The sequence below is a fragment of the Chlorocebus sabaeus genome, chromosome 7, assembly GCF_047675955.1.
Source record: "Chlorocebus sabaeus isolate Y175 chromosome 7, mChlSab1.0.hap1, whole genome shotgun sequence".
Lineage (NCBI taxonomy): Eukaryota > Metazoa > Chordata > Mammalia > Primates > Cercopithecidae > Chlorocebus > Chlorocebus sabaeus.
In genome coordinates, this window is record NC_132910.1 from 61533520 (window position 1) to 61821877 (window position 288358).

The 288358-nt window shown below is 41.1% G+C and overlaps 2 protein-coding genes, 1 non-coding gene and 1 pseudogene across 4 annotated transcripts; 2 read left to right on the forward strand and 2 right to left on the reverse strand.

Moving 5' to 3' along the window:
• Positions 1–16824: 16824 nt before the first annotated feature.
• On the reverse strand, positions 16825–166383 carry ELOVL6 (ELOVL fatty acid elongase 6). 2 transcript variants are annotated; one of them, XM_073017540.1, is made up of 5 exons: positions 166364–166383; positions 165771–165891; positions 69521–69652; positions 30878–31029; positions 16825–23053 (listed from the first exon to the last, which is right to left on the reverse strand). In XM_073017540.1, the coding sequence occupies exons 2-5, from the start codon at positions 165857–165859 to the stop codon at positions 22629–22631; spliced, it is 798 nt and encodes a 265-aa protein (XP_072873641.1). In that variant the 5' UTR covers positions 165860–165891; positions 166364–166383; the 3' UTR covers positions 16825–22628. The 2 variants fall into 2 exon arrangements, with proteins under 2 accessions (XP_072873641.1, XP_007997734.1); XM_007999543.3 differs by lacking the exon at positions 166364–166383 and adding an exon at positions 166045–166258.
• Positions 94267–95028, forward strand: LOC119621548 (homeobox protein NANOG-like). The gene has a single exon (XM_037990897.2). It carries the CDS (start codon positions 94283–94285, stop codon positions 94970–94972), a length of 690 nt encoding a protein of 229 aa, XP_037846825.2. The 5' UTR covers positions 94267–94282; the 3' UTR covers positions 94973–95028.
• Positions 166384–218385: 52002 nt separating the features above from the next.
• LOC140712127 (heat shock factor-binding protein 1 pseudogene) lies at positions 218386–220941 on the reverse strand (annotated as a pseudogene).
• Positions 220942–243834: 22893 nt separating this feature from the next.
• On the forward strand, positions 243835–243937 carry LOC119623953 (U6 spliceosomal RNA). Its single transcript, XR_005240054.2, has one exon. It is a non-coding gene; the product is annotated as a U6 spliceosomal RNA (small nuclear RNA).
• Positions 243938–288358: the final 44421 nt, after the last annotated feature.

Genomic DNA, 288358 nt, shown 5'->3' on the forward strand with positions numbered 1-288358 from the left:
GCTTATGGTCTAGTCTCTCTTAACTTCATTTATTTATTAATTTTTATATTCAATTCATTCACTCATTTAAAAAAATACTGAGACTACACTTAACGTTGCAGGAATTGTATCATGTGCTGGGTGTAAAATGAGTCTGCCCTCACAAAGCTTATAGTCCGTCTGGGAGACAGATGTTAAACTACAATGGTGATAATCACTGCAGAGCAAAGTTACAGTGTAAGATGCTGTAATCTAACCCAGTTTACAAAAGTCAGGACAGATTTCCCTGAGGACCTGACATTGAAGTTGAAGCCAGAAGGAGAAGGAGTTAATCAGCAGAAAGCAGCAGAAAACAGTAGAAAGCGTGATGGTCCTGAGATGGGGAGCAGCTGTCTCCTTGTAAAGGTGGGAAGAATGTTAGAGAGATTGGAGGAAGGTGAATAAGGCTGGAGAATAAGTGGAGCTGGAGATGTGGGCTGGGGCCAGAGCAGGTGGAGCCTCTTGTCCCTGTATAAGAGGCTGAACTTTATCTCAAAGCTGTCAGAGCCAAACCACTGACAAGTTATATGGGAAACTTTACATTTTCTTTTAAAATTAAATTTAATTTCCTTTTAGAGACAGGGTCTCACTCTGTTGCCCAGGTTGAAGTGCAGTGGCACAATCCAGCTGTACAGCTTTGAACTCCTAGGATCAAGCAATCGTCCCACCTCAGCCTCCTGAGTAGCTGGGACTACAGGCACAAGCCACCATGCCTGGCTGTTTTTTAATTTTTACAGAGACTGAGTCACTTTATATCGCTCAGGCTGGTCTTGAACTCCTGGGCTCAAGTGATCCTCCTGCCTTGGCCTCCCAAAATGCTGGATTACAAGCGTGGGCCACTGCGCCCAGCCAAATGTTACATGTTCTCACGGTCGGCATTTATGTAGTGGTAAATATACATGATATCTTTTCATTCTATTTTGTAGTTTTGATGACTACTTTTAAAAGAAAGGCAGAGAAATTTAGAGTTAAAAAGTTAATAAGTAGGTCAACAGGGACAGAGAACTTGAAAGGGATTCAGGATTTTCTTTGTTCCATTATACCATTTTAGAAGTATGGGTTTTTTTCCCCCTCCTTTTATTTGTATGTTTTGGAAAGTAGCAAAGAAAGCTGTCAAACCATTTTGTGAGATAGTTGTCTTTCCAAACTTTGTCAAATTTCTAAGGCTATGAATGACTGTGATATTTAAGATGCTATTCTAGAAAAAGTCAACACTAATAGGGCAGTAACTGGAATGTAAGAATAATGCAGGAGTTAAAATTGTGAGCTCTGATCCCAGGTCAATCAAATTCAAGTCCAGCAATGTCATAGATGTATGACATTGAAGATGTTGTTTAACCTCTCTTATCTGTAAAATGGAGACAATAATATTAGCTACCTTACTGGGCCATGATGAAGATTATGACATAATACATTTAAGCAAGGTAATTGGTAAACAAAGTAGTACATTATCAATCAATAATTAACTAATAATACATAAAATTTTAGTGGAAAAGTATCTTTTTCCACTAAAGTAGATGGTGGAAAATTCCATATTTATTATAATACCTACCATTTTATAAATACATATGTGATAAATAACTGACCACTAAGTTCATACACACATATAGTAGCTAATATATAAACGTTTTGGGAGGCAATCTGAAGAATTAGAAGTTTGGATTCGAATGAATAAATAAGAGGGTAATTAAAGTTAAACAGAAATTAAATGCTGAAAGACAAACAGCCAAGTTTAAATGGGTTCATGAACAGAGATGTTAAAAAGGCAAGAAGTCAATTTAGAGGACGCAAAAAGCAATACAATTTTTATTTTATTTTATTTTTATTTTTGAGACAGAATCTCACTCTGTCACCTGGGCTGGAGTGCAGAGGCATGACCTCAGCTCACTGAAACCTCCGCCTCCAGAGTTCAAGCAATTTTCCTGCCTCAGCCTCCCAAGTAGCTGGGATTACAAGCACATACCACCACAACCAGCTAATTTTTGTATTTTTAGTAGAGATGGGGTTTTGCCATGTTGGCCAGGCTGGTCTCAAACTCCTGACCTCCACTGATCCACCCATCTTGGCCTCCCAAAGTGCTGAAATTACAGGCATAAGCCACCACGCCTGGCCCAATTTTTAAATTAAAGCTTGAAAGCAAAGGTACAGACAGAAGAGCAAAACAACTAACAAATATCTACAAGGGTCAGGGGGGTAATATGAACAGGTAAAGCCACTGTGTATAACGGAGTGGGAGTAGCAGGCTCTGCATAAAAGCATTCACATTAAAAACTATGTATATATTTTTAAAATCATGGTGCAAACAGTTTGCAATCCCAGGAATAAAATGATGAATACCCAAAATTAACAGAAAATAGCAATGGAATTATTGAACTGCTCCTTTCTGCTGCATATGTCATGTTCTGTGATCCTTCTCTCCTTCCTGATCTGCTCCCAGGCATATGCCCCCAACTTATTGATGATGTGAGTGAGCCAGGTGCTGTGGCTCTTTGGAAAGACAGCCCCTTTCTATCCTTAACTTGCCCAGCCCCTTCTTGGTTGGGTGTGCTGAGGTTTGACCCTAATTATGGGTCTGGTGGCCAGGAAGGGGTTTGGGGCAGATAATGAGAAGGGTAAACATTGCCTAGCTAGGCACTTGTCTCAGGTGAAGGCTTTTCAGGTAAGGGTGTGTGTGTCTGTGCAGGGGAAGGCTCTATCTTCCAGCAATGGAAAATGGGCCTTCACTGCAAATTTGGAGAGTTCAAGGAAATCTGGGGGCATCAAGGTTCTCAAGTGCATCTACCCAGATAGCCCCATCCCAGTTCTCAGCACTCACTTCTTCCTCATGGAGGGTTGATTTGGTCTGGGAGATTGGCTTTTGCAGGGAATCCAGGCTTCTCTCAAGTTCTGCCATTCTTATAGTTAAGTCTTCAAGCCACAGGAGGTGGGGGTCACTATAAAAACTGCAAAGAGTTTTCTTCTTTTGCTTTAAATTGCTATTTAATAGAACTGCCAACAGATCTATCGATCAACAGATCACTTCCTCTCTTTGTTAAATCAGTTCCCCAGTCCTTATAGTTACTATTTTCCTCATACCTTCCAAACACCTGTCTCATTGCAGCAGTTCACGTAACTCTTTCCACTTGTATCTCATCCCAGTTCTCCACAGGTAACGGTCTTAGCAATCAGCAGGCCAGGGATTAGCCTTGTCTCCCACCAGTGATGTGGTTCTTCTTTCCATCCTGCAGCCTGGTGATCCAGCTAGAGGATCCCATATCTAGTATTGCTTCCTAGAACCATATGCCATACCAACTCTTAGACTGGATTCCTGGAAGCGGCACCTGGTGTGGGATTTCTTGCTGAGGTTGTTATTGGGAGTGTGCTCGCTGAAGAAGAGGCATGAGAGAAGCAAAAGCAGGGTAGGGGAGAAAACTAAACAAGGATGCGGCTCCCCTAGAGACTAGCTTCCCCTTGTGGAAGATCTGGAGCAGAAATTGCACCGCAGAACTGGCCCCACCTGGGGTAGGGAGGCCTGTCTTTGATACATGAGTGAGTACTGGCTGTGGTCTGCATTGCATGTCCCAACGTCCCCCAAACACATACATAAAGAGCTGGCAACTCTCCATTGTTTTTTTGGTTCGTTTGTTTTGTTTTGCTTTTGTTTTTGACATGGAGCCTTGCTCTGTCACCCAGGCTGGAGTGCAGTGATACCATCTCAGCTACACTGCAACCTCTGCCTCCCGGGTTCAAGTGATTCTCCTGCCTCAGCTTCCCAAGTAGCTGGGATTACAGGCTCACACCACCGTGCCCAGCTAATTTTTGTATTTTTAGTAGAGATGGGATTTCACTATGTTGGCCAGGCTGGTCTCGAACTCCTGACCTCAAGTGATCCGCCTGCCTCAGCCTCCCAAAGTGCTGGGATTAGAGGCATGAGCCACCATGCCTGGCCTCTTCATTGTTATTATCACACACTTAGGGGATGGGTGCTCCAGGAGTAAAGATGGCGAACAACATCTGATTATAGCTGTTATTATCCATTATAACTAATACTATCAAAAGGCAGTTCATATTTTTGCAGCTGGAAAAAGTTTCCCTTTAATGGTGGCTGTGCAACTGGTGCTATATTTTTTCTCCTACAAAAGGCTATGTTTTCCTTAATGTTCACCTGTAAAATTAAGTAGAAAAGCCTATTAATTTGAAGGGAAAATACAAGTGAATTTATTAATGAAGTGTTAACAAAAAGGTTTATTGTAGCAAGGTTCTCTTCTCATTCCCTACAAGGCCTCCTAATACATACTCACATACATTTCTCCCCTAAGAATGTCTGTCTGTTGGTTTCTCAGGTAAGAACACTTTTATTTTTTTTGTCTGCTGTAATTGAAGCGAGTTTCCAAGTTGGTGAATTAATCCACTGTGCCGTGCTTACAACTAACTCGCTAAGAAGGATACAATACCATATTATATATGCACAAAGATATATACTTTAATATGTGAACCAGAATTAATTAACGCTTTGTGTAGAAAAATCCATTTTGCCTCAATATGTAAGCACCTGAGAAATGTGTTTCTCTGAAAGCTTCTGGGAAACTGCTAGAGTAAGCTATTGAACTGCAAATGTAAATCTACTTATAATTTATAAACAAATAAGCCTCAGGCATGTTTTTATAGTTTCAGCCTTCTCTGGCTAGTCCTCACAGCAGAAAAGAAAAGAAGTACTTTTTGAAGGTAACTCTAAATTTCTTCCCTCATTCAGTATACGTGAAGGAATTTGGGGAAATTTTGCATTTAGTGGAAACCCATTTATAAATTTTCTTGTGAAAATATTATAACCATTGTAGCAATCTTGGGGAAAGGAAGTACTTGATCTTTGTTCAAGCCATCAGTTATGAAATATTGGAAGTGAAAGCTGCTGAGGTCTGCGGTGTAGGGGTAGTGGGCCGAAGTATCTTGTTAAAAGGGAAGGACTTACGCATTTCAGCATTCATGTACATTTGTTAGACCACAAGTAATTATGACCTTTTTTGGGGGGAAAAAAATGCAATGGAGGTGAATTGTTTCCCTTGCCAGGAGACAGGATTTTTGAGCAGCTCTCTGGAGAGCAATAATGGCCCAGCATGGGTTTGATTAATCTGCAACTGGAAAAGTATTAACTCGAGGAAAGTGTTCAAGAAATATTTGGAAGTTATGGTTTCTCTGTTGGACCGCCTTGAAGATTTAGATGTCCTGCCAGGTGCTTTGTGATCAGTAAGAAATGCAGTGACTCCTGAGCTTTTGGAGGTGGGTGATGAAGGGTGATGGTGATATGTTGAAGAAAATCAGATTTTCTCTTTTTTGTCAGGAGTAGTGGCTCAGTATGACGCATACTAGCTAACATTTACTGAGGACTGAAAATGTACCAGGCACTGTCTGAGAACTTTTCTTATTTATGAGAGAGGTACTATTGCGATCCACTTTCCACAGATAAGAAAAGAGAGATGAAGTACTTTGCCTGTGGTCACACAGCTAGTTAGTGATAAAAATCGAAACCTAGATAGTTTGACTCCAGGGCACATGCTCTTAGCTTTTTGGGGACACAACTTCCAAGGATATAACCGTAACCAGGAGAAGGAACTTGTAGGCTTACATCACACTCCAGTTACTCTCAAGCAAGGTTGTGTCCCTGCAAAGTTAAATGAGGAATTGGATTATTTTCTGATTTTTCTATCAATTCTATTTTGTAGCCCATCTATTTTGAAAAAGTCAGGTTGGTGGTTGTTGTTCCTGGGTCTTCGGTTATTATTTTTTCAGTCTACTTTTATAAATTCTCCACTTAATTCTGAGTCTGTACCAGTTGAAAAGAACCAAAGTAGGGCAATCCAAATGAAGAAAGTAGCCTGAATCTGACTTCAAACATGTCTTTGTACCAATGTGAATTTATAGAAGGATTTCAGTGAGACATATGTAACTTTAGCTGGGAGAAAGGGTTGGAGTGATTATGACCCTCAAAGATCAGCTGGAGATGCAGGAACTAAGAGTGGAAGGCCAGCGACTTGGCCAAGATCATGCAGAATGGCTCAGAGAAGGCTTTAAAGGGAGCCTAGTGCGGGTGCTGCCTGGAACAGGGCTCTTTCCTCAGCGTGCCCTTTAAATGGAAGACTCGGCTATCAGGCCACACTTGACAAATCACAGTGAAAAGCCACAGCTCTGGTGACAAGGTGTTTACTGACGAAGAGACAAACTCAAATGGAAAAATGTTCTTCTAGGAACTCTCTTGGGCCCTTCAACCATAAAGCATCCTCTGGGGAATAATACATTTGGCTCAAGTTCACCCTGGTAGAAAAGATGTCGGGCAATGAGGTGGTGGGGGCTGGCTGGAAGGGTGATAATGATAAGTTGGCAACCAAAAACAGAGTAAAGCAGATTTATGGCTTGAAAACCTAACCCAAACCACAACTGTGAAGTGCCAAGGATCTCAGGGGATTTGATATTTGGGGAAATCAGGCCAATTTCTTCTTCATATGTCTAGATCTTTTGAATACATCATGCTAATATTATCCTACCTTGGACAGTTGTGAAAATAGTTCAATGGTGATTGATTTACATATTCCAAAAATGTTCCTATTCTAGAAATTAATTTAAAACATCACAGCTATAAGGAATAAGTATTTATGCTTCAAGTTTCCAGGCACATAGGTATTTACTGACTGAATAAATCAAGGAATGTTTGTTGTAGCCAGGACATTATGTCCTGGTCAATCCTTTTCTATTTTGACATGGAATGAAATATTAAATTTATGATCAAAACATGCCTTTTTAATTATTTAACTAAAATTTAATTAAATAACTGTCAGTATCATTTGCATAATACTTTTTGGACTGCTCTGTACAATTTCTTTAAAGCCTCGACTAGCTTTTGTTCATAGTGTGAGAACGTAAGAGACGCCTTAAAGTTTACATGCATTTAACATCCTGTACAATTAAATTTCTGCTTTTCTATTCAGCCTACCTTGTTACATGGGGATAAAACGGTCTTGTACAAACTTAATAGGAATATTGCAGAACCAATGAGGAAATGCCCAAGGCTCTTTGATAATCTTACTTGTGTATGTCTGGTAATTATATTAATTAAAATGTCTTTTGCCAGCAGCACAGGAGAGGATTTTTAGTCTTTGAAATAAGTTGATTTTCAACCTGGTGATGTAGTTAAATTTGGATTCATTCTGAAATAGAAGTAGTTTAGAGTAGGAAAAAATGGGTCATTTTCCTCTCTAAAGGAAATCATAACTCCTTAGAGAAATGGTTGACTCTGGGTCTGCAAATGCATGCAGTGAGCTTGGGATGTCCTGTTGTGCTGAGAAGGAAGGAAGGAAGGAAGGAAGGAAGGAAGGAAGGACGGATGGACAGAAGGAAGGAAGGGAGGGAGATATCCAAGACTACTGAGCACATGTCAAGAAAATGCAGAAGCTGTGTTGAAGGACTCCCACTGCCAAAGGTGGGAGAATTTGAGCAGCCAAAAAAGAATAATGACTACTACTGGCTGAAATATATTGATTATATAAAATTCATAAGGTCATAAAAGTAATGGAAACAAGAAAGAAAAAAGTTCTCAAGATTTGTCTGTCCCCTTTGCAGGTGGCTGGTGCATCAAATTAATGCTCTGAAAATTAGTGATTCAAGTAAAAAAAATTAAGGATTTCTCTATCCTGTCTGTATAAATTGTATCTCTAATGCCCAAATTACCTTAGTGGTTAAAGAATGATTTTTTAAGCAAAAGATATTTAGTTATAACATGTGGAAGAAATGACCAAATTATAAAATCTCAGTTTTTCATCCCCCAAAGAAATAAATGATTCAGGCAATTGTTATCAAAATGGATGCAAAGGCTGGGCATGGTAGCTCATGTCTGTAATCTCAGCACTTTGGGAGGCTGAGATGGGCAGATCACTAAAGGTCAGGAGTTTGAGACCAGTGTGGCCAACAGGGTAAAATCCTGTCTCTATTAAAATACAAAAATTAGCCAGGCGTGGTGGCGGGAATCTGTAGTCTCAACTATTCAGGAGGCTGAGGCAGGAGAATTGCTTGAACCTGGGAGGTGGAGGTTGCAGTGAGATGAGATTGCACCGCTACACTCCAGGCTGGACAACAAAGCAAGACTGTCTCAAACAAACAAACAAACAAACAAACAAAGGATGCCGAAAGGATTAAGTGAAAGATTTATAGGAAACTGGATATTTGAAAGGTGTCAGGGTACTCATCCACAGTAGAAGGGAGGAAAGTCAGCATTATAATTATGAGATTGCTGTCTGCACCACCCGATCAATCCTAGCCTCTCTAAAAGTAGGACACCCAGACATCACGTGCCTCCTGGGAGAAGCAATATGAAGTTGACAGCACCACCTAAAATATTCTTGCAAAAATCTTAAGCCTGAGTCTCATTAAGTTTTGTAGGCAATACTAGGGACAGAGGAATTAACTAAATGATGCCACAAGCTAACAATTAGAAAAGTCCAGAATGTGGAACATTTCATAGGACCATTGACTCTGTTTCCTTAATAAATCTCTTGGCTTAGACGAAAAAGCAGGGAGGACCTCTCTGTAAAAAGACATTTTGAAGATAATCAGGAAAATTTAAAAAAAAAAAAAACCAGGGTATTAGATGATAGCAGGAAATTATTGTAAATTTTGCTAGGAGTCTTCAATATTGTGGTTATGGAGAAAATGTCTTATTTTTTAGCAATGCTTATTGAAGTATTTAAGAGTAAAATGTCATAATTCCTGGGCTTTGCTTTAAAACAAACATGATAAATATGGTAAAATATTAAAATATTAATAAATGTTAATCTAAGTGCTGGAAATATGGGAGCTCATTGCATTATTCTCTCTTCTTTTTTTCTTTTTAAATTTTTTTGAGACAGGGTCTCATCTGTCACCCAGACTGGAGTGTAGTGGCACAAACACCACTCACCACAGCCTCAACCTCCTGGGCTCAAGAGATCCTCCCACTTCAGCCTCCTGAGTAGCTGGGACTGCAGGCATGCACCACCATGCCTCGCTAATTTTTTTTGTTTTTGTTTCAGTTTTATAGAAGTGGGGGGTTTGCCATGTTGCCCAGGCTGGTCTCGAACTCCTGAATTCAAGCAATCCTCCCATGGTGGCCTCCCAAAGTCCTGGGATTACAGGTGTGAGCCACCACACCTGGTCTCTTTAGTTTTATATATGTTTAAAAGTTTTCATAATAAGAAGTTTAGCCAGCAGTTAGGCACAATAAAATTACTTACAAATTAAGCTCTCAAGAGTAGTTCAAAATATAGAGAAACCTTCATACTGCTTTTAAAAATATGCATATATGTAAATATGAGACATTTTCATAAGGACTAAAATCATTTTTTGCATGTATTAAAGGCTTTTCTTGATAAACAATGTCTATGTAATAAAAAGAAGAAAGGAGAGGTAAACAGGCTATACTATTTTATTTGTTAGGGATACTCGGCTTTATTCTAGTTTCAGAGCTGGGACCTGGAAGAAGGCTGAAATCCATCAACTAGAACTACAAGTTTGAGATAAATATGCTGTTATAATTAAAACGTAGTCACTGTAATATAATTGCAAAGTAATACAGAAGTATACAGTGTCCCGAAATCCTAGACAAGGAGAGTGCTTTTTAGTGGCATTATGCTGAAATCAAATGAGGCTTATACAATTCCCATTGTTAAAGCAAAATGCATAACCTAAAACCCCAAAATGCAGTTAATCTAATTTGAAAGAACAAACAGCAGTTGTGCTTCCTCAGTTCAGGTGCAGCTTCTGACAATTTATACAGTTTTCTTCCCATGATCTCCTTACAGACATTTTTAAAGGCTTTTTTTGTTTTGTTTTGTTTTGAGACAGTCTCACTCTGTCACCCAGGCTGGAGTACAATGGCAAGATCTTGGCTCACTGAAACCTCCACCTCCCGAGTTCAAGCGATTCTCCTACTTCGGCCTCCCAAGTAGCTGGGATTACAGGCGTGTTTCACCATGTGTGGCTAATTTTCATATATTTTGTAAAGATGGGGTTTCGCCATGTTAGCCAGGCTGGTCTTGAACTCCTGACCTCAAGTGATTTGCCTGCCTCGGCCTCCCAACGTGCTGGGGTTACAGGTGTGAGCCACCATGCCCAGCCCATTTTTAAAGGTTTATTTGTGAGTTTATTGCTGTATTAGTCATTTCTGCACTCCTGCAAAGAACTGCTCAAGACTGGGTAATATATAAAGAAAAGAGGCTTAATTGACTCACAGTTCCACATGGCTGGGGAGGTCTCAGGAAACTTACAATCATGGTGGAAGATGGAAGGGAAGCAAAGACCTTCTCCACAGGGCAGCAGGAAAGAGAGAGCTGGTGAAGGAGGAACTTGCCAAACACTTACAAAGCCATCAGATCTCGTGAGAACTCCCTCACTATCACAAGAACAGCGTGGGGAAAACTGCTCCCATGATCCATCACTATCCACCTGATTCGTCCCTCAACACCTGGGGATTACAATTCAAGATGAGATTTGGGTGCAGTACAAAGCCTAAACATAATCAAACAGCAAGTGAATAGGTAGGTGTACATTTGATGATGCTTCTAGTGACTAATATTTCACTCACTACTTTTGAGTGACAAGTGCCTATTTAATTAGCTTAGAATTTTATATGTAAACTCCACAGATTTAGGGTTTGAATATACTAATCATTTGGGAATTGTCTGTTTTGAGATTCAAGTTTATTTTACTGAAAAACGTCATAGAAAGACACACATGATCTTGACAGACTTGCACATCAGGACCATGATAAAGGCCATTCTATTTTAAACTCAGATGTTTGTGTTTATAGTAATACCCTTTGCAATTCCAAATTGCTTTATGCAGAAACTGATATTTAAGCTCTACAATATAGAAATTCACCTCTGTCTCCCAAGGAAATTTTTTTATTACATCATTAGTACTAGAAGTAGTATTATCATGAAAAATGATCTTTAGGACAGATTAAAAATATATTACTCAAATAGCAGACACTCGGATGAAACATTTTTCTTTCTTTCAAAAGCCTTGGCTAATTAATCATTAATGAGTATTAGAAACAGCAAACAAAAAACAAACTACAATGAATATGTCAAAATATATTTTACATTTTCCCTAATAGAGGTATAGTTTTCTACCTAGCACCTCATTCTCTGTTAGTCTGGGAAAGATGTTTGTTTATAGTTTCATTTGTAGTTTGTGTTATAATAATAAGACAGAGAAGCTCCATAGGTAAATTTCTGTAGTATCAAAGTGAAGAATAAATAGAGGCTTATGAGTAGACCAATCAGAAAAAAGAAATTAAGAAGTAACACAATAGTAGTAGTAGTAATACTACATTAAGCAATTACTATGCTTAATGTAGCTAACATTAAGCATACTAATTAATTGCATTAATTGCTTAGCTAACATTAAGCAATTACTATGTACCAAGTAACTATGCTGCTATGGTTTGAATGTGTCCCATAAAGTTCATGTGTTGGAAATTTAACTAACCTAATGCAACAGTATTGGAGAATGGAAACTTGAATAGGTGATTAGGCCATGAGGGTTTTGCCCTTATGAATGGATTAGTGTTATTATTGTGGGAGTGGGTTAGTTATCCAGTGAGTGGGTTTCTGATAGAAGGATGAGTTCTGCCCACCTCTCTCTCTCCTCCGTAACCCCCACCTCTCTCTCTCTCTCTCTCTCTCTCTCTCTCTCACCTTTCCACCTTCTACCATGGGATAATGCAGGAAGAAGCCCTTGCCAGATGCAGGTCCCTTGAACTTGGACTTCCCAGCCTCCAGAACTATAGGAAGTAAATCTCCATTTTTTATAAATGATCCAGTATTAGATGTTCTGTTATAACAGCACAAAATATATTAAGAGATATGCTAAGGGATTTACAAGTATTATCTAATTTAATCATCATAATAACTCTATACAGTAGGTACTATTTATTTATTATTTATTTATTTATTTGAGACGGAGTCTTGTTCTTCTCGCCCAGTCTGGAGTGCAATGGCGTGATCTCAGCTCACTGTAGCCTCCGCTTCCTGGGTTCAAGAGATTCTCCTGCCTCAGCCTCCCAAATAGCTGGGATTACAGGTCCCCACCACCACAGCCAGATACTTTTTGTACTTTTAGTAGAGATGGGGTTTCACCATATTGGCCAGGCTGGTCTCGAACTCCTGACTTCAGGTGATCCACCTGCCTTGGCCTCCCAAAGTGCTGGGATTACAGGCGTGAGCCACCACGCCTGGCCTGCAGTATCATTATTATTGCATACATGAGGAAATTGAGACACAGAAGGGGCAAATAACCATCCCCAAGCAGATGGCAGTTAAACTCCAGAGCCTATGTTCTGAAGTCTTAGACAAGAACTTTTGCTAATCACAGTCACAATATTACAGAAGATTGTAAAATTTCCAGTGGAATAAGCAAATAGTCATAATCCAATGGGTCAAAACACACTTCTGCCTGTTTAAAAGTAGAAAATAGAAAATCACAAGGAATTTCTCAACACACACACAGACACTCATGCAGACATACACACTAAACACACAGACATATGGAGAAGATAGAGATCTATTATGGTACCTACAACCATATGCTAAAATATATTTATCCTTTCGACAAATATTTAGCCTTCTACAGGGGCCTGGAATTTCTGGAGAGAACAGACAAACTTGATTCCAATCCCACAGAGCTTGTAATCTGTAGAAGAAGACAGATGTTGAATAGACAGTACACAAATAACTAGGTATATATTTACTGGGGTCAAAGTCTCATGAAGTAGAAAAGCACAGTGCTCTGACAACATACCAGGGAGCTCCAGCCTGTACTTCCCAGGAAGAGGAAGTGGGCACGTGTATAGCCATGAATCAGAAGTGGAGAAAATCCACGTAATTATTGTGATTTTCTGCAGTTTGATCTTTCGATTCAAAAAACTGATTTTCACAGGAAAGGCAAGGACTTGTGTTGTTTTAAGTATTTTTGTACTTTGTTATTTCTTTACATATGTAGCATGGTGGCTGGGTTGAATTTAAGTGGCTCTCAAGGACGTCCGCACCTGTGGTGGGGCAGGTAACAGGGAGCCCTAAGGAGATCTAGGGCTTCTAGAAAAGGAACTCACTTCTGCTGGGCCCAGATACGTCTGAGTAGGTCCGGGAAGCTGGTGTGGTGGCCACAGGTCTATTTGCAGTGGGGCTGAGGAAGTTCCAGAAAGGGCATTCCTCCATGGGGAAGAAGGTAATAGGTCTGATGAGTTCAAAACCTGAGGGAAGCTTTGACCCATGCAGGGGAGGAAGTCGAGATTCTGCCGCGGCACAGTGGCCATTCCGCGAATCTCTCCCCCGGCCCCCTGGATGCATGTCTGGCTCTTGAGTCGAGGGGGGCCAGCTTTCTCCAACAGAATGTATAATTAAGAGAAAAGGGACATCTTGCCCCACTGCAGAGCAGAGGAACCGTTGCCTTTCTGGGAGAAGGGGGATGCCTGCTGAGACTTGCTGAACCTGGCTGTGCACAGCGATTTCACGGTCCATTGGAGAGATGCAACAGCAGCTGCGCCTGGCAGGGGTGGGAGGCTGGGAGGTGGGGTGTGGGTGACCACGTAAAAGAAATGCCGGGTAGAGGCTGCGAGACTTAATCTGGCAATTTCCAGAATTAGATGCAAGGGACTTGGCGGGAAGTCAGAGGTCCTATATCAGTGGGAGCTACAAACCAGCAGAAAGAAAGGAAGAAAGGAAGAAAGGAAGGAAAGGTAGGAAAGGAAGGAAAGGAAGGAAAGGAAGGAAGGAAAGAAAAGAAAAGAAAAGAAAGAAAGAAAGAAAGAGAGAAAGAGAGAAAGAGAGAAAAAGAGAAAGAGAGAAAGAAAGAAAGAAATTGTCTCTGTAAACTGAGGGGTCCTAGGGAAACTTAGGTTAGATGTAAATGAACAAATGAGTTGGTATGGCGGCCTAAGTCTACTGGAAAGCTCAGTAGGTTTATTTATGTTCTATCAATTTAATTATTCTAAAACTAAGTTGAAATTAGAACTGCTTCTAATTCAGAAAAAGTGCTTGTTTTGCAAAAAAGCTCTGGTGTTTTATAGTAACTCATATATAACTGTGAGCAGTAGAGGATGCAGGAATAGTGAACCCTGTTTTTCTTTTCTTCGTAGAGAGATATTAACAGCCTTAGCAAATACTCACTGGAGTTTTCACAAATAAAACAGCAGAGAAATACCCAGGGGGATAGGTTTTCCCTCTAGTATGAAAGGAATTAGTGTAGTCAATAGAAAAGGAAGCTGTGTGTGAAACCCCAGAGTGTAGCACAGGGTTTTCACCCAGGGAAGGGGGGCTGAAAATACCAAAGATGACAGAATCCAGTGGTGAGACGGTGGCGTGTCAGGAGCGGGCTGTGGTATGTGTTTAACCCTTAGGCTGCCATGGTGCTTTCATAGTGTGTGTGTATGATTTTCCCCAAATAAATACATACTCTGTGATGCATAATAAGGCAAAATCGCAAAGGTTCCTTCCTTCAACTATTATATAGATGAAAACAATGAAAAGCAGTTAAACATAAAATGGATATAGGTTAGGTGTGGTGGCTGATGCCTGTAATCCCAACACTTTGGGAGGCCAAGGTGGGAGGATAGCTTGAGCCTAGGAGTTTGAGACCAGCCTAGGCAATATAAGGAGACCAGTCTCTACAGAGTGGCATGCCTGTAGTCCCAGCTACTCGAGAGGCTGAGGTTGCAGGGAAACGTGATCGCACCACTGCAATCCAGCCTAGGCGACAGAGCGAGACCTGGTCTCAAAAAAGAAATAGTAAACAAACAAAATGGATATAAAAAATATAAAAGGGATAAAATGGGATAATTAGGTAACAGTCTCTTTTAGTTCAGTAGCGTCCAATCTTTCCTGACCTAGAGCTTCTCGTCTTGCCTGGAGTCCTTTGCTTAGTGAGATGGTGCTACAGTCAGAGGGCACATGTGTAATTCTGGACGTGTGTGTATCTAGTTTTGTGAGGCTGGGGGGACACAATGTAGCCCCTCCTCCTCCACACACACACTGTGGAAGTCCCTGCACTCAGCTGGGTCTCCCAATTTGGTCTCAGGGAGCAGTGTGTGGTAATAACCGAGACCCTGTCCCAGACCTACCAAGGCTGGAGATTAATCAGCTACAGACCAACCAGTGGGGAGCTGTTTCAGTTATTTTAACTGTATTTGTCTTGCCTATTGATTTAGAACACCCACCTACATTCATTTATTCTAAAAAAAAAAAATTAAAAAAGAATGAGCCAGGAGTGGTTACATTTCCAAAATATTAGTATTGTGAGCCCATTTTTGTTCTTTTGTAGGAACATGCTCTATTACATCTTGGTCTTGGAGTTCCGTAAGTACAGCATTTTTGTTGGCTAGACAGTGATCTGCTTGTATGTTTTAATGTTTGCTTTATTAATTTCTGAACAGAAGCTACATGATGGCACGGTCATCTGTGTTAGGTTTCTGGGACTTTGGTAACAGAACAGGAACGCTCCCTGAAGTCTGCTTTTCCTCCCCCTCCCCATCCCTTTTTGAAGTTAATAAAAACACTTTGTGTGCAGGATGGGATTTTCCCCCATTTGACCCTAAGTTAAGAAAATACATTAAATAGATTGCAAAGTTCCATTTTAACAACTCTGAGATGTAAAAAGAGGCAATAATTTGGCCGTGAGAAACCTGCACAAATAACGGTTTCTTGGGTTTTAAATATAAACGCCATAGGGACATTGCTTTTGCACACATTGTAACGATGCGCCAAAAAGTCATGAAGAATGACAAACTATTTCACCTATCAAATATGCAATAGAACTTTCCAGAACACTAGAATTTGAAGGCTAGATTATTTAGGGATCGGGGAGTGGATGAATTGGATTACTCCTGCTAGTAGCTGGCAGGCGTGTGAGTAACTTACTGCGTCATTAACTAAGAAGGAGCTGCTGTACCCATTATTTTCCCTAGCATATATTTCACCCTGAGACGCTCTGTCCAATGACATGGCAAAGGTCAGTACCAAGTTTTAACATTTTATTCATTTATACTCTCATTCTTTTCAAAAGATTGAATGGCTGCAGCAAAATCCAGCTAAGATGATGTCCAAATCTCATTCCTTCCACTTCTGTAACAATGGATCTAACAAGCACATTTTCCTCATCTATAAAAATGCAGATTTAATTTAGACTGTCTGCCCCATTACGGCTGCTCTGGTGGCCGGGCACAGTGGCTCACGCCTGTAATCCAGCACTTTGGGAGGCCGAGGCAGGCGGATCACAAGGTCAGGAGTTCGAGACTCTGTCTCTACTAAAAATACAAAAATTAGCCAGGCATGGTTGTGTGTCCCTGTAATCCCAGCTACTCAGGAGGCTGAGGCAGAAGAATCGCTTGAACCCGGGAGGCAGAGGTTACAGTGAGCTGAGATCTTGCCACTGCACTCCAGCCTGGGGGACAGAGCCCGACTCCATCTCAAAAAAACACAAAATAACAACAACAACAAAACAAACAAAAAAACACTGCTCTGGTGAACCAACAGAGGTAGAAAGCATGTGAATTGTAAAATGCTCTATCAATGAATGAAAGGCATTACTGAAGGGCTGGACATCTTATGGACATTTAGTCAGTAGTAGTTGAGGGCTACAGCATCTTTGGGCCCTACTAGAAAGTGAGGAGTTTTAGTGACTCATCTCTGTGTCCCGCGCCTATGGGTGTAAAGGGTGGAAATGGCATTTCTGAATATTTGAGGAACCCTTAGTGTCCTAGATGTCCCATTTAAATTGCCCAGAGTAAGAGAGAAAACAGAAACACAGTTTGATTTTAAATCAAAAGTTATGATTTTATTTTTAATTTTAATACACCAGGAAAAAATATTTTTTTTAATGTCGTGAAATAAGCACTTGAAAATAACAACTTCAACATTGCTGTGATTTGCTCTGTGAGGCTTATATGGGTGGGCTTCCATATGAACATAGGCTCTGAGGTCCCCAAGAAGCTGAATCTTCCAGTGGTTTTCAAGATAGCAGCAAGCAACCTCCTGCCTCAATATGCCCAGACAGGCAGACCTGTTTGAAACGAATATGACCAGGGAGGACTATTAGGCTACTTCTGTGACCTTCTTGGTTTTTGTCGATTGAAATAAAGTCTCAAATGCTACTAAGCATTGGGAAAGTAACAGCATTTAAATACCAATGTGAGTCAGAACCCTTCACGTCCGGCCCGAATGGGTTATAAATGTGGCTTGACCCTGACTTATGGGACCAGTTCTTAATTTAACCAGTTACTTGAGAAGAGGTTAGTACAATGCAGTTGTGGGTTTGGACGTCCAATGAAATATATCTTACCATGAGACTTTTGCCTGCCCAGCCTAAAATCAAAGTGCCATTTTTGAGATCTCCCAAGCCCCACTCACGAATGTGCTCCCACTGTCCATCTAACTTCTAGAACAACTTCCACATCACTTCCTTTAGAAAGTGTCATTCAGGAGGAGGGGAAGCCTGAGAATTCTCCCCTGCCGTCTGTGAGCCCTGAATTGTCAAAGTCTCTGAGGATGAGGAAAATAACTTGATGATTCAACAAGTTTGTGTATGTTCTTCAATGCTCTGTGCAGGTGCACTCTACTGGCCTCTTCAGCCATGAGTTGTGCCATATGGCTCACAGATGTTTATAACTGGAGTCTGCCACAACAGCATTCAAGAAAATGCCGTGACTGCACTGACACTTGTTTTGTGTGAGTCTTGGATACCAGCATACAGAGCTGTTGGCTCACTGGCACACTGGGACCTACCCCTTCATACTGATTGTCAGAACAAAATAGGGCATTGTGATTTCATCAGCTCTCACTTTAATGTGTATACACCACTGGCCAAATGTGGTGGTGGATCTTGGCAGAGTCTCTTCCTGATGGCAATGAGTCTGAGGCACAAAGAATCAGGTGTTGTATAGAAAAGACACAGAAAGACGTTTTAAAAGCTGTGGGAGACAATGACTCACAGCACGAACATAGGCCTTACGATCATCCTAAATTGAGAGCAAGGTATTTATTACCGAAAACAGAGACTAGAGAAAGACACTACATTTGACTACTGGGACATTCTGGGCGCTCATAAAACTTTGACATGATATTATTTTTCATGATGGAAACTTTTAAGGAAATAAGTGTTTACAAGAGGTGGACATGGACTATGCTTATACAACTTAAAGCTCTGAACTCTGAGAGGCAGAGTTCTCCACTCCCCTCATAGCCTCTTGAATCAGACCTTGGCCAATCCAGTTACTCTGTTAAAGAATCATTAAGCAACCCCCACCGCCAGCAAAAAAAAAAAAAAGCCCTCAGAATATGCCCTAGCTGCCTCGGTTGTGTGACACACACATGGTCTCTCAGTAGAGGCTGTACTATCAGAATAAAGAAAAAATAGTAACCTGAGCATCTTGTCTCTCCCAGGTAATTCAGAATATGGGACTATGGCCAGACTTCCGAAACATTCTATTCTAGCATCACTCTACTCCAGGAGCTTTGTTACTCTGATGTGACAGGCTTTACCTTATGAAGATGCTACATCTGATTAAAAAAGACATTCTGGGCCAGGCATGGTGGCTCACGCCTATAATCACAGCCCTTTGGGAAACCAAGGTGGGTGGATCACTTGAGGTCAGGAGTTTGAGACCAGCCTGGCCAACATGGTGAAACACTGTCTCTACTAAAAATACAAAAATTAGCTGGGTGTGGTGGTGGGCACCTGTAACCTCAGCTACTTGGGAGGCTGAGGCAGGAGAATTGCTGGAACCTGGGAGGTGGAGGTTGCAGTGAGTCGAGATCGCGCCACTGCACTCCAGCCTGGGCAACAAGAGCAAAACTCTGTCTCAAAAAAAAAAAAAAAAAAAGAAAGAAAGAAAAGAAAAAAAGACATTCCGTGGGTCTCTTTCTGTTCTCCTAGGTTCCCACTGTCTTTCCCATCAATTCTACAAAGCCCACTCATACAAAGCTTCTAACTCAGTCCAGATACATTAGTCTCTTTTCTAATCAGTTTCTTTTTCTTTTTTTTTTTTTTTTTTGAGGCGGAGTCTTGCTCTGTCGCCCAGGCTGGAGTGCAGTGGCACTATCTCGGCTCACTGCAAGCTGCGCCTCCTGGGTTCACGCCATTCTCCTGCCTCAGCCTCCCGAGTAGCTGGGACTACAGGTGCCTGCCACCACGCCCGGCTAATTTTTTTGTATTTTTAGTAGAGATGGGGTTTCACCGTGTTAGCCAGGATGGTCTCGATCTCCTGACCTCGTGATCCACCCACCTCGGCCTCCCAAAGTGCTGGGATTACAGGCTTGAGCCACCGCGCCCGGCCTAATCAGTTTCTTTACGTAAGCAGAGAGGTGGAGAAGCGAGGGGATATAATCAAGCCTTTCTTTTCCCTCTAGCAATGTACATGTACAGCATTACCTCTTCTCCCCTTACTTTTGTAGTGGAGCATAATTAGAAGGATGGGAGTAAGTGACTTTGAAGAACAACTTCAATCTGTGGTTTTAATTTGGTACTTTGGCCTTCCGTTAGATGTAATATGGTAGTTACTCTTTTCCCATAAGCAACACTAGAAGGTCACACTTTATGAATAGAGCACTTCTCACTAGAACTTCATTGCAAACTCATGGGCTTGGGTTGATGCTCAGACCTAGTGTATGAAATTGTGTGTGTGTGAAATAAAGGATTTTTTTAGTCCAAGAACAATGTTTTCACCATAGTAGGATTGGGATGCAGTGGAAAATCTTCAATAGAAAGATAATCTATTGCAGCATAGTGGGGCAGCTATAAAAACCTGCCTGCCCAAGTTTTTCTGGAATGTTAACTGACAGCAGGATTATCTATGTGGCAGTCAATTCTCTGGTAGGTTTCAGATTTGTCATGGGCCAGTGATCCAGCCTCATATCTTGATATGATTAAAGCAGCTAAGCTGAGATGTTAAAAACAGTGCATTGAACCTATACTACCAAAATTTCGTTTTGTTTTGTTTTAAAAAAAATGTGGCTTTTTTCCTCCCATGATAAACATTGGAAATGCCTTTAGATATATTTAGCTAATTTTAAAACTATTAAGACATTCACCTGTAAACAAAAATTCAAAATTATTTTACAAGTAAAGACAAACATGAACCTAATACCAAGATGAAAGTGCTTTGGAAGCATCATTCAGAGTCTTTTTAAGGTTTATGCTCACTTCCGTATTCTAACCTGCATTGAGAGATCTGTAATAAATCACTGAATTAAATAATTAAATCAACCAGATGAGCCTCCAATGGGTCTTTCAATTAAACTCAAGTCAATTGTTATGTGGCCTTCTCCTCATTTTAATTATTCTCATTTTCCGTTATAAGGAAAAAAGGCTTATTGCACGGTATCATGTATTTGCGAAGCTCAAAATAACATCTGCATCCTAAGCATCTATTAGTTCTTATAACAGGACCTGTCTTTTCAGCTCATGTCAGATTTTGCATAATTTATAATACATTCCTCCATCAGTTGTGTCTCATCTATGAACCAACTTCAAGACATTATAGACCACTCACAATCATTTAACAAAGATGTAACAGCTTTCCTCCCCTGCGCTGCCCCCCCCCCATTTCTTCCAGTCATGACTTGGTTTGCACGGATTCTTTGTTCACTGCTCAAACCATTCACACAGAATGGAATAAAACTTTATTCTTTTTAAATTCCACACATAAACGAGATGCTGAAAAAGCCCTTGCCATCTCTGACAGAAAAGCAGAGCAGCTCTGTTTCATGAACGACAGCACAATTAAAGCTAAAATAATATAAAAATAATTTGAAAAAATCCCTTTTACTGTACACTCTCAAAGCAAGAAAGAGAAACAACAGTTTTTTTTTGTTGTTTTTCTTTTTTTCTGCTAGCCAGAAAATGTGTTTCTATTCATTTGGGCTTTGAAGTTCAGTGTACCCCACGTGTGTGTGTATGCGTGGCTATGTGCATGGAATCTATGCAGTGTAGAAGCCCCTAATCTTTTCATCTAGTTTGCCTAATCATTAAGCTACTTAACCAATTATAACACTATTATGTCACATTGAACCACTTTACATAATTGCTTCCTTGAAATACTAGGAACATTGACACATGTATTTGGCTTGTAAAGGACTGAAGTATTACAGATAATATTATCCAGTTTTTTTTTTTTTTTTTAAAGAATATGGCTCTTAATAAATTGATTTTGAGTTCCAGAGCGAAAGTCCCTTCTAAAACATTTCTGAAGCTGACTTGAAGCAGGGTGAGTATCTTCTGATTTGGCCAAAGATATGACAAGTGTTTCATATCACTTACAATTTGAGGGATAAGTGTGTAGGGGGCCCTTTGTTGTCAACTGTTTTCAGCCAAACTTGCCTTGAAGTTTGTTGTAGTACTGCCACTCAGCCAGCAGAGGGCACTTTACACACCTCTACATTGCTTGGGGAGCAAATGCAGATGATGCACAAACACAGTGTTCCCACAGTATTAGGAACAGCCCTGTGATTTCCTTTTGGAATTCACAAAAATATTGAAAATATACGCGGTACTATGTTTCATTTGGAAAGTTATGAGTGTGTGCGAAGTCAAACAGGGAGGGGCATACACACCGTTTGTCTCTCAAATAGATCTTCGGCTCACCTCTTTTCCCACTGCCTTTCTCCCTTTTCTAGCTCACTGTGGTCCTGGGCCGGGCCTTTTTACAAATACTACACAACCTGTTTTCACATTGTTTGGTCAAGTGTTTATCTTTTCGATTCTGTATTTACTCTTCTGTTCAAAAGCCCGGGGCAACTGAACAAAAGGATAATGCTTCATATCTCATTTAAGAGTGAAAATTACAGTTCAACTATCAGAAATGCTCTGGGATGGAGCTGCCCCCATGGGACCTGGGCTGCACTGTTTCCATCCTCCCAGGAAGAACCTTGGGGAAGTATCTGCCCCCTTTGGTTTTGGCAAACTCACTAGCCTGAGGCTATGCAGTGAAGATGAAGTTAGTTGAAATATAGTTGTTTACATCTGTTTTCATAAGGATGATTAAGACATCTTTTCTCATGGGGGCTACAGCAGCTGACATTTCTTAAAAAGGCTTTAGCTTCTACAAAAGCATTATTGTTCTAGACATACACCCTGTGTCTCTTTCATTTTTATCTTTTCTATTGGCTCCAGTTTAGTGCCCATAAAGTTAGAAAGGATTGTGTGTGTGTGTGCTCGCAGTTTCTAGAGTAAAAATCTTTCATCTTAGAGAAATGTGACACTTAGTAAATACATTTTTTTCCTATGTGTTAATAGCCTTTGTTTGCCTTTGATTAGTCTCCTCTGCCTCTGGCTTGCTTTTGTTCTCCCTTGTCCTAGAGTTGACAGATAAACAGGGAATGGGGTCTTCCAGCAGCAGTGCTTGGAGATGGAGGTGCACTCAGTGAGTCCTCACCCTAAAAGGATCATAAACTTACTGGGTTAAATCAACCTAATTATCCCTAAGCTGCCTTGGGTTTTGTGTTTGCTCATGTTTTGTTTTGTTTTAGCTGCACCACGTGTGATTCCTTGTGCCATTTTCTTTTGTCTATTATTTTTCTTGATGACCCTGAGCTATGGCTTCCTCCTCAGTTCCAACACTATTCAGCTTTCGTTGTTTTCCTCATTTTGCCGATGTAGGCCTCAAAGAAGAAATGGCAGAAGAGCACAAGGTAGCTGAGGTACATGAGTGAGGACCAGAAGATGTTCTGAAAGTGAGAGTGACACTGGTCATGCTGCATCCAGTAGAAGACCAGGTAGTTAATCACACAGCCCATCAGCATCTGAGTGATCTGGGACAAGGTGATGAACATGGCAAACTTCCGGGACACTCGGAAACCTGCCGCCCGCAAGGCATAGTAAGAGTACATCACGGCGTGCACGCTATAGTTCATAGTCATGAACCAACCTCCCCCGGCAACCATGTCTTTGTAGGAGTACCAAGAGTACAGGAGCACAGTGATGTGGTGATACCAGTGCAGGAAGATCAGCTTCTGCTTCCTCAGAACAATGAATATTGTATCTCCTGAAAGACAAAGGGGAAGAAAGTATGTGAGATCCTTGACCACCAATAACGATGACTTACAGTTTTATAAGAGGGTAGACATCCTGGAGGGTTACATGGATGGGATTAGAACCCATGACTGGTACTTACTAGCTCTGTGACCCTGGACAAGTTACTTGTCCTCACTATTTCTAGTTTCCTCGTCTATATAAATGGTGATAATTTAAAAGAGTAGCATGGAATTGCCTGAGGATTAAGTGGATAACCAGCATGGCCCTCTTCACACACAGTCGGCAAGCAGCAAATGTTTCTTTCAAGGTATTTCACACAAAATCTTATCCATCATTGATCTGGAAGGGACATTAACAACTATGTTGCCAACTCCCAACTCAACTATACATCTTAGGAAATATCACCTGGAGGGGACCAGTGACTTGTCTTAGATCATTTATCAATCAAAAGAAACTCACTGGAACTCAAGTGCCCAGCAAAATGTTCTAAGGCCTCTCTAGAGTAGTAAAACCATAATTTTTCTTTGGTACATGACAAAAGGTACCCCTCAAACATATGTCCTTGTGAGCTCCCTGTAAATTACGAAGCCTTGCCAAATGGCAGTGAGAAAAGTAAAATCTAAACAAAAGACAGACAGAAAAAGGGGGACAAAAGTCCTCTTCTATACACATTCGCTGACAAGGGTAATAGGAATATTTTACACCAGTGAATCAAGTGAGGAGAAATTGAAAATAACAGTTTTCATTTTATAGAATTAACTGAAAAGCTTTCCAGGATCTATCAAAATTTCGTCTAACAATATCCCTTTGAAGGAAAAGACCATAGCTTCTGAGGCAGGGAATTTATATTACAAAAGCTAGAATTATGCTGAGGTGGGTAGATGCTATGTATCTGCAATGCTTCACTGAAAAGTCTCCGGGCTCTGAAAATAGACTGTAGAATATTTATGTAAAATTGGATGAAGAGCAAGCCCAGTGAAAAATACACCCAATTACATGATCGAGTAAGAGAATAAGGGAAGATACACTAGGATGTGGGACAGAAACAGGCTAATGCAGGTGAATGCATCTTTCTCCTTCCTATCTCTGTGGTTATAACACATGGGAAAAACTGACATCCTTCATGACGTTTGGTGAACTCAAACCTGGCTTCTTTTTGTGTAAAAACAAGAGTTAGAAGGTTCTTTTAATTTTTTATTTGTTTTTGAGATAGGGTCTCGCCCTGTCACCTACATGCCATCACAGCTCACTGAAGACTTGATCTCCTGGGCTCAAGTGATCCTCCCACTGCAGCCTCAGGAGTAGCTAGGACTGCAGGCACGTGCCACCAAGCCCAGCTGATTAAAAAAAACTTTTTTAGTAGAGATGAGGTCTTGAACTCCTGAGCTCAAGCTATCTGCTGGCCTCAGCCTCCTAAAGTGCTGGGACTATAGGCGTGAGCCACCGTGCCTGGTCCTGGATCTTCTTCTTCTTCTGAAATTTAATTAAGCACAAAAAAAGCTAGTACTTATTCCTGCCTTATCCCTCATGTACTTCACAGATGGCCTAAAACGCTTGTGCCAGGCAAGGTCAAAGCATGCTGGACTGTGGGGAAAGACTTCTAAGGTTCTAATGACAGTGGCTGGAAGGATACAGATGGTGCCCCATTCCATTCATTAGGAGAGCTATTAGTTTATTTTCCTACTAAACTAAATAGTATTATTTCTTATTTGTTTACAATAGAAAAAGAAAGTTGGCTGGGTGCTGTGGCTCACGCCTGTCATCCCAGCACTTTGGGAGGCCGAGGCGGGGGGATCACTTGAGGTCAGGAGTTCGAGACCAGCCTGGCCAACATGGTGAAACCCCATCTCTACTAAAAATACAACAATTAGGTTGGCACGGTGACTCACACCTGTAATACCAGCACTTTGGGAGCCCGAGGTGGGTGGATCACAACGTCAGGAGATTGAGACCGTCCTGGCTAACGTAGTGAAACCCTGTCTCTACTGTAAAGCAAAAAAAAAAAAAAAAGTAGCCAGGTGTGGTGGCAGGCACCTGTTAGTCCCAGCTACCCTGGAGGCTGAGGCAGGAGTATGGCATGAACCTGGGAGGCGGAGCTCGCAGTGAGCCGAGATTGCACCACTGCACTCCAGCCTGGGCGACAGAGTGAGACGTGAGACTCCATCTCAAATAAATAAATAAATAAATAAATAAATAAATAAATAAATAAAATAAAAAATAAAATAAAATAAAAAATTAGCTAAGCATGGTGGCAGCCACCTGTAATCCCAGCTACTCAGGAGTCTGAGGCAGGAGAATCACTTGAACCCGGGAGGCGGAGGTTGCAGTAAGCCAAGATCACGCCATTGTACTCTAGCCCGGATGACAGGGCGAGACTCCATCTCAAAAAATAAATAAATAGGAAAGTTGTCAGTTGTCATATTTCTGAACTTACTATCAAATTTTTGTTGAAGTCATCTTCTCTCTTGCAAGATGCCTGATTTTTATGGTGTCTATAAATGTCAGGCAGGCTAACAATGATGGATGCTGATGGTAACACTCATACTTAAGGGACAAAACTGGTGTCAGGAGACCCGGGGTCTACTTCTCAGTGTTAAACTGTGCTATTTTTGTGTGCCTGTGAGAGAGCCACCGTTTCTGTATAACTACTACTCTGTGCCTCCAATCCCTCTGTCGACAATAACGTAGACACAATCAATTCCAGCTACCTTTGTTCATAGTGTAAAGAAGGTAGATGTCTAAGAAACTGTATGTTTAAAACAAATTGAGTCATTCATAATTGAATAGATGCTTTTATGAGTCTGTTAGCATTAACTAAAATATAAATCCCCATACAATTCCAAACACATTATAATAAATTTGTCATAAAGTGATATGCATTTCATCCTAATTCTTTAGTTTAACTCTATCATCACTTTTATATTAAAATTTTATTGTCTAAAGAATGATTAAGAAAAACCATATTAGAATGGGCCAGTGTGGGATGGAAAGTGGAAGGTACAATTCTGGAGTTAAGAACGGCTTTGTGTTTCTCCTGTCTGGAGGTGAGGCTATATCTCAGGTTTATCTGAGACACACTGGGTGTTTCTAGTTACTTTAGGGAGCGGAGTGGAGTGGAGGGGTAGGAGGGGAGAAAACATGTCCCAAAATTTCAATGACAAAATTAACTTAAATTTGCTTAGGAGTTTTTTCCGGAACACATATGCGGGATGGTGGGTGCAGGAATGAAACTGAGCGTCTCGCAGCAATGGCTCTGGAGCTGATCAGTAGTACCATTCAACACCCTATCAGGGTTACTATCCCCAAGACTGCTGACCCAAAGAGTGGTAGTTTCCCTCAAGCAGGGGGAAACTGGTGGGGCTCCAGAAGAGCTAACCAAGTCCTCGCACGGTTTTGGATATGGCAGCTGAGATGCATCAGTCATGCTGCTCTAGCAGGTACAAATTATTTTTCCTCTGGGGAAACCACATAATGTCACATTTAATTTGTCATGAGCCAGAGTCATGCCAAGTGAAGGTAATTTCAGGCTTTCCAGAAGCTATGGAGTGACCCAGAAATGTTAACTATCAGAGGAACTGTGCATTTGAGTTGGTCAATCAATCTTTCTTGTTCAAATGTCCTGTTGGCATAACGGGAAGGATGCTGGCCAAGTACAAGCAATGGGACTTTAGACTCTTGGATGTTTCAGTCATGTCATTTTGGCTACCTCCTGGCTCATGTTCTCTTTATCATAATTTCTCTAACCTTTGGTCCAACTATTATCATGGAAGAGTCAGCTTTCAGGCAGGGCATGGTGTTCCTTATACCCAAGTGTCCCTTCTTAACTACACCTTTGCAGCTGCAGGAAAAGCAACAAGCATTTGGAAATCCCCAGGGTGTTCTTGGCCACCAAGAGACACAGAGAGGCTACTCTGTGTGTGTGGTTTGTGACACACAGCTGAGTCCCTCTTCCCAGAGCTAGCTAGAGTGCTGCTGAGTCAGAGCTTCAAAAACAATGACATGCTCAACTGAGCAAGGACCTGGGCTCACAGCAGATGTTTCCAAGTTCTAACAAAACAAAATCTCAGCAGGTTTTAATATAATCCAAATAGTAGGTGCTCAAAGATTTGGCACACAAAGCAGGTTAGTGGCTCTCTTCCTCTCACTTGTTCTAGTGGCCTGCAACCCCATAATTCACTGAAATGAGCACACGGTTTTCTGCTGAAACAGAAAGCTCTTCTTGCTATTTATTAAGAGTTTAGTGAAGGGGGAGTTAGTGTAGAATGAGAAGCATTTCAGTTGGGGAAGATGCAAAAGTTCTGGAAGTTGATGGAGTAATGGTTGCTCAACAATCTGAACAGTATGTATATTTTACTGCAATTTAAAACAAGAGTTTGAGTTTGTGGGAGCTGGGGGGATACAGTTTCAGTATTGTACATGGAAGAACTGTTTTTTTCCTCACAAGATCTTTTCCTTTTGTTGCTCATAAGGGAGTCCAGAGTCTTAGAATATTGAAAGGTAAAACTTGGGACCTAAAAATAAGAAAAGTTCTAAATAATCGAAATGGGTAAATCTCTCTTAACTCAAAAGTGGAGACAAGATTTCCCAACTACACAAACTGGAAAGAAATTTAACGTCCAAAATGCATGGGAAAAAAAAGTCATCCAGGCAAACATGTTGACTACGTAAAGACCTAGGTCTGCTTGTCTTGGAAACACTTGCACTGATTTTGGACCTGTTTTGAGTCAGCAGTTAACCTCTGAATGGCCATTGTCAGAGGAGCTCCAGAGTATTTGAAGAACAATATCCTATATTTTAAAATGTAAAAAAAAAAAAAAAAAAAAAAAAAAGTATTCAGGATATGAAAATTATCTCTATAAAAGGTTTGAAACTGTATGAAGAATTTGTGTTACTAATTAGCCTCATTAAAAACTACATCAAGATTAGAATATTATTTTTCCCAACACTTCAATCTCATATTTTAACTACAGAGGGATCAATTATTGGATAATTCACAAAGGACTACTACAAGTTATTGTGATGAATGAGTCCTTTCCAGGGAAAGGGATTATCATGCCAGCGGCACACCACTCCTGTTGACTGCAAATAGGAGACTGGACTATGGCTCCTTTGGGGCTCAAGAGGGAAAACTCTGTTCAATTACAATGTCCGCCATGAGGCTGAGGGGAGTGGACATTTGGGCTGGATTAAATTAAGACAGGAGATATTAAGATCATCAGCATCAACACAACCAAGATAGAAGATGAAAACATGAATACCTCTGGTTGCTACACTAATAGGTCTTCTCTAGGAATCCTAAAAGTCAGGAGGACAGAGAGCATAGGTCTGATTATGTCTTTAAAGGAAATTCATCACTATAGATAGCTTGAGGTGGCATTTCAATTAATTATTCCTCCAAAAGGTAGAAAGGACTATGTTTGTTCTCAAGCACCTCAAATACAGCTGCATATAACTCAGAACACAACACAGACAAGTATTCCTTGCAGGGAAAAGGCATTTCTAGAAGAAAACACTGAGGCTGCTTCTTTGCGATCTGAGGCTTAAAGGTCAGACATATCATACCATTTCTTATTAAAAAAAAAATCTGGGGGGGAGGTAGTAAAAGGTAGAAATTGTTGAAGTGTTCAGGGGTAGCATTCAGGGGAAATCACATGTTTCATGCATTTACTACATTTCTGTAGCTGTAGTCAGGTCTTTGTCAAAAAAGATAGGGGATTAATAAGGTTATTAAATAGCATAAAAGTCAGAGGGATATATTTCTCAACTAAAATAATTCAAACTTTAATAATGTATAAATTTATTTTAAAGAAAAAAAGCCACAGCCGGGCACAGTAGCTCATGCCTGTAATCGCAGCACTTTAGAGGCCAAGGAGGGCTGATTACCTGAGGTCAGGAGTTCAAATCCAGACTGGCCAACATGGTGAAAACCCTGTCTCTACTAAAAATACAAAAATTAGCCAGGTGCTGTGGCACACACCTGTAATCTCAGCTACTCGGGAGGCCGAGGCACGAGAATCGTTTGAACCCGGGACGCGAAGGTTGCAGTGAGCTGAGATAGCACCACTGTACTCCAGCCCAGGCAACACAGTGAGACTCTGTCTCAGTGGGGAGAAAAAAGAGTCACAAAACCCCAAGAATAAAGAATACATGCTCACACTCTCAGATCAACCCCAGTTTGAGAACAAGTGCTCTGATTCAGAAACTCTATGAATCAAAGCAAATTAAAATATTCTCATATAATTTTAAAATTCCCTGAAATACCTCTTCAGATTTTTCAGGCATTGTCTGTAAATCCAGGGTGAAAACCACTTCTTTAGCCTATGACTTCATACCTAGTGGTACCAATACCTCCTGGGGTCTGGTTCATAAAATTTGTATCATAAAATTCCTTTTAGATAAAGTTGCCATTCTATTTCAGCCGGTGCTTAACATAAATGCATTGAATGAATGACTAAATGAATGCACACTAATGCATTTTAGCCTGAGACCATTTTCATAGGCTGCGTGTGTACAGGCGTATGTGTGTCGCGGAGGGGTGCAGGCGTGCACATGCATGCAGTAGTTATCTAGTTATTTTGGACTATCTTTGTACCTCTGCCCCTCTTAGAAAAGGCTTTCAGGAAAAATTTTCTTCTATTGTTCTTCCCTTGTTTTTGACCTGGGATGACAGTAGCGCAAACCAACTGTCATCTACTTATAAACAGCAGGTTTCTGGATTCCAGTGGAAGGCGGCTGGGTTGCTGGCCTGCACACATCAGACTCTTCCCATTCTATCTGAATAGACACGAGGCATGAACGAGGAGCACCTTACAGAGACTGCTCATATCTTATACTGCAGGTGGTTTGTAGGGAAAGTATAACCTCGATCTCCCTCTTTAGGAGAAACAGGTGAGGGGACAATACATATTAGGTTGGTGCAAAAGTAATTGCAGTTTTGCCATTGAAAACCATGGCAAAAATCGCAATTGATATCTTTTGAACTAAGTATGTATAATTCTTATTGCAGGTAAAAAAAACCCCAGAATCCCAGACGGTGACCAGGTTTGCCTTACCAGTTTGTACCTGTACAATCTGTACCAGTTTGCTAGTATTACTCATGGATATACTCAGAGCTTATTGTCACCACTAGATCTCTTTCTGTGTAAATAAAGACATTTTCCTGGAAAACTGTGCCCACATCAGCTCCTTGACTTTACTATTTCTGCTAACCTGTGCCACACTTACATTCAAGACCATTAAAGAGTTGAGGGAAAAATTATAGAAATCTACAAATACAGCCTGTATTTTCTATTAATTTCTAGAAGGTAAATTACATTCCCCTTCCCTAAGGCCAGTCTTGATGATTAAAATCAAACACCACCAGAGACCAACCCTTAGCATTTGTTAATGAGAACATGAGGGTCCCCAAATGAAAAGCTTAATTCCTAATCTGAATCCTAACTCTACAGATGAAAGTACGCTCAGATATGGGACTTGGAAATAGCTGTGTTGCTCTTTTTTCCCCCATATTTTAATATTAGCTCAGCTCAGTGGGCCTTTTAAAGGGGGATGTGTACATTTTATAAGTCCCTGGCGGTATATTTTTAGTAGAGCTAAAAAATCAGCATGTTTGGTATAAACTATCTGCTGTTAATATGCACAATGTAAAATTATTTAAAAGGAAAGAGGGAGTGAACAATAGAAAGTAGAAGTCAGTCAAGAACTCAAATTCATTCACTGTAACTTTTCTGAAACCAACAAAATAGGACCTTCAAATTGTTCCTTTGCTCACTAAATAAATATTGTGGATATGTTGCTACAAAGAGAGGGAGAGGAAATGGAAGAAGGTACTCACCTAGTTCGGGTGCTTTGCTTAGCACAAATGCATAAGCCCAGAATTTGCTGACAGGTCCATTGTAAAAACCCTGGTCACAAACTGACTGCTTCAGGCCTTTGGTCATCAAAATGTACACCATATAAGCACCAGTTCGAAGAGCACCGAATATACTTCATGATGAAAAGAGAAAAGAAACAGCATTTAGGAAAATAGTTTCACTTCTCACATTAACCATATTTAGAAGACTGGTTTGCCACTGGCAGAAAATAGGCATAAGAATCATAATATTTGTATTTCCTTGAAAGCATCTTAAAATGAGCGAATACAATGACTCCAGCACTTTATTCTGAAACCATACATGATACCACTTTCTCTTCATCAATGTTCCAAAAAGAGGTCATGAGAAAGGGTAATAGATTCAGGGCAGGATCTCATGAAGAACACTGGTGACCTTTGAGTTTCAGCTTGGAAACTATTCCTCGGAGAGCAGATGGGTGTGGCTGCAAACTCTTTGAATTACCTCACTTTTGCCCTGTGTCTGGTTATTCTCCAAGTTCCACTGGCTCTATTTCCTGAAAACCTGTTTCTCTTTAAGCAAACTTTTCCTCTACCTCTGGACTTGCCTTACCAGCCCAGGCTTTTCGGACTCTCCTTGGATTTCTCCAGCAGTCTCCAAATTGCTTTCTACTCTCTGATCCATCTTTCTCAGAGATGTCAGAATGAGACTCCTTCAAAGCTTAGCTCTGTCACCTCCTCCAGGAAGCCCATTCAGGCAGAGACAAGTGCTCACCCCCTGAGCTCCCTAGCACCATGTGCTAATACCGCCCCAACACTGCTCTTCAATGCTCTGTGATGTGTTTATCTCCACATAGGCACAGGTGCTCAATACAGATTGTCGAAAAAGTGAAGAAAAAATAAATTTTTTAAATCAAGGAACTGGTAACGAAACAGGAAGTTCTGGAACACGTTAGGCTCAAGAAACACAACCTGCTGTGGGAAAGTACTTGGCAACGGGAACAAGCAGCTGCTGTTACGAAGTGAACCCTGTAAGTGTACATCCCAAAGTGTGTGAACCACGCCCAGGCTGAAAGGAGAGCTGGATGATTGTGTGGGGAAGACGGACCTGCTTAGCCTTTTCTGCCCCAAAGGGCAGCATCTTACTCTAGAAGTCTGTCGAGAGATCAATGAATGAATGAACAACTGTTGAATTGGGAAATGGAGACTTCTTTTCTCCTCAGAGGCACTATTTTTTATTTAAAATATCTTATTTAGAGTTGCTCTAGAATAAATCATTCCACTAGGCTAACCTGTCCAGAAAGCATGCATCTGTCAACTAGAACTAAAGGTCAACTTTGTACAGAATCAAAATAATGAAGTTTAATTCCTGGCAATTGCCTATTAAGTTGGGTCTTTGTAGGTAGCTTCTCTAAAGGTATGAAGACTCCATCAAACGGTGTTACTCTTTCCAGTGTATGAAATTGTCCTGCAGAGGATTACTGTCATTTTACAGATACAGATCTTGTTCAATCCTTTAGTGGTTTTTCTCTGCACTTAGAATAAAAACCTCAACTCCTTTATCAGAACTGACAAGGCCTCTCTGCACTGCCTCTCTCTCCCCATTCTCCACTCTCACCTCCTGCCATTCTCGTCTTGCTTGCTATGAGCCAATCACTCCAGCACTTTCAGGCACTTTCAGTTTTCTGCCTCAGCACCTTTGCATTTCTCCCCTCTTCATAACAAAACTGGCTTCATTTTACTTTCTTATATCAAGGAAATATCTCCTCCCAGTGGAATGACCTCAGTCTTTATAGTCCATTATCTGTCCTAATTTGGGGATGAAGGGTTGATTTCATTAGTAGCATCAAGTAATGGATATTTTTCTGCCTTATCTGAATTTTTTTTAGTGTACTCTCTTTCCCTCACCAGACGATGGCTACGTTTTTTTTTTTTGACAGAATCTTGCTCTGTTGCCCAGGCTGGAAGGCAGTGGCATGATCTCGGCTCACTGCAACCTCCGCCTCCCGGGTTCAAGTGACTCTCCTGCCTCAGCCTCCCAAGTAGCTGGGACTACAGGTGTGCACCACCATGCCCAGCTAATTTTTTGTGTTTTTAGTAGAGATGGGGTTTCACTATGTTGGCCAGGCTGGTCTCAAACTCCTAACCTCGTGATCCACCCACCTCAGCCTCCCATAGTGCTGGGATATAGCCCAAAAGCCTTCCTGTTACTCTACTTGCTGTTAGACTATGTGATGCACACATGATCAGAGTAGATCCAAAGAATGTATCTTTGAAATAGTTACTATCCTTTCATCCTTTTGGGTCTCAAAAAATCATTGTAATTTATTCTCCGTTTCTAAGGTATTCACATAAGTTCATTTATTCTTTCAATGGTCAAATATTTATTGGCATGATTTTAGATGATGGAGTGAAAAAAAATCATGAAGCTAACTCTGGCTAGTGGGTGGAAGACTTCAGAGGAAGTGGTATTTGAATTAAGGGCAAATCAGTATTCACAAGTTTGAGGGCTAGGGTACGGGGAGGTCACTTCAGAGCGCTGTAGAACGGAAGGTTTTGATATCATGGTGACCTACAATATTGCTGACAGCAAGTGTATAGCACATATTATTGTCCCATATCTGGACATGTGCCTCATTCCCTAAGCTCTGAACAATAAGGCTGACTCAGAACAGAGGACAGTAGCACTTTTCAGGGAAACCGTCAGTGCCAGCCATTGGGCCCATGTGTCTGTGGGCAAAGGCGCATTGTTGGGATGTGACAGTGCTACTGCTGGGGAGTGCTGTGGGGGCTGCCTGGCCAATGGGATAATTGTTATTTGTGGGGAGCCACTAGCTCCGCCCCTGGCACATTTCAGCCTCTGCACACTTTGGAACCAGGTGGTTTTTATCACAACAGTGTCACACTGTGACGCTTTACCAAAATACACTTTAAGGTGAAGAGACTTTCCTTCCTCCCTCCCTAAGTTACATTAGCTTGAGAGGCAGTGTGATGCAGCAGGCAAATATGCTGCTCTGTTCTGCTACCCCCAGTCCTTACTTAGGCCCACAGCAGACGTTGCTAATCAATCTCAGCACTCTTTCTGGCCATCCCTGAACAACACATTGACGTTCTCGGCAACTCTATGCCACTGTCAATAGATCAGAGTTGCAAATTGAACCCTTGTACAATAGGCTCCAATCACAGCCCAAACACTTACTACTAACAGTTTTATAATTAGCCAAGTTACTGAAGAATCTTTTCCTCTGAAATGAGAGTAATATCTAACATGCAAATTCATCTTATGAATTTTGTAAAGCAATATAAGTAAGGTATTTAGTTAGCATCAAGCCTCTGATGTATAGGTGCTCAACGAAACAGTTTTCATTATACTACTCTTCTTACTCTATTACTATTTGTATTATTATTATTGCTGATTTACTTTGGCTAACCCTCAATGTTGAAAATCACCTTCCTCTCTGATCTTATTTTGTCAGGTAAGAGAGATTAAGGTTAATTAACCCTAATTCAAAGTTAAAGAAACTGATTTACAGCTAATTCAATTTGCCACATTGATTGTTCATATTATTCCTATTGCTATAAGAATTTTTACTTATATACATTTTTTTCTTGGACAAGTGAGTCTCTAGGAGCCAAGGATGGCTGTCATTCTCAAAGCACTTCTCAGGTTTCCGGAGGCCTGCTCCTGGTGTGGCGACCCCAAGGAGGGACATCTCCTGCAGTGGGGTTGCTCTTTTGGAGCAGTAGAAGCTGGCCAGAGTGCGGGGTCAAGGAGGGACAGCCTGGGCAGTCCACACCTGGTGGGCTCAGTCTCCCAGTTCCTGATCCTGACTCTCATCTCCACAAAAGGTAATCATGCACCAACTTTCCACAAGTGACAACTAGTGAGTTTACAACAGGATGTGAAATGAGCACTTTCCATAGAAAGGCTTGAAGGAGAAGCTGTTGGTATAGAAAAGCTTCTGTTTCAAGTGAAATTATCTTTCCTTCACATGATAAAGATTATTCTAAATCTAGAGCCTCAAACAGGCTGCGGGTCTGGACCACTGTGTTGAATGAAGGCAGATTATTACTACGTCACATGCCTTTTCCCAGCTCTATGGTCATACTTTTAAAAAAAAAGAAATATACCATACAGGCTTGGAGCGGTGGCTCATGCCTGTAATCCCAGCACTTTGGGAGGCTGACGCGGGTGGAGCACCTGAGGTCAGGAGTTTGAGACCAGCCTGGCCAACATGGTGAAACCCCATCTCTACTAAAAATACAAAAATTAGCCAGGCACGGTGGCACATGCCTGTAATTCCAGCTACTCGGGAGGCTGAGGCAGGAGAATTGCTTGAACCTGGGGAATGGAGGTTGCAGTGAGCTGAGATTGTGCCATTGCACTCCATCCTGGGCAACAAGAGTGAAACTCTGTCTCAAAAAAAAGAAAAGAAAGAAAAAGAAATATACCATACATATCATTTTTGTCAAAGCCAAATGAATCAGTGGAATAGCAGAGAGCTCTGTGGAGGGAGCAGTATACATTTCTGCTCCCTCTGCAACATCAGACACAATGCAGTAAGGAGATGAGGAGGTGGGGATCACCGTCCTGATTAGCTAAGGTGCTTTCTTCTCAAACTCCTGCACTGGGTTCCTAATCCACAAGGAGCCTGTTTCCTGATCACTAGCTATTTGCCATGGGATGTCAGGAGGGGCCAAGAATATCCATTATACAATTAACTATAATACTTTGTGGGTGGGGGAGGGTATCTTCTGTTTTATACTGTGTACATTTCTGCACTATTTGACCATTTTTAATTTTTTTTTAAGCAATAAGATCTTGTTCTATTGCACAGGTTGGCGTGAAGTGGCTCAATCACAGCTCACTACAGCCTTGAACTCCTGACCTCAAGTGATCCTCCTGCCTCAGCTTCCCAAGTAGCTAGGATTATAGGCATGAGCCACTGTCCCTGTCTATTTAACTATTTTAAAACAAGCACATATTAGATTTTTTTTTAAATGAAAATGGGGTCTCATCATCTTGCCCAGGCTGGTCTTGAACTCCTGGACTCAAGCAACCCTCCTGCCACAGCCTCCCAAAGTGCTGGGATTATAGACGTGAGCTACTGCACCTGGCCCAGATTGATAATGTTTAAAAATCTACTTTAAATAGGTGCCTGGCCACAATCGATGCAATCACAATGCTACCAGCTTGTTAGGCTTTCCTAGTGAATTTCTAGCGTGATGTTGACATGTAACACTAATCCCTAATCAGCCCTTGGATGACAAACTGGCATTAGGACTGGTGGAGAAAAGACTGTTTCATGTATTAAATCAACACATATTTAACACCCACCAAGTGTCAGATATTACAGTACTCATGAGGGAGGTTGGGGAGGGGGAGTTTCTACAGCCTATTGCAGGAGACAACAAACATGAAAATAAACAAATATATATGTGTAACAAAAACAATAGAAACAATTAGTGGCACTGAAGAGCTGAAGAGTATGTATGTGTATAAGGTTGGGAGTTTCCTTTGGATATTTACATAAACAGATGTTGGAATTTTTAGAATAAAAGTTTAGAAAGCAAGTTCTTGTTTTCAGGGTTTTTTTTTTTTTTGTCTTTTATAGGTGTTATGTATTGCGGTCCTTTTTAAAGATGTGTAAGATATGCCCAATCTTCTTTAAAACCAGGCTTTGGGCTGGGCTGGGCACAACGGCTCACAGCTGTAAATCTAGCACTTTGGAAGGCTGAGGTGGAGAGTTTGAAGCCAGCCTGGGCAATATCGTAAAACCTCATTTCTATGAATGCAAAAATTAGCTGGGCAAAGTGGTGCACACCTGTAGTCCCAGCTATTCAGGAGGCTGAGGTGAAAGGATCGCTTGAGTCCAGAATGTCGAGCCTGCAATAAGCCATAATTGTGCCACTGCACTCCAGCCTGGGTGACAGAGTGAGACCCTTTCTCAAAACAACAACAGCAACAACAACAAAACTTCCTAAGGCTTTGACCATGACGTCTGACCATTTACCTACTTGCAAAAAGACTGAATAACTCCATATTTTAACCTTCCACTTTTATTTCCATCTGGAAGTCAAAATGGAATAGCTCAGTAATGTTAAGAATTCCAGAATTCTGCCCTGGGGGAAAAACAGAGCCTTGGGTATAGATCATCAATACTTTAAATTATATTCACATGAACATCAATAGTTGATTTAAAAAAAAAACAATTTTACATTGTTCCCTTATTGATCTTCATCTCAAATTAAGATTTTTTTGGAATCAAACCATAGTTTCTCAAGGATCTTTTATTGTGAAATGCCAACCGCCAACCAATCTCCACCCTACTAACTCAATAACCAAAGGTACAATTACTTTCTAGTATTAGGCAATGAAAATATTTTATCATATTTCTATCCTACTATCAAAGGGGGGTGGGAGTGGGAAACGAGTTGTCAAAACACAGCAACAGGTGATCCAACAGTAGCAACTCTTTATTAACATAGGAGAGGTCACTGATTTTCTTGATAACAAAATCTGAACTGCTGTTGGTCTTAGACTCTGACAGTTTCCAGAGTAGGAAGAATATCCAATGATGCCAAAACAGGTTAAAACAAATTAATCTCAAATCTACTGTAATGCTTCTAGATTTGGGGGATGACATAGGATTACAGTGCCTGTGATACAGAATTATGGCATCTGCATGTCAGTATCATGTCTCTACAAACCATGCACCCAAACTCTAAACCCTTTCTACACTTGAGAACAGGCATCTTTATTTTATTTTACTTTAAGTTCTGGGATACATGTGCAGAACGTGCAGGTTTGTTACATAGGTATACATGTGCCATGGTGGTTTGCTGCACCCATCAACCCATCATCTAGGTTTTAAGCCCTGTACACATTAGGTATTTGTCCTGATGCTCTCCCTCCCCTTACCCGCCTCCCCCTGACAGGCCCTGGTGTGTGATGTTCCCCTCCCTGTGTCCATGTGTTCTCATTGAGAAGAGGCATCTTTAATAGACAATGTCTACTTTAATTTGGTCTAGTGGTTAGCCTTAGCTAAAAACGTATTTTTCAGTAATATAAAAAGCCAAAGTGTAGATTTTATTTTTTTGTCTAATAAATGTGTAAGCAGTTAAATGGGGGGATAGGTTGTAATATTCTGATAATTTTCTTCCTCTGCTACTTAACAATTCAGTGTATAGCTTCACTTTACCCTTGATTACTCTGTGATCATTTCTAGGTTTGAGTCATTTATCTTGCTTGAAATCTTACATACCTCCGTTAGAAAATTTGAAAATCTCCCCAACACCTTGTGGATCAAGAAACACGAGGCAAAAACTACACATCACATTATCATAATAAAAAAATACACATATTTTGACCTAGCAATTGCACTGTTGGAACATGCATTAGTCTGTTCTCACACTGCTATAAGAAACTGTCTGAGACTGGGTAATTTATGAAGGAAAGAGTTTTAATTGACTCACAGTTCCACAGGGCTGGGGAGGCCTCAGGAATCTTACAATCATGATGGAAGAAGAAGTAAATATGTCCTTCTTCACATGGTAGCAGAAAGGAGAAGTGCCAAGAAATGTCCTCTGACATGAAAATCGGTAAATAAATTACAATGAACACAATATAGCCATGAAATGTACCAGCGATCTTTGCATCAGGTGCTGACATGAAAGAACACCAAGATGCTCAATTAAGTGAAAAACATAAAGAGCAGGAGAGTACCTATGGTATGATCCAATTTGTGTACATTTTTTTTAAAGGTTATGCATCTATATGATTACTGTTAGAATTTCATTTTATTAATCAACATATCATTTTCTTTCAGAAGCTATTAGAAAACTAACTTTAAATCTTTATTTCTAATATTTATGTCTTTCACATATTTTAAGTTGATATCTGAAGTAAAATAATCCTTGGGTTTTTTCAATTTAAAAAAATGTTACCTTAAAAGTCTGAATGTTACTTAGACATAAATGCCTTTCACAGAGATCTCCTCCGAGATCTGACATGCTAGCTGGAGCTTTTAATCTAGTGGGGAAGCAGACAGTCAACAATATGAAAAAAGGACAATAATAAATAAATTAAAACTAAAATACATGATAAGAGAGAAAAGTACTAGATATAAAAGCCGAACTTAATTTAGAGTAGGATAAGGAAGACAGAGGACAGAGATAAGGCCTTTTGGGAGAAATAACATTTAGGCCTTGAGGCATGAAGTAACTTCCATAGCTTTCTATATCTAAAATGGTATCTAAAAATGACTGATAAATTGTATCATATGATGATAATCTTGAACTCCCAGACTGAGAAAATGCCACATGTTGCAGTGCAAAGCCTGTCTGTGCTGAAGACTTCATGGAAGAAGCAGTAAGTGAGGAAAGTCTTGGAGCACAGAGGAGCTATCTTCGTGGATAATATGATCCCCTGATAAACCTAAGAGCAGAGTGCACTCTATGGCTGCTGTCTCCACTCACCACCAATCCCCTGGTGGTCAGAAAACTTCAATCGCAAACAGATGTTCTGATTAAATGTTTGATAGGATCAGTTGGCTTCGACTCACTTTCAGAAGTACCCGTTTATTCCCTTAACTTGTAAACCTAAGCTTTTTAAACATAAAAAAGAAAGCTTTAAGGGTCTGAACATTTCTTAGGTAATAACTCCCTTGCTTTTCAGAGGTCTGACATGTTGGATACTGCTCAGCACTGTCCCTGCATCTGGAGTGTGCAACTGGAAAGGAGCACGCTTGCTCCAGTTACCTGGCACAGCAGAGAAACGTGGGGGCCAAGTTTTAGAAACTAACCTGATAAAAACCGCCTGGCAGAGTGAGGAGTGAGGAGGGGTGGAGAGATTATAAATAATGAGCTGGGCTCCGTGGCTCACGCCTGTAATCCCAACACTTTGGAAGGCCCAGGCAGCCTGAGCTCAGGCGTTTGAGACCAGCTTGGCTAACATGGCGAAACCTGTCTCTACTAAAAACACAAAAATTAGCTGGGCGTGGTGGCAGTGCCTGTAGTCCCAGCTACTCAGGAGGATGAAGCTGGAACCAGGGAGGCAGAAGTTGCAGAGAGCCAAGATTGCGCCACTGCACTACAGCCTGGGCAACAGAGCAAGACTCTGTCTCCAAATAATAATAATAATAACAATGGGGGCAATTGGTACCATAATGGATATCAATTAGCATTTCCCAAAAGAAAGAGAACACCTGGCTATAGAATTTATAACATTTTGAGATTCTGATGAAGATATCACACTATTTTGTAAAACAAGCAGGATTTTATGTTACTTGAGCTACTATTATTATTATTTTTCTTGGGGGGGGGGGGGATACAAAGACTTCATCTCCTTGGCACTACTAATAGCCTTGGCCCTGTCAAGGCCAGAGAGAAAAGCAGTCACTGCTTGCTCCAGCCCAGCTCCCAGACTAAACGATGCAAGTTTCAATGCTGGCTGACAAGTACTTGGCTCTGTGCAAGCATTGCGCTGGATGCTGCCATGGCATTTCACATTTACAGAACTTGATTGAGCCCCTAGATTATGGAATTTGATTCTCAGCACACCTCATGGAGCACCATTATCCCTGTTTTATAGACAAAGAAACAGGCACAGAGATGGCAGAGGACTGGCCCAAGGTCTCACAGTTACTAAGTAGCAGAATCTTCTGTCTACAGCTCAGTGCTTGCCTTTTACCTGATAGCTGATCCTGAAAACTCACCAGGCTTTCATTTAGCACAGTGGTTCTCTACCTGGCTGGAAATGACAATCAGCTGGAAGCACTAAGGCAATTCCAACACCTAGGAGTCATCTCAAAACAACTGGCTCAGAATCTTGGACTTGGCACCCACTGTGGGTCCTAGCTTGCCGGCTCTGGATTAGGGACACCTTGGAGACCCCACCCTGTAAGATGCCTTCTGGCCTGTCCTCCCTCTACAACCCCACTCCATGAGCCTGGGGATGATGCTGCTCAGGCAGCTGATAAAGAATGGTGCCTATCTGTGCATCCCTGGTGTCCTAGATGAGAACCTTTCTCCTGGAATTTTAAATCTGAAGAGGTGTACTAAATTCTACAAAATTAATTACTGGTGTGCTTTCTTCCCTTGCCTTTTCTTCTTCACTCAACTGTGGAAGAGATGCCACAATGCATTCCTGTGGAGGCTTGGGCATGCCAAATGAATACTGACTTCAACTATAAAAGAAAAAAAACAGTGTGCTAGTTTCTGGACTTTTCTAATAGAAACAAAGAACAAAGTTCTACCAATAGTGACCTCAATTAAGCAGAGCAGAAAATTAAAATGATGCTTATATGAACCAAAAAAACCTAGAATAAATGTATTCAGAGTAAAGATTAATGTTGAAGCCAAAAACTCACCAGGATCACAAAAGTGGTTAGTCATCTTGTTTTTACAGAAAACTTTGTTCCTTTGAGAAAACTATTAATCTCTTTCAGGGTATTATCAAATTATTAGGATAGTGACAATTCCAGTGCCATGATAATAGCAGTGCTCCATTAACTCCATCTCGCAGTCCTAGCTAGGTTTCACAGCCTCATGAGGAAACCAAACTTTTTTCCTGGGGGAAAAAATGTCATGTTGAACTGTAATCCCCAGTGTTGGAGGAGGGGCCTGCTGGGAGGTGATTAGAGGGGTGGACTTCCCCCTTGCTGTTCTCGTGATAGTGAGTGAGTCCTCACGAGATCTGGTTGTTTAAAGTGTGTAGCACCTCCCCCTTGGCGCTCTTCCTACTTCTCTGGCCAGGAAAGACATGTCTGCTTCCCCAGGTGCCTCCACCATGATTGTAAGTTTCCTGAAGCCTCCCCAGCCATGCTTCCTGTACAGCCTGCGGAACTGTGAGTCAATTAAACCTCTTTTCTCTATAAATTAATCAGTCTCCGGTAGCTCTTTATAGCAATGTAGGAAGGGACTAATAAAGATAATTAACGTAAATTTTTGGGGGAGAGCACTTGAACCATAATATATAACATTATCTGTACAGAATCTTCTCCCCAAGCCAACTAACTGAAAACCAGGGAGGGAAAAAAGTCATTTTGACCCTCAGTATTCCCACATCCTTAAAATGAGGGGACTGGAAATGATTCCAGCTCTAAACTGTGAACTCACGTTATGGCTGCAAGGAAGGGAGGTAGCAGTCATAAGCTCCAGCTCTTCCATATGCCCAGTTCCTTCATTTGGGTTCATTAATCTAAAGGTCCATTCAATCTTTACAATCTTTTAAAGCAGCACATTGTTCTTTTTTCCCAAGATGTTCGTAGTTGTCCACAGTAACTGAATTATTATTAGCACAAAGCACACCAAAGAAGGTAAATGTAATTAAGTCATTTCACACATACTTGTAAGCACTCAGGTGATAGGCCCTGTGCTATACCTTACTCCTCACTGAAAAGAGCTTAGTTTTTTTCTTTCCATGTTTAGTTATTTTTATTGGAGCAAGTATGTGTATGCTCTGGAACTCAGGTCATTTGCAAGCATGAACTGTGAAGTGTCTGGTCACGATATGCCACTACAGTGAAGGCAAATCACCTTTTCAGGCAAGGGGACAAAGCTCTGCTTTCAGAACCGGCAGGGTGGATTCTTCCCGCAGCTGGCTCCCCATCTCCCGCCCAGCCTTCCCTCCACAGTTTCCTCCACCGCTCTCTCCCGGCACTTGGCCAAGATCCACTGCCTGCTCAGAAGGATACCAGGCGTCTAAGCACCATTCCAGAGCAGTGGAGCAAGGGGTTTTGTGTTTTAAAAGAGTGTTCGAATACCACCACTGAAAAGAGATGGTAGGAAAAGATACTCCTTTCTAAATCACATCTTTCATTGATAAATATATTTTAAAGACGGACATACAGACCTCCAGGGAAGTTTCAGGAGAATTTTCCAAAAGATTTCAGGGCCTGCCAATATCTGGTGAACTCTTTGGAGTTAAACTTCATAAGGTGGGAAGGGTGGAGCCAGCCGCCTTCTCACCTGGATCCTTTGCATGAGAAATACAGTAGTTCACAAATGAAATCAATCCACCAGTGTGAGATCAGTGAGACAGAGATCAGCTGAAGTCTGTTGACTGACAGCCATCAACTTGCCTAACTCCTAGCAGCTGACCAGTGCTCACTCAGAACATTGAGTCTGCGGCTTTAAATAAAAAAAATTAAGTCGCACCTGTAAAAAATCCTTTGGCCAGGTGCGGTGACTCATGCCTATAATCCCAGCACTTCGGGAGGCCGAGGCAGGCGGATCATGAGGTCAGCTCGAGACCATCCTGGCCAACATGGCGAAAACCTGTCTACTAAAAAGACAAAAATTAGCTGGGAATGGTGGCATATGCCTGTAATCCCAGGTACTTGGGAGGCTGAGGCAGGAGAATAGCTTGAACCAGGGAGTCAGAGGTTGCAGTGAGCCAAGATTGCACCACTGTACTCCAGCCTGGTGACAGAGAAACTCCATCTCAAAAAAAAAAAAAAAACAAACCCTTTGTACTGGTATTTCTAGAAATCATGGGAATTTATCTTCCAGGTGAAACTCACTAGTAGGCTCTTTAGTTTCTAGGGCTTATACAAGGTGCCCAGATGGGCCGCCCTCCAAATGTGCCACACTGGCAACAGTCGGCAGTGACTATGTTGCCAAGTTCATCTCATTCAAGAGAAATCCCAGTGAAAAACCCTGGGGAGCACTTTTATCTCTGACTTGTGGCCAATTCATCTCTTATCTTAAAGTCTCCAAGATTCTGGCATGGTTACTCAGACATTTGAGAATCTCCAAATGGTCTTCTCTGATGTCCTCTCATCTCCATTTCAGGAACTTCCTGTTCCGCAAAGGAAGCCTGAAAATTGTCACCCCATTGTACATCAAAGCCTTCCAGAGTCCTGTGAAAAAAGGCAACAAGCAGTCCTGGCCCCAATTTAATCACAAAATGATTTTGAAAATGAGAATCATAACACAGATAAGCTAATTTTTATATATGTGTATACATATAATTTAAGAAAAATTATCCCTGGTTTGTGAATCTGGAACAGTCAGGAACATGTTTAAACTCTCCTATCTATTCTACTGATTTCTGTGCATTTCATCCTCAATTTTTTTAAGGTCAATCGGCTAGATTGCAATGATAACAATTCTGGTAATTTTCAAAATGAGAAATCTGTGTATACCTTTATCTCTTGGTAAGAAACCACACCTCCATCTCCATACCACACGTGCCGCCAAGCTCATAGGGCTGATAGCGGGCACACACTGGACTGCTGCCTGGCTTGGCATTCTACCAGTGCTGTCCCCAGGAGAGGAGCTCACTCTTTTCACAGAGGCATTTTTTGTTTTTTTAAATCTCAGGGTAGGAAAAATATAAAATGTCATTAAGTGTGTTCTCACAAGTTATCTTAAATGTCTTTAGGGAAAAAGTCTGAAAGGGGGCTTTGCCTGTGGAATAACCTTGGGTCCTTAAGCACCAATGAGTAATGCAAACTCAATGAGTATTTGTGAGCTACGACATTTATGATTATTAAGTAGGGTTTCATAATAAAGGTTTCAAAAAGTCTGTGGTTTTTCTTGCTTCACGATTCCCAGGCTACTGAATTTTCCTAATGGCCTCCTAGCTGAACTCCCCAGGAGTCTCTACATTTCCTCCAAGGAGAACGTAGTTTTCTCCCTTCACTATGAAATGTAAGCATTGAGGAACAAGGGAAATTCCTTCCACCTCTGCTCCCAACCTCACAGCCAGTCCAGCAGAGAGGATGGAGCCCTTGATGCTTTAGGGCTTTCCTGTCTTCTGGAGGAAAAGCCAGTTTCCATCTGAAGTGTGAGAGGGGAAATAAAAAGACCACCACTGGAAGATAATTGGTTTATCTCCCTCACTTTCTGACTTATTCCTTATTCTTGTTCTATTCTTTTCCCATAGTCCCTGGCCCTTCCAAACTTTAGGTTACAAAATACAGGTTTGTTTCCTCCATCTCTGCAAAACAAAATCCCATAATTCCTCAATTAGAGATTAGGAGAAGACAAACGCAATGGCAGCAGGGAATGGCTGAAACCTCTTTGTCCTTCCTGGGGTATTACATAAATTTTCAACCAGTAGAATTGCAGATAGATAGCCCAGGTTCTAAAAATAATCATTCCTCTATATCGGGAAGACTAGTCCCAGGAACTCCCCAGGATATCAAAATCTGAGGATGCTCAAGTAGCCGATATTAAATAGCATGGTATTTGCACATAACCTATGTACATCTTCCCATATACTTTAAATATCTCTAGATTACTTATAATACTTAATACAACATACATGCAATGTAAATAGTTGTTATACTGTATTTTAAATTACTTTTATTGTCTTGTCTTTTTTTCCTCCAAACCAAGCTTGGTTGAATGTGCAGATGCAGAACCTACAGATATGGAGGGCTGACTGTAATTTCAGCCAGGGGAGGGTCATGAGATTTTAATTATTTATTCAACCAATATTTCCTGAACATTTTATATGTGTCAGGCACTATTTCAGGTAAGAAAGGAGAGATCTGAAATTTTAAGACCTGGAGAACTTTAGAAATGATGTGGATAAGACATTAGGTACTGGGGACACAGCAGTAAATTCTGATAGGAATCACATTTGTTTGAGCTTACATCTTAAATGAGGGCAATAGATAGTATGTCAGGAAGTATATATTATAGTATGCCAGATGGTGATAAGGAGTATGTGGAGTGCTGGGTGGGAGTACAGTGTGCTGTTTTATTATATAATAAACATTTTTTAAAATTTATAGGCAGGAAGAACTCAATAATATGTTGACACTTGAGCAGAGGCCTTAAGGAAATGAGGGGATAAGCCCTGCATTGGCTCTCCTTCCTGTAACTGGCTGTGGCCCTCCATTGCATCCTCAAGTGTGCTTTGTTCCTTCATCTCCTGGAGATGGAACTGTGATCCAGAATATGTAAAGAACACACATAACTATTAAAAAATGAGCAACAAACAAATATGTTACTCCAGAGATAATATACAAATAATGAATAAAAAGCATATGAAAAGATGCTCAACCTTACTGATTGTTAGAAAATGAGGTATCACATCACAGTCATTAGGATGGCTAGTATCAAAAAATGAAAAATAATTACTGTGAGATAGGATGTGGAAAAATTGGAACCCCTGTGCACTGTTGGAGGGAATATAAAATGGCTCCATGGCTATTGAAAAACAGTATGGCAGTTTCTTAAATAGAATTGCCACTTGATTCAGCAATTTCACTTCTGGATGTGTATTCAAAAGAATTAGCAAAAGCATCTAGAAGAGTTCCTTGTACACACATGCTCAAAACAGCAGCATTATCCACAATTGCCAAGAGATGAAAGCAATCTAAATGTATCAATGGATGAATGGATAAACAAAATGTATATATATGATGAAATATTACTAAGCCTTGAAAAGGAAGATTATGACACATACTACAAAGTGGATGAACCTGGAGGACATTTGTCTTTTTGTGACATAAACCAGTCACAAAAACAAATACTGTATGATTCTGCTTATGAGGTATCTAAAGTAGTCAAATTCATAGATACAGAAACTACAATGGTGGTTGTTGGGTTGGGGGAGGCAGAAATGAGTTTTTACTTAATGGGTACAGTTTCAGTTTTGTAAGCTGAGAAAGTTCTAGAGATTGGTAGTACAACAATGAATATATGTAACACTACTGAACTATACACATAAAATGGTTAAGATGATACATTTTATCCATTTTTCACCACTACCACCACAGCAACACAGAAAGACCCCTGGAAGAAGGCCTTCAATGTCTCTAACTCTAAACTCCTATTCCTTAAAGAATCACTTCCATATACCAATTAAATGGACTTTCCAGTTAATGACTTGTAAAATGTTGGGACAAAAGTCCAAATGTAGTTGACATGTGCTTTTGATGAAAATGCTAAAATAACTTCCTGAAACACAAAGTTTCCAACAATGAAGAGTTGATAGTCTGAAACACAATTTGATCAAAACTTGTATAGGCATAGTGATGTTGCATTGTAGTATTATGGCACGCAGTGGGTAATAGAGAGCAAGCAGATGAGAAAAACTGAACTCCATTTTCACACAGCCACAGCTAGCATCCTGCCAGACAGATGTGAAGAAATTGCTTGATAATGACTCAGCACTGGAATCTATAAATTGAATCTTTTTATAGGTAAAAATAAAGTATTAGTGATAAGTGCTGAAGAAGAGATAAACATTAGTCCAAGTGTTCTTGAGACAAAATTATATGAAGTATAAGAGATGGTGCAACTGAAACCAGAACTGTTCTCTACAATTTACTGTATATAACTGTACAGTTATACACTGCATGGTGATGTAGTCAAGGACAAATCACATATACGACGGTGGTCCCATATAACAACACACAGAGAAAACAGCTTTGTGGCACTTGGTTTTGGCACTGCAGATCAAGTAGGAGAAATGATTCATATTAGTAATGGTCCTAGGACACTTGCTTTTCCATAAGAAAAAAACATGTAAATAAAAATATATACCCTCTAGGTTTGTGGAAGTACACAAGGATAAAAATCACCTAGCGATATATTTCTCAGGATGCATTTCTTACAGTGCATCCCTGTCACTAACTTATGCATAACTGTGTATGATAGGCTATGTACGTTTTCATTAGAGAATATGGACTCAACAATTATCCACAAACCCTTTTAACAGCTCCATGTAAATCTCAAATGAAGACATTATTACCTGTAAGTATCAGAACTAGTGAATGTTAACTGAAGCTAGAGACAAGAATCTACTGTGCAACATGAGCAAAACCAGAGAACATACATATCCCTTTAGGAAATTGTGATTTAATTAGGATGTTTCTCTCTGGGTTTATTCACTGAAAAACTTTTTCTATGTCTACTACATACTAGGTTCTTCATACCAAGCGATTAAGAAAAAGACAAATCAATTTTCACAAAACCAATATTCTAGTGTGGGAGACTGATGAATACATTAAAAATAGCTTACTAATTTCAGGTAAGTGCCACAGGATAAAAACACTGGCTAAAGTGATAATGGACTAGGGATGGGGGCAAGAAGGTCGTCTTCTGACACGAGAAGGCCTCTCAGAAGCGGGGACATGTGATTTGATAACTGATCAATTAAAAGGGGCCAGGCCGGCCAAGACCTAGAGAAGAACATACCAGGTAGAGGGATAAATCACTAAGCACTAATCAGCTGGGCACGCTTGGTATGAGGCCAGAGGCTGGCGGTGATGGGGACTAAAAAGAGACACGGTTTAACAGGTGGGCATGGACTAGAGTTCATAGGGCCTTTGAGGATTCTGACACAGTAATAATTATAAAATTCATTTTATTCTAACTGCACTGTACAAGCATTGGTGGGTTTTAAGCAGGTAGTGATATGATTTATATTTTTAATAATACAGGCTACTGTGTGGCGAAAGGACTAGTAATATAAATGTTAAAATATTCATATTATAAAAGACACTTAAAAGTATATTGTGTCCCACATTTCCAAAGATGATGATGGTGGTTAGTACATGGTAACAATGGGCATAAGAGAAGCAGACAAAGATGGGATCTATTTTGGCAGTATAGCTGATTAGGCTCCCTGGGACGCTGTGATGGATGCTGTGAGATGTATATATATGATATATATCTCATAACATACGTATGTCACATATGTCATATATATGCTATATATACACATGTCATATATGTATATATACACACACACACATATATATATATATATTTTTTGAGATGGAGTCTTGCTCTGTTGCCCAGGCTGGAGTGCAGTGGCATGATCTCCACTCACTGCAACCTCTGCCTCTGGAGTTCAAGCAATTCTGCCTCAGCCTCCTGAGTAGCTGGGACTATAGGTGCGTGCCACCACGCCTGGGTAATTTTTGTGTGTTTGGTAGAGACGGGGTTTCACCATGTTGGTCAGGCTGATCTCGAACTACTGACCTTGTGTTCTGCCCGCCTCAGCCTCCCAAAGTGCTGGGATTACAGGCGTGAGCCACCATGCCCAGCGGATACTGTGATATATTAATAGCAAGGAAGAAAAGACTAAGGCTACTGGCCTGAGCAACAGGGTGGATAATGTCACTAGACACTGAGAAGGAAAGAAATTGATTTAATTATTAACTTATTTGTGTATTGATTAAGTTGTAGTAGAGTGTTGGCAGGGATGGCTAAGAACATTTTTATAAAACTCCATTCAGACCATGTTGAGTTTAAGGTAAGATGGGACATCAAAGAGAGAAAATGCAAACTGATATGAAAGTAAGAGGTTTGGCAATGTATGTGCATGTGTTGGAGGGATGTGGGGAGGGGAAATCATAACCACTGGAACATTCCTCTCCTAGGAAGTCACAGGAGAGGCTGCTTCTGGGCTGCTTTGCCTCTCATGGCTCTGCATGGATGGCATGAGGCCAAACAGGAAGCCGACTGAGATAACAACTTCCTCAAGTGATAGGTTACCAGAACACTGCTATCTCAGGTGCAAGCAGCCAGTTAATAGTCCACAGTGCTGGAAAAAATAGCTGGTGAAAGGTCAGAGGCACAATTAAGAAATGCATGAGTAAAGAGTAAGTATGCCATAGTTGACCAGAATCACAGTCTGATACCTGTCTAGAGAAACACACCATGTATTGAACTTCTCATCTACTGAACATGTCCCAAAAGCCTTTAGTTGTTCAATGGGGACAGTTAGTGTAAGAGTCCCTGGAATCTGGTGAGGGGGCATTGGGTCGTATCTAAAAGGGCATATAAGCCCCCTAAAACTAGATTGAAATTTTAATTACAGTAAAACATGGAGATTATTAAAAATGCAGATTTCCAAGCTTCACCAACAGAGGCTCTTTTTTTTGGGAACAGGACCTCACTTTGGAGTGCAGTGGTGTGACGTTGGCTCACTGCAGCTTCCACCTTCCAAGTTCAAGTGAATTCTCCTACCTCAGCCTCCTGAGTAGCTGGGACAACAGGCATGCTCCACCACGCCCAGCTAAATTGTGTACTTTTTGTAGAGATGGGGTTTCGCCATGTTGTGATCCACCCACCGTGACCTCCCAAAGTAATCCCAAGAGTGCTGGGATTACCGGCTCTAATTTTATAGCTTTGGGGAAGACCCCAGAAATAGGGATTTTTAATAAACATTCCAGATGTTTCGATGCAAATGACCCACAGGCCACAGTTTGAGAAACTCCACGGCAAAGTGTTTGCCTCCTTCCGATGCTCATAAAATCATATTCCTATCTAATTGAAGCCATTCATGAAGTCTTTCTGGATTTAGTCCTCTTTAACTTTTTGACCTATCTCAGTTATGTAAGCAGCGTGGCATTTTAAGTCAGACCAATTAATCCTGATTCTGTAACCAGCTATGTGCCCATGGGTAAATTTCTTAATCACCCAAGCAGCACTTCTTTCATCCCAAAATAGGGATGTGGTTGCATTTTATGTGCATCTGAATCATGACATTTTGAAATACCACTATATACACCACTATATACAATATTAAGGAGGATGTACTTTATATGTTAAATTTGAACGAATGTGAATCCTTTACATCTAAATTATACTCAAGAATCACATAATTTCAAAGCTAGTGTTCCAACTTGTTTAGTACATTTATAATATTGCCACATGAGAGCAGTGTGTTAGTGAGAAATGGAAATATATGTGATTTTTGGTCATTAGCTTCTAAACCACTCTTCCCTCAGAAGTTCCTAAGTGTGATTTGATGACTCCTGTGCTGTTATTTTAATGACCACTATTGGTTAATTACGACCATGCTTCCCAGGGGTTCATTAAGTGGTAGTGGTAAAAATGAAAAAAGTGTTAGAGCCAAGAACTTTTGAGAGAAGAAACAAAAGTTAGACACGACAAAAAATATGTATCCATTCGTTGTGTTTAAAATTGTTTTACAACACGACATTAGATATAGATTTATAGGTTCTGAAAATATCTCCCTATGAGACATTTATTCCTATGGGAAAACTGATCTGGAATTAGGAAAGTTCTGAGTTATTTGATTATTTTGAAATATTCAAGGATCTTATCCCTGAATGTGACCATCCTATAATAGTATTTCCTTTGTAGGTCTGTTGTGAGGATGAGTAAAGCACCTGGAATAGGCTGTCCAAATGAGTTGTTAGGTTTGGAAATTTAGGGAAACACCTGTCACTGTTTCTCTGTTCTCAAGAGGGGGAGCCTTCTCATTTTAAACCAGGGTGTTCTTACAAATTTGGGAGATATGAAGTTTTTAGAACAATATAAATTTCCTATTCAATATTGAAAGGTTCTTCCTGTCTCTTCTTTCTCACAGCCTCCCCAGACACCACCCCCACAAGGATTTGATGAATTACCTAAAAGTCACCAAGGGAGCCTGATTGAAACCCTCAATTCTGTATTAGGCCGTCCAGAAGTAGATGATTCTAATTTTCTTTCTCATTTTCTGTAATTTTGATCAGATGCTTCCCTACTTTGCATTCTATTAGTTAACGTTAACAGTCACTTCTGAGGAAATTACTGCTTTAGAAATACTTTTTATAAAATTCAATCACTATTCTTGTACCTTGACTCACATTTTTTTCCTACTACAAGACTAGAGTCATCTGAATTGCCTGAAAACTTGGCAGCTCTAAAGGGTAATTATTCTCACTTTTGGACTTGATCCAACACAGGAAACAATAAAAGACTTTCAGAAGGTTTCCAAGTCCAGCTGTCTCTGACACCACTCCTCATTCTGCAAAAATATTTGAATGAGTTTTTTAGTTTGCACCTGTCACTAATGTCACAGCAGACACTGGCCCTTACCTTGTTCATACATTTACTTAAACCACATCTACATTTTTAGATCAAGAAACATTTAAAACTTCTGGTGGAATGAAGGAGTAATTTTTTTAAAAAAATAGCTCCTGTTACCTAAAATAAAATTGTAAAAAAAAAAAAAAAAAACCTCTTATTTTCTAGTTGGTTTTCAGCACAAAATATTTCCAATCAAAGGAATTTCTGGTAGCGTTGTCTAATCAAAAGATTGTTCATTTTGTCCTTAACAATTAGAGTCGATTTGGCTCTCTCTTTCCTTTTCTTTTTTCAGATTCCTGCCTTTGTGAAGGTTACAAATATGTGGTTTTATTACATTTTTTGAAGAGTGTTTTAAATTGCAAATGTATTTAGAATTTATAGGACATCAAAGGATTTTGCCTGTAAAAGAAACAAGAGATAATGGATAGCAAAGCCAAGGTGACCTTGACCCTCAGTTTGGAAACTTCCAGGCCCTTCAGTCATTCCCACTCAAAGGTTTTGGATATACAGAGTGTGTTCTCACCAAAGCCAAGCACAGAGCGCTTATTAGGGTATTGTAGCTTATACATTTTCTGGGAGTGAAAATGAGAATAAACACTAATTCTATCAAAGGGCTGGGTGCAGATAACCCCAAGTGAAAACATGAGGAATTCCTTGGGCATACAGTACACTCCCCTTACCCAACGGGGACACATTCCAAGACCCCTGGAGGATGCCTGAAACCCATCAATTAGGATACATTTCTGTTCATGTCTTCCACCCACAAATGTAATGGCTTTTCCATTTTAATAAGCACTTATGCACTGTGGCTATAAGTCTTGCAGCTGGAGGTGCAACAGCAAAACTAGCATGGATTTCTCTTTACTTCTGGAAAATTTCATGGATAGAAGATTTGTTTTCATCATAGATCTTGGCAACCTCAGCATATAATATGTTTTTCCTTACTAAGTTGAAAACTCTCACCTTTTCTCTCAAAGCACTTTCTGACTTCTCTTTGGCATATCCAAGTAGCCAAGCATCACTACTCTTGCACTTGCAGGTCATTTTAAGTAAAATAAGAGTCACCTGAACACAAGCACTGTGACACCAAGACAGTCTGATCACCAATAGGGCTACTAAGTGACTCACAGGTGTGAATCTTCTCGACAAAGGAAGGATTCATGTCCTGAGAGGGATGGAGGGGGATGTTGCAGTATTTCATCATGCTAGTCAGAATGGTGCATGACTTAAATCTGATTGATTGTTTCTGGAATTTTCCATTTCAGTTACCACAGGTAACTGAAACCACAGAGAGTAAAATTGTGGGTAAGGGAAACTACTGCACTCATGTTTCATTGTAGGGACTAGAAGTCAGCTAGATGTTTTCCAACAAATTTCTTTGTCCTCCAAAAATAAGATCTACCCATGTCTTTTTAAATTTGTGTTATTTACTTTCTTTCTGTTTCCAGCAAATATTACTCTGATAGCTATTTCAAGTGATGAGCATACATTTATTTTAGGATAAAATGCTTAAAGAGGCAAAATTAGTAATGAAATAGAGGCTCGGTCTTTTCATGAACAAGTGTGGAGAAGGTAGTGTATAAAAATGTGCATCCAGCTTAATATAACTACAGTTGGCCTTTGAACAACATAGGTTTGAACCACTCAGGCCCACTTGTACTCGAATTTTGTTCAACCAAACATGGTATTCCTGGGGTATGAAACCCACCAATGCAAAGGACTTTTCATATATGCAGGTTCCGCACTGCTGAGTGCAAATTTTAGTATCCTGGGTGGTTCTAGACCCAATCCCCTACGTATACTGAGGGATGACTATACATACAGACAGCTTATAAGCCTGGAATTGATTTCCATGGGCGGTTTCTGAAAATGTGGAACAATGCCAAACTTCTGGATTTCCTGATAATTGAAATTCACTCCTAAGAGATAGCATGCTATTTTTGAGATGCAGGCAGAAGATCAGGACACTAGTTGGCTAACATTGTCTATGAAGTATATGAGATCCTTGCCCAGTGAGAGCTTATGGGTAGATGGGCCAACTTTTCTTCTGGTCAAAGCAGCTCATTGTCGTAGGTGTCATTGTTGCCTCAAGACAGCAAGTCATACATTTCAGAGAGGCAGTGCTCTAAATGGAAAGACCTCGGGGCTGCATAATCACAGCCACAATGGTGATGAGGAGGTGGGGAAGGAGAAGATGAGGAGAACAGTAACTTAGGTATCCAGAGGGCACATACCTCTTCAGTAGATAGCTGTGTTGGAGCAATTTTCTTTGTATTACACAACAGGCTTTAGGGTTTATTCCCAGGATTCTACTCTTAAGGTTTCTTAAACCTCTCTGAGCCTAGGTTTTCTCATTTGTAAAATGAGAATAAAGTACATACCTCACGGCAGTCTTGAAAGTTAGATAATATATTAAGAGCTTAATACAGTGCCAAGCACCTAATGAATGATGTCTATTATTAGTGTTAGCATTATACCACACAAAAGATAAAATTCTCAAGTTTTTTTCTCACTAATTCCTCATAAAACAGCTAAATCTTGTGTTGAGGTGGGTGTTTAGACAGTATATGGAGAAGGGCAACTTTTTTACTGTGGGTTCCTTTTGAGCAGCAAGATTGACAACTAATCATTTACCATTTACGGGCAAACCTTCTAAGATTAAAACAAATAAAAGTAGGCATCCTCTATTCATATTTTTGTCAACCATAACCCTTAAAAGATGCAATTTATGCCATCCTCAATAGCATTGTATATGTAAAGCCAGTCATTAATTGAGATGTGACTCACACTTGGTGCTGGACCTGGACACGCAGGAACACAAGAGTGACAGGGCTTCTCCTCATTAGGGCCACAGGAGGTAGACCTTCCAGGAACTTACAGGAAAGTTTGACTTTCTTTTTTTTTTTTTTTTTTTCTTTTTCTTTTTTTTTATAAGACGGAGTCTCACTCTGTCACCAGGTTGGAGTGCAGTGGCACGATCTCAGCTCACTGCAACCTCTGCCTCCCAGGTTCAAGCAATTCTCCTGCCTCAGCCTCCCGAGTAGCTGGGATTACAGGTGTGTACCATCACGCCCGGCTAGTTTTTGTATCTTTAGTAGAGATGGGATTTCACCATGTTGGCCAGGATGGTCTCGATCTCCTGACCTTGTGATCCACTCGCGTTGGCCTCCCAAAGTGCTAGGATTACAGGTGTGAGCCACCACTCCTGGCCAAGAGTTTGACTTTCATACTTTAGAAATTCAGATCCAATTTTATTTGTAATTTTACCTTATGTGTGAATGCACAGGAAGAAATACAGAAGGTATTATAAAGGTATGGTAGAAAGAGGATCAATACAATATTCACAGGTTAGGCAAATGGGGAGAGATAGATATAGCTAACTTAAGAAGTACATGAGGCAGAAGATGTTTGTTTGCCTTTACTTTTAATGACTTCAAACTTTAATCTAGTTCTACTCTATCAATTTAAGGATCCACGTCCTTAAGGAGAACAGAAAATTACACACCTATCCTAGAGGTGTCAAATAGATTATAGCACACCCCAGAGTGACTCCTTCACTCCAAGGTTGATGGAAGATGGGTTTGGTCTCAGTAAACATGTATAAGGTGGCAAAAATCAGTTTGAGGAGTTAAACTGAAATCTCTAGAGGTAGGCTGTCTGTTCAGGACTGGAAAAGTACTAGAGTTTTAACTATATTCCTTTTAAAGGCAGAAATTAGATTTTCTTCTCTGCTTTCCTCTCCTGAGCTCTGCACCCTTGTCCTGGAAAGTTAGTTTCTTTTTTCTTTTCTTTGCTTTTTGCCTACCTATCTAATCTGCATTAAGCTAGTATAAACTCCAACTTAAAGCCGAACCCCTTCAGAGAAACCACATCCCTGCCCCCTGCATAAGAGAACACTGAATAACTAATGATTCATAATTTCTTCAATTCATAAGCAATTCTATTAAACTGCATTGAAAATTTCTGCTCCAGCTCCGGGTTAACACAAATACCTAGAATCAATGAACAATCTCTCCCAGCTACTTTAATCACCCTGCATATCCACTGCTAAGTCAATGGTGCTAATGCACATCTCAGAACAAAAAATACAAAAAGCCACCCCTCTGTCTACCATTGTACCATCTGTAGTCAAATGAAAGGAGTAAAAGAAAATCGTTGCTTTATTAAGTTGTTAGGAAATTGCAATGTGCAAGGAATGAAGTATTATGCCCCAGATCAATCAATCATTTTAATTACATAGACTTGATTCTAAATCTCATGGCTCTGGAAACTGAGAATGATCTAGGATAACAATGAATACAGTGAGGATTGCTTGCACAGCCTCCAGCCAGCATAACAATTTAGTTATAAGTGATAAGAAGGGATCAAACAGTCAACACCAATTCTCACTTAATAAATTTTTGAAACACATGCTAGGAAATGAGTTTCAAGGAGAGCTAAAAACCAATGAAATTAGTCCATTTACTAGTAGCTCTGGCTAAAAAGAGTTGCCAGTTTCAAGGAAGAAACGAGCTCCCTATGTCATATGCAAAATCAAGTCAGATCTGGGACACCTGTCAATACCCTAGTACCGTCAAAAACAGATGACAGTTACTATTTGGAGCTTTGATTAAAACGTAGAGAATAAAAATTGACAGCTTTCAGGAAAGAACTGTCGATGCTTTCAAGGCCGAGGTCATAAGAGGCCTGTAAGAAGTTTCATATGGGAAAAGCATTACATGTAGTAAAATGATTTTCATTGCTCTAATAGCAGCAAATAACCATATGGTGGATGACCGATTTCTCCTTAATGAACACTAGTACCACTTCTTCTCTACAGTCCTCCACTCACATCCATATGTTAAGGACATGTGGACTATCAGGGGAGGGAATACTCATCTCTCTATGTTTCAGTTAATTCTCTGCTCGCTAATGAGAATGTCCAGAGAAGAAATGTCTGGTATTTTTCCATGTTATTCTCTTTAATGTTTCCTTCAGCGAATCTATAATTGTGGTTACAGCATTTTATTTATGGATCATTTGAAGCATTCCAGATTATGCAATTAGGCAATTTCATTAAAAGTTCATTCCTTAAGTCTGAAGAATTGTTTAAGGATTCAACTTTTAGTTTGAAATCTTGTACACACACACACACACACACACGTGCACACATCCCAAACCCTGCCAAACACGAAGGATCTGTGGAGGATCTGTGAGATAACATGAAGTTTATACGAACTGTAATCCCTAAGTCTTAATTCAAAACAATGCTTAACAAATGCCTGCAGGTGTTGTTATACTTATATCTCTTACATCTAAGTATATTATATCGTAAACTACCATGCAATCTTCTAGTTTGCTCATATTATTTTTCAACCAAGTGTCAAAAGAGCTATGGTATTCCAGCTATTTAAATACTACCCCATTTTGGTAAAACGATTTAAAGAATCTTACATGTCAGCTGTTTCAAGTTGTTATAGCACCTGTAATGCAAAGATATTAGAGAAGCCATATTTTTGTCCACACTCAGATGTATTAACTGCATTACAGAGAATTAAAATTATGATAAAAGAATCTCAAGTTTAAATTATTAGAAAGTCAGGCACCAAAATATTAACAGTAAATATCTGTGAGAACTGGGATAAAAAGTCTGTGTGTATGCGATTTTGTGGTTTTCAGTTTTGATGCAGAGTATCCTACATTTTATAACTAGAAAGGAAAATTACTTAATCAAAAAGTGACCACTGGATAGATTTTCTAATTGTATATAAGCAATTCAAGTCATATAAGGTTATCAAGTCAACTATAGTTCCTGTGAGCATGAGAAGTCCCTCTTTGCCTACGCATACATAAACTTGCAGTTCTTTGTCATATTTGCATATATCACTCACTGTTATTTTCTTGGAAATAACTGAAATTCCAGGTAGTTCTTGAAGTCAAGAGAAAAGCTGAAAAATTTTCCTATTTCCGAACCCTTTGAAAATAAATGGAGACAGTTGCTAGTAAGTCTCTTCATTTCCCTTATTTTTTTTTTAAAAAAAGCACCTACTTAGGCACTAGAGACACAGCAGGAAACCAGACAGACAAAAATCTCTGCCCTCATGGAACACAGAGTGCAGTGGAACGAGACAGACAGTGAACCACAGAAGTAATACATAAACAGTGGGCTGGAAGACAACAGGTATTAAAGGCAAAAATAAGAAAAGGCAATAACAAGCATGGATGGGAATATTGTGATTTTGGATAGGGAGGCTAGAGAAGGTCTCACCAAGGCCAAATATGAGCAAAATTCTAAAGGAGGTGAGGAATAAGCCATTAGAATATCGGGGTGGGGCTGGGCATGGTGGCTCACGTCTGTAATCCCAGCACTTTGGGAAGCCAAGGCAGGCAGATCACTGAGGTCAGGAGCGTAAGACCAGCCTGGCCAACATGGCAAAAGCCCATGTCTACTAAAAATACAAAATTAGCCAGGCGTGGTGGCGCGCATCTGTAGTTTCAGCTACTTGGGAGGCTGAGGCAGGAGAATTGCTTGAACCCAGGAGGCGGAGGCTGCAGTGAGCCAAGATTGCACCACTGCACTCCAGCCTGGGCAACAGAGCTAAACTCTGTCTCAAAAAAAAAAAAAAAAAAAAAAAATCTGGATGGGCCAGGTGCAGTGGCTCATACCTGTAATCCCAGCACTTTGGGAGACTGAGGCAGGAGAATCCTTGAGCCCAGTAGTTTCAGACCAGCCTGGACAGCACAGTGAGACTCTGTTTCTATTTTACTTAAAATATATATATAAAATATTTATATATATAACATATACGTAAAATATTTATATATATAACATATATAATTATATATAATATATATAACATGTAATTATACATAATTATATATACATATGTATAATTTTAAAAGAATACCTGGGTGAAGAGTGTTCTGGCAAGGGAAGAGCAAATACAAGGGCCCTGAGGCAGAGGCCTTGTGACCATGTTTGAGGAACAGCAAGCAGGCAAGAGTGGCTGAGGAGAGGGAAGAGGGGAGGTCAAAAACCAACAAGGGCCAGGCCGTGTAGGGCTTTGTAGGCCACTGCAGGCTCCTGACACTACATAACACCAGTCCCTGATTTCTGGATGCATGTATGCATGTTCACAGGTAAAGACTGATAGAATGCAATGAAGACTGGACTAGGGCACATCTAGGGCAGTTCATGCAAGAAATACAGAGTGAAAAAGTGAAGTGACTGGAAACAATCACATGTGACTGCAGAACTGGCAGGTGTGAGATTTGTATTCATTAATTCAACAACTTTGTGTGCACTTGGTGTTCCAAGGACAGCAAGACACAATTCTTGCCCCAAGAAATTCATAGTCTACCAAGAAGTACATCAGTTAAGGCAATATATGGTCTGGTTAAATGATGAACTACCAGCAAGTTCAGTGGAGCTGAGATATGGGCTGAAATGATCAGATAGGCCATTATAGAGAAGGAATGTTAAGTCTAAACAATAAGATTTACAGAAAAACAAATAGAGGAAGAATGGAGAAAGAGGAAGTGCAGCATGTTCAAAGACATGAAATTAGGCTTGGATGTGGTGGCTCACACCTGTAATCCCAGCACTTTCAGAGGCTGAGGCAGGCAGATCACCTGAGGTCAGCAGTTTGAGACCAGTCTGGCCAATGTGGCAAAACCCCATCTCTACTAAAAATACAAAAATTAGCCAGGCATGGTGGCACAAGTCTGTAATCCCAGCCACTTGGGAGGCAGAGGCACAAGAATCACTTGAACCCGGGAGAGAGAGGTTGCAGTGAGCCTAGATCGCACCACTGCACTCCAGCCTGGGTGACAGAGTGAAAGTGTCTAAAAAGAAAAGGAATGAAATTAGGAATGGGCAAGGTGTGTCAGTTTTGCGGGAAAAGATTCGATATACATGTTGACTTGCATAGGGCAGTGGTCAAGGCAAGATTGTACATTTTTATGGCGAGATTGAGGTTTTAATGTATAAGCAAAAGTTTCAATTAAGGTTTAAACAGGGAAACTATGCTACGTAGAATATCCTTGGGTAGAGGAAACATTTGAAGGACAGCAACTAGTGGTTGTAAAACTGAAGATGTGAAGTGACAAAGATCATAATTGGAGGGTCCAGGGTGGAAACAGTGGTGTAGTCAGCTACCTAAGAGATTCTGACAAGAATTGATACAAGTTGGTGACTGGGTAAAGGAGATTTGCATACATACTTTGAATGACTGTTCATTAGGAAAATTGTGATAAATTTCAATGAAAAGAAATATCAAAAGGAGATCCAGTTTGGATATTTTAAATCTGAGTGATGATGTGTCAAATGTTTGGAAATATTACAGGCAGAGCAAGTTTTAGTCAAGAGGTCAATCCTAAAAATAAGAATTTGTTAGCAGTAAGTTATCAAATAATCAATGGTATTCTTCCTTTTTCTTTTTATTGAGCCAACTCAATTTCTCAGTGGGTGATAAATAGAATCACTGTTGTATTTATCATCCAAATTGGGACATTCTTGAGAGTGAAGAAGGAGCTATTAATAATCACACTGAGACAACGTGCATAAAACTAAGACTGTCCAGAGCAGACCAGGATGGATGGACCCTGGCTAAAAGTTCCATCTTAAAAACTTTTAAAAGATAGAAAGTTGCCAATTCCTTATTTTTATTATAGCTCGTGGTTTCTCAAAAGGAGTCAAGAATTCAGTTAGGGTCACTTTATTGTGATTTGAGACTAGAAAGACCAAACTCTGGCAAAGGATCCAGTTTTAGACATCTAGAAAACAAAGCAAATGTTAATGAAGTAGTTCATGTCATATAAGTCTGCTATTACCTATTCATGATGCTCCTGGCATGGTTAATGAAGCATGGAGGTTTTATGCAAGGGGGTGGGTGGTGATCCGAGCTAGTCTGGGTTGGCATTGGAATTTCTGATGTCAGGTCCCAGTTGAAGCAGTATTTTACTTGAGCTGTCTCTGATGTCAGGGGGATAGAAAAAATTCCTGGTGAGCAGGAAGAAGAGTGTATAAAGGATAACGGGGTTTGTGTGTATATATACTATGGGCAGATACAGAAAGGACTTTCTTTATCCTGTAGCTGTAATTTGTCAGGTAGTTATGTTACTGCATGTATAGGTCATCGGAATAACAAAATTGATATTAATAATATAATAAATAGCTGCAATTTGTTAGTTATGTGAATGTGTGTATAGATGAACAGAACAACAAAATTGGTACTAATAACAAAACTGAACAGGACAATGGAGGGGTATCCTGCAGCTCTCAGATTGAAAGGGATTCAAATACAACTCAAAATGCTTAACATGGCTGGGTGCGGTGGCTCAACCCTGTAATCCCAGAATTTTGGGAGGCCGAGGTGGGTGGATCACGAGGTCAGGAGTTCAAGAGCAGCCTGGCCAAGATGGTGAAACCCTGTCTCTACTAAATATACAAAAACTAGCCAGGCATGGTGGCTGGCGCCTGTAATCTCAGCTACTCGGGAGGCTGAGGCAGAGAATTGCTTGAACCCGGAGGGCAGAGGTTGCAGTGAGCAGAGATCATGCCACTGTACTCCAGCCTGGGTAACAGAGCGAGTCTCCATCTCAAATAAAATAAAATAAAATTAAAATTAAAAGAAAATGCTTAACAAATCCACTATCCTACTATCTTTCAGACTAGATATCGTTATCTCCAGTTGTAAAAATGTTAGGGTGTCCTTCATCAAGCGAAGAAGCCAACTCTGGCAGTGCTAAGTAAATGGAAGGATTATTTTTCCTATGGGAATGGGCTTTTTAAACTTTACTGTTTATTAAGATTTTTGCCTTGAACATTTGTTGGGCTTTTTAATAATACAGTGTGGGTGCTTCACTTTTCTTTCAGTGCAAAGGGAAACAAAATATATTTTGTTGTCATTTTGTGACCTGACCTTTAAAACAATCAGTGTGCTGGAGATGTTATCTAGGTGTTACGTTATTCCTAGTCTCAGTTATTTTATGTCTCAATAAATTATTGTTATTATGTTTATTATTATAAAACATAACTGCTCTAGCTATTTAGTTTTAAGAAAAATCTGATTCTGCAAAGAAAACTGTTATATACTCTGCCTTCAGAAAAAAGAAAACAAAGAAAAAGGATTTCCTATACATCCATTAATTTTACTTTAAAAAAAATAGGAGAAGCTGTAATTTACAAATATGGCATTAGAAGCAAATTGGAGTCAGCAATTGCTCTGGTTCTTTGATAAAATAACACAAAAATAGGAGGCTAAGGAAGGTACCAAGTATTGGTATGTGATATTTTATATTTTTGAGTAAGCTAAAGAGAAAAACAAAACAAGTTTTGATAAAACAATAATTAAACGCACAATATCTGACCTATATCGTATCTGTCTACAGGTTAGAAACATTAACCATGGTAGACTCTTCAAGAGTTGAACACAGGGACAGAAAAGAAAGGTCCTCAAATCATCCTTCCAGCAAAACATACACACTTAACTGAGGGATACTGTCAGAAAAAAAGAAGAAAACAAAAGCTATTCTTCATTCTAACTATATACCGATCATTATTGGGTGGGATAGGTAGAGAATGAGGACCAATAAATTACAACATTGTGTTTTGACATAAACTTGCTTTACTTCTGCACCAGCAGTACTACCTGAATCTTATAATATGGCTACAATTGTTGCTGTTTCACTTAACAAACCAAATGTCATTAATTGCATTCAACTTTGCTTTTGTATAGCCCTTCTTTTTATCAAATAGCTATTTTCCCTGGTTTGACCGTTTTGTAATAACACGTAACATGTTACTACATGTAATAAAATGTTACAAAAGGAATTGAAGCCCCCTTTGGACTCTCTCTAGCCCTATTTCTCTCTCTCCCTTCCCCCAAACAGAGATACTTAGTATCCTGAGGTTTTCATGCATATTTGAATGCTTTTATGACATATATATTCATAAATGTAGTATTAACGAGTTTTTAAAATTTTCATAAATGGTATTACACTTCCAGGATTATTTCCCAGCTTGCTTTTTTATTACTCAGCATTATGCTTTCCAAAGGCATCTTTGGCTTGTTACTTTTGTACTTTTGGTGTTACATTTAAAAATCTGACATTTATAACACATTTTTCACAAAATAGGAGCTTTTGTCCTATGACACTTAAAGCTTATGGATCCATTTACTTTATATAAATAATATCACTGCAATCATTGTCATTATTGTTTTTGTGGATTAAAATGGGCTACTTTTGGCAACCATAGGAATAAAAACTAAGACACTTATGTGGGGCTTATGCACAAACTGATTTCATTGTTCTAAAATAGCCACCATGCCTGGCTAATTTTTGTATTTTTAGTAGAGACAGGGTTTCACCATGTTGGCCAGGCTAGTCTCAGTTATTTTAATTGTACCATCATTTTATAGGTCAATCATGTCCTCACTCCTTCCATATGGGTTACAAACTGTCAGGTATTTTTCACTTGAACAGCTTCAGTTAGTTTTATTATATACTTGTTGACTTTAGAAATAAGGTAATTGCCAATAATTCTTCAGATATTAGACACTGAATTTGTCTATAAAATCTGGGGAAAACAGAACTTGAATGATTTGGTTAAATACCATTTATCTACTGCTTGCACTGTTAAACAGACTCTTCTGCAAGTTTCCTATGCTATATTTAAACAGTTTGTTCATAAAAATCCCACAAAAGAAAAAAATAGAATAATTTTCTACTAATCTTGAATATATTTCATACTTATATTTCATACTTTAGAAAGAGATAAAATTTAATAACAAAATGAAAATGTAGCCAGGAAATTACAATGAGGTTCAACAGGAAAAATTGCTGGTTAATAGGCGAGATGTCAAACTATAAAATGTAGAACATCTGGATTTGTGCAAATCATGCATAAAACAATCGAGGCCGGAGTAATCACCAGGAAACGAGTAAGCAAAGGTGAAGCAACTGTGATATTGGCACCTATAAATTTGTAACATCAAGTAATTATCTTTTTATAATGTACACTGACTAGACATCCTGCTTTGATCTGTGTTGCATCAAGAACCTCAAAGATGGCTTCTTGGAACTCCTTATGCTGCTGATGAAAAGCAAACACTGCCAGACAGGTAACTGGTAGAGGCTCTTTGAATCAGAAGCAAACACACCTGGACCCAATCTAGAAGGATGGAAAGCTTTTTCAAATCAGTTGTAGTAACCCAGCTGACATGTCATAGCAACACGATTAAATGACTCAGGAGTGTCTAGAAGAACAGGGGATAAGTACCTTGAAGTATCTGATGCTCTGTTGCTATATCAAAGTTCGATAACTTAGCCAAATCTAACTTCTTTGCCACCAGGAGCAATCTCATCTAAAAGTTTTACTGATTCACATAACCAGAATTTTTCTCAGCATTTACCCTAAGGAAATGTTCAAACTTCACCCATGGATAAATGCCACATAAAATTATCTTATCAAATAAAGAAATGCCTGTCCTTGGGTTAGGTGGGATGTAGGTGGAAGTTGGTCACTGTGCCATCATCCCGGCCATATTTGCAAAGACTGACACCAGAACCTGGTACTTTGAATCTGAAAAGGGAGCCTGGAGGAATCATGAGGAGAGAGTGTCAGGGGAACCCAGAGAAATGTTCCTCACATTAAATGATCTATTGTAGGCCTAAGGAAAACTCAGCTGGCCATATTTTATCTACTCTATCAAAACTTATGATAGGTTTCAATAAATTACACTGAATACCACCTGAAGACTTCAGTCTCCATGAAAACTGCTTCAGTCAACCCCCAAAAATAAAGAGAAAAACTGCAGGCAATTCTTGCAAACAATACTAAAACCCCATCACTTTTTGAAATAGACTGGTTTGAAGAGGTTTCTTTTGTTTGTCTTTTTAAGTATGCAGCAGATATGATTTAATTCCCACAATGGTGTCTCCGTTCATGAGTAAACAATGTATGGCATCTGGAAATTGAGCATAACTGGGTCCCTGGCTGCTGCTAAGAGCTAACAGGCAACCTTGAGGACTTGAGGGAAAAGAAATTATTCCTAAGCAGTAAAATACACAAAAATTCCTCTTTTCAGTGATTTTCCAAAAGAAAAATTTACTTCTTCTGAAATGCTTGGTTCTTTCTCTTTCCTTCATTTTCCAAATTGATGGCATCTTATGCTACAGTGGCAAATGATGGGGAGATGGAGTGGGCGATAGGCCCTTGGCCATCACCTCATTGCAGACCATCTCATAGAAGAACTATCTCTGTCTCCTGAGCAAGGAATGTCTATACTTTTATCATTAGACAATATTTGAAAATGCATGAATTATAGTATAAGAGCCACTCAAAACTTTCTACAAAAATATATCCTTTATAAAAATGAAATTTTCATTTATGACCAAAATAAGAAATTTCTTAACACTCATTAAAACAACTGTTTGTGAAAAGCAGCTTTTTTGTTTGTTTCTTTTTGAGACAGAGTCTTGCTCTGTTGCCCAAGCTGGAGTGCAGTGGCACAATCTCGGCGCACTGCAACCTCCACCTCCAGCGTTCAAATGATTCTCCTGCCTCAGCCTCCCGAGTAGCTGGGATTACAGGCGCGTGCCACCATGCCTGGCTAATTTTTGTATTTTTAGTAGAGACAGGGTTTCACCATGTTGGCCAGGCTAGTCTCAGACTCCTGACCTCAGGTGATCTGCCCGCCTTGGCTTCCCAAAGTGCTAGGATTACAGGTATGAGCCACCATGCCTGACCAGAAGAGCATATTTTTGATGAATATTTTATATCAACTTTAGGAAATATTTGGATTTCAAAAAAACAACTACTTGAAATTCTACAGAATTGTGTAGGGGATTAGATATGAATGTGTGTATATATATTTTAGGAAATGTGTTAAATGCAGAAAAACACAATAATAAATGGCCAATATGCAAAATTAAGAGTTGTCCACATTATTATACTTGCTTCATTTGTTCTGAATAACACATCACAAAAAAATAAATCTTTTTAACTTCTAAATTGCCGGTCCACTACAATCAACCTCTACAAATGCTGAAATTTTTTATTTATCCATTTATTCATTCATTTTTTGAGACAGGGTCGCTCTGCTACCCAGGTTTGAATGCAGTGGTGCTATAATGGCTCAATGCAGCCTCAGCCTCCCTAGGCTCAGGTGACCCTCCCACCTCAGCCTCCCAGGTAGCTGGGACTACAGGTGCACGACACCATGCTTGGCTAATTTTTGTACTTTTTGTAGAGATGGGGTTTTGCCATGTTGCCCAGTCTGGTCTTATTTTCTAATAAATCATAGGAATTTAATAAATAAGATGTCTTATCTGCTTTCCCCCCCCAAAAAAAGTAAAAAATTGAGTTTATTTTCTTCTAGTATCTCTATATTTTTATATTAAAAATATCATTCTGTAGTCAGACTTTTTACTTCCATGCACTGTTGACTAGCATTCTTTAAACATAGAGAAATCTCAATATGTTCTTCCAAACACAGAAGCATAGAATTCCATTATCAGTGTTTCCCAAATTCTGGCTTAAAAATATTTAGATCCATTGTTTAAAACCTTAGACTGTAGATACTTGGATTTTTCTATATAGTTCTGGATTTTTAAATTTTAAAACGTGGCTCTGAAAAAAATAACAGAATCCATTAAATGAAAGAGAACACAATAAGTTGTCAGTCTAAAAAGGATAAAGTATCACTACTGACTTCTGCATGTGCATTGCAGGATAAAGTAAATGTAGAGTTACTGGTCAACATCGGGAACTTGGATTTTTGGCCTGAGAGGAAGGAGAAATAAAAGTTAAGTCATAAGAATGGTAAAGATTGTTTGGGACCAGCTTGGGCAACATAGTGAAACTCCATCTCTACCAAAAAAATATAGAAACTAGCCGGCTGTGGTGGTACATGCCTGTAGTCCCAGCTACATGGGAGGCTAAGGTAGGAGGATCACCTGAGGCTGGAGAGGTTGAGGTTGTAGGGAGCTGTGATTGTGCCACTGCATTTCAGCCTGGGTGACGGAGTGAGATCTTGTCTCCAAAAAAAGAAAAGATAATAGATTATATATGTATATTCTACCTCAATAAGTAAATTTCCACTTCTGGCTTCTTTAAAGACTTAAATACAAGAACTTACTCAGCACCAACAACCACCTTTAGTACCCAGATAGTAGTTTCTAAATATTATCTCCTCTCTACCATAGGAATTAGGGCTCTGATATGGTTTGGCTGGGTCCCCACCAAAATCTCAACTTGAATTGTATCTCCCAGAATTCCCACCTATTGTGGGAGGGACCGAGCCGGGGGCGGGGGGTGGGGGGTGGTGGTAATTGAATCATAGGGGCCGGTCTTTCCTACGCTAGTCTCATGATAGTGAATAAGTCTCTCGAGATCTCACGGGTTTATCAGGGGTTTCCGCTTTTGCTTCTTCCTCATTTTCTCTTTCCTCTACCACGTTAAGAAGTGCCTTATGCCTCCCGCCATGATTGTGAGGTCTCCCCAGTCATGTGGAACTGTAAGTCCAATTAAACCTCTCTTTCTTCCCAGTTTCGGGTATGTCTTTTATCAGCAGCATGAAAACAATCTAATACAGGCTCTTTGGAGAAATGGCTGATTCCAGTTCTGGACAAGAAATATACAACATGCCTGGCCTGGAATACCTTGTAATTAAAGAAAAAAAATCAAACTATCACCATCAAATGGAATAGCAGTGGACTTAAAACACATCAAAATCATGTATCAAAATCACTGGCATATAAAAAAGTACACATCCATAAGTTTATAATGATTCTTAAGAAAACAAATCTTATTGTTTACACGCTAGCTAACTTAAAAAAAAAAAACCTGATGAATATAGACAATCGAGCATTTATCTTAATCTTTGCTATAATAACTGTATATACTTCAAGATAACCAAATAGTTGATAAAGGCAAGTTGTTTCTTATAGAAAACCTCTTCAAATATTAAACCTGAATGTAATAAACCTTCTAGATCTAACTACAACTTATAAGAAATAGAAGGTACAGAAAAATGGAATCAAGCAAAATCCAGGCCAGAGGAAACTCTATGGGGTAAACTATCTGGTTTCTTCAAAGGATGAATCATAAGGAAAAAGAGAGGAAATCTGTAAGTCAAAAGATATCAGTTAATGGAAATGTAAAGATCTCATTTTGATCCAGGTTCTTAAAAATAAACTGTAAAATAGGAATCATTTATGAGACAACTAAAGAAATCTGAAATTTAATGAGAACAAATTATTTATTTAGGTGAGATCATAATACTGTTTGTTTTTAAAGAGTACTTAACCTTTAGCCATGGTATGATTTCAATAAGAATTATTTCAGCCTCTATTATTAATAGTTCCAAATAATTTGGGGATGAGAAGGTGAGCAAGATTAAATGAAGTAAAATCAGCCAAGTGTTGACAATTGTTTAATCAAGGTAAGGGGTGCAGGGGAGTCGTACTTTTTTTCCTCTGCTTACAAGTGTTAAAATTTAAAATAACAAAGGATAAAGGTTCAGGGAATATTGAAAAAATCAGTAAAATGGTGAAAGGCTTCATTAGGATAGAGATAAATTCCCCACAAATATCAAAATACTTTAGGTGAGGCATATCTGTCAAACTTAAATGTAAATAAAAATGAAAAGACTTCTTTATATTACAGAGAATCATGACCTGATACAGACTGAACTGGAAGGAGATTTTAGTGACAGATCCAAATCATGAGTACTTCAAACTTAGGGCCTTACAAATTGCACTGAAATAAAAAGTATATTCAGCAGTGGTGAGCAAGTGAGTGTTTTAGATGGAGGGATCCAACATTATGGAAAGGCACAGATCATAAGAGTTTAATGGAAATACTCTTCCTGCTCAGTCATTTTTAATAAGCTTTAAGTGACTAATGAAGCTTTAATGATAACATCCAGTTCTGCTTAGAAGTAGAACAGTTAATATACAATATGAAAAAATACAAATGAGTATTTATAAATATGAAAATGAATAGTTTTGTGTTTCATAGTATATGCACATTTACTCTCCTCCTGTTCCTCCCCAAGCCTAGTTATAAACTTGCTGGTTTTGACAAGCAAAACACAAACAGAACAGGTGCCTTTGTTAGCACTCTAGGTAAATCCTGGCACTTGCTTGGACACCAGCTGGGTGCTAATTAGTCTTGTGATTGCCTAGATCACAAAATAATACAAGACTGGAAATGCTCCTGAAAGCTGGAGGAATGAGTCTGCACACCGGCTGACAGATGCCCTGGAGAGAACAGGCCTTGTCCTGACAGCGTCTGTGTTGAGTTCTTTCACATTGATGAAGCTAGAGCTGGCTACATAAGCACATGCCTGCAAGTCAGTTCAGGGAATGTGGGTGGAGGGTGCTTTTGAAGATGCAGAGCAAAAGCATTCTCTGGTCTATCAATACTGACACAGATGTCCAGTGTCTGGTCTATGTCTAAGTGTCATCTTTTGATTAAGTGTTAGCAATAGCACACCCAGGGTATTTGAACCCTATTCTCCAATAGACTTCAACAGGTTACTTGTGTGCCTTCCCATTTAACCTTTCATCTATATTTAGCCAATAACACTAATGAATTACTGTACTGCTTCTCATCCTAACAGATGAATCAGATTACTGCATGGCCAATTTGGACAGGACAAGAGATGGCCTGACAATTCTCGAAATATACAAGATTGGGTACATCATGGCAAATGGTTGCAGTGAAGGCTTTCTTTCTGAACACTTTATTTTATGTCCTCCTCATATTCAATAATCAAAAATATTTAAAATCAAATGCTCAATCATTGCATTCTTTCAGCAAGTGATAAAATGGATACATTTTATTAGAAAAATGAAAAAAAAACCTACCTGAAGACTGCAAGGGTCAGAGACCAGAGCACTAATGGCTTCCTCAGTTCAAACTTTGCTCGTTTGTTCATTAGGTGCCGACCACCGAATACAAAGGCAGCATACAGAGCAGAAAACAGGAAAGATTTCTTCCTGCAAACAAGCAAACAAAATCTTTAAGATATTTTTAGTCATTAGGAAACATCAAATTTTGTACCAGTTCTCCTCTTTTTAAGCATTGAAAAAATATTCTTGAGAATATTCCTGCTTCACTGAAGAGGGAGTCTAGTCCACATGGCAAACTGGTGTTCTATTGAAATCTCCCTTGACAAATCAGGTCTTCCAGCAGTTTAACCAACATATTAAGTATCACGCCAGAATAGGCATACTTCCTTTGTAGGCTCTATGACTGAAATTTCAATAACATAGCATTGAAGTACAAAAAGTAGCCTTTTCACGGAGAGAAATAATTTTATTCTTTAGAGTTTGTTGAGCCAATTTAGATACATACATGAATTTTTAAAAAGTATTTTTATTGGAATTATTTGGTGACATGGTTGTATCTTGGAACAAGATAGACATTTAAAATTTTATCTTGGGTAGGCGTGGTGGCTCATACCTGTTATCCCAGCACTTTGGAAGGTCGAGGTGTGTGGATCACTTCAGGCCAGGAGTTTGAGACCAGACTGGCCAACATGGTAAAACTCCCTCTCTATTAAAAATAAAAAATGTAGCCAGGCATGGTGGTGGGCACCTGTTATCTTAGCTACTTGGGAGATTGAGGCTGGAGAATCGTTTGAACCCAGAAGGCAGAGGTTGCAATGAGCCGCGATTTTTGAGACTCCCTCTCAAAAAGGCAAAAGAATGAAAGAATGGTTACTCCATAGGCAGAGCAGCCCTGAGGACTGCTGGCTGGCTATTTTTATGGGTTTTTAAATTACATGCTAAACAAGGGGTGGATTATTCATGAGTGTGCTGGGGAAAGGGGCGGAGATTTCCCCAGGAAGAGAACTGAGGGTTCCTTCCATTTTTAGACTGTATACTCTACCATGGCATTTGTAAATTGTCATGGTGTTGATGGGAGTGTCTTTTAGCATGCTAATGCATTATAATTAGCATATAATAAGCAGTGAGGATGATCAGAGGTCACTTTTGTTACCCTCTTGGTTTGGTGAGTTTTGGCCAGCTGCTTAACCATATCCTGTTTTATCAGCAGGGTCTTTGTGATCTTGTGATCTTGTGCCAACCTTCTATATTATCCTGTGACTAAGAATTCCTAACCTCCTGGGAATGCAGCCCAGTAGGTCTCAGACTCATTTTACTTAGCCCCTATTCAAGATAAAGTCACTCTAGTTCAAATGCCTCTGACAACAATACTGATAATGCCAAAAAATAAATTCAAAAGCAAAAATCAACAAACTTCTATAATACAACTATGATTTGACAGAAAGCAATAGAAACCTTATAAATAATTTAAACAGTTGAGCATGTTTCCTAAGAAAGCAATGTTTCTCTTAAAATGGGTCTTCCCCATTCAATTAGATCAATAAGGAAAGGGTTGAGAAGTAAGTTACAAAACATATCAAAAGCAAAATGTGTTCACCTAAAGAGTATTATGTGTAAAATGCTTCATGTTTTCTCCCTTCATGCTGACATGTAATGCTGACTCATAAGGGACCTTGCTATTTACACAAAGCAGCATTCCTATGTAAATGAATGCAAGTGACCTACTTAGTGAATACCAAATAATGCAATGATTCCAGAAATCAACGCAGAAGTAAAAGTTGAATAAATCACTTTCACTGAGGTTTACAGACTCTTCTCTTGGTCACACAAGACCTGGAACACAGTAGGTGCTTAATAAATATCTGTTGAATGAACATGGTCTTGTCCTATCAAATTTTCTGATGGGGAAAATAATTAGGCATGTGTGTACAGTAAACAGGCAGTAAACACAAAGTTGTACTTTCCCTGTAATAATTAAAGAGTCAAATATTCAGAAAAATACTATGATACATTTTCTTCCCCCAGAAAGACATTGATTATTTCTATACTTCAATGAACAGTGGAAAAGTGAGACAATTTTGTGGAAACTTTATTGGACATTTCAGGAGGAAAGTACTTTTGGCCATAAATTATATATATATTGCTTTATTTCTCCTGTGGAAATTGCAAGGGCATGGAATTAAATTACTTAAGAGTCACAATCACCATTTCTGTTTATGCACATATAAGCAAAGACTAAAGAAAAATAAAGTTCTGCCAAGTAGGCGATAGTAATATGAAAAAGTATATACTTTTTTCTAATTTATAAAGGTAATAAGTGACAATAATCACATATAATGATTTATAGAGTGATTCCTATGGGTAGACATGATGCCAAAAAGCTTTACCATTTAATACTCATGGTGCAGGTAAAGTATTATCTTTATTTCATAGATAAACAGGCTTAGAGGTAAAGTAGGCCTAGATTTTCCTGTTCTTGTGGTAAACTTTCAGAAGAAAAAGGGGTACATGATGTGTTATCTTATGAGCTGTAAAAATTCCTTAAGCTCTCCTGTTGAATTACATAATCATTGCATAATGTGTAGAACATTGTGTAACTGTGAAAAGATGAAGAATTTCCTATCTTCATGTTTCTACTGTCATATTTTCTGAGCCTGGGAAACTTTCATCCAAACCCTCTTTGCTTCTTTGAGAACAGAAATTAATTATACATATACCACTGAAGACATTTCCTTAAAATTATTATTTATCTTACCCATTCAACATACTTGAGATTCTGATTTTTGCTGTATTAACTACATTACTTGCAATCATAAACCAAGTTAAATGATTGTCTCCATACAATCCTATCATTCTAGCCATAAAGGGAAAAGTAATGCCTCAAGAACCAAGAAAAGAATAAAAAATCTTCCCTATGTATTTTTTCTCTAATTTCCTCACTTCTAAAATGAGAATTAGTCCTAATGCACTGCTCACATCCCAGCAAGGACCATTCACTTTTCCACATAATTTTTAGAGCTCTCTACAAAGCAATTCAACAGCTAAGGCAATGAAGTCAGTCAGTACAGAATCATAGAACTTGATAATTGCAAGGAACCTTAGAGGTGGAGCCCAATTTCCTCCTCCAACAGAAGAGAGAATAGGGAACCTGACAACAGTAGTCACTCACAGTCACACAGCTGCACACTGTGCACTGCTCAAGACTATCCAACATTGTCATGGCTGTGGTCAAGCAGGTAGGTAAACACAAAATAACTGTATAAGCTATATCTGGGTTACAGGTAGTTAACGGGAATCGGTTTAAGTGCTGTGATCAAAGTAAGTTGTTCATTGCGTGCACAGAAATCTTTTACTGTGGTGAAATTCAAATCCTTTGGGTTAGTTTAGAATTAAACCTAAGCATCTGCTACAAGTGGGAGTTGCCTAAGGAAGCATTAACACTTACCTCTTTAACTGAGTTATTTATGGTTGAATGTATCCATACTGCTTAGAAGAAGGTAAGATTTTCTTTAATGAACAGAGCAATTTTAGTGAATTAAAATTGCCTTTCCTTTCTGGCATCTCTCCAGTAAAGTTCAACTATATTCAAGATGAATAATGGTTTGCCACTAGCCCACGTAGTTTTTAATGTGGATAGATTGCTTTCCTAATGGTTCAGTGGTAATACTTCGTATACTGGCAGGCCTCCATACTTGGGTATAATGGTAACACTATACTGTTTTATTATCAGATAATTAGTCATTTTGAGATAGCATGGACTCTTCTCGTTTAATAAATTTTAAATGTGCATCATATAGCACAACCCGTAATTATAGGTACTTAATAAGTACTTTTCAGCATGGTGATTTGGGAGTTATGATTACCAGGTGACCAACCAAATAAAGACAACCCAAACGAAATACTGATGTGCTTTAATTCTGTCAAGCTTATATTTATCCTTTTTACCCTTCTATTTCTGTCATCAAGATGAACAATGGAAATTATTCCATAATTAATAAAAATGAATAGTGGATTTATCCTTAGAAATCTGAATTTCTCTATCATACTGTCTTGTTCTAAAACATCCTAGGACATGCTTTTTTGATTCTTACCAGAGTAGCTGAGCAAGTTCTCACTTATGATTTGTATTTATTGCTCTACCCATTAACATTTCTGAAACAGCATGCATAAATTGAAATATGTTTTTTTAAACTCATGGGATGTCACTGAAACCAGTGCTTAGCTTGAGTCTCCTTAGCATTCACATCAAAATTTCTGTACCCCAAGAGTCAAACTAGTTTATTTGCTAATGAAGAAATGTTTATGTGGGCAGTATTTCAACATAGGATAATTGCTAATGAACAGCTTGGGAAGCTGACCTGAGCTCCCTCCTGGCTCTTTCATGTCGTATCTACATGGTCTTCATTATGACTGTTGTACACATGTGAGGTACAAGGAGCTGGGAAAGTAAAAAGCAGTGAGGGAAAAAAGAAAAGGGCACTGCCCAGTTCAGCTGATACCTATCTACCTAGTGCAGAAAAAGTTTTCACGTTCTAAGGTGAAGAGTCTGACGCTGAGACAGAATGCCAACTGGTGCACCCCCCCCCTCCTCTTTTAAGAGTCCTCTTGTAGTTGAGTTGCTGACTCAAGTCAGGAAACAACGTATGGTTCTGAAAGTGATTTTAAGGATACAAATAAAGTAGGGACCCAGAGACTAGAGGAAATAACACTACTTTTTGCCAATATATGACATTTAATGTATGTCTATGGTGGTTGTAATTTGATAAGAATATTGAAATAAGATTATCTTGAGAGGGATCCTGAGGTTTCTTAAAGTCCTACCCAGGGCTGAATTCTGTCACATTCTTAAGGATTCTGCAAGACTTCATATAGGCATTTCTTTACATTAAAAAAATGGAAAATTTTCAGCAGTTTTTTCTTTTTTTTTTTCTTTTGAGGCAAGATCTCATTCTGTCGTCTAGGCTGGAGTGTAGTGGTGTGATCATGGCTCACTGCAGCCTCAACCTCCTGGGCTCAAGCCATCTTCCCACTTCAGCCTCCTGGGTAGCTGGCACTACAGGTGTGCCTAATTCTTTTAATTTTTTTGCAGAGATGGGGTCCCAGTATGTTGGCCAGACTGGTCCCCAACTCCTGGACTGAAGCAATCCTCCTGCCTCAGTCTCCCAAAGAGCTGGGATTACAGATGTAAGCCACCACTCCTGGCCAGGAGGTTTTATTCATAAGGAAATTAACTATATGCCCAGAAATTCTGACAAACAATAATTTTGTGAATAATCATGAAAATATGCCCATAATTGATATAAAGAAAAAGTGGCTTTATAATTGCAAGACAAAGCCATAACTAAGGTAAAGGGTTCCTTATTCTTATTCCACTCTGTTGTGTATGACCAAGGAAACCAAATAAGGTATGATGTCTAAGCTGCTTTGAGTTGTAAGCACTTCTTTCCCTTTTTGCCTCACCCTCCAGATACTAATTCAGAGATCACAGGTTTTCCTTATCTATTTTTTTTAAAGGTGTGAAAACTAGTTTTTAGTTTTTCTATCCTTGAAGTAGGCCATAATCAAAGTAGAGTTACATTTAGTACACCAGATTCAATAACATGGCTACACATCCCTTTCCAGGAAAGTGTACCCCTCTTAGAAGCAGAGTGGACATAGAAATTCCTTGTATACGTCTATAAACTTATCTTTTTCCTCCCTGTCACCTTTTTAAAAATCTTGGTGCATTCTGTTTTTGTATTACAACTGGAAATAAGATTTTGGGGGAGAAAATACTTTCAAAATGTTAAAACAAAAACCTGCACATCTAAAAAGAATCTTTAATACTTAAATTGACAGGATATCAATTCCCTTTGTTTCCTTAGAATTCCTTTTTTTTTTTAGTAGCTGATGAAAATGTTGATATCCACCCATCCATTCAAAATTCAATAAACCTTTTAGGTTTTTTTTCCTTCTGTTAAGTTTAAGCCATGGCCAAGAAAATATAATAAACTTATTGTATTCCTTTGCAGTATGGTTAGTATGACATTGAATGAAAAAAGGATCCTTATATGAGAGTAAATTCTGCCTCTGCTAATCTAGTTAGAAAAATTTACATGATAACACATGGTTACATGGGGGGTCAGCAGCAAATGTGTGTTACAGATTATGTTTGATAAAGAGCTAAGGAAGGAGATTATTGTCATGAGAAAATGCTGTGGAAGATTTAAGAGTGGACCCTGAAGGCTTTGGATGGATGGGCAAAGGGCAAGTAGCAATAGGCAGTGGAGTTAGGTGTGAGCTAAACCGGGAGTCTGTCATACTAGATGCTGTGGGTTGGGTATGGCAGAAAGCTTGTTGGGAGATGCAGGCTAAAGTTGGGCTGTGTGACGCTCTGAAAACTGCAGCAGAGTTCAGGCTATATCTGCACCTCAAGTTTGCAGTAAGTTGTGAGGCATGTGCCCAGTAGTTTGTTACTAATAATTAAAGTACAGGACTGAAATGCATGGCTTAATTTTTCTTTCTTTTTCTTCTTAAATAAACAATAAACTAAATGACACATATCCCATCATGTCCCATGGGTGAGAGATGGGGAAGTAATAACTTGTGCCCCCAGAAAAATGGATAGAGAACTGCTGGATGAAGTCATGAAGGGCACTGAAAGTCTTTGAGCTGGGAAGGAAGACAGAATTTAAAAAGATGTTCACAGAGAAACTTGGTATGCATTATTTGTACCCCAGAGGGCAGATGTGGCAAAAGTTGAATTCCGGATCTCTCGATCAGTGCACTGAAGTGTGTGTGTGAACTGCGACTCTTCACAGGAATCATCAGATGGGATCACCTTTAGGAATGAATATGCTCCTGTTCATAGTAAAAGATAGCAAACTGCTAGGCTAATCACAGCATTATTTCAGTAGAGTTGATGTTTGCGGCTCAAAAAATTGTCAGTTTCAATCCTAAAGCATTGCATCTTAGGTACAAGAATATTTTTTGTTTCAGTAGATAAGGCTCTATAGAACTGATCAGAAAAAATCAGTATTGAAGTTAGAACCAAAGACTGTAGACTGTCCCTGCTACTCTAGTTAGCAAAATCAAACAAAGAATTAAAATTCGGGCCGAGTATGGTGGCTCATGCCTGTAATCCCAACACTTCGTGAGACTGAGGAGGGTGGATCACTTGAGGTCAGGAGTTCAAGACCAGCCTGGACAACATGGTGAAACCCCCTCTCTACTAAAAATACAAAAAATTAGCTGGGTGTAGTGGTACATGCTTGTAATCCCAGCTATTCAGGAGCCTAAGGCAGAAGAATCTCTTGAACCTGGGAGGCAGAGGTGGCAGTGGGCCGAGATCACACCATTGCACTCCAGCCTGGGCAACAAAGCAAGACTCCATCTCAAAAACAAAAACAAAAGAATTAAAATCCATTCAGTTTTTTATCTCCTTAGAGTAAAGCTTGCCATCACCCCCAAATCAAAACCTGGCAGAAAACATATCAGTGACTGGGCATGGTGGCTCACGCCTATAATCCCAACACTTTGGGAGGGCAAGGCAGGAGTATTACTTGTCCCAGGAGTTCAAGACCAGCCTGGGTAACACACTGAGACCCCATCTCTACAAAAAAATTAAAAATTAGTCTGGGTGGTGGTGCGTGCCTGTAGTCCCAGCTACTTGGGAGACTGGGGTGGGAGGACTGTTTGTGCCTGGGAGGTTGCAGCTGCAGTGAGCATGATTGCCCCACTGCACTCTAGCCTGGGCAACAGAGTGAGACCCTGTCTCAAAAAAAAAAAAAAAAAAAAAGCCAAAACCAAAAAAGTCAGTGGTCTTATTTAGACAAATCTCCCATCCCCAATTGAAAGCAAACTAAAAATGATCTCTATGATGAAAAAGTAATTTCTAGTTTGTTTTGTTTGAGAGTATTGTTACAGGTGAGAATTTCCAGTAACAATCTAGTCATAGTAAAACATAAAACTCTCGTGGCCATTTAAAACAGTAATTTCTGAATAAGAGAGGCAGCATGTAGAAATAGAATTCAGAAGGTGGTTTTAGCAGCAATTCAATTTCATTGCACCAGTTTTCTTGATCAAATACTCTTCATTTTAAGAAAAAGGTATCATATGAATTTCCAATGAGGCAATGTTCACTTGTTAAGTTATTTCAAAATATAACAATGATGAGCCAGGCCTAATGGCATCCGCCTGTAGTCCCAGCTACTCAGGAGACTGAGGTGGGAGAGGCTCTTGAGCTTGAGAGATCGAATCCAGCCTGAGCAACATAAGACCCCATCTCTTGAAAATGAAAAAACATGTAACAATAATGGTAATATAAAAAGTGTACTATAATTCTGAAATGCCTCCTATTAAATAAGAGTAGTTGAGTGACTCTCCTGTCACCAAACTAAACTTTATCTCTTATAGCCTTAAAAATCTATAATATAAATGAAGCATCAGTCATTTATTTTCCTAAATATAAAATTTTCTTGGGCCTGAAGTTACACAAGTACAGTTATGGACTATGTCAGTCAAAGCTGTAGGCATTTTTTTTTTTTAATATCTTCTTTTCCAGTCCAGTGACCTAATGACCATAGACATACAGAATCTCAAGATTGGAATAGACCTTAGAGATCTAGTCTAAACTTTTCAACTTAAGAATTCCTTGCTAAAAAATCCCTGGCTGATGGTCCTCTAATTTCTACTAAATGTAGAAATAATGACTGGAACCTTGAGGTCATTAGTTCCTGATCATATAGTACAGCTGGGCTTCTTTAAAAACTGACCCAAATGCTGAAAGCCACTCATCTTTCCTCTATGGATGACCAGCGCCTTTTCAAACAAACAGGCTACACTTAGAGTTTAATATAAAAATCTGTTTCCTGGTTGTCTTTATCCTAAAGACCTATCTGAGAGCTGGAGGCTAAAACTACAAGTGAAAAAACACTGTCAAAAGGAGATGATTATTCACAATGCATGGAAAACCGGATTTCAGGTTTATAAGATTAAGTCCAATTCAAACTGAAAATTTTCCTAGATTTAAATCAAAACCAAGAAAAATAACAGCTTGCACAATTATATAAACAAACATAAACATATTCATGTTTGTGAGCACTTTCTCTGTACTCAAGGACTGACATTTATATCGAAGGAGAATCCATTTCTGTTGCAGGTTACCACTACCTTAATATTTATATAGGGTTTTCATTTCCACGAATCACCTCACAGACAACTGAAAATTCCAAAAGCTAGAAAATAAAATGAAGGGGAAAACATGGCATGTTTTCATGTTAACTATTGGATAAATAAATATACTCTTGTCACTAGTGATTCCCTCAATATAAATTTTGAAAAGAAACTGGGGAAGCAATAAGAAAATATACCCCAAATACTATTTCCGGACTAGAGAAAATATCTCAGCAGTGATGACGATCTCATGGTTAGTTCATAAATTGATTTTGTCAGCAAAATTAAATGTACATAAGAAATTAAGCTTGAGAAAACTAGCAGTAATCAGAAGAAATATATTTTTAGTAATGAGTGAAAATGACTTAAACATTGTTTTTACTTATGAGATTATCACCCGATTGCCCAAGAATTCTGAATTTCATTTTGTTCTTAATAATATAGGGCCAAGCATGATGGCTCATGCCTGTAATCCCAGCAATTCAGGAGGCCTCGGTGGGAAGATGGCTTGAGGCCAGGAATCCAAGGCCAGCCTGGGTAATATGGTGAGAACCTGTCTCTACAAAAAAAACTTCCAAAAATAATATGGCAACATTGTGATTGGGGCTTTCATACTGCTCCTTCAAAATCTGAACTCTCATTCAGTGACATAAGAGGATAAAGTCTGCAGACACTAGCTTTGAGAACTCCGATAATGAGGACAGCTACAACAGATTCTCACAAACTGAATGACTTCTAACAACACGAATGTATTATTTTAGAGTTCTGGATGTTAGAAATCTGAAATGAGTCTTATGGAGCTAAAATCAAAGAGTCACCAGTGCTGCATTTCTTCTAGAGGCTCTATGGCAGAATCCATTTCCTTGCCTTTTCCAACATCTAGAGGCCACTTGACATTCCTTGGCTTATGGCCGCCGCCTCCTCCATCTTCAAAATGCATCATACCAAGCTGTTTCCATGGTCACGTCACTTTATCTGACTCTGATCTCCCCGACTCCCTGGTAAGAACCCTGTGAATACATTGGGCCCACCAGACAATCCATGGCCACAGCCTAGAAGCTTCAATTTTAACAACCCATGTGGTTAGATGTCCCCTACCCAAAGATATTCTGGAATAATCTCACCATCTCAAATTCCTCAAACTAATTGCATCGGCATAGGTCCTTTGCTATATAAAGTAACATATTCACAGGTACCGGGGATTAAGATGTGCACATTTTTGAGGGACTGTTATTCTGTTTACCACATGGATTAAACTAAGTCGTAAGATCTAAAGCCATTCTTGTACTAAAACGCATAGGAGACCCCTACAGATGCAAATGTTTCATGTCTGTTCCTGGTTTGCCATCTCCAAAGCCAGGTTCTTCCCCTCAAGAAAGCATTTTAGAATCCAAAGGGCGAGAGTCACAGTTACGGAGATTGTCTTTAAGCAACTCATTAACATGTGACTCACAAATAGCACCTGAACTCTTATTAGTAGCGCATGACTTACTGTATCCTTTACAATGAACCAGGTACCTGTGTTCACAATTTCTAGTATAATACACAATTTACTAAAATTACTAATATGTATTCGATTTATTCTGACTGTCCACAGTTCTAAATTGCCATCTCTGAACACTCCTTTGCAACAACAGAAGTTACTTGGTTTGTAACCATTCTCTTAATCCCAATCTTAAAATATGTACTGCAGGCTACTTCAAGTATGTTTTCCTGTTTGTGGCAATGCAGTTGTTTTATCCTTCCTCTTTTTGGGGTTATGTCTGTAAAGATAGGTTTCTACGTCGCAATGGTGAAGTATCAGTCTTCCACCCAGATGGCCTGCTAGTAGCAGCATTTGACACAGATGGTGACTCCTTTTCTGCAATGCTTCCTTCACTTCCTTCCTTTCTCACTATTTTCTCTTGCCTCTTCTCCAACTTCACCATCTATTCTTTTTCATTTTCCTTTGCTGCTTTCCCTTCATCTCCTCAATCCACAAACTCCAAAGATCCCCAGAATTCAATCTGTGGGCCTCTTCTCTTTTGCCCTCCACCACAGGTTCTCACAGAGGGGGATGATTTTGCCCTTCAGAGGATATTTTGAAATATCTGAAGACACTTTTGGTCTTTACAAGTGGAAGGGAGTTGGCTACTGGCAGGTGGTGTGTAGAGGCCCTGGATGCCACATGACAGCCCTCTACAACCAAAGATTATCCAGCCCCCAAAAAAGCCAATAGTGCTAAGGTTGAGGATCCTGAACAAAAGAAATATGGAGACAGAAATTAAGAAAAGAGAAACTGGAAAACTCAAGAGAGTATAGGCAAAACTGCTTCAAAAATATGTTCACTGACTGCGGTGATACCACTTATGCCTCAGACACGCTCAGGCTAAATTGCTTCAAATTGATTCCAAGCACAGAGTAAATAAAGCAAGCTTCTTGTTTCAAGTGAAGAGTTCAATTTAAAACTGAAAACAAAATAACAACCAGTGAGTCAGTATATTACTCTCTTCACTGTTCTAGAATTAGGTTCACTTCTGACTACCATGGGCCATGTCCAGCTGCATCCTAAAGGCTGGTAGATTCAATTCTTACAAATCTTCATCTGCTTCAGTGCCTCTCCTGCATGAAGCTCATCTAGAAATGCATTTAAAAATGTATCTCCAGAGAGGAGAAAAAGGAATAATTTTTTTTTTTCTTTTTGAGACAAACTCTCACTCTGTCGCCCAGGCTGGAGTGCAGTGGTGAGATCTCAGCAACCTCCGCCTCCTGGGTTCAAGTGATTCTCCTGCCTTAGCCTCCCAAGTAGCAGGGACTATAGGAACACACCACCATGCCCGGCTAGTTTTGTATTTTTGGTGGACACAGGGCTTCACCATTTTGGCCAAGCTGGTCTCAAACTCCTGACCTCAAGTGATCCACCCGCCTCGGCCTCCCAGAGTGCTGGGATTACAGGCGTGAGCCACCGTGCCTGACCAGTAATCTTATATGAATAGAACCAGACTTCATGGTAACTGCCAAGACACCACCCCCCTAACTCCACACAGAGTTCAAATTCTTCTTGAAGTAGAATTTTAGTTATTCCCGTCATCTCTGTTAACCACTTTTGTAAGATAATTCCATGATAACCAATGTTAACTTCACCCAGGATGGGACAATGTTACCACTCTTCTACTCTGTTTCTACATTTTCAACTTTTTTAGATTCCACATATAAATGAAATCACACAATAACATTTCTTTTTATGCCTGGCTTACTTCACTTAGGATATCTTCCAGGTTTATCCATGTAGTCACAAATGATAGAATCTCTTTTTTAATGCGAAATAAAATTCCATTATATCACAATTTCTTTATCCATTCATCTGTTTACAGACACCTAGGTTGATTCCATATGTTGGCTGCTGAGAATAATGCTACAATGAACATGGGGATACTCTCATATTCAGTCTGAAAATTTGATATCACCAAAGTTTTCTATGACGTACACTTTAAAAAAATTGAGAGTAGGCCAGACGCAATGGCTTACGTCTGTAATCCCAACATTTTGAAAGGTTGTGGTGGGCAGATTGCTTGAGCTCAGGAGTTTGAGACCAGCCTGGGCAACCAAACCCCTTCTCTACAGTAAAAATTAGCCAGGCGTGGTGGTGGGTGTCTGTAGTCCCAGCCACTCAAGAGACAGAGGTAGGTGAATGGCTTTAGCCTGGAAGGTGGCAGAGGTTGCCGTAAGCTGTGATCATGCCACTGTCCTCCAGCCTGGGCCACAGAGGAAATTTCAAAGTAATTAATTAAAATTAATAAAAATTAAGAGTAGCAATAGCTCTATTTTCAGAAGTATTGGAATTGTAATAAAATAGGTGGTACTGGCCGAGTGCAGTGGGTCACGCCTGAAATCCCAGCACTTTGGGAGGCCGAGGCAGGTGAATCACTTGAACCCTACTGGTAGAGGTTGCAGTGAGCTGAGATTGCACCAATGCACTCTAGCCTGGTGACAGAATGAGTCTCCATCTCAAAAGAAAAAAAAAAAGAAAAAAAAAAAGGTGGTATCACATGATAAAGTATATCAATTGAGATGGACAAAAGAATTGCACTGTTTTCTAAATCTTCTAACAAAATATTAATCATCTTTATTAGCTACTCACAGGCCTTTGCTCCCCTAATTAACATGCTGCGAGTCACTAATTCTCCTCTGAGGATTGTGCACAAAGCTAAACCAGTTCAACAGGAAGCTGCGCTCCTGCTTGTGCCTGTCATCAGTTTCTACAGTGGGAAGCAGAGTAAAACTGGTCAGATAGTGTCCGGAGCTGGTTTAGGAGTCCTTTATAGCTTAGAAGACTTTTATCTATGTATCTTTTTACATCATTCCCCACAAAGACTTTCACTTTTTTTTTTCTTTGCCCCTTCACAGGTTGAAAGCCAAAAAAAAGAGAGGAAATAAGACCTTTTGGGGAAAAATCTTAATGAAAAAAAAAATCTCAAGATCCCTCAGAAAACAAGAAAATTAAGTCCATAGCTCCCATTTCTTCATAAAGTGAAAGGGAACTTTATTTTATTATTACAAGTTTCTCTCTACTGCCAGGTTGTGAGACAGAAGAATAATTTCTCCTTTATTTGCATGTCAGGTGAATTGCTGAATGTGACTATAGTATGGCTGGGATTTATCAAGCATGGATTCCCAGAAAGGAGATTCTCAAAATCACAATGCCTACAGCATCCTCTTCTTCAGTATCAAAAAGAAGGAAACATGCTTAGGGAGAGAAAAGTGTGTGTGTGACTCAACATTCCTTTGAAAGTCAGGTTAATTTGTCTTCCCCTATTCCCAAAGCATGCCCTTTGAGAATGCATTATGGGGAAATGCGTTCTTCAGATTGCTCATGCTGGCATGCACACACCGTGTGGATAGGTAGCAATTGCTCTGGGTAGTAAACCCGAGCCTTTGCTTTTCTTGTCTTTTTTCTACTTTGCTTGTTTGTCAAGACTGATTTACTAACCACCAAGATTTGAGAGTAACAATATTTGGCTATGTTTACACAGAAAGGTTTCCTACCAAAAGAAAAAAAATAAGTAAAAAAATAGATTTGGCAAGTATTTACTCAAGATACTTCTTGAGCCTAAGGCCTTTTTTGATCAATTTGAGGAATTCTAGATGTCTGAGTGTGATAACAACAGTTTAAAAGTATTACCGAATATCCATGGGTTGCAGCTCTTCACATAGCTCTCCTATGGGAACTTGATGCTCCATTATAGACAAACAGTTGGGTCCTGACTTCAAACTACTATGCATTGTTCCAGGCCATGAAATTAAAATGTGTTTCGGTTTGGTCAAAATAGTAATTACTTTTTAAAAACTGTGCACTTACTATATTCTAGGTACTGTTCCACGTGTTCTGAGCACTTGGGATTCAACCACTACCTTGTATACCAGGAATGTTACACGTCTCACTGGTTCTTTTCTTTGTTTTTGAAACAGAGTCTTGCTCTATTCCCCTCCTCCCCCACTGCCCGACCCGGCTGGAGTATTTTCCATCTAGTGTTTGCCTACTTTGCTGTATACTGGCAGCCGTAACCCTTGACTGCTCAATGGCAGGACATGCTGTAAGAGCTTAGGCATACTACACGGTTGTTTTGTCTTTGTGTCTTCCCACTTAGACTCACTTATTCTGTATTTCCAGCTGTCCAAAAGGACAATGGCCCTTTGCTTCAGAATCCTAAAATCTGATATAGAAAAACTGTTGAGGACACAAGTGTGCAAGACTATATAAAAGGAAATGTAAACATTAAATTATATGAAGTCAAGGTCGTTATGTAGCATATAATCTTCACTATTAGTCAATTATCTTGTTTATTTAAACATGAATGGCATTAATATTATATGGTAGATTCTAGGCTCTACAGACTGTAGGAATTTTAACAGATTTGGCGTCATCTCTAAGATGTCCAAAATGCTTTTCTTTTTTTGTCGTTTCTGTTTTGAAACACAGTCTGGCTGTGTTGCGCAGGCTGGAATGCAGTGGCACAATCTCAGCTCACTACAACCTCTGCCTCCTGGACTCAAGCCTTCCTCCCAAGTAGCTGGGACTATAGCTGCATGCCACCACACCTGGCTAATTTTTGTGTGTTTTTGTAGAGATGAAGCTTCACCATGTTGCCCAGCCTGGTGTCAAACTCCTGAGCTCAAGCAATTCCACCCACCTTGGCCTCCCAGAGTGCTGAGATTACAGGTGTGAGGCCCTGTGCCCGGCCCCAAAATGCTTTGACATGGTTCACCTCTCCCTACTCCTCTGGAATCATGTCATAACTTTCCCCTGGGACACCCTGTGCTACAACTATACTGTCATTCTCAAGACATCACGCCCCTTTGTCCCACTTTCCTTCGCACGTGCTGTTCTTGCTACGTTGAATGCCCTTCCCATGCAACCTTGTCATTTTTTATGATCACTGTGAAGATAATCCCTGACTGCTTCTAGGTCAAGCTGCCTATCCCTTCCTTCATCACCACTGTGCTTTCTGTATGTCTTTTTCTTACCTACTGTAGCACTTGTCTCTTTGTATTTTACACACAAGTTAACAAATCTGGCTTTCCTTTGAAATCCTGAAGGGTACAGATTGTGTCTTACTCAACTTTGTATGCCCAGGGGCTTATGTCTTTCCCCAACATATGAATTTATAAATGGCCTATTGGATTTTTAAAATCTTGTGTTTTGGACATACTTTTAAGAGGGAAAATGCACTATTGAAGACTAAATAGAATAACTGATGCTCAAGTCATCTATGAAACTCTGCTTCAAACTCACTTGATTCTTAATCTAAACAGTAAAAATTGTATTTTCTTATAGCTCTTTTCCCTTAGGAGCAAAAGAAAACTACAAATTAAGATAGGTAGTTTAAATCTTGAAGTGATTTAAATTATTCATTCAGCAAGTATTAATTGAGTGCCAACTGTGTGCTAAGCACAGTTCTAGGCTCCAGAAATACATCAGTGAACAAAACAGACAAAAAACCCTGTCCTCGTGGATGGAGGTTTCAAGCCTGGAGAGAGACAATAAATAAGAAAATAAGTAAATTATATAGTATGTTAGAAAATTACAAATATTATGGAAAGAAAAAAGCAAGTGGGTGCAGGTGGAAAATGGGATGGAGAGTGAGAGACAGAGCACAGTGTTAAATAGGGTGGCACACTGGGAAGGTGAATGTGAGCCAAGACTGGAAGGAAGTGTGGGAATGAGCCACTCTGGGAGGAAATGCATAAGGCAGAGAGCGATAGCCAAGGTAAGAACTATCTTCAAAGGTAAAATTTACCAGATTCTACTGATTTTGTCTTTGGAAAATTCAACATATTGAGATGTCATTTGAGCATGTATCTATAAATGTGTATCTGGGCAATAGTTCTCCTTTCAGTAACTTTTCAGGTAAATACAGCTAAGTTTGCATAGTCATAAATATCATGCACGAAAAATGAGCATGAAAGCGTCCAGACTATGGTAAAGAAGGTTTGTTCATTTTTATCAATAACTAAAATCTTCTTTAAAAGATAACTATAAATCTTAGTTACCAAGAAATCCCAGTTTCTGCCTCTTGTGAGTTAAACTACACAGTCTGTAGACAGATTAGAAGGTACCACAGTAAAGTCTTGAATTAAAACAGGTTTAGAGCTTGACACTAGAGAAGAATTTATTTAATCTTTCTTCATAAAGAATGTGTATGGGGCCAGGCGCGGTGGCTCAAGCCTGTAATCCCAGCACTTTGGGAGGCCGAGACGGGTGGATCATGAGGTCAGGAGATCAAGACCATCCTGGCTAATGCGGTGAAACCCCGTCTCTACTAAAAAATACAAAAAACTAGCCGGGCGAGGTGGCAGGCGCCTGTAGTCCCAGACACTTGGGAAGCTGAGGCAGGAGAATGGCGTAAACCCGGGAGGCGGAGCTTGCAGTGAGCTGAGATCCGGCCACTGCACTCTTCAGCCTGGGCGACAGAGCGAGACTCCGTCTCAAAAAAAAAGAGAATGTGTATAACCAGAAATACCATTCGACCCAGCAATCCCATTACTGGGTATATACCCAAAGGATTATAAACTATTCTATTATAATGAATGTTTGCTTATTGCATATGTATGTTTACTGCAGCACTATTCACAATAGCAAAGATATGAAACCAACCCAAATATCCATTAATGATGGATTAGATAAAGAAAATGTGGTATATATACACCATGGAATAGTGTGCAGCCATAAAAAGGAATGAGATCATGTCCTTTGCAGGGACATAGATGAAGCTGGAAGCCATCATCCTCAGCAAACTAACACAGGAACAGAAAACCAAACACTGCATGTTCTCACTCATAAGTAGGAACTGAACAATGAGAATACATGGACACGAGGAAGAGAACAACACACACTGCGGCCTGTGGTACAGGGAGCGAGGGGAGGGAGAGCATCAGGACAAAAAGCTAATGCATGTGGGGCCTAATACCTAGGTGACAGGTTGATAGGTGCACCAAACCACCATGGTACACATTTACCTAAGTAACAAACAGGTACATTCTGCACATGTATCCTGGAACTTAAAAAAAAAAATGTGTTTATTGTTCTTTCAGGATTTCCTCTTGCAAACCCAAACCTGAATATACATAAGCAAAGGTTAGTTCTTGAAGAAACTGCCAGGATTACTCTCAACTAGACATGTTTTCTACAAGCACATTAATTCTGCTTCACTGGCTAACTCTTTTTAGGTCCAAGTCGAAAAAAAGTATAATGATTTCTGACAAGGACAAAAAAATAGGCTTTCAATTTTCATCATGAGTCAGCAGGGAAGGACAGGACATAAGTGACTTTTTACTGTATGTTTCTGTAAATGAACATATAGAAAAGTATAACCTATTGGTAGTGTGGAAATCAGAATTTTTGAAAAGAAGGCAAATGAAAGGAATAAATATTACTTTTAAACTAAAATAAAAAGGCATTGAGTGATTTTTATTTTTAAAATATACTCTAACAACTACCCATTCCCATTTTTTAAACAATAAAGCCTTTTACTCCAATGGTTCAGTGAGTTGAGATGAAGTTTTCAATTTTCAGCTGAGTAATAACATTATATACTTATAAGCTGATCTCAATTTTAGGAAATCATCATTAAGTAGAAACATAAACATTTCAAAGATTAGATATTGTTGTTTCTTTAAAAACATAAAAACTTTTTTAAAAAGTCTTTCTACATTTCCCTACATGTTTCCAGAATATCTTCATATCTTTATAGAACTCAGTGGCTCTATGAACGGAAGACCAAGATAATATACATAAGGAAAGGGATGGATAAAATTTAATTTTCCTTATAAATTAATAAAACTTAATTTTATTTACTCTGTTAGAAAGATAGGGATTTAGGCCAGGCATGGTGGCTCACACCTGTAATCCCAGCACTTAGGGAGGCTGAGGTGGGTGGATCACCTGAGGTCAGGAGTTCGAGACCAGCCTGGTCAACATAGTGAAACCCCATCTCTCTTTAAAAAAAAAAAAAAAAATTAGCCAGGCATGGTGGCATATGCCTGTAGTCGCAGCTACTCAGGAGGCTGAGGCAAAAGAATCGCTTGAACCTGGGAGGTGTAGGTTGCAGTGAGCCAAGATGGCGCCACTGCACTCCAGCCTGGGTGACAGAGCAAGACTCCATCTCAAAAGAAAAAAGATAGGGATTTGGTTTTTAGATGATTATTTTCTACTTGTATTTATGTGGGTTACAAAAAGAAAGTTTTTATTACTTTTATAATAAAAAATAACATGTAAATTTTTGTCAGAGTAAGAGAAGGGAGAAAAGGATTGGGAGCAAGAATTAGAGACAGAGAAAAACTGATTTGGCCCCAGTGATGGTAAAAAAACAAAAACTATCAAATCTTTTTTTTGTGAGACAAGATCTCTGTTCCCCAGGCTGGAGTGCAATGGTATGATCTTGGCTCCCTGCAACCTCCACATCCCAGGCTCAAACAATTCTACCTCAGCCTCCAAAGTAGCTGGGACTACAAGCATGTACCACCATGCCCAGATAATTTTTGTATTTTTTGTAGAGATGAGGTTTCGCCATGTTGCCCAGGCTAGTCTCGAACTCTTGGACTCAAAGCCGATCCACCTGCCTCAGCCTCCCAAAGTGCTGAGATTACAGGCCTGAGTCGCTGCACCCGACCCTCAAATCTTGGCCTGAGTGGAGCGGAGTAAAACAAGGGAGGGGGCAAAGCTTGGAATTCCCACTAATGACAAATCAGTAACTGAATTTTGCCCCTCTTTGACTTTTGGGAGGCCTCCCAAGGAAGTATACATATGGAGAGTAGTGAAAAATTTGATGCCAATTTCCTCCAAACTTCTAATATACTCTCTGGTGTTATGGAACAAATTTAAGAGGATTTGAAGGTGCTAGTCTTCTAACAACGATAGGTACACACACACACATTTTTGAACTAAGCATTTTTACCAGCTAATCTTATGTGTTTCTCAAAATGGTTCACTGACCACCTGCAACAGAACCGATGAGGTGCTTGCAAAGACAGATTTCCTCTTCCCAGACTTTCTCAATCTAGAAGAGTAACCATAAAGTGTGCACTGAAGTAAGAGTCTTAAGAGATTTTTAAATTTGAGCTTGACCCACTATTTCATGCTTTTATCATGATGATTTAGCTACCTATCTTCAGCCACTCTCATCCAGAATCCTTCAGGACTCTTTGATTTCCTATCTCAAAGATGACATCACTTTGATAACATGCATATCAAAATTAATTATATCCTACAAAAAAAAATCCTACAATAAAATACTTCTGGCTAATATTGTAATTACAAAAAAAAAAAATCAGTGCATTAAAAAAAGCAAAGACTTTGAAAAGAGAGGAAAAGGAAAAGTAGTAGACCATCTCTCCTACTCTACACTAAGAGGCACAGGATATATGCACCATTGTTGCCACAATACCATGCCTCTAAGAAGGTAAGCCTGGCCAGGTGCAGTGGCTCACGCCTGTAATCCCAGCACTTTGGGAGGCTGAGGTGGTTGGATCACAAGGTCAGGAGTTTGAGACCAGCCTGACCAACATGGTGAAACCGTGTCTCTACTAAAAATACAAAAATTAGTTGGGTGTGGTGGTACACGCCTGTAATCACAGCTATGCAGGAGGTTGAAGCAGGAGAATCACTTGAACCCGGGAGGCAGAGGTTGCAGTGAGCCGAGATCACACCATTGCATTCCAGCCTGGGCAACAGAGCACGACTCCGTCTCAAAAAACGAAAAAAAAAAAAAAAAAAAAAAAAAAGGAAGGTAAATCTATGTCTCACTAAGCTCCTAAAGCTTCTCCTCTATGGGAGAGTCTAAGAAAAACATTAAATTAATCTAAAATTCCTTATCCTTTTAAAAGTAAAACTGAAACTTAGGGATAACATTTATTTTTCTTCATAAGTTATGAGTTACATCAGGTGAAAAATAATTTTCCAGGCTTTGAGGATGATCGTTTAATGACAGAAATCAAAGATATTTACTTAATAAAACTTTTCGAAGCCTTTTGGTTTATGGTACAAAATTTTACTGAATTATCTATCATGACTAAGAAGAATTTATCTGGGCTGAAAATAAGGAGACTTTTGATTCATTCATTCTTGCATACAGCTATTCAGTAAATATTTATTAAGGGCTAACTATGTCCTAAGCATTGAGAATAGTTAATGAAACAGACACACTCCTTGCACCCAGACATGTTTTGGGGGAAAATAGACAAGTAAACAGAAAAGCAGGGTCCTAAAAATAAGCAAACAGGCTGGGCACAGTGGCTTACACCTGTAATCCCAGCACTTTCGGGGGCCAAGGCAGGAGGATCGCTGGAACCCAGGAGTTCAAGACTGGCCCGGGCTACACAGAGAGACCCTGTTTCAAGAAAAAAAAAAAAGTCAAAAGTGAAATTAGGAAACATATAGGAGGCATGGTAACCCCATCTTGTTGGGTCAGAGAAGGCTTTCTGGAGACACATTCAGACAGGACGAGTATAAGCCTGGTAAAGAAAGTGAGAGGCAACAGTGTGGGCAAAGAGCCAGAGGCATGAGAGAGAAAGCACATTCAAACAACTCTAAGAAATTTAGAGTACTTGACCTTCAGTTACAAAGCGGGAGAGTGTTGAGATGAAGGCGCAAGAAGTTAAGTGGAAGCAAGATCATGAGGACTCTTATAAGCTATGTTAAGACGTTTCTTTTTCATCTTAAGAGTAATGGGTAGCCATTGAAGGTTTTAAATGAATGAAGTCACGTGCTTGGATTTGTGATATATAAAGATCACTCACTGATTAAAATGAAAGCTGGAACTTGAGTAAGTCTGGTGGGAATGGCACAGGTTTTAGACAACAGCAGGGCTTGGAGGTGAGGATAAGGCAGGCGTCATGGGCAGTGTGGTTACAGGAAGTTCCTGCATCTGTACCCTCCCACCTGGGGCATCATTTCAGAGCAACTGGTTAAATGTTTTACACATATGGGTGTATGAAGTTCATCGGGTGCCTTCTGCAAACAATTTCACTCAGACACTTATCTGTGAGCATAGGGGTGACAGCAAGGTCTAATATTTCCTCATTTGTTTTGGTGCTTATCGTGTTCTTAGATATAAAATTATGCTCCTCCCACCATGTGTCAACTACCAACATGCAACAATGTCAGTTTCAAGACTGAGAAAACAGCCATCCATGTTTCCAACCAACAAGACAGAACTTGTAAAGGAAATTTCTCAGCTCACTTGGAACATGTTTTGGAAGATACAAGAAAAGCTGGACTGATGAGGATAGATAAGTATGTAACTGAGCTACTAAGATTTTAGGTGGGTGCACAAGTTATTGTGGTTTTGCCATTACTTTTGCATCAACCTACACAGTCGGTACTCAAAGGCAAAATAAACTTTTCAAAAGGACAGGCTTATCTTGCTTTACATAGCAGATTTAGTCCAGAAAAATTATGTATAAATCTTTTTTTCAAAAAACTAAATTGTATTTTGAAAACGTTTGGGGAGCTTTCCTATTTAAGAAAAATTAATACTTATTTTTAAGAATCAAATAATTGTTATTGTTTTATATATTTCTCAAGGGATGCACATCTATACTGGATTGCTTTCTCTTCTTACCAGCTGAGAAACAGTGTGTTCCCTAGTGTCATCTGTCACCTCCTAAAAAGTCCTTGAGTCTCTCAAGAGATGCCTTAACACCAGGACAGATGTTATAGTTAAGTGATACACCCCACAAGATGTTCTTTGATTGGAACCCTAGCTTCACTGGACTGCATCAATTGTGAGGCTAAGTGTGGCAATATGACTGAATGCCCATCCATGACACCGATTTGCCTTGCTCCTTTTCAGAGATTAGTCTGAGATGAAGCTATGGCAATGATTATGAAAATAGAAGTGGCCACGTGGGGCTTCTGGGAAAGGTTTTTAAAACATATAGACTTGTCTGCATGTCCCTTTGGAGTTTTATTTCTTTGCTCTTCTCTTTTCTTCCTAGTCACAAACCTGATGCCTGGCAGCAACCATCTTATAGCCATGGGGCAGCACGCATGAAAAAGAAAGAAGGAAGTAAAAGATGAAATCAGCTTAGTTTCCTGATAGCATCATCCAGCTGCCTTGTCAGCTCTAGATTGTGTGCTCTAGACTTCTGTTGAGTGAAACAAGGCAATTCCCGTACATGATTAAGATTCTATTTGTTGATTTTTTCATTATTTCCAGCCCAACACAATTTTTTTTTTTTTTTTTTTTTTTTTTTTTTTTTTTTTTTGGTGAGATGGAGTTTTGCTCTGTCACCAGGCTGAAGCGCAGTGGTGGATCTCAGCTCACCGCAACCTTTGCCTCCCGGGGTCAAGCAATTCTGCCTCAGCCTCCTGAGTAGCTGGGTCTACAGGCATGAGCCACCACGCCCAGCTAATTTTTGTATTTTTAGTAGAGATGGGGCTTCACCATGTTGACCAGAATGGTCTCGATCTCTTGACCTTGTGATCTGTCCACCTCAGCCTCCCAAAGTGCTGGGATTACAGGCATAAGCCACTGCACCTGGCCACCCAACACAATTTTAATATGCTAAATTTCAATTAAAACTTCTCTGAATGTAAGGCACCAAGTTCTGTTACTACTAACAGTATGTGGGATTCTGTGGTGATTTATTAACATGGACTAGAACTAGCAAGCCAATTCCTCTAAAATATAAATATATTTAAAGTGACATTTGTAGAGCCTCCCTCCTCTATTGAGCTGCTGATGTGTGGGAGCTCTATCAGTACCATAAGATAGCAGGGAAACAAAACCAAAAAGCCATCTGATACTTCCTGGGCATTTTGGCCATAATTATTCTCATTTAATTAAGCTTGAATGACCAAGTATTAAAAATGACTGAACCAAGGACGCTAAAGCAGAACCAACACAGTAGCCCAAGGAAAAGTAACTTCCCAGAAAAATATAAGGACAATGTTCTGTGAACAATTTTAGGCAGATTAAAGTGACATAGTAATAAGCAGTATGAAACCAAAATGTTCACCATCATCCATCCGGCCGGGTATTGGATAGTTCCCTTTAAGCAAAACATATCATGTGGGCTGAGCACTGCAATAGCTGCAGTGCTTACTCAGAAGCTCAACCTGTCTAGCAGGCTCCAGGGTTCTCAGACTAGCTTTTATGCACATGACCATCAGTCATTTTAGGATATCAAAGACAGCAAATTTATATCTGTTCATGGGTCTGTATTTAGGCATTTAAATGCATATAAATATAGGTAAGTACACATTTTTTTCAAGGAAACATTATGGAAGTTTAACACATATAAAGATCATTAGATATTCACTCTAACTCCCACTCCTACATAAAAGCTCTGGCTGCACTAGTTTATTTGAATATAAGAGACTTTTTTATAGTTAAGGAAGCCTCCTAAATTATCAATGACTGTACTATATGTAAGGTCTGCACCTTGGACATTGAACTGAAAATAATGAAGTACTTGGGAAATATCTGTTGCGTTGATGTCCCAATCCCTGTTGCTTCGCAGTATGATATTTACACTGAGGGAAACTGAGTTACAGAGAGGTGGGACACCTTTCAGGAGTCACCAGAAGGGCTAGAAGAGTTTGGGAAGCTGAAATCCAGAGTTGTGTGGATTATTTTTTTAATCTGAACGATTCAAATTATCTGTTTATATTGATCAAAATTGGCCACAGAATCTCCAAATCCCCAAGTTCACATTAAGACAAATAGGCAGACTTTTCTCTAGAAAACTAAACAGCCTCTTTTATAAACAGGAGTATTTTTAGAATTAACAGTAACAAATCCAAGTTAATACAGTGTATGTGAACTTAAAAACATGAATGGATTTTTGCTGGACTGAGCTGGTTGCCTCCTGTTATTGTGAAGGCGACTCACTGCATCCCAGCTTCTTGATACTTTCGCTCCTGGAGGTCATATTTCTCTAAGATCTTCCAGAAAAAAGTCTTAAAGCCATCTTAGCCTTTTTTCCAGTCCACCTCTTAAATTTTTCCTACTCTTCTCCAATAATGACATGAGTGTGAATACAGCTTGTCCATAAAGCCTGCCTTGCTCCGAAGCATCCGACTGTAAAGACTGGTCACCTACACCTGTGGTTTGTGGGTCTGAAGAAAACCATCCATCCTTGCAAATGTCTTCTGCTGAGATGCCTCACACAGAGACTGTCTCTCCTTTTCCTTCTTCCATGGATCTGCTTATTCAGGACAGCCCTGATTCTTCCACCAATCCCAAAGGCAAACAATCCACTTCTGCAGAGAATAGTGCCACAAAAAAGGAAGACAAGGTTTTGGTCAAGAAACAGAAGACCAGAACTGTGTTCTCTTCCGCCCAGCTGTGTGTACTCAATGATAGATTTCAGAGACAGAAATACCTCAGCCTCCAGCAGATGCAAGAACTTTCCAACATCCTGAACCTTAGCTACAAACAGGTGAAGACCTGCTTCCAGAACCAGAGAATGAAATCTAAGACGTGGCAGAAAAACAACTGGACAAAGAATAGCAACAGTGTGACTCAGAAGGCCTCAGTACCTACCTACCCCAGCCTCTACTCTTCCTGTCACCAGGGATGCCTGGTAAACCCAAATGGGAACCTTCCAATGTGGAGCAACCAGACCCAGAACATCCCGTTCTGGAGCAAACACTTCTGGAACGCTCAGACCTGGTGCACCCAGTTCTGGAACAATCAGGCCTGGAACAGTCCCTTCTATAACTGTGGAGAGGAATCTCTGCAGTTCTGCTTGCAGTTCCACCCAAATTCTCCTGCTAGTGACTTGGAGGCTGCCTTGGAAGCTGGTGGGGAAGGCCTTAATGTAATACAGTAGACGACTAGGTATTGTAGTAGTCCACACACCATGGATTTATTCCTAAACTACTCCACGAACATGCAACCTAAAGATATGTGAAGATGAGTGTAATTGAAATTACTCAATTTCAGTCTGGGCACTGGCTGAACCTTCCTCTCCCCTCCTCCCCTCCCTGATAGGATTTTTCTTGTTTGGAAACCACGTGTTCCGGTTTCCATTATGCCTATCTAGTCAATTTGATGGAGGGTGGAGTATGGTTGGAGCCTAATCAGAGAGGTTTCTTTCTTTCTTTATTTCCTTTTTTTTTTTTTTTTTTTTCCTATTGGATCTTCCTGGAGAAAAGGCATTTTAATAACCTTGGCTGCTAAAGACAACTTGATACTAGCTGTCTCTGGCTATAGATAACTAGATCTAATACTAGTTTGGGTATCTTTAGGGTTTAGAATCTAACCTCAAGAATAAGAAAAAAATAAGAAATAAAAGTACAAATTGGTGTGATGAAAATATATTCCTATTGTTTGGGATTGGGAGGCTTTGCTTATTTTTTTAAAAACTCTACTGAGGCCAGGCACGGTGGCTCATGCCTGTAATCCCAGCACTTTGGGAGGCCAAAGGAGGCAGATCACCTCAGGTTAGGAGTTCGAGACCAGTCTGGCCAACATCGTGAAACCCTGTCTCTACTAAAATACAAACATTAGCCGGGTGTGGTGGCAGGCGCCTGTAATCCCAGCTACTCGGGAGGCTGAGCCCAGATGGTGCCACAGCAATCCAGCCTGGATGACCGAGCCAGACTTCATGTCAAAATAAAATAAAAACAATTGAGGCGAAGGGTGAAGGGTTAAGCTGTAACATACTTCGTTGATTTCCTCAGCCCTTTTTGGCTCTGTTTTACTATAGCCCCTATTTTGTTGATTATGCTAATATTTGTGGAAAGAAGTCTTGTGTTTGCTGCATTATGATATCAGTACTACTTTGGCTGGTTTAAGTACTAATGAATAAAACAACCATTTTTCCTTAAAAAAAAAAAAAGATTGAGGGCTCCAGCTGGTTTACTTGTTTATTCAAAAACGTTTACTCAATATCTATAATATTCATAAATGTCACCTAGTTTAAAAAAAAATTCTCTTGCAAAGTGGAGAAACTAAAAAAAAACCAAAAAATTTTTAAAACTAAAGAAAAAAACAAAAACTCCTATCCTCTAGGTCCTGTGGGGGTGAGGAGGGCCCAAGTACGAATATTAACAAAAACCAAATGATCCTGTCATCACCAGGAGGACCTGGGGACCCCACTTTAAGAAACACTGGTCTAGACAGTTCTAGATGCTGGTGACACCTCAAACTGCGCATCGTCTAGTGAGATAGACAAGTAGACAAAAATCTATACACTCTAAATATTCAGAGTGGTATGAAGAGGATAGGGGAAAAAAATAGAAGGACAGAAATTCTCTTGCTGAAATGGCCAGTTTTTAAGGCATGGCAGAATGGCCAGAGAAGAATGGGTGAAGAGGTGCTTCTGCAGGAGGAAAGCTGGGCACAGCCATTCAGTGGTGTGGGGTACAGTTTGAAGGACTTGGACTCCTGGGCTACAGGAGTCAGAAACGAGGGTGGAGAATTAAAATAAAGTTGTATCTTGAATGACTTTTATGCTCGAATGGGGCTAGTTTGAACTTCATCCTGAAAATACAGGAAGCCATGAAGGGTTTTAAGTAAGGGAGGAGGAGCATGCTGAGGAGCTAAATTTGTAGAAAGCCCACTTGGCAGTGGCAATGTGAAGGGTAGATGGGAGGGGTGTGAGTAACCTGATAGAGACAGAGGCCAGGTAACTGCAGTTTTCCTCAAGAGAAGATGCTTAAGGTAGAAGAGACAGAGAGATGGATGACTCTGAAAGATGGTAACCCAACATACAGTAATTATTCCATATATTTATTGAAATCAACAGAAGAGAGAACAGAGAGGTCTTGACAGCTGATTTAATATGGAGAGAGAGGCAAAGGAGAGGTTAAGGGATGATTTGTGGGTGGTCAGTGTTAGTTTGATGGGGAGTCAGAAATGGCATTTTAGAGGCTAGGTGCATTGGCTCATGCCTGTAAACCCAGCACTTTGGGAGGCCGAGGTAGATGGATCACTTGAGGTCAGGAGTTCAAGACCAGTCTGGCCAACGTGGTGAAATCCCCCAAAATACAAAAATTCAAAAAATACAAAAAAATTAGCCGAGCATGGTCATGTGTGACTGTAATCCCAGCTACTTGGGAGGCTAAGGCAGGAAGATCACTTGAACCCAGGATGTGGAGGTTGCAGTGAGCCGGAATCAAACCACTGCACTCTAGCCTAGGCAGTAGAGCAAGACTGTCTTTAAAAAAAAAAAAAAATGGCATTTTAGTGTTTACTAGTAGAGAGAGTTAATAGCAATATAGGACTTATTCCCAGAGATGGAAAGAAATCTATAGGGTGTGGGACATAGAAATATCAGGGCTAAGGATATCTATTTGGAAGTCATCCATGTCTGGGTGGTGGTGGTTGAAGTCATGGACATGAATGAGGTCATCCAAGGGGAATATCCGAAGGTCAATACAGAACCTAATGGGAAGGGCAGGGAGCATCACCACTTACAGAGAAGGTGGAAGAGAAGCAAAACAGATTAAGAAGACACAGTCAAGAGGAAAGAAGAAAACTAAGGAGTGTTATGGGACAGGGTTAGAGAAAAGAGAGGTAGTTAAGTGTCACAGAGCAAATCAAGTCAGATAAGATCTGATAAGAAGAGTGTTCTGTTGTGACCCACATACACAATCAGGGCCTAATGAGTCTGTGAATGGATCATTCATTTCTCCAACAAATATTTATTGAAGTTCCTGCATGCCAAGTGTTAGACAAATAAACCTCAAACCTCAAGGACAGCCTCATCCTATTGTGAAAGCATAGCGAAAGCCTGTTGCATTTCCTTACAAATGTTACACTATGTATTAATAAAAGCTGTGAACTATGGCTTACTTAACACTGACATTGCACTTGGGCAAATGAGAAGAGGTAAGGTGACAGGCTTTGGGAAGATGAGGCTTGCGGGGGCAGGGGTGTCACAGGTGTCAAGGGAGCCTGAGAGGACAGGGAAGAAGGGAAGAAAAGGCATGGACCTTCTCATCCTGCTTAACCCTTCATTTAAGTCCCAAATCTGTTTGAAGAACAAAATCCTAGGCTAAAGGGAAGTCATTATTTACCAATATAATCTCTTTGTGTGTCCAAAGAAGAAAATTAAGATATGAAAGAAAAAGTTAAATTCACCAAATTAAACTAGAGTGATCTGACTACCATTTATAGAAACAACTTACCTCATAGTTTCTTAGGCAGGCACTGATTAAATGTCTATTACCTAAAGCTTCTCTAAAAATATAATATCTAAACATCCAAGATGACAATTACTAGAAAGTCTGTTTACATACATTTAGAAAAGTAGAATAATAATATCCATAACACTTTAACGCAGTAGATCCTGTGATGATTTCATGTATCCATTCATTTGCTCAATAAATACTTAGAGTTCTTGCTAAGGCTTACTGTCATTAAAAAGGTGAACTCATGCTCATGAAGCCTACATTCTAGCAGGAGACAGAAATTAACAAATAACTCTGAGGATCTATTATAATGTTATAGTGTTGTATACAAAAATAAAAGCAAATGGCTCAGGAATGACAAGGCTTCATTAGGTGTAGTGCTCAGGGAAGACCTCTATTAGTGGAGTAGGAATATATGAACATAAATGCTTGAAATGATGAGAGAACATATTTGACTGCATAATTGATATCTGTTTCTGATCCCCACGATATGGTCCTTCCTTCAATACTCCATCACTGAACCCTACAAGTTGCCAATCACCATTTTAAGCACGGGTTGGGAGGGATAGAAGTATTAAAACACTACTTACCCTCAGGAGTCACTATGACACATGGAAGAATGTGATCAGTCATGAGAAAATGACTTTTTAAAATTATGCTAAGTCAGCTGATAGTGGGATCATTTCAGGCTGTAAGAACACAAGGCCTCTGGGGGGACATGTATTGTGGCAGGATAGAGAAGAGTGGAGACTGGGAAATAAAACATTACAGAATGAAGGAACAACATGAAATAAAGGTTAGAGAATGTTTGTCCAGAGAATGAAGATATTTGGCAGATGTGTTTACAGTGTTTAAAAGGGATGATGTGAGCTGGGTGTGGTAGCTCATGCCTGTAATCCCAGCACTTTCGGAGTTGAGGTAGGAGGATCACTTGAGGCCAGGAATTCAAGACCAGTCTGGACAACATAGCAAGGCCTCATCTCTACAAAAAATTTTAAAATTAGCTGGGCTGGTTATGCAGGCTCATAGTCTCAAATACTCAGGAGGCTGAGGTGGGAAGATTGAGCCTGGGAGTTCAAGGCTGCAGTGAGTTGTGATCATACCACTGCACTCCAGCCTGGGTGCCAGAGCAAGGCCCTGTCTCTAGGAAAAAAAGTGATGGTGTGGGACATAAGGTGGAAGAGGAACTGTGAAGGCCTTATATTCCAGGCCAAAATGTGAGTACTTTCCTTTTATGTATATCACTAACAGACCTATGAAATAGAACCTAGGATATTCCTTTATTATGTGGATGTATAACTGGTTGACGATAAGAGTATCATCTTAAGGCTAATAAGTCATTTAAAATAATCTGAAGGTACCTAATGAATGTGATTTATTAAGCTTGTACCGGAGTCCAGTGTTTCTTGAGACTTTTCAGAAACTGCACTAAGAACTTGATGCTGATTTCTCCTTTACTCTTCACACCAACTTCACTAGGTGTGTGTACCATCCGCCATTTGCAGATAAAGAAATGCAGCACATACTGCGTTAAATAACTTGCCCAAGTTCGCATAACTTGTAAGAAATGGTGTTCTCGGTTCAAACTGGCTTCTGTATGACTTCAAAGCCAAAGTCATCAACTTAGAAGGCAAAAATTATAATTTAGTTGGCAAATATGAGAAGAGGTCAGAAACAATTGAAATGAAGCTCCATAGGAACACTTACAGGGTATCAGGTTAGTAGCCTAGGGAGAAAAGGCAGACACTAAAATTGTTTAAATAGGTAAGTCCAAGGGACAGGTAAAGTCCTTAGTGGGGAAGAAGCCAATCAGCAGATGAACTGCAATCATTGTCTCTCTTTTCCTTCTCCTGTCTCCTCTTCTGGTAACTGACCACAATCAAGGCTGCCTAGAGGAATAATGAAGTAATCCTCCTATTGTCAGCAATGGTCTGATCCAGTGCCAGGCACCACAGACAACTTGGTGTTCAGAGAAGATCCTTCAAGATGAACAAAGGGTCAAAATAAAAAATTCTGGAAAAGAGAAGACTGACCACAATTTAATGTAAGGCTCGGGAAGAACTGATCTCTACCTTCCTTAACATCTCAAGAACTTCCTTAGATTCATTGGATGTTGAACCTGTGTGATTCTAGTAGAAAAATGAATTTTTTTTCTTAACTTGGATATGTGACTAGGATGTTAATAATTAAGTCTGGGTTAATATTGAAGATATCTTACGGTGGGCTTCTTAAAGCATTGATCACAAAGACTACATGTTCATAACTGAGCTGCATTTGTTAGGATTCTAGATATTTGAAATTTCTAGTGTTATTTTGGTTTCAGTTTTCTAGACAAGCATTCTCAAATTCCCATTTTGCTTTTTGACATATCATGTGTGACTCAAATGTTTTCCCTTGAGTTGGAAAACACCCAGCATTAGGAATAGGCACATAAATATAATACTTCAAGCTTCAGATTTAAGCTCAATTATAAAGTGTTTAAAGGCTATACTGGTGGTAGTTCTTCTGAGTAGAATTCCTACAACTATGGGTTTGTCTATAATGTTCATTCTATGTTGAACACCTTGTTTAAAACTTGAAATGTGTAAGTAGTAATAAAGAAAATATGTCCTCCTCTTACCAAAGCTAGGACTGATTACATATTCACTTGACTGACAGATATAATCACCTAAATTAGGAGCAATCAGCACTTCCTTACAAACTAATGACTTGAGATATAGTCTTCCCATTGGCTTATGAATATTTTCTTTATTTACTCAGAATAAATAGTCTGTAGCATCTGCCAGCTGCCCCTAATTATACCAGCTGCACCCAATGACCACAGTGAACATTATTTTACATTCTAAATAACTGGTACAAGGTGAGCCATGGTTTTCTGAGTTTCCTATCACCTTTGTGTTTCCAGTCCTCAAATGTTAATTTGTAAAGTGGCAGTTTCAGGCAAAACTAACAAAATTAGCATCTAATCAATAACCATACTATGTCCACCTATATCCTATTTAGACTCAGAAGTAGGGGAAGAGTGAGAAAGGTGGAAGTGGAGAAATAGAGGCCCAGATAGAAAATTTTATCACAGGAATGTCTAGATGTCTTCTGGTATTGTCTGTTAAAGAGCTGTGACACTCATCTAAACACAGAATTACTCTCTTTCTTGTTGGTTAGAAGGCCAACGGTGCCACGGTAATACTATCAAACATATATCAAGGCTTGGCAAGAAAAATGGTACCTTCAGAAATTTTATAATCTGATATCGAATAGGTCAAGAAATATAATAAAATTAATTTCTTTGGTTTCCTTAGAAAACTGGAAAACTTTAAATTAGAAACTTAGAAAGCTTTAAATTAGACTTTGTAGTTAAAAAAGGAAATGTTAGTTCCTTCCAGCATTAGAATTCCGTGATTCTCTGACTCTGAGCCTGGATTAAATCTAGCCTGGCTGAGTAGAAACCTAAGTAACTAGCTGGTTGCCTTTAGTGATCTTCCACTTTATGGCTGCTTCCGCCTAACAAGTTCATCATCGTGACTAACTTTCTTTATTATTATTATTATTATTATTATACTTTAAGTTCTAGGGTACATGTGCATAACGTGCAGGTTACATATGTATACTTGTGCCATGTTGGTGTGCTGCACCCATCAACTCGTCAGCACCCATCAACTCGTCATTTACATCAGGTATAACTCCCAATGCAATGCTTCCCCCCTCCGCTCTCTCCCCTCCCCATGATAGGCCCCGGTGTGTGATGTTCCCCTTCCTGAGTCCAAGTGATCTCATTGTTCAGTTCCCACCTATGAGTGAGAACATGCGGTGTTTGGTTTTCTGTTTGTGACTAACTTTCTTTGTGGCAAAGTCGTGACTAACTTTCTTTGGGGCAAAGTTGGAAAGCAGAGGTCAAAGTCAATCAGAAATGGGACAAACTCACTTCCTACTGCCTGGTGAAGAGCCATTTTCAGTAGCCCCTTTTTAAGATTAGCCTCATCCAAGATTTGATAAGCTGTTTTGACTTTACTATAGATCTTATTATCCATGTCAGTTAAGTTTATGTTTCCACTAAATCTATCTAAATTAAAAAGGTAAAATGCTAATGCTCAGTCTTATCAGATTTCTCTTATTTATTAATAGAATGTGGATTTTTTTTCAAGCATGTAACAATAATAGTAATGATAGGACCATAAATGTGGATGGCTCTTTACAAGTCACTAACATTACATAAATTCCTCGACAACACACTCTGAGGCCATAACAAACTTCTGGAAATAACACAATTGGCTACGGAACTCCCACCCATCTAGCTTCATGGGCTCCCACTTTAATTTCAAAACAACAGGACTGTGCACATTCATTTACATGATTAGGGCAGGGCTTAAGTGTATGTCATGTCACACCTACATCATCCTTCAGACAAACTTACTGCCTTTTATGGACAACAAAACTGGGGCTCATAAAAGGACTTGCTTATAACTGGCTAATAAAGAGGAATTCTGGGTTCAAAGTGAGTCCAATTCTTTCTTCTACCCACAGCTTCTGCTAAAGTCATTATTGAAATTCATAGAGCAGTTCTTCCATGTTACTGCTTAGGTTTCTAAAGGTCTGTGACCTAATACAACATGCTCGATAATTTATTACTGATTTAACTACTTCACTAAGGATTCACTTTTAACTTTTAACTTGTAAATATGTCTAATAAACACCACTCAAATAGCAACCTCTTTCTTCATGGCCCTGTGGTTGTAAAGCAAGCTAGTAATATATGTCTGTGGATTGGTGCTAATAAAGTTCTATATACCTCATTAATTCCACAAATCCTATTGGGTATTTCTATCTGCCAGATCTTCTGCTAGGTGCTGGATACACAGTACTGAACAAAGATGGGTACAAATGAGCCTCACAGAGCTTGTTTCATTGAAAAGCAGAGAGATACACACCAATCAACAAATAATAGTAAACGCACTATGATGTGTTTTGAAGGAAATTAGAGTGTCAAAGAGACGGTGTTAGCAGATGGAGGGGAGCTCTTTTGGATGGAGAATGAGAATGTCTCCCTAAAGACATGGGAATGAATTGAGATCACAAAAAAATGAGAAATAGCCATCTTTGAGAAGAGCAGAAGGAAGAACATTCCGAGAAAAAGAAAGTACATACTGGAAAGCCTGAATGCTAGAGTTTGGTGTGTATAAGGAGCTGAGCAATGGTCACTTTTTGTGTGGTAAGACATGTGGATGTGGGCTGGGGGGGCAGGGGTGAGTCTCACATAGCTCTTAAGTGTGTCCCCAGACTCCTGTGGTTTCCATCAGCCACAACCTGAATAACTGTGTTGTACTCCAAAAATGATTACAGATTAGACATATAAAAATATCATTACACCCATAGTACCTAAGCCAAGGACACAGTATTCTATCTTTTCAATGAAGATCTGCATGAAGTAAAATTATTATGTATAATTTTAGGTATTGATATAGATACCTCAGTGGATATAGATATGTGTCTCTCATATAGAAAAAAGTTTTAAAGGGATATTAAAAGTTATTATCTTGTGGGGTTGAAGATTAGGGCAACTTTCATTTTTTAATTTTAAGAAAAAAGTGATATTATGGGGGATTAGCATGTTTGTGGTTGTATTTTTTTTTAATTAAGAAAATAAACAACAAAATGAAGAAAACATTTTTCTTCTATGAAAGCCTGATAAGAAGAAATTTCAGCTGTTTAAACTTAGGAAGCTAAAAACATCAAATCCAAGAATGTTCTCTGGAACTGAGCCCAATCCATTTTTATTTGAGTGAGAACTGGATACATTTCCATCCCCTTGGGGCTCCAGTCTATCAATATTTTACTTTTCAGAGATAAAGAGACACATGTAGATAATCACAGTGACCTCAGTAACTTTCCTTCTCTTATTTAAGTTTATTTCTATTGTAGTTTTCCCTGTTAAAGATCTTTTGTTTTGCTTATATGTCTAATTTTAGAGAATAACCATACACACACACAAAATTCCTCTTGCTCTGCTAGACCTGGACCTTTTCTCTAATATATATCTCCATTTTGTCTTTTTTTAGACAGAGTTTGGAAGCAAAGGAGAGAATTGCTGTACAGCTGGCCTACTCTTCTCATCAACAGTGGTTTGATTTAACAGTTTTTAAGCAAAAGTCAGCTTTGTTTATCATTTTTTTTTTTTTTGGGCTGGAATTTAACCTACCCCTGCCTCCCCTTTCCCAAGTCTACTTCAGCCAACCTCTCATTCAACAGGTACCACCCTCTAACATAACTGAAATAACTACCATTACCGGATCTTGCCAGCAAAGAATCTCAAATTTTCCCACTCAGTTGTAAACGATTTAGTAATCTCTAGTGTTTACAGGGCTCTTGTCCTATCTAACCCCTTCCCTGGCAGGACACCTTACAGAACCTGCCCTTTACGCTAGTCATCAAGCACTGTCAGGGATGGATGGCTGTGTCACTGGTCTCTTTGGTATTCCCTCCTGTTCCTACCATGTGGTGATTATCTGTAACTTCCCTAATCCCTGGCTGCCTTAGCTGGGACTGACTCACAGGCTTCTCAGGTTGCTGCTGGCTTTACAGTCCTTTACTGCCCATGCCACTTTGGAGAAAGGCAGGGCTAGTACTTCTCTATGTAAGCCCTCAAACTTGACTTTGTGTTTCACAGGAAGGTGAAAAGGCTGGGTCTCTTTTCTTTTTCTTTTCTTTCCACAAGATGATAAAGCTAGGGGAAGCCTGTGGACAGGGTTTATTTCTGCAACTGCAATGATCAGCTGCTTCCTGCTCCTTACTTCCTAAGCTTTTGTGCTCAGTGTCAGACCCCTAGCAGTTTCTATCCTCTGCTCTGCTAAAAAAGAATGGATATTGACTCTGAGGCCCTAGTTCTTTTTAATTAAGTTGTATTTTTGTTATTATTATTATTTTTTGAGATGGGGTCTTGCTGTGTCTCCCAGGCTGAAGTGCACTGGTGCAATCACAGCTCACTGCTTCAGTCTCCTGAGTAGCTGGGACTACAAGTGTCATGCCACCATGCTTCTTTTTAATTTTTTAAAATGGTTTTCTGACTTCAATTCTAAACACTTCTCAATTGTAACCAAGAGATAATACTTTTTTGAATTCTTAAAGTTATAAATAGATACTCAAAGTTTTAGCAAAGTCTAAGTGATATTAAGCTTGTCCTTATTAACCAAGTGACTTCAATGACTACTTGTTAATGGCAACCAAGGGTCATTTTTTAAATGAATATATATTATTATATATAATATTAAGGTCCTCAAGAAATACCTAAAGTTTAACAAAATCTAAATAATATTGTGCATATTCTTTTATTACTGTATTGCTGTTGCTGATAAAGACATGATGCTGATGTTGCTGATAAAGACATTCCCAAGACTGGGCAATTTACAAAAGAAAGAGGTTCATTGGATTTACAGTTCCACGTAGCTGGGGAGGCCTCTCAATCACAGCAGCTTACAGGATTGTTGAGAAATGACACTACTCAAGCTGGGGCTAAACTACCTCTGTGGTAGTCATTCTGATTCAAATACTGAGTTGGTTTTTTATGGTTTTTTTTTTTTTTGAGATGGAGTTTCGCTCTTGTTGCCCAGGCTGGAGTGCAATGGTGCAATCTCGACTCACCGCAACCTCTGCCTCCCGGGTTCAAGTGATTCTCCTGCCTCAGCCTCCTGAGTAGCTGGGATTACAGGCATGAGCCACCATGCCCAGCTACTCTTGTATTTTTAGTAGAAACATGGTTTCTCCATGTTGGTAAGGCTAGTCTCAAACTCCTGACCTCAGGTGATTCACCCGCCTTGGCCTCCCAAAGTGCTGGGATTACAGGCGTAAGCCACCATGCCCAGCTGGAGCATTGGTATATTATAAAAGCTGCCTAGGTAACTCTAACCTTTGGCCCCATACATCTGAAGGATACCTACAATGCACCTGAAAAATGCAACAGAAACAGCAGTTCCCTGGGACCACACACTCAGAAAGGGGATATATCAGAAGATCTAGGGACCAGGAGGGTGGAAGACCTGAGGCAGCACTACAGATGATGGAGAAAAACCCACTGGGGAGGGGTGATCCTAACCTTGAGAATCACTGAGATCGTGCAGAAGTAGTTGATCCTACAGCATTAATACTGTATTAGTGTGTGTGTATGTATGTTGGTACCCTGGGAATTGTAGACAAAATTTTAAAATACAAAAAATTCAGCTGGTATAAGAGAAGATACTTGAATCAGAACGACTACCACAGAGATAGTTTAGCCCCAGCTTGAGTAGTGTCATTTCTCAACAATCCTGTAAGCTGGTCCTGCTTTTCTGATCATCTTCCCTTTGCCCACTTCTCAACCAGCATCATGCCAAAAAGAACTGCCCACATTTTTCTTAGTGGCTCAAATAGGAGCAGCAGCAGCAACAGTAGGGGCTCTGGGAAGGGGCCATATAAGCCATGATTGTCACTCATCCCTGCCCATCCACTTATTATCGGTAGCAGTATAGTCTCTTTACAGCTCTTACCAAATGCCAGTGCCCTTTGTGTTCCATAGGCCAGTGGAGCTGGCAGTCTGACAGCTAGAAAGGAAACCTGATAAGATTAAAAGTACTTTGGTTCCTATCCAATTTCCTCCTCTTTGAGGGAGGGGGATGGTTTCTTTTTTCACTCAAATATCATAAAATTGATTCTGAAATAGAATCAACAGGGATCTAATAGAAATAGAAAGAAGCCAGGCATGATGGCGCATGCCTGTAGTCCCAGCTTACTTGAGAGCCTAAGGTGGGAGGACTGCTTGGGCCCAGAAGTTCAAATCTATCCTGGCAACATAGGGAGACCCAGTTAACTTCTAGTTAATTCCTTCTTTTATCACTTAGTATCCTTTGGCTGGGAGTTTTGTTGGCTATGCTGCCATTTTTTCTAGTTATCATCAGTCCTACAACATACCAATCCTTTAATATAACTCATCTTTAAATTGTGGTTTTTACCTTCTCAAGAAGCTATTAATTAAGCCAACGCTAAATCTTCTAAAACGATTGTTGACTTGTTCATTATCCCCCATGCAATTCCCCTTCCCTGTCCCTCGGCACAAAAGAAATGGCTCTTTGCTAAGTTCCACAGATCCTTAAATCTACCAGTTAGAAGCAAATAGCCTACCTCTCTACCATGAAGGAACTATGGGCTGGAACATAATACATGTTGACTTATAATTTCTTAGAAAATTGTGTGAGAAACATCAAATTCCTGATTCCAGGATATGCCAAAGACACATCATTAGAAAGCAAAACAAAACCTCATTTGATATTGCTAGTAATGGCATATCTCAAGGTCAGCTCAAATAAATAGAAGTGAGATTTTCACACAAACTAGACTCTACTGCTTTTTTTTTTAACTTTACCATAAATTTTTTTATGGATCCTTTGAGATTTTTGGTGCATAATATTTATAATCCAATTACCTCATTACTTCAATTTTTTTTCATGGCACTCCTGCATCTGAGGATAAAGCCAGAAAATTTCATGCTCTGATTTCATGCTGATTTTCAGAAATGTTAGTTTTGTATAGAAATAACTCATCTTAAGAAATATATTTCTTATCAGATATTTCTTAGGATGATGAGATATTCAAAGGGTGATGTTAACCAGCACCATCAGTCAGCATTATCTAAGAATAAGAATCTGTGTTTCTACATACAGACCTCCTAAAAAACAATCTACACTTAACAGGATTCCCCAGACAATTTGGATGCACATTAAAGCTTGAGCAACACTGCATTAGAAAGTTAGTTTTCCATCACAAAAACAGTAGCAAAAGGAATATAAAGTAAGTTACTTTAATAATATAAGAAGAGGGGCAGGCCAGGTGCAGTGGCTCACACCTGTAATCCCAGCACTTTGGGAGGCCAAGGCGGGCAGATCACCTGAGGTCTGGAGTTCGAGACCAGCCTGACCAACATGGAGAAACCCCATCTCTACTAAAAATACAAAATTAGCCAGGCATGGTGGCAATGCCTATAATCCCAGTTACTCAGGAGGCTGAGGCAGGAGAAACGCTTGAACCCAGGAGGCTGAGGTTGTGGTGAGCCGAGATCACACCATTGCACTACTCCAGCCTGGGCAATAAGAGCGAAACTCCGTCTCAAAAAAACCAAACAAACAAACAAACAAACAAACAAAAAAAAAACAGGGGTCTTGAGAAAAAAAGGAGAGGAGTCTTGAGAAAAATATAAGCCAGACAACTGACATAGTAATTTCATTGCAAAAATACCAAATCTGTCATACAGGGGCATTCTCTTTGAACCACTAGCTAGATACTAGTGATACTCAGTCTGTTAGTATCTATTACCTCTGAAATAATGCAAAACACTGGGCAGTTACCTACATTTGGATTCCACTCCAATGAAGAATCCTTATCTTGGTACTTTTATAAGAAATGGAGAGCCATAGGGAATAGCTATGAATATTTTAGAGCCTGGAAAGGCTATCTTCCACTGTAAATCAATAAACTTGGCCCAATGCTTACAGTATAGTCACATAATGTAATACTATGCTGGCATTAAATCATATTTGCTTAGCTCCTTTTTTCATTTTTTGATGATGAATATGAACATTTTATATAAATAATTTTTCCCTAACAGAATGTGAATAGTCATTAGTGAGCTGATAATCCCATCAGAGTACAACAATGCCTGAGGTCCTACCACAGTTGTCAACTGCAGCACTCCTCTTTCCAAGTTTACACTGGTACCTAACCAGCAGAAATGATCTGATAGACAACATCATAAGCCAGAATGGATGCAGTTAGTGTCTCCTCCTTGGGTGCTACACAGGAGTGACCATCACCAATAAAAATACAATTTGTAAGCAACTCTTTAAACACTCTCCTTGCTTTGAAGAACTGAAATAATTCTGAATGGAACAGCTGTAATCACTGTGAAGAGAGATGTTTGCCAAGAAATAAGTCGTCAAGATGGAAATTCCAGCACTTCAAAAGATTGAATTTTAGCTGTCAGAATCCATCCACTGTTGAAACCTTTCTCGTAGTCAATCACCTCTCTTTTTCTGGTCTGATTTGTACTCTCCTTTTTGGCTTAAGCTCACAGAAGCGTGTTAAAATCCTCCTCAGAGTCTGAGAAGGCTGGTATCCAGCAGGATGCAATATAAGAGCACACAGACCAGCTGGAGGAGGGATTCAGGTTGGCTTAAGGTGAAAGGGATGGTCTGATCAGAGGAGCAGAAGAGGCAAACAGAAGTATAGGGCACAGAGAGAGAGAGAGAGAAAGCTGTGCAAGGCGATTGGAACCAGTAAGGGTGGACAGAGAACCCAGCCCCTGGCTAACAGGGCTGGCAGGAATGAAGAAGGAAAACAAACCCAGCCAGTCTCCTGGAGCCAGGGCATGCACTATTTCCCAGCCACTCTTCCCCAACCCCCACTCCATAAGGTAAGAAACACAAACATACACGATATCCAGGCAGAAGGGATCCTGCCCAGCAGCCCCCTACTCAGGAAATTAACTGGCAGCTATATCACAAAGGCCATTCCCAAACAGTTTCCCATAGTAACGGCTTCAGATGTTCTACCAAAGAGGTGAACTGTTTATCCACAACTAGGTGATAAAGCAGTACAAGGATGAAACAGTAAAAGACAATTACTACAGACAGAATGAAGCATAAGAATAAAACAGGTGTGGGTTTGAATTCTACCTGGACCACTTTCCAGCTCTACAACCTTGAAAGATTTGCCTGTTTTCCTCATCTGTAAAGTGGAGACAATACCTCACTCCTTCCTTAGTCAGAGATGGTTTAAAAACAAAAAACAAAGAAACCACCAATAACAAAATATGTCACTCCTAGAAATACTGTGATGTTAAGAAATAATGAAGAAAAGAGTGCCGAACAAAAGACTTGGCAAATATATCAAATTTTCTTGCATGGTTTGTTAAAACATTTTAAAGTAGCTGCTCTTTTCCTGTTAAAGAATCTTCCTAAGACTGTAATTAATACCATCAAAATGACCATACTGCCCAAAGCAATCTATAGCTTCATCACAATCCCTATCAAAATATCAACATCATTTTTCACAAAATTGGAAAAAAAACTATTCTAAAGTTCATATGGAACCAAAAAAGAACCCAAATAGCTAAAGCAATACTAGCAGACAATGGACTGTTCTGATCAATGGACAGAATAGAGAACCCAGAAAGCCACATACTTACAGCCAACTGATCTTTGACAAAGTCAACAAGAACATACACTGAGGAAAGGATACTCTTCTATACATGGTGGTGGGAAAATTGGATTGTGAAACTGGACTCCTGTCTCTCACCATGAACAAAAATTACTTCAAAGTGGATTTAAGAGCTGAAGTAAAACCTCTTCCCTTATGCAGCCTGAGGTGATCTGACTTGACCCAGAAAAAATCATGCTAATCAAGAGGCTCAAGTCTTCATGTTCACTTTCATGAACTGCCCAGACCATCAAAGGTATGCATATACAAAAAGCCATTAAGCATCTGAAAGATCGGCCAGGCGCAGTGGCTCAAGCCTGTAATCCCAGCACTTTGGGAGGCCGAGGCGAGTGAATCATGAGGTCAGGAAATCGAGACCATCCTGGCTAACATGGTGAAACCCAGTCTCTACTAAAAATACCAAAAAAATTAGCCGGGCATGGTGGCAGGTGCCTGTAGTCCCAGCTACTCGCAAGGCTGAAGCAGGAGAATGACATGAACCCAGGAGGCAGAGCTTGCAGTGAGCCGAGATCATGCCACTGCACTCCAGCCTGGGTGACAGAGCCAGACTCCACCTCAAAAAAAAAAAAAAAAAAAACAGTATCTGAAAGATGTCACTTTTTTATTTTTAAGCTACACCTACTGGAATGGGAGAAAGATGTCACTTTACAAAAACAGTATGTACAATTCAAACATTACAATGATAGAGTTGTTAGGTGTGCCCTGGCCAAACAGTGGAACTAGACAGAATCAGTGGCCCAAAAAGTCTATTGCGTTTTTACTGTACATGCTTAAAAATGCAGAGTAATGGCCAGGCGTGGTGGCTCATGCCTGTAATTCCAGCACTTTGGGAGGCCGAGGCGGGTGGATCACTTGAGGTCAGGAATTCAAGATCAGCCTGGCCAACCTGACGAAACCCCCTCTCTACTAAAAATACAAAACTTAGCTGGGCGTCATCGTGGGCACCTGTAATCTCCGCTACTCAGGAAGCTGAGGCAGGAGAATTGCTTGAACCTGGGAGGTAGAGGTTGCAGTGAGCCGAGATCACGCCACTGCACTCTAGCCTGAGAAACAGAGTGAGACTCTGACTCAAAAAAAGAAAAAAAAAATGCAGAGTAATGCTGAACTTAAGGATTTGGGTGTAGATTCTCTGGTCATTAAACATATCCAGGTGAACAAAGCATCCAAGATGTGCCACCAGACTTCCAGAGTTCATACAGGAGCTCTCCCTGCCACACTGAGATCTTTACTGAAAAGGAACAAATTGTTCCTAAAGCAGAAGAGGAGGCTGGACACAGAAAAAGATATCCCAAAAGAAACTGAAGAAATAAAAACTTATGCCACAGGATTAATTCAGCAAAAAATAAATGCAATTAAAAGTAAAAAATAAGACCTGAAACTACAAAAATACTAGAAGAAAACTTAGAGAAAACTCTTCTTCTAGATACTGGTCTAGGCAAAGAATTCTTGACTAAGATCTCAAAGCACAGGCAACAAAAACACATATAGACAAATAGGACTAAACTAAGCTTCTGCACAGCAAGAGAAATAATTAACAGAGTGAACAGACAGCCTTTGGAATGGGAGAAAATATTTGCAAATGATACATCCTTCAGGGGACTAACATCCAGAATTTACAAGGAACTCAAACAACTTAACCAAAAACCCCCAAATGCCTGGGCAACATGGTGAAACCCCATCTCTACAAAAAAATACAAAAATCAATTGGGTATGGTGGTGTGTGCCTGTATTCCCAGTTACTCAAGAGGCTGAGGTATAAGGACCATTTGAGCCTGAGAGGTCGAGGCTGCAGTGAGCAGTGATTGAGCCACTAAACTGCAGCCCAGGTGACAGAGCAGGGCAAACACACATACACACACGTGCACACCAAAAAGGCCAGGCATGGTGGTTCATGCCTGTAATCCCAGCACTTTGGGAGGTGGATCACCTGAGGTCAGGAGTTCCAGGCCAGTCTGGCCAACATGGTGAAACCCTGTCTCTACTAAATACAAAAAGTTAGCTGGGTGTGGTGGCACATGCCTGTAATCCCAGCTACTTGGGAGGCTGAGGCAGGAGAATCACTTGAACCCAGGAGGCGAAGGTTGCAGTGAGCTGAGATTGTGCCATTGCATTCCAGCCTGGGCAATGAGAGTGAAACTCATTAGCAAGTGGGTTTAGGGCAGGAACAGACATTTTTCAAAAGACAAACAGCCAATAAGCATATGAAAAAATGTTCAACATCACTAGTCATCAGAAAAATTCAAATTAAAACCACAATGAAACATCATCTTGTACTAATCAGAATGGCTATTATTAAAGGACAAAAAATACACATACAACATGGATGGAACTGGAGGTCATTATGCTAAGTGAAATAAGTCAGGCACAAAGTCAGGCACAGAAAGACAAACATTACATGTTCTCTGTTCCCTCTTATTTGTAGGATCTAAACGGTTGAACTCATGGAGATAGAGAGTAGAAAGATGGGTACCAGAGGCCCAGAAGGGGGTTGTGCGGGGGAGGGGAGGTAGGAATGGTTAATGAGCACACACGTAAAAAAATAGAAGAAATGAATAAGACCTAGTGTTTGATAGCACAACAGGGTGAGCATAGTCAATAATAATATAATTTTACATTGAAAAATAACAGAGTATAATTGGATTGTAATACAAAAGATAAATGAGGGGATGGATACCCCCATTTTCCATGAAGCGATGACTATGCACTGCATGCCAGTATCAAAACATCTCTTGTACTCCATAAATATATACACTTACTGTGTACCCACAACAATTTAGCATAATTTTTTTAAAAACGACAAAAAATAACAGATGTTGGTAAGGATGCAGAGGAAAGTGAACTCTCATATATTTTTTGTTTTGTTTTAGTTTGAGACAGAGTCTCGTTCTGTTGCCCAGGCTGGAGTGCAGTGGTACCATCACAGGGTCAATCTCCCAGGCTCAAGCGATTGTCCTGCCTTGGCCTCCCAAGTAGCTGGGATTACAGGCACAAGCCACTATGCCCAGCTAATTTGTCGTATTTTTAGTAAAGACAGGGTTTCACCATGTTGCCTAGGCTAGTCTTGAATTCCTGGGCTCAAGGGATCCACCCATCTTGGCTTCCCAAAGTGCTGGGATTACAGGTGTGAGCCACTGCACCCAGCTCTTATATATTGTTATGGGAATGCAAATAAACTAGTAAAACCTGTATAGAAAACTGTGGAGATTTCTTCAAGAACTAAAAATACAACTAACCTTTGATCCAGCAATCCCACTGCTGGGTATATACCCAAAGGAAAAGAAATCATTATATCAAAAAGATACCTGCACCTGTATGTTTATCACAGCTCTGTTCACAATATCAAACATATGGAATTGACTTAAGTGTCCATCAGTGGAGGACTGAATAAAGAAAATGTGTTATGTGTACACAATGAATACTACTCAGCCATAAAAAGATTGAGATCCTGTCATTTGCAGCAACATTTATAGAACTGGAGGCCATTATCTTAAGTGAAACAATTCAGACACAGAAAGACAAATACCACATGTTCTCACAAGTGGAAGCTAAATAATTTGTACACAAGAAAGCCAAGTGTGAAATGATGGACAATGGAGACTTGGAGGCATGGAGTGATAGATGATGGGAGGTTGCTTGGTGGCTGCAAAGTGTGTTGCTGCACTGATGGATGCACTGAAGGCCTGACTTCACTACAATGCAATATATTCATGTGGCAAAACTGTACTTGTACTCCATGAGTATATATGTATTTTCCTAATACTGGTATTTATCTGCCCACATAGAAAAATCTCCACTTAGAAAAGACCAACATAGAAAAACAGATGTTGTAAGCACCCCAAAAATAATTAATTTATTCATTTTCAAAGACTATATCCTATAGATTTTTAAGAGCATAAATAAATGCCTTCTTAAATCTTGAATTTTTTTCCCCTAAAACAAGTACTTCATGTAGCCAGAGTGAACAGTTATGTGTTTCAGATTTGAAAAGTAGAAATTTGAATGGAAACTGTTTCTTTTTTTCTGCATTTACTTCGTGCATTTTATTTTTATTTTTATTTTTTCAGAGAGACAGTCTCACTATGTTGCCCAGGCTGGTCCTGAACTCCTGGACTCAAGCAATCCTTCTGCCTCGGCCTCCCAAAGTGCTGGAATTACAGGTGTGAGTCACCGTGCTCAGTCTACTTCATGTGTCTTCAAAATAATCCTGAAAATGCATGCAATAAAACCCCTCCACAAATTCATTATACTAAAATTCATAAGACATTCTCCTAGCCTAAACTGTCAGACTCAGACAGGTGGCAAGAATTAAACTCACAAGTTTTGAATTCTTTGCTTACAGATTGATCTAGATGTGTCTGAAATGGTTCTCAATCTAATAAATACCCAAACATACTGGCAATTTCCATTTCACTGTATGTTACTATAATTTTTTCTGGCAAAAGGGAATCTCAAACTCAGTATCTGTCAATGGCTAATTTCTGAAACAGATGATTTCTCAGCATTTAGGGAATGTTAAGTAAAATATTGTCAAAAATCCTCTATTTGTATTTTAAAACTAAAAATGCTTAAAATTCTAAGAGCAGAACAATTAAAACATTATTCTTGACATTATTTAAATGACTTTAGATACTCTTGCATTGTATGATCCTTTCATTTCCAAGCTTTAATTTTATTACTTGGTGATAATAGATATTCATATTTTAAAATAAAAATACAGTTTTAGGGCCAGTCACGGTGGCTCACACCTGTAATCCCAGCACTTTGGGAGGCCGAGGTGGACGGATCACCTGAGGTCAGGAGTTTGAGACCAGCCTGGCCAACATGGTGAAACCCCGTCTCTACTAAAAATACAAAATTAGCCAGACATGGTGGCACATGCCTGTAGTCGCAGCTACGCAGGAGGCTGAGGCAGGAAAATTGCTTGAACCTGGGAGGCAGAGGTTGCAGTGAGCCAAGATCATGCCACTGCACCAGCCTGGGGGACAGAGACTACTCCGTCTCAAAAAAAAAACAAAAAACAAAAAAAACATTTTAAAATATAAACTGTAACTTTGAAATTCTTAACTGAATTTCGAATTGCATAAATTCCACATGACTAAGATTTCAATATTTTTAAATTTCATTTTATTTTATTTTTGAGACAGAGTCTCGCTCTGTCGCCCGGGCTGGAGTGCAGTGGCCGGATCTGAGCTCACTGCAAGCTCCGCCTCCCGGGTTCACGCCATTCTCCTGCCTCAGCCTCCCGAGTAGTTGGGACTACAGGCGCCCGCCACCTCGCCCGGCTAGTTCTCCACCTCGCCCGGCTAGTTCTTCGTATTTTTTAAGTAGAGACGGGGTTTCACCGTGTTAGCCAGGATGGTCTGGATCTCCTGACCTCGTGATCCGCCCGTCTCGGCCTCCCAAAGTGCTGGGATTACAGGCTTGAGCCACCGCGCCCGGCGATTTCAATATTTTTTAATATAGGTTGAGTATCTTTTATCTAAAAGGCTTGGGACCAACCAGAAGTGTTTCAGATTTCAGATATATATTTTTTTATTTTGGAACATTTATATATACATAATGAGATATTTTGGGGATGAAACCCAAGTCTAAACACAAAATTGATTGTTTCATATACACCTTATAAACATAGCCTAAAGGTAATTTTATATAGTATTTTATATAGTAGTTTTAATAACTTTGTGCATTAAACGAAGTTTTGTCTGGACCTACAACCTGAGGTCAGGTGTGGAATTTTCCACTTTTGGTGTCATGTTAGCACTCAAAAAGTTTCAGAGTTGAAGCATTTCTGTTTTCAGATTAGGGATGTTCAATTTGTACCACTGTTATATTAATGAGTTGCCAGTAAGATCAGTATTTGGGTTTGACCAATGGGATAGATGCTTGGGTGTGTCAGAAGACTTATATATGTAATTATTTACCAAAAGGTTTCTAATTAATTACAACTAGGTCAATAATGATGTTGAGATTTGACATGCTTGTCCATTAAGAGACAGCATTTGTGGGCCGTAAAGAAGTCTAGAAGGCAATCTTGTATCATAAATAAGATACAAGACTTTCAAATGAGAGATCCTAGACTTAATACTTGCTTCTCCCACTTACTAGCTGTACAATGTTTGGTGAATTACTTAATCTCTTGGTTTCTGAGTTTCCTCATCAGTAAAAAGGAGATTTTAAAAGTCCCTTGTTGCCTAGGACTGTTGTGAAGATTAACTTAGATAATGAATTTTACAGGATATATTTAATCATCAGTCAGTGAATATTAACATTACAGAAGTTACAGCATTCAACAACTCAAAAGTCCTTATCTGAAAATATTAGCATCTCTAAGTTCTAAACGGGTAGAAATCCTAGATGTAAAATAAAAGGGAGTTTAATACAGAGTAACAGTAAGATAAATATTCATGAGAAGTATTTCATTCTAAACAGCTGACTCCTATTGATTTGGCTCTTGGCCCTCCCATATGTCCCCCGAAAATATCTTTATAACTTAATATTGGTGGGGTTACCCTATAATAAGAATGTTTCCTTAAAGACTATCAAGAGGTCATACTTTATGTCATATCAAGTCCTATTATGGACACTTCTCTTTGCAGAGAATTAACTAAATACACCATCAGAGACAAAATGATTGAGGAAAAAACTCATCTATCATAGTAGAGTATTACTCTGTATGAAGTAATACTCATGTATTATTTCCTGGCATTATATTTATAGCTGCTATTGTCATGCTATTAGGATTATAAAACCTTTACTTTCCCAAATCTTACCTCGCTGACACCCAGCTCAGGATCACCTTTGTTTTAAAAAGAACAAAGGATTCTCTCAGGCACTGAGTAAGAATTTATTCTGTGAAAATACAGATAGTGCCACACCTGGCCTTTCTGCCAGGCAGTGATGCCTGATACCAGAGCTTCTCAAACTGTGGATATATTTGAACATATGCAACACCTGGGAATCTTGTTGAAATGCACATTCTGATTCAGTGGGTCTGGGGTGGGACCTGCCTGAGATTCAGCATCTCTGGCAAGCTCTGCAGTGATGCTGCTGGTTCACATACACAGATCACACATAGAAGTAGTGAGGATTGCGACAACCAGGCCGCTATATATAGTGTGTGTGAGTGTGTGCGCATGCATGCATGTATGTTAGAAGGCTAAAAATATTTCAGAAAATTGTAGAAGGGGAAAGCACTTTACTGCACTGTCCTAGAAACCTTATTTCAAAATGAACATTTCATTCTTTGACAATTTGCTTTTTCAAATTAGCAAAGACAATCCTTTGTCTCTCAAAAGGAGGATGCCAAACCTATGTGACCCCTCCATGAGTATAAACACTGGCCTACTGAAGAGCAGGAGTGACACAGTAGTTGATGAACCACTTCTTTTTGATGTGTCTTTGGGTATGGTTTTGAAAATAAGAAATTCACATTTTCATGCTGATCAGGCAGCACAACCAGTGTTAGCTTGTAAGTAGGAAACCAGAACCCTGACAGAGATGAAGAAACAATTATAACCAAAATGTACATTATAAAAACTTTCTGGTATCACTGTTAAGATTTAATAATAATAGTGAAAAGGGAATTATAATTACAGTAAAATGATGGTACGCATACCATTCTGCAGAAAGTAGGTAGCTTCCATAACTTATGAGACCTTATACATAATTTAATTTTTTGCTCAGAATATTAATCTTCAAAATACAATGACAGCAATTACCACCTACTTATCTCTTTGGATTTAAACTTTAATAGTGTGATAATTTAAATGCTACTTATAGATGGTGGGCTAAAACTTAATTGATAATGCATAGTAGAAGATTAAAAACTGCCACAGTCACAGATGATGAGAAATGTACCTACTGGCATAAAATCCAACAAGGGTGATCAGGGGAAAATGCCATGTAAAAAAAATTAGAGCCAATAAACCCTCCTTTCAGATTCATAAGCTGTTGACACATTTTACCCTTTACATAAATCCCATTCCTAAAACAGTTTCCTTCTTGGCACCCTGAAAATTGAAGCTTTTGAAACTTTATGCTCCGATATAAATAGAGAAATGAAAAACTATTATAAGTTTTAGAATTTTAAGAGTGGTTTTGCAGACTTAACAGATCTTCATTTAAAGTAGGATCCACTGAGCTCTACAATGTCATTCCTGAAATAACTAGAAGTGGAATAATGGGCTGTTTCTTACTTTGTAGTTTCTAATGCAATGTAAGCAGCTTTACAAGGCTTAGCTGTCCCCACTGCCCTACTAGCATTCTTTACTTCATTTGCAAGGAAACAGGAAGTTTTTTTGTCCCCAGTTTTATACCAAAGCACAGACTTTGTCTATTAAAAAATACCAATTCCACTTTTATTTTATTTATTTATTTAAAATTAAGAAATTTTAAAAGTACCAGGCTTTTTGTCCATCAATGTTAATTTCTTTTCTTTTGTTTTCTTTTTCTGAGATAGAGTCTCACTCTGTCACCGAGGCTGGTGTGCAGTGGCGCAATCATGGCTCACCACAGCCTTCACATTCTAGGCTCAAGCAGTCCTCCCACCTCAGCCTCCCAAGTAGCTGGGACTGTAAGTGTGTGCCACCACACCCAGCTAATATTTTATTTTATTTATTACTTTATTTTTATTTTTATTTTTGAGATGGAGTCTCGCTCTGTCACCCAGGCTGGAGTGCAGTGGCACCATCTCGGCTCACTGCAAGCTCCGCCTCCCGGGTTCACACCATTCTCCTGCCTCAGACTCCCGAGTAGCTGGGACTACAGATGCCCGCCACCACGCCGGGCTAATATTTTGTATTTTCAGTAGAGATGGGGTTTCACCGTGTTAGCCAGGATGTTCTCGATCTCCTGACCTCGTGATCCGCCCGCCTCGGCCTCCCAAAGTGCTGGGATTACAGGCGTGAGCTACCATGCCTGGCTATTATTTTATTTTTTGAGACAGAGTCTCGCTGTATCTCCCACCCTGGAGTGCAGTGGTACGATATCGGCTCACTACAGCCTCCACCTCCCAGGTTCAGGTGATTCTCCTGCCTTAGCCTCCGAGCAGCTGGGATTACAGACATGTACTACCACGCCCAACTAATTTTTGTATTTTTAATAGAGACAGGATTTCACCATATTATCCAGGCTGGTCATGAACTTCTGGTCTCATGTGATCCTCCTGCCTCGACCTCCCAAAGAGCTGGGATTACAGACATGAGCCACCATGCCTGGCCTATTTTTATTATTAACAGAGACAAGCTCTTGTGTATTGCCCAGGCTGGGATATTAATTTCTTGATGTGAACATGTGATTTGCCTCTAAGCAAAGTTATTTTTTGAGCTATTTCTGTCATCAGATCCAAACTGAATTTCTTATCAGCTGCTAACTTTTCTCTTACACCATCCCCACTGAGTTGAGAAGATGGCTTGGTGCTACATGAAAGGGAGTGGCAATGTAACGACCAAAATAGATAATCACGGGTTATAATGTCACACTAACTATGGATCCTATCTGTTATTTGTAACTAACTTGGAGAGGAAATGCTAGGCCAAAAATGTGATAGAGGTCAAAACAGGGACTTTCCACAAAGAGAGATCTGAGTCCAACTTCTACTGTTTTGACAGTTATCAATTCTGTGACTGATTCTTGCAGCATTATTTGAGAATTAAATGAGCAATATATTTTAAGCATGTTAGGCACTTAATATATGCTTGCTATATAATATGTTGTACTATACAATCTACATAGCATATACTGCTATTATGTACTAATATATAATTGCCCAATAAATGTTTAGCAAATCTGGGGCATAACTGGTAATATATTTTTTCAACTTCCGTGAACATTTGATTTTGAAGTACATATTGACCACGCTCACATAGACCAAAACTTTTACTTTCTAAAAGTTTTTCAATTATAAATTATTATGATTGCTTTTTAAGAATCAAATCATAATGATCATGGCTTTAGAAATCCTCCTACATTTGGTCACATAGTATTTCTTATATATTATATAGTTATAGTTATATGAATACAGGATGGATAGCCCTAGAGACAGAGAGTGTAGGAAACTCCTAATCTGTAGCAAAAAAATTTATTATTTACAATAGTCAGAAAAAAATTTTTTTTCAATCTATCAAAGATACTTAAATAGGTTTTATTACAAATTGAGTATTTTACAAAATCAAAGTTTAACAATTTGTATCACAAATATCAGAATTTATCTATGTGATTGAGCTTTTTTGGAACACTTATTTTTCCTTTAACGCAATGCCATTCTTTCCAGACAGTAAGAGTCCCAAGTCATCCTGGTTCATATATCCATATCTAGACCCCAAGATAGCTCAATATGCATGATACAATGGCTACATATTGCAGGTACATTTAAAATAATCAGAATTGTTAGAGGGCTTGGGGCAGATCAACAACTTCCTCGTATCTAATATCTTCCTAAACCACAGGTTCTCATCACATCTCCTGGAGAGATTTAATAATCTCCCCACCCCCACTTCCAGAGATGTCAAGGCCTCAGCACTGGTGATTATAAAAGGTTCCCAGAGAATTACAGCACGGGAAGCACAGCCCATGTTGAGAACCACTGCCCTGAATAATGAGCATTGCTACAAGGCAGTATAGGAATAATAAAGCACACAGGCATTTTAAAAAGACATTTTGCAAACTTCTCTTAGGAATAGTGCCTTAGCGGGCACACATCCAAATATGCCTGCTTTCCTTTCTTTAAATACCTATTCAAGAGACAAATAAAGGAATAGAAAATAAGAAGGGGAAGAGAAGAAAACCGGAGGCTGCACCAGAGCCACCTTGAAAATGTAAAGGACTGGTGGTTGTTACAGAGCCTGCCACAGTTAATAGAATCTAAATATTCAGGAAGTTAAAATGTTTTCTGGAGTGAGAAGCTGTGTCAGGAAAGAGGATTAGGTAACAAGTGACCTAGAATTAGGATGTGATTCTCCCTGAAGGATTGCTGGAGAGGAGATAATGAAAGGTAAGGGCTTTTCCAAGACATTTCCACATTGGACTGACCTCCATCTAAAAGCTTACTAAATATTAACAGAAATAAAAGGGTTCTGGCTGGGCACAGTGGCTCACGTCTATAATCCCAGCAGAAGTCAAGGCTGGAGGATCACTTGAGCCTAGGAGTTCGAGACTAGCCTAGGGAACCTAGAGAGACCCTGTCTCCACAAAAAATTAAAAAATTAGCCAAGCATGGTGCCAAGCATCTGCAGTCTCGACTATTCAGAAGGCTGAGGTGGGAGGATCACTTGAGCCCAGGAGATGGAGGCTCCAGTGAGCTAGGATTGCACCACTGCACTCCAGCCTCGGCAACTGAGGGAGACCCTGTCTCAAAGAAACAGAAAAAGAAAAGAGGCCCATGTAATAAAGCACATGCTGCTTTTTCAGGACAGAAGAGACAAGTGGATTGAATTCATTTCTTTAAGCAGTTAGTTTTATACTCCCTTAGTAAATAAAATAGGATTAGTGAGTATCTGCCTTGGAACAAAATATATCATAAAACGGAAAAGCATCCACACTGAAAACACAAAATTAGTCCTAAAAGAAATCTTTCATATGGTAACCAGTGACTGGATATTTGTGGTTAACAGAAGCCATAACAAGGCTGGTAAAAGATACGGTTTCTTTAGTCACATAATTGATTTGTAACAACTGATAGAAACTGGCTAATCATCATTCTGATTAATCATTTTGGTAGATTTGAAAAGGAGGAGAGTCCAAAAGTAAATGACCCTCTGGGTCACTGCCCATTTGGGGTTCTTCTAGAAAGGTCAAAAAGAAGGGGGAAAAAGAAAGGCTCAAACATCTTATTTGCCCCTAGTGTCAAGGAACCACAAACTTCATTTGTTCCCTCTATAATTTATTGCTAAAAGTAGGAGAAACTGAAGCATAATATGAAATTCATTTGGTACATGCAATGTGAAGCAAAAATAGTTATTCTACTTTGAGCAGGTAAAATGTCAAATAATAGTACACAGTAATTAGAGGGTGGGAAAAGAAGTGACTGAATACTTTAAAATATGTCTTGGATAGGCCAGGTGCGATGGCTCACGCCTGTAATCCCAGCACTTTGGGAGGCCGAGGCAGGTGGATCATGTGAGGTCAGGAGTTCAAGACCAGCCTGGCCAAGATAGTGAAACCCCGTCTCTACCAAAATTGCAAAAATTAGCTGCATGTGCTGGCACACACCTGTAGTCCCAGCTACTTGGGAGGCTGAGGCAGGAAAACTGCTTGAACCAGGGAGGCGGAGGTTGCAGTGAGCCGAGATAGCACCACTGCACTCCAGCCTGGGTGACACAGCAAGACTCTGTCTCAAAAAAAAAAAAAAAAAAAAAAAAAACAACTTGGATATTTTATTTCCTTAAGAAAATCATCAACTCAATAAACATTTACTGAGTGCCAACTACCTCAAGGAATTACAGTATCTGCTATGGAAGTTGTAAAGCTACGTGCCCTCAGGGAACTATATATGGTGAAATAGCCTAAATGGCACTTTGTTAGTCTCATTATATTGTCAAGCAAATTATTAAAAGTAGGAAATATGTATTCATGAAGAAGTGGACCAGCACTTTGTCTTTGACATGGCAAATCCTTTTCTAGGAAAGAAAAAAGAATTAACTAAATACATTTAAATAATCATTAAATATCCAATTACTTTATATGTAAACACAAAGATAAACCAAAGTTCATGGATATAGTACATTGAAACTGGAGTTGTCAAGTTAGTTAATTATGCTTTAACACATGGTTTCAGAAAATCATTACATTATGTTCTTGTTCTTATTTGCAATTTGGTACTTTTAATGTATGTTATTAACAAAAATCCAAACATACTATACAGCCCTATTCTGCTTTATATTATGAAGAGTTCATCTTTCCATGTCGCTACATATTCATCCATCTCCACAGAAACAGATAACTGCAGTAAAGAGCAACCTAGTGGACCATCGTGTGCACGGTCTATAACTCAATAAACCCCATTTTGAAGATCACAAACATTTTTAACTAAATATGATGTGCTTTATTTTGTAGTACCTGTGAGATCAACCTACACATCTCCTCTAATCATACTAAGTTTACTGAAATAGGAACACAACTCTTAGGAAGAAAAACTCCACCTCATCAACATTTTTCTGTATCCTGAGTGCACAATCAGTCAAGAACCAGGACACAATTTAACAACCATTCTCTAATTGGCAGCCAAGATATTGGAGAGAGATATATGTATATCCTATATATAGATAGATAGATTTTTTGAGATGGAGTTTTGCTCTTGTTACCCAGGCTGGAGTGCAATGGCGCGATCTCAGCTCACTGCAACCTCCGCCTCCCAAGATCAAGGGATTCTCCTGCCTCAGTCTCCCAAGTAGCTGGGACTACAGGCGCATACCACTACGCCTGGCTAATTTCTGTGTTTTTAGTAGAGATGGGGTTTCACCATGTTGGCCAGGCTAATCTTCAACTCCTGACCTCAGGTGATCCACCTGCCTTGGCCTCCCAAATTGCTGGGATTACAGGTATGAGCCACTGTGCCCGGCCAAGATATTGGATTATTAAGTTAAACAAATAGTCATGACTCACAAAATCTGAATCTCAGCTCTTACTTTGCACAGTTGCCTTACTTTTATCAATTTTAATCACTTCTAGACTTACTTTGTGATTTGCATAGATTTTTCTCTCTTTTACCTGTAAACTGAGACAATAATTATGTACCTGACAGCATGAAGATAGTGTCCTGCTAGAATATTGGATACTTTATTTAAATAAACATTTTCCTTTATGCAGTTAGTCAATACACTTTTATAGAGTGCCTTCCATGTGCCCAGATACCAGGGCAAACCCAGGGGAACAAGACAGACAAAAATCTGTCATGGGATTTATAATACAAGGGAACTATTAGTTAACAATATATGAGAGGACAATGATAATAATTTGGTGACAAAAGTTACTCTGCTTAATCATGTAAAGTAGAAAAATAAGTCTCTTTCAATTAAATTGGTATGGTTTTAATTTTTTATTATACTTTTTTTTTAAAGTCAAATAACACACGGAGGTATAAAATAAAAGCTAAATCTCCTTCTTTTTCCTAAGGAACTCTCTTCCACTTCAGATTTTTATGCATATTCACATATCAATAAATGCATATACTTTCTAAAAATCATATTTTAAAAACTATTGTGCATCTTGGTGTTTTTCACTTACAATGATGTATCTTTGAGATCTTTGCACATTAAGATCTCACATGAGATGTTGGTGTTTCTAACAGTTACAGAGAATGCATAGTCACCCTCCAAAAAGACTCCAAAATGTACAAAAATTCACACTTTCAACAGCATATTTCTCTCTAACACTGAGATGACTGCTCCAAAATTTTAACCTCTCACAATCTAAAAGATGAAAGTGGTATCTCATTGCTATTTTGTTTTTTCAGTTATGAGTATATTTAGGCATTTTTTCATGTCTACTGAAAGAAATGGCTAAAAAACATTTCCTTTCCTGTGAACTTTCTATTCCTGTCTTTATTATTGAGCTATATTTTTCTTATGGATAGGTATGACCTCTTTTAACATTAGGAAAAGTGGCACCTAAAGGAAAACACTTAAACATTAAAGTCTTCTAAAAAAACAACACATGAGAGTTTGCTTACAACTTACACACACACACACTCTATTAGATGTCTTTTGTCTGTTTTTTTTTTTTATTTATTTTTGAGACGGAGTCTCGCTCTATTGGCAGGCTGGAGTGCAGTGGCACGATCTCGGCTCACTGCAACCTCCACCTCCCGGATTCAAACAATTCTCCTGCCTCAGCCTCCCGAGTAGCTGGGACTACAGGTTCGTGCCATCACGCCCGGCTAATTTTTATATTTTCAGTAGAGATGGGGTTTCAGCATGTTGGCCAGGATAGTCTCGATCTCTTGACCTCGTGATCAGCCTGCCTCAGCCTCCGAAAGTGCTGGGATTACAGGGGTGAGCTACCGCGCCCGGCCTATTTGATGTCTTTTTAACAGTGTATCTTGGAGATCTTTCCATAACGGTGCTGCTCCTGACACCCTGTCTCCCTTGTCAAAGAAGTTCCTTACAGGTAGAGCATTTTCACTGGCCCTTTCCTCTGCCTTGAATTTCAAAACTGGTATAGATCACTCTCACTATTTTATAGCCTTTGCTCAATATTGTTTTCCTGAACATCCCTGCAAAATTGTATCTTCCTTCCAACTGCCCCACTCACCCCCGCCTTCCTGTGTTGCTTTTCTCATTAGCAGGAATCGCCATCAGACATGCTATATATATACAAACTATAATAATATATTACTTATTTGTCTATGGTCTATCTCTTGCTACTGAAATGAAGTCAGGGATTTAAAACAGTATCAGTAAATAATTTGCACAGGCGTGCTAGTTTACAAGCTTCCATCAACACCAGTCTGATGGTGGTAAAGCTTCAGATATTTTTGATTTACTGAAATTATCCTCTCTAGGCTATTGTAACAGTTAAATACTACAAATATGCATGTTGCCCATATGTTGTTGCAATGTGCACTGACTTTTGAAATGCATTATTTTCTATAGAAAGTTTAGTTACAAAGGGAAATTAATAAATTCCTTCATGTGAAACACTGACCATATTCCACAGTGAAGGTAAGGATAAGAGATAAGATCATGCAACAAATAAAAGGGTTGGGAAACAGGTAAATGGAGAGAAGGAAAGAGAGCGTCTCACACACATCTCACATCTGACTCCTTTATGGTTTTAATCGTTGCTTTTCTATTCAGTGGAAGCTTGCACCTTATTGGTTTCTCCAACAGAGTACATCAGTACTAAAGAATAAACAGAATTCAAGTCATTATCCAGTACAATTAGCAATGGATGCTGCTATAAGAACGAATGCTATCTCTTCCCTCTTGTAATGGTGGTAGAGAGGTATAATATACAACCATTACAGAAGACAGTATCTATCAACATTTCCAGTGCAATGTAATCCAAGTAATAAAAGACTGGAAAAAACACAAATGCCCATGTAATGGATTATATGCAGCCTGAACAATATAGAATGCAGAAGCTCCTAGTTTATTCAAATGAAATATGTCTGTGTATGTATAAAATATCTTCAAGATGCAGGGTTAAGTCAATAGAGTAAGATACAAAATGCTATGTATTATATACTAGCATTTGTGTTCTTAAAAGAAAAAATATATACGATCCTCATTCACTGATTCTATATTTGCAAATTCTCCTACTTATGAAAATTTAACCCCAAGTCTATAGTGATGGCAATTTCGTGGTTATTTTCAAACATGCACAGAGGGAGGAAACATTGGAGTTGCCTGACCTGCACATCCCCAGCTGCGGTGGAGCAAGGTGACACACCGCCTCCTGTTTCAGCTCTCATACTGCAAAACAGGGGTCTCTTTTGAAGTCTTATTTAGTTCCATGTCCTTCCAACTTTTGTGCTCTGTGTTGGCAATTTCACTGTTTAAAATGGCTCCCAAGCTTACTGCTGTCTCATGTTCCTAAGAACGAGAAGGCTTCGACAGGTCTTACAGAGAAACTACGTATGTTAGATAAGCTTCATTCAGGCATGAGTTAGTGCTGTTGGCTGTGAGTTCCACATTAAGGAATCATCGATATATGTTAAGGTATTTTAAGCAGAAACACACATAAAACTAGGTTATGTATTGATCAGAAATATTGTAAACAAAAGCTCTCAGGAAACTAACCCCATATTTCCCTAAGTGCAGTGGTTCCACATTCACAAGTTCAGTGTCTGCGGTGACTTTACAGAACATATCTACCTGGAATAATGAGAATCTCATTATTTGTAATTGCTTTTGTGAGCACAAAACATCTCTGAAGAGCACACTGGCTATCCACAGGGAGGAGAATTGTGCGGTTGGGGAAAGGGATGTAGTCCTTTATATAAAATACTTGTTCACTGCATACCCTTGTGGAACATTTTAAATTTTATACCATGCCTACTTTTTTATTTTTAGAAAACAAAATCTAAAGTTAAAAAATAAACTAAAAGAAAGCTAACAGTAGAAAACTCTACAAATGATTGAAAGATTATCCATAATAAAATTAATTATAAAGGTAACAGACAACCAAAATTTTCTCTTAATTTTAGTCAGACTCAGTAAAACTTTAATGCAGTGATTTCAAGAGGCTGTGCTGAAGCATTTTGCTGAGTATAGACATCTTGTGGATTGTGGGTTTATTATGTTTCTTGGGACAGGGTCTCAATGTGTTGCCCAGGCTGGAGTGCAGTGGCACAATCACAGGTCACTGTAGCCTCGAGCTCCTCAGGCTTAGGTGATCCTCCCACCTCAGCCTTCTGAGCTGTTGGGACTACAGGCACCTGCCACTATGCCTAATTTTTTTTCTATTTTTTGGATACGGGGTTTTGCTATGTGGCCCAAGCTAGTCTCCAACTCCTGGGCTCATGCAATCCACTCACCTCAGCTTCCCAAAGTGCTGGGATTACAGGTGTGAACAACTGTGCCAGGCCTGAATATATAGATATTTTGGATGACTGTTTTCCCCAGAAAATTAAAGTTGCCATTTCCTCCTGTCTCCCTATAGGAGGTTAATGAATGTGCTGAAGTATGCCAAATTTTAAGGTACCCAAATGTGATGTGCAACATCATAAATTCCACTGTTTATTGAGCTTCTACTACATGCTAGGTGATAGACATTATTTAATTAGATTTTCACAACTCTGCAAAGCAGTTATTGGAACACTCATTGAGGAAGAGAAAACAGTCTTCAGGAGTGAACAATTTACTTGAGGTCACCCAGATAGTCAGTGGTACAGCTGGGGTTTCAACTAAATCATCTGTGTCCAAGACTATGTAGGACCTACCAGTCCCTGTGAATGAAGAAAGACCCAATCATTTAGATAAAAACAGTACAGAATCACACTAAGAATATACGAACTCCAAACTACGATTCAAATGTGCAATCAGTATCTGAGGTAGTCAGACATAAAACAGAAAGCAGAAGTCTACTTGGGTGCAAAGCCATACACAGTTCACCTGAGGAGGCCTTTGTATTTGTAGTGTCCTGTCTGGATCTCTCTTCTCCTAGATGGTCCCAGGGCTAGCATGGTGTTCTCATTTGCTACCAGGTCAGATGCCAATCCTTTAGTGAGGCTTTCCCTGACCCCCTAACTAAAACAGCTCCCTCTGGCCCCGAGTCACCTCCTATCACACTATTTTCATTATAGCAGTTAGCAACATCTAATGTTATTTTGTCTATATACTTGTTTACATGTTTAATGTTTGCATCCTAGTGGTATGAATGGTGTCTGAGAACAGTGGCCTTGTGCCTGGAACAGTGTCTGGCAAATACAGCCTCCTCAATAAACATTTATCAAACTGAGTCACTGAAATGCTACAGTTATTGGACTGACCACATAGTGTAGCAGACTTGGATGAAGGCCAAGTCTTATCATCAACGAGTATAAAATGCTATAAGGGTGATATACAAGTCACAACTGACTTTAATATGAGAAAATCTACCAGTGCCAAATGAAAAGCAAAAATGGAAGAGTTTAAGATTAAAAGTTTAAAACCTTAAAAGGTTGTATAAAGGTGGCCACACTGAGTTGGGCTTTCTAAGTTTCAGAAATAGAGAAAGAAGAGAGAGATTCCAGTGGTTTAATCTGCCAGGGTCATAAGCTACTTATAGAAAAATGGGAGAGCTAACTGTAACATCGAATGGTGAGGTGAGGTCAAGGAATCTTCCTTATCAGGTGGGGAAATCTGAGTCATTGTGACAGGCAATTTGGGAGCAATGAAAAGTTCTTAGTCCTGGTTGTGACATGACATTTCTGAATGCGTAATGAGAAGTTCAAAAATGTTGGCTAGGAATTCACTGCTCAGTTGAAAGCAAAATAATACTAAAATGTCTGCTGAGATTCATGCTAGTAAAAGCTACTTTCCATGAAAAGCCTAGAAAGTGCTGGGCATTTTGTAAGCCATTGACACACCTTAACTAGTTTAATTATTACCACAGCCCAATTTGATTATCTCAATTTCACACTTAGAAATGGGGGCCTAGGGAGGTTAATGAATGTGCTCAAGTTCACCAAGTCATGAAGTAGCAAAGGCATAATTGAAACTGTCTGAATCCACAGGTCCCAGAGTTTGATACACCGCTTCCCTGATGACAAGTTTAAGGTGAGGAAACCCAAGGCTACCCTAGGAAAGGAAAAAGTAAAACGGCTTCTATAGCATGAGTATTCTGAGCTAGGCACTAAGGAAACACTTGGACCTAACTCAACTTTCACAAGTCTGCCACAAGATACCATGAAGATTTGTCAGAAGAAAGCAAGCAGAGCCGGGCGAGGTGGCTCATGCCTGTAATCCCAGCACTTTGGGAAGCCAAGACAGAGACAAGCTGAGGCAACATGGCGAAAACCCATCTCTACAAAAAATAGAAAAATTAGCCAGATGTGGTGGCATGCACCTGCAGTCCTAGCTACTCAGGAGGATGAGGTGGGAGGACCGCTTGAGCCCAGGGAGGTCAAGGCTGCAGTGAGCCATCATCACACCACTGCACTCCGGCCTGGATGAAAGTGGGACCCTGTCTCAAAAAACAAACAAACAAACAAAACAAAACAAAAAAACAAAGAAAAAAAATACCACTCAGGATGGAAGGCAGGTGAGTTGGAGTTGGTAGGCTGCTCATTTCTGATGAAAGAATTTCTTGTTTTGGGGAATTTCTTTTCTTTTGTTTTGTTTTTTTGAGACAGAGTCTCACTCTGTTGCCCAGGTTGGAGTGCAGTAGCATGATCATGACTCACTAGAACTTCTGCCCCCCGGGCTCAAGCAATCCTCCCACCTCAGCGTCTTGAGGAGGTGGGACCACACGCGCACCCCACCACACCCAACTGTAATTTGGTATGTGGCCTTTCTGTGCATTTAATCGTTATCATGCCCACCCAAATTGTGGTAAACATGTAAGTTTGTAGAGCAGGTTTGATCTCTATTCTTCAAAAAGAGAACTGCCTTCTGACTAGCTGGACTAGCAAAACAGACCATTTGCTACACATCTACAAACAACAAGTTCAGAAGGCAACCCTCTTCATTATCCTCTCACAGAAAACAATACCAGGGTATCCGTTTAGTGGAACCATGTGCTATTGCCATTTCAGAGGCCAAAATAGTTAAGTATTGACAATTTTGTAGAGTTCATCCTTAATACTCTTTTATGAAAGGAGGCCCTTCCACCATTATGTTCCTGATTTCGTGGTTTCTTCCTGTCTAGCAGACCTACTCCAACTCCTTAGTCTGGCTTCCAAGCTTCCAATCGACCCTCACAACCCAACTTTATTCCTCAAACCCCACGTAAACCTTAGGCCAGGCTGATTCTCCTCTCAGCTACTACTGCTCATCAAATCCCCCATTTTAATAGCACTGCAAGAATCAGGAGGGATGAGCTCAGGTTGTCTAGCTCAGAGACATGGCAGCCTGCACTTCAGCTTTGTTCTCTATAACACAAGTGGCTGCGGTGGGCAGGGAGTAGCATGGCTCTAGTCTCAGGAGCTGGGCAGTTCTAATCTCAGATGAATCACACACAGATGAATTAATCACTTCTTCGAGAGTCAGCTTCCTCAACTATAAAATAACAATTATGATGCATTCCTGTCAGAATTAACAGGAAGATTTTTGAAATAAAGCATGTGGAGCTTGCCAGGTAACACCTGCCTTGCAAAACCATTTACCCATGCATTGGAGTGAACCCAAGGCTAATTCCCCCAAGGACAATCCTACATCCTCTGCCAGAACACTTTAGCACATCTAGGAAGTGGGAAAAGAGGGTGGTCTTTTCCACGTAAGACAACCAGTTAGGCTTCTCCACATCCCTAACAAATTATCAACCCATGATCCTGCTTTCAATACATCTGCCTCCTCTGTCAGTGACAGAGCCTCAGCACTCCTAGAACAGCTTATCAACAAAAGCCCAGCTCAGAGCTGATCTGGAGGAAAGATACGTCAGCCTTCCCCTGGTTGCTATAAATCCCAGCCTGGTATCAAATGAGATCACAGAGAAGTTGCTCAGGGCACATTCATTTAGCCCCTGGACTGCAGTGTTCTTTCACATTATATCCCTGATTTTCCTTCAAAGGTTGTTGTGTTTGGGCTAGGACCTTTGTTTGTTCTTAACTTACTTGAACAATAATGAGACATCACCTTTTTTTTTCAGATAACAAGAATTCTCTTAAATTCTTGTGTTTCAATCGGGCGCAGTGGCTTACACCTGTAATCCCAGCACTTTGGGAGGCCGATGCAGGCGGAACATGAGGTCAAGAGATCGAGACCATCCTGGCCAACAATGGTGAAACCCTGTCTCTACTAAATATATAAAAATTAACTGGGTATGGTGGTGTGTGCCTGTAGTCCCAGCTACTAGGGAGGCTAAGGCAGGAGAATCGCTTGAACCTGCAATGAGCCGAGATCACACCCCTGCACTCCAGCCTCGTGACAGTGAGACTCCATCTCCAAAAAAAAAAAAATTCTTGTGTTTCTACTTTACCCTTGCTGCCAGAAGGCAACTGAACACTGCCTGTTAATCTCAGCATGGTCAGCCCTCATGGTTAGCATATAGGACATCATGAGTATTCTGGTGCTACCACCATGAAAGGAAACTCGCCGTATTCCTTTTTTATCAACCCAACTATCAGCTCTCAAGGTCCCTGCCTTTTGCTGGAGTGTTTCTAAACACTCTTAGCACATAGTGATTTTCTATACTATAGTTACTATAATTACTGTATTCCAGGACTGGAATATTTGTTCTGTTTGTGTGGCATTCTACTGTATTTTGTATGTACATCTGCCTTCCTAAACAGACTGTGATCCAAATAAGTTGAAATATTTACAGAGGGTCTGTCTGCCAATGGTAGGACATTGCCTTCTATTTCTTTGTCTTCTCACCTGTCTCCTGCATGTCAGGCACACGCTCATCACTTAGTAATCACCAGTTGACTTGACCCAAGAAGACCCAACAGTCTGAATGCACACAGGAGCTGAAGACCACGGTGTTTCAACATCTCTCCATTAGCAAAAAGATTAGGTGCATTGAGACACACTTCTGGTTCTCAGGAATAAAAACTTTATCCCATCTTCACTATTAGAATATTTTTACACACACACTAAAAGGACTTGTGTTTTAGTACATATAGTGTAAGTACTTAACCTTATACCAACTGCAACTATGTCTCTCTCTCTGTGTGTTTACAAATTGGCCTTGTTATTATACATGCTGTTTCATAGGCAGAGTTTTCTGCAACATGTGGTATACGTTTTTTTGTCAAGATATATTCTTGTATAATATAGTTTTAATGGTTACAAAAGAGTTACTAAAGGGTTTTTTTTTTTTTTGGTTGCAGAGAGGGGAGTAAAGGGTGAACATTATAAAATTTATTTATTTATTTTCTTGAGACAGAGTCTCGCTCTGTTGCCCAGGCTGGAGTGCAGTGGTGCAATGATCCTCAGCTTCCACAAGTAGCTGGGACTACAGGGTGCCTGCCACCACCTCAGTTATGTATGTATGTATGTATGTATGTAGAGACAGGGTCTCCCTGTGCTGCTCAGGTTGGTCTCAAACTCCTGGCCTCAAGCCATTCTTCCGCCCTGGCCTCCCAAAGTGCTGGGATTACAGGCGTGAGCTGCTGCGCCGAACCTCTTATTCTTCTAGAGAGAAAAAACAGAGCACCTATCTCCATGATTAGGGCTGTTCTAATGGTTTGTACAAAACTTTCTGAGGCCGTGAGAGGCAGAAACGTATCCAGGCAATTAAGGAAGTTCTTTCTTGTATTTTTGATATACAATTTTAGATTAAATGCTTAATTCCAATTGGAAGGTAGAGTTAGAAAATGTCTACTGCTTAAGATTAATATTGTAGTGGAAATTTTGTCTTTATCAATTTATGAATAGAGCCAAAATTTAAGTGAGCATAAAAGAGATTCAAGGAAAAAAAGTTAAAACCCTTTGAGAGTAAATCATTTTTAGGTGTATTTTTAGCTTATTGCATGAGAATTATATGGCTATAAATCATTAAAGTAAGGGTCAAATTCAGGTCAATGTGATGGCTCATGCCTAGTATCCCAGCACTTTGAGAGTGTGAGGCAGGCAGATTGCTGGAAGCCCAGAGTTCGAGACCAGCTTGGGCAACAAGGCAAAACCCCATCTCTACTAAAGAAAATATGCAAAAGTTAGCTGGACGTGGTGTTGCATGCCTGTAATCCCAGCTACCTGGGTGACTAAGGCACAAGAATCGCTTGAACCCAGGAGGCAGAAGCTGCTGTGAGCCAAGATCGTGCCATTGTACTCCAGAGCCTGGGCGACAGAGCAAGATTGTCTAAAAAAGAAAAAAAAAAAAGTCAAATTCAATGGAGGCAATCAGAACTTTTTCAAAAACTGCTCTCATGTACTTTCATTGTGCAGAGTTCATTTTAACAAAATGAGCCCCACCATATGCTTTTCAAAACATTGCCTTTGAAAATGGTTTCTGTAATTTTCCCAGTAAGTGCTGAGGTCAATCTGTAATTTTCTCAGTAAGTGCTGAGGTCATAAGCCAAAGCAGGAGAAAGTATAGCTTAATGTGTGGGCCCAGACTGCCTGGGTTTGAAGCCTCACTCTGCCAATCCCTAGGTGTCCCACCTTTTCCAAGTTAATCTCATCTCCAAGACATGCCCAATCACAAAGCCTGCTTCATAAAATGGAGGCTTAATTGAGTTAATGTTCAGGAAGCCTTTAGTGGGTACGTGGTAAGCTCAATGATTGTTAGTTAATAATATCCTTATTAAATATCTAATAAGTCTTTAAAAAAAATTTTTTTTTGAGACAGGGTCTCACTCTCACCCAGGCTGGTGTGCAATGGCACAATCATGGCTTACTGCAGCCTAGACCTCTTGGGCTCAAGCAATTCTCCCACCTCAGCCTCCCAAGTAGCTGGGACTACAGGTGTATGCCACCACACCTGGCTAATTTTTGTATTTTTGGTAGAGACAGGGTCCGCCCACCTTGGCCTCTCAAAGTGCTAGAATTACAGGTGTGAGCCACTGCACCCAACCCCAATAGAAGTTTTGGGTTTTTTGTTTCTTTTTTTTTTTTGAGACAGAGTCTCGCTCTGTTGCCCAAGTTGGAGTGCAGTGGCGCGATCTTGGCTCACTGCAATCTCCACCTCCTGGGTTCAAGTGATTCTCCTGCCTTAGCCTCCCTAGTAGCTAGGACTACATGCCCAGCTAATTTTTGTATTTTTAGTAGAGATGGGGTTTTACCATGTTGGCCAGGCTGGCCTCTAACTCCTAACCTCAGGTGATCCACCCGCCTCAGCCTCCCAAAGTGCTGGGATTACAGGCATGAGTCACCGTGCCAGGCCAGCCCAATGGAAGTCTTTAAATAAGTATTATTCAGAATTTATAGAAAACACACTCCAATCATCTTCCATATTAAAACAATGGTAAAGGATTCAAGGTGTGTGTGTGAGCACACACAGGTGTTTGGAAATTATCCACTCTTCCTCTCAGTTCTCTCTGGATTCTCCCTTAGGAAACAAAAATTTTGACCTAATTTTCTTTTAAGAACATTTTTATTTTTATGAATTTATGCTTATATTCATTTTATATTTAGTTTTCTTTTCTTTCCTTTTTTTTTTTTTTTTGAGATGGAGTTTCGCTCTTGTTGCCCAGGCTAGAGTGCAATGGCGCGATCTCAGCTCACTGCAACCTCTGCCTCTCAAGATCAAGCAATTCTCCTGCCTTAGCCTCCCAAGTAGCTGGGCCTATAGGCACGTGACACCACACTTGGCTAATTTTTGTATTTTTAGTAGAGATGGGGGTTTACCATGTTTTACCATGTTGGCCAGGCTGGCCTCGAACTCCTAACCTCAGGTGATCCACCCACTTTGGCCTCCCAAAGTGCTACGATTACAGGTATGAGCCACTGCGCCCAGCCTATATTTTGTTTTCTATATTTATTAGATTTATAAATTTTTTAAATCTCCAGCCTTAAGAACATGCTTTGTGATTTAAATTTGAAAAGACAAGTTCTCTATATGAAAAGAAAGTTACCTTATCTATTACCTTCTCTATATGAAAAGAAAGTTACCATTTTGTGATCTTTACTGCTAAGTATAGGTTGTGGGCTGCCATTATAAATTTATATTACGCAAAAAACAAGATAAAGGCTTGAACTTTGCATGTTACTTCTAGAACAGCAGCCGATCCTCATTACTAAGAATTCATACTTATTTAGCATACTCGCTAAAATTTATTTGTAACCTCCAAATCAATACTCATAGTACTTTTGTATTCATTTGTGGTCATGCACAGAGCAGTGAAAAATTTAAGTTGACCAATGTGCACATACCTAGCTGAGGCTAAACCAAGTGATGCTCTGCTTCTTTTTTGGATTCTCATTCTGTAAACAAATGTCCTTTTTACAGTGTGCTTGGTCCTACCTTTCTTACATTTTTGTGCTTTTTCATGATTTCGCTATTTAAATTGGCCTCTAGTGCTGACATGCTGTGTGGAGTGTTCTCAACCACAAGATTATGATGTGCCTTACAAAAAAACACATGTGAGATTAGCTTAGTTCAGACATGAGTTCACGTGATATTGACTGTAAGCTCAATGTTAACAAATCAACAATATGTTAAATAAGATGTGTGATATTATATATACAGGTTTCATCCACCGCTCCTGGCTCGCAACTCCCACAGCCCTGGTAAAGTCTTTTGTTATAATGTTGGGGCACTTTAGGCCCAGAAACAGGCCTCAGGAAATGGAATCTATCTCTCTCTCTGACCTTCCCTTGCCCTGGTTTCCCCAGCCCAAGGCAGGACTCTAACGTTCCCGGCCTTTCTGATCGAGTCCTGAGACCCTCAATTCAGAAGGGGTCTTGCCCCTCACCCTGGAGGAATGAATGTGACATAGAGGCCAAGAGGAATCTGCACAGACAGGGTTTGCTGGGTTTCCTGCTCAGTCCGTGAATATTAGGTCGGTCAGACGTGGTGGCTCACGCCTGTAATCCCAGCACTTTGAGAGGCCAAGGCGGGCAGATCACCTGAGGTCAGGAGTTTGAGACCAGCCTGACCAACATGGTGAAACTCCATCTCCACTAAAAATACAAAATTAGCTGGGTGTGGTGGTACATGCCTGTAGTCCCAGCTACTTGGGAGGCTGAGCCAGGAGAATCACTTGAACCCAGGAAGTGGAGGTTGCAGTGAGCCAAGATCGTGCCATTGCACTCCAGCCTGGGCAACAAGAGTGAAACTCCATCTCAAAAAAAAAAAAAAAGGAGTATTAGATCATACCTTTTTTGTCCAATCACATTTCTGCATGGTTGTCAATCATACCTATACAATGAAGTCTCCATAAGAAGCTCAAGGTGGGGTTTGGAGAACTTTCAGATAGCTGACCCAGGAGGTTACTGGAGGGTGGTACACCTAGAGAGGACACGGAAACTCCAAGCTCTTCTCCCATACATTGCCCTATGTATCTTTTCATCTGTATCATGTATAATATATCCTCATTTTTTTCGGGGGTGGGGGTGGGACAGGGTCTCTCACTATGTTGCCTAGGCTGGAGTACAGTGGCACTATCTTGGCTCACTGCAGCCTCTGCCTTCTGTGCTCATTCCTCCCACCTCAGACTCCCGAGCAACTGGGACTACAGGTGCCTGCCACCACACTTGGCTTATTTTTTAACTTTTTGTAGAGACAAGGACTCACTATATTGCCCAGACTGGTCTCGAATTTCTGGGCTCAAGCAATCCTCCAGCCTTGGTCCCCACGGTGCTGAGATTTCAGTTGAGAGCCACTGTGCCAGACTTATAATATCCTTTATAATAAACTAATAAATGTGTTTGCCTGAGTTCTGTGAGCCTCTCTAGCAAATTAGTGCAACCCAAAGATAGAGTCATGAGAATCCCAACTTGAAGCCACTCAGGTCAGAAGTTCCAGAGGCCCAGACGTGTGACTGTCAGCACGTAGTCTTGGGGATTAGACCTTCAACCTGGGGATCTATCCCTATCTGCAAGTAGACAGTGTCAAAACTGAACTGGAGGACACCCAGTGGATGTCTGCTGCAGAACTGATTCCTTGCTTGGGTGGTGCAAGAACAGAGGAAGAACAGTTTTGAGATTTTCCACTCACACACAAAAGACGTCTTTAACAGAAGCACACTTAAAACAGTCAATATCGATCAATTGTTGAAAGTGTTGTGATCAGACACTCGTAGGAACTTAACGCTTTTATTTCACCTGGGAGCAATTCCAGTGCTCCCAGCAACTTTATAAAGCATAACTACTGCAAGTAATGAGAATTGCCTGGACCTCCTACAAAGTACAAGGATTAGAGGGAGATAGTACTAATTCATCCCAGGTACATGGATTAGGCACTGAGAAAGAAGAGCCTCCTAAGATAGCATCCACACTTGACACTGGTTGCTTAGTTAAGTGAATACCCTTCTTGTCAAGAACATCTTTTTGAGATCTGATTTTACTTAGTTTTAAATACATGCTTACAAAAATAAATAATCGCATTAGCCCAAAGTACTTAAAAATTCTTGCTGATGTTTTTTACTGTAAACTCTGCTAAGAGCTTTTAAGTCTTGTTACAGTGAAACAATGGACATATACCCCTGGAATATGGAGACTTTTCACCTGAGTGTCATATGCAGGGGAAAAAGGAAAACCAACAATACTCCCTGGACTTCCCAAACCTTCTTGTCTTCAAGTCCTAAGCACGAGAAAGAATGCAGAAGAAGAGACACACTGCATATGCCTCTGTGGATTCTCATATGCTTATGTTCCAGCGACACCTTCCCCTTGGTCTTGTGCTAAGTAAACCCACAGGTTTGTGTAATAAAGACAAAAAGCATGCCATGTATCGCCATAATAGTATACTATTTCATCCATTGGCTTGATCTGCCTATCTGTGTATTCAAATAGCACCTATGACCTGCTTCTCCACCCAGACAGAACAAATTGTTGGGTGTGACTTAGTCAAGCATGAGAACGAACAGAGAGAAATGTGAACTCAGGCTGTCAAGGCACAGAAGTAGGCAGTAAAGGGAAGCAGGTCAGATGTGATCCCAGCAGACCAATGTGTTCTCTGGGTGCTAGTCCCAGGATAGCAATAACTGTTTCAAGTTCTGTTTATGCCCCTAGTGATACCCACAACCAGCCACTCTCATCCTAGGACATTCAGGTCTGATACATTTTGAAGGATTCAGACTATCATCTAAAACTATATTAGACCTGATAAGAATGGTTTCCTTTACCTGATTTCTAGTTCTGCAAAAGGCCACCTTTACTTTGCCCTGTTATTAAAGAGTCCATGTTACTCAGCCTATGGCTGCATTTTGCCAAAATGTCCTCAACTGTAAAAAATTCCTTGATCAGGTCAAGTGACAGGACTGTCTAATAACAGGGCAAAGTAAAGGTGGCCTTTTGCAGAACTAGAAATCAGGTAAAGGAAAATAATAATAATAACAATAAATTCCTTGATCAACTGATTGCTCCTACTGCTAGATGCTCTGGCAAGAAATAAGATAAAATAGCATTACGTTGGGAGCTAAATGATAAGAACTTATGAATACAAAGGAACAACACTGAGGTCTACTTGATGGAGGAGGTTGGGAGGAGGGAGAGGAGCAGAAAAGATCACTTTTGGGTACTAGGCTTAACACCTGGGTGATGAAATAATATGTACAACAAACCCCCATGACACATGGGTACCTATGTAACAAACCTTCCCATGTACCCTCAAGCCTAAAATAAAAGTTAAAAATATAAAAATATAAAAACGCAAAATAAATATTTGTTGGATAAAAAACATAGCATTACCTTCAATGTAAATTTTTTAAAAGATTTATCCACAAAAATTAGAAATTTTTAAAAAATGTTTAAAAAGAAAGACAGTCTTTGTCTTTTTTTTTTTCTTTTGCTTTTGGAGACAGAGTCTTACTCTGTTGTTCAGGCTGGAGTGCAGTGGCACAATCTCGGCTCACTGCAACCTCTGCCTCCCCAGCTCAAGCGATTCTCCTGCCTGAGCCTCCTGAGTACCTGACATTACAGGCCCATCCCACCATATGCCCAGCTGATTTTTGTATTTTCAGTAGAGATGGGGTTTCACCATGTTGGTCAGGCTGGTCTTGAACCCCCAACCTCAAGTGATCTGCCTGCCGTGGCCTCCCCAAGTGCTGAAATTACAGGTGTGAGCCACTGCGCCTGGCCTTCAGTAATTTTAAATATATATTCTCATAATAATGAATGCTTTTACTTTTGAACATACATTTTTTAAAAAGGTCAAATGGTATCTCTTTTTGCCTGTGGCCCTACTGAATCAGACTAGACTTACCAAGCTTTCTGTTGACCTTAGGATTCTAGATAGGTTAAGTTGACATTCCTATAATGTCAACACACGTTCACTAAAATGAATTTGCTTTTCTACTATAAGACCTATTAGTCACAGATGCAAATTTTACGACTACAGAATACATGTAAAGCATAAGAAACTGTCACACTATATACCATGACCTTTACCTCCATTTTCACTTTTGCTTCAAAGTGGCATATTTAGATTTAGATGCGTCTAAAACCATCCCAAGAATATAATGCAGCGAATGAGCCTAATAATTCTTATTGAGTGCAATTAACTCACAGGATACTTGTTAGTATCCTATGTGTTAACGAATCATTCCTTTTGCCTCTTCTTAATGTAATTTGATGGGCCATATAATCCAAGAATGTGTAAATTCCATGTATATTATAATTTGTTTATACTACAAATATAATTTATAATTTAAAAAACTAAAAACAAAACCAAAAAACAAATCAAATCACTGTTGGGCTCATATACAATCAAGACATAGGCATAGGCCAGTCACAGTGGCGCACGCCTGTAATCCCAGTACTTTGGGAGGCTGAGGTGGGCAGATCACTTGAGGCTAGGAATTTGAGACCAGCTGGCCAACATGGCGAAACACTGTCTCTACAAAAAATACAAAAATTAGCCAGGCCTGGTGGTGCATGCTCGTAATGCCAGCTACTCGGGAGGCTGGGACATGAGAATCGCTTGACCCCAGAGGCAGAGGTTGCAGTGAGCCAACATTGCGCTACTGTATTCCAGCCTGGGTAGCCCAGCGAGACTCTGTCTCAAAAAAAAGAAAAAGACATAAATCTAATGTTCTCACCTATAGCATGGAGATGAAAAATCCTATTTTACAGGGTTGAAGTGAGGAGACTATGAGATAATGTAAATGTAGTATGTAAAATTTTAAATACTGACATACATAAGTAACATCAATGATAACCTAACTAAAACATATACAGTATCAGTGAAAGCTTAACATATATTAACTCATTTAATCAGTGTAACAACTCTTATCAGGTTAGTTTATTATTATTAAACTATGCTTCATGGAAGACTTCTACCCTCTCCAAGGTTAGAAAGCTGAACAAGGATCAGAACTCGGGCAGTCTGGCCCTAGAGTCACAATACATCTATCATCCCTCTTTATGATGTTACTATCATATGATCCAACAGAGACAATGACAGCAAATAAAGTCTAAGTCATGCCTTCATAGGAAAGGTAAGTGAGATCTTTATTATGTGCTGAATAACTGAGGATGAATGATAGATTCCAGTATCAATGGTCACAGTGCTTTCTCAATGTGGGGTCATGTTTTAGGATCTCATGTCACATAATGTGTAAAACTATTCTTTCTTAATCATTTGTAGTTTGTTTAAATCATTATTCTTCCACTTCCATTAGAAAGTTTGTATCTAGAGCTCTCCTCACTGGCGTAGTGGTGAGTTCAGAAAAAAAAAAAGAAAAAGAAAGTGAGTATCTCGAGTTCTATCTTCAGAGATTAAAGAGTAATTTACACAATAGTTTACATTTAACAACACCATGAATAAATCAATGTTTCTACCTTATTTACTTATTTATTTATTGAGATAGAGCCTCACTCTGTTACCCAGGCTGGAATGCAGTGATGTGATCTTGGCTCACTGCAACCTCTGCCTCCCAGGTTCAAGTGATTCTCCTGCCTTAGCCTCTCAAGTAGCTGGGACTACAGGTGTGCACCACCATGCCCGGCTAATTTTTGTATTTTTAGCAGAGATGGGGTTTCACCATGTTGGCAGGCTGGTCTCAAACTCCTGACCTTGTGATCTGCCCACCTCGGCCTCCCAAAGAGCTGGGCTTACAGGCATGAGCCATTGTGCCTAGCCTCAAAGTTTCTATTTTTTTAGAAGACCTTTCCATTTGTGAAGAGTCATGTAAAAAGTCCCAAGATGATTTTTACTGCAACCTGAAATTGTTTCTTCTGGGAGTATACATTTTTGTGCTAGCATGGTCAAAGATACCTTACAGCCAACCCAATCCCCTCCTTTGCCAACAGATAAACTTCACCTGATATTGTGTGGAGGGCAACGTGCCTGGCCCTTGACAAAGTGCAAGGCTGGTTTAAGCCTCTCAAGGCGACCAGTCTCTTTGTCATTCTTTGTCATTATTTTTTTGAGATGGAGTTTCGCTCTCGTTGCCCAGGCTGGAGTGTAATGGCACGATCTCGATTCACTGCAACCTCTGTCTCCCGGGTTCAAGCGATTCTCCTGCCTCAGCCTCCCAAGTAGCTGGGATTACAGGCATGTGCCACCACACCTAACTAATTTTGTATTTTTAGTAGAGAGAGGGTTTTTCCCTGTTGGTCAGGCTGGTCTCGAACTCCTGACCTCAGGTGGTCTGCCTGCCTTGGCCTCCCGAAGTGTGGGATTACAGGTGTGAACCACCACGCCCGGCCTCTTTGTCATATAAGGGTTGGTGTAGGAAAGCAATCCCCATCCTCTGTCAGTGAATGGTCCAAGAGTGAGACGCGTCACCAGGCCTGGCTGACGACATGAAGTTATAGCAATAATAAGAGCAGATCTAGGCATGGTGGCTCATGCTTGTAATCCCAGTGACTAAGATGCTAAAGCTGGAGGATTTCTTGAGGACAAGAGTTCCAGACCAACCTGGGCAACATAGCATGACCCCATCTCTATAAAAAATGTAAAAATTTGTCAGGTGTGGTGGCATGTCCTGTAGTACAAACTACTTGGGAGGCTGAGGTGGGAGGATCATTTGAGTCCAGGAATACGAGACTAAAGTAAGCTGTAATCATGCCACTGCACGCCAGCCTGGCTGACAGAGTGAAACACTGTTTCTTAAAAAATAAATAAATGAATAATAATAATAAAATAAGAGTATATCCTTCTACAAACTTACTGAGTGCAAGTTGGCTTGGAGGCTATGCCTTGACAAGAAAGCAAATAAAAGGCTCCTTTGCCACTGCTCCTTCCTTTCTGCTTGAGATGCTTGTGTGGGAAGCTTGGTGATGTGGCAGCCACCTCGTGACCATGAAGAAAAAACTACTGACACATTATGAATATTAAAACGGAAACTCAGATAGAACCTAGATCATCGATAACATTATTAAAACCACTAAACAACCACTGAGGCTTCCAATCAAAGTTATTGTCATGTGAAATAATTAAAAGTCTTCATGTTTTAGGCTACAGTTAATTAAGTTCTGTTACTTGCAGTTGAAAACATCCTAAAAGTTCCCTGATTGGCATAAATGTTCTTCACACCAAACTGATGAGTATTACCCAAAAATGACATAATCCATGAAGAAAATAATCTGAAACTTACTGCATTTTGTACTTGACTGGTCAAACTTAAAACAATTTTAATACTATTTTTCAGTATATTTTATGTTCCTCTAAAGCTACTAGTTTTCTTTGCCCTGTCTTCTAAAAATTATTAAAAAATAATATGCTATCTAAAAAGAGTGAGATGCATCTCCTTAAGCTTTTCATGTGTCAGCTAGAACATTACATTAAAGAAACAGAATTCTCTCATTTACAGTTTGGTGCAGGAAGTATTTAACAACACGCAAAAATATCCATTCTATATATTTCTTAAAAGTTAGGCTACAGAAAAATATGGTATGAAAACTATGATAATGTTTTTATTAAAAACAAAATGAGCTGTGCGTGGTGACTCATGACTGTAATTTCAGCACCTGGGGAGCCCAAGATGTGCGGATCGTGAGGTCAGGAGTTCAAGACTAGCCTGTCCAATATGGTGAAATCCCATCTGTACTAAAAAAAAAAAAATTAGCCGGGCGTGGTGGTGCACACCTGTAGTCTCTACTACTTGGGAGGCTGAGGCAGAAGACTCGCTTGAACCGGGGAGGTGGAGGTTGCAGTGAGCTGAGATGGAGCCAAGATTGTGCCACTGCACTCCAGCCTGGATGACAGAGAGTGAGACTCCGTCTTAAAAAAAAAGTAAAAGAAAAAAAGAAAATGGGCCAGGCACGGTGGCTCACACCTTATAGTCCCAGCACTTGGGGGCCAAGTCAGGATTGCTTAAACTCAGGAGCTCGAGGCCAACCTGGACAACCTAGTGAGACCTCGCCTCTACAAATAATCAAAAAATTAGTCAGGTGTGATGGTGCATGCCTGTCGTCTCAGCTACTTGGGAGCTTGAGGCTGGAGAATCACTTGAGCCAGAAGACTGAGGCTGCAGCAGCCTGGGTGACAGAGACTCTGTCCTAAAACAAACGAACAAAAACATAAAGATGGATAAAAAGCTTTGAAAGACTTACCAAAATGTTAGTGTATATCTCAGGGTGACATTTGTTTTCTTCTTTTCCCTTGTGTTTCTTAAATTTTCTTTAATGTATTAAAGTTACCTGCTCCAAGCCTATCCACAAGAAGCAGAAAACTACAACTGATAGAAGTTTATGCTTTTACAAGTGTCTCTGCAACAGTATGTATTTTTTATTTATCAAGAGGAATCCTAGTAGTTCTCTATGTTAGGTAAAATCTTAAAAAAAAAAAAAAGATTATATGTATACCTTCATAATCCTAGGCCTCCAGATACATACAATCTAATTGATGAGACAAACAAATAAAATACATGTATGTAAACTTCAGGAAATAGGGCAAAAATAGGCCGGGTACAGTGACTCACACCTGTAATCCCAGCATTTAGCTGAGGTGGGCGGATCACCTGAGGTCAGGAGTTCCAGCCTGGCCAACATTGTGAAACCCCGCCTCTATTAAAAATACAAAAAATTAGCCGGATGTGGTGGCACATGCCTGTAATCTCAGCTACTCAGGAGGCTGAGACAGCAGAATTGCTTGAAACCAGGAGGTGGAGGTTGCAGTGAGCCGAAGTCACGCCACTGCACTCCAGCCTGGGGAACAAGAGCGAAACTCCATTTCATTTAAAAAAAAAAAAAAAAAGAAAGAAAGAAAAGAAAATAGGGCAAAAATATTAAATCATTAAACCCAGATGAACTAAAGAGAAAACAGGAATATTTCTTTTCGTTTTCACATGAAAAAATACAATTTAGGCTAATACTAAAGACAACTAGCAAGCTATTGATGGTCTGGCCTAAGGTCAATGAAAACTTAATTTATATAATGCTTTGGAAAACTACTTCATTCCAAATGTCCTAGATATTGCACACAAACAAGACATATGGAGCTGTTATGTTGTAACTACCTAGGGAAAACAGTTTCAATCTATTATAGCACATCTAGATATGATAATCTATAAACGTAAAAGAACCTATATTATTTCCACTGAGTAAAATTTAACCCTGAAGGAGGACACTCATTTGCACCTCATTTTAGTTATTTTCTGTACCCTATCATGAAAAGGTGGAACAAGCATAGTGTCATCAGCTTCACACTCCCTATTCCTCATCCCTCCAGCATTGCTGGGGAAAAAGGAGTCTCTGAACACTGAATGCTCTGTCAGGGAGAAGTATCAGCCATAAAATGTTTAATCAGAAGACAAACTCATAGGTCTCTGAGGACGAGCCTTCTATTACTTATCCATGCTCTAATTCTCAAAAACACGGTAGAGTTTTTTCTTTTAGTGTATGCCACAGAGTTTTCTATTGTGAGTGTGTTTATTGTATCCATACAATGCAAGTTCACCACCCAAAAATCTCGGGTTTGCCTGAATTATCCATGTGAAATAACACCCACAATCTAAGCCCAGACAGCAGATATAATGTGTTAATCTCGTCTCACTCTAACAGTAGAACTAAAGGTTAGAATTAACATTTGCTGGATTGAAAAAGAATAAGCCAAATCATTACAAAAGTTTTATTTATTTACTTATGTATGTATGTATTTATTTATAGGAACAGGGTCTCATTTTGTTGCCCAGGCTGCTGGAGTGGAGTAGTACGATCATGGTTTAGTGCTGCCTCAAACTCCTGGGCTCAAGCAATCCTCCTGCTTCAGCCTCCCAAATAGTTGAGACTACAAGCAGCTATCAAACCTGGCTAATTATTATTTTCTTTTTTTATTTTTATTTTTTTAATAAAGCAAGATAAGGTCTCATCATGTTGCCCAGGCTGCTCTCAAACTCCTGGAATCAAGCAATTCTCCTGGCCTCACGGCCTCAGCCTCCCAAAGTGCTGGGATTACAGGCATGAGCCACCACACCTGGCCTATGCTTTGTTTTCCTATATCCAGAAATAATCATTTAAGTGGTCTATAACTGAAGAATGAAAATTTGTCTAAATTTAGATAAAGGATAGAAACAAAAAATAGCAAAGAATTGTTTACAGAGATTTTTTAAAACTATATTCCAAGGCCACGTGTGGTGGCTCACACCTGTAATCCCAGCACTTTGGGAAGCCAAGGCAGAAAGATTTCTTGAGACCAGGAATTCAAGACCAGCCCAGGCACCATGGCAAGACTCAGTTTCTACAAATAATTTAAGAATTTAGCTGGGTGTGGTAGTGCATGCCTGTAGTCCCAGCTACCAGGGAGGCTGAGGTGGGAGGATTGCGTGAGCTTAGGCATGCAAGGTTACAGTGAGCTATGATTGTGTCACTATCCTCCAACATGGGAGACGAAGTAAGACCCAGTCTCAAAAAAAAATTAAATTAAGGCCGGCCACAGTGGCTCACGCCTGTAATCCCAACACTCTGGTAGGCTGAGGTGGGTGGATTGCTCGACTCCAGGAGTTCAGGACCAGCCTGGGCAACATAGTGAAACCCTATGTCTACTAAAGATACAAAAAATTAGCTGAGTGTGGTGGTGTGCACCTGTAATACCAGATACTCGGGAGGCTGAGGTGGGAGAATCACCTGAGCCCAGGAGGTTGAGGCTACAGTAAGCCGAGATCGCGCCTCTGCACTCCAGCCTGGGTGACCAGATTGAGACCCTTTCTAAATAAATAAATAAATAAAGTTAAAACTGTATTTCATATTATTTTGAACCATTCTCCTTTAACCTCTAGGGACATAGACAATGGAGAGAAAAAGAATGGGTTGGAAAGCCAGGTCTTCCTAGATCTAAGCCACCTTCCTAGATTCTAGTTAACTTGATTAACTACAGGGTAACTAAAATGAAAACAAGAGGGAGAGGTGAGAAAATAAAATAAAATGTAAAACAAAACAAAACATCTACCTTCTGTGTACTGAAAGGTAATCCTCTCCATCTTTCTCCTCTCAGAAAGGAAGTCCAGGAGAAGCAAGAGTCCATGTATGATCTGCTTCACAAAGCAGTCCTGTGGAAAGCCCTGTCACATTGCTCCCAATCAGATCACACATACCAGGCTCTCTGGATCCACAGAGCCTGGCCTCTGGACTAGAGAGACTGGCCCCTTCTAAACTTCGTTTCAGAGAGTATCAAAATCTTTCTAGCTCCTCTAAACCAGGCACTATCTCCTGGGCATTCTGCAGTACTACTGAAGATATTTGTTAACCATGTACTCCAGGTATGTGTGCAGCATCTGTTACCAGGTGCCACAAGGTCCCTGAGCCAATTATTCTATTCATTTTTTTTTCACTCTAGGGATAGGTTTATGCTTAACCTTTTGTCTCTATTAGATTAGATGACTTTTGTCCCTGGGGAACTTTTTTCCCATTAGATATATTCCTGGGCCCATATGTAAAAGTTGTAATGCTAAAGTTAATGTTTTTGTCATCCTCCTTCAAAGTATGATCCTTTCCTATTTAAAAAATCAAATTATATAATTTATTATTGGAGAAAGAGAAAGAAGTTTATTGTGACATCAACAATATGGCCCATCTCTTCCTCAGTCTAAGAAAGCATATTCATTTGGAGTAAGAATGTGCACTTCAATGTCCTCACAAACTGTCTTTATGTTTAATTGTATGGCTTATTTCAATGTTTATTTTTAAATGCATTAGTTTTTTTTAATATTGGTACCTGACACCAGGTATTGTACATACATCTTTGTAAAATGAAACTTATCTTAAAACATTAAGTACATTATAGTTAATGCAAAGAATGTGAAAATAAAACCACATGGATAATCACACCACCCACATATACCCAGAATATAATATGAACAGATTACAGAAAACTGGAACAGGGAGGCCGGGCACGGTGGCTCACGCCTATAATCCCAACGCTTTGGGGGGCTGAGGTGGGTGGATCACCTGAGGTCGAGAGTTCGAGACCAGCCTGACCAACATGGAGAAACCCCACCTCTACTAAAAATACAAAATTAGCCAGGCGTGGTGGCCCATGCCTGTAATCCCAGCTACTGGGGAGGCTGAGGCAGGAGAATCACTTGAACCTGGGAGGTGGAGGTTGTGGTGAGCCGAGATCACACCATTGCACTCCAGCCTGGGCAACAAGAGCGAAACTCTGTCTCAAAAAAAAAAAAAAAAAAAGAAAAGAAAAGGAAAAGAAAACTGGAACGGGGCCAGACGCAGTGACTAACGCCTGTAATCCCAGAACTTTGGGAAGTCAAGGTGGGTAAATCACCTGAACTCTGGAGTTTGGGACTAGCCTGACCAACATGGAGAAACACTGTCTTTACTAAAAATACAAAATTAGCCAGGCGTGGTGGCACATGCCTGTAATCCCAACTACTCGTGAGGCTCAGGCAGGAGAATCGCTTGAACCCGGGAGGCAGAGGTTGTGATGAGCTGAGATCATGCCATTGCACTCCAGCCTGGGCAACAAGAACAAAACTCCATCTCGAAAAAAAAACTGGAACAGCAGAAGCATAAGGAGTAAACTCTGACCTTTGAAAGAAAACTGGAACAGCAGAAGGATAAGGAGTAAACTCTGACCTTTTTTCTCTCTTGCCCAAATTCCTATCTGAAGGGTCTGGGGAGTCACACCCTACAAATCATAAAATCTCTCCAAACCTGAATCTGGCATAACATCACATGACAGATAAAGAAGGAAATCAAAATATTTTACCCAAAGGCTTCTTGATGACTTCATTCAAAAAATAAACAAAAAACACCCAAAATATGTTTCTTTGCTACTAAGGGCAGTCAGGTATGAGACTTTACCTACATAAGAACCTTATGTAGAACCACAACCCCTTATCTTAACCCAGACACTCTTTTCTACTGATACCTAGCTTTTAGATAATAATTTAACTATTTTAACAAACTGCCAATCAGAATATCTTTGAATCCTGCTGTAAGCAACACTCCCTCCCTAATTCAAGTTGTCCTGCTTTTCTGGACAGAACCAATGTACATACCTCACATGCACTGACTGATGTCTTATGTCTCTCTAAAATGTATAAAACTAAGCTATAAACCAACCACCTTGTACACATGTTCTCAGGACCTCTTGAGGCTATACCTCAGGCCATGGTCACTCATATTTGGCTCAGAATAAATCTCTTCAAATATTTTACAGTGTTTGGCTCTTTTCATCAACAAAGAGTAATAACCATCATTTTACCACCTTTACAGATCTAATTTTTTTTACCTCTTTAGCATGTTTTTCTTCCAGGTTTTTTTCTTGTGCATACAATTCCACCCTTCCTTCTACTTTAGAGAAGTCTTTTTTTAAAAAAGTCATCTCGGCCAGGCACGGTGGCTCACACCTGTAATCCCAGCAATCTGGATTGCTTTGAGCTCAGGAGACCAGCCTGGACAACGTGGAGAAACCCCATCTCTACAAAAAATACAAAAATTAGCCATGCGTGGTGGTGTGTGCCTGTGGTCCCAGCTACTTGGAAGGCTGAAGTGGGAAGATTACTTTAGACTGGGAGGCAGAGGTTACAGTGAGCTGAGATCGAACCAGTGTACTCCAGCCCGGGCAAGACAGTGACACCGAGGAGAGGAGAGGAGAGGAAGAGAGGGGAGGGGAGGGGAGGGATTAAAAAATCATTGGGCTGGGCGCGGTGGCTCACACCTGTAATCCCAGCACATTGGGAGGTCAAGGCGGGTGGATCACAAGGTCAGGAGTTCAAGACCAGCCTGGCCAATATGGTGAAACCCCGTCTCTACTAAAAATACAAAACAATTAGCCGGGCATGGTGGCACATGCCTGTAATCCCAGATACTCGGGAGGCTGAGGCAGGAGAATTGCTTGAACCTGGGAGTCAGAGGTTGCAGTGAGCCGAGACCGCGCCACTACACTCCAGTCTGGGTGACACAGCAAGACTCTGTCTCAAAAAAATAAATAAATAAATAAAAATAAAAAATAAAAAAAGTCATCTCTCTCTGATTCGAGTAGTTTGAGTACCTAGAAAAGGACTAATAATCCCCAACAGTTAGCATGGATTCACTAAGAAGTAGTCATGTTAAATGCCTATGTTTTCCTCTTAAAAATGAGATTAGATGAAGAGAGTAAAATATTTTTAAGGCACTGGACAATCTCCCATGATTCACTTAAGGAAATGCAAAGAAGTGCCTGATAATACAATCAGATACATTTAAAAGTTAATGAACAGCCTTGTGTGTCCAGGCATGCCTGCATTCAACTATTCAAACACTGAATACGCCAAATTCTGTGGTAAGCACTGACTGGAGAAAATATTTATCTATTTATAAACCAAGTGCCAGTGAACCACAAAAAAAGAGCAATAGATATAGATGGGTGGAGAGAAGAAGGCTTTGGAATTCAAATTTCAACTAAGTAGGCACTGGACAAGGGCTGCTTCTAGAGGTAACATTAAGAAGGGAATTTGGTGCCAGATTTTGAATGACCTTAAAACAATGGGAAAGCACTGAAGGTTTTTAACCACTGTGATGACAAGATCAGATTAGTGACTCAGAAAGACAATGGGAGGTAGGAATCTAAGAGACTAAAAGTAGTCCTGGGGAGCTGAAGGAAGTCAATGGCAAGCATAATGAATGAGAAGAAGGGAACTGACAGTCAACTCACACAAGAATTGGTTGTAAATTACAGGTAGGAGAAGAGGGAGATGAGTACTTTTGTGCGGAGCGATGTACTGGTCCCACATAGATGACAAAGCAGGTAGAGCAGATTAGCTAAGGAAGAGTTTAGTCTGTAAAATCGATGGTTTGAGAAGACAAACCCCAAGAATGAGAGATGGAATCAGTGTCATATAGAGCAGGGCTTCTCCCTAGGGCAAGTGGGAAGACTTTTCACTGTAACACTTGTCTGGACCCCTCTACAGATCTGCTAAATCTGAATCCCTGAGATAAGCCTGTGCATGTGTGTACTGGGGAAAAACAAACTCTCTATGTAAGTCTGATTCAATACTGGGTAAGGATCATGGGCATGGAGCAAGCCTCTAACTCTTTTTCTTACCCCATACTTTTCTCTTGACAGTGGAAAAAGGATTTAGTTACTACAAAGAGCTGGCAAAGAACCAAGTACTAACCAAAGTAGTACAATCACACACAATATCAGCAATCACAAAATACAGGTTCAACAAAGTATTTTTGTTAATATGAATGCAAGACCAGTAATTCAAAACCAAATACAACTCAAGGCAACCCTGTATTCACTGATAACAATATCCTTAAATTTTCTAGAATGTCATGTATGTACAGTAGGAGCTTTGCAATGTTCCAAAGCAATGAGTGGTAGCCTTTTTAGCAGAATATGTAATTAGAACCCCACTCCTACCCCCACTCAAGAGCAAGTCTCTAGTACAGACTTGCTGTGTTGAATGTACTAAGTGCCAAATTTTAGTAAGTTTTAATAAATCTCTTAGAGGTTTCTAGTAGGTAATATTTAATTGTTCAAACCAAAAGAGGGTTAATACTTTATTTTTCTTAAATAGCTAGGTGGATTACCAGTGGACTGCAAATAAAATTTGAGAAATGGCTCAGAAAAGAAAGCCTAGAGAGAACATAATATAAACAAGAAGTATTAAGACAGCCATTCAGAAGGGGAAATAAAAGACAGCTAAGAGTCACAGTTAGGATGACAGGAGGACTGAGGGAGGAACCTATCTTTCAGGTCAATATGTAGAAGAACCTTTAATGAAAGAACTTTCAGGTGAGTATGTAGAAATACCTTCAATCAGTCACTCCATGTGTAATGGACTGAAAGGGGCTTCCTGAGAAGTCCTGAGGTCTTGGATAACGAAGAGAAGAACAAGAAAGTGATTTATTTAGGGCTAGGCGTGGTGGCTCACACCTGTAATCCCAGCACTTTGGGAGGCCAAGGTGGGCAGATGACGAGGTCAGGAGTTCGAGACCAGCCTGGCCAATATAGTGAAACCCTGTCTCTACTAAAAATAGAAAAATTAGCCAGGCGTGGTGGCAGGCGCCTGTAGTCCCAGCTACTCAGGAGGCTGAGGCAGAAAAATCACTTGAACCCAGGAAGCAGAGGTTGCAATGGGCCTAAATTGTGCCACTGTTCTACAGCCTGGGCAACAGAGCGAGACTCCCTCTCGAAACAAAACAAAAACAAAAAAAAATAAAGTGATTTAACAAGTATGTAACTATTCCTGCTGACCACCAACCAACACAAAAATGCTATCATCTATAACCTTCTCTACAGTCAAGAAAACTTATTTTGAGACATCTGATAGCCTACCCATCTCTCACCTACTGGCCCCCACACAACGTAAAAATAAACAATGCTGAGAGGCAACGTGATACGCTTTTTTCCCCTGCTCTACATTTTGAATGTTGGAATGTTTCTGATTCAGAACAAGCAGTATGAGTTAGTGTCCATGATTCTTTTAAATATAAGTGGAATGGGTTCAGGTGCAATGGCTCTGGCCTCTAATCCCAGCACTTTAGGAGGCAGAGGTCACTTAAGGTCAGGAGTTCGAGACCACCCTGGCCACCATGGTAAAACCCCGTCTCTACTAAAAATACAAAAATGAGTCAGGCACGGTGGCACATGCCTGTAAGCCCAGCTACTCAGGAGGCTAAGGCGGGAGAATCACTTGAACCCAGGAGGTGGAAGTTGCAGTGAGTCGAGATTACACCACTACACTCCAGCCTAGGCAACAGAACGAGACTCCGTCTCAAGAAACTATATCTATCTATGTAGATATATATACACACACACGTATATATACACGTATATACATATATATACATATATACAAATATACATATATACATATATATACACATACATATGGAACATTTCAAAAAAAAAACAACTATCAATTGAATAAAACCATGGATGTCAATGTTCCGTGATTTCAAATTCATTATGTATTATTCAATAAAGTAGGTAAACCTGTCTTATGATGTCATGTAATAGTTATTATAATTAGCCAATCCTTGTCTTTACTCATTTTATATTTATTCTACTTCTGTTACGATTTTAACTGATTTCAGTTTACGATGAAAATTTTAAATTGTGTGAAGCAGTGCATAGTTTTTTAAACTTCTTTTAGAGGCATATGAGTAAAAGAGTCTGAAAATCACTCATTTTCCTATGGAAAACTCCATAAAACAAATTTCTTCTGATTAAGCACCACAATTAAGAGGTCCTTTGACCTCTTAATCATCTCTTAACTTACATAGTATCAATTGTTTCACCCCTTTCTGGAGCCATTTTTGACTGGGCATAAAGTTTCTACCTCTTCACAAGAGTTACTATGTAGCAAACAGTAAGCAGAGAAAAACCATATAACCTAACTGCTCTGACAAATGAAGGCTTCTCAAGTTAGACCTCAGCAAAATGAAAAAAGAAAAAAAGAAAAAAAAAATTGCTTGGGAGGCCGAGGCAGGCGGATCACCTGAGATCAGGAGTTTGAGACCAGTGAAACCCCGTCTGTACTAAAAATACAAAAAATTAGCCAGGCATGGTGGCACGCACCTGTAGTCCCAACTAATAGGGAGGCTGAGGCAGGAGAATCACTTGAACCCAGGAGGCGGAAGTTGCAGTGAGCTGAGATGGCACCACTGCACTCCAGCCTGGGTGACAGAGCGAGACTCTGTCTCGGAAAAAAAAAAAAAAAAAAAAAGACGAAAAAGATAAGTGCAGATAATTTGCAAGAGCAAGTAAAAAACAAACACAAGGAAAATTTGTGAATCTCTCTAGAAATCAAGTAAATATAAATTAAAATAATGGGATTTCACCTTTTCCATATCAACTTATCAAATTTTAAAATGTAACCATTTTTAATGCTAAGAAGGGTATAAATATCCTCTTTCCCTGCCATATATAAAGTAATTCAACTTTTCAAGGCATCAGCCTATCTTGTATGCCATAAGCCTTAATAGTGGTATTTGCCCTTTGGACCCTATAATTTATATTTATGCAAAGGAAATCATCAGATATGTGGGAAGATTAATATACAAAGATGTTCATCAAAGGATTATTTGTAATAACAAATAATTAGAAACTTAACAGGTTCAGCATTAAGAGAAAAGTTACCTAAACTAATTTAAGCCCAAATGATAAAATATAAAGTAGCCTTGCTGGGCACAATGGCACTTGCCAGAAGTCTAGGCTACTTGAGAGGCTGAGGCAGGAGGATCACTTGAGCCCAGGGGAACTTAGAGGCTGCTATGAGCCATGTGAGGCATTGCACCTGTAAATAGCTACTGCACTCAAGCCTGGGTGACAAACCAAAAAAGAAAAAAAAATTAAGTAGCCACTGAAAATTATACTTATGGAAAGGCTTTAATGACATAAAAAAAGTATAAAAGGTGTGCCAAGCGCGGTGGCTCACACCTGTAATCCCAGCACTTTGGGAAGCTGAGGGGGGTAGATCATCTAAGGTCAGGAGTTCAAGACCAGCCTGGCCAACATGGCGAAACCCGGTCTCTACCAAAAATACAAAACTTAGCTGGGCGTGGTGGCAGGCGCCTGTAATCTCAGTTACTCAGGAGGCTGTGGCAGGAGAATGGCTTGAACCCCAGAGGCAGAGGTTGCAGTGAGCCAAGATCATGCCACTGCACTCTAGCCTGGGTGCAGGGCAACAAAAGCGAAACTCCATCTCAAAAAAAAAAAAAAAAAAAAGATGTAATGTGATAGTATGTAAATCTGTTCAGTGCAGTCCGTGGCACATAATAGGGAACTCGGGTTGTCACAGTTTAGGTACTGAATGATCTAAGGCATACTAAAAGACCTGAACAAGGCTGAAGGAAATGGGGCAAAGTAACACTGGCTGCCTCTGGAAAAGAATTAAAGGTGTTTTCTTTCTGTCATCTTTATACTTCTTAATGTTTTCATTTCATTTCTTTTCCTATAACTATTTCTTATCTTAGAATCAGGAAAAGAATTTAAAGCTAATAAAATGAGACAAAAGGTATTCTGTGATTTTTCACACTGTAGGAGCTGACCTCCAAGAATAGGGATATCCCCAACCCACACATTTTTATTTTACTGTCAACAGTGGGTGGCTATTTACAAGTGGCTACACTAAAACCTGCCGGGAGGAAAGTCTGGCTGCAGATCAGGTGGAAACACAAATTCCTAGGGTCTAGAACCAAGCTGAGTGCAACAAGTTAATATCACAGAGCAGACAGAAAATATTTTATAGGCCAAAGCTTTAAAAAGCTGTTCCAAATCTGTGTGCCACAGTTTGTTTTACATGAATTGTGACATAGTTTATGACAGAAGCATCATTAAAGGTGTCATGGCTTTCTGCAATTATAAAAAGTGTTGATAGATACTGAACAAATGATCTTCAGAAAATAATAATTCTCAGTTTAATGTCATAGCCAGTGAAGCTAATGGGGGTTTTCTGCAGTTATTCTGGCCTTAAGTATTCAGGATCCACCTAGTGAAAATTATTAACAAAAGACACATTTGTGAGATCATTGACTAAAACTATAGACACCTGACATGTTTTCAGTGTAGGCAAGTTTTCAAGTGCATTGTTTTTCTGATTGAATATTGTATTAATATTCAAATAAGAGGATGATTGGGGCCTTGTGACACACCCCTCATCGTCACACCACCCATCCAAGCCTCATTCAAGTCTGGAACCCAGTTTTCCTTTTCTGATTCCTACATGCAAATCCCAACTCCCTTTCCTGAGTTGTCCATTGTGCAAAAGATCATAAAGGGTGGCTGCAAGGGTTTAACAGTTAAAGTACATAAACATTGGCTGGGCACAGTGGCTCATGCCTACAATCCCAGCACTTTGGGAAGCCAAGATGGGTGGATCACCTGAGATCAGGAGATCGAGACCAGCCTGACCAACATGGAAGAAATCCCGTCTCTACTAAAAATACCAAAAAAATTAGCCAGGCGTGGTGGCGCATGCCTGTAATCCCAGCTACTTGGGAGGCTGAGGCAGGAGAATTGCTTGAACCTGGGAGGCAGAGGTTGCGGTGAGCCATTGCACTCCAGCCTGGGCAACAAGCTCCATCTCAAAAAAAAAAAAAAAAAAAAGTATGCAAAACATTGTAAAAGAATGCCTGCAATCAGGTAACCATGTATTAACTGTTAGTATCACTGCTCCAGAATGAAGAAAATCTACCCTGCTATCTAGGTGTGGTGGTTTACACCTGTAATCCTAGCACTTTAGGAGGCTGAGCTGGGAGAACCACTTGAGGCCAACAGTTCAAAACCAGCCTGGGCAACATAGCACAAGACCCCCATCTCTACAATACAATAAAAAAATTAGTCAGACGAGATGATGCATGCCTGTAATCCCAGCTACTTGGGAGGCTGAGGCAAGAAGATCGCTTGGACCCAGAAGTGGAGTTTGAGATTACAGTGCAGTATGATTGTGCCACTGCACTCCAGCCCGGGTGACAAGCAAGACCCTGTTTCTATTTAAAAAAGAGAGAGAGAGGCTAGATGCACTGGCTCATACCTGCAATCTCAGCACTTTGGGAGGCCGAGGCGGGCAGATCACTCGAGGCCAGGAGTTCAAGACCAGCCTGGCCAACATGGTGAAACCCTGTCTCTACTAAAAATACAAAAATTATGCACGTGTGGCGGCAGGTGCCTGTAATCCCAGCTACTCGGGAGGCTGAGGCAGGAGAATCGCTTGAACCCGGGAGGTGGGGGTTGCAGTGAGCTGACAGCCGAGATCATGCCACTGCACTCAGACTGGGAGACACAGCAAGACTCTGTCTCAAAAAAAAAAAAGAGTGAGAGAGAGAGAGAAGAAGAAAATGGAGTTATACTTGTTTCACTTAAAATAAGATTATAAACCTGATATGTGTTTTGAGGACGTAGATCTCCCTCCCCAAAATATATTTTATCAATAAAACTTTCCTTATATCATAACTAGGAACTCTTCCATAAAATTTTAGCAAGAAAAAAAACCTGAAATATGAATCCCTGTAAATAAAAGTATTACAAAACTAAGAGTGATTTTCTAGCAAAACTACTTCTAATCAGCATGTCTAATTTATCTCAGCAAATTTATCTTATCTCAGCAAAGGTAAGTGTAAGTCTTTCTTCTCCCATACTTTTTTTTTGTACAAAGTAAAGGCTTAAAGTTAAATCTCACTAAGTTCACAGTGGGCAACTAACTCAGCAAAGCGTTTCCTAGTAATAGGAACCTTAAAACTAAAAGTCGTGAACACTCAATATGTAAAGGAATCATGATAAATGTCTAGGCTTGAACTTAGATGACTGACATGGTCCCAAGCTTTGGGATAACTCTTGCACAACCAACTTAAAATTACAAATTCATATTCTTTACTCTTGGACAATACTTTGTTTTGTTTTGAGATGGAGTCTCATTCTGTCGCCCAGGCTAGAGTGCAATGGCGCAATCTTGGCTCACTGGAAGCTCTGCCTCCCAGGTTCAAGCGATTATCCTGCCTCAGCCTCTGGAGTAGCTGGGATTACAGATGCCCATCACCACGCCTGGCTAATTTTTGTAATTTTAGAAGAAATGGGGTTTCACTATTTTGGCCAGGCTGGTCTCGAACTCCTGACCTCAAGTGATCCACCCACCTCAGCCTCCCAAAGTGCTGGGATTACAAGTATAAGCCACCATGCCCCGCCACTATTTTTTTTTTTAACTTTTTTTTTTTTTTTTTTTTTTTTTTGAGACACAGTTTCACTCTGTTGCCCAGGCTGCAGTGCAGTGGGATAATCTCAGCTCACTGCAACCTCTGCCTCCGGGTTATGCCATTCTTGTGTCTCAGCATCCAGAGTAGCTGGGACTATAGGTGCGCACCACCATGCCCAGCTAATTTTTGTATTTTTTGTAGAGACAGGGTTTCGCTGTGTTGACCAGGCTAGTCTCTAACTCCTGACCTCAAGTGATCTGCCTGCCTCGGCCTCCCAAAGTGCTGGGCTTATAGGTGTGAGCCACCATGCCCGACCTATACAATACTTTTTAAAAAAGGACTCATTTATCTCTAAAATAAATTATTGGAGGGTAAATATAATTAGAGGTGCTGGGTTTTGTTAAAGTTCTCGGAAACCTGAATAACTATGCCAACATTTGTACCTGCCTGAATACACGTACAATCAGAATCTGGATAAAGGAATGAAGTTATGAGTTTTAACATTACAGTAAAGCCAAGTTATAGTTTCACTCAGATTACCTAGTATTATCAACAGAAACGACATATGTGGTACAGGTAATTTTCCCTAAACTCTCCTGAAAAAGACAAATGAAAAGTAAATGGGAGTGGGTGGATGTGAGCTACATAAAGAGTAAAGGGAGGGGCCGGGCGCGGTGGCTCCAGCCTGTAATCCCAGCACTTTGGGAGGCCGAGACGGGCGGATCACAAGGTCAGGAGATCGAGACCATCCTGGCTAACACAGTGAAACCCCGTCTCTACTAAAAACACAAAAAAAACTAGCCGGGCGAGGTGGCGGGCGCCTGTAGTCCCCGCTACTCGGGAGGCTGAGGCAGGAGAATGGCGTAAACCCGGGAGGCGGAGCTTGCAGTGAGCTGAGATCCGGCCACTGCACTCCAACCCGGGCGACAGAGCAAGACTCCGTCTCAAAAAAAAAAAAAAAAAAAAAAAAAGAGTAAAGGGAGGGCTGGGGCAAATTTTGTGGAATGATGTCTGGTTCCTATTAATAAAGGACAGTTTGGCTCACTTGTGTCCATATGTGAAAAATTAAGTTAATCATTAAGACAATATTGGGTTAACTCATTTCAGAAAATAAAATACTTGGACCTGAAATATTTCAGATTGCTTAAGCAAAGATAAATTCCTGAATTGCCAGAATGGTGCCACACTCATTTTACTTTGTTGTCTAAAGACTGATTAGATGGGGGGCTGGGCGCCTGTAATCCCAGCTACTCAGGAGGCTGGTGCTTGAACCCGGGAAGCAGAGGTGGCAGTGATCCAAGACCAGGCTCAAAAAAAAAAAAAAAAGAAAACTGATTAAATGGTTATTATATATCCCCCTAAGTATTTCAAAGCCTCCATCCCCCTCATAACTCTTCCACTATCTAAGTTGAGAGATTCTTCCGGTCGGGAACAGTGGCTCACACCTGTAATCTCAGCACTTTGGGAGGCCGAGGTAGGTGGATCACCTGAGATCAGGAGTTCGAGACCAGCCTGACTAACATGGTGAAAACCCGTTTCTACTAAATACAAAAACAAATTGGCCAGGCGTAGTGGCGCATGCCTGTAAACCCAGCTACTAAGGAGGTTGAGGTAGGAGAATCACTTGAACCTGGGAGGCAGGGGTTGCAGTAAGCTGAGATGGAACAATTACACTCCAGCCTGGGCAACAAGGGCGAAACTCCGTCTCAAAAAAAAAGAAAAAAAGAAAAAGATTCTGCTTTCAAGGAAGTATATAAGGCAACTCTTAGATATGGAATAAGTTGACTTTGAAGTTTCCAGCCATTTTTCTTACAAATGCATGCAGAAGGTTACAAGGAAGATTTCACAAAGCAATTTAAAGCAATCCTCACTAAAGGAAAAACAACAGTCCAATACTATGTCTGCATTTGAAAAGTTTCATTAAGGTCCAATGTTATACACTTTGACACATTTAGAATCATCCTCAAACAACAAGGCAACAGGCAATCCTCTGAAGATCACAAAATTTTACTTCTAATGTGAAAAAGACTTCACACAAAAATTTTAACCACTAATTATAACTAGTACAAATACACAGATGGATAATATAATCATAAAATATTTTGCATTAAGCTGGCTTTCATCCTTTGGAATCCTAAACAAGAATTGCATGAATATTTATAATTTATTAAAAGATACATGGAAGTTCAGATCAAAGCTCCAGCACAACTTTATTTTCTAGGACCCCACAGAGATCATGTTTTTTCTCTATATATTTTCTCATTCTTCTCACTCTTAACCTAGTACATATGCCTACATCCCAGTGCTTTCTAAAAATTATTGAATGTCATGTTATGATCCTCACACAATTTTTAATCCTAAATCAATATGAACTGTGATACCTCAAAATAAACAGCAAGTGACATGGGTACAACATAGACACATTACATTACTACAGAGCTGACCAAATTTGTTGCTACAATGTTAATGATGAAATGAAACTCTGGCCTACTCTGTTCCATGGTCACAGATGCACTGTTTTCCAGCCATTTTTCTTACAAATGCATGTAGAAGGTTGCAAGGAAGACTTCAGGAAGCAATTCAAAGCAATCCTGACTAAAGGAAAACCAGCCAAATACTATGTCTGCATTTGAACAGTTTCATTAACATGATGTTGCTATATTTTTTATGCTGCTATATTTGAGTTAAATGCTAACACGGGTTTTTAGTGCTTTTTATGTTCTTTAATCATGAAATTGTACATCGTGGTAATATCCAAACTTCACCTACAAAAAAGATACAGATGTACAATTCCTTTTAAAATGTTTCATGGCCGGTTGTGGTGGCTCATGCCTGTAATCTCAGCGCTTTCGGAGGCCGCAGTGGGCAGATCACTTGAGGTCAGGAGGTTGAGACCAGCCTGACCAACATGGTGAATTCCCATCTCTACTAAAAATACAAAAATTAGCTTGGTGTCGTGGCAGGCAACTGTAATCCCAGCTGCTTGGGAGGCTGAGACATGAGAATCACTTGAACCCGGAGGCAGAGGTTACAGTGAACCGAGACTGCACCACAGCACTCCAGCCTGGGCAACGGAGTGAGACCCTGTCTCAAAAATAAAATAAAATAAAATAAAATAGAAGTTTCACTTCATTTTTTTCCTTTGGTAAAAATAAATTTGTGAATAAAAAGGTTTCCTCAGCTGAACAGCATTTAATTCTTAAAATTCCTACACTATCTTATAGACTCTACAATACAGAATACAAAATGTTAAAACAAGTAAACCCTTTTACACCACCAAGGGAGTGAGTAGGGAGAAAAGTCAGAGAAATATACAAGGCTTTGAAAGGCTGGATGTGTGGAGAATGCCAGGAGAGGGGGAGGGTTTCATGAGGTTCTAGGCAAGCCCTTTGAAGACGTCACCTCACATACATAATGTTACAGCAGTCAGCACAGGCCTCCTGCTTTCCTATTGGTGAGCACCGTGTCAGCCGACATCAGAAGATAATCATCATTGGCTAGACAATTACAACTGGAGCAACTAGCATCCACTGCTGTTAGCACAAACCTGGCAGGCTGCTGAAACAGAAGGCAGAGAGAGCCCAGCTTCCCTTCTCACTCAATGAATTTTATGTCGCCTTACCAATCACCAGGTGATTTTGCTCCCTGGCTAGCAGCACTTCTAACTTAAGTCAGCTCTTAGTGAGAAAAACAGGTAAAGGCCAGACATCTCATAAAAGAGCAAAATGTCTCTATTTAAATGTTGTAAAATCACAAGGACTTTTCAGTGTAAAATTAGAATTCAAAACTCCTATTTGGACCTATGAGCAGGCATTTTCCTCTACCTCAGGTAATAAACTCTGATTGACCAGGTAATATAACCAGACAGGATATTTTTCACTGGACATGTAGTTTCAAGATGAGGCCCAGAATGATTCTACAAGGGAATATACTTATTACTTTGCATTTCAATTGCTATTCTAACCTATTATATATGAAACTATTTGCTAGCAAAGTAAAAAAGTCTGCAGTATTTACTTTCATGGCTAGGCCAATGAGTATGAGGTTAATCATTCATTAAAGCAGCAATAAACTTGAAAACTAGCCTCAGTTGAACCCTTTAGTGTTTACACAAATGCTACTCTGAAAGTGGGCCCCCATTCCATTAATACGTGCTATGGTTAGTAAGTATGGATTACACGGTATGTTTCCATTAATTTGTGCTATGATTAGTAAGTATGGATTATAGGGTATGTTTAACAAAGTATTCTTATTTTAGGTCCTCTTAAATGATGCTAGTTAGCAAAGACAGCATACTGGTAAAACACTACTCCTGGCCCTTCTCACAATTCTTCAAAAGCCAATGTAGCTCACTTTTGAGGGAGATGTTTTAATTTTCTAAATTAACAAGTTTTGCTTGATACTAAGAAGAGATTTGTAAGGACAACCACAAATTCTCAAAAGACAAAGTAGAAGCTTCACTGTATCATGTTTTTCCTCCAGAAACTATTTCAAACCATTTTAAGTTAATGAGTCTGAAAAAGGTAAGATTTTGTGGTTTCCTCAAGTTTCTCTCTCCTCAAGAGGGTCTAAGCCTTAGTTATAAAGTTCCCTTCTCCTGTTAAAAAGGGAATGAAAAGAAAATCTGGTTCGACACTTTTTCTGCATTAGCTGGATTTTATTAAAAATAAAAACTAAAACTATAAATGAGTTTCAATTTGAACCTCCCGGGTTCAAGCAATTCTCCTGCCTCAACCTCCCGAGTAGCTGGGATTACAGGCACCAGCCATCACACCCGCTTAATTTTTTTTTTTTGGAGATGGAGTTTTGCCCTGTAGCCCAGGCTGGAGTGCAGTGGCGCGATCTCAGCTCACTGTAAACTCCACCTCCCAGATTCACGCCATTCTCCTGCCCCAGCCTCCAGAGTAGCTGGGACTACAGGCCCCTGTCACCACGCCCGGCTAATTTTTTTGTATTTTTTAGTAGAGACGCGATTTCACCATGTTAGCCAGGATGGTGTCGATCTCCTGACCTCGTGATCCGCCCGCCTCGGCCTCCCAAAGTGCTGGGAGTACAGGCGTGAGCCACCGTGGCCTGGCTAATTTTTTGTATTTTTAGTAGAGATGGGGTTTCACCATATTGGCCTGGCTGGTCTCGAACCCCTGTCATCAGGTGATCCACCCACCTCAGCCTCCCAAAGGGCTGGGATTACAGGCACGAGCCACCACGCCCGGCTAATAAAATTAAATTTTAAAAAGTGTTTAAAGACTTTTTGGCTGTACAGTTTCTGGGGAGGGAGAATTATAAAATTGGGCACCCTGGGATATTAGGAGAAATGCACAAAATCTGGGATTAAAAAAACATGAAAGTAAGACAATTAGGGTCAGGAAGAGTTGCAAGTAAGAGGTAACAGCCAGCAGGGTTATCTGACTGCAATAAGCAATCTAAGAACATAAAATCAACAGAAAGCAGAAGCCAAGAAGGGAAAAATCCCAAGATGTGACTTTGCCACGATATGCAAGTTCAAGCATGTTAACCTTCGGGTATTAAAGACTAGTGCTGGCAATAAAATGGGCACCAATCACCATTTCAACTCACTGGACATTTTCTCAAGAATGTGCCTTATGCAAAGCACTCTGCTAGGTGCTTTGCAGAATCAAGCGGGGGGGGGGGGGGGGGGTCAGACAAGAACCATACCCTGAATAGCTGATGGTCTGTAAGTTAATATCCATGTATATAAACAAAAGCCGGTAAAGGATATTGCCAGAAAAAAGGTACAGATAAAGAACTAGGAGGAACCAGTGGTCAGAGCCTAACAGGAGCAGATACGTTAGCACATTTTTGTCATTTTCGGTCCCACGAGGGCTAAGACCTGTCTGACTCAATACTGAGTGAATGGAAAGAAGAGGCGGGAAATGGTACCAGGAGCAGGTCTGGGAAGCGGCCTCAGAGAAAAAGCAACAAGTAAATAAGAGGCAGTATCGACTGCGGTGGGGCTAGGAATGGCGGGCGTACATTGAATGGGGTCAGCCGGCAAAGCGAGGGAAAGCGGACTCCGGAAGAACAGGTTAAAAGGGGATGCGGCAAGTCAGAGATTCGGCACAGAAGCAAATGCAGAGCACACAAGCTAATGCCGGAGGACTGTGGGTCCGAACAGGGCGGCTAGAGGATATGACAAACAGCTGCGCAAAAGACCCGGGCCCGGGGCTAGCCAGCAGCGCGGTTCCGGCGCCGGCCGGCTCGGGCCACCGCCCCCTCCCCGCCTCCAGCGCCACCCCCTAAGCGGGAGGAGGAAGTGCATCCAGAGAAGGACCCCGGACGGTGGGGCTCGAGGGGCCTCGGTTGCCCCGAAACGCTGAGGCCTATCTGCAGGCTGGAACCGCGGTGTCCAATCTCCTTCCGGACCCACCCCTGCACCCCCTGGCCTCAGCGGCCCAGGAGGGCACCAGCCCCGTGCCCATGTGGCTGCCGCACTTCCAGTCCTTCCGAGCGGCCCGCGTCCCCGCCTCTTAGGCTCCGGCTCGGGCCAGACGCGGCCCTTGGGCCCCTGGCGCACCGCCGCCACCAGCCACGCCGCAGCTCACCCCAAGCAGGCCTGCCCCGCCGGTGCGCGCGGCCCAGGGGGCGGGCTCCGCCCGGCAGCCGCCGCAAATGGCCATTGGGGCCCGGACCAACCCTCGGGAAGCTGGGAGCGGGCGCGCTTCGGCTGGGCGGGAGGAGAAGGGAGCGGCGGCCGGGCCTCCCAACACTGGCGGGCGACTCCAGGGGGCTGGAGGGCAGGAAGTTGAAACCCCTTTTTCGCGGCTGCGGCCCCGTGGAACCGGCTCCTACGGCATCAACCTGACCCGGCCCCAGGCGCGCCGGCATTTCTAGTTTCCCATTGAAGAGGGCAGGCGGGAGGGCGCGGAGCACGCGCGCTCGCGCACGCGGCGGGCGGAATCCCCCGGCACCCGGGAGACCCTGCGGCCCGACCCTCCCCAGTCAAGCGATCCCCCGGGCTGCCGGCCCCTTGCCTAGCTCCGGGGTGCGTTGGGCTTGCACTTTACAGATCGCCAGACCCGAAGTTAAGGGGAGGAGGGGAATACCTCTGCCACAACCCTGTCTACAAGAAAAGAGATGAGCACACCCTCCTCCGTTAAATATTGCAAGGTGACACTGGATCGCCTCCCACACAGGGATTTTTCAAAAGGTCTGGCGGAGGGACTTCAGTAAACAAGAAAGGTGTTTTCCCTGATTATTAGTTTTCTAGGGAAGAGCCCCTAAGGACTCTGCAGACCGATGGGGCTTTTAATCTGTGTGCCTGAACTCCAATCAGCAGCTACGCACAGAATTAGAAGTGAGTGTGTCCAAAAGGCGTTTCCGTAAAACAGAAACTTAATAATGGCGTGGCTCCACTCGCTCGGGTTCATTCATTTATTACTGTTTTCATTGTCCCCTCCTCCCCTCCCTCCCACCCGGTCTCTCTATGAAACCGGAAAGGGATCCGCGTGGGGAAAGGGGTACTAGAAAGGGGGCATCCGGCTGAAGAGCAGCAGACAGAGGAGAACAGTGAAGTAGGAGCGCTGCAAGGAGAAAGGAAGGACACGAGGGATGGGGAGGCAGCGAGGACCAAGGCCAAGGGCGGCGGGTGGGAGAGGGTTAAAGGGAACAGGAGACAAGGTCCTCCCTCCACTGCCTTTCACACTCCCGTTGCGGGAGGCCAAGCGAGAAAACCCAAATCTAGATGAAAACCGGGGGGGTGGGGGGAGGTAGCACAGGTAGGCGATCTGGACTGTGGCATCTCTCCCGCCTTCCCTGTCGCGCAGACATCACTCTATGCACACATATATGTTCTGTGTTATATAATCTATATAAAAGATGCCTGTGTGGCCGCGGTTCACACAGGGGCACCCACAGACCGCGCGCTTCGTGCACCCCCAGCGTCTCCTGCACCCGGGAGACCGGAGAACTCAGCGATCGGCTGGCTGCCCGCGATTCATCGCTCCATTCACGCCCAGGCAGGGAATACCGACATTAAGGCACTCCGGGAAGACGCACAGGGCTCCCGGGAACAGTATCAGGCGAAAGCATCACGTACCAGTTTTCCTGCATCCATTGGATGGCTTCATTCTCGTTGAACTGCTTTTCGAATTCATATTCTTGTAAAGTCAACACTGACATGTTCATTGGGGCTGATCTTCGGAGTCGCTACGTGTTCTCTATACAAAATAAAATAATCTGTAAAGCGCTTGATTTCGAGTGCTCTCCTATCTGCTTCCCCCACCCACCCCCCTAGGTCTTCCCCACGCCGCTCGGTCTCCAGCGGTCGTCTCTCTCCCAGCCTCTCAGCTACATCCAGGGCTGAGCATTGCCTGCGCCTCCGCTCCCAGCTCCTCTCTCTGGGGCTCTCCTCCTCCCGGCGTCCGCATCCACCGTAGGAGGAAATGAATGCCTTGCGGTCTTAGTGCCCGCACGTTTGTCCATCACCCTTTTTACTCGTCTACAGGGAAATCTCCTCCCCCTCGTGCGATCGGAAAAATTAACCCTTGGCGAGGGAGTGTTCGAAAGAGCGCGACCTCTCTCCGCCCTGGGGGACAGTTTTGTTTACGGCGAAGGTGGTTGGAGGAGTGGGGGAAGGGCTCAGAGAGAGAGGAAGTGGCCTGGAGGTCATCCAGATCCCCCAAGCCCAACCTCGTGGACCGCCTTGCTTTGAATGAAGTTTCGGCGAGCAGGGCGCAGCCCCGCGGCGCGTGGACCCGAGAGCTTGGCGAGTAAACGATTGGGAAATAGTAAAACCTGCCAGCTCTCTTGCAAGAGAACTCCGGGCAAATTTGCATTGAGATCACCAGTGAAGGGAATGCGCTTCCCACCTCCTCGCCCTACCTCTGGGACCACCCCCACCCCTACCCCCACCCGGGAGCTCTGGCTTTGATTCACGCTAACCCAGGCCCTGCGGACGGCAGAGCTCCTTAATCTCGTGCAGACAGGGGATGCTGAGTGCAAGAATAGTGGGTAGGCGAGAGAGGCTAGTAGCCGGAAGTGGAAGAAAGGGCTGGGAGACGGGTTAGGTGGACGGTTTAGGTACCGAGAAGGGGGGATTAATGAACAGAGGCAGAGTGGGGAAGGAAAATGACAGGAGAACTGGACCGACTGGCCAAATGCAAAAACTTTGTTTGCATGCACGAGAAATTTGGCTTTACTTGCTGTACTTGTAGGTAGAACAGAGTATGTGAGGAGAGGGCTGAATGTACTGTTGACCCCTACTGAGCCCTCAGCCTCCAAAGGGAAAAACTATTTTCTACTCCATCCATCCCTCCACTCATTTCTCCCAAAAGTTTGGAAAAACGAAATCTGAGACATGGAGGATGGAGGTATCTAATGATGTAATTGTAAACTTTACAAAATAATAAGGAAACCTGCTTTTAAAAAGTAGGTGGGTATTAGGACCAGAAAGAAAATTTCCTTTCTGAGAACATCCCCCCACCTCCCCAGTAGTCCAAAAAGAGTACTTTCATTCAATTTAGATGCCTCTAACCCACGAAAAGTGGGAACTGGGAGAAAAGTTTTTAAAGAAGGAGGAAGAGACCAGCTGCAGTGGTGGCTGGTAATCCCAGCACTTTGGGAGGCCGAGGCAAGCGGATCACCTGGGGTCAGGAGTTTGAAACCATTCCTGGCCAATATGGTGAAACTCCATCTCTACTAAAAATATAAAAATAAGGCGGCCGTGGTGGCGGGCACCTGTAATCCCAGCTACCCGGGAGGCTTAGGCAGGAGAATTGCTTGAACCCAGGAGGCGGAAGTTGCAGCGAGCCAAAATTGTGCCACTGCACTCCAGCCTGGGCAACAGAGGTAAACTCTGTCTCAAAAAAAAAAAAAAAGAAAAGAAAAGAAAAAGAAAGAAAAAGAAAAAGAGGAAGGACTAATGAGAAAGTAAAGAAAGAATTTTTAAAATCCAGGACAATATATAGATTAAAGGACTAGCCTAGTTGATTAGCAAATTAATGTATACATTGACACTACCAAAGATTCTGTGTAGGGACTGTCCTCATCTCCCCCATTAAGGGTTGTCTTTCTTTTTTCTTTTCTTTTCTTTTTTTTTTTTTTTGAGAAGGAGGAGTCTCGCCCTGTTGCCCAGGCTGGAGTGCAGTGGTGCACTCTCGGCTCACTGCAACCTCCACCTCCCGGGTTCAAACTATTCTCCTATCTCAGTCTCCCAGTAGTTGGGATTACAGGCAAGCACCACCATGCCCGACTAATTTTTGTATTTTTAGTAGAGATGGGGTTTCACCATGTTGGCCAGGCTGGCTGTGATCCACCTGTCTCAGCCTCCCAAAGTGCTAGGATTACAGGCGTGAGCCACCATGCCTGGCCAAGGGTTTTCTTTCTAGAGACCTCTACAGTACAAGTCTACATCACTTTGAAGTAAGGCCCAGGCCAAAACTCTTGGCAAGATTGGGCGGGAAGATGGGTGTCGCCAGATGAGAGAGAACGATTTTGGCACAGTGCCTGAGCCTGTGAATAATCAATAAATATTTGGAAAGTGAATGATTGATCAAATAAATGAAATATGGTAGGAAGTGAGAAAAGAATCAAGACAGAAAATCCACTTTGGGTGGCTGAGGCGAGATGATTGCTGGAGACCAGCCTGGGCAACACAGTGAGACCCAATGTCTACAAAAGATTAAAAATTTACCAGGTGTGGTGGCACATGCCTGTAATCCCAGTTACTCTGGAGGCTGAGGTGGGAGGATGGCTTGAGCCTGGGAGGTCAAGGCTGCAGTGAGCCATGATCACACCACTGCAGTCCAGCTTGGGTGACAGAGCAAGACCTTATCTCAAAAACAAACAGGCACTGTCTGTGAATTTGAAAACTGGTGATTCTATATGGAAAGCAATTTGGCAGCCTATATGATAATTTTATTTATTTATTTTTTAGAGATGGGGCCTTGTTATGTTGTCCAGCCTGGACTGGAATGCCCATCTCAGCCTCTCTGGATGCCTAGCTAGGACTATATGCACCCAGCATATATCACAATTTTAAATCCACACTATTAATTCACCAGAATTTTGTTTTTGTTTTTTGTTTGTTTGTTTGTTCATTTGTTTTGAGATGGAGTCTCCCTCTTTCGCCCAGACTGGAGTGGAGTGGCACGATCTTGGCTCACTGCAACCTTAGCCTCTTGAGATCAAGCGATTCTCCTGCCTCAGCCTTCCAAGTAGCTGGGATTACAGGAATGCGCCACCATGCCTGGCTAATTTTTGTATTTTTAGTACAGGTGAGGTTTCACCATGTTGGCCAGGACGATCTTGAATCCCTGGCGTCAGGTGATCTGCCCACCTCAGTCTCCCAAATTGCTAGGATTACAGGCGTGAGCCATTGCACCTGGCGTACCAGATATATTTTTAGTACATACTCATCTGAGCTCTTGGGACTAACAAATGAGACAAACAGGGCTCTTGCTCACTTGGAGCTCACATTCCAGAAGGGAAGACAAAATAATTTCTTAGAGAATGAAATGCTAGGATTACAATTTAACAGCATGACCTGAGAGTGCTCATTTAAACCATGAAGCCCTCAGGGAGAAGGACTTTGAGTTGAGACCCCTCTGGCAAAGAGCCAACCACCTCTTGCAGAAGTGTTACAAAGAAGAATGAGCAAGTACAAAGGCTCCTAGGTAAAGAATACGTTTGCAAGATTGAGGACAAAAGGCTGGTGTGGCTTCAGGCCATCACTAAGGAGTAATTGAAAGAAACAGGTTGAAGAGACAGGCAGGGGTCAGACCTTGGCCAAAGGTAAATCAAGATAAGGTGTGTAGATTTTATTCTCAACTGCAGTGGAGTGGAAGAGGATAAAAGAATGTTGAACCGAATAATAGCATGATAATTCCTAGTAGATCCACTGCTATGGATATATTCACCAAAACACTCCAGATATATGTCTAAGATAATCAGCATTGGGCTGGCATGGTGGCTCACACCTGCAATCCCAGCACTTTGGGAGGGCGAGGTGGGCTGTTTGCTGGAGCCCAGGAGTTCAAGCCCAGCCTGGCCAAGATGGCGAAAACCTGTGTCTACAAACAAACAAAAAAAACATTAGCTGAGCATGGTGGCAAATGTGTTTAGTCCCAGCTACTCAGCAGGCTGAAGTGGGAGGATCACCTGAGCCTGGGGAGGTCAAGGCTGGAGTGAGTTGTATTGCACCACTGCACTCCAGCCTGGATGACAGAGTGAATCTCAAAAAATGACAACAACAACAAAGAAAACCCCCACAAATATATTCAGCACTGTTTATAATAAAACACTGAAAATAATAGTTTAAGGGATAATTGGAAGGACAGCTGAGAAAGGAATGAGGCCAGTAGAGCCAAGTTAAGTCAAGTTGATTCATTGTCAGTCCTGCCGGGCTGCCTCTCAACAAAAACAGAGGAGGCAACCCCACTTACAGATTATAGCAAGGTTTTATAGGGCGTCGATCTAGGTCAGGGTTAAGGAAGAAGAAAAGGCCGGAGAGTGGGGGATTCTTTGTGCCAGGTGTTTGACTGCTTCCTGGAGATTCTTTTGTCTTCCCAGTTCTTTTTGTTTTGTTTTTGTTTTGAGACGGAGTCTCGCTCTGTCGCCCAGGCTGGAGTGCAGTGGCGCGATCTCGGCTCACTGCAAGCTCCGCCTCCCGAGTTCTCGCCATTCTCCTGCCTCAGCCTCCCGAGTAGCTGGGACTACAGGCACCCGCCACCATGCCCGGCTAATTTTTTGTATTTTTAGTAGAGTCGGGGTTTCACTGTGTTAGCCAGGATGGTCTCGATCTCCTGACCTCGTGATCCGCCCGTCTCGGCCTCCCAAAGTGCTGGGATTACAGGCGTGAGCCACCATGCCCGGCCTTTTGCCAGTTCTGTTGTGTAAGGTAGACTTCGTGATGGCATCCTGGAACAGCTGGCCTCTGGTCAGACAGTTACAGGAGGGTTTGGGGTAGGGGGGTTTACTTTTGGCCTTTGGGGCATAGGTCTATGGGAGGGGGAAACAGTCCAGTTGGGTGGACCCTAACATCCCAGCCTTTTAATAGCTGATAGAGAAGGGGGGTTTATTTCATCAGACTGCTTCGAACTGAGAGGGGGCGGTGGCTAGTGGAAAGGCTGATATTTTTCCCATGACTTGGGTCTGAGAGGGACTGGAGATTTTGAGAATTTGTGTGGGATTTGTTACTGTTACTCTTTGGATACCTGTCAGGGGAGTGTTAGGGTATAGTTGCATAAGCTGGAGGAGAGGGTACGTAGGAGGACTCCTGAGGAAAATTCACGTTTTATGCATAGGGATGCTTGTTGGCTGAGTACCGAGTGTGAGGTAAGTGCTCCTAAGATAACCTTGTGTTCTGAAGTATGTGTGTTAAGATTGAGTTTGTAACTTTTGAGTGAATTTGCTCCTCTGAAACTTTGGTAGTGGGGGTGGAGGGTTATACTGGTGAGAACCCAGTCTTTCAGGGGAACTAGGAAGGCATCCTTTGATATGGTTTCTGAGGGGTGTACCCAGAACAAGCACGCCTTGGCCAGGGAAGGGTTAGTTTGACGGAGTATCGTATGTGCCTGTTGAATGGTGAGCTGAAGGTGGAGCGGTAGTGAGGAGGAGGGAAGAAGGAGTAAACAGACAGAGAGTTAAGTGTAAAGGTAAAGAATTTGGCTTCATCTGGAGTGAACTCCTGTAAATCCCCTTGAAATATAAGATCGGTGATCCAATTAAGGAATGCTTTGAGGGTGGGCTGTTCTGGGTAGGACTACAAAATGTTTTCTGTGATGGAGTGAAGGAAGAGGGTGAAACGGCAGGATGGGCAAAAACAGGACATTTAGGAGGGGCAAACTATTTGTTGGTAGCTGTTATACCTTCTCTAAGGAGGCAAAAGGTTATATTGAGAATTTTTTGTTTGAAATCCCACCCAGGAGACGAAACAGTATATATTCCTATGGTAAAGAGTAGAGTAAGTAGGGTGATTCCTGTAAGGGCAGCATAATAGATGATTTCCATTAATAAGGGTTTAGATACTTACTGGTAAGGGGCGATAACTTATCTGTTATGGTTCATGGGGGAAGAGTGGGGTCTTCTGGGATGGGCATTAGGTGGAGTCGAGTTGGTCTGAGAAGAGAGCTGGAGTATTTGCAGGGAGTAACTGGTCAGTTAGTGGTGGATCAGCTGCAGGGGCCCTTTTTAACCTGGAAAGATGGTACCAAGAGTTGTGTCCTGAAAGTTTGGCTGTGGTGGGAGTAGTGAGAAGGACTTGCAAAGGGTCTTCCCACTTCGGTTTGAGACTCGTTAGAGTAAGGGTTTTTAGAAAGACATACTCACCTGGAAGGAGTGTCTGGTCGGTGGGGCCTTGGTGAGATTTTGGGAGGGCCTGGTCAGCTTGTTCGCAGAGGAGATGATGGATGAGGGAGAGTGTTGGGAGGTACTCTCCTAATTGACAGTTAGGAGGGAGTCTGTTTTGTAAGAGGAAAGGGCATCCATACATTAGCTCAAATGGACTGAGGAAGGAGGGGGCCTTTGGACTGGCTTTAATATAAGCCAGTGCTATGGGTACAAGGGAGGTCCAAGGTTTTTTGACCTGAAGTGTGAGTTTGGTTAGCTGCATTTTGAGAATTCCATTTGCCCTTTCAACTTTTCTGAATGACTGGAGCCAGTATGGGACATGGTGGTACTACTGAATGCCAAGGGATTGAGAAACTTGTTGGGTAACTTGGGAGACGAAGTTAGGCCCATTATCTGATTGTATGGAGCAAGGGAGACCAAATCTAGGGATGATTTCTGTTATACGAATTTGAGAGACTTCTGCAGCTTTTTCTGAAGGGGTAGGAAATGCTTCTACCCAACCTGAAAAAGTGTCTATGAGGTTAAGAAGATATTTAGTTTTTTTTTTGATGGGAGGCATGTGTGTGAAGTCTACTTACCAGTACTCCCCTGGGAGTGTTCCTCTGAGGTGATGTGTAGGGATGAGAAGAGGGTGGAGGGCCCCTTGGGAGGAAGTAATGGAGCATATATGACAGTTTGAGGTTATGTCCTTTAGTGAGGTGATTAGATGGGGGGAGGAGAAACAAGGGCGAAGGAGTAGGTACAGGGGGTGTGCACCAATACGGAAGGATTGGTGAAGAGATGTTAGAATTTTCTTGGGTTGCTCTTGGGGAAGAATGAGCTTTTGATTTTTGATTATGCATTCCCCTTGAAGGGAGGCTCCTTGCTGTAGTAGTGAAGGCTTTTCAGTGGGAGAGTGTTTGGGTTGGACTGCTGGGGTGATGAGGAGGATGGGGGCAGGGTTAAAAGAAAGGGAGGCCTGTTTTGCTCTCATTGGCCTTTTTATTTCCTCTTGAGATTTCATCTGATCCTGTTTGATATCCTCAACAGAGTATGACTGCTGCTTCGGCTGGGAGGCATGTGGCCTGAAGGAGTTGGTAAATAAGGAGGCCATTAGTAACGGGGGTTCCTTTGGCGGTAAGGAATCCTCTCTCTTGCCAGATGGCAGCATGGGAATGAAGAATGTGTTCGGTGTACTTGGAGTCTGTGTATGTGTTGACCCGTTTGTCTGTGGAGAGGGTTAGGGCTCTGGTGAGAGCTATGAGTTCTGCCTTCTGGGAGGAGGTTCCTGGGGGTAGGGGTTTAGCCTCAATTACATGGTTTAAGGTAACTACTGCAACCCAGAAATTTTGGGAGAGCTGGGGGCTCTGGAATAGGAGCCATCTATGAAGAGTTAGTCATCTGGGTTAGTGAGAGGTTTGGAGGAAATGTTAGGGAAGTGTGGCTGCAGGTGATCCAGAATATCAGTGCAAGAATGAGTAGAAGGGGGAGAGGATATGGGGAGTAGGGATGCTGAGTTGAGGGGGGCACTTTTGGTGAGGCTGAATTTGGGATTTTTGATAAAGAGGGCATGGAGTGACTGAATTCGGGAAGGAGAGAGGGAGCTTAACGCCCGGGAGGAGAGGAGATCCTGTAAGTTATGAGGGCTGTAGATGGTGGTGCTTTGGCCAAATGTTAGTTTTTTGCTTTCCAGAGCTAAAACAGCCACTGCTGCTAATGCTGCAAGACAGGTTGGTCACCCTTTGACAGTGTTGTCTAATTGGTCAGAGAGGTATGCCACAGGGGCAAAGGGAGGAGGATTTCCCTTTTGTTGCCCTAAGGCCCTGAGAGCTATTCCCTGGTTTTTGGCAGTACAGAGAACGAAGGGTTGGGAGATGGCGGGTAAGGACACGGCAGGTGCAGTGATGAGAGCGGTTTGGAGTTTACGGAAACCGGGAAATACATTGTGTGTGGGGCTTAGGGGTTAATTGAAGGCACTTTTGGCTGCTTCATAGAGGGGCCGAGCCAAGAGGGCAAAGTTGGGAATCCATATTCTAAAGAAACCTGCCAGTCCTAAAAAAGAGAGAATTTCATTTTTTGAGGAAGGCGGAGGCAAGCTGTTTATTAAGGTTGCTCGTGCTGGTGTCATGGCTCGGGCCCTAGGGGAGAGTTGGACTCCTAAGTATATTAATGTTGGAGTGGATAATTGGGCTTTGGAAGGGGAGGCCCTCTATCCTTTGCTAGCAAGAAAGTTTAGAAGGGTGATGGTGTGAGTTTGAGAGTCTTCTAGGGAGGGGCTGCAAAGAAGGAGGTCGTCAACATATTGGAGGAGGCAGCTGGAGGAAAGGTTTAAGGAGCTGAGGTCTTGGGCTAGAGCTTGTCCAAAGAAGTGAGGGCTGTCCCTGAAGCCTTGAAGGAGGACAGTCCATGTGAGTTGTTGTGACTGAAGAGTGTCAGGGTCAGTCCAGGTGAAGGCGAAGAGGTCTTGGGAATTAGGGTGTAAGGGAACGGTAAAGAAAGCATCCTTTAGATCAATTGCTATATAGCGGGTGGTGTTGGAGAGGATGAGGGAGAGAAGTGTATAGGGGTTAGGGACTATGGGGTGAATAGGAAGGACAACCTATTGATGACTCAGAGGTCCTGAATGAGTTGGTATAAGCTGTCAGATTTTCTAACGGGGAGGATGGGGGTGTTATATGGAGAACGTGTTGGTCTAAGAAGACCGTGTGAGTAGAGCTTGTTTATAATGGGCTGGAGGCCCTTTTGATGGGTTAGGGAGATGGGGTATTGGAGAGCATTAGGAAATTTGGAGGGGTCCTTTAACTGGATTTTGTTGGGGTTATGGTGTGCAGCTACAGAAGGGGTGGTGGTATCCCACACCACTGGGTTAATGAGAGAGGAGGGAAGCAGGTACTGGGGAGAAGGGTCAGGAGCTGGACTAGCGGAGAGGAGCAGAAGGGACTCTGGTTGAGAGAGGCAGGAAAAAGTGATGGAAGCTTTGAATTTAGCTAAAAGGTATTGGCCTAGAATGGGGGTGGGACAACGAGGCATGATAAGGAAGAGTGTGAAAAAATAGTATTAAAATAGTATTAAACAAGGAACAAGTAAGGGCCTCAGTGGCGTGCAGATGTGAGACGAATCCATCAACCCCCACAACAGAGACGGAGGGATGAGTGGGTCCTGAAAATTCAGGCAAAGTCGAGTAGGTGGCCCTGGTATCAATTAAAAAGGAGATAGGCTTACCTGCTACTAGCAGAGTTAGCCTGTGCTACGATGCAGTGATGGCAGATGGAGCTGGGGGCCCTGGGCTCCCTCAGTCTTCAGTGGCCAGGCCAAGGAGCTGCAGGAGGGTGAGCAATCTTTCACTCTTTGCCTTGCCAGGGCTATGAGGAGTTGGTCTGTTAGCCTGGTTGTTAAGAAGACAATCAGACTTACAGTGGCCAGTCTGTTGGCAAGCTGGGCAAGGAGTTTTTGGTGTCCTTGGGTTAGGACATGCCCGGACCCAGTGACCTTCTTTGCTGCACTTAAAACAAGGCCTGGGGCTGGGCGTGGTGGCTCACGCCTGTAATCCCAACACTTCAGGAGGCCGAGACAGGTAGATCACGAGGTCAGGAGATCAAGACTGTCTTGGCTAACACGGTGAAACCCCGTCTCTATTGAAAATACAAAATATTAGCTGGGCATGGTGGTGGGTGCCTGTAGTCCCAGCTACTCAGGAGGCTGAGGCAGAATGGCGAGAACCCAGGAGGTGGAGCTTGCAGTGAGCCGAGATCGCACCACTGCACTCCAGCCTGGGCGACAGAGCAAGACTCCGTTTCAAAAAAATAAATAAATAAAAATAAAAAAATAAAAAATACAAGGACCCGGGGGGTTACTGCCATCAGGTTTTTTTGTGCCCTTGGGTACTATGGCTATGCTGATGGATAGCTGCTGCCAGAAGCTGGTATTTAGCATGATCTCTTTGGGCCTTGTCTAATTTAATCTGCTCATCCCTGTTATTGAAGACTTTGAAAGCCAAGTTAAGGAGGCCTTGTTGTGAGGTTTGAGGGCCATCTTTTTAAGTTTGTGCTATATGTCAGGAGCAGACTGAGAGATGAAATGGATATTAAGAACAATAGTTCCTTCCCGGCAGGTGGGGTCAACAGGGTATATTTTTGGAGGGCCTCTGTAAGGCGGGAAAGAAATTCGGCAGGGTTTTCATTGGCTCTTTGGGGGAGTTCATGGAGTTTTTCAAAATTTACGGCCTTATGGGCTGCTTTGTTAAAGCCTGTGATGAGGCAAGTAATCATATGGTTATGAGATGCGTGGCTGGGGTCCGTGGATTGGTACTCCCGGGGTGTTCCTCCTGGGGAACTGCAGTAGTCCCTGTGGGCTTAGTAGGATCTTGCTGATGACAATTGTCGGCATGTGCCTGTGCTGCAAGCCACTTTCTTTCCTTCTCTTCTGAAAGGAGGATAGAAGAGAGGATAATGTAGAGATCACAACAAGTGAGTTCATAAGATTGGGTAAGGTATATAAATTCTTTGATATAAGTGTTGGGATTGCAGGAAAAGGACCCTAGACGTTTTTCAATTTGGGAGAGGTCAGAGAGGGAGAAGGGAACATGAACGTGAATGATGCCTTCGACTCTAGCCACCTCTTGGAGGGGAAGTATGGGGGCTGGTTGTTGGGCATGCTGAGTTCAAGAGTGGGTATGAGGTGGAAATGGGGAGGAATCAGAGTCAGAAGCTGGGTGGTTTGGAGAGAGGGTGGGGGAAGAGGGAGGGCAGGAGCAGGGGTGTAGGGTGGAGGGTCATGATAAAGGGGAGAGGATTATTATGTTGATGGGGAGTGGGGAAGTCAGCAAGGTCAAAGGTGGAGGATTTGACAGAAGGAAGGGAAGCTGAGGATGAGTCTGGCTTGGAGTGGGTGAGGAGGATTTGGAAAGCAGAACAGGACTGACAAAGGGAGGGGTGGCTACAGAGGGCAAAAAAGGCCTGAACATAAGGGACCACTTTCAGACCACTTTCCATTGCGATGGCAAAAGTTGTCTAGGTCCCTGAGGATGTTAAAATCGAATGTGCCATTTTCAGGCCAATGGGAGCCATTGTCCAATTTATACTGAGGCCAGGCTGTGTTACAATAAAAGATGAGCCTTTTGGGGTGAATTTTGGAACAGAGGCCAGGGGCATTAAGGTTGTGGAGGAGACATCTAAGGGGGGACATCTTTGAGGGAGTGGACTGAGAGGCTCCCATGGTAGAATGAGTGAGGGAAGGGTGGAGATGGGAGACTTGGCTGGAGACTAGAATGATGGAAGAAGGCATCTTCTGTCACACAGTTCAAGTTGGAGAGGTGCGATAATCCTCCATTCAGGTATCCCTGAAAGGGAGATATTGAGGGCTCGGAGGCTGGGAGGAGGAAACCCTTGGCCCAGCGCGGAGTCTTTCGGTAAGGAAAGAGTGGACAAGGGTTCCAGACAGAAGGCAGAAGTCTCCTTTACTCATTGCTGAGGTGGCCCTGGTGTTGGATGTGTCTGCCAGCAATTGAAAGGAGTAGGAAATCCTCTGGGTCCCCTGCAGGTTCTGGAAGGGGGAGTTAGGCCAGGGGAAGCGGGGAGGGAAGGAGAGAGGGAGAAAGGGAGGCCGAACTCTACCACCTTCCTGGGTTTTGGCACCAAAATGTAAGGGATAATTGGAAGGACAGCTGAGAAAGGAATGAGGCCAATAGACCTAAGTTCAGGCAAACTGATTCATTGTCAGTCCTGCTGGGCTACCTCTTCACAAAAGCAGAGGAGGTAGCCCCACTTACAGGCTATAGCAAGGTTTCACAGGGGGTAGAACTAGGTCAGGGTGAAGGAAAAAGAAAAGAGGGGGTTCCTTTGTGCCAGGTGTCGGACTGCTTCCTGGAGATGTTTTTCTGGCCAGTTCTGTTGTGTAAGGTAGACTTCTTGACCGCATCCTGGAACAGCTGGCCTCTGGTCAGACAGTTACAGGAGGGTTTGGGGTAGGGGGTCTTACTTTTGGCCTTTGAGGCTTAGGTCTATGGGAGGGGGAAACAGTCCAGTTGGGTGGAACCTAACAAATAGGAGGCTGATTAAATAAATGGAGACACACCCTTATAACTGAATAGTATAAAGTCTTTAAAAAAATGGCTCTGTAGGTTGCAATATCAAAAGAGATTTCTGAAAAATGTTTAAGGAAAATGAAAAAGCAAGGCACAGGACATTATGTATATAGTGTTACATTAAGAAAAAACATCTCTCATTGTAGTGGTCTGGGGGGAAAAAAAGAGGAAAACATGTAAGGCCGGATGTGGTGGCACACACCTGTAATGCCAGTCATTTGGGAGGCCGGGGAAGGAGGATTGCTTGAGCCCAGGAGTTCAAGACTGCCTAGGCAACATAGTGAAACCCTGTCTCTACAAAAAGAAAATAATAATAATAATAATAATAATTTTAAAAAAATTATTAGCCAAGTGTGGTGGCACAAGCCTGTGATCCTGAGCCATGTTAGTGTTACCGCACTCCAGCCTAAGGCAACAGAGCAAGACACTGGCTAAAAATAAATAAATAAATAAATAAATAAAAGGAGAGAGACATCTATACACAGAGCTTTTTTTTTTTTTTCCTGGAAAGACAAACAAGAATTAATTGATGATGTATACATTGAGGAAGGACCTGAGAGCAAACAAAAGAGGGTTTCTATACTTTATTTTTCTGTAGTGCTAGAATTTTCTTACCATGAACTTGATTTCATTAAAAAAAAAAAAAAAGAAAAAAGGAAACAGGAATACCTGAGCTGTGAAATGAGTCACTTTTCTATTTGTAATTTTCTATACTGAACAACTTATCATGTAACATAATATTAGAAGCTAAACATTTAAAATCGTGATTTTTCTAGACTTATTTTCAATTACAGGGCATACAGTAAGGTTAGGAAAGACGGGAGGGAATGTTGGGAGGGTGCCCAGCAACACCACTAAGAATTTTTATGAAAAGATTTATTGTGTGTGTTTCTAACCATAACCAGATAGGTAGCTAATATTGAATATAAATAACTGGGACTCAAAAAATAACAGTTAATTTATATTTAGTAGCAAAATTTTAAAAATTTGTGAGGCCAAGGTGGGCAGATCATGAGGTCAGGAGTTTGAGATCAGCCTGGCCAACACAGTGAAACCCTGTTTCTACTAAAACTACAAAAAATTAGCCAGGCATGGTGGCAGGTGCCTGTAATCCCAGTTACTTGGGAGGCTGAGGCAGAAAAATTGAACCGGGAGGCAGAGTTTGCAGTGAGCCGAGATGGTGCCACTGCACTCCAGCCTGGGCGACAGTGCAAGACTCTGTCTTGAGGGGGGAAAAAAAAAAAAAAAAAATTAAGCCAGAAAAGAAGGAGTATTTGAAAGACAGAAAGATTTAGTGCAAAGATGACTTGACTATTAAACAAAGCATACAGATTTTAGTCCTGGCTGTTTTACAGACTTAGCTATCTGACTTTAGGGAAAGTAAATTGATCCTTTAATTTCCTTTTATTTTATTTTGTTTTTTTTTTTTTAATTTTCAATTTTTTGTTTTTTTGAGACAGTCTAGCTTTGTTGCCCAGGCTGGATGGAGTGCGGTGGTGTAATCATGCCCACCTCATCCTTGAACTCCTGGGCTCAAATGAACGTCCTTCCTCAACTTCCCAAGTAGATGGGACTACAGGCACCCACCACCAAGCCCTCCTAATTTTTTTTTAATGTTTTGTAGAAATGGGGTCTCGCCCTGTTGCCCAGGCTGGTCTCAAACTCCTGAGCTCAAGTGATCCTCCCACCTCAGTCTTCCAAAGTGGTGGAATTACAAGGCGTGAACCACCTCACCCAGCCTAATTTTCTTTCTATATATAAAATAGCAGTACTATGCTGGAGGATCTTCATACCAGCGCCCAATTTTTGTGACATACAAATATGTTAAAATACACATACATTGTTTTCGGAAACTTCTAACACTAATCTGCTTTTCCAGGCCTCTTTCCTTAGGCCAGCTTCAACCAAGCTGAACCACTTGATGTCATCTGACCACCTCAGACTTTGCTATCTCTGCTGCATTTCTCTAGCAGTTCCCTCTGTTTGGAATATCAATATCCTTCCCTCTTAACCCCACCTGTTCCATTCTTATCCATCAAAATCAGTCTACTCTTTGGATACTTACAAACTACTTCCTCCTTAAAGCCTTCCCTGTTCACAGAGATGATTTCTCTCTCTTGTCTCCTAACCTCTTGAAGTCCCTGTTATCAAAGCTTTTATAAACCTCAGGCCCTTAGCTCATCATCCTCTCCCACGTAGGAGATTAAAAATCCCTTGATCGCAGGAACGATGATTCCTGAAGCCAAAGTTTCCTAGGGTGTCATAACAATTACCACAAACTTGATCAAACTTAATGGCTTAAAATAACAAAAAATGTATTCTCATGTCATTCTGGAGGCTAGAAGCCCAAAATCCAGGTGTCAGGAAAAAAATAATCAAAATACTGCCAATCAGTCTAAGGAGAAAAAAAGATCAAGATGTCTGCAGAGTTGGCTCCTAGAGGCTCTGAGGAAGAAATTGTCCCATACTGCTCTCCTAGCTTCTGGTGGTTGCTGGCAAACTGTGGCATTCCTTGGCTTGTAGACACATCACTCCAATCTCTGCCTCCATCTTCACATCACCCTCTTCTCTCTCTTTGTGTCCTCTCTCTATTTCTTATAAACTCACTTTCATTGGATTTAGCCCCCCCGCCCACCAATCTAGTATCACCTCATTTAGATCCTGACCTTTATTATATCTGCAAAGTCCCTGACTCCAAATAAGGTCACATTCTGATGTTCCAGGTGGACATGAATTTGGAGGAAGGGACACTATTCAACTTCCTGACCATGGCTCCCCAGCAGCCTTCCTCCCATGACACCTGCTTGCATATTTTCTATCATCATTCCAAATTACAGATGTGAAGCTGAAGCACACTGATGTTAAGTAGTCGGCCCAAGAGCTCTCAATTCTTTAGTTGTAAAGTCAAAATCTAAATCCAGATACTCTGGATCCATCTTCTTAACCACCACACTTGACTCCTCCTCCCACTCGCAGGCCAGAGAGTGTGTATTTTTAGCCAAAAAGAGACATTCCTCTTAACTTTAGACCGTTTTCCTCTTCATCACCTCCTCTTACCCTCAGGGAACACTGACCCACTGAATATTTGTAAAGAGCTTTTCTTTTTTAACTTACTTGGGGATGGAAAATACGTCTCTTTTGCCCTGAACTATTTTCAATATTTGTTTCTAACTCTGGAAACACACAAAACCTACAAAGTAGGCTTATTAGAAGCTGCAAAAATTGTACTAGAGAATAAGATATTTTCAACACACATGATAGAGTACTGATGTCTAATTGACAGGGAAAACATCTGCAAATAGGTAAGAAATTTGCACCATCCCAGTAGGTGAATGAGAAAAAGACCCAGATAGACTCCTACATGAGACTATCGGTTGATTTAGAGAAGTACATGTTGATAGAAATAATAATAGATATCATTTATTGAGCATCTGCTCTAGGCCAAGAATTATGTTAAGACCTTACATGCATTGTCTCATTTAATCCTTAAAACAACTCCATGCAATAACTCCATTTTATAGATGAGGAAAGTGGAGTTTGGAAATTTTAAGGATCTTGTCTAATTTACCAAATGGCTAGGTTAGATTGCCCAGTCTGTCTGATTCCAAAGGCTGGCCTCCATGCCATAACCCTGTATAGTCAAAAAGTCACTGTGAATTCAGTTAACAGGTGGCATTTCTGTAGTTTATTAATTACATTACGTTATTATTAATTGTAATAATTAATTACATTAATTGCATCTTCATACATGTAGAAGAGACTGGGTGAGATGGCTCACACCTGTAATCCAAGCATTTTGGGAAACCAAGGCATGAGGATTGATTGAGCCCAGAGGTTCGAGACCAGCCCGGGCAAGATCCTGTCTCTACTAAAAAAAAATTGTATTTATTTATTTATTTATTTATTTATTTGAGATGGAGGCGCACTCTGTCTCCCAGGCTGGAGTACAGTGGCACTATCTTTGCTCACTGCAACCTCCACCTCCTAGGTTCAAGCCATCTTCCTGCCTCAGCCTCCCAAGTAGCTGGGACTACAGGTGCGTGCCACCACACCCAGCTAATTTTTGTATTTTTAGCAGAGATGGAGTTTTGCCATATTGACCAGGCTGGTCTTGAACTCCTGACCTCAGGTGATCTGCCCACCTCAGCCTCCCAAAGTGATGGGATTACACGCATAAGCTACCGTGCCTGGCCCCAAAATCTTAAAAATTAGTTTTGTGTAGCAGCACACATTAGTAGGAGTAGTCTCAGCTACTTGGGAGGCGGTAGTGGGAGGATCTCTTGAGCCCAGGAGGTCAAGGCTGCAGCATGAGCCATGTTCATGCCACTGCACTCCAGTCTGAGTGATAGAGAAAGACTGTCTTAAAAAAAAAAGGAAGATAACGTGCATATATTTTATGATGCATATTACTCTCAGTCTATGGCAAGCACATAGATGTAGGGACCTGTTGCAATAAACTTAGACTCACTAGGTCCATGGACCAGTATAGGAACTCCTGATGTAAATTTAGCAGTCCTTGGCCAACATAATCAACACAGAGTCAGGCTTTATTAGTTACTTACAGTATGTAGGGCATCTATTGGTCCAGATAGCTAAAGAACACCTGATCCCTGTTTCGTAAGAGAATAGAACTTAGGTAACTGCTTAGCTTGCACCTGGGAGTTCTGACCCAAACCCCCACATCATCCCAGGATTGCATAGCTATTTCCACAGTTCTAGAGATTTCTAAACTGAAAAACAAACCTCAAGTGGGTGAATTTATTTTTTTCTTGCATCCTAACTAGTTGACCTGTATTTACCCCACGGGAGATGCAGGGATCTAAGTCATAATTTCTTCATGTATCTTCTTTGGTGCCAGCAAGCTGACATTAAGTCTGAGCAAAGAGCACAACTGGAAAGGGAATACTACTCTTTTTTTTTCTTTTTTCTTTTTTTTTTTTTTTGAGACGGAATCTTGCTCTGTTGCCCAGGCTGGAGTGCAGTGGCACTATCTCGGCTCGCTGCAACATCTGCCTCCCGGGTTCAAGCAATTCTCCTGCCTCCGCCTCCCAAAATGCTGGGATTATAGGCATGAGTCACAGTGCCCGGTCGGAAATACTACTCTAAATACAGTTACATGTTGCACTTTCATTCTGGTCCTATCTACAGAGGTTGTCAATACAGGAATCGCATCTGATTTTTTCCCCCTACTGAACTTTGCTGTCCACCTAATTGCAGAAAAAATTTTTTTAAGTCTGACACCATTTTGTTTTGTAAAAGGGAAAGGCTTTTTTGGTGTGTTCTTAATTTTGCAAATAAACAACTAATCCAGAAACTAATAACTGCCTCAGAAGAGAAAAATAAATATTCAGTTCCTGACTATTTCACTTTAGACCTCTCTGAACATCACAATTTCTAGGAAGAAAAATATTATATCTGGGTTATGGTTCCATCCACTAATTCTGACTTTGGGCAAGTTGCTTAAATTCTTTAAAACATGTTTTCTTTGTTTCTTTCTTACTTTCTTTTTAAATATAGAAAGTGGGAATGATAATGGTACAAACTTCACAAGATTGCTGTGAGGATTCAATTAAATCATCATCTTTTAAGCTGGTTAATACCTGCCACAGTTGATAAATTCTCAAGGAATATGAACCTCAGCCCTAAATACCACATTCCCATTATGAATTACTAGGGAGATACAAATAAACCTATCCCATAAAATGTATTATATCAACAAACATTCGTTATTGATCTTGGAGGATTTCAAGGTACATATAAAAGATATTAAGTATTTTATGTAAATTAGAGGAGTGCAAATAATTATATAAAAAGAGCCTCACATCCCAAGGTAGATACCTATAAAAGTTTAACTAAATGAACCATGAGTATAAGAGTTAAGAGGAATAAATTGGATTTTTATAAAATATAAGAAGGAAATGTGATAGGCACTTAAAAATCCAGATTTTGGCCAGGCACAGTGGCTCATGCCTGTAATCCCAGCACTTTGGGAGGTCGAGGTGGGCAGATCACAAGGTCAGGAGATCGAGACCATCCTGGCCAACATGGTGAAACCCTGTTTCTACTAAAAATACAAAAATTAGCTGGGCGTGGTGGTGCACGCCTGTAATTCCAGCTACTCAGGAGGCTGAGGCAGGAGAATCACTTGAACTCGGTAGGCAGAGGTTGCAGTGAGCCGAGATCACACCATTGCACTCCAGCCTGGGAAACAGAGTGAGACTGTGTCTCAAAAAAAAAAAAAAAAAAAAAAAAAAAAAATTTACCCTGGAGTTTTCACAACACTGTGAGCATGTGCTTTCAACACTGAAAACAGTTTCTGCCAGAAACCTGAAGTCTGTGATTAAAATTTTCTTTCTTTTTTGTTTTCTTTCTTTTTTTTTTTGAGACGGAGTTTTGCTCTCATTGCCCAGGCTGGAGAGCAATGGCGTGATCTCAGCTCACTACAACCTCTGCCTCCTGGGTTCAAGTGACTCTTCCGCCTCAGTCTCTCAAGAGGCTGGGATTACAGGCATGTGCCACCACACCCGGCTAATTTTGTATTTTTAGTAGAGATGGTATTTTTACATGTTTGTCAGGGTCTTGAACTCCCAACCTCAGGTGATCTGCCTGCCTCAGCCTCTCAGAGTACTGGGATTACAGGCGTGAGGCACCATGCCCAGCCTCTTTTTTTTTTTTGAGATGGAATTTCACTCTGTCTCTAAGGCTGCAGTGGAGTGGCATGATCTTCCCTCACTGCAAACTCCACCTCCCAGGTTCAAGCGATTCTCTTGCCTCAGCCCGGCTAATTTTTGTATTTTTAGTAGAGACAGGGTTTCACCATGTTGGCCAGGCTGGTTTTGAACTCAGGTGATCCAGCTGCCTCGGCCTCCTAAAGTGCTGGGATTACAGGTGTGAGCCACCGCGCCTGGCCAAGTTAAGAATTTCACTTTGATAGTGAGTGACAGGGGTAGGCATGGTGGCTCACACAGGGGCAGGCGTGGTGGCTCACACCTGTAATTCCAGCATTTTGGGAGGTTGAGGCGGGTGGATCACCTGAGGTCAGGAGTTCGAGACCAGCCTGGCCAACATGGGGAAACCCTGTCTCTATTAAAAATACAAAAAAATTAGCCAGGCATGGTGGGGCCTGCTTGTAATCCCACTTACTTGGGAAGCTGAGGCAGGAAAATTGCTTGAACTTGGGAGGTGGAGGTTGCAGTGAGCCGAGATCACACCATTGCACTCTAGCCTGGGCAACAAGAGTGAAACTCCACCTCAAAATAAATAAATAAGTAAATAAATAAAAGACAGTGAGAGACAGAGAGCAATCAGGGTCAAGGGAATTACTTTGTCTTGGCCCCTGGGGACTCAGGGCCTCTCTGGGAAAGGAGATGGACTAGATCATAAGCTTCTATCTGTCTCGTGCTTTCTTTATTTCTGATGTATTCTGACATACTTCCTCTATACACATTTGATACACAAAATTATTCAGTAGTACAAAAATTTATTTGCACTATGTATGAAAACCTAAAGAACTCTACTTGATAATGAAAGCAGATTTCTCATTGTTGCTTTTAAGATCTTAGTGCCCCTAGAGGACAATTGGGCAATCTGCATATGAAGGGAAACCTAGAATGCTACTTTTACTTTAATTACTGAGATCTCTTTTGTTCTCTACTTATATATATGTGTTTTAATGAACTGACTGTTGGGAAGTTGCATTTACTCCTTATTTATGTTAATAAAAAAGACAAGATGCATGGAAAATATCTAATGATGAATGAACTCACTTTTAAAATTTGATACTTGAATTACAAAGAAATACGTAGGCCCTCTTTTGCTATCCCTCTGATATGTTGGGTCCAGACTATAGATGAGGCCTCAAGAAAGGCATGGGCCCCAGCGGACCGCCTTTTCCAACCATGATCCAGCCTTCACCATCAGAGGCATCAGATAGAGACCATGACTGGGGCTTACAATGAGCAGAGAGTTGACTATCCTGTAAGGTTTAGGAGGCCCTTTTAACACCTTATAATGTGAGCTTATAACAACGAACACCAATTAAACTGCTAAAGACTAGCTTTTCAGCCTGTTCCAGGCCTGGTAATTTAAATGGAAAAAGAAAAGCCTCAAATATTTTGTATTATATATAACCTCTGAAGAGTCTTTCCATCTGGTTTCAGTATTAAGAAGAATTGTGTCATCCTGAGTAATTGATCTATTATAAAGAATACTGTCAGCCTAGGTAACACAGGGAGATCCTATCTCTACAAAGAAAAAAAAAAATTAGCTGGGTATGGTGGCGCAAGCCGGTAGTCCCACTCAGGCGTAGGTGGAAGGCTGAGGTGGGAGGATTGCTTGAGCCTGGGAGGTCGAGGCTGCAGTGAGCCGTGATTGTGCCCCTGCACTCCAGCCTTGGTAACAGAGTGGATTTTGTTGAAAGAAAGGAAGGAAGGAGAAGAAAAAAAGAAAGAGAGAGAGGAAAAAGGAAAGAAACAAAGAGAAAGGAAGGAAGGAAACTGATCCACGTCTTCATTGTTAGAACTTGGAGGCAAATCTGTGACTTGTCCTTGTGGCAGTTGTTTACCTTTATATAATACATGTTTTTAACCTCATTGTCCTTCTTCTTATACTGTTACCTTATTTTTTAATAAATTTTTTTAGTTGCATCCTCGCTCTGTCACCCAGGCTGGAGTGCATTGGCACAATCGTGGCTTACTGCAGCCCCAAACTCCTGACCTCAAGTTATCCTCCCACCTTGGCCTTTCTTGTATTAATTCTTTTGTTGGATTTTATACTTTATATATAACAAGATAGAAAACGAATGGAAGAAGGGAAGGAAGGAAGAGAAGGATGGAGGGAGGAAGGCTTACCAGTCTCAAATGCATACAAAGCAAGACTTGGAAGGAGTCATTATAGCTGCCTATTAGAAGACTAATATCTTTTTGTTGTTGCTGAGATAAGGTGCTGCTCTGTCACCCAGGCTGGAGTGCAGAGGTGTGATCTCAGTTCACTGCAGTCTTCACCTTCTGTACCCAAGCAATTCTCCCACCTCAGCCTCCCGAGTAGCTGGGACTACAGGCATGCACCACCACGCCCAGCTAATTTTTGCTTTTTGTAGAGACTGGGTTTCATCATGTTGCCCAGGCTGGTCTTAAACTCCTGGGGTCAAGCAATCCACCCATCTAAGCCTCCTAAGGTGCTGGGATTACAGGCGTGAGCCACCATGCTAGTCCCAGAAGACAAATACCTTGAAAAAGAAAAATGTGGCAGTGGAAAGAGTACTAGGCCTCCTGTCAGAAGGCCTGAGTTCTTTCCCAGTCCTGCCATTAACTTGCTGGGGAATCCTGGTTTATTAGTTGGGTTCTCCAGAGAAAGAGAATCAGTGTGATATATAAAGAGATTCATGCCAGGCATGGTGGCTCACACCTGTAATCCCAGCACTTTGGGAGGCTGAGGCAGGTGGATCACGTGAGGTCAGGAGATTGAGACCAGCCTGGTCAACATGGTGAAACCCCGTCTCTACTAAAAATACAAGAATTAGCCAGTTGTGGTGGCATGTGCCTATAGTCCCAGCTACTCGGGAGGCTGAAACAGGAGAATCGCTTGAACCCGGGAGGAGGAGGCTGTGGTGAGCCAAGATTGCACCACTGCACTCCATCCTGGGCGACAAAGCAAGACTATTTAAGAAAAAAAAAAAAATCAGTCTGAGTCTGAAGGCCTGAGAGCCAAGGATGCCAATGGTGGGAGAAAATCAATGTTCTAACACAACCATCCACACAGAGAGTGGATTTCACCTTATTGTTCTATTTGGCCCCTTAACGGATTGGATGACGTCCACCTACATTGCAGGAGGCCATCTACTTTACTCAGTTCACCAATTCACATGCTAGTCTCTTCCAGAAACACCTCACAGATACAGCTAGAAATAATATTTAACCTTATCTGGGCATCCTGTAGCCAAGTTAAATTGGCACATAAAATTAACTATCACACTTGGACAAATCCTTTCACCTTTCTGGGCCTCAGTTTCCCTATTGTGAAATGAAGAGATTGGATAATATAGTCAGTAAAATCTCCTCCAGCTTGCAAGTTTTACAGGTTTTTTTTTTTTTCTTTTACTTTTTTGCTCTGTCTTATGGTGCTGAGAAAGTTTTATGGCTCTAAGCAGGCAAATGAGAAAGGGGAAAGAGAACTTTGACAAACTGGCTGCTCTACAAACTGCATGCCACCCCCAGCCTGACCATCTGTGGTTCATGTTCTCTGAGTGTGATAGGCTCTCAGAGAGTAGATTCTTCTCAGCCAGTTCAACTAGCCAGAGCCTTTCTCAATTAGGTTATGTGGAGATCTCTTATACTTACTTAAGTATCTTGAGAAAGAGCTTTGGAAGAGATATCTGTTATAAAGTCTGATGATTTATGAGATGTCATGTATTTGAGGCCAATTTCTCATCACTTTGAGTTTTCAAAATTGGAGTTTCACTCGGGATGTGGAGGAAGAAAAAAATGGGATTACTGGAGATAAAATAATAGGCAAGAGATTAGATGTAAAGAGATTAGATTAAATGTTAGGGTTTGAGAGGAGACTTAAAATGACAGTGAAAGAAAAATTTTCCAAAGCAAAAGAAGAGATTTGGGGAGATAAGTAAATTAGTGACGTAAGGGATTTAGTTTGCAACATCAGTAGGGGAAATAAAAGGAAAAGCAGAGCTTATAATCTTATTTCTTGCTGTATCAAAGTGGACATGTGTTGTTTTTGCTTCTCCTCTTCTGGTAACTGTGTTATAGGACTAACAGTTTCATATGCCCACTGTGCAGGACACACCAATACACTGAGACAGCAGGGGTTGCAGCAAAGAAAAAAAAAAACAGAATTTAATGATCACAAGTCACCAAGTGAGGGGATGGGAGGAGACCCTCACATGGATCTCCCTGAGGAATTCGGGGCTGGAGTTTTTAAGGGGATTATAGAGGGTGAAGTGTTGGAGAATTGGGGTCATTGATGGGTTGAGATAAGAGGGAGGAAATCATCAGGATATCAAAACTGCATTCTTTGGTGAGTAAGGTCTTTGTGGGGTCCTTCAGACCAGTTGACATCAGTAGTTTTATCAGAAGGTAGGACCTGAAATAATATCTCAATTGGAAAACTTAATATTTTTCTTTTTTCTTTTTCTTTTTTTTTTAATTTTTGAGGCAGAGTCTCCCTTTGTTGCCCAGGCTGGAATGCAGTGGTGCAATCTTGGCTCATTGCAACCTCCACCTCCCAGGTTCAAGCAATTATCCTGCCTCAGCCTCCCAAGTAGGTGGGACTACAGGTGCCCGCCACCACACCTGGCTAATTTTTGTATTTTTAGTAGAGATGGGGTTTCACCGTACTGGCCAGCCTGGTCTTGAACTCCTGACCTTGTGATCCTCCTGCCTTGGCCTCCCAATGTCCTGGGATTATAGGCATGAGCCACCATGCCCGACCTGGAAAACTTAATATTTTGTAATGTTCAATTTGTTATCTATAGAGCAGTTAGGGGGAGCTATAATCTTGTGATGGAGTCTGTAATTCTGAGGCAACTGGCACCAAACAGCTACGAGGAAAGCAGGTCACAGAGTGAGCTGCTTCATGATTAATGCTGAGTGTGCTGCAAGCTGGGTTTACTTTCCTTTCTCCCCTTCCCTTTTTCCCTGACTAATTTACAAAGTTCATAGGGACGGTTTCAACTGCATCCCAGTGTGCCTCTGGGGAAATGTGAGAAACCCCTTTGTTGCAAGTACACCCTGCCAGTCATGGGGCTTCCATCTCTCTCTCTCTCTCTCTCTCTCTTCTCCTTAACCACAGGTATGGAGGGGGCATTTGACCCAGGCAGGGGCAATCTAAGCACTGCATCCCTGAACCCAGTTATTGTTCTAGAGGTGGACACATGACCCAAGCAGAGCCAATCAACCTATTCCTTAGGGTTACATCATAAACCAATTCAATGAACTTCCATTATCTTCAGGACTGTTCTTCAGGGAGAAGCACAAGATGGTCTGAACCTGGTGATCCATACATGATAGGCAGTTCATTTCTATTTAGACATAGAGCCATTATTCACTTGGTACTTATTTCTAATAGCCTGTCTAGGTCTCTGAGGAGCTGGAAGTTAAGTTAAATGATTCCCTCTTTTTCAAGTCACCTAAAGGCATTCCATTGTTTCTCTCGGGACCACTCAGGGTTTCTTAGACTTGGGAGAGCTTTGCTAATGGAGGAGGGATAAGGCGTAGGGATTACAGAAAAAGTGAAGGTCAAAGAATTCTCAACTGTGAGACACAACAAAAGAGACATGTTGGTCGGGCGCGGTGGCTCAAGCCTGTAATCCCAGCACTTTGGGAGGCCGAGACGGGTGGATCACCAGGTCAGGAGATCGAGACCATCCTGGCTAACACGGTGAAACCCCGTCTCTACTAAAAAAAATACAAAAAACTAGCCGGGCGAGGTGGTGGGCACCTGTAGTCCCAGCTACTCGGGAGGCTGAGGCAGGAGAATGGTGTAAACCCGGCGGAGCTTGCAGTGAGCTGAGATCCGGCCACTGCACTCCAGCCCGGGCGACAGAGCGAGACTCCGTCTCAAAAAAAAAAAAAAAAAGAGACGTGTTGTTGCCAAATGCAGAAGAAACTTCTTTAAAATATGTATCATCAAATTCTGAAATGCCAGTTAAGAGCTATACCTCCAACCCCTCCTAAAATTCTCTCTCCAGTACATCTGAATATGAAGTTATTGTCATAAATCTCTAGGTGGCTGGAAAAGTCCTTTCACTACCAATGTCAGAGAGAGTGAAAGAAGGTCTAGCAGATTCCGTGGAGTAGCAGCCAGAATTTTCCCGTATTAGTTTATTTTCATACTACTAATAAAGACATACCTGAAACTGGGAACAAAAGAAGGTTTAATGGGACTTACAGTTCCACATGGCTGGGGGAGGCCTCAAAATCACGGCGGGATGTGAAAGGCTCTTCCTACATGGCAGCAACAAAAGAAAATGAGGTAGAAGCAAAAGCGGAAACCCCTGATATACCCATTAGATCTTGTGAGACTTACTCACTATCACGAGAATAGCACGGGAAAGACTGGCCCCCATCATTCAATTACCTGCCCCGGGTCCCTCCTACACACGTGGGAATTCCGGGAGATAAATTCAAGTTGAGATTTCGGTGGTGACACAGCCAAAGCATATCATTTCTCCCCTGGCTCCTCCAAATCTCATGTCCTTACATTTCAAAAATAATCATGCCTTCCCAACAGTCCTCCAGTCTTAACTCATTTCAGCATTAACCCAAGCACCCACAGTCCAAAGTCTCATCTGAGACAAGGCAAGTCCCTTCAGCCTATGAGCCTGTAAAATCAAAAGCAAGCCAGTTACTTCCTAGACACAATGTGGGTACAGGTATGGGGTAAATACAGCCATTCCAAATGGGAGAAATTGGCCAAACAAAGGGGTTACAGGGCCCATGAAAGTCTGAAATCCAGCGAAGCAGTCAAATTTTAAAGCTCCAAAATGATCTCCTTTGACTCCATGTCTCACATCCAGGTCACGTTGATGCAACAGGTGGGTTCTCATGGTCTTGGGCAGCTCTGCCCCTGTGCCTTTGCAGGGTAGAGTCTCCCTCCCAGCTGCTTTTATGGGCTGTTGTTGAGTCTCTGCAGCTTTTCTAGGCACACAGTGCAAGCTGTCAGTGGATCTGCCATTCTGGGGTCTGGAGGATGGTTGCCACAGTTCTACTAGGTGGTGCCCAATAGAGACTCTGTGTGGGGGCTCCGACCCCACATTTCCCTTCCACACTGCCCTAGCAGAGGTTCTTCATGAGGGCCCCACCCCTGCAGCAAACTTTTGCCTGGGCATCCAGGCATTTCCATACATCTTCTGAAATCTAGGCGGAGGCTCCCAAACCTGAATTCTTGACTTCTGTGCACCTGCACACTCAACACCACGTGGAAGTTGCCAGGCCTTAGTGCTTCCACCCTCTGAAGTCACAGCCCAAGCTGTATGTTGACTCTTTTCAACCATAGCTGGAGTGGCTGGGAAACAGGGCACCAAGTTCCTAGGCTGCACACAGCATGGGGACTCTGGGCCCAGCCCACTAAACCACTTTTTCCTTCTGAACCTCCTGGTCTGTGATGGGAGGGGCTGCCAGGAAGTTCTCTGACATGACCTGGAGACATTTTCCCCATGGTCTTGGGGACTGACATTAGGCTACTTGCTACTTATGCAAATTTCTGCAGCTGACTTGAATTTCTCCCCAGAAAATGGGGTTTTCTTTGCTATCACATAGTCATGCTGCAAATTTTCCAAACTTTTATGCTCTACTTCCCTCATAAAACTGAACACCTTTAACAGCACCCAAATTACATCTCGAATGCTTTGCTGCTTAGAAATTTCTTCTACCAGATACCTTAAATCATCTCTCTCAAGTTCAAAGTTCCACAAATCTCTAGGGCAGGGGCAAAATGCTACCAGTCTCTTTGCTAAAACATAACAAGAGTCACTTTTACTCCAGTTCCCAACAAGCTCCTCATCTCCATTTGAGACCTCTGCCTGGACCTTATTGTCCATATTGCCATCAGCGTTTTGGGCAAAGCCATTCAACAAGTCTCTAGGAAGTTCTAAACTTTCCCATGTTTTCCTGTCTTCTTCTGAGCCCTGCAAACTGTTCCAATCTCTGCCTGTTATCTAGTTCCAAAGTTGCTTCCACATTTTCAGGTATCTTTTCAGCAATGCCCCGCTCCAGGTACCAATTTGCTGTATTAGTTTGTTTTCATGCTGCGGATAAAGACACACCTGAAGCTGGGAACAAAAAAAGGTTTAATTGGACTTACAGTTCCACATGGCTGGGGAGGCCTCAGAATCATGGCAGGAGGCAAAAGGCTCTTCTTACATAGCAGCGGCAAGAGAAAATGAGGAAGAAGCAAAAGTGGAAATCCCTGATAAACTCATCAGATCTCGTGAGACTTATTCACTATCATGAGAATAGCATGGGAAAGGCTGGCCTCCATAATTCAATTACCTCCGCCTGGGTCCCTCCTGCAACGCGTGGGAAATCTAGAATATACAATTCAAGCTGAGATTTCGGTGGGGACTCAGCCAAACCATATCATTGCCTAAGCCTGAACTGCAGATAGGGATAGCCTCAGGTTCCTGAGGAAACATTTTGGTTTGCCTCTCTCTCCTTCTCTCTCTCTCTCTCTTTTTCTGTTACTCTATCTTCTCCTTTAGTTTAACTACAACCATTTCCTAGAACTTTCCATCAAAGATCTACCATGTTGAGAGAGAAGAAAAATGATTAATTTAATCACAAATAGAGGCGTGTGATGCGAAAATGGCTGATATTGTGAAATGACAACTTGTATTATATTCCACAAATTTCCCCTGCATTGTTACTGCTTTTTAAAAATATGTAGTATGGGAAACAAAAATGTGACCTTATTTCTTAAGTGAAGTTTTGCCATGTGTATCCATAGCTCTTAGGTTTAAACTCTTCATGGTTCTTCTTTGGACAACTACCTTGTGCAAACTATAAGGCTGGGAATGCAGAATACATGAAGATTCACAAGTCCTTTTTTTCTTTCTTTCTTTTTTATTTGAGACAGAGTCTCATGCTGTCACACAAGCTGGAGTGTAGTGGCATGATCATGGCTCACTGTAGCCTCAACAACCTAGGCTCAAGCTGAGATGGGAGAATTCCCTGTATCCCTTTGCAGGACCCTCGCTAAGGGGATGGCTCATTTACTCGGCTGCTGTGCACTCAAACCCCTTATGGGAAGGGTAGCATGCAGATGAGCGGGGCAAGTGCTTTTGGGCTCCGGCCTCACGGCAGTGTTTAGGAGTGTTACAATGGTCTTTTAGCTTTGCTCTCTGTGGATGGCCAAATGTTATCCAGATCAGAGGAGAGTCAGGGTGACAGCCTTTTACACCCTGCCCTCTTGGTACCCGGGTTCTTGTCTGGGATCCAGGAAGAATCAGGTCCCATGGACTTAAAGGATGATGAATGCAGAGATTTTATTGAGTGATGGAGGTGGCCCTCAGCAGAAAGGGGATGGAGTGGGAAGATGTTCTTCCCTGGAGTTTGGCCGTCCCACAACTGATCTCTCCGACTGTCCCCAACTGAACTCCTCTCAACGTTTAGTTGTTTCTTCTGTTCTCTCTTCTCTCCTCTCCTCTCCTCTCCTCTCCTCTCCTCTCTCCTCTCCTCTCCTCTCCTCTCCTGTTCTCTGTGGCTCTGCTGCTCTACCAGTGGATCTTGGGTTTATACGGGCACAGGATAGGGATGTGATGGGGAAAGTGGTCTCTGAAAAGGCAACATTTGGGTGTGAAAGCAGGAATACCTATCCCATTTAGGGCTGCAGTTTCCAGGCTTGAGGGTGGAACTTTTGTTGGGGAACTGCTCTCTTCTACCCAGTATTTCCCTGCCTCCTGTCTATATTAAAGCCACCCTCCCACCTCAGCCTCCCAAGTAGGTGGGATCACAGGCATGTCACAACATGTCCAACTAATTTTTTTTTTTCTATTGAGATTGAGTCTCTCTCTGTCACCCAGGTTGGAGTGCAGGGGCATGATCTTGGCTCACTGCAACCTCCATCTCCTGGGTTCAAACGATTCTCCTGCCTCAGCCTCCCAAGTAGCTGGGACTGCAGGCACGCACCACCAGGCCCAGTTAATTTTTGTATTTTCAGTAGAAATGGGGTTTTGCCATGTTGGTCAGGCTGGTCTCGAACTCCTGGACTCAAGTGATCCTCCTACCTTGGCCTTCAAAGTGCTGAGATTAGAGACATGAGCCACTGCACCCAGCTCACAAGTCTTTTTGTGCTACTAGAACTGGTCTTAAACAGGATGAGCAAGATGATACTTTTATGGTCTTTCCCCTTCACACTACCATTTCATTCATTCATTTATTCATATACCCATTCATTCATGCATTTAGACCAGACACAGGGTGAGATGTTGAAGATATTCTCAAAGACCCATAGCCCAGTGGAAGAAATGGACTGTTAATCCAATAATTACAGCACAGTGAAGCAAGGGCTCTGAAGGGTATATTGTGGAGGCTACTTGATGGCAGAGAAGGGGTGTGCAACAGGCTGAGAATTTTTGGTAAGGCTTCCAGAGGAAGTGACATGAGGTGAGATTTGAAGAACGAAGAGTCTCTGGCTCAGAAATCCCTTGTCAGAGAAGTATGTGCAAAGGCTGATCTTTGCACCAGACTTTACTTGAATGGCTCCACTTCCTGTTAGTGTTTCGTCAAACACCCACAAAAACAATAGTATACTATTTCCCAGAGTTGCGTTTAGTGCCTTGCACACATTATCTTATTTAAGTGTCACAACAACCACGTGGTCTGGGTTCTGTTAGTAGTCCCAATTTACACATAAAAAGCAGTAAAAGGGTAAGGCTCCTATGCTCATGGAGTTGGTAAGGAGAGGATTTGAGATGAGGATACAGGTAGTCTGCTTCAAGAAATGATTATCTTTTTTTTTTGAGAAGGAGTCTTGCTCTGTCGCCCAGGCTGGAGTGCAGTGGCACAATCTTGGCTCACTGCAACCTCCACCTCCTGAGTTCAAGCAATCCTCTTGCCTTAGCCTCCCTACGTGCTGGAATTGCAGACATGAGCTACCACACCTGACCTAAATGGCATAAGATTATTAAGTAAAATGTTTTTTAAAAGATGGAGGAAAGGTACCTCTCATAAGTTCTTCTTGCTAACAAGACTGCATCTGCCACTTACCAGCTGGGTGATCTGGGCAAAATACTTATCCTTTTATCATTTATAAAAACAATAGCAATACCTAACCCATAGGGTCATCATGAGAAATAAATAAGCTAATATTTTTGAAGTGCTTAGGCTAGCACCAGGAACATAGTAAGACTTGCTAAATTAAAAAATAAAAATAAAACACACACACACACACACACAAATTCTGATATAGGGTAGGTGACATTTGAGCTGAGACTTGAAGAAATTTAATTTGCAGAAAAGGTGGGAAAGCATTCCAATTTCTAATTGGAAAAACAGCACTTGCAAAGATATGGAGGCATAACAATAATATAGACAATGCACCAGACCTTTTATATGCTGTGTCTAATTTAACCTTATCAGCAACATTGCCCTGTAGGTTTTATTATCATATAACATAGGTAAGGATGGTACAGGTGTAAACACCACTGCCAGCCAAATGCGGTGGCTCACGCCTATAATCGCAGCACTTTGGGAGGCTGAGGCAGGCAGATTGCCTGAGCTCAGGAGTTCAAGACCAGCCTGGGCAACATGGTGAAACCCTGTCTCTACTAAAATACAAAAAAATTAGCCAGTTGTGGTGGCAGGTGCCTGTAGCTCAGCTACTTGGGAGGCTGAGGCAGGAGAATCTCTTGAACCCAGGAGGTGGAGGTTGCAGTGAGCCAAGATCATGCCATTGCACTCCAGCTTGGGTGACAGAGTGAGACTCCATCTCTAAATAAATAAATAAATAAACACCACTGCCAGTGTGGTGTCCGAGAGTAGTCCCTTGAAAGGCAGAATGGGGAAGCAGATCCCAGATGGTACCACCATAGAAGTGGAAAGTTTAAAACCTAAGCTTTTCTGCACTCGGGGATCAAGAAGGACTTCCCAGAAGAGGAGCTACCTAAATTCAGCACTGATGTGTGAATCAGAGGCCCAGAGGGCATTCAGTGTGACTGTTTCTTCATTAACTCAGGAAGAGTCCACAGAGGCAGACTTGCCCCCACCCCTCACTTGCCCCTACTCCTTCGTTCCCTGCATAGTCTAAATTCGCTCACCTTTCGGCCTTGCTTGTCTTTCCTGTCTTACTCTCGTTGGGACTCTACCATTCCTTAACCAACTCGGAATCTTCTTAGGAAGCCCCAGGCCCCTACAATATAACCTCGCATTAAATCTGGGGAGGGCCTGGGAAAATTCAGTCCTATAGCAATTGTGTTAATCTGTTAGGGCTGCTGTAACACAGTGTCACAGACTAGATGACTTCAACAACATAAATATATTTCCTCACAGTTTTGAAGACTGGAAGTCCAAGATTAAGATGTCACCAGGGTTGATTTCTGAGGCCTCTTGTCTTGGCTTGTAGGTGGCCATCTTCTCCCCCTGCCTTTACATGGTCTTCTCTCTGTGTGTCTGTGTCCTAATTGCCTCTTCTTATAAGGACACTGGTCAGAATGTTAGGGCCCACCCTGGTGATCTCTGTATTAGTCACTTCTCATGCTGCTAATAAAGGCATACCTGAGACTGGGTAATTTATAAAGAAAAAGAGGTTTAATGGACTCACAGTTCCACATGGCTGGGGAGGCCTCACAATCATGGTGGAAGGCCAAGAATGAGAAAGGCACATCTTACATGGCGGCAGGCAAGATAGACCGTGTGCAGGGGAAGTCTCCTTTATAAAACCATCAGATCTTGTGAGATTTATTCACTATCGTGAGAACAGTATAGAAAAGTCCTGCCCCCATGATTCAATTACCTCCCACTGGGTCCCTCCCATAACATGGGAATTGTGGGAGCTACAATTCAAGATGAGATTTGGGTGGGGACACAGCCAAATCACTTCAACCTCATTTTACCTTAATTACCTCTTTAAAAGCCTTATCTTCAAATAGTCACATTCTGAGGTAATGGGAGTTAGGATTTAAACATATGAATTTTGGGGAGATATAATTCCAGCCACAATAGGGGCTTCATAGAGTAACACTTTATTAAACGAGTCCCTCAGTTGCTCTTTTCTCACTTCAGAATTTGCCAGCCAAATATAATTTTTGTTTTTCTAAGCCTCCCTGATATTGTGAAGTTTTTTGGATCTACCCTTGCTCTAGCAGGTCGTAGAAGATCATGACTCTCTGCTCACAGAGCATTCCCCTCCCCTGATGCCTGGACAAGGTGTACCACTTCCCTCCCACCTGTAAGTCACTCAGGAGCAATGACATCCTTCAGCAAGGTGAGCTCAGTCTATTACAGTCAGGCACATGACAAGTATAAGCCCTAAAGGACAGTGACTTCGTTTTGTTTCTATTCTGAGGTGTTTTGAAATAATTCTGGCAATAACTAGCAATCCTTTCTTGCAATGTGGCAGAATGAAGAAGTACATGAATGACTATGACCTCCTAAAATTCTTCTCTGGCTTTAAAAATCACCCATATTTTATCCATGTAATTCATCTATGTTTAAGGACACAGGCCCTTTCTTTGAATGATTGTAAAACAAAATGATTTTGGTAGAAATAAGAGTGGACTTATCAAGTACTATGGCCTTCTGGTATGGACTAACTGCCATCTAGCACTGCAAACAGAGCATCAGTTTACTGGGGACTCACTGTGGAGGAGCATTATGCTAAGCAGCTTGCATTCATTATGTTTTTTAATCCTCACAACCACCTTGCTGTATTATCTTCATTTTACAGATGAGGAAATTGATGTTCAAAGAAGTGGGTGACTCACTCAAAGACACAACCCAGTGAAATGTGAAATGCAGGATTCCAGCTCAAGCCCATTTCAACCAAAACACTATTTTGTTACTTCCATGACAACATGCACATTAAGTCTGTATTCTTTATTTCTTATTTACTCATTTAACATTCACAGAGCATCTGCCAAGTATGGAAAACTGTTCTAGATGTTGGTTATTTGGAGATAAAGAACTTCATCTGCTGCATCTGGGTGATGTGTTACTAAATAAATCAAGGCTAGTAGTTGCTGAAATTTTATTGCGCACTCCTTTCAGTTAAAAAAAAAAAAATTGGGGGCTGGGCATGGTGGCTTACGCCTGTAATCCCAGCACTTTGGGAGGCCAAGGCGGGTGGATCGCTTGAGTCCAGATGTTTGAGACCAGCCTAGGCAACATGATGCAACCTTGTCTCTACTAAAAATAGAAAAATTACCCAGGTGTGGTGGCATGTGCTTGTACTCCCAGCTCTTTTCGAGGCTAAGCGGGGAGGATTGCTTGAACCTGGGAGGTCAAGACTGCAGTGAGACAAGATCATACCACTGTACTCCGGCCTGGGTGACAAAAAGAGACCCTATCTCAGAAATTTTTTTAAAAAAAAATTGTGAGCATCGCTCCCTGTATATGTCTGTCTCTCTTTCTTTCTTTTTGTGTGTTTCATTCTGTTGCCAGGCTGGAGTGCAGTGACATGGTCTTGGCTCACTGCAATGTCTGCCTTCTGGGTTTAAATGATTCTCCTGCCTCAGCCTCCCAAGTAGCTGGGATTACAGGTGCCTGCCACCATGTCCAGCTAATTTTTGTATTTTAGGTAGAGATGGGTTTCACCATATTGACCAGGTTGGTCTTGAACTCATGACCTTGTGATTTGCCCATCTTGGCCTCCTAAAGTGCTGGGATTACAGGCGTAAGCCACTCCGCCTGGCCATATGTCTCTTTTTAAAAGGTTATATACAGGATACATATTATGTTCATTTTATAAAACATTAAAAAGTCAAAATTAATAACAATGAGGAAATATATAAATTACAGTATTTTTTGTTTATTTGTTTGTTTGTTTGAGACAGAGTCTTACTCTGTCACCCAGGCGGGAGTGCAGTGGCAGAATCTCGACTCGCTGCAATCTGCACCTCCTGGGTTCAAGCGATTCTCCTGCCTCAGCCTCCCGAGTAGCTGGGACTATAGGTGTGCATCACCACACCTGGCTAATTTTTGTGTTTTATAGCAGAGACAGGGTTTTGCCATGTTGGCCAAACTGATCTCCAACTGACCTCAGGTGATCTGCCCACCTCGGCCTCCCAAAATGCTAGGATTACAGGCGTGAGACACCATGCCTGGCCTAAGTTACAGTTTTTAAATTAAAGTTTTAAGAATCTCTTTATGGACACCAAACAGGTATTGCATACCCCACTTTGAAGATCATTTGGGGAATAGCAAGCCCATAATATTTCTACATTACTCTTGAGGAATTCACATTCCAGTTGATATGCACCCTGTGGTTGGTACATGTTACATCAGAGGCATCTAGGGTTGCCTGGGATAACAGGAAAAACTACAGAACAGGTGACGTTTGCATTGAGTCTCAAAGAATGAGTCAGAGTGGTGTCAAGTGGAGAAGAGGAAGTTCATTTCATGCAGAAAGAATAGCATGTAGAAAATCATGGAGTTGTGAAGGTCTCTTGGGCAGGAGATTAATAAAAAATTTAGTGCATGATTACAACACTGGGTGTGGGGGACACATAGCTGGTGAGGTGGTTTGGGGTCAAATAATGCCATGCTAAGGTTGTGAACATTATACTTTCAGTAACAGGGAACCATTGAAAGTAAGCTGAGCCTCGAAGCCTTGGCAACATAGTGAGACCCTATCTCTACAAAATTTAAAAAATTAGCAAGGCCTGGTGGCACATGCCTGTAGTCTCAGCCACTTGGGAGGCTGAGGTGGGAGAATCACTGGAGCCCAGGAGGTTGAGGCTGCAGTGAGTTGTGATTGCACTACTGCACTGCAGCCTGGGCAACACAGAGAGATTCTGTCTCAGAAAAGAAAGAAAGAAAAAAAGAAAGGAAAGAAGGAAACAGAAAGGAGGGAGGGAGGGAGGAAGGGAGGGGAGGGGAGGAAGGAAGGAAGGAAAGAAGGAAGGAAGGAAGGAAGGAAGGAAAAAAGGAAGGGAAGAGTTGGGACGCTATGACCATGGTGAAATGGTAAAGGCATGAACTAATTCAGTGGCAAGGGTATGGGAGGAGGAAATGGACTCAAGATCTGTAACTGATAGCTTAGATAGAAAGGATTTTATTGTTGAATAGCCGTGGGTATGAGGAAGAGGGAGAAATGGAGGCAGAATCCAGGATTTCCCCTTTAGGAATGGAGGAGGGAGTGACTCCTGTGGCTGAGATAGGATTCTGTTGGAGAACCAGGTTCGGGGAGCAGGTGGTAGAGTGGAAGAAGCACAGCTCCTGGAACCAGAGCTATCTAGGTTTAAATTCCTGCTGCATCACTCTCTGCCAAGAGTGATCTTAAGCAAGGTGCTCTCACCTGCACTTTTCTCGTCTGTACAGCTGGGCTAACATTGATTTTGTAGGGTTGGAGAAGATTAAGTGAGATTTTTATTGGTATGCTCTTCCCCCAACCTGTACCTTGCATCACGTATTGCCTACCCAGGGCACTAGAGTGACAGGGGAGAGTCAAGGATGATTTAGCTTCCAAAAATTAGCAGATTACTGATTATCTTGTTTCCATGTTTTATACATAAAAGAACAGTCCCAAACAAGCTTCAGCCCTGGGGAAGCAAAACATCAGGAGAGGAAAATAAGAAAATAAGAGACTAAGAGAAAGAGCAGTCCCCTAACCATCTTTTGCTTTTGCTCCCCAGCCCAATGGGTGAAGCTGTTTCAATGTTGGTCAATAATCATCGAAAGATTAGAACCTGGGAAGAGAGGTGCTCAGAGTTTTACTGGGGGACAGGTTGGGGGTTAAAGCAGGGAATGATAGGGACCAGATTATAAAATCCAAAGCTCTCCGTTCCTCTTCAATCTTCCCCCTACATAAACTGCAGGCTTACCAGTCTGTATGTGTATGTGTATGTGTGTATGTGTATGCATATGTGTGTATGTGCATGTGTCTGTGTGTGTATGTGTCTGTGTGTATGTGTATATGTGTGTATGTGTATATGTGTGTATGTGTACACGTGTGTGTATATGTATGTGTATACGTGTATGTGTATGCATATGTGTGTCTATGTGTGTCTGTGTGTGTATATGTCTGTGTGTATGCGTATGTGTGTATATGTATATATGTGTGTATGCATATGTATTGTGTGTGAATGTGTGTATGTTTATGCACGTGTATGTGTGTTGTGCATGTGTATGTGTGTATATATGTGTATGTGTGTGTATGTGTATGTGTGTGTATGTGTATATGTGTGTATGTTTATGTGCGTGTATGTATGTTGTGCATGTGTATGTGTGTGTATGTTTATGTGCATGTATATGTGTATGTTGTGCGTGTGTATGTTGTGCATATGTATGTGTGTGTCTGTGTATGTGTGTGTGTGTGTATGTCTGTGTATGGAAAGATACAGGCTGAGATCTGGGAACATGAGGAGCCCAAAGAAATAGGAGAAAAATGAGATATTTGAGGACTAGAAGTACTATGAGAGAAAGACAGTAAACTGAACAATTTATATGCTAGAAAACAGAATTAATCTGCCAAATAGAACAAGAAATTAAAATAAGTATAATAATATCGAAGAGATAAATAGAATAGAAGCATGAAGCAACAGTAGCCAGGCATGGTAGCCCATGCCTATAGTCCCAGCACTTGGGAAGCTGAGGTTGGAGATCACTTGAGCGTGGGAGTTCAAAGCTGCCATCAACTATGATTGTGCCTAGGAATATAGCCGCTGTACTCTAGTCTGAGCAACATAGTGAGATCCTGCCTTTAAAAAAACAAAAACAAAAAAAAGAAACATGAAGTAGCAACCAACAGCTACAAAAGAAGGTAGGAAATATTGAGTATGGACAATATACAGGATGGAATTTAAGAAACTTAATAGATAGATTGAATGGCATAATGGACATACATTATGATTCAACCACTTTTTTATTCTATTACAATAAGTTTTCATAAACAATTATGTTAAATGACTAGCATAAATTTTATCACATGGCTATACAAATATTCATATAACCTTTTTTTTTTTTTTTTGAAATGGAGTCTCCCTCTGTCTCCCAGGCTGGAGTGCAGTGGTGCGATCTCGGCTCACTGCAACCTCTACCTCCCAAGTTTGGCTAATTTTTTTTTTTTTGTATTTTTACTAGAGATGGGGTTTCACCATGTTGGCCAGGCTGGTCTCAAACTCCTGACCTCAGGCGATCCACCCGCTTTGGCCTCCCAAAGTGCTGGGATTACAGGTGTGAGCCACCACACCTGGCCACCATTTTTTGCTTATTACTTTGTATTTAGACTAGTACTATTTCCCCTTTGGGATAGGCTTACTGTTATATAACACCTAGAATAAGATCAATGCTAAAACTGTGGTCACTGTCAGGAAAAGGGTAATATCTTTTACATTGTTCACATGCCCCTGGGTACCTCTCTCCCTCCCATGACATCTGCTTTTACCTATATGATCAAGACTGAAATCAGGATCTCTTATTTGATTCCTATACTATATGAGCTTATCATATCCTGAATGTCCTGCTGATGGATGCTCTGTAGGCTCTTCAAATTCCATATGGCAAAAATTGAACTCATTCTCTTCCTGCCCAATTCTGCCTACCTGAGACTCTTCCTAGCCCTTCCAGTTCATGTTTCCAAGGCTTTCTAGCCAGAAATCTGCCATTCATCCTAAATATCTCCTTTCATTTTACTCCATCCATCCAAATGTACATCCCTTTACTTCTGCCTCTTTTTCCACTTTCATTGTTGCCACCTTGAATCAGGTGAGAAAGCTCAGGTTCAGAGAGGTAAGTTACTGCCCATGGCCCAACTTTTGGAAGTGGGTAAAACTGATAATGCTCCCAGCTTCAAAGCTCAAGCTCCCTCCCTTCCATCAAACTGGGCTTCTAGGCAATCACCTCTTGATCTTGAAAAGTCATCCTTTCTCTGACCTTGTTTTTTTTTTGAGACAGTCTTGCTCTGTTGCCCATGCTGGAGTGCAGTGGCAAGATCTCAGCTCACTGCAACTCTACCTCCCAGGTTAGGTGATTCTCCTGCCTCAGCCTCCCAGGTAGCTGGGATTACAGGCACCTGCCACCACATTGGACTAATTATTATATTTTTAGTAGAGACGGGGTTTCGCCATGTTGGCCAGGCTGGTCTCAAACCCCTGACCTCAGGTGATCCGCCCACCTTGGCCTCCCAAAGTGCTGGAATTACAGGTGTAAGCCACCATGCCCAGCCCTCTCTGACCTTAATCTTATACTTAGTGGTTTGTTTACTTTTGGATCTGAAATCATTTGGCTATTGATTGTAAGGACTAGAGTTATCAAGTCCTCAAATTTGCCATCAACATTATTGGATTCTAAATTGACTTTTAAATTCTGCACTGTACTAGTTGACTTGTAATAATGCAGGGTAAACTATGGGAGAATGATTTCCCCTGGTGTCTTAGGGCAACATGTCAGTGGAGCTGATATTTCAGTTACTTGTATTAGTTTCCTGCGGCTGCTGTACCAAATGACCATAAACTTGATGACTTTAAGAAGAACACATAGTGAATTTATGTTCTCACAGATATAGAGGTTAGAAGTCCAAGATTAGTATCACTGGGCCATAATCAAGGTGTTGGCAGAGCTTCACTGCCTCCGGAGGTTGTAGAGGACAATCTGTCAGTTGGTTCCTCCAGCTTCCGGTGGTTGCTGGCATTCCCTAGCTTATGGCCACATCACTCCAGGCATCAAGGCCAGCACCTTCAAATCTCTCTCTGCTCTGTCTTCTTAACACCTTCCCTTCTGTGTGTCTGTGTTAAATCTCCCTCTGCCTCCCTGTTGCAAGGATACATATGATTGCATTTAGGTTCCACTCAGATAAACCAAGATAATCTCTCTGTCTCACAATCCTTAAATAAAGGTTACAGGCTCTATGGAGGAAGATCTGATATCTTTGGGTGGCCATTATTCAGCCTACTGAAGTACTTTATTTAGTATTTGCAGAGTTTTCAAATTGTATGTGATGCAAGCCACAGGGCACTTCTTCCTGGACATCTTTTTTTTTTTTTTTTTTTTTTGTGAGAGAGAACGAATAAACTTGGAGGAAACACAGGTTTTGAAATACTTTCCTTTAAGATCAGATAAGCCCTACACATGTCAGACTCCTTTTCTTCCTTCCTTGGAATACTAAACAGTTGGAAATTTGGCATCGCATAGCCACAGTTTATGAATAGATGGAAACTATATGCTCAATCATTTAACTGATATTCCAAGTTGCCAGGTAACACTACTTGCATTTCCCCTGCCTTCAATAGAATAGATTTGCTTAAAATAGTTATTTCTCAAAGGGAGTGGGGTATCTTGCATCCTGTTTTTCTGGCAATGTGTAATTTTGGAATACACAGATACAATTGATTAGGATGGTGACACAGTGCCTGTGATAGATACTGAAGAATGGCCTGTTCAGTTCTGTTCCGCTCTCCTTCTAGAGTGCCTTTATACAAACTTTAGGCTGGAAAGGTGAGAACTACATTGACCTGTCTATCTAGAACCTGGATGCAAATTAGGTTCTGTCTATTAGGTGCAGTCATGATGCATTTGGAAGGAGCAAGGCAGCTGGAGGCCATCTTCTTCCCCTTTTTGGCTCTTATAGTTAGCAGATTTTTCTGCTGCAGCTTCCTTTTGTCTATTCTTCTGCTTTGTGGGTATTGACACGCAGTTGTGGCAGAGGCAGCAGCAGTAGTGGCAGTGATTTGACTCTAGCATCCTCATTTCTATATCATAGCTGTAGTGGTGTGCTTTTGACTCACTCACTCCAGTGGTAGCCTGAGAGATAACTCAGAGTTAGCAGATCCATTCTGTAATATTCCAGGAATCATTCTTAAAGACTCAACCTAAAGCCCTTTGCACAGTCATTCCAAAAATTTTCTTAGGACTCAATTATTTGTATTCAATTTCTTTCTGCTTAAAATACCTACAATGGTTTGGGTGGGTGTTTTACTAAATACTGACTGACACACTGTCAAGGGATGTGGAGAGGAACAAGAGGTCAATGCTATTTCAATATTCTATATACTTAGGTCCTAATTTTTAGGAAACGTAATTCATTATTTTCTATAACACTTTCCCTGTTTTCTTGCCATTTGCAAAACCTTAATTAAAATAGAAGATGAGGCCAGGTGTAGTGGCTCACATCTGCAACTCCAGCACCTTGGGAGGTGAAGGCAGGAGGATTGCTTGAGTCCAAGAGTTTGAGACCAGCCTAGGCAACAAAGTGAGATCCCATCTCTACCAAAAAAAATTTAAAAATAAATAAATAGGTAATATAAAATATAAGATTTATGTAATATGTAATTTCTAACTTCCCCCAAAACAAAAACTTTCATTTTTTCTCTCCATAACACATAGTAAAAGAATTCTCAAGGGAAAGAAAACACATAATTAAGAAGAAGATATGCATTATGGTTATTATATATTACGGGTGATATTATGTATTAGGTAAAGCTAGGCCAATGTAAGTGAGGTCAACATTAAGATTACCAGCGGAGATGACTTATTTATTAATTTGACTTAAAGCAGCATTGAGGCCGTTTGTGGTGGCTCATGCCTGTAATCCCAACACTTTGGGAGGCCAAGGTGGGCAGACTGCTTGAGCCCAGGAGTTTGAGACCAGCCTGGGCAACATGTCAAGACCCTACCTCTACAAAAAATAAAAATATTAGCCAGGCATGGTGGCATGCACTTGTGGTCCCAGCTCCTTGGGAGGCTGAGGCAGTAGGATTGCTTGAGCTGGGAGGTTGAGGCTGCAGTGAGCTGTGTTTGTGCCACTGCACTCCAGCCTGGGAAACAGAGTAAGACCAATCCCAAAATAAAGCATGAAAGAAAAAATAAAGCAGTATCATCCAATGTTTGAAATAGCAACTGTCAGCTTTAATTATATGCATTTACTGATAAAAATGTTGCAGTTTTCTGGTTCTAGGATATAGTGGACCAGTCGCTAAATATTAGAAATATTCTACAGCAGTTTCAAATCTGTCCTTAATCAGTATTGGTTTGGAAGGTAGAGTAATTTGAGGGTCTCTAGGAAATTTTCTTTATCAAAAATGATCTTCAATGGGTGCTGTGGCTCATGCCTGTAATTCCAGCACTTTGGGAGGCTGAGATGGGCAGATCACGAGGTCAGGAGATCGAGTCCATCTTGGCTAACACGGTGAAATCCCATCTCTACTAAAAATACAAAAAATTAGCAGGGTGTGGTGGGATGTGCCTGTAGTCCCAGTTACTCGGGAGGCTGAGGCAGGAGAATCGCTTGAACCTGGGAGGCGGAGGTTGCAGTGAGCCAAGATTGCACCACTGCACTCCAGTCTGGGCAACAGAGTGAGACTTCATCTAAAAATTAAAAAAAAAAGGTCTTCGTTAAAATCGACCAAAAAAGTCACCATTAATTACTTTATGTTAAACTTTGCTCTTTAGGTATATCTTGGAGTATGGGGCAAGGTGGAGTGGTGGTGGACAATCTTATGCAGATTTATGTTGAAATGCTATTAATTGTTCAGTATATATTAGACTGGGCTTGGAACTAATAACTAATATGAAATTGGCACATGATTGAACCTAAAGTTGAGTGTAAAGTCTAGCCATCAATGGAGGGCAAGAGTTCGAGAGGCTGGTGAGCATCTTAAGTAGTAGTGTGTACTAAAACTAAAGTTTAAATTTAGACGGTGAGTTTCTAAAGCACTGAGGGCTTGACAGATTTAGTATTGAAGGCAATACTCCCAGAATTGTGTGAGACATTTTCAGCCAATGAATGAACAACATCCCACCATTTTTTTTTTTTGAGACAGAGTCTCGCTCTGTCGCCCAGGCTGGAGTGCAGTGGCGCGATCTCGGCTCACTGCAAGCTCCACGTCCTGGGTTCGCGCCATTCTCTGCCTCAGCCTCCGGAGTAGCTGAGACTACAGGCGCCGCCACCACACCTGGCTAATTTTTTGTATTTTTAGTAGGGACGGGGTTTCACCGTGTTAGCCCGGATGGTCTTGATATCCTGACCTCGTGATCTGCCCGCCTCGGCCTCGTAAAGTGCTGGGACTACAGGCGTGAGCCACCGCGCCGGCCTCATCCCACCATTCTTTTCTATATGTATGGCAGACATTTCATATTGATCAATCTTCAGTTCTTCTAAACTGAATCTTCAATTTTTCTAAATTTAGCAGTCTCAAGAACCACCACTAATAGATGGGAGTAAGAGGTTATGGCAGTAACTGTTGATCATCTACACAACAGCCATTCTTATTCCTTTCTTCCTTATTAAACAGCCTACTTCTCGTGACAGAGGATGAAAACATTCCCAATGCCAAATGCTTTCCTCCATTTCTCATTCAAAGACATGGGCTTGAGTCCTGCCAGGGTACTTCTTGGAAAGTATTTAATGAAACACCTGGACACAGGTATAGCTACAGGTGATGCTTCCTGAAGTGTTACAGCCATAATATGGCTAGGAAGGCATAAGCCTGCAGACCAAACTAATTTGAAGTTAGTTTGAATAGATAGAATAGGAAGAGAAAAAGTTTGTAGTCTTTAATGACTGTTGAGCCATGGCATCAATACTGGGACTGCTTTCTTCTATTGTTCCTTTCTATCATTTTGTGAGAAAAATGAACAATTTATAAATATCTGAATCAATATAAATTTTTCCCCTCAGTTTCTTAAAATACATTTTACTACTTAAACCACAAACTATAACATTATTATATGGGGCTTATAATAAATGCAGATAGAAACTTATGACAATTATAGAATGAAGGATGGGGTGGTAAATGGATCTACAGAGTGTAAGGTTTCTACATTTTACATGAAGTGGATATTAACTCTAGGTAGAGTGCAAAAAGTTAAGGATGTATATTTCAATCTTTACCATAACCACTAAAAATTAATGCAAAGAGAGAATTTATAAGCTCACAGATTTAAATGAAATTCTAAAATATATTCCAATAATCTAAAAGAAGGCAGAAAACATGAAACAAAAAAACAAAAAACAGAGGGGACAAACAGAAAACGATAAAGTGGTTGACCTAAACCCAATCATGTTTATAATTATATTAGATGTTAATAATCTAAACACTCCAATAAAAAGCAGTGATTGGCTGTGCACAGTGGTTCACATCTGTAATTCCAGCACTTTGGGAAACTGAGGAGGGTGTATTGCTTGAGCTCAGGAGCTTGAACCCAACCTGGGCAACAAAGTAAAATCCTGTCTCTATAAATAATACAAAAATTAGCTGGGCGTGGTGACATGCACCTATAATCCCAGCTACTCAGGAGGCTGAGGTTGAGGAGAATCACTTGAGTCTGGGAAGCTGAAGCTGCAGTGAGCTGAGATTGCACCACTGCACTCCAACAAAACAACCAACCAAACACTAAAAAAGAGAGCAGTGATTATCAAAATGAATGAAAAAGCAATACTCAGCTATATGCTGTTTACCACAGATGCACTGGAAATATAAAGACACAGACAGGTTGAAAGTAAATGCGTAGAAAAAGGTATATCATGCATGTAGTAAGCCTACAAAGGATGGAATGGCTATATCAATACCAACAACGATAGGCTTCAAGACAAAGTATTACTAGAGCTAAAGGAGATTTTGTAATAATAAAAGGGTCGATTCATTAGGAAGACATAATGATCATACATTTACAGCACCTAATAATAGATTCGATCACAAAATCAAGCCCAACGGAATGCTATATACAATAAAAACAAATACAACAAGGTAACTTAGAAATATTAAAAATAAATGTTTAGGCTGAGTATGGTGTCTCATACTATAATGCCAGCACTTTGGGAGACCAAGGCAGGAGGATGGTTGGAGCCCAGGAGTTCGAGACCAGCCTGGGTAACATGGCGAAACCCTGTCTCTACAAAAAAGACAAAAAAAAAAAAAAAATTAGCCAGGCATGGTGGCATGCACCTATAGTCCCAGCTACTCGGGAAGCTGAGGTGGGAAGATCACCTGAGCCTGCGGAGGTGGAGGCTGCAGTGACCCCTGATCACACCACTGCACTCCAGCCTGAGTGACAGAATGAGACCTTGTCTCAAAAACCAAAATCTTTATTTTATATTTATTAATTATTAACTTTATTTATTAAAAATAAATTAAATGTGTAAAATTATGAGACAAATATGAACAAAAAGAGTAGAGGTTGTGATCTTAGTATCGACGAGATGTAATTCAGATTGAGACAAGGAGTATACTTTGTAATGCTAAAGAGTTTAATGAAGATAAAGAAGTTATGAAGATCTACGCATATAATAAAATAGCCACAACATTCACTAAGCTAACATTATAGGAAAAGAAAGGAGAACTGGACAGAAATATGTTAATGATGGCATACTTTAATCTCTCTCGGTTCAAAAATATAACAATTAAACAAAAAGTAAGTAATGATATAAAATACCTAAATACCATATCAATAAAGTAAGTTTGATTGATGTATATTGAAATCAGTACCTTGAAAACAGAGCATATATATGCCCATAATAAAGTCACAGCCCAGGCGCAGTGGCTCATGCCTGTAATCCTAGCACTTTGGGAGGCTGAGGCAGGCGGATCACTTGAAATCAGGAGGTCGGGACCAGCCTGGCCAACGTGGTGAAACTCTGTCTTTACTAAAAATACAAAAATTAGCCGAGTGTGGTGGCACATGCCTGTAATCTCAGCTACTTGGGAGGTTGAGGCAGGAGAATCCCTTGAACCCACAGGCGGAAGTTGCAGTGAGCTGGAATCATGCCACTACACTCCAGCCTGGGTGACAGAGTGAGACTCCATCTCAAAAAAAAAAAAAAAAAAAAAAAAAGGAATTCAAGACCAGCCTGGCCAACAGGGTGAAACCCCATCTGTACCAAAAATACAAAAATTGGCCTGGCGTGGTGAGGCACACCTGTAGTCCCAGTTACTCTGGAGGCTGAGGCAGGAGAATCGCTTGAACCCAGGAGGTGGAGCTTGCAGTGAGCTGAGATCCCACCACTGCACTCCAGCCTGCGTTGCAGAGCAAGACTCTATCTCAAATGAACAAACAAACAAACAAAAATAAAATAAAATAAAATAAAAAAATGTTCTGGCAGGGAATATCAGTGAAGCAGAAACAGATACCTTGTTACAACTCACAGCTGCTCATCTGGAAAGTCTTTTTAATTGTGGTGATATAAATAGACTAAGTAAGCCTTTTAAAATCTAAGCATTATAGGTTTCCCATGGAAACTGTTACCTAATAACTTTACCTATGTTTACAGTAATTTTATTGTTTATTTTTTCTTTTACTTAAGTTTAAACTTAAATTTTTTATTTTTCTTTTGAGACAGCATCTCACTCTGTTGCCTAGGCTGGAGTGCCATAGCATAATCACCGCTCACTGTAGCCTCGACCTCCCAAGCTCAAGCGATTCTCCCATCTGAGCCTCCCAAGTAACTGGGATGACGAGTATGCACCACCATGCCCAGGAAATTTTTGCTTTTTTTTTTGGTAGAGACAGAGTTTTGCTATGTTGCCCAGGCTGGTATCAAACTCCCAAGCTCAAGTGATTGGCCTGCCTCAGTCTCCCAAAGTGGTGGGATTACAGGTGTGAGTGACAACGCCCAACCACCTGGCTAATTTTTAAATTTTTTGTAGAGACAGGGTTTTGCCATGTTCCCCAGGCTGGTCTTGAACTCCTGGGCTTAAGTGATCCGTCACCTTGGCCTCCCAAAGTGCTGGAATTACAGGCATGAGCCACCGCCCCCAGCCCAAATGTCATTTTTCACAGTACTAGAAAAAACAATCCTAAAATTTGTATGGAACTAAAAAACAGCCTGAATAGCCAAAGCAATCACAGCTGAATATTTTAGTTGAAAGAAATGGCCAATGCCACAGGAAGAGATGAGGGTTACTTGACTTGAGAAGGTTATTTTAAAGCATTTTATTTTAATTTTTCTTATTTTTTGAGATAGGGTCTCACTCTATCACCCAGACTGGAGTGCAGTGGCACAATCATAGCTCAGTGTAACCTTGAACTTTTGGGCTCAAGTGATCCTCCTGCCTTGGCCTCCCAAAGTGTTGGGATTATAGGCATGAGCCATCATGCCTGGCCCAGCTTGAGAAGTTTAAAAGGGCCACTGTTTCACTAAAGTTTAACAAAAGAAATCTAGGATCTCTTGGTTTGCAAATCACTATGGTGGCTTAACTCCTGTGTTTAAAGATCACTTATTTTCAGAGTATTTCTTTTGAGGCAGCATCTCTGTCACCCAGGCTGGAGTGCAGTGGTGCGATCACAGCTCATTGCAGTTTTGAACTCCTGGGCTCAAGCTCTTCTCCTGCCTGGGCCTCCTGAAGTGCTGGTATTACAGGGTGTGAACCACTTCACACAGGCTTCCAAGGCTTTAAGAGGTGAGGGTTATATGTAAGATCTGATGTTGCTTTGCTTTAGATATCATGGTCAAATATAGAGGGCAGACAGAGTTTAGCTGATACATACAAAAACGAAGCGTATGTTGTCTCAATTTTTTTTTTTAGATCATTTGCAATGAAAGCTTCCATTGCATTCCTGTGTTTCACACTTGAAAGGTAATGCTTCCTCATGTGACCAATCTTGTGAAAACTGCTTTTTTGATGGTACTGTGAATCGATATTTCCAAGAGGTATTATTATTTTGATTTTAGGGTACGATCTGCATTTTGAAAGACAAGATCCCAGAATGTCAAAAGATGGAGTATCATTATTAACTGTTCTACCGGGTTTGGGGGCTCTGTGGGACATTAGGAACAGCCTGTCTGGGTGTGAGAGTCAAGCCATCTGAGTTCTTTTCGTTGTCTGGAGATTTAGCTGTGATCATTCAGTAGGTTGCTGAACTTCCTACAAGCCTCAGTTTCCTCATAAAGAAAGGCAATGCAGGTTTTACTACAAGGAAACCGAGATTCTGAGATGAAAAGGGCTTCACAGAGTGGGAGTTTGGGCTAGAAAGGATCAGGTTACCTCATAACTCAGATTGTGACTCAGTTCTGATGTTCTCTACAAGTGTGTAATTTAGGTCATTTACTTTTTCTTTTCTTGAAAAAAGAAAAAAGTGCATATGTATGTATCCTTATCCAGTTTTTTAACCTCTCAATAGTACAAAAGAAATTCTTATTTTGACAATTTTGTTAGGGTAAATAAATATACATTGTTATTTGTCACTTCAGAAATTCTTTTAGGAATTTTCCTTCTAAAACAAAGCACCTTTTCAATGAATAATTATACCTATATTATAGAAAGCTTAGAAACCATAGGCAAGCAGAAGACAGAAAAAGAATTTACATTCATCCCTTTGAAGTTACTTTAGTGCATTTTCCTTCCAGGCTTTTTGCTTTGCAAAGATTTACATTATTGTAATATTTAGTAATTAGATTTTAGGAATAAATAAGTAGTAATTATAAATTAAGTTCTTGCTAATTTTGTCTTTTCCTTGTCCTTATAATAAAAGAAATTTTTACATATTAAAAAATCTGTAGAAAAAGGCTGGGTGCAATGGCTCACGCCTTAATTCCAGCACTTTGAGAAGCCGAGGTGGGCAGATCACTTGAGGTCAGGAGTTCCAGACCAGCCTGGCCAACATGTTGAACCTCTGTCTCTACTAACAATGAAAAAATTAGCCAGGCATGGTAGTGGGTGCCTGTAATCCCAGCTACTAGGAAAGCTGAAGCAGGAGAATTGCTTGAACCTGGGAGGCAGAGGTTGCAGTGAGCTGACATCATGCCACTGCACTCCAGCCTGGACATCAGAGTGAGATCCTGTCTCAAAAAAAAAAAAAAAAAAAAAAAAAAAAAAAAAAAAAAAAAAAAATCTGTAGAGAAATATAAAGAAGGGAAGGGGATAAAAAATCATTCAGAATCCCCTCCCACATTTTTCCCATATCAATGGACAGCTGTGTTTAAAAATAAAACTTTTATATCTCGTGCTTCCCCTTTCTTCACTTCTTTATCCTATTCTTTTTTTTCCCCTATGAGTTGCTGTTTTATATTCCATTCTCCTAAACAGAGGGTAATAATTTCTGCTTCATGGAAGCAGAGATATTTCAGGAATCAACAAAGGTATGTGAAAATGATTTAAAGATTCCTAAATCCTGTGCAAACATAATTTTCTCTTGCTCCCAGTTTGCTCTTTTTATAAAGCTCAGAATTTGGATGAGATGTTCTTCCCTGTGGTTGTTCTGGCTTAGAGTCTGCACCCCTACTTATTAACTGGTTAACTTGTATTTCCTCCCAGGTTCCCTTTCCTCTCTGCGTCTACATAGAATAAATTATCAAGAATTATGGTGTGAAATAGAATTTTGTGATAAAAACTAAGCATCAAATTAATATTACAATAAAACAAACTTGAGTATCTTGTGGATAGTGTTATATTTCCTTAACTGTGGTTTTGTTTTCTGAATACTATTATTTTACCTTGCTATACATTAAGTTTGCTTGAGATTTTCAGCTAAATTCCCTGAGATGAGCTGATCTTCGCTGTTCAGCCAGGTTTGGAGGTTGTGTGAAACGGGTCTAAAGGTCAGACCACCTGAGGTCTGTTTCCTATTTTTTTTTTTTTAAAGATGGGGTCTGGCTTTGTCACCCAGGCTGGAGGGCAGTGGCACAGTCATGGCTCACTGTAGCCTCAACCTCCCAGGCCAAAGCGAGCCTCCCACTTCAACCTCCGAAGTAGCTGGGACCACAGGCATGCACCACCATGCCTGGCTAATTTTTTTTTTTTCTGTAGAGACTAGATCTCCTTATGTTGCTTTGCCTTGGCCTCCCAAAGTGTGGGGGTTACCTGTGTCAGCCACTGTGCCTGGCCTTGAGATCTATTTCTCAAGTATTATGCCATATAGCTTAGAGGTGGAGGTGGGGCAGAGAGCCTAGGGGGCTAACATTTCATCTGAACTTCATTCTCTAGGCAGTACATACTTTACAGATGCTTTTTTCTAATTTCCACAAGAGTGCCCTGTGGGCTAGCAGTAACCATGGCTGGGTTGTTAAGGGGGAGGCAGAAGGTCAGTGTGGTCCTTGATGTCATCTGCTGACGCTGGCGTCCCTTAGAATAGCTGTCATCCTGTCTGGTCCCTAGATGATAAACCATGCAATTGCCTAGATGATCCACATTCCCATTTCCACAGGCCCTTTATTTTCATCACTCTGTACTGCTTTGTGCTTCTCTGGGGCTGGGGAGGGCATGGAAATTACCCTGCTCTCGTGCTGTTCAGGGCACAGAGAAGCTTCTGCCACTGTGTCTGGTACCATCTGCCCAGGCACACCATGCAGTCATTTCTCTCCAGAGCCTCTGCCTGAGCAATGGGGCCACGTTTTTATTTCTTCCAGAGACTACCGGCTTATCTAGGGGTTTTGACTCCATCCTAGACCTCAGCCAGTGGTGAGCAGTGCGAGATTAGAGATAAACAGGTCCATGCATGTGTATGTCTTTCCACAATGTCAGGCTTTTATTAATGTTATTCTAGTCCATGAGCTACATGGAGTTCCCAAGGAGGCAGTTCTTCTTAGTACTTCCTGTTCACTCTGTAGTCAGAGCCATGGGCACACAGGTTCAAGCCACTCCACAAGTCAGTCAGTATTGCAAACCATACACAATAGTATATTTCATCAATATAGAAATGTTTTAGGTTAAACATTCCATGACAAACAAAGTAACATTTAACATCAGGAGGAAAAAGAGATAGGAGAAAGGATTAATGAACCAGTCCAGTGGGAGCTAAGAAGACAAGAGTCCTGGTCTTGCCCTGGCGTCCCTTTGGTCTTGTAAGAAGAGTTTTTGAGGTGGCAGAGCCTTCAGTGGTAGGTACCAAATTCTTATCACAAGTGACTGCAAGATGGTATCAGTAAAGAGAGCTGTTTTTGAGTTGCAGAAGGCCTAATCCTTTACAGTCAGAGTCCTCTGGCAAGAACTGATAATGGAAGAGTATGCTTGTTTACACCCTTATCTGGTTGCCAGCAGTCTTTTTTTTTTTTTTTTTTTGTTTGTTAAACAAAGCATCTTATCCTTGTTGGCAAAGTGTTCTATGAAATATAAAATGGAGTCTTTTTTCTTTTTCTTTGAGACGGGGTCTCACTTTGTTGCCCAGTGAGTGCAGTGGTGCAATCTCAGCTCACTGCAACCTCTTTCCCCCGGGGTTCGAGTGATTCTCCTGCCTCAGCCTCCTGAGTAGGGATTACAGGTGCCTGCCACCACGCCTGGCTAATTTTTGTATTTTTAGTAGAGATGGGGTTTTGCCATCTTGGCCAGGCTGGTCTTGACCTCCTGACCTCATGATCCACCCACCTCGGCCTACCAAAGTGCTGGGATTACAGGCATGAACCACCATACCCAACCAAAATGGAGTCCTTTTCTAAGATGGAATTAGTTATGTCAATTACACAGCTCAAGAGCTGGAGGCAAGTTTCCTCTTTTTGGGACCCATTAGACTCTCTATTACTACTTCTCTGTTTCCACTGAAGTAAGATAAACACTTCCTGAAGGCTGAGGACTCTTTTCTAGTCCAGAGGTTGAAGACTGGAGAGAGATGGGGTAAGACTGGGACATTTCCCTTCTACTCATGTGTTTTCCTCAGTATACTGTATGTATTATGGCTTCTTTTTGACCTCTAAACCACCTATGTTTTCTTTATTTTTTCATTTTTTATTTTAATTTTTTTTCTGCTCACACATCCCAACTGCCTGACCTAAGTTTTAAAATCCCAATTCAAGAATAAACTCCCTTAAAGTTTGTTATCTGCTGACGCATCCTTCTTCCCAGTCAAGGAACACAGAACAATTCACCTGTCTGAGTGGCGGTGGTGGTTTGTGTGTGAGGACACAAAGGGCAGGTTGGAGAAGAAGACACCACCATCCCGCCCATGCATGGGGTATGCGGGTATGGCAGTGCCTTAAGATTTAAAAATATCTAATATATATATATTTTTTCTTGTGCTCTTTTCTTTTTTTTAAGTTTTAACTGATGCCTTCAAATGATTATTTCCTCAATTTAAATAATGTAAGAACCTTTGTAAAATAAAAGTCATTTGGCACATCCCTGAGGATGAATCTGTGGCTCAGATTCATTGAACTGCGATTGTGCAACTGTGCTTTCAGGCAGGGATTGCTCAGAGGCTAGAACGGCTCTTCTGGAATTCTCAGGTGTATTGGGCCAGGTTTCCCTAGAGGAGTACACATTGTTTTTAACGAAAGGGATTTAAAGTCACAATGCACCTTAACGTGATGACTTTCTGAACGCATTCTCTTTCACGAGACCCAAGTTGCCAGGGTGAGAGTGCAGGATTGTTTCCTCTTGGAAGAACCCTGATAATCTCTTTGCCTCTCTTTCCTTGAGATGCTTTTCCTTCCGTGAGATTTCATGGAGATGGGGACAAGTCAGCTTGGAGATCATAGTCTTCCTCTTTTGGGCTGCTCCTTTGTTCTCTCTTTGAAATCAATCGCTTCCAGTAATCCAGAAAACTGGGGAAAGGCTGGGGTGTTTCTTATTGGGAAAAAAGGGTTTTTTTGCATGTGTGTGAGAATGTTTTTCCTTTTTTTTTTTTTCCTTGTAGTATAATTTACATGCAGTGATATGTACAAATCTTAAGTGAACGGGTTGATGAATGTTTGCCTGTTATACCTACATGTAATCACTACTCAGATCAAAATAGACAATCTATTCATGACACTGAAAAGTTTTCTAGAACCCCTTTTCAGTCACCTATTCCTCCAGGTAGCTACTATTTTGATTTTTATCATCTCTTGGGTGGGCTCTTTGGCATTGTGTGGGTTTCTTCTCTTCTAACAGCTGGGGAAGTAAGCTGGCCCTGCTATTCCCCAGGCCTGAGGAGGAAGAAGCCAGTCTCTGGGAATTATTTAGAAAATTCCAGCCCTCCTCTTCTGTCTTTCAGAACAGAAGTTTTTGTTGGGTAAGCTTTTTGTTGCTGCTGTTTTTTGTTGGATGGGCTTTTCCCTCTGAATTGGAAAAGTCTGAGACTCAAATGCTTAGGGAGAAAGAGCCAAAGTAGGTCCTTTGGCGTGTTTTGGTTCTAGGTTGCACTTGGTTGGCTGAGACAAAGTATTTCTCCAAATAGCCCATGCTTATATATCAACAATAATGCTTTTACTATTTTTCACAATCTACATTCTTCAACTCAATAATATTAATACTCTATCTGGTATAGTCTATGGCTGGCAATGATGATGTGGATTTAGGTTGTAATAGATGTCGTATATGCTTTGACTTGAAAAATGCTATTAGGGATATGTGGGTGCTGAGATGTAAGCGCTATAACGCTTATATTTTGTTCTGAAGATTTCTTTAAGGTTTTCTAAACTCACTGGTTGAAGGGCTGAAACACATGAGGCACTGGGGTTGAAGCAGTCTAGCTTAGCAGACGCTTAAGTTATTCCAACCCCAGTCTTGATGGAGGTTGATGCAAGCTGTTGAAGAAAGGACAAGACTCAACCCAAGCACCTGAGTGTGGCCTCCAGTTGGGTCAAAGAAGAATAGGAATTTCGGAATAAAACTTTTTTTTTTTTTTTGCAGGAACCGGCAAAGTTTTAATGCTTAATAATTAATAGCACAATTGACCAAGGTCCAAGATGTGAAGATACCATGTTTAAGAAACTGGGGGGCAAATCACTCTATAGACTAACTATATAGTATGTGATAAAAATGCACACTTTTTATAATGTAAAACCCGTCTACACATAGTAGTTAGCTGCAAAAAGCCATTCAATCTTCTCTTGGCTTGGAAAAATGGTGTTCCAGATTTCAGTATAAATTATTAGCAACCTTCACCTCTTGTGTGGCAGGTATCTTGTTTTCACCTTCCAGTTCTTCCACCCTAGCCTGTGTCATGAGATCTGCGATGTTCTTCTTCAGATCATCAATGCAACTACTCATATCATCAATTCTCCCAATGATCTGGTCAGACATGGTCTGAAATTTATCTTGGATCTGCTGTAGGAGTGTCTGCACCACTGAGGTGAGTTCCTGTTCAGTCTTGGGGTCAGTCTCGGCTATATCCCTGGTGCCCAGCTTGGTGGTGATTGTAAAACGTTTTTTAACCTATTCTGGGACCTTAAGTTTTTTGTGTAAAATGGGAGGAGATATGTAATGAGGGGACTATTAATTTATTTCAGGAACAAGTAGAGACTTGCTAGTGGGAAGAAGATCCATCTTCTTAAATTTTTAGGGTATTGGCCAAGTTCAGGAATTTCACAGTGATCTCTGTGTTGGCATTTTTGGGTTATGTTCCTATGTAATGCACGTTGCATGATCTTTCTAGTGAGTTTGATTAGACAATGTAGCATAGCTTAATTTGATTTTTCTAAGTAGCCAGCATGAGTTTTCTCTAGGTTGTTTCCCAATAGACTCTGTGTATATGGACAAGATTTTTTGGTTAGGCAGACTTTACTTTTTGCAGGAGCAGCCTTTAATATGGGGACATGGAATGTCCAAATACCAGAATGGGGAGGACTTTACTCTGTGGCCTCTTCCCATCCTAGAGGTCTTATTCCCTTTAAGTAATCTATTTTGTTTTTTAGAGACAAGATCTCATTCTGTCACCCAAGCTGGAGTACAGTGGCACAATCATAGCTCACTGTAGCCTCCAAACTCCTAGTCTCAAGCAATTTTCTCTCTTCAGCTTCCTGAGTAGCTAGGACAACAGGCTCAGGCCACCAAACCCAGCTAAATTTTTTAAAAAGGTTGGTTTTGAACTCCTGACCTCAAGCAATCCTCCTGTCTTGGTCTCCCAAAGTTCTGGGATTATAGGCATGAGCCACTGTGCCCTACCCCTGTGGGTAATTTTTACAATTACTATTAATATATATTTATTTTTGAGACGGAGTCTCATTCTGTTGCCCAGACTGGAGTGCAGTGGCATGATCTTGGCTCAGTGCCACCTCCGCCTCCCGGGTTCAAGCAATTCTGCTTCTGCCTCCTGAGTAGCTGGGATTACAGGCACCCGCCACCATGTCTGGCTAATTTTTTGTATTTTTAGTAGAGATGGGGTTTCACCATCTTGACCAGGCTGGTCTTGAACTCCTGACCTCGTGATCCACCTGCCTCAGCCTCCCAAAGTGCTGGGATTACAGACGTGAGCCATCACGCCTGGTCTAATTATTACTATTACTCTTTGAGACAGGATCTCTCACACTGTCATCCAGGCTGTAGTGCAGTGGCACGATCATAGGCTCTCTGCAGTCTCAGCTTTCCTGGCTCAAGTGATCCTCCCACCTGAGCCTGCTGAGTAACTGGTACTACAGGTGTGCACCATCATGCCCTGCTAATTTTTTTTTTTTTTTTTTTAAGTAGAGACAGGGTTTTCCTTTGTTGCCTAGGCTGCTCTCAGACTCCTGGACTCAAGTGATCCTCCCACCTCGGCCTCCCAAAGTCGTGGGATTACAACTGTGAGCCATCACACCCAGTCCAATTATTTTTAAAAAAATTTCTAGGAGCCTTTTTCTTTATTTAACCCCTGTAAGAAAAGTGGTGGTGCCCATATGAACAGATACAGGGATATGAGGAGATGGAAGCGGCAGGTTGTGGGACACTGACTGGGGTAGCTTTTCCATAGTCAGAATTGTACTTACTTCCCTCTCTTTTGGTCTATTTTTTTTTCTTCCAGGCCACTTAATTTTATTTGCTTGTTTATTTTTAATTGTTTTCTTTTTGAAAATAAATTCTGTCCGGGCGAGGTGGCTCATGCCTGTAATCCCAGCACTTTAGGAGGCCGAGGCAGGTGGATCACCTGAGGTCAGGAGTTCGAGACCAGCCTGGCCAACATGGTAAAACCCTGTCTCTACTAAAAATACAAAAATTAGCCAGGAGTGGTGGCAGGCACCTGTAATTCCAGCTACTCAGGAGGCTGAGGCAGGAGAATTGCTTGAACCTGGGAGACGGAGGTTACAGTGAGCCAAGATCGTGCCACTGCACTCCAGCCTGGGTGACAGTGCGAGACTCCGTCTCTAAATAAATAAATAAATAAATTCTGCTGAAAGGATTTTTTTTTCCCCCAAAGAGACAGAATCTTAGCTATGTTCCCCAAGCTGGCCTTGAACTCCTGGCATCAAGGTTGCAGACCACTTTAGACGTGTTCATTCAGAACCTGGAAACTCTTAGGAGTTCTGTCTGGCTGATCTCCCTTACTTTTCCACTGCAGTATTTGGCTGTGCTTGTGTTTTCTGTGACCCCAGAATTTATTGTGTGCTCACACTTGCTGACCACTCCCTTCTTGTTCTCTTTTGCTTCTGTCATCTTAGATCAAAAGCTGTGAAGTGGCCAGGCAAGGTGGCTTATCCCTGTAATCCCAGCACTTTGGGAGGTCGAGACAGGCAGATCATGAGGTCAGGAGATCGAGACCATCCTGGCTAACATGGTGAAACCCGTCTCTACTAAAAATACAAAAAAAGATTAGCTGGGTGTGGTGGCAGGTGCCTGTAGTCCCGGCTACTGGGGAGGCTGAAGCGGGAGAATCACTTGAACCCAGGAGGCGGAGCTTGCAGAGAACCGAGATCGTGCCACTGCCCTCCAGCCTGGGCGACAGAGTGAGACTCCATCTCAAAAAAATAACAAAACAAAACAAAAAAAAGCAACAAAAGGTGTCAAGCATAATTTGGGATGGCAGTGGAATATGTGTTTTTGTTCTTCATCTGTAAGCAAAGTTTCGTGGAATATGTATAGATAGTCACATATAGTGTGATTTTAAGATTAAACAGTCAATTCTTTATTATTATTATTATTAATTTATTTTTTTAAGACAATGTTGCTCTGTCGCCCAGGCTGGAGTGCAGTGGCATGATCTCGGCTCACTGCAACCTCCACCTCCTGGGTTCAAGTGATTCTCATGCCTCAGCCTCCCAAGTAGCTGGGATTATGGGCACGTGCCACCAGTCCCGGCTAATTTTTGTATTTTTAATAGAGACAGGGTTTTACCATGTTGACCAGGCTGGTCTTGAACTCCTGACCTCAGGTGATCCACTCACCTTGGCCTCCCAAAGTGCTGGGATTACAGGTGTGAGCCACCACACCCAGCCAGCATAGTCCATTCTTTATTATTTCAGATGCTTCTGGAGTCCAAACATAGAAACCTTCACAAGCTGTTGAGGGATGGAGCTTTCTATCTTAGGTGGATTGGAAGCATTAACAATTTTCTGACAAAGGGATAGGCAAGATACTCAGATATTCTTCTGATATTTCCCCCTGCTAATAGCAATTGGACATGCTATTGAACTTGTTAGCTAAACAGGCAAAAAACCAAAACACAGTGAGTGCTGATTTGGGAAAAGAGTATTATAGTTCCTCTCCCAGATAACTCCATCTGTACCAGGAACTTCAATTTGCCTATCTAAATCCAAGTTCCCTTTCTTTCTTAAGTGTAGAAACCCTTTTATTTTTTGGTTGTGGCAATGTTCTCAGCTATATTTCCAGCCTCTTTTACAGGTAGGGTTATCATCCAATAGAGTTCTAGCAGATGAGATGTAAACAGAAGATGTAAACAGGGTAGGGATTTCTTGGAAAACTCCTTAAAAGGGGGCTGATTTTTCTGGGCACAGTGGCTCATGTGTGTAATCCCAGCACTTTGGGAGGCTGAGGCAGGTGGATCACCTGAGCCCAGGAGTTTGAGACCAGCCTGGCCAACATGGTGAAACCCCATCTCTATTAAAATAACAAACAAAAAAATTAGCCAGGCATGGTGGCACGTGTCTGTAATCCCAGCTACTTGGGAGGCTGAGGCTGTAGAATGGCTTGAATCTGGGAGGTGGAGGTTACAGTGAGCCGAGATCACGCCATTGTACTCCAGCCTAGGTGACAGAGTGAGATTCTGTCTCAAAAAACCAAAACACAACAAAAGGGGGCTGACTTGCTGACAAACTCCTTTTGCCTCTGCTCTTCTTCCTGACTGAAGGGAATTCCAAGGTTCTGGGAATTCCAAGGTTCCAGGAATTCAGAATGTGGTCTAGAAGGGGCTCTGGGCTCAGAGTGGCAAGTCATTGTTCCTGAAGTCTCCATCACCCAGAAGGGTGAAGTCAAAGGAGGACCCAAGTGAGATAATTTTTTTTTTTTTTTTGAGATGGAGTCTCGCTCTGTCACCCAGGCTGGAGTTCAGTGGCGCGATCTGGTGTCACTGCAACCTCCAATGCCTGGGTTCAAGCAATTCTCCTGCCTCAGCGTCCCAAGTAGCTGGGACAACAGGTGCACGCCACTATGCCCAGCTAATTTTTGTGTTTTTAGGAGGATGGGGTTTCACCATGTTGACCAGGCTGGTCTTGAACTCCTAGCCTCGTGATCTGCCTACCTTGGCCTCCCTAAGTGTTGGGATTATAGGCCTGAGCCACTGCACCCAGCCGAGTGAATTTCTTTGTAAGGATAAGAATGCTAATTTAGTCTTGTTGATGATTTTGTGCATAGACAGGCATTTCCAGCTTAATTCCAGTAATTTGTTTCTGAAAACCAGACTATATGGTACAGAAATATTAACAAGAAACTTATTTTACATCATTTTAGTTTGTAAAAATTAGATCATCCTTAGCCAATTCCCTAAAATGTAGATACACATAGCTAAATATCATCTATAATAAGTAAACCGTCATGTGAGGGTGGAAAAATGTTTAACGTATTATTTCTTGGTCACCAAAAAATTGATACTGCTGTTAACATCTGTCTTAGTCCCTTTAGTGTTGCGGTAAAGGAATACCTGAGATTGGGTAATTTATTTTAAAAAGGTTTATTTGGCGTATCATTCAGTTGGCTGGAAACTTCAAATGGGGCATCTGTGTCTGGGGCGGGCCGCAGGCTGCTTCCACTAGGGAGGTACCAGGCTCTTTTTAACAACCAGCCCTGCGGGAGCTAATACAGAACGAGAGCTCACTCACCTGAAGGGAGGGCATCATTTATTTATGACAGATCCATCCCCATGACCCAGACACCTCCCATTAGGCCCTGCCTCCAACACTGGGGATCAAGTTTCAACATGAGGTTTGGAGGCAACAAACATCCAAACCATAGCAACATCTTTCTCTGTTTTGTATAAAGTTCATATGGTCTTTTATGTTTTGTTTGTTTGTTTTCTTTTCTTCTTCTTCTTTTTTTTTTTTTGTTAAGAAATGAGGCCTCACTGCGCTGCCCAGCCTGGTCTCAAACCCTTGGGCTCAAGCAATCTGCCTGCCTTGGCCTCCCAAAGTGCTGGGATTACAGGTGTGGGCCACTGTGCCCGGCCAATTGAATTTTAACAGTCACATTTCTAAATTTGAGTGTAGTGGCATAATCTTGGCTCACTGCATCCTTGACCTCCTGGAATGAAGCAATCCTCCCACCTCAGCCTCTTGGGGAGCTGGGACTATAGGCATGAACCACTATGTCCAGCTAACTTTAAAAAATTTTTTTTGTAGAGATGGGATCTTGCCATGTTGCCCAGGCTGGTCTTGAACTCCTGAGCTCAAGCAATCCTCCTGCCTTGGCCTCCCAAAGTGCTGAGATTATAGATGTGAGCCACCTCACCCAGCCTATTAACAGCCATACTTCTAACAAAAGACCAGACTTCATGGTTTCAGCTTGTCTTCCTTTAAGCCTATGGGTTGCTCCTCACCTGCATCTGGCATTTGGTAGACTCTTCCCCTTGACTTCAGGACAATCTCCATGTATACCTACCTCCTGGATTATATTCTTTTTTTTTTGAGATGGAGTCTCGCTCCATCTCACTCCAGCTTGCTCCAGGCTGGAGTGCAGTGGTGCGATCTTGGCTCAATGCATCCTCTGCCTCCCGGGTTCAAGCAATTCTCCTGTCTCAGCCTCCCAAGTAGCTGGTAATACAAGTGCCTGCCACCACGCCCAGCTAAGTTTTGTATTTTTAGTAGAGACGGGGGTTTCACCTTGTTGGTCAGGCTGGTCTTGAACTCCTGACCTCAGGTGATCCGCCCACCTCGGCCTCCCAAAGTGCTGGGATTACAGGCATGAGCCACTGTGCCCAGAGATTATATTCTTTTATAAGATGGTCAGTCAGTGTGGCCACAAGAAGACACACAGGAGAGGCTGAGGAAAATAAAGTTTATTATACTCATAGGCTCTAGAGACAGGAGGCATGCCACTCCATCCAGGGCCGCGTGGAAAAGACACCAGAGTGGGCGGGAGGCAAAAGACAGGAGTGAGCAGAGGGTTTAGGCCAGAGTTTTAATCAGGGCATCCCTGAAAGAAAGTCAAGGTGGATAGGGTAAACGGTGTCCAACTGGCTACTTTGAATAATTTCCACAGGCTCTAGGCTATAGGAGTGGTCTCTAGTTTGCCTGGCACCTGGGCCTGAGATGATTAAGGCAAAGGAATATTATACCACATCCTGGAGTGTAAGGGCCAGATGGAGGAGGTAGGACTCCGGATTGGTTAGTTTGTATAACAAAGGTGTGCTCTCTTTGCTATGTCTTAAATATTGGCTAGTCAGGGCCAGGTGCAGTGGTTAATGCCTGTAATCCCCAAACTTTGAGAGGCCTAGGTTTGAAAATTGCGTGAGCCCAGGAGTTCAAGACCAGCCTGGGCAGCATAGCAAGACCCCACCTCTAAAAAAAAAATTAAAAATGTAACTGGGGCTTGATGGTGCGTGCCTGTAGTCCTAGCTACTCAGGTAGCTGAGGCAGGAGGATTGCCCCATAGTTCAAAGCTGCAGTGAGCCCTGATCTTGCCACTACACTCCAGCCTGGAGCAAGAGCCTGTCTCAAAAGTAACAAAAAAGAATTGTCTAGCCCAGAGAGAGCCAGTCTCTCCCCAGCCAGATACACACACACACACACGCACACACACATAGTGCATACATATGTACACATATGCAATACATACAGCTCAGTCCTGTTGATCAGATTCTAGGTCAGGTCCTTGAACTGCAGGGGGCCCCTTTGTCTTCTCTCTCTTTTTCTTTTTTTGAGACCGAGTCTTGCTCTGTCGCCCAGGCTGATGTTCAGTGGTGCGATCTCAGCTCACTGCAACCTCCGCCTCCTGGGTTCAAGCGATTCTCCTGCTTCAGCCTCCCAAGTAGCTGAAATTACAGGCGCGTGCTACCATGCCCAGCTAATTTTTGTATTTTTAGTAGAGACCAGGTTTTGCCACATTGGCCAGGCTGGTCTTGAACTCCTGGCCTCAAGTGATCCACATGCTTCGGCTTCCCAAAGTGCTAGGATTACAAGCATGAGCCACAGTGCCTGGCCTTGACTAGGTATTTTATCCTGACTTTCAGTTGGTGCTTCCTTTTGTTGAAGTTGTTAATTACTGGGTTAGGGGCAACCACAGATCTAAATAGTAGGGAACAGGTTATTTTACCTTTTGGCGGTCCAGTTTTCAGATCATAAAAATTATTGAAGTGTTTTTATGAGGCTTACGTGACATACTATTTGTAAAGCATGCAGCACAGTGCCTGGCATAAAGTTGGTCTTCAATAAATACAACCTTTTAAAAATTACAATATATATATATTTTTGAAATAGGGTCTCACTGTCTCTCAGGCTGGAGTGCAGTGACATGATCACAGCTCACTGCAACCTCAAACTCCTGGGCTTAAGTGATCCTCCCACCTCAGCCTCCTGAGTAGCTTGGACCACAGATGCACACCACCACATCAGGCTAACTAAAAAAATGGATTTTAGCGACAGGGTCTCACTGTATTGCCCAGCTGGTCTCCAATTCTTGGCCTCAAGCAATCTTCCCACCTCGGTATCCCAAAGCACTGAGATTACAGGCTTGAGCCACCCATCTGACTAATACATATGATCTTAATTCAATTAATAATTATTAAGGAACTACTACTACTCTGTGCCAGGCACTATGCTAGAAATAGGTCTTGAATAAGAAATAGTTTCTTAATAGAAGAATCTATTCGAAAGAAAGAAAGGAAGGAAGGAAGGAAGGCAGGAAGGAAGGAAGGAAGGAAGGAAGAAAGGAAGGAAGGAAGGAAGGAGAGAGAAAGTCTCTACTCTTTTGGGTCTTATATATTCCGGGGGGATACAGACAGGTAAACTGCTGAGGATAACATACTGTGATAAGTACTGCCAGATGTATAATTAGCGATTCTTTATAGAAGCACATTAGAACGGCTCCAAGTTCAAGGTTGGAGCCCAGGGCTCCCAGAGTAAAGGATGCTAAAGTTGAGACCTGTAGGGTGAGTCGGGATGAGCCAGAAGAAGAAGAGGAGGGATGCCTGGCACATCCAGGGAATCTCAGAGGAATCTGGATGGTTGAAACCAAGAATGGCAGACCAAGCCTATGGCTAAGAAGGTGAGAGTTGAAGCTAGAGAGGAAAGCAGAAAATCCATCAGTAAGGGCCTTATCAACAGTTGGAGATTTAAAACCTTATCCTAAAAAGGATGTTGAGCCATTAAAAATTTGTAATCGGGGATAGACATCATCCTGAAGGGCCCAAGGTCTCACGGAGGGGTAGTCAATCACATCAGTGCTGCAAAACCTGGGTCCAATCACATAAGAACTGAAATATTTCTGTGTGATTTACAAGGAGATCATTAGTGATCTTGGCAAAAGCAGTTTTCAAAAGACAGTAGAGGTAGAAGCCAGATGATGTTGATTAGTGACATGAATTGGAAATGAGAAAAGGGTTGCAGCTCGTCAGTAGAATAGATGTTCTATGGCGGGGGGAGTTTTGTCTACTGTGTTCTTTGTTGAATCCCTAGTGCTTAAAACAAAACCTGGCATGTAGTTGACACTTGCAGACACAAATATTAAAATTTGCTGAATAAATGAAGTAACTGTGTAGAACATTTGTCTCTTAAGAGAAAGGTAGACGTATACCTTCAGGGTTGAAGGATTGAGAATGGGTGGATTTTACATGGAGTGGGAAATTATGTTTAAATGCTGACAGGAAAGGAGCCAGAGAAAAAGTACTCAGAGGTGAGCAAAAAAGAAGGGAAGTTCAGAGGTATGAAGCTCTAAGGAGGTAGGAGGGGCGGGGCACCAAGTGCAGGGGAGGAGTGAGATGTGGGATGAGGAAGGCCATCTCAGGTTCCCACTGAAAGGCAGGAAGAAAGGATGGGTGGCCTCTGTGGGGAGAGTGGTCAGTGACAGAGGCTGAGCACATTTTGTTTGGAGGTTTCATTTTCTTTTGAGATAGGAGTGAGATTGTTGGCTGAGAATGGGAAGGAAGGAGGAGAAGAGAGTAGAGAGTATGTTTGAAACACAGTAGTCACTATGATCAGAGGAGTGAGAGCTTGCTGGGAACACAAAAGAATTGCCAGCTAGTGTGGAGGTACTTCTGAGACTGGACACCGTGAATTTAGAGTTCCAAAGCCCTGGGCTATGATTTCTTTCTCTCTTCTCACTCCACATCACTCCCTTTACCGAATTATTTTTTATTTTTTATTTTTGAGGGTACATAGTAGGTGTATATATTCATGGCGTATGTGAGATATATTCATGGCGTATGTGAGATATTTTGGTGCAGGCATGCAATACATAATAATCACATCAGGGTAAATAGGGTATGCATCACTTCAAGCACTTATCCTTTGTGTTACAAACAATCCAAGTATACTCTTGTAGTTCTTTTTAAATGCACAGTGAATTATTACTGACTGTAGTCACCCTGTTGTACTGTCAAGAACTAGATTTTTGGCTTGGTGCAGTGGGTCACACCTGTAATCCCAGCACTTTGGGAGGTCGAGGTGGGTGAATCACCTGAGGTCAAAAGTTCGAGACCAGCCTGGCCAACATGGTGAAATCCCGTCTGGACTAAAAGTACAAAAATCAGCCGGGCATAGTGGTGGGCGCCTGTAATCCCAGCTACTCAGGAGGCTGAGGCAGGAGAATCGCTTGAAACCGGGAGGTGGAGGTTACAGTGAGTCAGAGGTTGCAGTGAACCGGGATCGCGCCACTGTACTCCAGCCTGGGCGACAAGAGCGAGACTCTGTCTCAAAAAAAATAAAAATAAAAATAAAAAATAAATAAATAAATAAAAGAACTAGGTCTTCATTCTAACTAATAATTTTTTTTTGGTGCCCATTAACATACCCCTTGCCACCCAGCACCCTTCCCAGCCTCTGGTAATCATTGTTCTATCCTCTATCTCCAAGAGTTCAATTGTTTTGATTTTTAGGTCCCACAAAGAAGTGAGAATATGAGAAGTTTGTATCTCTGTGTCTGGATTATTTCATTTAACATAATATCCTCCAGTTCCATCTATGTTGTTGCAAATGACAGGATTTCATTTTTTAAAAAATGTTACTTTTTTTTTTTTTTTTTTTTTTTGAGACAGAGTTTCACTTTTGTTGTCCAGGCTGGAGTGCAGTGGTGTGATCTCGGCTTACTGTGAACTCCGCCTCCCAGGTTTAAGCGATTTTCCTGTCTCAGCCTCCAGAGTAGCTGGGATTACAGGCATGCACCACCATGCCTGTCTAATTTTGTATTTTTAGTAGAGATGGGTTTCTCCATGTTGGTCAGGCTGGTCTTGAATTCCCGACCTCAGATGATCCACCCACCTCGGCCTCCCAAAATGCTGGGATTACAGGTGTGAGCCAGCCACTGTGTCTGGCCTAAATAATATTTTAGAAATAAAATTGAAATAGAGATGAGGCCTCACTATGTTGTCTAGGGTGGTCTTGTACTCCTTGGCTCAAGCGATCTTCCCACCTCTACCTTCCAAAGTTGTGGGACTACAGGCATGAGCCACCTTGCCTGGCTTCCTCATTTGGGTGCGTGTGTGTGTATGTGAAACAGATTCTTGCTGTGTCACCCAGGATGGAATGCAGTGGCACAATCTCAGCTCACTGCAACCTCCACCTCCCAGGTTCAAGTGATTCTCATGCCTCAGCCTCCTGAGTAGCTGGGACTACAGGCACGTGCCACCACACCCAGCTAATTTTTGTAGTTTTAGTAGAGAATGGGTTTCATCATGTTGGCCAGACTGGTCTCGAACTTCTGACCTTAAGTGATCTCCCTGCCTCGACCTCCCAAAGTGCTGGGATTAAAGGCGTGAGCCAGCCGGGAAAAAAAAAAAAAAAAAAAAAAAAAAGGTGTGCGCTATTGTGCCCAGCCAGCCTCATTCTTTTTTTATGGTTCAATAGTACTCCATTGTATATATATAGATGTACCACACTTTCTTTATCTATTCATCCGTTGATGGACACTTAGGTTGCTTCCAAATCTTGGCTATTGTGAATAGTGCTGCAATATACATGGGAGTGCAGATATCTCTTTTATATATTCATTTGCTTTCTATTGGGCTTATACCTAGCAGTGAGATTGCTGCGTTGTATGGTAGTTCTATTTTTAGATTTCTTTTGGAACTTTCAACCTGTTGTCCATGGTGACTGTATTACATTCCTACCAACAGTGTACGAGGGCTCCCTTTTCTCCACATCCTCACCAGCATTTGTTATTGCCCGTCTTCTGTTAAAAGCCATTTTTACTGGGCGAAATGATATGTCATTGTAGTTTTGGTTTGCATTTCTCTGATGACCAGTGATGCTGAGTACCTTTTCATATGCCGATTTGCCATTTGTAAGTCTCCTTTTGAGACATGTCTATTCAAATCTTCTGCCCATTTTAAAATCAGATCATTAAATATTTTCCTATTGAGTTGCTTAAGATCCTTTCATATTCTGGTTACTAATCCTTTGTCAGATGGGTAGCTTGCAGATAATTTTTTCTGTTCTCTGGGTTATTGCTTCACTGTGTTGTTTCCTTTGCTATGCAGAAGCTTTTTATCTTGATGTGATTCCATCTGTCTAGTTTTGCTTTGGTTGTCTGTGCTTGCTGGGTATTGAAAAATCTTTTCAGTATTGGCCCAGACCAATATCTTGGAGAGTTTCCCCAATGTTTTCATTTAGTAGGTTCATAGTTTGAGGACTTAGATTTAAGTTTTTAATTTATTCTGATTTGATTTTTGTATATGGTCAGAGATACGGGTGTAGTTTCATTCTTCTGGATATGGATATCCAGTTTTCCCAGCACCATTTATTGAAGAGACTGTCTTTTCCCCCATGGTTGATTTTTGTCAAAAATGAGTTCACTGTTGATGTATGAATTTACTTCTGTCTTCTCTAATCTGTCCCATTGGTCTATGGGTCTGTTTTCATGCCAGTACCATGCTGTGTTGGTTACTATAGCTCTGTAGTAAAATTAAAGTCAGATAATAAGATTCTTCCAGTTTTATTCTTTTTGCTCAAGATGGCCTTGGCTATTCTGGGTCTTTTATGGTTCCATATAAATTTTAGAATTATTTTTTATATTTCTGAAGAATGTTGTTGATATTTCTATAGGGACTGCATTGAATCTGTATATTGCTTTTGGTGGTATGGACATTTTTAATAATATTGATTCTTTCGGTCAGTGAACACGGAATATCTTTCCTTTTTTGTATCTTCTTCAATTTCTTTCATCAATGTTTTATAGTTTCCATTGTAGCAATCTTTTGCTTCTTTGGTTATTTCCTGGGTATTTTATTTTATTTGTAGCTATTGTAACTGGGATTACTCTCTTTTTTTTTTTTCAAACAAAGAATAATCTTTGTTTAGAAAAATCTGTTTAAGAAAATATTACTACCTAACCACTCACAAATATCTTGAAGTTCTGTGGCAAATCCAAATAGATCCTGGTTTCTCCACCTTGGACAGACTCTGCTGTTCTAAATTCGTCTCCATTATAAATACTCTCCGGGGCCAACAATTCATCCTCTTGAGCTTCCCAGTCTTCTGACGACATTAAATTTTCTGAGGAATGGTTAACAAAAGTCAGAAGAAAAGGATATGAACACCACAGTCTGTATTTCAGTTGAAGGGGGAGTTCATGCAAATCCCATTTATTCTCCAGCTGGTGGAGCTGAGACTGGTGAAGCTGGGTAAGAGGCTGAGATGTGGAACTCATAGTACATATGCTATGGAAATCCTGCCATTGCCACCAGCTGAGCAGGACTAGAGACATCCTGCGCAACCTGTGCACCACCTCTTCCGTTCTCAGGAGCTGTCAGCTCAGGATTACGTTCTTGATTTTTTTTTTAGATTGTTCGCTGCTGGCATATAAAAAAGAAACTGATTTTTGCATGTGGATTTGTATCCTACAATTTTACTGAATTTGTTTTTCAGTTCTAACAGTTTTTTTTTTTTTTTTTTGATGGAGTCTTTAGGTTTTTCCAAATATGAAATCATATCATCTGCAAATAAGGATAATTTGACTTCTTCCTTTCCAATTTGGATGTCCTTTGTTTCTTTCTCTGGTCTGATTGCTCTAGCTAGGACTTCTCACTTTATCTAACTCTTTACTACATCAATAAAGGTTTCATTCTGACCTACCAAAGAAGCATACAGATATATTTCACTTACCTCAGACAGGGAAGTTACTCTTTCATTTAGTAATATGTATATAAATCTCCTCCATGCCTTTTTATGGTTTGATAGTTTTTTTTTTTTTTAGATGGCATCTTGCTCTGTTGCCCAGGCTGGAGTACAGTGGTGCAATCTCAGCACACTGCAACCTCTGTCTCCCAGGTTCAAGTCATTCTCCTGCCTTAGCCTCCCCAGTAGCTGGGATTACAGTGCGTACTACCATGCCAGGATAGCTTTTTTTTTTTGTATTTTTGTAGAGATGGGGCTTTGGCATGTTGGCCAGGCTGGTCTTGAACTCCTGACCTCAGGTGATCTGCCTGCCTTGGCCTCCCAAACTGCTGAGATGACAGGTGTGAGCGACTGTGCCACACCTGGCCAGGTCATTTCCTTTTAGTGCTAAATAATAGTTCATAATAAACTGGATGTACCAGTTTATTCATTCACCTACTGAAGGACATTGTGGTTACTTCCAAGTTTTGGTAATTATGAATAAAGTTGCTATAAATATCCGTGTGCAGGTTTTTGTGGAGACATAAGTTTTCAGCTCTTTTTGAACACCAAACAGTGAGACTGCTGGATCATATGGTAAAGACATGTTTAATTTTGTAAGAAATTGACAAATTGTCTTTCCAAAGTGGCTGACCCACTTTGCATTCCTACTGTCAATGAATGAGAGCTCCTGTTACTTTACACTCCCACCAGCATTTGGTGTTGTCATTGCCAGATGTGGCAAAGTACAAGTTGCAAATCAAAGGTCAGTCTTTAGGACATCCAAGTTGCAAATCTTAGGGGTTTCATAGGATTGAATTTCATAAGGCTGAAATCACACCTGGTGTGATACATGGTATTCCAGATGAAGGAATGAGAGCCATGAAATTAATTGAGCTGCTTTCAGAATGCATCAGATATCAAAATAAAGAACTCCTGAGATTTTTTTTGTTTTTTGTTTTTTTTTTTAAAGTTAGGGTAGCTAGTCTTTGAAAAGGATCGGGTACTATTTGGCTTGATTTCCCCAAATCAGACCACAGGTCAGACTATTAAATTAGTTATGGAGTATATACCCCTGTTAAAAATGGGCACATTGAATTTGCTCCTAGATAAATTGATCTATATTAATTTTCAGAAGGGTTAAAGAAAAAAAACCCATTCATACATATACAGAAAAATGATTAGAAGGATATATACCCAAATATTAAAGTAATTACCTTTAGGCGACAGGATTATGAGTGATATTTCTTTTCTCTTTATTTTTATCCATATTTATATAAGATTCTTTAATAGGCAGGGACTAATACATCTTATTTAACATACATGCCAAGTCCAGGTGTGGTGGCTCATGCCTGTAATCCCAGCATTTTGGGAGGCCAAGGCAGGCAGATCATCTGAGGTCAGGAGTTCAAGATCACCCTGGTCAACCTGGTGAAACTCCGTCTCTACTAAAAATACAAAAATTAGGGCCAGGCACGGTGGCTCACACCTGTTATCCCAGCATTTTGGGAGGCCAAGACGGGCGGATCACGAGGTCAGGAGATCAAGACCATAGTGGCCAACATGGTGAAACCCCATCTCTACTAAAAGTACAAAAATTAGCTGGGTGTGGTGGTGTATGCCTGTAATCCCAGCTACTCAGGAGGCTGAGGCAGGAAAATCACTTGAACCCAGGAGGCCGAGGTTGCAGTGAGCCAAGATCACGCCACTGCACTCCAGCCTGGGCGACAGAGCAAGACTCTGTCTCAAAAAAAAAAAAAAAAAAAAAAAATTTAGCAAGGTGCACACCTATAATCCCAACTACTCGGGGAACTGAGGCAGGAGAATTGCTTGAACCCAGGAAGCAGAGGCTGCAGTGGGCCAAGATCGTGCCACTGTGCTCCAGTCTGGGTGACAGAGTGAGACTCTGTCTCAAAAATAAATGAATAAAATAAAATAAAATAAAATAAAATAAAATACTTGCCAGACCACTACGTGTCTTTTAGAGTGGCAAAAATTCAAAACACTGACAATATCCATTGCTGGTGAGAATGTAAACAGGAACTGTCATTGACAGTGGGAATGCAAAGTGGTATAGTCACTTTGGAAAGACGTTTTGTCAGTTCCTTACAAAACTAAATATATCCTTACCATATAATCCAGCAATCTCTCTCCTTGATATTTACCCAAAGGAGCTGAGAATTTATGTCTCTACAAAAATCTGCACCTGGATATTTATAGCAGCTTTATTCATAATTACCCAAACTTGAAAGCAATCACAATGTCCTTCAGTGGATGAATGTGTAAACTGTGGTATATCCAGACAACAAAATATTACTGAGCACTAAAAATAAATGAGCTATCCAGGCATGAAAAGGCAGAGAGAAACTCTAAATACGTGTTACCGGCTGGGGTCACACCTATAATCCTAGCACTTTGGGAGGCCAAGGCACGAGGATCACTTAAACCCAGTTGTTTGAGACCAGCCTAGGCAACATAGTGAGACTACGTCTCTATTTTAAAAAAAAGAAAATAAAAACATATAAACACATATTACTAAATGAAAGAAGACAACCTGAAAAGGGTATGTACTATATGATTTCAGCTATGTGATATTCTGGTAAAGGTAAACTGTGGTGAAAGTTGGCTGGGCGCAGTGTCTCACCCCTGTAATCCCAGGACTTTAGGAGGCCGAGGCAGGCAGATCACTTGAGGTCAGGAATTCAAGACCAGCCTGGCCAACATGGCAAAACCCCATCTCTACTAAAAATACAAAAATTAGCTGGGCATGGTGGGTAATCCCAGCTACTCAGGAGGCTGAGGGATGAGAATCGCTTGAACTTGGGAGGCGGAGGTTGCAGTGAGCCAAGCCACTGCACCCCGGCCTGAGTGATGGAGTGAGACTCTGCCTAAAAAAGAAAAAAAAAAAGAGGCAACCAAACCAAAAACAAAACTGTGGTGAAAGTAAAAAGATCAATGGTTGTCAGGGGTTGGGGGAAGGAAGTGATGACTAATAGGCAGAGCACAGAAGATTTTCAGGGCAGTAAAACTATTCTGTATGATATTATAATAGTGGATACATGTCATTCTGCCTTTGTCAAAACTCATAGGATGCATAACACCAGGAGTGAACCCTAATGTAAACTCTGAAATGTAAAAACATGCTGGATATATATGTATGTTATCTATCTATCATCTCTCTAGATATATAAATATATATTGAAATAGCCATATCTACTGTCACTCTCCTCAATGCCTTTCCCTTTAGAGACAGAATGAGGAAAAGAAATAAGATCAACCTTGCTTTCCCGAGATATTGTGGCAAATTTCTTTATACCCGCTCCATTCAGCCACCTGTGGGTCTCACTGGGACTATTTATGTGCCTCCAATTCTCCATAGGGCCTGGTAATGGAGGCCTTGGGCCCCACTGTCCACTGTCCTACGCACTCACAAAAGTACACTGGGTTATTCACAAGTCTGGCTGTGTGTTTTTTTTTTGTTTTTTTTTTTTTTTTGTAGGGGGAGGTGGTAGGGTGGGGTGTGGAGGGATGGAGTTTCGCTCTTGTCACCCAGACTGGAGTGCAATGGCGTGATGTCTGCTCACTGCAATCTCCGCCTCCTGGGTTCAAGTGATTCTCCTGCCTCAGCCTCCCCAGTAGCTAGGATTACAGGTGCCCGCCACCATGTCAGGCTAATTTTTGTATTTTTAGTAGAGATGGGGTTTCACCATGTTGGCCAGGCTGGTCTCAAACTTCTCACCTCAGGTGATCTGCCTGCCTCAGCCTCCCAACGTGCTGGGATTACAGACATGAGCCAATGCACCTGGCCAGTTTGGCTGATTTTTAGAGCCGTGCTCAGCACTGATGTAGGGTCATGGAAGGGATTGCACTCAGGGAACGCTCACTGACTGGCACTGGGGGAAGAGCCAACCTTATCTGTTTACTCTATACGTATTAAGTATATCCAGGAAATTCAAAGACAGCAGACAAGGCTAAAACAGAATGTCCACAAGAGGAACAAAAATTAGGCACTTTAAGACTAACTAAAAAAAAAAAAAGACTCCTAAAATTTACAGCTGGAATTTTAAAATATTTGCAACAATTTTTTTTTTTTTTGGAAACAAAAATCTCATTCTGTCGTCCAGGCTTGAGTGCCCTGGCCCTATCTCAGCTCACTGCAACCTCTGGCTCCTGGGTCCAAGCAATTCTCCTGCCTCAGCCTCCTGAGTAGATGGGATTACAGGCACCCACCACCATGCCCAGCTAAATTTTGTATTTTTAGTAGGGACAGGGTTTCACCATTTTGGCTAGGCTGGTCTCAAACTCCTGACCTCAAGTGATCTGCCTGCCTTGGCCTCCCACAGTGCTGGGATTACAGGTGTGCGCCACCGTGCCCAGCCTGCAATAATCATTAATTACACGTAAGCTTTTACATTAATGTTAAATGATTAAAATATTATTAAAAGCTTATTTTACATTATTTAATTAATGTTAGATTAAATGTTAATTAATTAGTGTTAAATAATGTAAAATCAACTTTAACATTAATGTTAAAATCTTTGAAAACACACAGGTCAAGAAATATTAGAAACCCATTCTAGCTCTTGCTAAAATTTTCAGATGTTCTTATGCGGGTGCTATTCAGGAAAAGTTTTCTGAACAGTGATATTTTAATTTTTTTTTTTGAGATGTTGCTCACTATGTTGCCCAGGCTGGTCTCGAACTCCTGGGATCAAGCGATCAACCCACCTTGGCCTCCCAAAGTGCTGGGATTACAGGCTTGAGCCACTGCACCCAGTCCAGAACAGTCAGATTTTAAAAATTCAGTTTTTCTGTCCATAGATGCTCTCAGCCGGGTTGGCCATCCTCAATTTGCACTTCTGCCTAAAGTTGTTTTAGTTTTTGAGGACAGTTTTCTTTCCTGTCAGTAAATGTTTATATTTTCAGGTTGATTAGTGATTAGAAGAGTACATCTGAGATAGTGCAGATAAAAAGAAAGTTGGATATTTAAATTTGGAGAGGCTTTTGAAATAGATATTCTTGGAGTTGTGCTGTCTCCCCCAGCCACTGTGGTGATGGATCTTGCCCAAAAGTCTCACAGAGGTGACTCACTCAGGCAAGAATTGCTTAAGTTCACAGGGGTTTATGTAATGGGCCCAGACGTCATGTTGATGCAGCCAGTACACCAAGGGGAAGCTTCAGTGCTCTGGTGGTCACTACAAAAGTAGGTGGTGGAACGGGAGGATCCCCCCTGCATTAGTATTATTGTTATTATTCTAACAATTTTGAGTTCTTATTGTTTTTTAATTTTAATTTTTAATGTAATTACATGTATTTTACTCTTTACATTTCACAATAACTTTATGTAATAAGTGCCGCTGATATTTTCTTTGTTCACTTGAAGTTATACCAGTTTAGCCCCTGGCTTCCTTGACTGTAAAGCCCAAGCAATTACTGGTTATACTGTACTTTAATCCAGGGGTCCCCAACCTCTGGGCAGTGGACTAGTACCAGTCCATGGCCTGTTAGGAACTGGCCACACAGCAGGGGGTGAGCAGAGCGGGAGGGAGCATTAACCCTGAGCTCCTGTCAGATCAGCGGCAGCATTAGATTCTCATAGGAGCCTGGACCCTATTGTGAACATGCGAGGGATCTAAGCTGCATGCTGCTTCTGAGAATCTAACTCATGCCTGATGATCTGAGATAGTACAGTTTCATCCCAAAGTCATCCCCCCTATCCCTGGCCCGTGGAAAAATTGTCTTCCATGAAACCGGTCCCTGGTGCCAAAAAGGTTGCAGACCACTGCTTTAATCCACCAAACTGGTTAGATTAAATATATAGTGTATTAGGGTTCTGCAGAGAAACAAACCAACAAGATCTATATCTGTCTATATCTATACTTATATCTATATATTCTCTACAAGGAGATATATATATAATCTATATCTATTTATATCTATGTCTATCTATATATAGATATAGATCTCCTTATATAGAATATAAAGATATTTTTATATACATATGTGTGTGAATATGTGTGTGTGTGTGTGTATGTATATCTCCTTGTATAGAATATGAGGAGATTTTACATAAGGAATAGGCTCCTGGTGATTATGGAGGCGGACCAGTCCCATGATCTAGAGTCAGGAAGTTGGAGATCCAGGACAGGCAAGGGTGTAGTTCCAGTCTGAAATCCAGCAGGCTCAAGACCCAAGAAGAGCTGAGTTTCAGTTTGAGTCTGAAGGAAAGAAAAAATCAGTTTCAGGCCAAGGCAGTCAGGCAGCAGGGGCTCCCTCTTACTCAGCCCTTTTGTTGAGTTCCAGTCTTCAATTGACTGGATGAGACCCACCCATATGAGTGAGGGCCGTCTGCTTCCCTCAGTTTCCTGATTCACATGTTTATTTCAGCCAGAAACACCCACACAGACACTGAGAAAAATGTTTGACCAAATGTCTGGAGACTCTGACCCAGTCAAGGTGACACAAAAATTAACCATCACATATGGCTACATAAAAGGCCTGGAAAAACTTCCACTGATTGACAGTTACCACACCACAAAGAGGACAGATTGTAAATGGTTTGACAAGCTCTAAGTGCGGTCAGAATGACCCTGTGACATTTGGAATGTCACATGGGTGAGGCCCTCAGGTTGGACCATGATGAAGGGTAATCCTCACAGCACAGAATGGGATAGGAGAGGAAGGCGTGGCTCCTGTTGTACCTTTTTAGGTAGAGGGCATTGATAGTGGTGCCAGCCTAACTCTGCCCGGTTGCTTACACACCTGGCTGTAACTGAGGAGTACCTGTGTCACAAGAGGCTCTTAGGCTCTGAGGAAGCCAAAAGCAGAGCTCTGGGGATAGCAGGGGAACTAAGGGGTTACATGTTCCTCTGCAATATTGCATCTGCATGCCCTCGGCCCTGGGGGAAAATTTTGTGACTTTACAAAATTAAATAGAACATGAGAACACGAAACCAGACAGCAGATGCTATATGCAATTGAGGAATGTAAGTTATAGTTTTGTTTATTCCACAACAATGTAAAAATCTTGGATTTTTCTTCAAGATGGAAACTGTATTAATTTGCTAGGGTTGCCATAACAAAATATCAACTGGGTGTGTTAAATGACAGAAATCTGTTGTCTCACAGTTGTGGAGGCTGGAAGTCTGAGATCAACGTGTGGGAAGATCGGTTCCTTCCAAGAACTCTGAGGGAGTAACCTGTTCCATCCCTCTCTGCTGGCGTCTCTCATATTCCTCAGCCTCTGCAGCATCACCCTGATCTCTGCCTTCACCTGCACATGGCTTTTCCCCGTGTCTATGTCTGTGTCCAGATTTCTTTTTTATAAGGATACCTGTTGTTTTTAATCAGGGGCCCACCCTACTCCAGTACGACCTCATCTTAACAATTCCATTTACAATGACCCTGTTTTCAAATAAGGTCATGTTCTAAGGAACCGGGAGTCAGGACTTCAACATATGAAATTTGGAGGGACACAGTTCAACCCCAACAGAAGCTAATAACAAGCAAAGCCATCTTTTGTAGAGAATTATCTCTATATTATAAGATTGGCTTCTCTCCTCTCTCTCCAGTCATCTTTGTTGTATTCCATGTAGAGAGGAGTGCACTCTTGCCAGTGATCCCTGCAGATACGTGGTGTGGTTGATACCATTAAATATTTATGTAGGCTGGGCGCGGTGGGTAGGCTGGGTGCCGTGGCTCATACCTGTAATCCCAGCACTTTGGGAGGCCAAGGCAGGTGGATCACTTGAAATCAGGAGTTTGAGACCAGTCTGGCCAACATGGTGAAACTCCGTCTCTACTAAAAACACAAAACTGACAAAATACAAAAATACAAAAAATACAAATATACAAATATTTATTGATTTATTTACTACTTAAAAATTTCTTGGCAGGGTGTAGTGGCTTACATCTGCAACCCCAGCACTTTAGGTGGCCAAGGGTTCGAGACCAACCTGGGCAATATTTTTAAAGAAAAAAAAATTAGCCTACTTGGGAGGCTGAGGTGGGAGGATAGCTTGAGCCCAGGAGTTCTAGGCTGCAGTGAGCTATGATTGCACCACTGCATTCCAACCTGAGTGACAGAATGAGACCTTGTTTCTAAAAAAATATAAACATAAAATTATCCAAGTTAACCCAGTTCAAAATATTTCATTACCTGCGCTTCATGTAAGTGCATGAGTCATAAAGTCATTTTATTAGCATGGAGCTTGATCCTATTGTCTTCCTTGCATTAACAGTGCTTCTGACCTCACTCCTGTCCCTGTCACCTAATGTGTGGGTGAATGTAGTTTTTCCCCACTCCATACCCTATTGTAATATTTTGCTCTTATAATGTCATTCACTGGTCATAGAACTTCAGTGGATCCTTTGCATCAATTGTACAAATAAAGCTCCTGGAATTCAAGGATGGCTGATATGTATTCTTATCCTATTTATTCAATCCCCTGACCTCCTATAACAGGACTGCTGAGTACTGCTGAAGACACACATGGATTGGCACTATTTTTTTTTTTTTTTTTGAGACGGAGTCTCGCTCTGTCTCCCAGGTTGGAGTGCAGTGGCGTGATCTCCGCTCGCTGCAAGCTCTGCCTCCAGGGTTCACGCCATTCTCCTGCCTCAGCCTCGCGAGTAGCTGGGACTACAGGCGCCCGCCACCTCGCCCAGATAATTTTTTTGTACTTTTAGTAGAGATGTGGTTTCACCATGTTAGCCAGGATGGTCTCGATCTCCTGACCCGGTGATCTGCCCGCCTTGGCCTACCAAAGTGCTGGGATTACAGGCGTGAGCCACCGCGCCCGGCCATGTATTCCCACTATAACAAACTCAATATCTTCATCTAACTTTATGAACTTTCCTTACCACCTGTAAATATATGACTTTCTCCATTCTACTCCTCAATAACTATTTTAAATCTTCCTCAAGCATTAACCTAACATACTTACTCTCAGGAGCCCATGTAGTTGTTCTGAAAAATGGAGAAATTGGGTGTGATTTTTCTCATGTATCTTCCCGTGAGCTTACAAACTTATTGACGCTTACTCATCTGTAGCATCTAGGATGGGATCTACATCCTCATCTTCCACAACTTGTTTTTTTCTTTTTTTTTGAGATGGAGTCTTGCTCTGTCATCCAGGCCGGAATGCAGTGGTGCGATCTTGGCTCACTGCAACCTTTACCTCCCCGATTCAAGCGGTTCTCCTGCCTCAGCCTCCCGAGTAGCTGGGATTACAGATGTGCACCACCACGCCTGGCTAATTTTCGTGTTTTTACTAGAGACAGGGTTTCACCATGTTGGCCAGGCTGGTCTCGAATTCCTGACCTCAAGTGATCGCCATGCCTTGGCCTCCCAAAGTGCTGGGATTACAGGTGTGAGCCACTGTGCCCGGCCCTTCCACAACTTGTTCTATGACACTTACCCTTGTTCCTTGACCCTGCTCCCTTGGCCTCTGAGCAATTTACTCCCCTTCTCTCCCAATAGCATCCATCTCTCTCTCACACTGTTCTCCTGATCTCAGCATAAGAAAATAAATAAGCATTCACATCCTAAAGCATGAAAAGCTTTAGGATATAACAAGATGAATTTAAGATGCTTTGTAAACTTGGTGGAAGTACAATTAGAAGTAATGTGTAAATGTTTGTGTTGGCAGTTGTAATCAGAATTGTTTCAGGGTTGAATGTACAGGAAAGCTTTAGAATGCAGGACTGTGGTAAGTACTTTACTTACTACTCATCCTCTCACTGTGTTCAAGAGATGAATTCAGGGTGCCTTAGAACAATGAGCATTTCTAGATATAAACTACATATTATCAAAAGATCTACACAAGCCAGCAAACATCTGCAGCTCTTCAGCATGGAGGGTGGCAGCTGCAAGAGCAATAGCGTACTCACAAGCATCTCTCCCAGGGAATTATTTTCTGGTCTTGAGCACTTTCCCCCTCTAAGGCCTACTAAGGGGTCAAGAGGGCAAGAGTCATGTACCTGTTAGCAGGGTTTTTTGTTGTTGTTGTTGTTGTTGTTTGTTTGTTTGTTTAAATACAAGGTACAGGTCTTTTCTCAGAGGAAAAGATAACTGAACAAAGCCCTCACCAAGGTCTTCGTATACTCTGCTAGCCCAGTTCTTTAAGCCCATCACTGTCTTGCCTAGATTGTAGCTTCTTTAGAACACAAACATGTTCTACAGCTTTTACTATGCCTTATGCACCTACATTAGTTACTAGCTGCCCAATAAAACTGAGATGCAAAAAACGTGAATATGGTCAAGGCTGTCAATGACTGACAGCCATTTGTGCAGCTCAAGAAGGGACGACTACAGAGTGTATTGTTGAAAAGTAAGCATTTGTTTTCAGCTAATATTTTAATATAATGGCCTGAAAAGTTATATAATTGGTTGCTATCTATGAGAATGCAGAAAAAGTATGCATAATCTATTATGAGGCTAGGAGAACAGTCTCTTTTTTTTTGAGGTGGAGTTTTGCTCTTGTTGTCAAGGATGGAGTGCAATGGCGTGATCTCGGCTCACGGCAAACTCCACCTCCCAGGTTTAAGCAATTCTCCTGCCTCAGCCTCCCAAGTAGCTGGGATTACAGCACTCACCACCATGCCCAGCTAATTTTTTGTATTTTTAGTAGAGATGGGGTTTCACCATGTTGGTTAGGTTGGCCTTGAACTCCTGACCTTAGGTGATCCACCTGGCTTGGTCTCCCAAAGTGCTGGGATTACAGGCATGAGCAACTGCGCCCGGCCGAGAACATTTTTGATAAGCCCCACACACAGAAATAGTTTTGCAAACTTGAAGAGTAAGTCAACACAATTAAGATTTGTTAAGCATGTATTGGGCCCATTAAGGAAGAAGTAGCCATTTCTAAATAGACAGGTAGGAAAGCTGTACTCTGATGAGGAGAAAATCTTTTTCATTTCATATTGCCTTTGGAATCTGGTGTTTATATTACATTTATAACATAGTCAACTTGGACTATTTACATTTCAAGTGCTCAGTGGCTATTCGTGTCAAGTAGCTGCCATTTTAGATATAGGTGAAAAGGCACCTTAATATTGTTTGTTGAGGGAAGGTTGTGAAAACACTTATCAAGTTGGCTGGGCATGGCTGTGTGTGCCTATTGTCCCAGATGCACAGGAGGCTGAGGTGGGAGGATTGCTTGAGCATAAGGGTTTGAGGCTGCAGTGAGCTGTGACCACCCCACTGCATTTCAGCCTGGGAAACAGAGTGACACCCTGTCTTTAAAAAAGAAAATACTTAACCCATTTCTGTGCCCACTGCTTAAAACTTTTCTCATGGGGATTAATACCTTGCAATTCCAGTTTTGTACACGTATCAGTGGCCTGCAGCTTCCCCCAGGCACCTCTTTACGTGACACCAGGGAAGCTCCAAAGCAGGCAAGTCAAGGTGCTGTCAGATTACACTTGCTTAAAGTCTGGCTATCACAGCAAAAACTAGAGTAAAACTGGGCAGAGGAGAAATGAGATAGGTTACAACATATAACTAGAAAGTCAGGAAGTTAAAATTAAAACAATGAAGAGATACCATTTTTTATCCTATCAAGTTGACCAAGATTAAAAAGCGATAACCCATTTAGGAGAAATTGAACAGGAGCCCTGGAAATGAATGCAAAGGAGTCCAGTATCACTGGGTAGATAGGATCGACAGGTTGAGGCTATTGATTAGATGTGGGAAGTAAGGGAAAGGCAGGCGTTCCACCTGCCTCCAGCCTGAGTCACTGAAAGGATTCTTTTGCCATAAGTTTAGTTAGGCAGAGAATACAGGAAAGAGAGCTGGTTTTTCAGAAGCAAGAATGGATTGGTAATGTTGAGTTAAAAATTTATATTTGGGTGCTCACTTTAGCAGTGCATGTACTGAAGTTGGAACAATACAGAGAAAATTGGCATGGCCCCTGCACAAGAATGACACACAAATGTGTGAAGAAAAATAAAGTTGTATTTGGAACTTGTTAGTGAGATACAGGTTGTGAGTCACTGCAAATAAACAGCAGCTGAAACCTTCTCCAGAAGGGCAGTGAGGTTTTAAAAGGACTTAGGGGAACTTCATCAAATGCCAATTTTAGAGGGTCCTCTGAAAATTGGGGGCTAGTTGTAGGAGGAAAATGAGGACATCAGAGTGTCATAGATTGGGGAGATACTTTCAAAGGAGTGAGTTTAACTCAGCTGAATGCTGCAGAAAGGTGGAGTGGTAAGAATGCCACAAAGAGGTCATTCAACTTATTTAATAGAAAATTATTTGAGACTTTTGAGGGAGAAATGTCTATAAAGTAAAATGAGCAAAAAAGACGTAACACAGGGTTGAAATAAATAATACCAGCTCATATTGAAGGAATCACAAAGTGACCTTTGTGTTAATGAAGAGAAAGAAAAATGACAGTCTGTGGTAGGAAGTAAAACTGATGAGATGGACATTGAAATCTGGAATTGTGAATATGTTTTTCTTAGAAATTTAATAAGAATTAAAACTAATTCTTAATTTTTTTTTTTTTTTTTTTTTGCAGTTGCAAGATTTAGTAGAGTGGAAACAGAGCTCTCATACAAAGGGAGGGGACCCAAAGAGGGTAGCCATTGCCGGCTCGAATGCCTGGGTTTATATTCCTATCATTGTCCCTCCTGCTGTGCTCTCAGGCAATAGATGATTGGCTATTTCTTTACCTGTTTTTGCCTCATTTGCATTTTAGTGAGCTCTCTTTACTATCTGATTGGTTGGGTGTGAGCTAAGTTGCAAGCCCCATGTTTAAAGGTGGAAGCGGTCACCTTCCCAGGTAGGCTTAGGGATTCTTAGCCAGCCTAGGAAATCCAGCTGGTCCTGTCTCTCAGTCCCCCCTCTCAACAGGAAAACCCAAGTGCTCTTAGGGAGGTTGGCCGATGACCGCTGTAACTGCTTCCTGCTGAACTGGGGTGTAGTAGGGGTTGTGCAGTTGAGATTTCTTTGGGAGGGGTACCTTTGATGTCATTAACATCAAAGCATGGACTAGTAGGCCAGTCCAGGGTCCATGGTAGATTTTAGTCATGAACTGCCTCTGGGGCTTCATTTGAAGAACATTTGTAGCTTTACAGCTTCGATTCTGGAAGAGACAAACTTAACAAGGAAGTTAAAGATACAGGGTCCAAAAAGGAGTAACAATATTATAGTTGCTAGAGGTCCTAAGAAGGGGAGAATCCAGGGCATCTATTGGCTGAGGAGGCCCCAGGGTCCAGTGTTTTGAAGCTCCTCTGCTCTACATTGTATTCGATCTTGAATTTCTTTAAATTTCTTGGTGATGATTCTGGATTGATTGATGTAATAATAGCATTCTTCCCCTAAAAATAAACAGGTTCCCTGTCTTTCGGTGGTTACCAAGTCTAAAGCGCTTTGATTTTGAAGGACTACTGCTGCTAGGGGGTTAAGTTGAAATTGCAAGGTGACTAGGGAGTCGGCGACCCATTCCATGTCACCATTTAGTTCTTGAGATAGTTTGTAGAACTGAGTAGAGGTTGTGATACTGCCAATGCCACTACGTAGTCCACCTAGCACTCCTGCTCTGATAACAAAAGGAGGAATGGGTACTCTTTTGTTGCGGGTCTTAGGTACAACGTGATTGTATAAATCTTGTTCAATGTAGATGGTCAAAGGGGACACTAAGAATGAGAGGAAGCACATAGATTCTGAAGAGCCATTCAAACAACGATAGTCTGAGGTACCACGGACAAAAAATATTCCTGAGGGTAGGCAGACTATTCATGTGGGAGGAGTTACCCACCTGATTGCATTGGGAGTTGGTTATGTCTATAGTATTGCTAAATTTTACACGGGTGAAGTTTGAGGTATGAGTTATTTCCAGATTGGAGACAAGAAGTCCTACTAAAATGGAAGTGGTGTTTATTTCTGTGCTGAAGTTGTTCCATTGTTGAGGTATAGGGATTGAAATGTATGGCCTGAAGTGCAGGGGGAGGCACATCCAACAGTTAGTAGGGTTTTGGGCCGAGACTTCATGGAGCCCAGTGAGGGTTACTAGGCAAGTATGGGTACGGAGGGTTTCATGTAGTTTTGAGAGATCTAGTCCTTTGTAGGGGCTAGGAGTGCTATGTACCCGGGTCAGCTGGGAGATTACTTCCTTTGTGTGTTTTTCTCTTGCCTGATCTTGAACTCCACCCCCACCAGACATACCGGTATGGGTGAAGTAAGTCCAACAGAGAGTGGCTCCAAGTCCTCCAGGACAACTAGGATTAATCATTTTCCCTGTCCAATAATGAGTATTTGCATGCATGCAAAGAGTGGCAGAGTTATAGCAGTTGCGGGGCATATGGGTGTGGGCAGTGAAGGTGGGTTTTCCCTTAGATAAGCTGCTGTATAATGGGGCATCAATATTTATGGGAAGCTGCATTCTCCATCGAAACTCTTGGTAAGGGGAGCTACTGGTCGTACAACGGCATGGAGGGGGTGCAGTGAGAGTGGAAGAGGGTAAGAGAACAGTGAGGAGAAAAATATGATAAGGGAGGATCATGGGGATTTATGATTTTAGTTACTTTCCTCCCAGTTGTCGCTTGAAGAGCATGCGCAGATTCTCTAGAAGTTCACAGCGTTGTCTCCTGGATTTTCGGGTTCCTTTGGCAGTATCCAGGGTTTAACTCGAGTGTGATGTATCCAAGACTCCACTCCAGCCACTTTAACCACAGTTGGGGTAGATAAAATGACTGGGTAGGGTCCTTCCCAGGATGTGTCTAGGGATGTGGAATTAGAGGGAAGAGACTTGACTAATACTATGTCACCAGGGTGGAATAGTTCCTTTCCCTCTTCTCGGGGACAGGCTCCTTGTATTGTTTTAGGAACTTGTTGATATTTGGCTAAGGAGGTGATGTCTGCAACTAAGTTGGCCATCTCTTGGTCAAGCATAAGGTTAGGAAGGGCAGTCCATATAGCATTTCGTATGGGTTAAGTCCTGCTTTTTGGGGAAAGTTTCTGATTCTTAGTAAGGTTATAGGCAACAGAGCAGGCCATGCGAGGTGGGTTTCCTGGGTTAGCTTTTTTAGATGTTGTTTGAGTGTTTCGTTCATTTTCTCGACCTTCCGTGAGGACTGTGACCTCCAGGCACAGTGTAAGTCATATTGTATACCTAACACCTGGGATACTCCCTGAGTTACTGTAGCCTTGAAAGCAGGGCCATTGTCACTCTGTAAACCTCAGGGAAGTCTGAATCTGGGAATTATTTCATGAACTAATGCCTTTATTACCTCTTGGGACTTTTCTGTCCTACAGGGGAAGGCCGCTGCCCAACCAGTGAAAGTATCTACCCAGACTAGTAGATACTGAAATCCCTGAGATTTGGGCATGAGGGTAAAATCTAGTTGCCAGTCTTCTCCTGGGTAATGGCCTGTTCTTTGTTCTCCTGAAGGAACTTGGTGTTAAGGCAGGGGAGTGTGTCTTTGGCACACTTCACAGGCCCTGACTATCTGCTTGATAGTTTTGAAAAGGCCTGATCCAGTAAATAATAATTTGGCCATCTGATGGGTGCTATCAATGCCTAAGTGAAAGGTTTGGTGAAGGGTTTTAAGTAATTTCCATTGATTAGCTGCAGGCAAAAGTATTTTTCCTTCTTCGGTGGCTAGCCATCCTGAGGGGAGGAAACTGTCGTCGTGAGGTTCCCGATTCTATTTCTTTTTTTGAGTACTGGGGCTTGGTTTCCCGGAGGGGATTACCCCATACTATGGGTCCTTCTATAAGCATTTCTAATGGAGGGTCCCGCCTTGTGGCTCTTTTGGCTTCAATATCCACTTGGCGGTTCCCTTTCATTTCCCTTTCCTTTCTGATGACCCCAGCAATGTAAGACTGCCACCTCTTTAGGTTTCTGTACAGCCAATAATAATCTCCTAATGGCTTCTTGAGGTTTGATAGGTGTTCCTTCGGAAGTTAGGAATTCCTTTTCTCTCCATATTGCTGTGTGCACATGGAGGACAAGGTAAGCATACTTGGAGTCTGTTTATATATTTACCCTTTTTCCTTCTCCTAATTCTAGTGCCTGAGTGAAGGCTATTAGTTCTGCCAGCTGAGCACTAGTTCCTGGAGTGCGGGGATTACTTTCAAGTATTCCATTGGCACTGAACACAGCATACCCTGCTTTTTGAAGTCCTTTTTCTACAAAGGAGCTTCCATCAGTGTACAAGTTGAGTTCGGGATCAGTCAAGGGAACCTCTAAAAGGTCCCCTCGAGTGGCGTAGGTTTGAGCAATTACTTGTTGACAGTCATGTTCTATCTTTTCTTCATTGTCTGGAAGAAATGTGGCTGGGTTAAGAGCTGCACAAGTGCTCAGTCATAGCACTGGTCCTTCATGTTATAGAGCCTGATATTTAAGTATACGGTTGTCTGACCGCTGCAAGTTTCCTTTAGCAGTGAGTATGCTGTTCACATCGTGAGATGTCCACACAGTAAGATCTCTTCCCTGTATTATTTTAACTGCTTCAGATGCTAAGACTGCTACTGCCACCACTACCCGTAAACAATGAAGCCAACCCTTTGCCACTACATCACTTTTCCTACTCAGGTATGCCACAGGTTGCAAGCTCGTCCCTTGGACCTGTGTAAGGACTCCTAGAGCCATTCCTGTTTTTTCTGTGACATATAAAGAAAAGTCTTGCCCCATTGGCAAGCTTAACACTGGGGCTTGGGTTAGAGCCTTCTTTAGGGCCTGGAAAGCCGCTTCTGCTTCAGGTGTCCATCTTACTAAATGGGTATTGGCTTTCTGAGTTTCCTTAATTAGTGGATATAATGGCCTGGCTATTTCGCCGTGCCTGGGAATCCGTATTCGGCAGAAACCTGTTATGCCAAGGAACCCTCTTAGTTGCTTTAGGGTATGGGGATAAGGATAAGCCAGTATAGGCTGGATACGTTCCTCACTGAGGGCCCTGGTGCCTTTGGATAATTTTAGCCCTAAGTATTTAACCTGCTGTGAGCAGAGTTGAGCCTTTGGTTTGGAAACCTTGTAGCCACAGGTAGCGAGGAAATTTAAGAGCTCTTGGGTAGCTTGATGGCACAAGGTTTCTGAACGGGTGGCTAAAAGTAAATCATCCACGTGCCAGTGGACAGGAGTGTCCAGGTATGAGAATTGGCTCAAGTCTTGGACTAATGCCGGGCTAAATAGATGGGGGCTATCCCTGAACCCCTGGGGTAAAACAGTCCAGGTGAGCTGAGATGTTGAGTTCAAAGGATCTTCAAAGGCAAGCAAGAATTGAGAGTCAGGATGTATAGGGATGCAGAAAAAGGCATCATTAAGGTCCAGGACTGTAAACCACTCAGCTTCCTCTGGTATTTGGGAAAGCAGAGTATAAGGGTTAGGTACAGCTGGGTATAGGGGGACAACAGCCTCATTGATAATCCTGAGATCCTGCAATAACCTCCACTGTCCATTGGGTTTCTATAATCCTAAAACTGGAGTATTGCAGGGGCTATTGTGTGGTTTTACTAGGCCTTGGACTTTTAAGTCCTTAATCTTTTGGAGTCCTTGTTGGGCCTCGGTCTAAGGGGGTACTGCCTTTGGTAGGGAAAGGAGGCGGAATCCTTCAGTTTAACTTGAACAGGATGGGCATTCTTTGCTCGTCCATATTGTCCTTCTGTTGCCCAGACTTCAGGATTAATTCCTTCCTCAAGTAGGGGACAACAAATGGGTGTTCCTTCTCCTGTGTCAGGGTGTATAATGGTCCCTGCTTTTGCTAGAATGTCTCTCCCTAACAAGCGAGTGGGACTTTCAGGCATAATTAGAAAAGCATGTGAAAGGAGTAAAGCTCCCCAGTCACGGCTTTGTGGCTGGGAGAAGTATCTAGTGACTGGCTGTCCTAGGAACCCTCAGATAGTGATGGATCTGGAGGACAGTTGTCTGGGACAGGAGAGTAAGACTGAGAAGGCCGCGCCCGTGTCCAGGAGACAGTTAACCTCCTGGCCTTCAATGGTCAAGCATACCCGGGGCTCTGTGAGGGTGATGTCATGGGCTGGCACTTGCCCCGGGCACCCTCAGTCCTGCTGCTGGATCATCTGGTTGCTGGCTTCTGACTCAGAGGACCTTCATCCCCTGGGGCAGTGTGCCTTCCAGTGATTCCCTTGACATAAGGGGCATGGATGAGGGGGCGGCTTACTTCTACTTGGACAATCTTTTTAAAAGTGTCCTTGTAGACTGCATTGGAAGCAAGCCCTATTAGGCATTTGATTTGCCCAGCTTTTCCCTTTTCCAGAGCCCCCAAAGTCCACTTGCCTGAGGGCCATAACTAAAGCGGTGGCCTTTTTTTTTCCCCCATTTGTCTTGTTCTGCCTGTTCCTCCTGATCTCTATTATAAAAAACCAAGGTTGCCAAGTTCAATAGAGTTTCTAAGTCTTGTTTGGGGCCTAAGACAGACTTTTGAAGTTTTTTTCTAATGTCTGCAGCTGACTGAGTGATAAACTTATCCTTTAAGATTAGTTGGCCTTCAATAGAGTCAGGTGACAGGGAGGTATGCTTCCTCAATGTCTCAGTCTCTCCAGAAAGGCAGTAGGATTTTCTTCCCTTCCCTGTGTTATAGTGGACATCACTGAATAATTCATAGACTTCTTCCTAGTTTGCCTTAGTCCCTCTAGCTTGCAAGTTAGCAAATGTCTGCGGCACCAATCTCCATGTTCTGATTCTGTGTCCCAGTGAGGGTCTACACTGGGAACTGCCTGCTATGGGGAATCATTCTCTTTCCTCTGTTGTCATCCTGTCATTGACCTGACTGACATACCAGAGATCTCCAAACTCTCAGGCTGCAGTTACGGCAGCACTTCTCTCATTTGGGGTTAGTGTCTGATTTAGCAGTTAACATTATATCTCTCCATGTCAGATCAAAGGATGGTCCTAACCCTTGTAAAACATCAATATAACCATCAGGGTTATCTAAGAATTTACCTGGGTCTATTTTAATTTGCTTTAAGTCTGAGAGAGAAAAAGGTACATGCACTCTGGCTGGGCTGAATTCTCCTCCTTCCACTGCTTGGAGGGGGCATAATTGGGGAATACTGGCACTCTCTGGTTCATTGTTTACCCCTTTGTCTATCTCCTTTTTGACTGTTTGGGTTGAAGGGGGTCCTTATTAGTTGGAGAAGGAGTCGGGGGACACTGGGGTAGGGAGGTAGACTCTGAAGGCTTCCTGTAGGGTATAAATCACGCTTTTTACATAATTGTGAGTTGTCTCTTAATGAAAAGTAAGTTTGTACATATGGCACTTCACTCCATTTGCCTTCTTTTCTACAAAAGAGGTCTAGCCGTAAGATGGTGTTATAATTTATACTTCCCTCAGGCAGTCAGTTTCTCTCCCTTGAAGAGGATATCATAGCCAGGCGGTACTGCAGAAGAATATAAGTCATATCTTTCTTAGCATCTGAGGGTCAAATTGGTCCCAATTCTCCAGAATACATCTTAGGGGTGTTTCTGCCTTGGGGGGAATGTTTCCCATCGCTTTTGGAGGTCCTTTCATGGTCACCAAAATGTTACCAGGGGGTCCTTGCTCCCAGAGCTCCCAAGATGGTGGTGGGCCACTTCCAAGATGATGGCAGGCCACTTCCAAGATGGTGGCAAGCCTCGTGTTCTCTGACCTGGGATTCTTGGCTTCATGGATTCCAAGGAATGGAATCTGGGGCCATGCAGTGAGTGTTATAGCTCTATTAGAAGCTGTGGGTCATGGAAGAGAACTGTGGAACCCAGTGACTAGTGTTCAGCTCGATTAGGATGAACCCGGGCACTTAGTCATGCAGGAACATGGCAAGCCTTTAGCCCAATCAGGAGCGGCAATGGGTGCCTTGCTGGATCAGGAGCACAGCAGACACCCTGCCAGATTTGGAGGGATGGAAGTCGGGAGGGGGGTCTGTGACGCGGCAAAGAGCAGTGGTGGACAGCGAGCGAAAACTCAACTTGAGCCATAACAAACACATAACAGAAGAGAGTGTAGTTGCAAGATTTAATAGAGTGGAAACAGAGCTCCCATACAAAGGGAGGGGACCAAAGGGGGTATTTTTATTTTAATTAAAAAATTCTTTTAAAATTAAAAAAATTTAACTTAAATTTAAAATTTAAAAATATTAAAATTAATTAATTTTAATAACTACAATTTCATATAATTAAAAATTTAGCCAGGTGCAGTAATCCTAGGACTTAGGAAGGCCGAGGTGAGAGGACCACTTGAGCCCAGGAGTTTGAGACCAGCCTGGGCAACATAGTGAGACTCCTATCTCTACAAAAAAATAAAAAACAAAAAAACAAACAAACAAAAAAACCAGATGTGGTGGTAGGCACCTGTAGTCCCAGCTACTTGAGAGGCTGAGGTGTGGGAATTGCTTGAACCCTGGAGGTAGAGGTTGCAGGGAGCAAAGACCACGCCATTGCACTCCAGCCTGGGCAACAAGAGTGAAACTATGTCTCAAAAAAAAAACCCCAAACAACAACAACAACAACAACAAAAACACATGGGGCTACATCAAACTGAAAAGCAAAGAAAACACAGCAAAGAAAACAACCAAATGAAAAGATAATCTACAGAATGAGAGAAAATATTTGCAAACCATTAATCTGGCTAATATCCAAAATATATAAGAAATTCATACAACTCAATAGCAACAAAAACAAAACAAAAACCCAAATAATCTGATTAAAAGATGGGCAAAGGACCTAAAAGACATTTTTCCAAGGAAAACATACTAATGGACAACTTATGAAAAGGCGCTCAACATCACTAATCATCAGGAAAATGCAAATCAAAACCACAATGAGATATTGCCTCACACCTGTTTAGGATAACTATTATCAAAAAGGTGAGAGGCAATAAGTGTTGATGAGGGTGTGGAGAAAAGGAAACCTTTGTGTACTGTTGATGGGAATGTACATTGATATAGCCATTAGGCAAAAAACTACGGAGAGTTCTGAAAAAATTAAAAATAGGGGCAAAGCACGGGGGCTTATTCCTCAAATCCGAGCACTTTGAAAGGCTGAGGCATCAGGATCACTTAAGCCCAGGAGTTTGAGGCTGCAGTGAGCTGTGATTGTGGCACTGTACTCCAACCTGGGTGAAAGAGTGAGACCTCATCCCTAAAAAACAGACAAAAAGGAAATAAAATCAGTATCTCGAAGTGATAGCTGCCCCTGCTTGTTCATTTCATTGTTCATATCACAATCGATGTGGAAACAATCTAAGTGTTAATTGACAGCTAAATGGATAAAGGAAGTCACACACACAAACACATACACTGTGAAATATTAGTCAGGCTTGAAAAAGGAGGAAATTCTGCCATTTTTGACAACGTGGATGAACTTGGAGGACATTATGTTAAGCGAAACAAGCCAGACTCACACAAATATTGTATGATCTCATTTATATGTGGAATCTAAAAAAGTCAATCTCATTGAAGAAGAGAGTAGAGCGGTGACTACCAGCTGCTGTGGGGTGGGGGAAATGGGAGATGTTGGTCAAAGGTTACAAACTTTCATTTATAGCATGAGTAAATTTTGGGGATCTACTGTATAGCATGATAACTATAGATAATAATACCGTATTGTTTACTTAAAATTTGCCAAGAGGGTAAGCCTTAAGTGTTCTTATCTCACACACACACACACACACACACACACACACACACAGAGTACATATATAGGGTGATGGATGTGTTAATTAATTTGATTTTGGTAATTATTACACAAAGTATATGTATATCAAATCAACAGTTGAACATGTTAAATAGATATAATTTTTATTTGTCAATTATACCTCAATAAAGCTGAAAAAAAAAAGAAATATAACATGAGTCACAAACGTGAGCCACATAGTGATTCTAAGTGTTCTAATGGTCACATGAAAGAAGTAAAAAAAGTAAAATTAATTTTAATAATATATTTTATTTACTAGTATATTAAAATCATTACCATTTAAATATGTATTTAATATAAAATTATTAATGAGATAGTTTGCTTTTTTATTAAGTCTTGGAATAGGTATGTATTTTACACTTATAACACATCTCAATTTGGACAGGCCACACACTTCAAGTGCTCAGCATGTACCATATATGACAGTGTATCTTTAGATCACTGTTGTCAATAGAAAAACAAAATATGTGAAAATCTTTATTATAAGAATTGAATTCATGATTTTCCTCAAATGAAGACAAAGAAATAAAATTTTATGAAATAAGTATACTATAAAATGATTTATATGGTATATGTATCCTTATTTTATTATTCAACCACACATCAATAGAATACTCAGATATACACACATGTGTGAATATATTAGTTGTTTTTGATGTTTTTCAGGCACATGAAAAGCATAGCTTTACATTTTTTTACTTAGTCACTATAAAGTTATATTTATCAAGGTAGGCACCTAAAACATTTTATTTTATTTATTTATTTTTCAACTAACTCGTTTATTTTGTTTTATTGGAGGGTGTTGATTGGGTATTTTGTTTTGCTTTGCTTTGTTTTAGAGTCGGGGTTTCGCTCTCTCATCTTGGCTGGAGTGCAGTGGAACAAACATAGCTTACTGTAGCCTCGAACTTCTGAGCCCAAGGGCTCCTCCTGCGTTAGCTTCTGGAGTAGGGGGTACTAGAGGCACATGCCACCCCACCTGGCTAACATTTTATTTAAGAGTTTACTAGGCCAGGCGCAGTGACTCATGCCTGTAATCCCAGCACTTGGGAGGCTGAGATAGGAGGATTCTTTGAGGCCAGGAGTTCGAGACCAGCCTGGTCAACATAGTGAGACCTCATCTCTAAGAAAAAAAAAGTTTGCTAACTTGATTTCCAACAATTAAATATTTGGGCATATAGTAGGCATTCATTTATAACCTTGCCACAGGACCTGCAAAAGATGGACTTGGGCCTGGCTTGGAATTCTGCTTTCAAATGTTGGCATGACTCATTCCCTCACTCCTTTGAGAATGAACTCAAATTTCTTTTTGTCAGTGAGAACCGAAACTGTATACACCCACAAAGCTTACTGTGTATGTTTACAGGCCTTTGTTATTCTAGGTTTCATTAACATAGCTTTACTATTCTAGGAAACTCTTGCTGAAGAAGATAAAAGTTGTGAATAATATTATCATTCATTTCAGCAATGTCCTAAAAGGCCATCAACTCTTCATGAAAAGCATCAATTTGTTCCTCCAGTCATGGGAGCCGTATCAAAACTACAGTTGAAACCCCAAGACTGCTTGAACCCAAGACTCTTTGAAAACCTTGTCTTTACATCTTCACTTTGCTGTGACCACAAATCTTAAACTATTAAGTCATAATCCTTACAGAGTCTTAATTAAGCACTGATATTGGATAAGATCTGCCTTAAACTGACTCAGAGTCCCAATAAATATCCCGACTTCGTTCTCCCTCTTCTGAGATGCTCTAAGATTCTGTGGAGGGAGTACTCCCTTACGAAGATCAGTATAAGCTCAGTGTCCTGCACGTCTGTGTGAGGAGACCACCAAAGAGGCTTTGTGTGAGCAACAAAACTTTTTAATCACCTTAAAGGAGGAGACCACCCCTCATATTGTCTTATCCCCAGTTTCTGCCTCCAAAGAAAGAAGAAGTGAAAAATAAAAGGCAGAAATGAAATCCACAGGCAGACAGCCCGGCGCCGCACCCTGGGCCTGGTAGTTAAGCATCGACCTCTGATCTAATTGGTTCTGTTATCTATAGATTACAGACATTGTACAGAAATGCACTGTGAAAATTCCTATCTTGTTTTGTTCCAATCTAATTACTGGTGCCTGCAGCCCCCAGTCACGTACCCCCTGCTTGCTCAATCAGTCACGACCCTATCACATGCACCCCCTTAGAGCTGTGAGCCCTTAAAAGGGACAGGAATTGCTCACTTGGGGAGCTTGGCTCTTGAGACAGAAATCTTGCTGATCCTTCTGGCCGAATAAACCCCTTCCTTCTTTAACTCGATGTCTGAGGAGATTTGTCTGCTGCTCGTCCTGCTACATTTCTTGGTTCCCTGACCAGGAAGCGAGGTGAATGGTGGATGGTGGAGGCAACTCCTTAGGCGACTTAAGCCTGCCCTGTGGAACATCCCTGTGGGGGACTCCGACCAGCCCGAGCGACGCGGATCCTGAGAGCGTTCCCGGGTAGGCATTTGCCCCGGTGGGACGCTTCGCCAGAGCAGTGTGTGGTAGGCCCCCGTGGAGGATCAGCATGGTGGCTGAACACCGGGAAGGAACAGGCACTTGGAGTCTGGACATCTAAAACTTGGTAAGACTAGTCTTTGAAACTTGCCCACTCTGTTTGAGTGGAAGCGTGGCCTGATCACCCATGGTGTGCCTTTACTGGCACTTTGGTTTTGGTTTTGATTTGGTTTGAACTGCTTGACAGGACCAGTCTTGGGAACTTGTCCACTCCATTTGAGTGGAAGCGTGGCCTGATCACCCAGCGTGTGCCTGTACTGGCACTTTGGTTTTTGTTTTTGACTTGACTTGGATTGCTTGATACCTTGGTTTTGGTTTTGACCTGGCTTGGATTTCTGGATACTGTGATTTTGGTTTTGATTTTGGTTTGGTGTAAACTACAAAAGTGTGTGTGTGCCCTTTTTACCCGTTCTTTGTTTTGTGGTGTGCGTGTGGTGTGAGCGTGGTGTTTTGTCTAGAGGAAACATGGCTGAGGCACAAAGTAAGCCCACCCTACTAGGAACTATGTTGAAAATTTTCAAAAAAAGGATTTAGGGGAGACTATGGAGTACTGTGACACCAGGAAAACTTAAAACTTTGTGTAAGACAGACTGGCCAGCATTAGAGGTAGGTTGGCCATTAGAATGAAGCCTGGACAGGTCCCTTGTTTCAAAGATATGGCACAAGGTAACCTGTAAGCCAGGGAACCCAGACCAGCTTGTTTTAGATCCCCCACCCCCAACACACAGCGGTTGAGAGAACAGTAGCATAAGCGGCTGGCAGAGGCAAGGAAAGACCAGCAGAGAGAGAGAAAGGAAAGAGACAGAGAGGAAAAGAGGCAAAGAAAGAGAGAGGAAGAGATGGAGAGGAAGAGAAAGACAAAGAGGGAGTCAAGCAGAGAGAGAAAGACAGAGGCAGAGAGAGGAAGAGACAGAGGCAAAAGGAAAGTCAGAGAGAGACAAAGTCAAAGAGAGGAAGAAAGAAAGAGAGATATACAAGTAGTTAAGAAAAAAAAAAGGTTATAAAAAAAGTGTGTTAAAAAAAGAATTTATGCAAAAAATATTTTATAATTTAAAAGTAACTAGGTCTCCTGAATGTAAAACTATTGAAACAAAACAAAACAAAACAAAAAAAAACAGTTTATGCACAAGGTGTATAAGAAAAGCAAAATATACCTTTGGTAAAAGGATTATAAGGAGGCGTAAGAATGTACATTTTTACCTACATTGAAAAGTTAAAAATTGCTGTTTTGAAGGTTTAAGCAAAGTTTAAAACGTTAATTGTAAAGAACATTCTGTGTGTAAACATATTAGCTAAAGTTAAAGAAGTATCATCCAGTTTTTCTGTGAACTGGACATTAAAGTAAAAGCATAACAGGTTTTTCTTAAAGCACCAACCTGCTCTTTAGCAAAAATTATAAAAGATTAAAAAGAGTCTATAAAATCTTACCTTATAGTCAAACATTAAAAATTAAATAAATATGTCCACAAGGTTTTATTAAAATTAGGTTTAACATTAATAACACACTACTATGAAGATAAAATTTAGCTTATCTGGTATAAAAATCATACAAGAAGCATTGTTAAATGTAAAATGGTATTTGACTTTCTTTGGTTTAAAAACTAATAAAAATAAGTGCTAAAGGAAATTTCTCAGTAAAAAGACACTAAGGACTATAAAGTCCACTGCCAAGGTCCCCACATTTAAAACAAAAGGTCAATTTCTTAAAAATTATGTACTTGGTTTATCTTCCACTTTCCTTTCTCGCAAAAGAAAAAAAAAAAACAAAAAACAAAAAACTAAAAGTCTTTTAGCACATGTACCACCCTTAGAATTTCCAGTAAACCAACACCAGCCTGAAGATCACATTCTCATCGAAAGGTGGAAAGAAGAAAAACTCAAGCCAGCCTGGGAAGGACCCTACCTTGTGCTGCTAACCACCAAGACTGCTGTTCGTACAGCAAAAAAAAAAAAAAAAAAAAACCCGGATGGACTCATCACACTCGAGTCAAGAGAGTGCCACCCCCTCCTGAGTCGTGGGCCATAGACCCAGGGGAAAACCCTACCAAACTAAAGCTAAGAAAAATTTAACTCTTTTAATCTATTCTATTACTCTTTCTTCTTTCCTCATTCTATTGCTGACCATCTAGTTATTAATATAACCAAGTCAATTTCACCTCAAATTATTGCATTTAATGCTTACTTTGTTACATCCTGTGAGGACTTGCCAAGTCAAAGACAGCTTTCTACTTCAGAAAAGTACTTCTGTCCCTCCTGACTCTCCTCAGACTAGGCATTAGTAAACTAGTACCATTTAATCCGGGGAGATTTTGATAAAGACCCCAGTGCCAACAAGGAGTGTTGTCCCCCGATGTACGGCTTTCATGCCATAGTTGGTCCAACGTTCTGTGGACCGCTAAAAGCAAGGATGGACTGCCCCAACTGGTTTTTGTAATTTCCCTAAAACCATACATTCATTTTACTAGAGGATCATAGAAGTTAAAGACTTAAAACAAACTTTAGCAATTAAGACAGGATACCAAGATGCAAATGCCTGGTTAAAATGGATCAAATATTCCATCTGCACATTAAGCAAAAGCAATTGTTATGCTTGTGCACATGGCAGGCCAGAGACCCAGATTGTCCCCCTTCCACTAAGGTGGTCCTCCAGTCGACCAGGCATAGGCTGCATGATAGCTCTTTTCCAGGATTCTACAGCCTGGAGTAATAAGTCATGCCAAGCTCTCTCTGCTACATCCCAAAGTCCCTGTGGGTCAGCCCCCGAGGGCCATCCAGCTTCTGTCTCCCAACACTAAGTTCACTTCGTGTCTCTCACAACAGAGAGGAAACTTAGCATTCCTTGGAGACTTGAAAGGATGCAGTGAGCTTAAGAATTTTCAAGAGTTTATCAATCAGTCAGCCCTTGTTCATCCCTGAGCAGATGTGTGGTGGTATTGCGGTGGACCTTTACTAGGCACTCTGCTGAATAACTGGAGTGACACTTGTACTTTAGTCCAATTGGCTATCCCTTTCACCCTGGCATTTCATCAACCAGAAGGAAAAATAATAATAATAATAAGACATCATAAAGCGAGAGAAGCCCCTTATGGGTCTTTCGACTCTCATTTCTATTTAGACGCAATTGGAGTCCCACGAGGAATATCAGATCAATTTAAAGCTTGAAATCAAATAGCTGCAGGATTTGAGTCAATATTTTGGTAGGTGACAGTTAATAAAAATGTAGATTTGATAAACTACATCTATTACAACCAACAGCAATGAACTTTTCATGAGTTAAAAGAAAAACTCATGTCGGCCCCAGCCCTGAGGCTACCTGACACGACAAAACTCTTTACACTCTATGTGTCAGAAAGAGAAAAAAATGGCAGTTGGAGTTTTAACCCAGACTGTGGGGCCTGACCAAGGCCAGTGGCCTATCTCTCAAAACAACTAGACAGTTTCCAAAGGCTGGCTCACAGGTCTAAGGGCCCTGTTAGCACAAGAAGCAGATAAACTAACCCTTAGGTAAAACCTGAATATAAAGGCCCCCTATGCTGTGGTAACTTTAATAAATACCAAAGGACATCATTGGTTAAAAAATGCTAGATTAACCAAGTACCAAAGCTTGCTATGTGAAACTCCCCACATAACCGTTGAAGTTTGCAACACCCTAAACCCCACCACCTTGTTCCCAGTATCAGAGAGCCCAGTTGAATATAACTGTGTAGAGGTGTTGGACTCAGTTTATTCTAGCAGGCCAACCTCCGAGACCATCCTTAAACATTAGCAGACTGTAAGCAGTACATGGACAGGAGCAGCTTCGCCAACTCCTGCAAAGTGACTCTGAAAAAGAGCACAAGCCCTGCTCCAGTCACACCCGGAAGCTGACTGGTCCACGCACGGCTGAAGCATGAGGAAACTCATCGCAGGACTCATTTTCCTTAAAATTTGGACTTGTACAGTAAGGACTTCAACTGACCTTCCTCAGACTGAGGGCTGTTCCCAGTGTATACAGCAAGTCACTGAGGTAGGACAAAAGGTTGCTATGGTCCTATTATTTTACGGTTATTATAAGTGTACTGGAACTCTTAAAAGAACTTGTTTGTATAATATTATTCTATACAAGTATGTAGCCCAGGAAATGACCAACCTGATGTGTGTTATGACCCATCTGAGCCTCCCATGACCACAGTTCTTAAAATAAGATTAAGAACTAAGGACTGGTGGGAGCTCATAAATGATATGAGTAAAGTGTTAGCAAAAAAAAAAAAAAAAAAAAGGGTGCCCAAACAAGTCACCTTAAAATTTGACATCTGTGCTGTCATTAATAGTAATAAGTTAGGAATAAGTTGTGGTTCTCTTAATTAGAAAAGAGGCTATATGGCAGAAAATAAATACATCTGTCATAAATTAGGACTGTGTGAAAATAAATGTAAATACTGGTCTTGTGTCATTTAGGCCACTTGGATAAAAGAAAAAAAAAATGATGAAAAGGATCCAGTCCACCTTTAGAAAGGAAAAAATGGCCCTTTCTGTACTAAGGGACAATGTAACCCCTTAGAGCTAGTAATAACCAATTCCCTTGATCTCGCTGGAAACAAAAGGGGAACGTGTAACCCTAAAAATCGATGGAGCTAGACTGGATCTTCAAGTAAATATCGTGGTTTGAAAAAAAGTTTATAAACGCTGTCCTGAGCCAGTATTTCAAACCTTGTATGATAAACTAAATGTGCCAGTACCAGAAATTCTAGGAAAAACAAGAAATTTGTTTTTGCAATTAGCTGAGCATGTAGCACAGGCTCTCAATGTCACTTCATGTTATACGTATGTGGAGGAACTGTAACAAGAGATCAATGGCCATCGGAAGCCCGATAATTAGTCCTACAGACCCAGTTCCTCATGAATTCCCAGCTCAAAAGAATCACCCTGATAATTTCTGGGTCCTAAAAGCCTCAATTATTGGACAATATTGCGTAGCTAAAAAAGGAAAAGAATTCACTCACCCTGTAGGATGACTTAGTTGTCTCAGACAGAAATTGTATAATGGTACCACAGAAACAGTAACTTGGTGGAGTTCAAATCACACAAAGAGAAATCCATTTAGCAAATTCCCAAAGTTGCAAACTGTGTGAACCCACCCAGAGTCCCACCGGCACTGGACAGTCCCCACTGGATTATACTGGATATGTGGGCAGAGAGCTTGTGCCAAATTACCTGACCAGTGGGCAGGTAGTTGTGTTATTGGCACTATTAAACCACCTTTCTTCCTACTGCCCATAAAAACAGGTGAACTCCTGGGCTTCCCTGTCTATGCTTCCCGCAAAAAGAGAAGCATAGCTATAAGAAATTGAAAAAATGATAAATGGCCCCCTGAGAGAATCATACAATATTATAGGCCTGCTACTTGGGCACAAGATGGCTCATGGGGATACCAGACCCCCATTTACATGATCAACTGAATCATACGGTTACAAGCTGTCTTAGAAATAATCACTAATAAAACTGGCAGAGCCTTGACTATTCTTGCCAGGCAAGAAACTCTGATGAGAAATGCTATCTATCAAAATAGATTAGTTCTCGACTACTTGCTAGCAGCTGAAGGAGAGATCTGCAGGAAATTTACCCTTACTAATTGCTGCCTACACATAGATAATCAAGGGAAAGTCATTGAAGACATAGTTAGAGATACGACAAAACTGGCACATGTGCCCGTGCAAGTGTGGCATGGATTTGATCCTGCAGCTATGTTTGGAAAATGGTTCCCAGCGCTAGGAGGATTTAAAACTCTTATAATAGGAGTTATAATAATAATAGGAACCTGCCTACTGCTTCCTTGTTTGCTACTTGTACTTCTTCAAATGATAAAAAGCTTCATTGCTACCTTAGTTCACCAAAATGCCTCAGCACAAATGTACTATATAAATCACTATCAATCTGTCTTGCAAGAAGACATGGGTAGTAAAAATAAAAATGAAAACTCCCACTAATAAAATGAGTGAGAGTCTCAAAAGGGGGGAATAAGGGAGGAGACCACCTCTCATATTGTCTTATGCCCAATTTCTGCCTCCAAAAAAAGAAGAAGTGAAAAATAAAAGGCAGAAATGAAATCCACATGCAGACATCCCAGTGCCACACCCTGGGCCTGGTAGTTAAGCATCCACTGCTGACCTAATTGGTTCTGTTATCTATAGATTACAGACATTGTACAGAAATGCACTGTGAAAATTCCTATCTTGTTTTGTTCTGATCTAATTACCGGTGCATGCAGCCCCCAGTCACGTACCCCCTGCTTGCTCAATCAGTCACGACCCTATCACATGTGCCCCCTTAGAGTTGTGAGACCTTAAAAGGGACAAGAATTGCTCACCTGGGGAGCTCGGCTCTTGAGACAGAAATCTTGCTGATCCTTCCGGCCGAATAAACCCCTTCCTTCTTTAACTCGATGTCTGAGGAGTTTTGTCTGCTGCTAGTCCTGCTACAACCTGGGGGCAGGTGGGCTGAGTCCGAAAAGAGAGTCAGTGAAGGGAGATAAGGGTGGGGCCGTTTTATAGGATTTGAGTAGGTAAAGGAAAATTACAGGTTGTTCTCTGGCAGGCAGGAGTAGGGGTCACAAGGTGCTCAGTAGGGGAGCTTTTTGAGCCAGGATGAGCCAGGAAAAGGACTTTCACAAGGTAATGTCATCACTTAAAGCAAGGACCGCCATTTTCACTTCTTTTGTGGTGAATGTCATCAGTTAAGGCGGGACAGGGCATTTTCACTTCTTTTGTGATTCTTCAGTTACTTTAGGCCATCTGGCTATACACGTGCAAGTCACAGGGGATGTGATGGCTTCGCTTGGGCTCAAAGACCTGACACTCAGCTTTGTCTTTTGATAGGTTGTCTTAGTGATGTTTTGGGAAGTCAGTATTCAGGATTGGTAAGTCTTTCTCTGAACATTTTTTTTTTTTTTTTTTTTTGAGAGGGAAGTCTTGCTCTCTCACCTAGGCTGGAGTGCAGTGGTGCAATTTTGACTCACTGCAACCTCCCAGGTTCAAGAGTTCAAGCAATTCTCCTGCCTCAGTCTCCCAAGTAGCTGGGATTACAGGTGCCTGCTACCACGCCTAGCTAATTTTTGCATTTCGAGTAGAGACGGAGTTTCACCATGTTGGCCAGGCTGGTCTGGAACTCCTGACCTCAGGTAATCTACCCACCTTGGCCTCTCAAAGTGCTAGGATTACAGGCATGAGCCGCCATGCCAGGCCTGGTCTTGAACTCCTGACCTCAAGTGATCCACCTGCCTTGGCCTCCCAAAGTGCTGGGATTACAGGCGTGAGCCACCGTGCCCAGCCTAGTCAAATTGTTTTATATAAGAGGATGTTAATCAAATTTTCTGATCAGGTGATTGTTCAAAAGCTAAAGCTTATATCAGAGCTTATATCAGTAAGAGTAGCCGGGGATATAGAGGATATTCTAAGTATAAATCTTTCTGATGATCTGGCTTGATCCCAGAGAAGTGAAATTAATAACACATCAGTGTATAAAGAGAATATTCTTTCCACATGAATATCATTTCTCATAAAGGAGTTTTTGCAGAAAGTTAACAACTTCTCTGGAACTAAAGAAACATCACTCTGTTACCCAGGCTGGAGTATAGTGGTGAGATCATAGCTCACTACAGCCTTGACCTCTCAGTCTTAAGCAATCCTCTTGTTTCAGCCTCCTGAGTAGCTGGTACTACAGATGTGCAACACCACACCCAACTAATTTTTAAATTTTTAATTTTTTTGTAGAGATGGGGTCCAACTATGTTGCCCAGGCTGGTCTCAAACTCCTGGGTTCAAGCAATTGTCCACAGGCTGCAGCTTTAATTCATACAGAATTGTCCTCAAAGAATGTCATAGTCTGGGCTACATTTTGGGCTTATTTTCCTTTCTTCTTTATGGGGGATGTTCAATCTGTGATTTTCTGAGTTCCTCAGATGAAAGGCTTCTGCAAGTCTGTCAAGGTTTTTTAAAGTCTTGAATTTAAGATGAAGAATTGTTGAAATTGGTCTGGGACATCTGCTTTGATGAAGAGTCTTGACAGCCAATCAAAAGATAGCAGGTTTTCAGCTTCTCTTTTTAGAACCAAGACTATCTTGAACTTACTCTCTTTGAGCAGGATTTTTCTGTTCATCATTTAACACGGAAAGACAAAAAGGATGGAACAGGGTGAATTGAAGCTCACAAGGACACGCTTGAAGACTTATGGGTGTACAAGCAAACCAGAGTGTAGGAGAAAAAAGAACTATGGGTGAATGCTTCCTTTAACATTTTACTAAGTGGGGTTCGGAATGCAAGAGAGAGGTGAGGAAAAGACCTGAATCAATAGAATGGATGTAGAGTATGCGTTACTCAGGATCCAATAAGGAAAGGAGAAACCATAACAATTATTTTAACAAGGAAGTTTAACATAGGGAATTGAGCCAGGTATGGTGGCTATGCCTGTAGTCCTAGCACTTTGGAATGATGAGGCGGGCAGACCACTTGAGGTCAGGAGTTTGAAACTAGCCTGGCCAACATGGTGAAGCCCCATCTCTACTAAAAATACAAAAAAAAAAAAAAAAAAGCCTGGCGTGATGGCGGACGCCTGTAATCCCAGCTACTTGGGAGGCTGAGTCAGGAGAATTACTTGAACCCAGAAGGTGGAGGTTGCAGTGAGCCAAGATCATGCCACTGCACTTCAGCCTGGGTGACAGAGTGAAACTAAGTCTCAAAATAAAAAGGTGGTGGGGAGGGCAGAATTGGTTAAAAGGGTATTGGAGGGAATTCAGATAACACAGAGAGTAACTGCAGGAAGCAACTTACATCCCATAGTAGTGGTAGAACCAAGAGGAAATATTGGGGTTCTCAAAAGCTTATGGGCTTGGAGGACAGGCACTGTTAGAACCTCTTGGCTTGTGCTGGTATCTCTTGGCTTGTGAGGGGTATCATTATAAAGCTAGTTCTAATGGGTGGAAAAAAGCTTGAATCTGGAATCATTTGCTTCTGCAATCAACTGTGCTTCTAGGGTGAGGATGCATTTCTGTGGTGACCAGAGAATAATAGAAAGCAAATAGAAAATTGCGAATTCCTTCTTCCTCTTCCTGCTTTCTTGTCTCCCTCTAGTTTCTTCTACCAGCAGAACCTAACAGGAAAACAGATGGTACAGGAGAAACATGTTTGCAGAATCCTAGTCCCAGCATCACAGAGCTAGAAGAGAAGGTTTGAAGCTGACAGACAATAGCTTAGTAACTAACACAGAGATGCCAGATGTGGATAAAAAAAGGAGAAGAAAAATCTGAAGACTGAATTATGAGAGAAAAGCTGGGAGCTAGAGAGAAGATATATTTAAAGATGTATTTAAGAAAACTAAATTAACTGACAATGCATTTTGGAGTAGGTTTGTGTTTTACTGGGTTACAATAAAGTGCTGTGATTTTATTTCACTCTGAGTATGGAGTAGAAGTTCAGCCCACCCAACAGGGTCAGTCTAGTCACAGTTGCCTTACTTGTGGATAAAATGAAGTAAGATAAGCCTTAGCTAAAATAAAGCAACCAAATAAAAAAACATAAAAACTATTAATATATTTAATAGATTCTCAAAGGGTCAGGGCTCTGTCTGCTTTTTTTTTTTTTTCTAAAGTAAAAGCAACCAAAAAAGTAGAAAATACTTCTATTGTTAAGACTAAGATGATAGTGAACAAGTGCACTCATACTAGAGAGTATTGATGGGAAATGTTTTTGTATGGAACCGAATAATTCAATAATAGCCACTGTACCGACTGACCTCAAATAACATCTTTGGGTCTTTTTTTTTCTTCTTTGTAATACATGAATTGAACTAAATGAGTTTTGCCCTCTCTTTTAGCTTTTGACTGTTTATGTATATTAAAATGACTGCTTTCCCCACAAAGAGCTATTATCTCAGGTATTTATAGTCTAAACCCAGAGAACAGGAGATTCTTTTTTAGTTTTGATTTTATCATTCTTAAGAAAAGTTTTTGTCAACACTTTGGAAAATATAACCACAGTGCGCGCAACTGAGCAATAGCAAGCTTCTACTTCATTCCCAAATCCTTGGATAACAGGATTCAGTGAATGGCAATGGTACCAAAAATTATGAAAGTGATGAGTCAAGACAAGAACACATGGTACCCAAGGAAAGACTCAGTTTTAATTTCATGATATGACAAGTTCCGTGCCAATTTTCTCTATTAAGGTAATATATTCAGTGTTTTGAGAATTCCAGGCACTTGAAAATCTTTTCAATAAGAACACTATAAAAAAAGAACACAGAGCCATTTGAAAAATTAGGTTTTGACTACAAAAATCTTAACTATGTGAGGTAATAAATATGCTGATTGGCTAGATCTACTCATTCCACAATGTATATGTACTTCAAAACATTATGTTGTGCATGATACATATAATTTTATCTGTCAATTAAAAAAATAAGGTATTTATTAAATAAATAATGGAGACACATACAATGTTCATAGATTGAAATATCCAGAATAACAAAGATGGCTTTTGCTGTCTGCCGGGATGGCCCTGCAGGTCTACATAGCTGGTGCCCTGGTGATTGTGGCACAGCTGCTATGCAGCTGCCTAAGGAGGGGTGGTGCCTTCCTAGAGCTGGGTCCCCACAAGTGAGTGGAAGTTCAGCAGGCAGGGTCTCATGGAAAAGCAATGGAGAATAAAGACCTGGAACTCCCAGACAGACTTGAAGTTACAGGCCCACCCCTACACCCACGGCAAGATGTGGAAGTGTTGCAGCTTGAACACCAACACCAAGTCATGAGTCTTGCCATGGAATAAAATCTACTGCTGCATCTGCCTGACCCAGATCACTTATTCTGAAACACCTCCAACCTGTCCTACCACCTGAAGGAGATGACCTCCAAGTTTCATAGTCACCCAGCAGATGTGGGAAGCCTTCACTCCCACCTCCTCCAAACCGAAGCCCAAGTAATCCTAGCAGCTGGCACAGGACCCACTGGCCACAAAGGCTGGCCACAGTGATGAGAGCAAGCAGCAGTAGGAACTGATGTCCACTGTCCTTGCACTCATCTGCAAGGGGCAAGGACATCCAGGAGGATGAGCCCAGTTCCAAGGTGCTGCTGAAGATGGCCCACCCCAGGTACCAGCTCCTGAGCAGAAAGTACATCTCCACCAAGGCCATCCCTGAGAAGCATGGAGGGTCAGTGAGGTGATCCTGAAGAAGCTGGCCAATGCCTTGTGGTGTGGCATCTCCAGGTACAAGTGGAGGAGTGAGAACCAGAATCAAGACTTGGTGATATTGGCTGTCCACTTCCTCAGTGTCAGCTCCCCTAACAGCCTGTATGTGGGTTCCAGGTGCCTGAAGACCTTTGAGATGCTTGAAAAGAACACAGCAGAAACCATCATGCTGGTGCTCTTCATCAAATGGGGCATCAGCACCAAGGAGTGCAGGGCCACCACCGACTATGGCAAAGACATCGTGAAGGCGTGCTCCTTGCTCAACATTGCCATTCAAATGCATTACCTGTGCAAACCTTCTATGCTGGCCTCCAGCAGGCTTTCCAGCTCCTTAATCTGGACAGTCTGCTCTCTTGGTGCTGCCCACTGGTGGACTACTACCAGCAGCGCACCGTGGCCTTTGACGTGCTCTCGCAGAGAAGCAGAAAGAGCAAAACATGGGTACCGCATGCTGGTGAGCAATCATCTCCTGGTAAGAAAGCACACTGGCCATGCTGCAGGCACTCAAGGAGCAGCAGTGTGTTATCCCTGGTGTATCTGAAGACAGCAACAACTACGACCTGATGTTGGAGGCTACCAAGTGGTCCACCATCCAGGGGCTGGTGGAATTCCTACAGTTCTGCAAGCAAGTGGCTGAGATATTGTCTGCCTTGAAGTATTCTACCATCAGCACGGTGAAGCTGCTGTTTCACATGCTGCTAAATATCACGTTCAACAACAAGGAATCTGACTCCAAGTAGATCCTCATGGCCAAGAAGATGATTGCCAAGGAGCTCTCCAAGACCTGCCAGGAGACGCCTAAAATAGGCATGTTTCCAAATGTCACCATCTTCCTGGACCCACACTACAAGAGGCTGCCCTTCCTGTTTGCCTTTGAGAGGCAGCAGATGGAGAACTGTGTGGTCAGAGGTCAAGGCCTCCTGGACAAGGTCAAAGACAGCAACTACTGGCTGGCCAATGCAAGATCTACCTTTTGCCAGAAAAACATCCCGTGAAGAAACTCTTGGGGACGTCAGTGCCTCAGCCCTCCTGCATGATCGACAGCATGCTGGCTGAGATCTGCTGCCAGACCAGCGGCCTGGAGGACCAGGAGGAATGACATGCCCAGGTGGTGGAGGAGCTGAGGAACTTCAAGTCTTAGGAGGAGTTTGGCCACCTGTGTTGTGCTGGAGTGTCTCTTTGACTCTGCAGCCAAATGGTCAACACCAAGAGGACCTGGCTGGCCCCCAACAAGCAGGTCTTTCTGTACCTGAATGACCTTAATTGGGTGGAGGCGGAGCCCGAGGCCCAGGACAAAAAGCAATGGGGCTTGGATAGAGAGCAGATGTTCCCTTGGGAAACGGTGTCAACCACGGCTTCTTTGGCGTCTGGGACAGTGGCTTCCTGTAGGGAGGAAGACTTGTCTTATGAGTCATAGCCTCGAGGTATTCTGTTGCATGTGTTGCTGTAAATACTGCAAATATAGCTTGGTTTCGAACCTCAAAGGCCAACCATGGCCTTTGAAATCTAAAGGGAAAGGTGGAAAACAGAAAGAGATGTAAGAAGAAAGAGATAAAGGCTTTGGGTTGATGGGTTCTCTTCTCCTCTGCCCATCAGGCAACTCCTGCTTGGAAATTGCCAAGGGGAAACTCCCCAAAGACAGCAGAACCTGGAGGAGGTTTTGGATCACAGATACTTAGGACATGGCACAGGCACACCATTTGCGATTTCTGATTGAAGTTCTTCCTGGGAGGGTTTAGAATAAATCCGAGAAAATTCTGGGTGGGATCATCTGAGGGATTTGGGAGATCTGTAGATGAATGAATTAATGTTTACCTTTTTTTTTTTTTTTTTTTTTTTTGAGATGGAGTCTCATTCTGTAGCCCAGACTGGTGTGCGGAGGTGATCTTGGCTCACTGCAACCTCTGCCTCCCAGGTTCAAGTGATTCTCATGCTTCAGACTCCTGAGTAGCTGGGATTACAGGTGTGTACCACCACATCTGGCTAATTTTTGTATTTTTAGTAGAGGCGGGGTTTCACCATATTGGCCAGGCTGGTCTCGAACTCCTGACCTCAAGTGTTCCACCTGTCTCAGTCTCCCAAATGCTGGGATTCTCATCTGGGACAGGTAGACGCAGACATCAGCAGTGACCATACAGACAGCACACCAGATCTTCCTCAACTTTCCCAAGTTGTGTAAATACTAGGAGTCTTGTACAATATTAAGAGAACGGTAAGGGACCCACAAGTGATCTATATTGGATTTCCTTCCAACAAGTGCTATTAACAACTAGGGAAATCAAGTTCTATGAACAACAAATTCATACTTTACAAATGGTACACACTTGCTGAAGGGCACAGAGCAGCGTTATAATCTAACTGTAGAAAAGTTTTCTTACTAATAATTTTAAATTTATAAATCTATCCATAATTATTTCTGAACCCATACCATGTGGCTAGTATGATTAGACACTTATGAAAAAGAAATTAACGACAACAATAATAATGAAAACAATAATTGAACTTTGTGGTTTGCAGCATACTTTCATAATTATCATCTGTTTTCATCTTCCAACAATTATATGAGGTGTCATTGTTTTTGCTTATAAGTAAAAAGATGAAGGCCAAAAGGTTACTCAAGCTACTTCACATAGTTATAAAGTGAATAAATCTATGAGTCAGATATTGTCAACAAGATATCTTTGAACTCAGTATTGTTAGGTTCTTATTTGACAAAAGAGAAAACCAAGGCTCAGAAAAATGAAATACCTTTCTAGAGAAATTTCACAATCCCTTGCATGTGGCATAATTAGTATCTATGACTCTGAACTTTACCATGATGACAAACTCTGGACAAAGAGGGTGAAGGGAAAGCCTTCCAGGAGAAGTAACAGCTTGCAGGAGGTACTGAAGGGAGAGAAGAGAGAGAATATATTCTGCCTCCCCTCACCAGCTTTTTATTTTGAAATGTTTTAATTTAGAGACAAGTTACGACTATTTCAATGAGCATCCTTCCCTTAGATTCAAAACTTTAATATTTTGCTAAATTTGAAAATAAGTTGAAAAGGTGTACAAAGATACAGTTAGACAGAAGGAATAACTTCTAGTATTTGATAATACAGTAGGGAAATTATAGTTAACAATAACGCATATTTCAAAATAACTAAAAGAGAAGAATTGCAATGTTCCCAACACAAAGAAAAGATAAATGTTTGAGGTGATGAGTATCCAAATGATCTGAATTTGATCATTACACATTGTATACACATATGAAAATATCACATGTACCCCCAAACATGTAAAGCTGTTATATATCAATAAGAATTATAAAAAAGAAAATAAGTTGCAGATGTAATTACATTTCACCTTTGAATACTTCCCCATGCCCTTTTAACAAAATGGATATTTTTGTAAAAGAAAGTTGTGAGCTGAGTTTTAAAGAAGAAAAAGAATGTATTTTAATTAAAAAAACTAGGGACACATTATTATACTACTGCTTTAATCACTGATATATGAAACAGAATAAGTCTGACTTTTTCAGGGTGTCAGTTAGCTTTTGGGAAATAATAACTATTTTACCTTCATTTTAATGTGTGTATGTGTATTTGCGAGTGTATGTGTGTGCATGCATATGTGTAATTTGCACACACCTTTGCTATTGATTTTCTTAGTAGGCTTTGGAGATAATTAAGGCTGATTTTTTTTTTTTTTAATCAAGTAAGAAATCTGAGTTGCTAGAAGCTTAAAAAAAAAATCCCAGGTCATTCACATATTTGGCAAATATGTGAGCAAGTTACATCTTAGGTTGTTACAAACAAGGTTCCTCCAAATTTTTCCAGCTTCTGTAAATGTACAGCTTGTATCCAAAAAGCATTCTACAAACCGGGAGCTTTTGGCTTAGTTATGTCTCTAGATGCATACTTCTTGGTTGACTGCTTACTTTTTAAAACATTTTACTTAGCTTTCTGTTAACTCGAAACATTTTATTTGTTTATTTTATTTATTTATTTATTTATTTATTTATTTATTTATTTGTTATGGAGTCTCATTCTGTCACCCAGGCTGGAGTGCAGTGGCACGATTTCGGCTCACTGCAACCTCTGCCTCCCAGGTTCACGTGATTCTCCTGCCTCAGTTTCCCAAGTAGCTGGGACTACAGGCGTCCACCACCATGCCCAGTTAATTTTTGTATTTTTAGTAGACATGGGGTTCCACTATGTTGGCCAGGCTGGTTTTGAACTCCTGACTTCCAGTGATTCACCTTGGCCTCCCAAAGTGCTGGGATTACAGACATGAGCCACCATGCCTGGCGGAAACATTGTATTTTACACTTCAGTCTTTGAGCTGGTGTCACAGCTCTTGCATGCAAGCACAGCATTACCCTATAGCTGTCAACGCAATTGGTTCTTGAGGTGTTTTTAAATTTTTTTATTATACTTTAAGTTCTAGGGTATGTGTGCACAATGTGTAGGTTTTTTACATATGTATACATATGCCATATTGGTGTGCTGCACCAGTTAACTCGTCATTTACATTAGGTATATCTCCTAATGCTATCCCTTCCCACTCCTCTCACCCCACAACAGGCCCTGGTGTGTGATGTTCCCCACCCTGTGTCCAGGTGTTCTCATTGTTCATTTCCCACCTATGAGTGAGAACGTGTGGTGTTTGGTTTTCTGTCCTTGTGATAGTTTGCTCAGAATGACGGTTTCTACTTTCATCTATGTCTCTGCAAAGGACATGAACTCATCCTTTTTATGGCTGCATAGTATTCCATGGTGTATATGTGCCACATTTTCTTAATCCAGTCTGTCACTGATGGACATTTGGGTTGGTTCCAAGTCTTTGCTATCATGAATAGTGCTGCCATAAACATACGTGTGCATGTGTCTTTATAGCAGCATGATTTATATTCCTTTGGGTATATGCCCAGTAATGCAATGGCTGGGTCAAATGGTATTTCTAGTTCTAGATCCTTGAGGAATTGCTACACTGTCTTCCACAATGGTTGAACTAGTTTACAGTCCCACCAACAGTGTAAAAGTGTTCCTATTTCTCTACATCCTCTCCAGCACCTGTTGTGTCCTGACTTTTTAATGATCGCCATTCTAACTGGTGTGAGATGGTATCTCATTATGGTTTTGATTTGCATTTCTCTGATGGCCAGTGATGATAAGCATTTTTTAATGTGTCTGTTGGCTGCATAAATGTCTTCTTTTGAGAAGTGTCGGATCATATCTTTTGCCCACTTTTTGTGGGGTTGTTTGATTTTTTCTTGTAAATTTGTTTAAGTTCTTTGTAGATTCTTGATATTAGCCCTTTGTCAGACAGGTAGATTGTAAAAATTTTCTCCCATTCTGTAGGTTGCCTGTTCCCTCTGATGGTAGTTTCTTTTGCTGTGCAGAAGTTCTTTAGTTTAATTAGATCCCATTTGTCAATTTTGGCTTTTGTTGCCATTGCTTTTGGTGTTTTAGTCATGAAGTCCTTGCCCATGCCTATGGCCTGAATGGCATTGCCTAGGTTTTCTTCTAGGGTTTTTATGGTTTTAGGTCTAACATTTAAGTCTTTAATCCATCTTCAATTAATTTTTGTATAAGGTGTAAGGAAGGGATCCAGTTTCAGCTTTCTACATATGGCTAGCCAGTTTTCCCCGTTTATTAAATAGGGAGTACTTTCCCCATTTCTTGTTTTTATCAAGTTTATCAAAGATCCAATGGTTGTAGATGTGTGGAATTATTTCCAAGGGTTCTATTCTGTTCCATTGCTCTATATTTCTGTTTTGGTACCAGTACCATGCTGTTTTGGTTACTGTAGACTTGTAGTATAGCTTGAAGTCAGGTAGTGTGATGCTTCCAGCTTTGTTCTTTTGGCTTAGGATAGTGTTGGTAATGTGGGCCCTTTTTTGGTTCCATATGAACTTTAAAGTAGTTTTTTCCAATTCTGTGAAGAAAGTCGTTGGTAGCTTGACGGGGATGGCATTGAATCTATAAATCACCTTGTGCAGTATGACCATTTTCACAATATTGAGTCTTCCTATCCATGAGCACGGTATGTTCTTCCATTTGTTTGTGTCCTCTTTTATTTCGTTGAGCAGTGGTTTGTAGTTCTCCTTGAAGAGGTCCTTCACATTCCTTGTAAACTGGATTCCTAGGTATTTTATTCTCTTTGTAGCAATTGTGAATGGGAGTTCACTCATGATTTGGCTCCCTGTTTGTCTGTTATTGGTGTATAGGAATGCTTGTGATTTTTGCACATTGATTTTGTATCCTGAGAGTTTGATGAAGTTGCTTATCAACTTAAGGAGATTTTGGGCTGAGACGATGGGGTTTTATAAATATACAATCATGTCATCTGCACACAGGGACAATTTGACTTCCTCTTTTCCTAATTGAATACATTTTATTTCTGTCTCTTGCCTGATTGCCCTGGCCAGAACTTCCAACACCATGTTGAATAGGAGTGGTGAGAGAGGGCATCCCTATCTTGTGCCAGTTTTCAAAGGGAATGCTTTCCAGTTTTTGCCCATTCAGTATGATGTTGGCTGTGGGTTTGTCATAAATAGCTCTTATTATTTGGAGATACGTCCCATCAATACCTAGTTTATTGAGAGTATTTAGCATGAAGGACTGTTGAATTTTGTCGAAGGCCTTTTCTGCATCTATTGAGATAATCATGTGGTTTTTGTCTTTGGTTCTGTGTATATGATGGATTACACTTACTGATTTGTGTATGTTGAACCAGCCTTGCATCCCAGGGATGAAGCCAACTTGATGGTGGTTGACTTTTTCATGTGCTGCTGGATTCGGTCTGCCAGTGTTTTATTGAGGATTTTTGCATTGATGTTCATCAGGGATATTGGTGTAAAATTCTCTTTTTTTTTTTTGTTGTGTCTCTGCCAGGCTTTGGTATCAGGATGATGTTGCTCTCATAAAATGAATTAGGGAGGATTTTCTCTTTTTCTATTGATTGGAATAGTTTCAGAAGGAATGGTACCAGCTCCTCTTTGTACCTCTGGTAGAATTAGGCTGTGAATCCGTCTGGTCCTGGACTTTTTTTGGTTGGCAGGCTATTAATTATTGGATTCTTGAAGTCTTTATAGTAAACACAATACACATGCTATGCCAGCTTAGGGTTTTAACAGCTCTGGGTAGCTCTTTGCATATAGATGTAGAAAAGTGAAAGAAAAGTGGAGACATATCTACATTCTTGGGTAAATATTTAGAGATGAACAATGAATCAACGGTTCAACGGACACTTTGCTTATGTGATAAAAATATTTTAATAGAAATAGGATGGCTAGACACTTGCCAGATAATCTGATGGCCTGGGTTCTCTTAAAGGCTTGTAATTGACACCTAGTGTTTCTTCAGTTTTGCCATTTGTCTCCAAATAAGGAAACAACCAACATAACATTTTCTAATTGCTATAGACATGTGGAGAGATATCTTATTTTTTGCACGGAGTTTTTGAGGTCCTGATAAAGGTATTAAGAAAGGTGGCATTCTCCTCACATTTTTTTCTTTCCTGAGTTAGGTATAGAGAAATAGAGTATTGAATCTTTTTCTTTCATTTTTGGATAATTCAGTGAAACTGAATAATCAGTCCTGGTCATGAGGGACAATGAGCTATGAGTAAAGAGAGAAAAAGAGGAGCTGAAATGACTCAGTCTTCTGGTCTTCTGGATTTCTCAGAGGCACAGCTTTTCTGACTGGTTGTAAACTCTGCCAACTAACCATAGTCCAAAAAAAAAAAAAAAAGAGAGCGAGACAGAGGAAGGAGGAAGAAGAAGAGAGGAGGAGAGGAGAGGGGAGGGGAGGAGATACAGAGAGAAAGAGTACACAACAAGGAGGATATTTTCTTCCATGGACCAAAGAGAATGGCCTTGTAGGCGAGCCTGAGGCCAGAGAGCCTGAGGCAGAGGGCAATGATGAGTTGGATAACAGAGAGGAGCCATTGTGGAACTACCAGTCTGAGCCATAGAATATATAGATGAAGAATATGATCTAAACCTGAGGTCAAGGACTTTTCGGTGCTTTAGAGCAGCACGTGTTCATGCCTGCTATGGACTAACTGTGAGATTGTTCCTATTGGATTTTTACAATTTCTTTCTTTCACATATACTGAGGCAAGTAATAGACCTATGCTCACAATATAGTACGTGTCTAATAAGGGGAAACATTCCCTTCATCCTGTGGGTTTGAGGATGGGAAGAAAAAGATCATGGGCATCTAAAATCAAGCATAAGAAATGGCAAGAAGGAGTCTAGGGAGGTAGGAAGAGGCCTGGTAATACAAGATCTCACATGCCGTGCTCAGGAGCTCACACTGTTTTCTATAGGTGATAGGGAGATACTCAAGAGTTAAAGAGAGAAGTAGCAGGGTCAGAGTTTCGTTTCAGGTACTCAGCTGGGGGGAAGCATGCGGGAAAGTAGACTGGAGTCTGGTGGCTAATGCAACAGTCCAGATGAGAAATAAGGCCTGTGGCTGGGTGTGGTGGCTCACACCTGTAATCCTAGCAATTTGGGAGGCCAAGGTGGGTGGATCACTCGTGGCCAGGAGTTCAAGACCAGCCTGGCCAACATGATGAAACCCATCTGTACCAAAAAAAAAAAAAAAAAAAAAAAAAAAAAAAAGTAGCTGGGCATGGTGCTCCCTTGTAGTCCCAGCTATAGGGGTTGCTGAGGAAGGGGGGTCGCTTGATCCCAGGAGGCAGAGGTTGTTGTGTGCCGAGATCATACCACTGCACTCCAGCCTAGGAGACAGAGTCTTGCTCTGTCTCAAAAAAAAAAAAAAAAAAAAAAAAAAAAAAAAGAAAGAAAAAAAGAAATAAGGGCCTGAATTGGGGGAAGTATACTAGGTTTACAAAAGAGGAAGAGAATAATAGAAATAATTATGGGGTAAAATTACAGACCTTTATGATAAAATTATTTTAATTTTACTAATAGGGAATTAATTATATTATAATTATAACATCAGTGAATAGAGAAGAGGGAATTGTTTATTTATTTATTTATTTATTTTTTGAGACGGAGTCTCGCTCTGTCGCCCGGGCTGGAGTGCAGTGGCCGGATCTCAGCTCACTGCAAGCTCCGCCTCCCGGGTTTACGCCATTCTCCTGCCTCAGCCTCCCGAGTAGCTGGGACTACAGGCGCCCGCCAACTCACCCGGCTAGTTTTTTGTATTTTTTTAATAGAGACGGGGTTTCACCGAGTTAGCCAGGATGGTCTCGATCTCCTGACCTCGTGATCCACCAGTCTCGGCCTCCCAAAGTGCTGGGATTACAGGCTTGAGCCACTGCGCCCGGCCGAGGGAATTGTTTAAAATGGCCCCACCTTATTGGGTAAAGGAAGTTGTCATTTACTGAGACAAGACAGAAAGACTAGCTGTGCTCACCAGGGTAAGGAGGTGGGAGGGCAGTGGAGGGAGTGGGTAGAGATGATGTATTCAGTTTTGGACTTGTTGGATTGAATGTATTAAATAGTCACATAGAAATGCCCATCAGGAAGTTGAGGATGAGTCTAAAACTTAGAGAAGAGGTCAGAATTGTAAATAAGAATTAGAAGTCATTTGCACTATGGGTGCTGGTTGAAATGAGTATGAATAAGATCAGATAGGGAGATTGTTTTTAGCAAGAAGCATTATATAGACTGAGGAATAAAACCTGGGATAAGATTATTCCAACTACGTTTTAAGACTGACTAGAGGATAATGAAGTCAATATAGTGACTCTGGAGAGCGGTCATTTTTCTTTTTTACTTTAAACACTTTTTTTGAGGTATAGTTTATATATAGCAAAATGCAGCCATTTTAAGTGTTGAATGCAGTGAGTTGCAAGACTTGTATAAACCTGTGTAACTATCACCCAAACAAGTTATAGTACATGGCCATTGTACCCACCCTGAGTGATCTGCTGCCCCTTTCTAGCCAATCCTCCCACAAAAGGAAGCCATGTTCTGATTTGCATCACCATAGATTGATTTGGCCTGTGCTATAATTTCATACCAATGGAATACAGTTTGTCCTCCCTCGTTTCTGGCTTTTTTTGCTCAACATAAAGTTTTGAGATTTGTTTTCCTTGCTCTCATGTCTCAGTAGTCTTTTATATTGCTGAATAGTAATCTTTGAATTAACACACCACAAAATGTTTTGTCGTTTGAGTTTGGAAGTCTGGCACATTTTTCATTATATTTATTCCAATGTGTTTCAGGTTTTTTGATGCATATGGCAATTATCTTTTTAAAAATTTTGTTCTCTAGTTGCTATTGCTGCTATGCAGAAATAGAATAGATTTTAGAGGAAACAGTTTTGTGAGATATAATTCATATTCCATACAATTGACTAATTTAAAGTGTATAATTCAATGATCTTCAGTATATTTACAGAGTTGTGCAACCATCCCCACAATTAATTCTAGAATATTTTCATTGCCTCAGAAAGAAAGCCTGGGCAGGGCATGGTGGCTCACGCCTGTAATCTCAGCACTTTGGGAGGCCAAGGCGGTCAGATCACTTGAAGCCAGGAGTTGGAGACCAGCCTAGCCAACATGGTGAAATCCTATCTCTACTAAAAATACAAAAATTAGCTGGGCGTGGTGGCGGGCACCTGTAATCCCAGCTACTTGGGAGGCTGAGGCAGGAGAATCACTTGAATCCAGGAGGTGGAGGTTGCAGTGAGCTGAGATTGTGCCTTTGCACTCCAGCCTGGGTGACAAGAGTGAAACTGCATCTCAAAAAAAAAAAAAAAAAAAAAAAAAAAAGAAAGAAAGAAAACCTGTACACACCATTAGCTATTACCTCCCAATCTCCTCCTTGCCTCCAGCCCTAAGAAACTGTGAATCTACTTTCTTTCTGCCTATTTTGGACATTTCATGGAAGTGGAATGATATACCAGATAGTCTTTTGTGACTGGTTTCCTTTACTTAGCGTAACGTTTCATCCATGTTGCAATATGTGTCAGTACTTCATTACTTTTTATAGCCAAATATTCTATCGTACATATACATCACACTTTGTTTATCCATTTATTAGTTGATAGACATCTCAGGTTGTGTCTACATTTTGACTATTATGAAGAGTGTTACTGTAAGCATTGGTGTACAAGATTTGGGATGGACGTATGTCTTCATTTCTCATGGGAACATACCTAGGTATACATAAGGATTCTCATGAGTGTACATCTAGAAGTGCTGGGTCCAATAGTAACTCTATAAACTTTTGGAAGAACTGCTGGGCTCTTTTTTTAAAGTGGTTACAGTTTTATATCTATTTTATACTTCTACTAGTAGTTTATGAATATTCCAACTTCTCTACATCCTTAGCAACACTTGTTATTTTATTTTTTGTAGCACAGAGTCTCACTATGTTGCCTAAGTTGTTCTCCAACTCCTGGCCTTAAGTTATCCTCCTACCTCAGCCTCCCAAAGTGTTGGGATTACAGGCATGAACCAGTGCACCCAGCCAACACTTGTTATTTATTTATTTTTGGGACAGGTAGATTTCACAGATGCCAAACTTGAGTGAGATCTGCAGAGGCTTGTTGGTGAGCATTTGAAAACCACTTTCACTGCTTTTGTGGCAGGAAAGTAGGATCTGGAGGCAGGGAATATAAGACTGATTCACACTTCAGCTATGACAGGAAATATTCTCCTCTTAGGGTGTACGCCCAGTAAAAGACTTTGTACCTTTACTTCATCCTCTCAAATTACATAGGGTGTACACTAAGTAACCAGTGGAATCCTCTAGAGGGTATTAAAACTCCCCAAAATTCTGTAACAGGGCCCTTGAGCCCCTATGCTCTGGCCTGCTCCCACACTGTGAAGTGTACTTTCTTTTTTTTTTTTTTTTTGAGACAGAGTCTCGCTCTGTCACCCAGGCTGGAGTGCAATGGCGTGATCTCGGCTCATTGCAACCTGTGCCACTCAGGTTCAAGCGATTCTCCTGCTGCAACCTCCTGAGTAGCAGGGATTACAGGCATGTGCCACCACACCAGGCTAATTTTTGTATTTTTTAGTAGGGACAGGGTTTCACCATGGAGGTCAGGCTGGTCTCAAACTCCTGACCTTGTGATCTGCCTGCCTCGGCCTCCCAAAGTGCTGGGATTACAGGCATGAGCCACCGCGTCCGGCCTGTACTTTCATTTTCAATAAGTCTCTTTCCTCTTTCCTTGCTTTGTGCATTTTGTCCAAGACACCAGGAGCCTGGACACTCTCCACTGGTAACACTTTGAAGTGAATTCGCTGATGGAAATGTTTTCGACTTTAAAATTCTGCGTTTTTTGGGAGGCCGAGGCGGGTGGATCACGAGGTCAGGAGTTTGAGACCATCCTGGCTAACATGGTGAAACCCCGTCTCTACTAAAATTACAAAAAATTAGCCGGGCATGGTGGCGTGCGCCTGTAGTCCCAGCTACTTGGGAAGCTGAGGCAGGAGAATGGCGTGAACCTGGGAGGCGGAGGGGAGCTTGCAGTGAGCCGAGATTGTGCCACTGCACTCCAGCCTGGGCAACAGAGCGAGACTCCGTCTCAAAAAAAAAAAAAAAAAATTCCGCGTTTCGCCATCAACTTGAGATAGATATCCTGTTTCCTTAGAGCTTCAGGTTGTGGTCATGAGAGTTGGTTTCACCTTTCCTGACGTTTGATGGTGAATTCCCTGAACGTGGCTCCCTCAGCACTTCTACATTTCCATTACATCCTAATTCTTATATTAAATCCTTTATTTCTAGAATTCTTGGAGTGGATTTGCTTTCTTAACCAAATAGACCGAAAAGGATTCAGTTCCCAGAACAGATGTTTTGGTGGTGGTTGTTCAGCCGAGAGAGCCTAAATACCAAGAAGAAAGTTGGAGGTATTAGAAATAAGAATGGGAGGGCGTTGAGGTCCTGGAGAAGAAAATACAGGTAAAGTCAAGAGGATTGTTGAAGGGGTTATCCTTGAGCAGGAGGAGGGAAGGAAATAACCTTCAGATGAGAAAGAAGCTCAGCATGGATGTTGTGTTACTTTGGCTCCTTTGGGGAGCAGACATCAGGGCGAAATTAAATGTCCTAGATATTCATTAGGGAAAATGCTTATTAGAGAAAATAGGAAGGAAGGGAGAGGAGGCTGGAGAACTTTGATTTGGGTATGACTCCTGTGAAGGAGAGATGGGGAAAGAAAGTTTGAATAGAAGGTGTCTTGGAAGCAGTACAGTTCTCAGAAAGTTTTGACAAGGGAAGTCCTTCGGTCAAAGTCAGAGCAATCCTGCTTTCTTATCTCTGCCATTTCCGTCATGGGCTGCCACGTGGGAATCGCCGCCACACCTCAAACTCTGTGGTAGATTTGGAGTACAGCAGTTGAGGCCACCAGCCAGTTACGCTCCCTGCAGTCAGGAAGCCAAGAGGCACATTTTCATGTTCACTAAAGGTGGAAATATCAATGTTGGTGTAGGTTTTGGAGTGAGGAACAAGAGGTTGAGGTGGTCTATGCCTCAGTTTTTTCATTTATGAAATGAGGTAACTGGAATAATCATCTGAAAAGTTTCTTACACTTCTAAATCCTAGTATTTCCAAGTAAGTCTTTTTAAATTTTTTTTGAGACGGAGTTTCACTCTTTTTGCCCAGGCTGGAGCACAGTGGTGTGATCTCGGCTCACTGCAACCTCTGCCTCCCGGGTTCAAGCGATTCTCCTACCTCAGCCTCCCAAATAGCTGGGAGTACAGGCGCCTGCCACCATGCCCAGCTAATTTTTTTGTATTTTTAGTAGAGACGGGATTTCACCACGTTGGCCAGGATGGTCTTGATCTCTTGACCTCGTGATCCGCTCGCCTCAGCTTCCCAAAGTGCTGGGATTACAGGTGTGAGCCACCATGCCTAGCCTAGTCTTTTTTGTTTTGCTTTGTTTTTTTGTTTTGTTTTTTTGTTTTGTTTTGTTTTTAATAAAGTAAACCAAAGTAATTAATCTATGGTTTAAATGATATCAAATACATAGACAAGCCTGTAATGTTAATAATGTTACTAACAATAATGATGGTGATAATAATGATGTCTAACTTGTCCCGAGTGCTTTCTAAGCAGTTTTTATGAAATTACTCAATCTAGGCCCTACTCTTTTCACACCTAATTTTGCTTTCTGGGGCAATTTCTTTTAGCCATTTCTATTTTGAGTTCTCCTAAGGGTGACTTCCATATCCTTAAAACAATATGCTTAGATTGCTCTTTCTTGGTTTATCAACTTTGTCTATTATTATATGATAGGTGATCACTTTTGAAAGCTGCTTTGATGGTTCCAAGCATTAGGTGCTATAAAAAGGTAGCTTACACTGAAAGAATATGGTTGAAAAGGATTTGGTGTGTGCAAATAAGAAATATGTAGTAGATTTAGGGCTATAGATGAATACATATCAAATACATCTAAAACAGTCACATGCAGACATAGCCAAATACAATGAGCTAATCCTATTAGGTAAGATGCACCAAAGTGTAGATTTTCCTTATTGCCTTGAGGAAATAAAAGATTGCACAGAGCTGCCATTCCAAACCTTAGCCATGATATGCTATAAAGGGTCTGGGATTAATTAAATACAGGATTGGTGTGTGCCATGTGTCACAAGGGGCACACATTGAGCATTTGTAAAATAATGAGTGTTTCTTTGTAAATTAGTTTTAACTATGTGTTCATATTTAACCTAATTCCTGAGTAATACATTTATAAAAGTGTTCATTTATTTTTTGAATTATAAATATTGAGTTACTCATGATGTAATTTATGTATATATGGAACTATTTTGTTTTTTCTTTCTAATAAAGGTAAAGGATTCATGAAAAAACAAAAAAATCAAAGAAAATGTGAAATAATTATTTAAAATTTTAAATTATTTATATTTCAACTTCTCTCACACAATAGAAAATGGTATAAATAATTTTCCTCCACTGGAAGTACAGCTTCTAAAAGAGAGGAGAAAAACCTTTCTATATATTTCTAGTCAAATTCCTGGCAGTCGAAGCATTATTTTGGTCATTTAATTTTTTTTAGTTTTGGTCTTTTTTAAGTTTATTAAGAAAGTGAAGGAATAAAAGAATGGCTATTCCATAGGCAGAGCAGCCTGGTCATTTAAAAACTGTCATTTAAACTGATTTATGCAGGGAACAGTTTGAACAATTAGGCTGGCCATTTAAAGTAGGCTCTGTCAACACTGAACTGAATTATTTCAATAGTTTATTTTATCTCTGTGTGACTTTCTTTGGGCAGCTAGCCAAATTGGAGGGGATAAGATGGGTTCAACATTTACATTGAAATTATTCCAATTAGGACTTTGGCAGCAGAACTACAATCTCTCCAGCCATGGGTGAAGTGTTTTAGAGATATTTGCATGTGGTCAAGGCATGCACATGGAATGCCTTTGGCAATGGGTAGAGGCCATCCAGAGCATGATAAATTGGCCAGTGATCTTTATTCACTCTGAGTTCATGAACTAAAAATACCTTTGTCACCTAGAGGATTTTACCATGTTCACTGGAGAACTGATGATACCAAAGTTATATTATGCCCTTTTCCATTTATGCCAGTGCCATGCTTTTATCCATATTGATGTAAAGGACTCTGGATTGTTAATCCTTAGAATAGCAAAAAAAGTCTTAGATCCTGATTTCTGGTGAATACATTCACTACTCTTTGTAGTGGCTTAGAGCTCCTGATTTTACGTGCACATAACTGAATTTTATTTGATTTAATATATAATAACGGTACCTTATGAAGATCTTGTCAACAATAGATCCTGCTACTGGAATAACTCCTGAATAGGTAACACAATTGTGGGCACATTATAATATTTGTTAACAGTTCATTGTTTTTTTCTTGTTCCAAGTTGGTGTTTTTCAAAAAGTTTTCTTAAGACTAATAAAGGAGAGTATATTTCAAACTTAACACTATTCCATATGATAGCCACTAGCCACATGTAACTGTTAAGCATTGAAATGTAGCTGGTTTGGATTGAGATGTTCCTTAAGTGTAAAGTACACCCTGGATTTTAATTTAAAAGTGTAATATGTTTTATTTTTTATTGATTACATACCAAATTGGTAACATTTTAGCTATATTAAATATTATACACAAGTTAATTTTTTTTTTTTTTTTTGAGGCAAGATTTCACCTGTTGCCCAGGTTGGAAGGCAGTGGTGTAATCACAGCTCACTAGCCTCCATCTCCTAGGTCCTGGTGATTCTCCCACTTCAGCCTCCTGGGTAACTGGGACTACAGGTGCACATCACCACACCTGGCTAAGTTTTTGTATTTTTTTTTTTACAGACAGTGTTTCATAATGTTGCCCAGGCTGGTCTCAAACTCCTGGGTTTGAGCAACCCATCCGCCTCGGCTTACAAATTAATTTTAACCCTTTTTTACTTTAACTTGAGGCTTACTTTTTACTTTAACTTTAGAGATATTTAGGTGAGGGAAATGTGCTCATGAAAGAAAGAATATCTTTTTCCATTTTGCAAGCTATTCTGTGTTTTGGATGTTGGCATGTTGTATTTAGTCTCCTCTCCTTATGCTAGAGTCACTGACATACTATTCTGGAGTGAGGCAGGTGGAGAAAAATTTTAGAACTAGACTGGGGAAGAAAATATAGACTTCATTTAAAATCATATTTTATTGTGAGAGACAAGGAACTATATAATAGCTAATCATTTCACTAGTATTATCGCTCTGAGTAGTGTATTACTACACTACCAATTTCAAAGCCTTTTCTATTTAATTTCTGAGATTCTATTCCTAGAAGACTAACTTGCAGACTAGCATTCTGAAAATATGCAAGGAATTGTATGAATAATTGTTTGGTTGAATAGGAGAAAGGGTTATATATAATCATGTTTATGTAGTATGTTCTAAGTTAAACATGCTCATCTGTAGCAGGCCATTGGTAGCTAGCGACCTTAGACTGTTTACACTTTCAGTTTTGACCAGAATCATCCAACATCTGGCATCTTTGTAAAACTAGACAGAGTTATAATTTGCAGCAGTAATAGAACTGATGATTTATTAGCTCAGTAAAATTTTCATTTGGATTTAAAGGGGGGAGAATGTCTGAATATCACAAAAAGGACATCTATAACCATCAAACCCCTTACAATCTAATGAAGAAGTGGTGTTTCTGGTGCAAACATGACTTGTAAACAATTCAAAATATGTAGTTGAAATGTCAAGACTAGTTATGGTAAAGAAAGGCTTTGACAGAGGAATTGTTTTTGGATAATTTCTTGCTTATATAGTAAATTAATTTTGAATTCAATATTATAAAATAGTAAAACTGTTTACTCCAAATAACTTACTTTAAACCTTGTCATCATTTACTTTATGCAGAGAATAATACCATATAATGCCATTTATATTACATTTTTTATTCATTTCTTCAGTATTTATCTACCACAAAATATCACATGTACCCCATAAATATGTGCACCTATTACGCATCAATAAAAAATTTACATATTATGTGCCCATAACTTAATACTGTTCTGTGTTAAAAATTCAGAACAGCAGAAGACATGTTCCCTGATGTCACATTGCTGTGAATCTGGTGGAGGAAATAGCCGGATATGTTGAGAAGTCAAATCCAATTAGGGAATGGGTGAAAGAGGGAGCTGAGCCAAGCGTAGTGGCCACAGAGAAGAGCAAGTAGCCTGCCTGGTGTGCAGAAGGGAGGGGCTTCACAGAAGAGGAGCCATTCGAAGCAGGTCTGGAAGGATGAGTAGGAGCTGATGATTCTTGCCAGGAGAGGAGTATATCAAAGCAAGGAGACATGAAAGAACTTAGCGTTGTGGGGGAAAGGAGGGATGAGAGAGTGGCGAGTTTAGACTTTGTATTTCACAGATGAATTTAGGAGCTATCAACAATTTTGTAAAAGACAGAAAACTTCATTTTCCTTAAAAAAAAAAAAAAAAAAAACACTGACTGGGTGCAGTGGTTCATACCTGTAGTGCCAGCACTTTGGAGGGCTGAAGCAGGAGGATCGCCTGAGGCCAGGAGTTCAAGACCAGCTTAGGCAACAAAGGGAGACCCACTCATGACAAAATATTTAAAAAGTAGCTTGGTGTGGTGGTGTGCACCTGTAGTCCCAGGTACTAGAGAGGCTGAAGTGGGAGGATCACTTGAGCCCAGGAGTTCAAGGCTGGGAGACTGAGGTGAGCGGATCACCTAAGGTCAGGAGTCCGAGACCAGCCTGGCCAACATGGCGAAACCCCATCTCTACTAAAAATACAAAAATTAGCCAGATATGTTGGTGCGTGCCTTTAGTCCCAGCTACTCAGGAGGTTGAGGAAGGAGAATCCCTTGAACCCGGGAGGCGGAGGTTGCAGTGAGCCAAGATTGCACCACTGCACTCCAGCCTGGGCGATAGCACAAGACTCCATTTCAAAAACAAACAAACAAACAAGAGTTCTAATTAGATGCTATAGGTGGGCCTGTATTTGTGAATAGAGAATTTCATTTCCTTCTATGATGTACATTATAGATTAAGAACACATATAAAACAGAAGGAAAATCCCTGTGTATCAGGAGGAAAATAATTTCATAGAGAGCACACCATGCGGAAGCTAAGCTTCCTGTTGCCAAGTAGCAAAGAAATGGTTACAAAGAAAAGGACTGCGGTCAGATGGCTTATACAAGTGGCAACCAGCCATCATCTGTTTTCATTTATGTTTACATAGTAGTGAAGACCATAGAGTTTGGTGCCAATCAAGCCTGGGTTAATGTGTTCTGGTTTAGCCATTCACTAATTGTGAACACTTGGGAAAATCAATCAATTTCTTGAAACTGTTGTTTCCTTAAATGAAAAATGAAAATATTAATAATACTTCATAAGGTTGTTGTGAAGATTAAATGAAATGATTTCAGTATGACTCTTAGTACAGAACTTGGGACATAGAATGTGTTTAATAAGTGGTAGATATTACTATTAATTTGCTTTGTCAAGTTATTTTTAAAATCTTCACATTAGTTATTGATCATCTGGCACTATATACAGGACTTTTCCTCTTTGAGGCTAGAAGGCAATCAAAAAAGGGGAGGAATTGTGGAGAGCTGGCTTCAGATCTAATAGAAATGACCACCTATATCATTGGCTTTCTCTGATTTTCACTTTATCTACAAAGTGTTAGATTGAATAATCTCTAGCTTGAATTCTGGATTGTATTAGTTAGAATTAGTGTGGCTATTATCAAAACAGAAAAATAAACAACACAAAAGTTTATTTCTCTCTCAACAAAAAGGCTTAGGGCATTGCCATTAAGGATGGTATGTCAGGTCTGTTCTGCAGAAACCTCCAAGAACTAAATGTCTTTCAGGGATCCCCAAGGAATAGCCCTATTCTCTTCATTCAAGACAGTGGCTGGAGTGCCAGAGCTCCAGCCAGATGTGACATCTACACACTAGGCATCAGGGACAGAGTGACAAAGAATAATGGTCAATGGGCTTACTGGCCATCTCATGAGGAAGGTGCCCCATGACATTTCTATGCGTTGGCCAGAATTACTCATAATACTGCTCCAGGCTCCAGGGGCAGCTGGAGAAATTTAGTCTTTATCCTGGAGAGTCACGTTCTAGCAAAAACATATTAACATTGTTAAAGAAAAACTTCAGCCCAATTAAGTGTAAAGGAGTTTAATTGAGCAATGAAAGATTCACAAATTGGGCAGTCCCCAGAATCACAGCAGATTCAGGGAGACTCCAGAACAAATTTGTAGACAAAACAAAAGGGAAGTGACCTACAGAAATCAGAAGTGAGGTACAGAAACAACTGGATTGGTTACAGCTCCACACTTGCCTTGTTTGCACACAGTTTGAACACTTATCAGTGTATGAGTAGTTGAAGTATGGCTCTGGGATTGGCCAAGACTTAGCTGTTGTCACAGGCTCATACTCCCAAGTTAGGTTTTCAATCTTGTCTACCTACTAAGTTAGGTTGCGGTTTATCCACAAGAACTCAAATATAGAAGAGTGGAGTCCTTCTCAGGCCACATTTAGTTTGCTTTGACACCATGGAAAAAGTAGAGAAGAGTTATTGGGAGATAATTAACACTTTCTGTCACATAAAATATAGGACCAGTTATTGATTCTGCTTTCAACAGGCCATGATGTAGTCACTGAACTCTGCATTGCTTTGGTACCTTTGGGCTAAACAGACCAGCTCTTCCTATGTAGTTGGGAAGTTTCACTATTGCATAACGAATAAGGATCCTAAGTGGAAATCACTTCAAATTTAGTGCCAACATCCTTTTGATCCAGACATTTTTGTTTGAGAAACTTATTGAGCTCCTGTCCTCATTTTCCGCCCACCTAAAGCTGCTTCTCTACAGTGGTTCTCATCTTGGTAAAGGACAATTCCACTCTTCTAGTTGCTCAGCCCAGAAACCTTGGCATCAGCCTTGCATCCATCTCTCTTTTACCGCATCCAATTCACCAGCAAATCCTTCTCACTCCCTTCATTGCTATCACCTTGTCTCTTACCTGTGTGATGGCAAAAGTCACCTAAGTCCTTTCTCTGTTTTTACCTTTTCCCCCTTTTCTATCAATTCCCAGCATAGCTGCCAGAGTGATTCTGTAAATATGTAAGTCAAAAGGCTTATCTTTTAAGACACACAATGAAGTATTTACAAGTAAAATTGTGTGGTGCTTGGGATTTATTCTAAAATGCTAGAGCAAAAAACATTGGTGTGGAAAGAGATAAGAAAAATTGGCAAAATATTGATGAATGTTGAAGGCAAGTTACATATGCACAGGGCCTTATTGTTCCATCCTTTATAGTTCAAAGTTAAAAATGTCCATAATAAAAAGATTTTTAAAAATGTCAGTCACTTTTAAAACACATGCATATAGTCCTTTCTCTTCTCCATTCATTTATTGCTCATATAACATGTATTTCCTGAGTACCTACTATATGAATATGAGCAAAACAATTCTTACCTCCTGTCCTCATAGAGCTTATACCTTCAAGTCTTTGCTAATATTTCACCTTCTCAGAGAGGACTTCCCTAGACACAGTTTTTTTAAA

What these genes read in the sequence shown, in the direction of transcription:
- ELOVL6 (XM_073017540.1), bottom strand. Translation starts at nt 165,859, where the DNA reads ATGAACATGTCAGTGTTGACTTTACAAGAATATGAATTCGAAAAGCAG. An exon ending in CAATGGATGCAGGAAAACTG is followed by an intron (nt 69,653 to 165,770) that starts GTACGTGATGCT and finishes GCTTGTTTGCAG; the next exon opens with GAAGAAATCTTTCCTGTTTT. An exon ending in CTGACCCTTGCAGTCTTCAG is followed by an intron (nt 31,030 to 69,520) that starts GTAGGTTTTTTT and finishes TTCATCATGAAG; the next exon opens with TATATTCGGTGCTCTTCGAA.
- LOC119621548 (XM_037990897.2), top strand. Translation starts at nt 94,283, where the DNA reads ATGTCTTCTGCTGAGATGCCTCACACAGAGACTGTCTCTCCTTTTCCT.